This window comes from Urocampus carinirostris, chromosome 5 (genome assembly GCF_059441175.1).
Source record: "Urocampus carinirostris isolate Australia breed hairy pipefish chromosome 5, RoL_Ucar_1.0, whole genome shotgun sequence".
Lineage (NCBI taxonomy): Eukaryota > Metazoa > Chordata > Actinopteri > Syngnathiformes > Syngnathidae > Urocampus > Urocampus carinirostris.
The window spans coordinates 40,466,154-40,748,409 of NC_142353.1; the positions used below are offsets into that span (position 1 = coordinate 40,466,154).

Genomic DNA, 282,256 nt, shown 5'->3' on the forward strand with positions numbered 1-282,256 from the left:
ATGTTATTTTTACTTTGTTTCTGTGTTTTTTTTCCAATTATTTACAAAAAAACTAACAAGAATTTTGGAGAAAACTATTTTTTTCCCACAATAATTTGCGACTAAAATATTGATATAAACATTGAAAATAAACAAAATTTGAATGAATGAATATATATACTCAACTTAATAAGGGACTTGCTTGAAAAATGATTGTATATATATATATATATATATATATATATATATATATATATATATATATATATATATATATATAAATATATCATCTCATCAGCTGCACCGCTTATCCTCAGTAGGGTCGCGGGGATGCTGGAGCCCATCCCAGCAATCATCGGGCAGTGGGCAGGGGACACCCTGGACTAGTTGCCAGCTAATCGCAGGGCACACGGGGACAGACAACTCACTCGCTCCGTCACACCTAGGGACAATTTGGACCGGTCATTTCACCTGAAATGCATGTCTTTGGAATGTGGGAGGAAACCGGAGTGCCCGGAGGAAACCCACGCAAGCACGGGGAGAACATACAAACTCCGCACAGTAAGGCCGGGAGCTGGATTTGAACCCACTCAGGAGGTTCCCACGACCTCAGAACTGTGCCGGCGGCGCAGTGGTTAGCGCGTGTGCGGCACAGTTCTGAGGTGGTGAGATCAAACCTCCTGTGTCGAGTTTGCATGTTCTCCCCGTGCTTGCGTGGGTTTCCTCCCACATTCCAAAAACATGCATGTCAGGTTAATTGGACTGTTCAAATTGTTCCTAAATGTGAAGGAGTGAGCGAATTGTCTGTCCCTGTGTGCCCTGCGATTGGCTGGCAACCAGTTCAGGGTGTCCACTGCCTGAAGATAGCTGGGATGGGCTCCAGAGCCCCCGTGACCCTACTGAGGACAAGCGGTGCAGATAATGGATGGATGGATGAATATATATATATATATATATAGTTATTCATATGGTAATTTTGCCTTGATTTTTCTGTATTTCTTTCGTCAGTTTTCCACAAAATAATACAGCTAAAATCTTAAGGAAAATGAGAAAATATTAGTCCTGCCAAAAAATGTTAACAAATAGAAAATAAATATTATACCATGCTCATAAAAGTTTTATCGTGGAATAACTTGGAAAAAATGTTGTTTCGTTAGAAGAGGATTCTGCTATTTGTCTAGGCATTCATTTATTTATTCCCCTCAACTATTTATGTAAAAAAATCCAGAAAACTCAGAAAAATAAATAAAATTAGCAGAAACACAACAACCATTGATAAACAGACACAATAAATAGTGTATGTGTGTGTCCTGTTTTTCGTCGAAATGAATAATATGCTAATTTTCCTTCCCCGGCCGGCTACACCGAGGATTTTTGTCTCCAATCTATGCCGAAAAATGAACCTTATTAACAAATACGTAAGGAAACAAAAGACCTGATTTAGTGACTCGCCTTTTGTCAGCTGAAATAGAAAAACATATTCAAGGACAGTTAAAAGAATTTTTTTCTTGTGTCGCTAAAATATTTCTACACATTTTTGTAATGCTTCACTTGTCTGAACAGCTTCTGTGGCCAGTTGGTGGCTGGTGACCCTGTTACAGAAGAGTATTTATGTTTTTATTCATTTGTGTATCTATATCCAAATATGTGCTATATTAATAGTTGTACACACAAAGAAATCATGAAATACTTGAATATGCGACATCATTTTATTATTATCGGCATTGTTTAAAAAAAACAAAAAACATCTTTTTGCATATTTCTATGCATGTTGAATTTTGTAATTTATTTATTTTGTTTTTTTTTTGTCGTGTATTCTGCCATGTGTTTTATTGTGGCGTTTGTCATTTATTTGTCTCAGTATTTATTTTGTTGTGTTTTTCTTTTCCTTATTTTGTAGTTTGTCATGTATCTTGTTGTGCAATTTGTCATTTATTTTGTCATGTATTTTATCGGGTATTTTCTTGTTTATCTTGTGACTTATTTCGTCGTGTATTTTTTCAAGTACGTTGTCGTTTATTTTGTCAAATATTTAGTATTTAGGCATTTATTTTGTTGTGTATTTTGTGTGTAATTTGTCATGTATCGTGTCGTGTATTTTGTCATTTATTTTGTCGTGTATTATTTCATGTATTTCATTGTGGAGTTTGTCATTCATTTGTCTTGGTATTTATTTTGTTGTGTATATACCGTATTTTCCGCACTATAAGGCGCACCTAAAAGCCTTTATTTTTTTCAAAAGCTGACCAGGCGCCTTATAATACAGTGCACCTTATTTATGGATCAACATTAAGTTTTCCAACTAACTTGCAGCCGCCGACTCGATTTTCCCCCGAACGCCAAGTAGTAGGCGGTGGATGCTGGGATTTATTTACCGGCGTTTCATTGGCTAACCAATGTGTCAATCATCATTTGAATCGATCACTATTGGCTAAAGTTATTCGGAGGTCAAGAGGCGGATCCTTTTTATCATTTACAGACTGCCATTGGCTCAAACGGCAAACAAAGCCTGCAATTGGCCGAAAAAGATGTGTCAATCATCAGTTGAATCGATCACTATTGGCTAAAGTTATTCGGAGGTCAAGAGGCGGATCCTTTTTATCATTTACAGACTGCCATTGGCTCAAACGGCAAACAAAGCCTGCAATTGGCCGAAAAAGATGTGTCAATCATCAGTTGAATCGATCACTATTGGCTAAAGTTAGTCGGAGGTCAAGAGGCGGATCTTTTTTATCATTTACAGACTGCCATTGGCTCAAACGGCAAACAAAACCAGCAATTGGCCGAAAAAGATGTGTCAATCATCAGTTCAATCGATCACTATTGGCTAAAGTTATTCGGAGGTCAAGAGGCGGATCCTTTTTATCATTTACAGACTGCCATTGGCTCAAACGGCAAACAAAGCCTGCAATTGGCCGAAAAAGATGTGTCAATCATCAGTTGAATCGATCACTATTGGCTAAAGTTATTCGGAGGTCAAGAGGCGGATACTTTTTATCATTTACAGACTGCCATTGGCTCAAACGGCAAACAAAGCCTGCAATTGGCCGAAAAAGATGTGTCAATCATCAGTTCAATCGATCACTATTGGCTAAAGTTATTCGGAGGTCAAGAGGCGGATCCTTTTTATCATTTACAGACTGCCATTGGCTCAAACGGCAAACAAAGCCTGCAATTGGCCGAAAAAGATGTGTCAATCATCAGTTGAATCGATCACTATTGGCTAAAGTTAGTCGGAGGTCAAGAGGCGGATCTTTTTTATCATTTACAGACTGCCATTGGCTCAAACGGCAAACAAAACCAGCAATTGGCCGAAAAAGATGTGTCAATCATCAGTTCAATCGATCACTATTGGCTAAAGTTATTCGGAGGTCAAGAGGCGGATCCTTTTTATCATTTACAGACTGCCATTGGCTCAAACGGCAAACAAAGCCTGCAATTGGCCGAAAAAGATGTGTCAATCATCAGTTGAATCGATCACTATTGGCTAAAGTTATTCGGAGGTCAAGAGGCGGATACTTTTTATCATTTACAGACTGCCATTGGCTCAAACGGCAAACAAAGCCTGCAATTGGCCGAAAAAGATGTGTCAATCATCAGTTCAATCGATCACTATTGGCTAAAGTTATTCGGAGGTCAAGAGGCGGATGCTTTTTATCATTTACAGACTGCCATTGGCTCAAACGGCAAACAAAGCCTGCAATTGGCCGAAAAAGATGTGTCAATCATCAGTTGAATCGATCACTATTGGCTAAAGTTAGTCGGAGGTCAAGAGGCGGATCCTTTTTATCATTTACAGACTGCCATTGGCTCAAACGGCAAACAAAGCCTGCAATTGGCCGAAAAAGATGTGTCAATCATCAGTTCAATCGATCACTATTGGCTAAAGTTATTCGGAGGTCAAGAGGCGGATCCTTTTTATCATTTACAGACTGCCATTGGCTCAAACGGCAAACAAAGCCTGCAATTGGCCGAAAAAGATGTGTCAATCATCAGTTGAATCGATCACTATTGGCTAAAGTTAGTCGGAGGTCAAGAGGCGGATCTTTTTTATCATTTACAGACTGCCATTGGCTCAAACGGCAAACAAAACCAGCAATTGGCCGAAAAAGATGTGTCAATCATCAGTTCAATCGATCACTATTGGCTAAAGTTATTCGGAGGTCAAGAGGCGGATCCTTTTTATCATTTACAGACTGCCATTGGCTCAAACGGCAAACAAAGCCTGCAATTGGCCGAAAAATATGTGTCAATCATCAGTTGAATCGATCACTATTGGCTAAAGTTATTCGGAGGTCAAGAGGCGGATACTTTTTATCATTTACAGACTGCCATTGGCTCAAACGGCAAACAAAGCCTGCAATTGGCCGAAAAAGATGTGTCAATCATCAGTTCAATCGATCACTATTGGCTAAAGTTATTCGGAGGTCAAGAGGCGGATGCTTTTTATCATTTACAGACTGCCATTGGCTCAAAAGGCAAACAAAGCCTGCAATTGGCCGAAAAAGATGAATGCATATATAGCATGTGGCTGACGGCATAGAGAAAGCATTTTTTTCTATTCTGTATTTGTAAATATTGTATTCTCCTGGATTTAATACCCTCACGGATATAAGAGGACATTGCCTGCACATTATTATGAACACAACGACTTCGGTGAGCTATTCCCGGTTTTATATTGTCCCTGTATCTTGTTTCAGACTGAACTCGATGTTTCTGTGATAAGCGGTGCAGATAATGGATGGAATGGAGTGTCTATTTTTAAATTCAACTCAATTCCAAGTGTTTATTGTCATATGCACAGTAAAGTTGCGAGCGAAAAAGAAAATAGATACGAAGGAATGGTTATCATTTCTTGAATTCCAAGACTTTAACCTTCCGAATGATGAAACGATGCATTTGAGTGACATCGTACGGACACCGCATTCGCACGTGTTCTCGACACGTATTTGCGTCTTTGCAAGCTTTCGGAATGTTAAGGGGGTAATAAGTTGGACTGAACTATCTGACTGTTTTGTCCACGTTCCCATTGTAGCGCCTTATAATCCGGTGCGTCTTATGTATGTCAAAAATAGGACCAAAAACTATATTTTGGGGTGCGCCCTATAACCCGGTGCGCCTTATAGTGCAGAAAATACGGTATATATATATATATATATATATATATATATTATTTTTCCCTTTGGTAGTTTGTCATGTATCGTGTCGTGCATTTTGTCATTTATTTCATCATGTATTTTTTTCAAGTATTTTGTTGTTTATTTTGTCAAATATTTGTTTTAGTATTTATTTTGTTGTGTATTTTGTCGTGTATTTTGTCATGTATCTTGTTGTGTATTTCGTCATGTATTTTTTTTGTGTATTTTGGCATTTATTTTGTCGTGCAGCTTCTCATTTATTAATTTTGTTTTTGATTTTGTCGTGCATTTTGTCATGTATTTTTTCGTGCAGTTTCTGATTTATTTTTGCGTGTATTTTTTATGTATTTTATGTTGGAGTTTGTCATTTATTTCATCGTGTATTTTATCATATATTTATTTTGTTGTGTATTTTGTGGTGTAGTTTGTCATGTATCTTGTCATTTGTTTGGTGTTTATTTTGTCATACGTTTATTTCGGTATTTATTTTGTCGTGTATTTTGTGGAGAATTTTGTCACTGACTTTGTTGTTTATTTTCTTATTTCTTTGCTTCAGAATTTCTTTTCTTATGCATTTTGGCATGTATTTTGTCAATTATTTGGTCGAGTAGTTTGTCTTGTATTTTGTTCTTTAATAGATCAATTATTTATTTTGGTATTTATTTCGTCGTGTATCCATCCATCCATCCATTGTCTTCTGCTTATCCGGGGTCGGGTCGTGAGGGCAGCAGCGTTAACAGGGAAGCCCAGACCTCCCTATCCCCAGCCACTTCATCCAGCTTATTCAACAGAATCCCGAGGCATTCCCAGGCCAGCCCAGAGACATAGTCTCTCCAGAGTGTCCTGGGTCTCCTGCCGGTGGGACATGCCCGGAACACCTCCCGAGGGAGGCGTCCAGGGGGCATCCTTATCAGATGCCCGAGCCACCTAAACTGGCTCCTCTCAATGCTGTGGAGCAGTGGTGTATCTTGTATCGTATCGTGTATCTTGTCATGTATTTTGTTGCGTATTTTGTTGCGTATTTTGTCCACCCAAAATATTATTAAAATGAGGGGGCAGGTAAAACTGCTTGATCGAAGGTGCATCGATTTTTCCTTAGTGATCAACCAATAGGTTTAAAGTTCAGCTAGATAGACCTGCCCCCCTCATTTGAATAAGAAAATAAATGACAAAATAAATGAGAAATTTTACTACAAAATAAACGGAAAAGACATGACAAAATAAATACCGAAATAAATAAATGAAGGGGAATAACACTTCTCAGCCTCCCTGGTAAGGTCTATTTGGGGGTACTGGAGAGGCGCTTCCATCAGGAAGTCGAATCTCGGATTCAAGAGAAGCAGTGTGGTTTTCGTCTGTGCTGTGAAACATCTCTACACACTGTGCAGGGTCCTTCGGGGTGCATGGGATTTTGCCCTTCCAGTCTACATGTGTTTTGTGGATTTGGAGAAGACACTCGACCGTGTTATCCAGGAGCCCTGTAGGAGTGTTCCGGGAGTATGGAGTACCAGACAGTCTTATCCAGGCTGGTTGGTCCCCGTATGACAGGTGCAAGAGTTCGGTCCGCATTGCCGGCAGGAAGCTGGATTTGTTTCCAGTGGGAGTCGGACTCCTCAAAGGCTGCCCTTTGTCACCGATTCTGTTCATAAATATTATTGACAGAATTTCTTGGCCCACCCTTGGTGGGGAAGCAATCCAGTTTAGGAACCTCAACATTGCATTTTTCAGTTTTGCAGATGATGTGGTGCTGTTGGTTTCCTCAAGCTGTGATCTTCCGCTCTCACTGGAGCGGTATGCTGTCGAGTGTGAAGCGACCGGGATAAAGATGAGATATTGCCCCCAGAGGAGTTCAAGTATCCATGGGTCTTGTTAACGAGCGAGTGTAGGATAGAACAGGACATTTACAGATGGATCGGTGCAGCGTATGCCGTTAAGCAGACCCTGTACCGGTCGTTGTGGTAAAGAAGGAGCTGATCCAAAGGGCAAAGCTCTGAATTTACCTGTTGATCTATGTGCCTACTCTCACCTGGTCTCCTGATGTTTAGCATCAAAAGTTTGCAGCTGGTTCAGAATGCAGAAGCTAGACTTTTAATTAAGACCAAAAAGTTTGAGCATATTACTCCTGTATTGGCCAACTTGCACTGGCTCCCAGTCCACTTAAGATGTGACTTTAAGGTTCTGTTATTAACATACAAATGTTTGCATGGACTTGCACCCTCTTATCTCTCTGATTTGATTTCCCCCTATGTTCCTGCACGGAGTCTGAGCTCGGAAAATGCTGGTCTACTTGTGACTTCGAGAGCCAAGAAGTCTGCGGGCTTGAGAGCGTTCTCCATCCGGGCCCCGGTGCTATGGAATGCCCTGCCTCCGGAGATAAGATCTGCAACCTCAATGGAAGTCTTTAAATCAAGGCTTAAGACACACTTCTATTCCAAAGCTTATGATTGATGCCCACCTCATATTTTGTATTGTCCTGTTTTTTCCGACTGCCTGCCTGGTGGTGATACGAAGGAGAAGGACGATTTGAGATGAGTCAGCGGACCAGCAGTTGACCTGAAACATGTCAACGCCTGCATGGACCAGCTGGCAGAGATGGGAAGCTGCGTCGTGGCCGTCATAGACTTTCTGGACTAGTTTACAGGCTGGGGGCGTCGCTGCTGTCATGCACTTTCCGGACACATTTTCAACATGGTACCTAGTGTTTACTATGTTTGTGTACTGTAATGCTAAATGTAATTCACCCTGGTCATCCTGGAAGGGGGACACCACTTGTGAGGTCCCTTCTCAAGGTTTCTCTTTTTTCTCACGCTGAGGTTTTGAGTTGTTCCTTGCCCGCATGTTGGTTTAAGATCAGGTAATTGTGTCATTGTAATCCTGTGCATTCCTTTGAGACATTTTTGAGTTTAAGGGCCATATGAATAAATTTGACTTGACCTATGGTCACGAACTGTTGGTGACCGAAAGAACAAGATACCAAATACTCTGCAGGGTGCCTTCAGGGTGAGAAGCTCGGTCATCCGGGAGGGACTCAGCGTAGAGCCGCTACTCCTCCGCATTGAGAGGGACCAGCTGAGGTGGCTCGGCTATCTGATAAGGATGCCTCCTGGACGCCTCCCTCGGAAGGTGTTCCAGGCATGTCCAATCGGCAGGAAGCCCCGGGGAGGACAACACGGGTCATATTGGTAAATCTACGACTCTAGACTGGCCTGGGAACACCTCCGGATCCCGTCGGATGAGCTGGATGAAGTGGCTGGGGATAGGAAGGTCTTGGCTTCCTTGCTGAGGCTGCTGTCCACACGCTCTGATGGATAAATGACAAAATACATGAAAACATGCATAAATAAATGGATAAATTGCATTTATGTCATGCATTTAGGTATTACGTGCTAATGTATCTACTCATTTATTTAGGTGGCATACTCATCTTTATACAGTGGAACCTCGGTTTTCGAACGCCTCTCAGTTTGAACAAATCGGAGTCCGACCAAAAATTTCGAGAAATTCTTGCTTTGCTGTTCGGTCAAAAAATTGGAGTTCGAACGCCGGTAATGCGTGAGTGCGTACGCTAGGATGCGATGCTGGGTGTAGATCGCTTTTTTCGTGACCAACTGTTATCGCTGCGGACGTGCTTTGTTTTGCTTTCGCTTTTAAAATAGGTGTACGAAGTGTTTTAGCCCCTAATTATGCCTCCGAAGAAAGTCAGTGCAAGCAGCAAAGTTGCTACAGGAGAAAAAAAGAAAAGTAGTCCGTACAACTATTGCATTTAAGAAAGAAATAATAGCAAAATATGAAGGAGGTGTGCGAGCGCCTTCTGCTGACCACCACAAAGGTAAGAAATCCTATTCATAATTCTTTTCTTTATCCTTTTTTTTATTTTTACACGTTCATGTTAGCGTAATCTTTTGTACGGAACGTACGATTAGCCTGGGTTAGCTTTAAGTTTACGTTAAACATTCAAGGTAAACATTCAGGGTGTTGGAACGGAGCCCAACATTGAGGGTGTTGAAACAGAGCCCCCTTTCCAATGAACCGCTCACCACTTGTTGTGGAGACCCGGGTGCAAAATGACTTGTAAACGACCTGATTTTTTTTTATTTTTACACGTTCATGTTAGCATAATCTTTCGTACGGAAGATTACGATAACGCGAACGTACGATTAGCCTGGGTTAGCTTTAGTTTACGTTAAACATTCAAGGTAAACTTTCAGGGTGTTGGAACGGATTAAAACGATTGACATTATTTTTAATGGGAAAAAAGATTTCGGTGATCGAACAAATCGGTTTTCGAACAGGGTTCTGGAACGGATTATGGTCGAGAACCGAGGTTCCACTGTAGTTGGTTATTTATTCATACATTTATTTCTTACGTACGGAAGATTACAATGACGCGAACGTACGATTAACCTGGGTTAGCTTTAGTTTACGTTAAACTTTCAAGGTAAATATTCAGGGTGTTGGAACGGATTAAAACGATTTACATTATTTTTAATAGGAATAAGGATTTCGGTGATCGAACAAATCGGTTTTCGAACAGGGTTCTGGAACGGATTATGGTCGAGAACCGAGGTTCCACTGTAGTTGGTTATTTATTCATACATTTATTTCTTACGTACGGAAGATTACAATGACGCGAACGTACGATTAACCTGGGTTAGCTTTAGTTTACGTTAAACTTTCAAGGTAAACATTCAGGGTGTTGGAACGGATTAAAACGATTTACATTATTTTTAATAGGAATAATGATTTCGGTGATCGAACAAATCGTTTTTCGAACAGGGTTCTGGAACGGATTATGGTCGAGAACCGAGGTTCCACTGTAGTTGGTTATTTATTCATACATTTATTTCTTACGTACGGAAGATTAGAATAACGCGAACGTACGATTAACCTGGGTTAGCTTTAGTTTACGTTAAACACTCAAGGTAAACATTCAGGGTGTTGGAACGGATTAAAACGATTTACATTATTTTTAATGGGAAAAATGATTTCGGTGATCGAACAAATCAGTTTTCGAACAGGGTTCTGGAACTTATTGTGGTCGAGAACCGAGGTTCCACTGTAGTTGGTTATTTATTCATACATTTATTTCTACAAATAGCAGGACTTGTCCTCCATATTCATGCACCTGCCGAAGTTTTGCTTTCTGGCAAAAGCAATATTGTAGCTGTCTAACTGTATCAACAAACCGTGAAAAATATCATCCCATGTAACAGTCCTTGACCGACACATCCCTGCAAAAGACTTGGAGCAAGATCTTACAACTATTTCTATACATTTCATAACAATTTTCATTGGGAGGAACAAGTGTCTGGCCAGTTTTCAGGCTGGCTGGCTGTGCTTATCGCGTTTTTTGTGCCGAATAGAAGTGCGCTGCTGCAGCTAAGAATGTTTTCATTGTGCAGACACCAGATGTTGGAGTATAGATTTATGCCAAAATCCCATTCGCTCTCAAGGCTACAGGAGGCGAGTTGATAATTAGGTGTTATAAAAGAGGCCTTTACAAAAACGCCAAACATGGCACTACATGTAGAGAACGAAAAATCACAGGGGAAAAAAAGGCTGAAAGCGTTCACTTTCAAAACAAGGTGGAAAAATGGGAAGTCAATTAAAGTCATCCTTGTACCATTTCTAAGCCCCGTTTGGTCAAACAATGAATGAGATGTCAATGGGTTTGAAAATTACTATTAAAGAGCATTCAATGGTCCAAAATCTGGGTGTCAAAGTGAAATGGACGGAGGGCCTGATCAAAAATTGGGCCGCAAGCCGAGAGCCAGACTGAAACCTTGTCATATGATGCGTATAAATTAGTGAATGAATACAGTTTCTTCATTTTCCTCATGTTGAGGTTTTTTTTAGTTTTTCCTTGCCCTCATGTAGGTTTTAGATCAGGGATGGTGTAATAATGGTCTGTGGTTTGGAATAATCTGTGGTCTGTGCAGCCCTTTGAGACTCTTTGTGATTAAGAGCCAAACAAACAAACATTTACATCCCATTTGACGAACATAATGTCATGGCTCTCTTGAGTTCCCAGTTATTTCTACAACTCTGGATTTTCTCTGATAGAGTGATTGGAACAGTTCTTCGTCACAAAAAACATTCTTAGGTTTGGTTCTTTTATGACTTTAGAATGGGTTAACAGAAAAAAATGATCAAATCTGATTGGTCAAAAATATACTCACAGCAGCGCTAATATTTGGTAACATGTCCCTTGGCCATTTTCACTTCAATTACCGTAAATTCCGGACTATAAGCCGCTACTTTTTTCCCTTACTTTCAACCCTGCGGCTTATTCAGTGATGCGGCCAATTTATGTAATTTTTCTAACGGCCGCTAGCGGCGCTCGAGTGTTGCTACCATTAACTGCCCTGTCAAAGCTATGTTATTATTTGAAAAGTTTTGAAAACTCTCTCTGTGTACCGTCTTTCTTTGTAAATATGTGTAACCCATGTATAATATGTATTTGCAACTGTATATTTTTTTAATGTATTTGTTTGTATTTATTTTAGACACTTATTCTGATATGTTTTGCACGTGTGAACGAAACATGAGGGGCGGAACAAACGCGGGGTGCCGAGTTTAAGTGGGACCCGCTAAAGGAGAGGGACAGACAAGGAAACAAGAGGGGGTAAAAAGTTGGTTAAAGAAAAAGGAGTTGCGTCAATGTGTTCATCTGATATATTTTTCCCGCCCTTACCTTTGGAAATATACACTTTTTTCCTTGGTTTGCTTCCAACGGCACCCGGACTCTGCAGGTCTGCATCAAACCTTAAGTACCGGTATCATTTTCCGTTCATTTTGCCGGCTGGGATTTTTGAACTGTGGACTTTAATGAAGGACATTTAGTTTGAATATAATATTGTGAGTGTGCTTAATTGCTGTTGAGATTGTCATGATTGTTTTCTGTTTTTAGTGTCAATAAATTTGTTCAAACCAAAAAAATTTAAATATACCACTTGAAAAAAAAAAAAAAAAAAAAAAATTTAGTTTGAATTGTGGGACTTGAAGTTGGGTTTGGGTTAATTTTTGTTTGTGTTACTTTTTTAAATGTGGGCGCATGCGGCTTATATACAGGTGCGGCTTGTGTATGTACAAAATCGGGTTTCCTCTTAAAATGTGGTGGGTGCGGCTTATAATCAGGTGCGCTCCATAGTCCGGAATTTACGGTAGGCACATTTGGTAGCCATCCACAAACTTCTGCCAAGCTTCTGATTGAATCTTGGACCACTCCTCTTGAAAGAATCGGTGCAGCTCAGTTCAATTTGATGGCTTTCTGACATGGACTTGTTTCTTCAGCATTGTCCACAAGTTCTCAATAGGGGTTAAGTCAGGATATTCTAAAACCTTTATTCTAGCCTGATTTATCCATTCCATTACCACTTTTGATGTGTGTTTGGGGTCATTGTCCTGTTGGAACACCCAACTGCGCCCAAGAACCAATCTTCAGGCTGATGACTTTAGAATATCTTGAAGAATTTGAAGGTAATCCTTCTTCGTTATCCCATTTACTCTCTGTAAACCATCTGTTCCATTGGCGGCAAAACAGCCCAACATCATAATACTACCATCACCGAGCTTGACGGTAGGCATGGAGTTCTTGGGGTTAAAGGCCTCACCTTTTCTCTTCCAAACATATTGCTGGGCCTTGTAGCCAAATACCTCGATTTTTGTTTTGTCTGAGCACAGGACTTTCCTCCAGGAGGTCTTATTTTTGTCCATGTGCTCAGCAGCAAACTTCAGTCGAGCCTTAAGGTGCTGCTCTTGGGCAAGGTCTTGCACTGCAGCCTCTCAATCCATGGAGATGCAAAACATGCTTGACTGTGGACACTGACACCTGTGTTCCAGCAACTTCTAATTCTCCGCAGATCTGCTTTTTGGTGATTGTCAGGTGAATATTCACCCTCCTGAGCAATTTTCTCTCAGCAGCAGGTGATAGCTTGCATTTTCTTCCCGAACATGGCAGTGACAAAAGAGTGCCATGCACTTTACTCTTACAAACAATTGTTTGCACTGTTGCTCTTGGGACATACAGCTGCTTTGAAATTGCTCCAAGTGACTTTCCTGACTTGTTCAAGACAATGATTCGCTTTTTCAGATCTATGCGGAGCTCCTTTGACTCTCCCATTGTAGCGTTTGTAGGTGTTTGCTTCCAATGAACCCTTTTTAAATGGCCTCAGACTGGCACAACTTTCTAAGTCACAAAAATTGTTAATTCGTGTTGCTGTATTTATATTTTTGACTCAGCAGATTTGTTCCTGTTTGTTTCTGTTAACCCATAATAAAGTCATAAAAGAACCAAACTTCATGAATGGTTTTTGTGACAAAGAACTATCAGAGAAAAGTTGTAGAAATAACTGGAAACTCAAGAGAGCCATCAGATTATGTTCTTCACAAGTGTACGTAAACTTTTGACCACAACTGTATAGCAATACTGTTTTTTGATGGCTCTTTCAGACATCTTTGATTTTTGTCCCAGGGACCACGAGGCAAATTTTTTTGAACATTAAAGAGACACTATGTACTAATTGACCACTAGTATCTCTTTAGTGCAACCGAAAACAAGTGCTACAAAACACAAGGAAGAATACAAACCACCGAGATGCACAGTGACCAAAATGCATAATTTGTCTCAATCATTACGTTCGGGTTTGGGCTGGGCCAGGCGTCTCTCTCTGCTTCGGGCTCACTTCCTCAAATCAAATGGGCTTGTTCGCGAACCGGGTCGGTCTGGATTTTTAGGACAAATCTTACCTCTAATCAATATCATCTCAGGGGATGTATGCCTTCGGCAAATGTGCTCCAAATCATTGGTCCACTTTGTAAACCGATGGAAGTTACAACGTAGACTGCAACGCACAGAAGATACAGGCAAAAATGGGGCGGGGCGATAGTTTACCCAATCAGAATGCAGAACACAAATCATAATGAGAATCCACAAAGTGGCAAAACTGCAATATAGTCAGGGTTAGGCAGGGTTACTTTAACTTGATTACTTTCAATTACTTTTGGATTACTCCAATACCAAATATGCTAGTAAAAGACAAATGAAACTAAATATGAATAAAATGATGACTGGTAAGCTTTCTCTCCTGGCTTTGATCTCTTTGATCTCCGGCAAAACCAACATAAAATGCGACAGAAACAAAATGAAAATCAATCCAAACAGCTTGCCAACATCATTTTTGCCGTTCCATGTATTCCGTTACTCCCCAAGCCTGCACAAAATTTACTAATTTTATTCATATTTAGTTTCCTTTTTAGTAATTGAAAGTAATCGAGTTAAAGTAACCCTACCCAACCTGAATATAGTGCGGGATTACTCTAATTATCCAACATTTTCCTAGTTTCTATATGGTTTTGTTCTAGATGTAAGACTCCCGGTTGAATTAACCCTCAGGGTTGGGTAGGGTTACTTTAACTTGATTACTTTCAATTACTTTTGGATTACTCCGATACCAAATAAGCTAATAAAAGACAAAAGAAACTAAATATGAATACAATTATGACTCACAACACATGGTAAGCTTTCTCTCCTGGCTTTGATCTCCGGCAAAACTAACATAAAATGTGACAGAAACAAAATAAAAATAAATCCAAACAGCTTGCCAACATCATTTTTGCCGTTCCATGTATTCCGTTACTCCCCAAGCCTGCACAAAATTTACAAATTTTATTCATATTTAGTTTCTTTTGTCTTTTATTAGCATATTTGGTATGGGAGTACTCCAAAAGTAATTGAAAGTAATCAAGTTAAAGTAGACCTACCCAACCCCATCAACCTAAAAGCAATAGCATCGTGGATTTTGGTGGAATGTCACGGATCGGCAATCAAATATGAGTCGAAGCAGCCGTCGAGAGTCAAGGGCAGAGAGCGCTCCCGAAAAATGGCCCAAAAGGCATCAGCGGAATAAAAAGGAACAAGGTCTTCCCCGGCCTGGAAGTGTGTCATTTGGCAAAGGGTGAGGAATGGTAAGCTCTTATCGGCGTCGGGGTCGAAGCGTGTCAGGGTCAAGGGGAACGAGATGAGAGGGATGAGGAGGGCCGGCGGGGGGGACGCATGGGGGTTTCGGGCGGGAGGAGGACCACACCAGGTGAAGGCACGCTTGCAAAGCGTGCTGAGTGAACTCGCTGGCAAACGCCGGACGACCCCAGCCAAACAGGAAGCGTCCGGGCGCATGGTGGTCGGCCTTGATGTGAGCACGGGAGACCGAAATCCAAGACGGCACGTTGAACAGAGAGAGAGATTGCTTGTTTTAATGGGAGTGGAAGGAAAATGAAACAAAAGTTCGGCAATTATTAAATATCTATAGATTTTCTGTCCCTTGAATGCACAACCTATATTGTTATGCCAGTCGTACTGGAATAGTGGGGCGGAGCCAGGCTTTGTTAAGGGAGGCGTGGGCATATTTGACTTTTTTTTTCCCAGAATAAAGTGCAATTACACCTCCAGTACACTAGGGTGCAGTGGCATCCTCATTAGCGGAGTGTTTTGTTTACATTTGGCCTCCACGCAGTTCATATAGTACCAAGGTTGGGTAGGGTTACTTTAACTGGATTACTTTCAATTACTTTTGGATCACTCCGATACCAAATATGCTAATAAAAGACAAAAGAAACTAAATATGAATGAATTTATGACTCACAACACGTGGTAAGCTTTCTCTCCTGGCTTTGATCTCTTTGATCTCCGGCAAAACGAACATAAAATGCGACGGAAACAAAATGAAAATAAATCCAAACAGCTTGCCAACATTATTTTTGCCGTTCCATGTATTCTGTTACTCCCCAAGCCTGCACAAAATTTAGTAATTGTATTAATATTTAGTTACTTTTGTCTTTTTTCAGCATATTTGGTATTGGAGTAAACCAAAAGTAATTGAAAGTAATCAAGTTAAAGTAACCCTACCCGACCCTGGTTATGTAACATTATTTTGTTGTTGAGTCATTGTTTTAGTCCTGTTTTTATTTTAATGTTCGAAATAAAGTTTTCATTCATTCATTCATCAAGTGGAGAAGATTGAAAGAATTATTTAACACAGATGTGGAAACAGGCGAAAAGAAATAGGGTAAACAGACAAATTTTGACAAAGCGTACGTAGCACTTCACCCTGACCATGGAGGGAGACAAGCAAAGACCGATGTGCCTGCTATGTTTTGCAGTTGGCAGCAGACAGCATGAAGCCGAATTAATTAAACTGTCACTTAAATACTTTACAACCCAATCACGCTGATAAGTTTTATTCAGCGTGCCGTCAAAAGGGCGAACAAGGCGAACTTTTTGCACCAATATTAAGTGATCACTTAAAAAAAAAGATTGATTTCGGGGCTGGGGGTGAGGGATTTCCTCTTCCAAGGGGGGACGTGACAGAAAATAATTGAGAAGCACTGAGTCATGCGAAAAAACAGAAACTATTTGAAAACTAAACAATAACACGTCTATGCAGCTGGCGATGAAGACAGTTTTCGTTTAGAAGCAAAATAACGTACAGACGCTCCCCTACTTACGACCAATTAACTAACGAAAAACGGTAAATACAAACATTTTTTCGGGATGACGAAAAATACCCGGGCATTGCAGTAAGTTGGATTTTATATTGTGTGCACCTTTTTCCGAGGACAAGACAGTACTGTAGTGCTTCTTTCCACCACTACCGGCGTGTGGCGCTGTGAGAAGTCACCCAGCATCCACCCGAAGAAGAAATCCGCTTCCTCTTCCTAGTTGGTGTGTAAACATTCTGTATCTCCAGCGTGCTAAGAACTTTGACATTTTTTATCGTTAATTATCTCGTGCATCCATTCAATATGGTTGGTGTAAAGTATAAAAAAAGAGGTGAGCAGTTTCTTTTGAAGCGAAAGTGGAATAAGAAAGCTTGATGCGGTTGAGAAAATGGTCAGAACGCTTTTTTTCGACCACTTTCTACCAGAAAGTTAACTTTTGAAGCGCATCTTCCAAAAGTAAGTTAAACTTAACTTCATTCATCTTTTTAGAGCATATTATTTTATGAAATGTTCATTTTTTTAGGGTAGTCTGTAATTCTATAGTTTTGTTCTTTGATAAATTATGACTCAAGACCGTGTCGCAAGAATAATCAAGCAACTACTCGAAAAAATGTTCACCTACTCCCAGTTCAAGGTCTGAAATGAATTTGGCTGCTACAGAATTGTCTCTTCTGTAGTCATCTCATACCTGACAAACTGTTAGTGATTGCAATTCCGCTTATTAAGCAAAAAATTACATTAAAATGATAACACGGCACCTATTATAACACAGACTTCAGCTTTATTGTTAAGTAAAAATATATAGCCAATTGGATTTGCAAATGAAAATGGAGCTTTAACATCTATACCTGTTAATGCCACTAGGGGTGTCTGGAAATATCTTTCAAATATTAGCTAATGATGGTGCCTTGAGTTTGCTAAGATATCACAGCTAGTTTCTTTAGTTGTCTTTCTTGCATTTGCATTTCTGCAGTTGTAGTTTTATTAATACAGTAGGGATACGACATTATTCAAATAAAGTTGTGTGTGCCTTCTTCATATTTTTGATCATGCCCAGCTTTGTTTCCATGGTTATCATCCGTATGCACGACATACAGCACAAATGAAATTACCGCTTATCCGCGTGCAGGCATGCAATAAATAAGACACAATACAAATAACAAATAGCACCAAGGTGGAAAAAAAAACAAAATGGATGCATATAAAACATCAAATTATTTAAGATCTCAAATACAAAATCTGCAAAGTATAAGCCGGTGACTAAATACAGCAGTTTTGGATTGATTTCGCAGAAGGCAGAGGGGCGGGAGGGTGTAGGGCAGGGAGAGAGTTCAGAGGCCTGACAAACCTGATGGAAAAAGCTGTCCTTGAGCCTACTGGTTCTGACTCTGAGTCTCTGCAGTCTTTTCCTTGACTGCAGCAGGTTAAAGAGGCTTCAACTTCTGAAAATGGTGACGGGTGTTTGACTCAAGTTCCAGTTCCTGGTGCGAAATAACTCCGATTTTGTCTGTATAGTTATAGAAAGGTTCATGAATATAAATTTAAATTCCATTGACAATGAATATAAAAGCCGAGAGTAAACATAACTGGGCGAGTACAATAAAACTTTATATTGTAACCAAGTTTTTGCAGAGGTCCCAACCCTTCCATGCCATATAGCTCACTCTTTCTTAATGGTTAATACATTATTCATTTGTTCGGTTTATTTGGGTCCTGGTTTTCCCTTTTTGGACCCCGTTCTGTGAGAGTCCGGAGTATAGCACAACACTGCACTGTATAATTCACGCGTTTGTTACCTCCGTCTCGATGACTGTAATGCCCTACTCTCCGGTCTCCCGAAGTCCAAAATCAAAAGCTTTCAGCTGGTACAATATGCTGCAGCGAGGCTTTTAACTAAGAAATTTTGATCACATGACGCCAATTTTAGCTAACCTGCATTGGCTCCCTGTTAACTTAAGATGTGATTTATGTTGGTATCGTACAAAATCATGCATGGACTTGCTCCCTCATATCTTTCAGATTTAATCTCGCCTTATGCTCTGAAAATGCCGGTCTACTAGTGATCCCAAGAGCCAAGAAGAGATCTGCAGGTTCAAGAGCGTTTACCATTCGGGCCCCGGTGCTGTGGAATGCTCTTCCCACTGAGATTTGATCTGCAACCTCAGTGGAAAAGTTTAAATCTAAGCTTAAAACACACTTCTATTCTATAACATATGAATAACCTATATTTTATGTTGACAATATCTGTGTATTATTTGCCCTCATGTAGGTTTTAGATCAGGGTCATCATAGTCTGTGGTTTGCAATAAACTGTGGTCTGTGCAGCCCTTTGAGACTCTTTGTGATTAAGGGCTATACCAGGGGTGTCAAACATGGGGCCCAGGGGCCAGATCAGGCCCGCTAAGGGATTGAATCCGGCCCGCGAGACAACGCTCAGATAAGCGCAAGAGAAAAACAAGCTGCAGGTCTAAATATGTCCACTTGATGTTGCCAAACCCAGGTGCCTCTCACAAAGACGGTGTACCTGTATTTTTCTCTCTCTCTCTTTGTCTCTTTCTCTCTCTGTCTTTTTACCTTGTTTTGCTCTCTCTTCCATTTTTCCTTTTCTCTCTTTCGCGCTCTCCTGCTTTCCCTTTCTCTCTTTCTCCCATTCTCTCTTTCTCTCCTTCTTTTTTCTCTCCTTCCCTCTTTCTCTCTCTATTTCTCTTTGGATAGTTTTCTGTCCGTCTCTTTCTTTCCCCCTCTTTCACTATTTGTCTTTATATCCTTTTTGTTTCTCACATTCTCTCTCCCCCTCTCTTCTCTCTCTCTCTTTCTCTCTTTCATTGCCCCACCCTCTCTCTTTTTTTCTCCTTCGTTTTGTCTTATTTCTTTCTCTCTTTTTTTTTCCTCTCTAATATACTAGTCTGGCCCCCGAGGTAAAATGAGTTTGACACCCCTGGGCTATACAAATAAACATGACTTGGACTTGATGGCTCTTTGTTTTAGCATACCGTTTGAAAATTCTTGCTAGCCACATTCAGTTTTAGCTGCAGATACGAGCGATGCCGCTTTCTAGCTGGAGAACTAGGGCAGTCAAACCTTGTTCTGATGTTGACGTAGCAGTATGAGAAGTTGAAAGACACGAGTTACGCAAAGTTACGCTAGTATCTTTGTGCTTTGGTACAAAGAATTCTTCTAAACAAAGCGCTGGAGTCGAGGTCTCCATCCACTCACTGGGTCAATTTCATAACGGTGATGTCAGAACTGTTCCGTTACACACGGAAGATAAAATATATTTTCTCTGACCTGTTCGAGGTCCTTTGTCGACGTACAACATTGACACGGTCTTCCCACTCGCTAATGCGAAACAGATAAATGTAATGGAAACAAATTGCTTCAGTGACCTATATTACGAAACCAGTTGTGTTTAAAGGGCTCCAGAGATACAGCTAGAGTGCTATTTTACATCGTATCAAAAACAAAGTTTTAGGTAGAAGTATGACGAAGGACTTGCTGGGTTTATACTAGAACACAATAGACCACAGGCGTCAAAGAGGCGGCCCGCGGGCCGGATCAGGCCCGCTAGGGGATTGGATCCGGCCTGCGAGACAACGGTCAGAGAAGCGCAAGAGAAAGAGAGCTGTAGGTTGAAATAGGTCCACTTGAAGCCTGGTGCCTCTCACAAACCATGCACTTGTATTTCTCTCTCTCTAATCTCTTTTTCTCTCTCTCTCTTTCTCCATTTTCCCCTCACTCTCTCTAACTCTCTCTTTCACTCTCTGTCTTTTTTTTCTCCTTCTTTGTTCCTTTTTGTCTCTTTCTCTCTGTCTTTTTACCTTATTTTGCTCTCTCTTAATTTTTTCCTTTTCTTGCTCTCTCTCTCTCTTGGTTTCCCCCTCTGTCTTTCCCTTTTCTCTCTTTCTATTTCTCTTTGGTTTTCATTCTTTTTCTCTCACTATTTCTGTTTTTATCTCTTGTTTCTCATGCTCTCTCTCTCTCTCTCTCTCTCTCTCTCTCGTTTTTGTCCCACCCTCTCTACCATTCTCTCCCTATCTTTCTATTATTTCTTTCTATCTTTTTTTTCTTTCTCTCTAATCAACTAGTCCGGCCCCCGAGAGAATGTTTGTTTTATCGTGTGGCCCCCGAGCTTAAATGAGTTTGACACCCCTGCAATAGACACTCAGGGATACGGTGTCCCGACCTTACAATGTTTTCTGGCCCCTGGTTTCCTTTTACCTCTTGTACAAAAACAAAAATATTTTGCCTGCCCAAGAACTAAAACAAATCTAACCTTGGAGTGTTTGTGCTTCAAGTCAAGTGCTTCATATGACTCTAAGATGCCTGTCTACTATTGATGGACATTATATAAAGGCTGATTTGCTATTTGTTTGTGTCACAGCCTCATAAAGATGCTATTGGCTAAACGTCTTCCCACAATGCCTTTTTCTCTCTTCTTTCAGGTCAGGAAACTCATGTTGTTTGGATCCCAAGACTTGCACTGACGCTAAAGGGGGAAGCAAAAACATGGAAACCGATGTGAATCACCTGTGCCTGCTCATTTGGCGCCAACCGGTGCGGGTTCTGATTGGCTCTATCACTATTTGAACCCAGTCCTGTTAATCGCCTGTTGTAAATCCGTCAGCAAACCTCTGTTTTTACAAGGCAAGCCTTTTTTCGACCCTGACTCTCCTGTGTTTGCTCCCGTTTGTCTCCGGCTAAAACCCGTTTTGATCCCGACCACGTCTGCTCTTCTGTCCCGACTTACGACCCGTTTTTGATCCCGACCACGTCTGCGCTCCCGTCCCAGCTTATGACCCGTTTCTGACCCCGACCACGTTTTTGCTCTCCTGTCCCGGCTATCGACCTGTTATTCCGTTCCTGACACCGCCATCGGCTGCAACGGAGGTTCCACTTCCGTATTCGGATCACAATGAAAAATAAGTATGTGATTAAGACAATATTAAGCGAGGTTTGAGTTTTTCCTTGCCCTCATGCAGGTTTCAGATCAGGGGATGTTATAGCAGTGGTTTGTGGAACCCTTTGAGACTTTGTGATTTAGGACTATACAAGTGAACATGACTTAAATCATTGTTATTCTGTTTTTTGGACATCATCATTTTTTGTTTCTGAGATATAAAAAGAGATGAATCATCGGTAAATCATCTATTTTGTTATGACAATTTTGCCCACTTGTTTGTAATTTCGGGTCACTGTTTTTATTTTTTTTTAGTGTTGTTTTTATTTTTACTTTAAGCACTCTTTACATCATTGTCACTTCTGGCCCCCTGTGTAGCTGTTCTTTGATTCTTACGGCTGATCTGCTTTTATAACCTAGAATATTTAACAAAAACAAAAGGCTCAGGAAGGACCTTTTATAAAACCTTATCTGAGGGTTGGATAGAGTCTCCTCCTGTTCTCTTTGCATGTTCAAAACCGATTGATTTGTTTTTCCTTACTTAGAGTGTGTACTAAACTTTTAACTTATCAATCAACAAAAGGTATGACATTCCTCACAAGTTTTCTGTCATGAACCAGAACAGGATCAGGACCCAAACGTGTGACGTTCTCACACAAACCTTTTATTTTACCGGAAATGGGGAGTCATGCACGTGAAGCAGCAGTCTGGCGTGAAATGTTAGGAAGCCAGAGGCCGACGAGATCGATACCAATTGCCTGAGTTAATATCGGACAGATGGGGTCAATACCAGACAGGACGGGACAGACAGGATAGATAATGAAACAGGATCTCGAAAATAAACAGGACAAACTAGACGGGAACGAAAACTGGAGAGAATAATAAACAGGACAAAAATACTGGACAGGGAATACCAACAGGAAAACAGGACCGAGTCAAAACCCACGTCTAGCGGGGCAGAGGTTCGTTGACGGACTGACAAAGGAAAAATGAGAGCACTTAGAGCTTAAAAAGACGAAATCTGCCACACGGGCGGGGGCAATTGGACGCCAGGGCAACCGTGACAGTTTTCAAATAAATGCAAATGTAAAATAAATGTTAATCCACTTTCTCCTCCCCCATATCTGCATCCACCCACTAACTCCACTGTACCAAGTCATGTCACACCAAAGTTAGATAAAACATAAGGGAAAACATGTTTATTTATCTCTAATTCCATATACAAGTATGTTACATATCAGTAGTATTTACGATATACAGGCTGGGGGCGTCGTTGCTGTCATGCACTTTCCGGACAAATTTTCAACATGTTACCAAGTGTTTACTATGTTTGTGTACTGTAATGCTAAATATATTTCATCCTGGAAGGGGGATTACCACTTGTGAGGCCCTTTCTCAAGGTTTCTTTTTTCCTCACGCTTAGGTTTTGAGTTTTTCCTTGCCTGCATGTTGGTTGAAGATCATTGTGTCATTGTAATCCTGTGCAGTCCTTTGAGACATTTTTGTGATTAAGGGCTATATGAATAAATGTGACTTGACTTACTATTTTGTAATTTTATTGTTTTTATACGGCGAGTTGGGGGTTCAGAACTCATAAGCTAATTACCATAAGTCATGTAGCAATTTCAGTTTAGGACCCCACCTCAGAACGGATTAATGCCGTATCCCGGGAGGAGAAAACTACACAGACTCCACATCATTTACTTTCAGCCAAGTATGCATAACATTCCAAAACAAGTTTTCAGGTTTGATTGGACATTGGCGACTAAGCTAATCGCCGTGACTACCAGTTACCATCCATTAGACAATCACAAAACACCATTGGTCAGGATCAGTGTTCCCTCTAAGCTGCGCGCGTGCGCAATTGCGCACTGCTCGCACATTCTCAGCGCACAAGAAAATCTAGCCAGCGCACAAAAATCAGGGCTCAAAATTACTAATTAAGAAGCGACTTAAGTCAAAGTTACAGTGCATGAAGGTAAAAATACACGAGTTCCCCTGACGTTGTGTCCTAAATGCGGTATTTTGAAGTCGAACGAAGTTGAGTAAAGTTAGTAGAGTATGTCGAGAACCGGCTTCTTCGGCTCGGCTCACTAAAAGGAACCGGCTCTTTCGGGTCCTAAACGGCTCTTCAGGTTGTTTTTGCTTCTTTAATCCCAACATGACCAAATATTATGGAAAATTATGCACAAAATGACTTAAAGGAAGGGGGAATAGAACAAAAAAGAAAAAAATACCAAAATGAAAAAGTAGTGAAAAGCTGAGAAAAAAGGAACAAAAGGAAGAGAAAAAAAGAAGGAAACATTTAGAAAAAAGCCAGAAAAAAAGAAAATAAATAAATGTAGGAAAAAAGTAAATAGAGAACAAAAGGAAAAAAGTAACAGCTCGGAAAAAATAAACGCAATGAGACTTTTTTTTAAAGGAATTTAAAAAAAAGTAGAAAAAAAAACACAAAAAAAGAAGAAAATTTTTGTGTTGCATTCAAATAATTTCCAATTATATCAAGTGAATCTTGTTGCCAACATTGTACTTCCACTAAAAAATGTGATTAAGTACAGTTCTGTATCTTACAACCGACTAAATAAGCCCCCAAAAATGTTAATATTATGCGACAAAATATATCAGGAAATAAAAAGAAATGGATATCTTGTGAAAGAATTGTAAGAACAAACGACGTTTGTAGGCCGTACAACCTTTGCAATAGTCGTGAGTCGATTCATTCGAAAGAGAAAAATAATTTTGCATTGCCGGAAACTCAGCAAAATGTAACTTGATGTCAAGTTTTGGACATGTTTGATAATTGTCTTGCCACACTCGGGATTATGGTTGCTCACTGTTGTTTCAAGCGCTGCTCACAGACTTTGTGTGAACGCTCAGACCCGTGGAAAATTAGAGGGAACATTGGTCTAATCCCCCGAAAAAGTTGTTTGCCAACTTCAACAAATAGTTGGCATTGCAAGGTGCCAAGGAGAGGCCACAGACAGCAAAACGCGTCTGAGGGATAATAAACAAGCGGGATCTCCCGCTAGATGCTTATCGTGGGCTTGATAGCGGGGCTGGGGTCTTGCACTCTTCAATATATTCATGGAGGGGATCCATCATCAGACCGCCCACCGCCGCCTATCACGGGTGTTGTTGTACTCGGGGGGATCGGTAGCCTTGACTGGCCTAGATCTGATTAGAAGCTCGTTGGGTGGGGGTTGGAGGGCTTATAGGCAAGCCTGTCAAAAGCCAATCCGTCAACCTTGAGGAGATAAAACGTTGCACCCAGGATCACCAACCTGCGCCGGGCTCCTGATGTTGGTCTGCTGTCCACTGCGATGACGAGGATCCGTAGTGACCGGTTAGTCCAGGGTTGGGTAGGGTTACTTTAACTGGATTACTTTCGATTACTTTTGGATTACTCCAATACCAAATATGCTAATAAAAGAAAAGAAACTAAATATGAATACAATTACTACATTTTGTGCAGGCTTGGGGAGTAACGGAATACACGGAACGGCAAAAATCATGTTGGCAAAATGTTTGGAATTTATTTTCATTTTGTTTCTGTCGCATTTTATGTTAGTTTTGCCGGAGATCAAAGCCAGGAGAGAAAGCTTACCACGTGTTGTGAGTCATCATTTTATTCCTATTTAGTTTATTTTGTCTTTTATTAGCATATTTGGTATTGGAGTAATCCAAAAGTAATTGAAAGTAATCAAGTTAAAGTAACCCTACCGGTTACAGAGACCAACTTCCAGGAGTGCGATTACTTTTCTCTGTAACAAGTACTGAAGCTCAGGGGTAATTTTAGGTTCCGAATTTCTGGCAGGTTAAAATAAAAAAATCATTTCACTAAAGTCAAGTCATGTTTATTTGTATAGCCCTTAATCACAAAGAGTCTCAAAGGGCTGCACAGACCACAGATTATCGCAAATCACAGACTATTATGACACCATCCCCTGATCTAAAACCAACATGAAGGCAAGGAAAAACCCAAAAACCTCAACATGAGGAAAATGAAGGAACGTTGAGAAGGGACCGCACATGAGGTAATCCCCTTTCCAGGATGACCAGGCTGGAATGGATGTTGCAAAGACAAATAATACACAGATATTGTCAACATAAAATACAGTGGAACCTCGGTTCTCGACCATAATCCGTTCCAGAACCCTGTTCGAAAAACGATTTGTTCGATCACCGAAATCATTATTCCTATTAAAAATAATGTAAATCGTTTTAATCCGTTCCAACACCCTGAATGTTTACCTTGAATGCTTAACGTAAACATAAAGCTAACCCAGGCGAATTGTACGTTCGCGTTATCGTAATCTTCCGTACGAAAGATTACGCTAACATGAACGTGTAAAAATTAAAAAATCAGGTCGTTTACAAGTCATTTAGCACCCGGGTCTCCACAACAAGTGGTGAGCGGTTCATTGGAAAGGGGGCTCCGTTCCAACACCCTGAATGTTTACTTCGAATTATAAAGCTAACCCAGGCGAATCGTACGTTCGCGTTATCGTAATCTTCCGTACGAAAGATTACGCTAACATGAACGTGTAAAAATAAAAAAAAGGATAAAGAAAAGAATTATGAATAGGATTTCTTACCTTTGTGGTGGTCAGCAGAAGGCGCAGGTGGACGGTGGGGTATTCCCTAGCAAGATCAGACACTCGCACACCTTCTTCATATTTTGCTATTATTTATTTCTTAAATGCAATAGTTGTACGCACTACTTTTCTTTTTTCACCTGTAGCAACTTTGCTGCTTGCACTGACTTTCTTCGGAGGCATAATTAGGGGCTAAAACACTTCGTACACCTATATTATAAGCGAAAGCAAAAGGAAGCACGTCCGCACGCGATAACAGTCGGTCACGAAAAGAGCGATCTACACCCGTACGCCGCTCAGCATCGCACCCTAGCGTACGCACTCACGCATTACCTGCATTCGAACTCTTTTTGACCGAACAGCTAAGCAAGAATTACTCGAAATTTTTGGTCGGACTCCGATTTGTTCGAACTGAGAGGCGTTCGAAAACCGAGGTTCCACTGTATAGGTTATTCATATGCTATAGAATAGAGGTGTGTTTTAAGCTTAGATTTAAACATTTCCACGCTCTCGAACCTCCGAATTTCTTCTTGGCTCTTGGGATCACTAGTAGACCAGCATTTTCAGAGCGTAGGCTCCGGACCGGAACATAGGGGGAAATGAAATCTGAAAGATATGAGGGAGCAAGTCCATGCATGATTTTGTATAATACCAAGAGAACCTTAAAATCACATCTTAAGCTAACAGGGAGCCAATGCAGGTAAGCTAAAATCGGGGTCATGTGATCAAACTTTCTTGTCTTAGTTAAAAGCCTTGCTGCATCTTAAAGTGATTTGGGATCGATCAACACTGTTCAGGAGTGCCATTTCCCATTTGGGAACTCTCATGACACTGCCATGTCCAGTTTTTACTCATTTTTTTCTAATAGAGTACACACACACATACCTAGGCTAGCCATGAGGCTCTTTAACTCCACCCAGGGGAGTAAAAGCCCACATGAAACCCCACCCCAACATTTGCATATTACCCTATTTTTATTACAGTGTGTATTTTCCGTAGCACTATTTAAATACTCTATATCAATGCGTTATATTGGGTATTTTTGTATTCTGTATCTTTTATTTTATTATTTTATTTTTCAACACAAGGTTACTGCTGACTTTGTTACATTTATATCTTCATTACACTGATGCTTTTTTGGTTGGATTCTTTTGTCTTTTGTTTATTAAACCATTATAAAAGGAATATTTATATCGATTGTTTTATACAGCTTATTTAAAAAAGTTATTGACCATCTTTGTGCTGTGTTTATCGTATTCATACATGACACGAATTAATCGTGACGTTTCAGGGCTAAAAGTATCGGTCTTGGATCGATATCACGCAATACTACCCTGCATTTATTTTGATCAGACCGATACTAAAATTTCCAGTATCATCCACTCCTAAAAAGTAGATAGATACTTAATTCATCACCGTAGGGAAATTCACACTTCCAGCAGAATCCTTGTGTTGAAAAATAAAATAACAAAATAAAAGATATAGAATACAAAAATACCCAATATAACGTGTTGATATAAAGTATTTAAATAGTGCTATGGAAAATACACACTGTAATAAAAATAGGGTAGTATGCAAATGAAGGGGTGGGGGTGGGGTTTAATATGGGCTTTTACTCCCCCGGGTGGAGTTCAAGAGCCTCATTGCATGAGGAAGAAATAAGTAAGTAGTACTCCCTCGGGTGGAGTTAAAGAGCCTCATTGCATGAGGAAGAAATAAGTAAGTAGTACTTACTTGTGCTATTTTGTTGTTTTTCTCCGGGTTGTGGAGTTTGGAACACATTTCGTATTTATTAAAATGACAATGGGCCAAAAAGTGGACCAATTTAATCCCGATGATTAAAACTTACGCATGTTCCCATTCGCTTTCAGTTCCAAACTATTCAGAAACTTCAAAAAATTGGACCTGCGTTTCATCCGTCTCATTATTTTCTAAACCTAAAATAAAACCGATGAATAGAAAGATCAAGGCCGCCGGCGGTATGCTTGCATAACGTTCACATTTATTTGGTTTTTATTTTCCTAACACATTCTAAACATGCTTTTAACACATAATGGATCACATTCTTCACAGGTAGTTAAAGTAACAAGAGCAGACAAGATTTCCGAAGAGAAAAACACAAAAGCGGTTTCAATTGTCTGTTCACAGTAAACAACAGTGTATAAATCATTGTATTCCCTGAGATATTTCATAGTTCAATTCTTTTGATTTCAGGCTCGGGCTAAAAAAAATGACTTCTGCCGGAGTAGGACAAGATAGGAAGTCGGTGCATCACTGGGTTCGGAGATATTTTATAAGAAGATGTGGAAAACGCAATCAAAATTCTGCGTGCAATGAAAATAGGTTGAAATCTTGGGAGTATTTGTATAAGATTGTGAGAGGCAAGTAAAGATTCCAATCGTTTTTGATTCTATTATCTACTGCGATTTAGAATTCAATGACTAGAAATGATAGAAATATTGCATTATCACTGTTTTTGTAGGCACGTCTTTAAAATCTTTTCGGAGGCCAATGGAATGACTGGTGGTTTTGGTATCGATTCTACTTAAAGGATACAGGGGCCACTTTCATTTCTAATTCAGTTGTTTGTTTGTTTTCTTAATTGTTGTTTAAAAAGTTGGATTTTTTTTTTAACAGAAACCCAAATTACCATTGATTAGGTGGAGAAAAAAGATATTTTCTAACAAATTAAAAATAATGTAATTTGAGAATTGAAAATAGTTCACTTGCATTTCCTGTTTTTTTTAACAATGCTACAAATATTATAAACAAAGAAAATACATTTCTCCCTTTTTTTGTTAATTAAATGTATAAGACCGAATTTAGAGACTTATGACTACAATTACCTATTTTTTTATTGGGATATTGTATTAAAAAGTCCCAACATCGACTATATGTTTAAATCTAATTTTAGGACTTTTTAATAGAATTACCTAATTTATTGTTAGGCAATTCTATTAGAAAGTAAAATCTTTAGGACCCAATTTTGTGTAATTTCTTATTCAAAAATTGTATGAAAAAGTCACAAAATCGGGTCATTAACATTTCACTTTTTAATAGAATTACTGGTACCTTATTATTTTATTGCGTAATTCTATTAAAAGGTTTCAAAATTGGGTCCTCGACATTTCACAATAAATTACTTAATTTTTTGGGTTGTCTCAAATAAAATAACTTTTGAGGGTCGATCTGTTCAGCATGACCTGATTTACATTGTTAACATTCCATAAAAGTAAAATCAAGTGGAAAAAAATGACAAAAATGGAGATAAAGTGTTTTTCCGTATGAGAACGACATCATGATTGTGGCCTTTATGGATCAGTTGCAGGGCCATAAATGGCCCACAAGCCGCAGTTTGGGCAACAATAATTTAACCGCCTTTATAAAACATTTTCTTTATACAAATTAAGAGATTAAATCTTTTAAAAGAACCTCAATCAAATCTTAAACCTCTGAATCATTTAATTGTGAGCCTCCAAAAGGACCCCCAACCCTCCAGCTAAGACATACTTTTTATGCCATTTATTTACTATTTAGGCCCCTGTGAGAATTTTTTTCTACCATGTGGGCCCCGAGACAAAGTTAGTATGACACCCCTGATCTAAGTGGCTAAAACGTTTCTTTTATGTTGTTCTATATCTGTGTTTTTCGGGGTTAAAGTTGAATATGCAACAAAAGTATCGAAATTCCCTGCTATATAGTATCATTAAAAAGGTGAATACGGTATTTTCTGGACTGTAAGGCGCACTTAAAAACCCCAAATCGTCCAGAAAGGGCACCCTAGTATTTATATGTTTACCGTATACTATCATGTTTGTGCAATAATTGATCAATTCTAATACATCCCTGAGCACAATCGCAAAACACTGTACTACGGGAATAGAACCCGGGTCAAGATGGTGAGTGTGTTGACACTTAACCACTAGACCACCAGTGATAGAGATAACATATGAAAATAATTTAAGCTTTGTCATTATCCCACTATTTTTACTCACGGTGCCTAAAACAAATGTTAGAGAATGAGGGAAAGAGAAAGTCGGCAGGGAAGATCCATCCATTATCTGCACAGCTTATCCTCAGTAGGGTCACGGGGCTTCTGGAGCCCATTCCAGTTTCTTTGGGCAGTGGACACCTTAAACTAGTTGCCGGACAGGGACAATTTGGACCAGCCAATTAACGTAACACGCATGTTTTTGGAATGTGAGGAAACCGTAGTGCCCGGAGGAAACCCACACAAGCACGAGGAGAACATGCAAACTCCACACAGGAGGTTCGATCTCATGACCTCAGAACTGTACCGCCGTGCAGCCCCAGGAAGATATAAATAAAAGCAAAAAAAGCATGATGTGTGAAACAACAAGTCCTATTTGTGATCAGCTACACCAAAGAGTTGTTACCCTCATCGTGCTTTTTTTGTTTTTCTTTATATCTTTCAGGAAAAATTTCAGTTTTCTCCATTTTTTAACATTTATTTCTGGCACCATTTGTTAAAAGTGTGATAATGATAGAAAATGGAATAGCTTTTTTTCTTTCATGTGATCTGTAGCACTAGTGGTGTAGTGGTTACGTTTTGCCGCTCTCATCAACGCGACTCGGGTTCGATCCCCGTCGCATAAAATGCTTTGCGATTTTGGTCAGCGACATGTTTCGATTGATTACAGGAACAAATACGCTAACTTTAATTGTAGTTTAAATTCTATGCGCCTTGTAGTCCAGTGCGCCTTGTGTATGAAAAAGATTTGACAAAATACGATTTTTGGGCGGTACATTTCATAATCCCATGTGGAAAATACAATACTACCATTAAAAGTCAACAAAAATAATGGCTACTGTTATTAACTAGAGCCTCTTTCGGAGTCCAAACCCAGTGATACAAAAGCAGTAGTCTCGTGCCACAGCGCCGGGTTTACCCGACCTAGCATAAGCGTGTGAACGCACCGTGTCAGCGCGACCGCAATTACAATCCCCGATTGATAATCGATCACGGAGCAGCATCGGATATGATAAGCGGCCGCGTTGTCAACACTGCGTTATCTCAAATGGTGAACAGCAATCGTGTCGCTCGATAATAATAACGGAAAAAAACAACAACAACACTGGCATATCGTGTTGAGTATCGTGTACACGCAACCGCCATTCACAAGATAGGGAGCAGTATATTTAAAAAAAAAAGGTCAACACAAGAAAATAAAGCATTGCACGAGGGCGGCGAGAATGCTTCACGTGAATAACAATCAGTACGCTGACATTGTCATGGACATTCTTTCATCTTTGGTTTTGGATTCACGATAACAGGGCGGAAGTGAAACGAAAGATGACGCTAATTGAAAACGAAAAAAGGGGGCGGGCTTAAAAGATATCCCTGAAAATAGAGATTAGCATCATTGTGTTCCAACCAGAAGCCAGCTGCAAAGAAAAAGCAGCAGCGAATATGAGGTAGAGAGAAACCCGGTTGAAGCACTTAGAAAAATCGGAGAAGTTACTCGCGTGAGATAGGCGACAAACTGTAGGCAATGAATCCAATAAATAGGACATAAAAATTGCGGTTTAAGTAAAATGATGAGGTAGTTTCAGCACATATATTGCAAATGACATTTCCTTGTGTTACGAAAAAGAACCCCCCACCCAAAATCCATTAAAAACAACTCTAAAAGAAAGAAATTTACAGTAAGGTAGTGGCAATGAGTCAATGGAATGGAGTAGCACGACGCTACATGAAAGGAAAAATGTTCCTTCAGATCTTTTTTCAACAGTCAGATCTTTGGTGTGTGTGATGTTCAATGCATTCCTCGAGTTTATTTAGAGAAAGGAGACTCGCTTTCGCCTCTGTTGATGGCCACCCCGAACTTAAAAAAAAAAAAAAAAATCTCCTCGCACTCGACGTGCAGCAGGTTAGCCGGCCGCGGCGGAGGAATTTGCATTTAACATCGCGCATCGATCGATGAGGTTTTAAAATTCCCTGAGTTTAAGAAGTTAGAAAAGAGTTCTTCACCTCAGAGCAAAGAAAAATAGCCATGCGGAGGAGAATTTTTATAGGAAGAATTATTGTGCTAATAAATGTGTGTTCAGATTCACAGAGAGTTAAAAAGGCATTTACTGGCTCTATCTGCTTTCACCAAAACAAAGACCTTTCTGCTGAAGAAATCAGAAGACACAAACTTTTGCAATCTCAAGTGAAGGCCAAAACCCAGATCCGAAAACAATAAAGTAATATCAAAGCTCCTGAGATGTCAGTAGTGTTGCATAAAATCTGACATCACATCACCTGAGTAACGTTTTCATAAACTGATGTGCACGCACTGCAAAAAGTCAAGTTGAAAATTGAGGGGATAAATAGTAAAATAGAAAATTATGAGCAATCGATAATAATTAAAGAAGATTGTTCTCTTGGCAGATAATTTCCCTCCTTTAAAAGAATAATATAAGATTTTAAAACCCAAAATTATTTCTTCTATAATAACTATTAAAGAATAATTAATTAAAATATATTGAATTAAAAAAATATATTTTTATATTTAATTATTGTTCTCACTTGTATTTTAAAAAGGAAGAAAACGAAAATAATAATTGTAAAATGAAAAAGGGAGAGAGAGAGAAAGCAAGAGAAATAGTGTGCAAGAGAGAGACAGAAAAAGAAAGAAGAGAAAGAGAGAAAGGGAGAAAAAGTGCAAAAGAGCAAGACAGAGAGCGTAAGATTGAGAGAGAGCAAGAAAGCAAAAGAACAAGAGAGAGAGAGCGAAAGACAAGAGAGAGAGCAAGAAAGCAAAAGAACAAGACAAAGAGAGCGTAAGAGAAGAGAGAGCAAGAAAGCAAAAGAACAAGACAGAGAGAACGTAAGTGTGAGAGAGAGCTAGAAAGCAAAAGAGCAAGACTGAGAAAGTGTAAGAGTGAGAGAGAGCAAGAAATCAAAAGAACAAGACAAAGAGCGTAAGAGTGAGAGAGAGCAAGAAAGCAAAAGAACAAGACAGAGAGCGTAAGAGTGAGAGAGAACAAGAAAGCAAAAGAACAAGACAGAGAGAGCGTAAGGGTGAAAGAGAGCAAGAAAGCAAAAGAGCAACACAGAGAAAGCGTAAGAGTGAGAGCGCGCAAAAAAGCAAAAGAAGAAGAGTGAGAGCAAGAGAAAAGCCAGTGAGCGCGAGAGGGCGAAGGAGCGCAAGAGCAATAGAGAGAGAAAGCCAGTATGAGCGAGAGGGGGAGAGAGAGAGAGTGAGACAGAGCGTGAGAGCTACAAGAAAGTGAAAGAGATCAAGAGCAAGAGAGAGCGAGAGAAAGCCAATGAGAGCTAGAGAGAGAGATGGGGCGAGAGAGCTTTTTGTGAGAGCAATCCAGTGTAAAGACCGGTAAGAGCGAGAGGCAGAGGGTGAGAGAGAGTGCGAAAAAAACGAGACGGAACCAAAGCACAATAGAGCGAGAGATAAGGAGGAAGAGAGAGAAAGTAAAATAAGAAAAATAATTCCAACAGAAGAATAACAGAAATAATACTTTTTAAGAAAATCTAAAATGAGAAACAACTTAAAATAGAAATATGGGAAAATACCATCCTCACATTTAACTCCTTCCCCCAATTTCCAGCTGAGCTCTTTGCAGTGCAACGGAATGCGTCTTAAAATCCAGTCTACCGAAAAGATACAGAAAATAAGCTGTTCGCCTCACTCCCAAAAGACAATTCATACACGAGAAAAGCAACAACCCCAAACATTTGGAAAAACAACTACATCGGTACTGTACACAAAAAAATGTAAAAAGAAAGAAAACTGAAGAGAAACACCGCAAGGCTGCACACCGAGATGTGACACCACATCGCCGCGAGCAAAACGTGTTTCGCTTCCCAAAATGGAGCGCCATTTTGTTTGTTTTTCCTACGAAGGACCTTCTACGTCCGAAAACTACTTCTACTAACACGACAAGCACATCAGCACGGTCGCTGGAGGAACTCCTGAATGCAAGACACAACACTCACTTTACCCTGTTTCGATCCAGGCCAAAAGGGACCTGGGAGAGGAACACACTGGGTGGGCAACGTCACCGGTGTGTGCAAAAAAAATAAAAAAAAGTAAATAAAAAAAAAACCGAGAGTTTTTGCAATGACTCCATTTAAAACTACGAGAGGCCGTTCGGGAAGTATATCACGCTTGCTCTCGCATATAACATCATGCTCTCACATTTGCAACTAGTCTCATAGAGACAGTCATACCCATGCACCAACACGACTTTACTCATATATACTATCATACTCTCTCACAAATACAGTTTTCCTCTCACGTACACACTACTAAACTCTCACATGAAAACGGGTCGGTGTTTGAAAAGGTGAGAAGGTTATGGAGGAGATGTGTTCAGTTACACTGTACAAACCCAACAAAAAATTGATATGTTTATCATTTATGCTGAATTTAGCCTTGTTTCGCTTGCATGAAAGCAGGTTAAATTTAGCACGGCTCAGTTACTGTGGTGATATATTCTTCATAGTTAGCCTGATGAAGTGTTTGAGGAGTATGTTAGGAGTGACAAGATTTGATAGATTGAGAAATGAAATTGTGAGAGACAGAACTGGAGTAGTAGTGAAACTGAGTAAGCGGATAAGAGAGTACTCGGTTGGGTTGGACACATGGAGAGGATGGATGAGGAGAGAATGTTGAAGAGAATCTACAGAGTGGAGGTAAATGGAGGGAAAACAAGAGGAAGGCCGCGATTGACGTGGATAGATGGTGTTATGAGTGCACTGCAGGAAAGAGGTGTAAATCTAGTGGAAGCTAGAGGTCTTGTTGGTGATAGGAATGAGTGGAGAGGTGTTGTGAAAGGATAGTGGGATGTTTAGATGTGTTCTAAGGGATAGGCAGGGCACTCGTATGATGCGGCAGGGGTAAACCAGCGAAAGCTGTCGGGCCCTGCTGTTGAACAGAGGGCTGTGTTGTGTCACCCTGACCCGAGTGACATGGCCGCTTTCTGGTGTCCCATTTCATCTGGAGGGACGAAAGCATGACCAACTTAGGTGCCGAGGTGCCTTACTTGTTTGGGTGTTTTTCCCCCTAATATGCCAGTTCTTTACGTTAACTATCACTGTTTGTCGTTGTTTGGACTATTACATCACTGTCCCTATCGGCCAATCATGTTGCTATTCATTGATTCTGCTTTTTTGTAACTTTGAAAATTTAATGAAAAGAAGGTGCTCAGAGGAAGACTTTTGGACAGGATCAAATTGTCTTGTCTGAAGGCTCCTTTCTGGTTTTCCTTGCAAGTTCAAAATCCAGTGATGTCTTCTCTCCCTATTTGAAGTGTCTAGTGTTGGTGGATCCCTTAACCGTAAGTGTAAATGAAATGTAAATGTTCTGCATTTATATAGCGCTTTTCAAGTCAATGAGGACCTCTCAAAGCGCTTTACAATGTGCTTCACACTTTTCCCTTTTACAAACTACCCAATAGCAGCGTCAGCCATGCAAGGCAACTATCTGCTATCAGGGGCATTAGGGATTCAGTGTCTTGCCCAAGGACACTTAGACATATAACATGGAGGAGCCAGGAATTCTGGGGAAGTCTTTGGTGTTTTGGGCAAATACAGCCTGGTGGCGCCCATGCCAGTAAATGTTTCCACCCGGTTTTACTAAACTTTAAACTTAACAGTGAGAGAGTATAGAAGTTTGTGTATGAGGATACTAGAGAGTGCAGCAGTATGTGTGAGAGACTAATATAGTAGAATGTACGAGAGAATAAATTAGTGTTTTTGCATGGTTGTGACTGTGTCTGTGTGAGAGTATAGTTGTGCAAGTGTGAGTTTATGATGTTAAATGTGAGAGCAGGTATGATTTACTTCCCAGACGTAAAAAAAACAGTTTGCACATATACAAACTGCGTCCAAAAAAACAAAAAAATGAGTCGTCTCGGAAGACGCTCGAGCAGTTCCCTAGAAAAATGAAAGACCGTTTTGGACAAGAACGTGCATATCCGTCACGGAGGCCTCGTCGATGCTCCAAACCAAATCAAATCACACTCAAATCATATCAGCACATCATAAAATGATTATCTGCAATCTTTGTGACTCAGCACATAAAACATTCATCTCCTCGCCCGCTGAGTCAATCGTCACAATCAAAGTCACTGTGCGCCAGTCAGACGGCACCCGAGACCAGTTGGGCTTCAGGACTCGACCCATCTTCTACTGGTTTTAGGATATGTGCAAAAACACGATTGGACTCGATAGGACCTGATCAAAGCCTGATAGCAAACGTCTTTGCCGGGCCGATAGGCGAAGGGGTCTCGGCACAAAAACTGGCCGGGGAAATTATTCAACTCAGCAGTGATTTCCCCCCCACGAATGATAAAATCTGCAGAATCCATATGAGGGTGCAGGTTTAGCGGAATTTAGCAGGAAATCCGGCAATGTGCTCATCTGACCCATCAGATTGATTCATTTCTTATATGTATCCTTCATTGACAAGAAATGTTTTTTTACCCGTTCAGGCAACAAGAGGGGAAGGTGGGGGATTGCATAATACTTTGGTCAAAAAAACTAGCTTTCCTCCCTCAGCCTTGCAATAAAGCCTTTCCATCCCCAGTCTATGATTGTAAAAAATACCCGTATACTCCTTTTCCAAAGAAGATCCAAATAGCTGTCATCTTCACTCATGGAATGTTACGCCTCTCCTAAGCAGAATCCCTAAGAGTCCATGCAGCATTTTCACTATCTATTATCGCCCGTAGTTCCTTAAAGTTTGATTTGCACAGCTCCTTCGAACCGCCAGACTCTGATTGAGGTGCCGAAGCATCCACTGGAATTTTCTATAAGACTGGGCAGCTCTTTACCAACACCACGAAAATAGCAATAACATCTTTCTGAGGTAGTTTCAAAACACTCGTCACCCGTGTCTATCTTCCACCGTTTGAATAAAATAAACTCTTTTTTTTCCTTTTCTGTTTTTAAGTCTAGCTCTAACAATGGCAACACTGACACATTGAGCAAACTGGATACACAATTGTAAACTCCAAAGACCAATGCATCTATGAGCATTTGTTTTGTACAGAAGCATGTGCACAGTGTAAATCAGCATACATTCAGCTCTGTCGTGTAATAAATATAAAAAGAAAAAGTCATTCCAAAGAAAAAAAAAACCTACCCAAAAAAAAAAAAAAACCCGAAAAAAAAATCGCTAGCTGCTTGTCACATTCATTAGAGGTGAGACCAACCCTTGCCTCGGAGGGTGAGAGGTTAGTAAAGGGAGGGGAGAGCGGGATTGGTGAGGGTCAGGGAGGTCTTTAATTTCCAGAGGAGGCGGTCACGCAGGGTGACGGGCCGGTCCTGTAGCTGCTCAGGCTGGATTTGCAGGAGTGCAAGACTGCTTTGAACAAGAGGGGCAGCTGCTCCAGAGGAACATTCACCAGCTTCCCTGCAAACACACAACACTCATTGAGCTTTGCATGTCCACATTTAAGGAAGAAACTCAGCTTTGTTGATTTTAAGCCGCAGACTCAAACAGCCAAATAATGAACTCCCTTTTGTCCGTTTCTTACATTTTTAAAAAAATCAGCGGGGAAATGTCTAGTACAGAAAAGTAACACATTGTACCACCATTAAGGCATTTTCGGACATGTGTCTGCAGCTGTCAACCTTAATCAACTAGCGCAGTCAATATCAATGTCATATATACACAGGAGTAGGACAAAAAACACATGTTGAGCCTTGCGACTTATCTTAAGATCTCCCATCCTTTGCGCACATGACAAAGGGATAGCGGAGACCAGGTATTCCTACTCCCATTTATTATTCTAAAAGCCAACATAAGTTACCAAAGAGGGGTACACGATAATTATATGGCTAACAGTTATCGAACTGATCTCAGCCTAATGTGACGTCACACTTTTTGGCACAGTAAAAAAATATACACAAAAATTTGTCACTTGATGCCACACTAAAATATTTAATCAGCCGACACTACTTGCTGCAGAGATTCCAGGCATTTATAGATAATGATTTTTTTATGTCTCATCTCTCTTATGGCAGCACGGCGGCGCAGTGGTTAGTGCATGTGCGGCACAGTTCATGTCTTGGGAACCTCCTGTGTGGGTTCAAATCCAGCTCCAGACTTCCTGTGCGGAGTTTGTATGTTCTCCCCGTGCTTGCGTGGGTTTCCTCCGGGCACTCCGGTTTCCTCCCACATTCCAAAAACATGCATTTCAGGTGAATTGGCCGGTCCAAATTGAATGAGCGAGCGAGTTGTCTGTCCCTGTGTGCCCTGCGATTGGCTGGCAACCAGTTCAGGGTATCCCCTGCCCACTGCCCGTTGATTGCTGGGATGGGCTCCAGGACCCCCACGACCCTACTGAGAATAAGCGGTGCAACTAATGAGATGAGATGAGATGAGATTTTTTTATGTAGAAGTAGCAATACTTTGTCTCCTCTAACTTTTTGTCATGTGCGCAAGGGATGGGAGAGCTTAAGATAAGTCGTATGGCTCAACAAGTGTTAAGGCTGTTGCGATTGTACAGTCTTGTGAACTTTAGTCAGTTAAGTACATCAGTTTGTGTGTATGTCATTTTTGGACTACATTTGGATCAAATTAGATAAGGTTATAACCCAAGAATTGCTATTTCAAAATACATAAATTTGAATTGGATGATGCTAGATAGGCTAAACACACAGCAATTTTAAACAACTATTTTTGGACTTAAATAACTAGACGAAATGTAGCCCAAATTCCAATGTCAGACTGTAGACTGCTAGAGAAAACGTTAACTGTTGTCATTGTATTGAACCGTATCAGGTAGATTTGATGAATTTTGTCCATTTCGACAGAAATTTAATCAGGAACTTATTTAAGATTATCGTGCATTATGTATAAAATGTCAAATTATTTTGTGAACAAGACGCCGCTGTTCAACTAACATTTCAGATCATTTTATATCAGAGAAGATAAAAATAAAGCATTTGAATCGATGCTTGTTTGGTAAAGAGTGAAACAGTTTCCTTGTTCTTACCTGCTATACATCGGATCTCTGGCAGACACATCATGATCTCGGGGAATCGCTTGGGCTGGTGCGGGTACTTATACTCCGTATAGTCTTGACACACATACCAGTAGCGTTTGTTCAGCTGCTCAAGCTGAGAGATGTTGGACAGTCCTCTGATATCTGCATCATAATATAAAGCACAGACGTGAGCAATCGTGTATAGATTTAAAACACAGAGTGGGACAAATGTTTGCTACCTTGGTTGAGGAAGTTGATTGCTTTCATGCAGGCATACTCCTCGTTGCTGATCTTCAACTGGTGGAATTTGCGAAAAAGATAAATCAGCCGCTCCATCACCTCCATTCCGTCTTCACTGAACCTGAACAACATAAACAATTTGACCTGAGCCATTTTTCCTCTACAAGCAATAATAAAACAATGCTAATGGCATTTTCATGACTTGAAAGTGTGTAAGATCAACTATGTTTAATTTACCTACATTTATATGGTTCATTATCAATGGGGATGCACAGCAATGAAGAAACCGAAAACCGGAAAGAAACTTCAAAGATGAAGAAATTAAATACGGTTGAGTTTATTTTGCTTGTTTCTATTAATATAATAGACACCTGTAAATGACATTCTATTTGAAATAACAAATTGCTGGTGGATGTTACCTCTGAAGACACATAAATATTAAATATGTAAATGTTGATACAGTCTTGGCGAACATAGATTTCACTACAAAAGAAAGGTTTTAATTAGTTATCATAAGTCACCTCTCCTCCTCCCGAGTCTTCACAAATGAAATATGAAATTTCCATTTTTGCCTCAGGTTCAAATCCCGCAATTTAAGTTAATTTGCCGGGGTCTGGCAGAATTGGCCTTTAATGTCTGCGGGCCTGGGCCCCACCTGGAATTTTTTTAGGCCCAATATTACCGCTACTTCGTGTGAGCAAAATAAAAAAATAAGCAACTGGGACGTGAAGACATTTTTCCTGGGCGAAAGCAAGCATTGCCAGGATCGCCTAACATTTAACTAGACGTCATCACAACATACCGTAAATTCCGGACTATGAGCCGCTACTTTTTTCCCAAACGTTCAACCCTGCGGCTTATTCAGTGATGCGGCCAATTTATGTAATTTTTCTAACGGCCGCCAACGGCGCTCGAGTACAAAAGGTAAGATTTAGACCGCTGGAATATATGCGCCGAGGAAGACTGCAACTTCTTAGCTTGTGCAAAAATTAAATTAGCGTAAACTTACCCTCATCATGCAAATTGCAAAAAGAAAGGCACATGACGTAGTTATCAAGCTAAAAGCAATCGAGCAATCCGATAAAGAAGGAAACAGAGCTATTGCACGTAAACTCTACTTTGTGAGCGTATTGCCAGTGTGTTTTGGATTAAGGGAGCGTGGGACAACGTCAATGTGACAAAGTTTCTTTCCGATACAGAGGAAGATGACTTTGATGGAGTCAGTTACAAGGAGGAAGATGAGGACGGTTTACCGTGATTTTTACAAATACGATGTATTTTTTTAACAGACCCGTCTGCTGTTTTGCGAGTGTGTTGGTAGTAGCGTGTTGCTACCTGTCACAGTCATGGTTTGGGATGAAAGTTATATTACTATTATTAAAGCTTTGAAAACTCTCTCGGTGTACCGTCTTTCTTTGTAAATATGTGTAACCATGTATAATATGTATTTGCAACTGTATATTTTTGTAATGTATTTATTTTAGACACTTATTCTGATATTTTTTTGTACGGGGGAATCAAGAAGAAGGGACGAAAACCACGGGGGCTGACGGTAAGTGGAGTAGACGTGAGACGTGTTTTTGGACGCAGCGGACAATAGTGGATATATATTTTTCCCACCCTTACCTTTGAAAATATAGACTTTTTTTCCTTGGATAAATTTCAACGGGACCCGGACTCTGCAGGTCTGCATCAAACGTTAAGTACCGGTATCATTTTTCCGTTCATTTTGCCGGCTGTGGTTTTTGGACTGTGTACTTTAAATCCAGTTACAATTGCGGTACTTAAAGTCAGGTTTGGGTTACTTTTGTGATTGAGTTACATGTTTTAATGTGGGCACATGCGGTTTATACTGTACACAGATGCGGCTTGTGTAAGTAGTAAGGGGTTATCCTCTTAAAATGTGGTGCATGCGGCTTATAACCAGGTGCGCTTTATAGTCTGGAATTTACGGTAGTTCTTTTGTAAGCCCTTTTATTTTCGGTATAACACATTTGAGCCGTTTTTTTGCCAGAAAAACTTCAGTGCCGGAAATTCGGTGCATCCCTAATTGATACAATAAAAAAGAACTGTCGCTCTAAATCACAAATCCACTGCTAAACAAACTGACGAAAACCTGCGGTATCAACGTGGCGCTGTATATTAACAGGAAGTGTGTCATGGGGTTAGATAATTCCGTCCTGATTTACGCTCGGCCAACCCCCCACACATCCTTTACGGCCAATGGTGAGAGACATAACATTACACGCCAGACAGATGGTGCTAGCCACAGCTCTGTATGAGGGAGGCGACCTATTCATGGACTGCTTCGCTGGCCTCCCTCCAATTGTATTTTCCTCAAAGTGATAGAAGGAATTATGAACCATTTTGGAGATATAGAACTAACAGACTAGAACGTCTGGCTGTCTGTGAGAGTTGTTGCCGCGATATCGACCTTAATTCTTGGTGAAATATTGCTTGGCTATTACAGTATCTCAAAATCTGACATCTACGGTTATTAAAAACAATCCCCCTCAAAAAAATAAAAGACGGGGGTAATAACTGGAAGTAGGCAATATAAAATGTCAAACGAAAGAAGAGGAAGCTTTTAAAACATGTCTCTGTTGTTACATTGACTACTAGCATCTGCTTTAGAAAATAACATATCAGTCAGTCTGTTGTAACCCCCTTTAGAAAGTGAGTTAAAAATAAATAAAGGAATAAAAAAAAATTGACATATAAATAACATTTTATAGGAAAAATATTATAGTAGATATTTGATAATATAACTAAATTATCAAAATAAATAAATCATTTTAATTAGCAAACAGATTTGTTATTCCCTGTTTCAACAATGTTTTGCAAGAAAATATATTAGACATCACAGCAAGAACAATAGCATGTCTCGTCATTGCTCGCTGCGAGAAAAACGGGCACGTCGGCATAGATGAAAAACACAATCAGAGTTTATCAATAGCAAATGTTAACCAGTCATTCCTTGGAAAAAAACACATCTCTCCTTTTCTTTCTTTTGACTCCACCTGGTTACGGTGAGTCACAATGGACAAAAACCCAAAGTAAATGAGTCTTGGCCAGGTTCTTTTCCCTACCAGTAAAATTCCTTGATCCTTTGAATGATTGGTAATCTGGCTGACCAGAGTGGCGAGCTACCCCAGACCAAGAATCCAGCCAGGATCTGATTGATCATACAGCTCTGCATCAAGGTTGCTGTAGGAATTGGATTATTCATTTGATCTTGACTGTGAACTTGTGAATTTTGATAAACCAGCGATTTGGGTATGATTCGAAAACCCTATTAGTTTGCGTAAATGTAAATGCTGTGACTAATAATAGGTTATCAATCGAAACTAGAGTAGACAACTGGTCATCAATAAAAACGGGAATAAAACAGGGTTGGTAGACAGAGATTAAACACACTTAGGATTTCTCATCTAACACTTTAAACCAAATAAGAGTGGTATTTTACTATAGTTTATATTAAATGTTATCTCTTGTTTTGTCCATTGTTAAGTAAATTGCCGTTTTAGTTCGAAATTAATTTTGACGCTGGTGTTTCCTTTTTAATTTTACCATTCATCAAAACTAGAAGTTGAGTAGTTCTTCTCTCTGCCTAACAGAATAGGTGCTAAACTCTCATAGAAGGAAGTTAGACTTTGCAGTAAAGGAGACACTGAAGTTTAATCAGTGCCAGGAAAACTCAAGTATGCCTGCATCTTAAAAACGCACTTGAGTGTGTTCAACTGATAACATAAAATATATAAATGTTTGGAGTTCAATATGTTTGCTCAACTTTGAAAAGCAATTGTACCACTCGAACAGGTATTCATTCATGGAATGAGTTTTAAAATGTTCTTAATTTAAATCCACTTACAAACAGATGCTGAGGCGGAAGAATTTTTAATAAACATGGTAATGAAAAAAAAAGGTTTTCTTTAAGTTTCAAATGTTATAGCTGTGTTCCATTGCAGGCCTGAAATGTTTTTAATTTTGTATTCCCTAAGTTGATTTCGTTGATCTTTTGTTTTGAATTTGAACGAGTCGACCCGAAAGATGGAAACGGCGGTAGGCATTTATATGTATGTACATATGTTTTTTCAGTTATCATGCGGTGTTAAAAAAACATCATTAATCAAACTAAAGTCAATTCCAATGTTCATAATAGGATACATTGATTACGAAATGATTTTAACTAAACTAAGTAATACAAAAAGAGCCGAATCTATTATTAGTATTAGTATTTTCGCTGTCACTGTTGCTGGGTGAGCTGTGGTTGACTGTTACAAATAGAAATATATCTTTAATATCTTTACAAGGCCTGGCCCATTTTTAATTCTAATGAAACTTTCATTGTTTAGTGAGATAGCAAGAGTAAGTACTGTACTTATTTTTGCTGTACAGCAGTACTACAAGACCAAGGTTTAACATGGCACCAATAAAGGAGAAAAAACAATAGAAAAAAAGAATCAAGCACCTGAAAAACTCAATGAGTTTACATAAATAAGTACTTAACAGACAGACTGAGATAATATCTTCCTAATGCCATGAGGCTCTTTAACTCCACCCGGAGGGGTAAAAGCTCACATTAAACCCCACCCCCACATTTGCATATTACCTTATTTTTTTTACAGAGTGTATTTTCCGTAGCACTATTTAAAAACTTTATAGCAAAACGTTATAATGGGTATTTTTGTATTCTGTAACTTTATTTTATTTTTCAACACAAGGATACTGCTGGAAGTGTGAATTTCCCTACGGGATGAATAAAGTATCTATCTATCTATCTATTTATCTTAACTTATGAAACGAGTGAGTCAACCCTCTTAATCGGACCCCCATAAATGTGCGCATGACTGTGCATGCGCATTTCCTTTATCCGGGATATTGTTTACGCTGCAAAGCACTGTGGGACTTGTAGTACGGAGACAAATGGTAAACGCAATCGTCGTAGTAACGGTTAATTACTCTGGGGGATTTCTATTATATTTTCTGCCCCCGATCATATTTATCTAGTCTTTTATCAACGTCGATATCAATGACAATATAGAAAATTTGAATTCTAATGTACTACACAAATGCCACTCTGAAAACACATACTATTTATCATGAGAACATTGTGTCTTTAATGTTTTTTTAGTCCTTGTACACATTTTACTTTTTTATTTTGTTTTAATTGGACTAAAAAGAGAAGCCCTCCAATCTTGCTGTACTTGTATAACAATAATAAAGGGCATTTATTGATTCATTCATTCTTATTGTATGTTGTGACTGTTTGTTGGGATTGACAAATGTTGCAATGTTATATTTCTGGTCAAGTAAATTAGTGTAAGGGCATTGAATGACACGCTTGCATGTTGACCCACAATTAGTGTTTATTCTAAATACATAAAAATATGAATATAATAGACATTTACTCGTCGCTTTGGAATTAGATCCAATGTAAACTGGAAACTATGCAAGTTATTATTTCTCTAACACAGTAGCTTGGAGTAACTCGCAGGTTACCTGATCAGCTGTCCTCTTTTTCAATCAATGTCATTTTCATGCTGAGTCTGCCAGAAGATATAGGTATGTAGATTTGGCAAACAAACCTTAGCCAATAACGATGGGGGGAAAAAAATATTTCATAGCCTTATTTAAACACTACAGAATAAATCAAAAATTAAGTTTTTGCAATTTTAACCAGAACGTAAGTTTGCAATTTTTTAAAGTGTTAAATAGGAGATCACTGAAAACCAAATTTTCCAATATGATAGCAAACCGTTTTAAACATCTGCATCAGACTAAAGGCTTTCAAATGTATCAATAGCCAAAAGCACCACTGTCCGAAGTGGTCGCTAACAAGAATAGCGTTTTTCTTTAAAAGAAAAAAAAACTGGTCTTAACGTTTATCACCTACTTTCTCTAGAGATAAATGAGTACTGAATAAGTGTATAACAAATACGACAGACTTACTTCAATACTTGAGGGAGTACTGGAAGTTGTGTGTGACATTAGGCTTGTGCGCTGGAGAACATCCTGACAAGGCTAGGCTTACAAGCCTGGCCTGCTAAATTAAAGTAAAAGGCTACTGTTTGGTCACCGAACCCTTCGTAGTTGGTTCCTCTTCTTTTTGCTTTGTAGGACTCGTTTCTAGTCACGATACAATAAAGTGACACCTAGTGGTCAAATATTACATAATGTACCTTTAAATGTACTGAATATTTCTCAGAAGTCCGTGAATTGAATTGAACTTCACGAATGAGCAGATAATAGACTTCACCCAGGAAACACACACTCCTGTTCCACTTCTTAAAAGGAGGAACCACCACCCTCAACTGCTAATCCTTGATGTCCATAGGAAAGTGTGTCAACCACGATTGTCCCGTCAGCCTTTCAGAATGCCAAGGACAATAATGTATTATGTGCCAATAACACATCAGCTTTTTCTCGATTAATACATGAGAAATTCAAAGATTCAAAGACGATCATGAAAACAAAAAAGCTATGGACTGAAGTTTCAGAGTGGGCACGTTGTCCCCCCAACAGACACTTACCCCTGCAGCTCATCGTCAGAAGGCGTGTACTTGGCTGTGACGTTTGCCAGGTCTCCGAATATCTGTGCGCTGTAGATCGTGAGGCAGGAGAGCAGGATGAGCTCCTGCCAGGTGGAGCTGAGCAGGCAGGTGTAGTCCTCGATTGAGAGCTCGCAAAAGAAAGGCAACTTCTTGATCCAGGAGATCTGACGGAAGAGTAGCTCGTCCGCCAGGCGGCACAGCAAGGCAAACAGCTCCACCTGTGTAACTTTGTAGCTTATGTTGAAAAGAGAACACAAACACAATTTAAAAAATAAAAGGAGAATCAAACACATCTTCATAGTGTGCTGGGAAGACTTTCTTGAAGGCTGCAGTATTTGTCAAACCATACAACATTGTGTGATGGATTCAACATGGAACGATTTTAAGTTGGGCTGCAGAGGCGTACTCACCCATCTTCTATAAGCATTGGTGTAGTCAAGGGGGCCAAGTCCTCGGCTGCTACCAGTTGCAGCACTAAGGGATGGGACTGTGGGTACAGGCTTCTGGGCTGGGGGGCCAGCAGGCCAGACTGGGCGGCGTAACTGAAGAGGTGCGGCAGGAGCTGGTAATGTGTGGACATGGAGGTATTGATGTACTGATCTCTGAGGGCCGCTGTATAGCCGTTCATCTCGATGGAGCGACTGTAAAACCAAATCAAGGAAGAATATGTTTTGGGATGTTTGGTGTCATTTTTCTTTTGGGAAAAACTTGGATGTAACGTAGATATCAAGAAGTTGCTGTCATGTAAAACACTGTTAACTCCAAAATTATTGATAAGGGTATAGAAAAAAGACATACATTGCAAACGTGAATTTACTTTATATTCAATTCCCATATTTATACGTGTGTATTGCGCACTCGTGTATAACTGGCAACCCTGAGTTTTAGATTAAAAATAGTTTTTCACTTTTTCTTAGCTCATACTAAGCATTGAGGGTGACAAACGATGTCGAATATGCGTGGCCTTGTCCCAAATTATTTATTGAGAATGTAAACAATGAACACAATTCAAGTCATGTTTATTTGTATAGCCCTTAATCACAAAGAGTCTCAAAGGGTTGCACAGACCACAGATAATTACAAACTACAGACTATTATTACACCATTCCCTGATCTAAAACCTACATGAGGGCAAGGAAAAACGCAAAAACCTCAACATGAGGAAAATGAAGAACCCTTGAGAAGGGACCGCACATGAGGTAATCCCACTTTCAGGATGACTAAGCTACAATGGATGTTGCAATAACAAATAATACACAGATATTGTCAACATGAAATATAGGTCAATCATAAGCTATAGAAGAAAAGTGTGTTTTAAGCTTGGATTTAAATATCTCCACTAAGGTCTCAGATCGAAGAAGCATTCCACAGCACCGGGGCCCGGAGAACGCTCTCGAACCAGCCCAATACCAACATAAAAATTCTAATGTTCTTCTTAATATTCTCGATAGTCAGATTCATTATCAGATACACTACAGACTTTATAACCTCAATGTGCTTTTTTTCGTTTATTTACATCTTTCAGAACGTTTTTTGTTTTTTTTCCATCCTCTAAAATCAGTCTCTGGTACCATGAATGACAGTCGTGTGCTAATGGAATGAAATTAAATGCCTTTTTGTATGTGTTCCATATCGCAGGTGGTCCAGTGGTAGGTATTTGGTGCTCTCACAACAGTGACTCGGGTTCTGTTTCTGTTGCATCCAATGTTTTGCTATTGTGGTCAAGTGATATTTTTTATTTTTTTATTTATCATTGTTCAAATACGGATACAACTTGATGACCCAAACTTTGAGTTCTTGTTTAGGTAAAAAAAGCACAGTATACATGGATAAATACACTACTCATATGCATTTAAAAAATATATATTTATGATGTTTTTTGGTTGTTGAGTGGGAAAAAGAGGAGAGAGATGTTGTTTTCTTATTGTACATTGAATGTTTTTAAAGAGCACTTATGGTTGCAATTCTTTATGAATAGATTTGGATTTGACTTAATAAATCATTGAAGAATGATTTAGCTAACGAACAAAACAAATCACATAATTAGATGTTCTCACTACAACAAGCGACATTTCTCGAGCTTGGGTACTGTACCTGCCTGATGTGACGCATCGCATTGGCATTTTGTTATTCTTCTCCACATTATCTTAAATCGATAAGACAAAGGTGACTATTTTTCTGATTAGCTATCAACTGCCGAGTAGATAAAGCCTTTTGTATAAAAAAGGGTTAAAATAAACGCTGCAGCGCGACAGCCGAGACGGTATTCGTCCTTGCTGAATAAAGATAGACAATGCACGCGTCTCCGTGACAAGAGCTGATAGTGCAGCGAGTTCTTTATGTTTGATGTCATCGGCGTGCCTGGAGAGCCGCAAAGCAAGGCATTCTTTCGAGCAATAAATACTTTAATTCAAAGTCTGTGCGGATGAATGAGGTATTAGAGCGTCAGGGCCGGCTCATTATCTCCATGACGGACTGAGTGGCGGCAGTGCCATGTGAGACGAACGACTCACTTGGACGAGAGTGTAGAGGCGGGCGAGGGCTGGTTGCCCTCCGAAGCACCGTTGCTGGGCGAGCTGTGGTCGCTATCGCCGTTGTTGCCCCACGTGTGCTCCGGGGCGTCCTCCTTGAACTCCTGGCCCGACATGATGCGCTCAATCTCCTCCTCCGTGATCTGAAATGCACAAAGTGACACTTGTGGGCTTGGGGAGGGAGGGGATTTTATCTCTTTTTGACCAAAAGCACACGAAGCTCAATTCCGTTAATTAGCATGCGCCGCAAGGACAGTGCTTTTCACTCATATGTTCAGGAGCAAGGACGATGTCACACAATGAAAGGGGCCTTGAGAGAAAGAAGTAAACCTGTGTGTGCGTGTGTGTGTTTGCACTTCTGTGCAGAGAGAAGCGACAAAAAACTATTAGAGAAATGAGTATTTAATGAGTGTATTTTCAAAATTTCTGGCAATGGTTGATTCTTTCATGTACTGAAACCGCAATTTATCTCTTTGCATAAGAGATAAGCTCTTAGGCCAAAACCCAAACCCAGCTCGGGCCTGAAATGTCAATTATTATGTTCTGGTTGGAACGGGCTGCTCTCTCGCTGCCTTTTTTATTATAAACCCATTATTTTTTTCCTTCGTCTCTCTGCATCCCTCTCTCTTAATAATAATAATAATAATAATAATTTCCTTGTATTGTCATTCTGTGTAACAATGTACACAGAACGAAATGTCGATTGCACCTGACCCGTTGTAGCGGGCCGATGCAGCCGCAGCCAACAGAGGGCGCCGCCGACCACTTTTTAAGTCTTAGGAATGACTCGGCCGGGGCGCGAACCACCGACCTAAGCTATATAGATATATAATAATAATAATAATAATAATTTCCTTGTATTGTCATTCTGTGTAACAATGTACACAGAACGAAATGTCGATTGCACCTGACCCGTTGTAGCGAGCCGATGCAGCCGCAGCCAACAGAGGGCGCCGCCGACCACTTTTTAAGTCTTAGGAATGACTCGGCCGGGGCGCGAACCACCGACCTCCCAGTCTCAAAGCGGGCGCCTTACCATCTAGGCTACTGATGTCGTATATAGCACAATTTACAACCCATAAAAATGATGGACGGCCTTAATTTTCCGATAAATGTCAATGATTGAAAATGGTCAGTTAATGTAACCTGTGCGGACACATAAACATAAAATATGGAAATTTATATTTTTCCCCTTAATGATGTAATATTTTCCTTTTTTATTTTCTTTGTTTTTGTATGTATCTGTCTTGCTGTCGGTCACCCCTCTCGAGGGATATGACCAGGGTAGATAGATAGATAGATAGATAGATAGAAATGTATATACAATTTTGTGACAAAAGACAGTCTTTATATTTTTACCATAAATCCCCTCTCTTCCTCACAAATAAAGTACGAAATTTCAGCTTTGCCTTCGGCTCAGTCCTGAAAATCAAGTTAATTGATCAGGCTCAGGGTAGGTCGGACTATTATACCCGTGGGCCTGGGTCGGGACGGATATATCTTACTCCCGCTTTCCAATAGAATAAAACAAATCCACCTACTCAATGCATAACAACATTTAAATTTCTTTCCCCCTTTGAATGAGCTAGAATTGATTGAACCTCCAATCATCTTCTGCTACATTTCACGTCTCATATTTTCTTTCCTACTCATTTGCATAGATAGAATCAAAACAACACTAAATGGAGAATGCTGTGCTAATATGCTTAAATCACAAGGTCAATGTATGACAGTGTGCAAATGTTCCTACCAACTTTTCTTGCAACTACACTGCTCTAGGATTTTAATTTGTTTGTGGGTTTTTTTTGGGCACAGCACACACAAAAAAAAAACAACGTCAACCAGTCATTAACAAAAGGAAATAACTAAATATTTACACCAAAAAAAAACTGTTAAATATACAAAAACATGTGTCCAAAGTGATTAGGCTGAATCAGAAGCTTTTAACTGCCTACCCCCTTTTCACTTTTTTTCTTGCAGGATATTGTAAAAATCAAAGCATGAATACAGAATCCTACCCCACGAAAAGGAAATAAGAAAATAAAATGACATTTCAGACCTGCAATTATACCCCAAGTGACTCCTATAGTTTCCATACATAAGGCGCACCGGACTATAAGGGGGCTACAGTGGGAACGTCAACAAAACAGTCAGATAGTTCAGTCAAACTTATTACCCCTCAACATTCCGACAGCTCGCAAAGAAGCAAATACGTGTCTCAGACACGTACGGACACGGTGCCTGTACGACGTCACCAATCACTCAAATGCGTCATTAACTGGAAGGTTAAACTCTTGGAATTCAAGAAATGCCAACCATTTCTTAGTTTCTTTTTGACCAAGCTGGGCATTGTCGCCATTTACTGTTATTTTTTCTTCTTGTTTTAGCATTATTTTGCTTATCTAGGTACATTAGACAGAATTTGGTGCCATATAACAGTCGAACAATTATTGTAAAAACCCATCTCCCTATTGGTGTGTGTGTGTTTGTGAACGGGTGAGTGTGAAGCACATTGTAAAGCGCTTTAGGAGGTCTTCATTGACTTGAAAAGCGCTATATAAATGCAGAGCATTTACCATTTATTTTAGAGGTTAATAAAATGAAATGAAATGAAATGAAATGATCTGCATTTATATAGCACTTTTCAAGTCAATGATTTCCCAAAGCGCTTTACAGTGTGCTTCACATTTCCCAATAGCGGTCTTGTATTGCAGCCATGTAAGACGCTAACCTGCTTATTGGGGGTACTAGGGGTTCAGTGTCTTACCCAAGGACACTTCGACATGTAACACGGACAAGACGGGATTCGAACTGGGATCCCTTGATCCCAAGACAAGCGCTCTACCTCCTGAGCTACTGCCGCCCCGGTTGACTTTATTTGGTTATGAAGACATGTCAAAATAAATAATTGGAATGTTATTTTGTGATGTTTTATGTTGAAAAATTCTCCAGATCACTATTTTAATGAGCTTGAAGTGATATCTAGTGTATTTCATAGTTGGGTAGGTACTATCGATTGAGGAATTAAAAAGTAAAAAATGGTCAACAGAAAGCAACTCTAACAAAGCCTGCCAGTAGATGGTGCTGTTTTCTCTAGGTTTAGCATCTCAAAATATGGTTGATTAACAAAAATAAAACTAGCAAGAAAAAAACTCGAAAATCGCAATACTGGTCTTAAAAATCTCAATTTTTTTTGCCCTACTACCCAAAGAAACTCCTGATATCAATACTCTTTGGATTATTTATAAAACAGAACAATATATTTGATATTTTTTATTTGATTGTAACATTGTTTTATTTTCTTCAATTTTAAACTTTATTGTCAAATATGCTACATAAACGACATAGCACATATGAACTTACTTCCTCTTTACTCCAACTCAATACAACAATTTTATTTATATCTGTACATTCAAGGAAACTGTGCGGGTCGGATGTATCGACATTTCGTTCTGTATACACGTGTACTAGAATGACAATAAAGTAGATCTGAATCTGAATCTTTCCCGTGTGCACACCAACAAAAAAGAAACGATGCAAATAACAGAAAAGGTGAAAATAAGGGATGCATATAAAAAATATATTGGGTTTATGCCCTCTGACTGGCTGGCAACCAGTTCAGGATGTCCCCTGTCCATTGCATGAAAATAGCTGGGATGGGCTCCAGCACCCCCGCAACCCTAATAGGGATAAGCGGAGCATATGACGGATGGATATTGAGTTTAGAAAAAAAATGTGCAAAGTATAGCTAAATCAGGTATGGTGCAACAAATAACACATCAGAAAATTACAATTAAATAACACCAGAATCAGAAAACATGATGGGTTGGTAGCCAGTGTGTATAGGAATCATTTAAACTAAATTATTTCGGACACTTCTATGGGAACTCTCACAATGTACATGTTTGTTTACTTTATTTCTACCTTTTTAAATGCTTGACCTCCACAAAACTCAGTAAATATCACAAATCAATGATCTAGTTAATGGTAAGAATCAAATGTTTACCTGAACTGGTCCAATGCTTTTGTTCCTCCCTCCTGGCATGCCATCCTCCCTGATTGCTGTGTGAGAGGAAAAATATTAAGAAGAACAATCAAAAGCTGATATTTCTAAATTTTGTATTTAGCTCAGTCGTGACATTGTGATTATGGATCCTTTGGCTCTATCTGGTGGCTGACACAAAACTCTCAAAGATGTGCGATTGAACTCAATTCTATTTCCTGACTTATCTGTTTTGGTTTGTCCTTGAAAAAAAGAAAGAGAACCTCTTGAGAAAGCTCATCTTTAAAAATGAGTTATTTAAATCAAATTCTTGAGCCAAAACAGGCATCTGGTGAATGATTATTTGGGAATCTACATCAGGTAGTGTACTGACAGTGGTTCACAATTTATCCAAAAGGGGGCAGTAAAGGACAAAAAACGAGAAGTACTCATGCGTCTAGTAAACAACCAAACTGAGTGAATTATCCAACAACAATACATTCAAATTAAAACATTCACGAATATTGGCTGAAAATATATCATGATGACTTTGAAATAGTTGAGATATATTGTACATATGTGAAGAAAAATGCTAAATATTATTATTTAACGGAAGTCTCTGCATCTGTATTTCCTTCTCAATTAACCTGTTCTTTCCAAAATACAAAATCTTAAAGTGGAGGGACACTTCTCTGATTGAGATGTTTCCCTCTTCAGACACATCTCGTTCAAATTATCATCCTCAGCAAGCTCTGCAGGAGCTAAAAAAAAAAAGGTACTGGTCATATTATTTGTTATTTTAAAGTCTTTGCCGAAGCCATGAGTAAAATCGGTGATTGTCAACTGCTCCAGCTTCAGGACCCACTACACCATCCGAATTACTGTAAGCCAAATCAAGAAAACATTTCTACATCTCAAATTTAACAATTGAAGGGATTGTGCAGTTTAAAGCAGTGGTAGAATATATTCAACTATTTTTTTAAAAAGTAAACCTGCAAAACCAAAACGACCTTAAGTACCGTTTAAACTCGCATAAAATCTCATATCGCATATCAGCGACCCTCTAAAACAGCATTAAAATATCCAAATACCAAATGAAATCCACTGATTGGAATGTAAAGAAAATGCATACAAAAAAAAGGCAAATATAGACATGGCAGCGACGATAAAACAATAATTGGGTAGGCCTACATTATATTTTTCCCAACATGTATTACTGAGGTAAATTTAAAAAATGAATTGAAATGAAATATTTTTCTCCCACCCAACCATTTTGTCAAATTTTTGGACCCAATGCAGCCGGTGACTCAATAAGATTGCTCGCCCCTGAACTATCAAGTCCCGTGTATTTGTGACGCCCTTAATCACGAAGAGTCTCAAAGGGCTGCACAGACCACAGATTATTTCAAACCACAGACTATGATTACACCATCCCCTGATCTAAAACCTATATGAGGGCAAGGAAAAACTCGAAAATGTCAACATGAGGAAAATGAAGGGACCGCACATGAGGTCATCCCCCTTCCAGGATGAATAGGCTGCAACGGATGTTGCAATAACAAATAATACTGTACAAATATATTGTCAACATAAAATATAGGTTATGCATATGATGTAGAATATAAGTGTGTTTTAAGCCTGGATTTTAACAGTTCCACTGAGGTTGCAGATCGAATCTCAGGGGGAAGATTATTGCACAGCACTGGGGCCCGAATGGAAGACGCTCTCGAACCTGCAGATTTCTTCTTGGCTCTTGGGATCTCTAGTAGACCAGAGCAAAGGATCCAAACAGGAATATAGGGGGAAATTAAATCTGAAAGATATCAGGGAGCAAGTCCATGCATGATTTCTCAGGGAGGAAGAGCATTCCAAAACTGTCAATTGGAGTTTTTGCACAATTTTGATTACTAATCAATGTCTATTGTGTGTTGTTTGTTGGTGTCCTTTGAAACAGCCACTATATGTGCAACCCATTTTGAAGGTTTAATCATTTTCCTAATGCTGAGGTTCTTTGAGTTTTTCCTTGCTCTCATTTAAATTTCAGATCAGGGGGCTCTTTTAATGGTGGTCTGTGCAGCCCTTTGAGAATTTTGTGATCAGTTGATGTTGTAATGATGCCCTGTGCAGCACTTTGGAACAGTCTGTGATTAAGGACTATACAGATAAATGTGACTCGACTTGACTGTATTCCATCAATGACACTCAAAGAGTTAATAATACCATAACTTTGTTGAAATTTACCTTTGCGGTTCATCCCCATTTGCAGACACTTGAGTAGGCGGCAATACTGGCAGCGGTTGCGTTGCTTGCGCGACATCTCACAGTTTTTGTCTCGGCTGCATCGGTAAACGCGCTTGTTGCAAATGCTGCGCTTGAAGAAGCCTTTGCAGCCTTCACAGGAGATGATGCCATAGTGCAGTCCTGTGGCTCGATCTCCACAGATAAGGCAAGTACGTTGCTCAGTTGGATCATCTGCGCAAGTTCAAAGAAAAATACAGAGAATTGAGTCAAATAAGGCTACAACAACAAATCGTTGAAGTCAATCAGAATCCATTATCAATAGGTTTGGCAATTAATTTCATCATCGATTCGTCGTCTCGTGCAATAAAGAGCCACTAAGCACGCTAAATCAGTGAAAATAAGTGTATTGAATTTTGTTGTGAAGTTGGAGAGTTGTAGTACCACTTTCACCCAGCAGAGGACGCCTCACTACTGTTTTTTTATTCCCTAAAATAAAGTATCCTACGCTTTAAAACAATTGTTTAATGAAAATTAATTTAATACAAACAAAATTGTCTTGGAGACAGCGAAACACAACAAAGTTGACAATTTTCAAGGGAACAAAAAGGGCAGGAATACAGAGAAAAAAAAATCACAAAATAAATACATTTAAAAAAATAAGGTAAAAAGATATAATAATGATGGCATGTTTAACTCAACACAAGTGGCACATCCTTAAGCATATCATATATCATTTGCACATCGGTAATGTTTATCATATTCAAGGATTCAACCCATAAGACAAATTGACAAAACTTTGAAAAGTGGGTTTACATTTTTGATATTTTTTTGTGGAGAAAAAAAAGAATACGCATAAAATGGAATTAACTGCGCTTTCTTCATTACTGTTTTGTATGATAAGTCCAAATATAATAAGGTGGTAGGAATAGAGTATCTTACATATTTGCAGGTGTATAGCTTACGTTTGTATGTATTTTTGTTTATTTTTTTAAACTATACGAATTTTTTATTGTTTAAAATGATATAATATTGTGTTGTTTTGTGCACTATTCTTTATATGAGGATGAAATTAATAATGTGATTTTTAAATCTAAAAAAAATAATGGACCGATTCATCAATTATTAAAAAAATAGTTAGTTGCAGCACTATAGTCAAATACAGAAAATATGGTCACTTTGCCACAAGAGGATTTTTGTTGACCCAATTATTTTGCATTAATAAAGTGGGTACACTGCAAATCCTCTTCTACATTTCAAACTGTGACTTTGGGGTGGCTGTGGCTTAAATGCTTGTAGGGTGTTAACTAATCTCTAACGCTCATGTTGTGAAAATGGAGAGTAAATCATGCATATTATTCAGTTCAGATGAACTTGTTTACAGTCCCCATTACAAACAAGACCAGTGATAATGACAGGAACTAGCAACAATATTATATAAAGTAAAAATTAAGGAGTGCGGCTTGAAGAAAATATATCTATCCTCTTATTATTCCATGCTCTTGTGCAAGTACTCGTGTACAGTGGGGAAATATACAGTCATGGCGATGGTAAGCAGAGAAACCGTCTTTGAAGCTGATATTTGCTGTAGCAGAGAATTAAGAGTGGATTATAGGAACGCTCAGACTGCAGTTTAAAGACATTTTTTATGCTCGTCGTGGTAGGTGCTCTGAAAATGTTATGACAGCAGTTTGAGGAAGCCGTCAAAAAGCTTTCCTTAATCGCCGCAGCAAATCGACCTTCGTGCAACTCGACAAGGGAAAAAACATTCTATAGGGAACACAAATTAGTTGTTATCAATTACATTACGCATCAGCAGAGCAAAGCAGATGATTGATTAAAATGCAGTTCCACTTCGTTAATCCACGATGCATTCAAATGTTTTCAATTGTTTTGTGTACACATCGGCGTATACTTGTGTAGTCAAGTCAAACACAACCCTCAAAATGAGCAACTTGGCATCAAACTTTGCATTGTGTGACAATTTAAAACAGTGAAAAGAAAAAAATGAACACAAGGCAATATCCAACGTACAACTTTCGAAATCTCCGTCCACCTATACTTATGGCTATAGCTAGATCATCTTCAGTTTTTCTGGCAACTTGTTAAATCAATTTCTGGCACTGCAGCACGTAGCAGCCCGGCAACATGTATGACAATTTTGGCAGGCAGCCGGCACAGTAGTAGTACTTAAAATGTTGTATCCCTTAAATATGAGACAGCTATTGTTAAACACTTTCGTTTGAAGACCAACATAATATGTTTCTTAATGGGATACAGTGTAATACATATTTGACCACTAGATGTCACTGTATTGTGTAGTGCAACCAAAAATGTATGCTACAAAGCACAAGGAAAAATACAAACTAGGGACTAAACTGCATTGTTTTTGTGGTCAACCTTTTTACAGGTTATTGGGGGTACCCATAGCAGCAAGATGACAGAAAATTATGTCAGCTTCCTCTCAATGAGCCTCATCTTATGTAAAATACATTTCTTGGACGACGAGTATTTAAAAAAATGTAAGTTTGTATAATATTTCCTGTATTTTTGCCTATTGTTCTGAATAATATAGTTTTTATTAAATAATGTCTTTTTTATCACGAGTAGACGCCAAATAATAAACCGTGTCCCTTGTTATTGCATTTGATTACCATTCCTTTAATTTCATATCGGTGGCTGTTAAATGGCCACAATAGACTGCTAATATCGCCGAACATTGCAAATGCTAATCCCTTCTAACATCCTATTGCCAGTACCGATAACGTTACCTGGCATTGGTACCAACCCACCCAAACCATTTTTCATTTTGTTGCTATTTAGTTCATTAAATACTTTATTTTTCCATGTTAGCATGTTGCCATTGATGTGGCTTTTCAATGAATAAGTTGATAGCTTGATGTGACCACCTGGGCTAACTCGCTACAGTTTCTAACGTTGACCGAGAGTGAGGTTACACTGTGGATAGGTAATAATTCAGTTATAACGACCAACATATATTCATTTGTTAAGCAGTTTTAAAACTAATGTACGATGATTTTGGATAGTTACATAACTTTTTTATAATTTAAAAAAAAATGTATACATAGCCTTACTGTGTTTTCCTTACGGCAACTGTTTCTCTTTAATAAATATGTTACTGTGTTTAAAATGTAAAACAAAGGTATGAATGGATGCAAGTTCAATAAGAAGTGTTCTACATAAATATGTGTTTATTTGAGCTTTAATTTGAAAAGCTTAGCAAATGTCAACAAAAACAAGGACTGACAGAACTGTTGCATGTCCAATCCATCTCCATCCATGTTGAAAAATGTACAAGGCAACGTTTGTAAAAGTGTTTATATGGTGTATACAAAGACTATATCTTGTGAAAGTTTACACAGATGTAAGGTTTATGTACTTTATTTTTGTGAACTTATTGGCACTTTGTCTCAATGCATTGTATTCTACTGTTGCAGTTTTCACCATCCGGAGAAAATGAAATGAAAATGAAATGATCTGCATTTATATAGCGCTTTTCAAGTCAATGAAGACTTCCCAAAGCGCTTTTACCAATAGCGGCCGTGCAGCCATGTAAGGCGCAAACCTGCTTATTGGGGGCATTAGGGGTTCAGTGTCTTACCCAAGGACACTTCGACATGTAACACGGAGGAGCCGGGATTCGAACCTGCGATCTACCTCCTGAGCTAATGCCGAGAAGGAATTAAAGCTTCAATTACGGTACACATCCCCTGCGGTCACGGTTCATCTTTGGCGGTTCAGCTCGGTGTCATATCGATGACACTACACATACATTTGAAAAACTGAAAAGGAATATAGGCTGATTTGACCAACTGGACAATGTTGTATCGGGTATCCCGTAAATCAATATGGCTTTCAGTCTCAAATAATCTGCCTGATTGGAGACTTTCCATGCAGTTTCTTTAATTACACAATTTAAAGCATGTTTCATAATCTCAATTATTTTTGCAACACTTAGTCTTCAAGTCATATAAAATCAAGTTTAGATTACTATTACAGATTGCTAAATAACTTCTGGTTCAGGTTACAAAATCTGCTCACGTCTGTTGCAAAAAGACGCATTTTGATTCATTAATTGATCTTTTTCCACCCTAGCCTTAAAAAAGAGGATTACGTCCCTGGATGTTCACTTTTCTTTAATTCAAGTGTTGACCCAGAATAGAATAGAACAGTTGGGGGTGGTCTCTTAGATATAATGGACCAGATGATACTGTCCAGCAGGTTAATACAACCACCTGAGTGGACAGATTGACCTTAAAGTTTGTTTAATGGAGTACTTGAGTGTAATACTGAGAGACCTTTACTATTATAGAGGCAGACTGCTTGTTTTTTCAGTACATTACTCACATTAACCTTTCAATTCACAGTATTTCTGAACTATTATTATTGTTATATATTATTTTCTTATATTACTTTTAAAATGTGTTTTTGAAATTTGCTTGATATTGGAAAGGACTGAATAATAATTTCGCTGGTTTTCTACTTTTTAGGCATGACTGAGTTTTTCATCTGTACTGAACTTAAATTTTTGACAGAATTAATACTCCATACAATTCATATCACCATGTAATGTAATTTGGTCAGCCTTGAAAAAAATCAACAAATTATTGTGCATTTTTGGTTGCATTTGCTAAATACACCTAAAGGGGCAGTGTGTATAATTTGACTATTATAGGTCATTATATTGTGTAGTGCAACCGGAAACGAGTGCTACAACGCACAGAAAGAATGTAAACCACGAAGACTCAAATATACTGCACAATTTCTCTTCTACTTTATTATCACAAGTCTTTCACAAGGTTTTTGTTTTTTCGGGGTTAACCGTAGAAACAAGTTGTCGGAAAATTATGTCAGCTCCTTCTTGGTGAGGCTCATGCAATTTCTCAACTTATGAGAATCGAAAAAAATATGGAAATGATAGTTCAGGTATTTATTGCTTGGTATTCAAATCAATGTTATGGTCAAGATCAGAACAGAAGGAGGACCCAGATGCGTAACGTTACTCACAAGTTTATTGAAATATAGAGGAAAGTCAGCACCAGCGATCCGGTGCTCGCTGGTCGCGGGAAGCCAGCCGCTCACAGGATCGGAGCGAGTTCTGAATGCGGAAGTGGATCTTCCAGAGCGGGAGAGCGTAGCGTGGTCAAACTGGAAAAACGTGTCGTTAGCCGGGACGGGAGATCTGAACGTGGTCGAAGTCAAAAATGGTTCGTTAGCCGGGACGGGAGATCAAACGTGGTCGGGGTCAAAAAACGGGTCGTCGCAGGAGAAAAAGGGGAAATCAGGAACGGACGAGTAGAAAACGGTCGACAAAGCGGGACAGACGGGAGTCAGAGTCAAAAATGCTTGCCTTGTGTAAATAGAGGTTCGCTGACGGACTGACCCCAGGCGAGTGAAAGGACTGAGCTTGAATCGGGCGGGGAACCATTCAGGTAACCAGCAGCAGCTGGCACCAAGCGAGCGGGCACAGGTAAGTGTAATGAGTAATCATGACAGTTATTTCTTTTTATGAATTATTTTTTTGTCTACCACTAGGAGGCACCAAATAAAAATATTCTTACTTCGGTACATCCATTTTTCAGTACTTCTGAATGTATAACAAAAGCTTAAAATGATTATTCTACTAAGACCATGTGAAATTATTGTTCATTTTTAACATGCTTCGGAGAAAGAACATAAACCAGTAGATGAAACCTCGTCATGGAAATATGTCAATGGACCAGTTGAAAAAAACCTAAGAGCTCAATGTTGCACCAGTAATTATCATCTGGAATACTCAAATGAGCAGGACTGCATAGAGCTAATAAGTAGTACGTGAAAAAAGAGGAGGCTAAGCTTTTCAGAGACAAGACGAAGGCGAGTGGGGGTCTGAAAGGAAGCTTAGACTCTCGTGTTTTAAAGTTAATTGGAAAGAGGTTTATGGAGGTGTTTCTGTCAAAGAGGGGGCAAAAATCTCTAGAACTGAGAACTTGCAACGCCCGAAGACAGATTACCATTTAAAAGGTATGAGGTTTTAAATTTGCTGCCAGTAGAGAATTGCCAGAAAAGCCTCACTAGATAAGACAATGAGGCGTCACACAGTGTAGGCCAACTTGGTAGTAGATTTTTTTGTGAACTTTGGACATTACATTGACAACAGATACTACACGCTCAAAAACAAAAGCAGAATAGAGTACTACGGGATGTTTAATACCACATTTTTAGATCGATAATGACATCAATATCTCGTTTGAGTAGTCTTTAAAACTGATAGCATTAGTACATAAAACTGCCTTCACTCAGTGAAAAATGTCTTTTAAAAAAAACACATTGAAATCCAAAAAAGAAATTAGCATCCCTTTAATTACAGGTTTCTGAATTAAAGGGCACACCAAGGTAAGGAATAATAATTTTTGTCCCCCTCTGCATGTTTGTTTAACATTCGCGTAGAGCAACGCAAACAGGTAAAACAAATGCTAGAACTGATCACGTCTGTTAAGGTTTTTTATTCCTACAATAAAACAGATTAAAAAAGAATATGTTTGGGTTGTGAGTATAGAACAATGTTGTGAGGTTTTTAAAATTGCGCCTTTAAAATGGCTGACAATCATTAACATACCAAATGGGACTGAACACAGCGCGGTATGACAAAAATGAATCATAACATAGTGGAAAATTCCCCAAATTCCAGCTTCACACCAGTCACTTGTCCTGACTGAATCCAGCATGTGGCTTGATAGGACTCAAAACAATACCCATCTAACAGTAAATCCGAATACAACTTAGACCAACGTAGAGACTGTATAAAACTAGATGAATGGATACATTGGGACGAAGTAAATAAGTAAATAACCACATTCGAATATATGGATAATCCTCAGGTGCATTCATCACAACTTAATGATTACCTTGATTAAAATAGAATGTGATTGTTTAAAGGATGAAAATGATATAAGGTTAAAATTATTCAATTGTGAGTGAGTGAAATATTCAGATATGAAAGCAAATGCAATATTGTCAACATCACCAGACCTAACACCTTAAAATAAAATGTTATCAGCACCTACTAATTCATACCCACGTATCGCTAAATATGTAATGATGTTGTTTTTTGTGTACCTCAATACTGATATGTATAGAACATAGACTTTGACATGCCTGGCAGTCATGCATATCCAGATCTAAAACTGAGGTTGAATATTCTTTATTACGCTAAACATACCTATATTCCATGTATAACATAGCCTAATAATGTATTTGGATTAAATTTTTTACAGGGTCAAAATCTCAAAACAGGTCTGTTAAATATTCTGTTCAATATAAACCTATAAAGGGCTACGTCGATAAATTACGTCAATTTAAAATAGATGTATGTACAGTAATGGGAATCTCTGTAGTTTACTGGTTTATAGCAAAATACAAAATTTGTATAAACTATGTAAATGTATTTTAATTGACAGTGAAGATTGTTACTTGGTTATTTATGGTGCCATAGTGCCATCTGATGGACACTTGCAGTAAGAACAGGTTTGAGGTGCGGCGGTTTTATTTTTGTCTAAGAACCAATTTCAACATAAAACAACATTGTGTGTTATTTTGTGCCTACTAGTGGTAAAAAAAAAACTTAATTCAGTAAAAGATAGCCGGGACGGGAGATCAAAATAATACACAAGAAAAAAAATGTTATATATATATATATATATATATATATATATATATATATATATATATATATATATATGTAGAGATAGATAGATGGGTGCATAGATAGATAGATAGATAGATAGATAGGTGCATAGATAGATAGATAGATAGATAGATAGATAGATGGGTGCATAGATAGATAGATAGATAGATAGATAGATAGATAGATAGATAGATAGATAGATAGATAGATAGATAGATAGATAGATAGATAGATAGATGGGTGCATAGATAGATAGATAGATGGGTGCATAGATAGATAGATAGATGGGTGCATAGATAGATAGATGGGTGCATAGATAGATAGATAGATAGATAGATAGATAGATAGATAGATAGATAGATAGATAGATAGATAGATAGATAGATAGATAGATAGATAGATAGATAGATAGATAGATAGATAGATAGATAGATAGATAGATAGATAGATAGATAGATAGATAGATAGATAGATAGATAGATAGATAGATAGATAGATAGATAGATAGATAGATAGATAGATAGATAGATAGATAGATAGATAGATAGATAGATAGATAGATAGATAGATAGATAGATAGATAGATAGATAGATAGATAGATAGATAGATAGATAGATAGATAGATAGATAGATAGATAGATAGATAGATAGATAGATAGATAGATAGATAGATAGATAGATAGATAGATAGATAGATAGATAGATAGATAGATAGATAGATCTTGATTTGAATAATGCATTTGAATAATTCATGAACTATTATATAAGCATGCATCTTTCATATCTGTAGGTCAATAATATTTCATTTTTACTTTAGATAACAGAGAGCTGACATGACTGTCTGCCATCTTGGCAAAAAACAAACACAAAAGGAAACATATGGTGTGTTTTGGTCACTTTGACTCTCCGTTGTTGGTATTCTTCCATTTTCGGTTGCACTACACACAAAAAGTGGTCAAATTGGTTGGATCCTTAACCCACATGTGTCAAACTCCCGGCCCGCGGGCCAGGTCCGGCCCGCCGTGTAATCATATCCGGCCCGCAAGACCATTTGACATTATTGTTATTAATGGCCCGTCAATATGAACCACGCCGTCTCATCCCTGGACATCATATTCTGACGTTTTAGTCACTGTACCTATTCCTTCATATATGACGTATACTATACTATATACCAGGGGTCGGGGACCTATGGCTCACGAGCCATATACGGCTCTTTCTATGAGTACTTATGGCTCAGAGAATAATTTAATTGCATGCAAATTTTCTCCATCTCATTCAAAACTTGAACCATTAATTCTTCTCAGACACACGCAAAGCCAAACGAAAGCTGATACGTAAAGCAGTACTTTTCAGAATATATAGGGCACGTATTCACTACGATTTACAGTCAAGGTGTCACACAAAAAAACTCGTTTTGGCTTTACAACGCTAAAGAATCCTTTATATGAAAGCTCACTATAAAATCTATGTTCAGTGTTCAGATACTTTTTGATGAATCCACGGAACAAATTGTAAATACGCCAAAACACCGGAAGGGAATTTAAAGTTATTTGATTGGGTGAGTGGGAGTGATGGGTGGAGCTATGCAAATAGGGCAAGCACTCCCTCCCATCTCTCGCCCTACGCCGTCTGCGCCAAAGGTAAGCACATCAGGCTCCCTGTTCTCAGAATGTTGTGACGTTTTTACGAAATAATTTGTGTAGCATTTTCATATTTCTACTTTTGACAGGAGATATATTAAGGAGAGCAAAATCTTTTGGGATATTTACGTTTTTTTTTAATATATACGATGACATAGGAGCAAAGGAATTTGAATGTTATTTTAATATTAAGTTGTTTAAGTCAAGTTTTAAGTTGTATAATTTAACAAGATATTTTTATTCAGAGCAAAATAATGAATACTGTATAAGTGATTTAAGGTTTAAATTCAATATTCTTGTATGTTTTTATTCATATTTATGTTCCAAAAACATTCAGTTTAAGTGCGTTCAATAAATGTTTATCCTGGTTGGCCCGCGACCTTAAGTGTGTTTTAAATTTTGTCCCCTTGTGCAATTGAGTTTGACATCCCTGCCTTAACCACTAAGCTCGTATGAGCCCCATTTCCTGTGGTGTGTCTTGGGCTAGTACAGACTGGTGGCACCCATCCCTCTCCTATGTAAAGAAAAAAAATCCTGAGAGCAACAAAGACTCGTTGCAACAAGCTAGCTCATTAACACTCCCCCCCTCCACTATTAAACAAAACCCGAATTGTATCGCGTTTATGCAAATAGAGACTTCAAAGACACGTGTGAAAACATGGAGAGAGCAAACCATTCCATTTAGCCACTTCATTTGTGTAACAGTGGCCATTGTATTTTTGAGCTGTTGTTAGTTAAAAATATGAACATCTGGTGCCGTGGAGAAAACGCCCTTTGTATTCAAAATATACGACTGACGGTTGAGGGTTTCTCCCCAATGTTTGCCTACCTGCTGAAAGCGATTTTAAGTAAATGCTTTGACCCCCTGCCGGCTGAAGATATGAGGAGAACCACATACTGTAAATGGCGCTTCCTCGCCTATCCCATCCTGCCATTTGTCAGACCTGGTGCCCTTTCCAAAACACATTCAAGCCATATATTTCACTAACCTCTCTTTGTGAAATCCTCAACTTCCTTTACCGAGGGGGAAAGAAACACAACTGCTCTCGTAGCCTTCACTTAAGCTTATTTGCCAAATTTATCACCCTGTCTTTCAAGTGCATGGCCACCATATAATCAGGCCGATTCACACCTTCACAGACTTGATCTCAGCGTGTCGGGTCCTAAGACTCCTCCTTTTCCTTTTTCCTTCAGTAGATGGCAGTTAAATATTCATGGCATTTATTGAAGGGCTTTGCGCCTTGAAGTTTTGCTTTTTACCAATATTATAACGATGTCATGCCAAAAGGTATGGATTCGAAAATAACGAACCCAAACAATCATATGTCAGTAGTTTAGTTTTTTGTTTCATATCCTGGATTTCTAAAGAAAGCTACACAAACAAAAAAAAACATTTAAAGCCCAAGTGTGTAATATTTGACCACTAGATGGCACTGTTTTGTCTAATGTGAATGAAAACCAGTGCCAGGAGCACAGTGTAGCAGCAATATGCCAGACAAACAAGGTGGCAACTTCTAAGTAGAGATACAATTTTCTCGACCAATGTTTCTTTTATAAAAATTCACATAGGTATAGTAGTTCCTGTATTTTTGCCCAGTATTCAAATCCATTTTTTAATCAAATGAAAGTTTTTTTGCACTAAGGAGGCACAAAGTATTACACATTGTCCCTTAAAAGTTTGGAATGAAACCCAAGTTGACCCCTGCATAGAAAAAATATTTTTTCTTACTGAATGAAATTTTTTTGTACAACTAGGAGGCTCTTAATATTACACACTGTCCCTTTATGAGAAAGACTAAACAGGGTCTGCAGCAGGGGTCTCCAATCTTTTTGAACCTAAGTGCTAATTTTTGTAACTATTTATTGCAAATAGGTACCAGTTCGATATATATTTGTAAAATAACAACTTATCATGCTGATAATATATATTTTTCTACTATTACCAGATAAAATATTGGAAGTACAGTTAAATGCTCAGCCAAACACTAAAGACAATCATTTTACTAGAAAATAACATTGACGATTCAACTGTCCTTAGGGGGCACTGTGGTGCCCGTAGACACCATGTGGGATATCCATTTTTTTCTTTTGATGATGATAATTTTTACATTTGCCCATTAAACGACAACAATTAAACCATTTTCTGATCACATAGCACACAACCAATGAATAGTCATCTGCTAATGAAAAGGCCCAGACAAAAATAAATGTCATGATTACTGATGTGACTCAGCAGTGCTGTCTGTCCCCTTTTGTCTGTCCGACTGCAAACCTCAGTGAACACTAGGCAAGCCTTTTTCAACCCTGACTCCCACCTGTTCCGTTTTTTGCTCCCGTCTGTCTCCGGCTACGGCACGTTTAGATCCTGACCACGGCTGCTCTCACGTCCCGGCTTACGACCTCTTTTTGTCCCCGACTACGTCTAATATCCCGTTCTGGTTTACGACTCGTTTCCGACCCCGACCACGCCTTGCTCTCCCAGTCCCGGTTACCGACTCGGTTTTTCCGTCCCCGACACGGCCATCGCTCGCTACGGAACTTCCACTTCTGCGTTCGGAGCACCATCAGAGTACAAGAGCGACTTGCTACCCGCGTCCAGCAAACATCGGATCGTGGGCGCAGCCCTTTCTCTCTCCTCTAACAAAACTTGTGGTAAACGTTACGCAATTGGGTCCTGTTTCCGTTCTGGTCCTGACAGTTAAGCTCACATAAACCCGCCCTTTACTATTTATTTATCAATATTTGTCTTTTTACAGGACTATCTCAGAAAACAAGAATATTGTGATGAAGTTCTTCATTTTTCTGCAATGCAATTAAAACATTAAATGTTATATATTCTCAATTTATCACAAATCAACGGAAAAATTGCAAGAAATATTAAAATAACATGCTCAAGTTTACGAGTAGGCAGTGTAAGCCATAAGCAGCAATATTAGAATAATTAAAATACTGGTTAGTTGATTTGTAAGGATCCAGAATGTATGACGCTTTGTTTTTTGAATTGCAATACAGAAAATATATAAAACTCTTAATTTCCTAGACAGTCTGGTATTTCTATTTTCCTTTAGATTTTTTTCTAATCTACACATGGCATTTCCACTCAAACATCTTAAAATGCAGCGTACGAATAACAAACAAGCAAAATATAGATGTCATAACCACCATGTATAGGCAATCTATTGTTTTTTTAAATCATTATTAAACTTGTAAATAGTCTGGATTTTTGAGGCAAGAACAGTAAACAAAATAAAGAACTACTAATAAAACATGTTTTGGTTGCAAATTTTGTCCCCGTTATGCCTTTCTATAAAATACTACTACAATTGTTAAGAATAATGATTTACCGTTAGTGGAAAGTAGTATTTGCTTCATTCCAGTATCTAACCCCAACAACAGAACACATGCCCTTTAAATTCCTTTAATAGATTTGTGTACTTTAAACACACACCTCTTTGGACTATAATATCAAAATATTTGTGTACGTTGTAAGTAAATATATTACTCTACATATAGTTTTACAAAGTAAAATAGTCTCAGACATTTAGTAACTCTAAAAAGGTATACCAGAAAAGAGGAAAATAATCATCAGTATTTTGAATATGATGAATATGATAAATGTGATATATGTAATAAATATTATAGATTATTATTTAAAAACTATTGTTCTAATTTCAGTAACAAATATATATATATATATATATATATATATATATATATATATATATATAAAAACATACAGTATCAACACAGAGTAGAAAACTACGAGTTATTCAAATACAATTCGTTTTATCTCAAGAGCTTTGTATTTTGAATATTAAATCAACATTGAAATATTGCAATCTTGATTTCAACCATTTAGTTGCGTAAGTCAATTTAGAAAACTGAAACCAATGTGGAAATGCTCATAGCTGGTACAAAATTCTGCAGGTACAAAATTTTGATCACATGACGCTGATTTTAGCTAACCTGCATTGGCTCCCTGTTAGCTTAAGATGTGATTTTAAGGTTCTGTTGGTAGTATAAAAATCATGCGTGGACTTGCTCCCTCATATCTTTAAGATTTAATTTCCCCCTATGTTTCGGTCCGGAGCCTTCACTCTGAAAATGCTGGTCTACTAGTGATCCCAAGAGCCAAGAAGAAATCTGCAGGTTCGAGAGCGTTCTCCATTCGGTTCCCGGTGCTGTGGGATGCTCTTCTCCCTGATATTCGATCTGCAACCTCAGTGGAACTGTTTAAATCTAAGCTTAAAACACACTTCTATTCTATAGCATATGAATAACCTATATTTTATGTTGACAATATTTATGTACAGTATTATTTGTTATTGCACATCCGTTGCAGCCTGGTCATCGTAGAAGGGGGATGACCTCATGTGCGGTCCCTTCTCAAGGTTTCTTCATTTTCCTCATGCTGAGGTTTTTGAGTTATTCCTTGCCCTCGTGTAGGTTTTAGATCAGGGGATTGTGTCATAATAGTCTTTGAATTGCAATAATCTGTGGTCTGTGCAGCCCTTTGAGATTCTTTGTGATTAAGGACTATACAAATAAACATGACTTGACTTTAAACTAGGGGTGGGCAAACTACCGCCCTGGAGCCTGTCAGACTTTTGCATTTGGCCTCCCGAATAAAAATGATGCATGAAATGGTGAAAGAAAAATGAAAAATACTAATAGCGAAAATGTGTTGATTTTCTTGTCCCCGGTGTCCCTAACTTTCAATTAACTGGCTAAATTTGTATTCAAGATATTAATCAAATGTATTTTTTTTTTTTATCAAAATTTAGACAAGTCATAGGGCAGCACAGCGGGGCAGTGGTTAGCGCATGTGCGGCACAGTTCTGAGGTCATGAGATCGAACCTTCCTGCTTGGAGTTTGCATGTTCTCCCCGTGCTTGCGTGGGTTTCGTCAGGGCACTCAGATTTCCTCCCACATTCCAAAAACATGCATTTCAGGTGAATTGGCCGGTCCAAATTGTAAATGAGTGAGTGAGTTGTCTGTGTCTGTGTGCCCTGCGACTGTTCAGGGTGTCCCCTGCCCACTGGCCCAAGATATCTGGGATGGGCTAGAGCACCCCCGCGACCCTACTGAGGATAAGCGGTGCAGATAATGGATGGATGGATGGATGGACAAGGCATAGTCTATTAAACCCTATTTTTAAAAACGTACTCATCTCGTGAAAGGGACATAGTGATGTATACTCAACTACGTGTTAATCTAGATTATTTCAGATTTCAACCCTTAACACATTTGCATACATTTGCATGATTTATGTGAGAAGTTTGTCACATAGTTAGCACAGACGCACCGGTTGGCATCATTTAACCAGGCTACATAATCTTCTAGAGGTGTGAAGTACCGTGTTAACCGGTTAAATGTTGCTGGTGGTGTTGGGTAGAAATAGTTACACAGAATTGCATTGATGGTTCAATTTGTAATTATTTGTTTTATTATTTGATTGCCACGTTGTTTTTTATCCATGTGTCAGGGGTGTTGGTCTTTCAAGAGTATGGTACACTTTTGCTTGGAATCGATATATAATATAATTCAGAACCTTCTTTTTTTCCTAATATAAAGTCAAAATTCCGATCAAATGTATATTTAATCACAATGTTAATATTTTCATGAATATTAGTTAAGAAATGCAGAAACAATGCCTTAAGTGAGAGGAAGAGAGAGCAAAAGAGAGAGAGAATAGAGAGACCACCTTTAACCCCCTTAACTCCCTTTAAAGGCTGCATTGTTTTGCAGGGGTCAACTTGTGTTTCATTCTGAACTTTAAAGGGCCAGTGTGTAGTATTTTGGGACTCCTAGTGGTACAAAACTTTTCATTAAAAACAATATACATATTTGAATACAAGGCAAAATACACGAAATATCATACCAATGTTAATTTTTTCTAAAAAAAATAAATAAAAAAGTTGAGAAATTTGTACTTTTTCTTACATAATAAAATTCCTACTAAGAGCTCGCTGCCATCTTTGTCTGGCATCTTGCTGCCACGCTGTGCTCTGTTTGCATTAGACAACACAGTGCTATCTAGTGGTCAAATATTCCACACTGGGGCTCTAAAGCAAACCAGGAAATGGAAGTCTCTATATATATTTTGCTTGTGGTCACTTGTAGGGTACATTCCGTGAGATTTTTTTTCCAAATCTGGCCGATTTGACCTGTGTGACTTTGTCTTTACGGCAGCATGAGATTTTTTTTAATTTTTTTTTAATGGTATGTTAATTTTTGGTGCATTAAAAAGCAGCATGGTTGCAAATATAAGAACTAGAAAGTAGGAGGGGGAAGAGAGAGAAAAAAGATAGAGAGAGACAGAAAAGAGAGAGAGAGAGAGAGAGAGCGCAACAGCGAGATACAGAAAGAGACAGAAATGAGAAACACATAAGAGGGGGACAGAGAGAGAAAGAGAGAGAGAGAATCAATGGAGAGAAAAAGGAAGATTGTGGGAGTGAGAGAGGGGGCAAGAAAGCAAAAATACCAAAAAAGAAAACAAGAAAGAGAGCAAACAAGCAAAAAGATACAAATGGGATGAAATACTAAAGCGAAAGAACAAAGGCAGATACAAAAAGAGAGCGAAAGAGAGGAAAATAAGTTAAAAAAATAAATTAATAAAGAAATGGTGAAAGAGGGGAAATACTGTGACAGAAAGTGGAATAGAGAAAAGGTGAAAAAACGAAACAAAGAGATCGAGAAAAAAAATAGAAATTAAAATAAAGAGGAAGAAATAAATAAGTTGGAGAGAGAGCAAAAAAAACAGAGGTAGAAAAAAAGAACATAGAAAAGGGGTGAAAAAGGGTGAAAAAGGCAAAAGAGAAAAAAAGCAATAGTGAGAGAAAAATAACTATATAGAGAGTAGGGGGTTGAAGGAGAGATAGCTAAAAAAGCCATGATAAAGAAATAAAGAGATAGAGAAAGACAAACACAAGAGTAAAGGAAATGAATACTATAGTAGCAAGAGAAAGAGAAAAAAAATCAAGAAAAATAGAGATAAAAAGATAAAAGCAGGAAGGTAAGAAAGCAAGAAGGATTAAGAAATATGTAGAGATAAAGGGAGGATATAAAAAAATAGAACAAATAATAAGTGAAATAAATGGAGAGAAAGAAGGGGGAAAGATTCAGATTCAAAATAGTGAAAGCAAAAAATAGTGAAAGAAAAAGAACGAGCGAGATTTTCAAAAGCAAGAAATAGAGGAGAAAAAGCAAGAAAGGAATCGCCGATGCTGCATCTTTCCCCTCAGTTCCCCGAAGGAACCGGCAGGTTTTCCGGAGCCTCTCCGCTCTCCAAACTTGATCATGCTGGGCCGACTCAAGTATGGTGGCCAAATCTCTCCATTGTCCGCCGCACGAGCACACAAAGGCCGCCGCTGCATAGTGTAAAGCGGCCTTTTGAGGCCCTGCCAGTGCAACAAGGCGCGCTAAAAGGGTTTTCTCTCTTTCAGGTTTTGTTCCGTGCTTTCCATCACAATCATGCTCGGCTGAGACCGAGAGCGGGGGTAGCAGGGATCCGCTGTACTTTTCCGCTCCGACCGCACCCCCCCTCCTCCTTTCCCGGCCGACTCGTTTCCTTCGTTTCCAGATATCGAGTCTGTTCTTCTCCTTTAGCTATCTCCGCGTTGCGTGCACGGGCAAGGGGGTTTTTGAAAAACTTTTGGACTATGACTGGTATGTACATGACAGACATCAATCGCAAAGGTTTAAAGCATCTTTAAGGGCCTCTGGGACTGAGATCCCGAATTCCTGGCAAGCCACACTGTGATGTTAATCTTTTAAGTTATGTGCATGCAGTTGTAGATTGAGGACTTCCAAAGAAACAATTGTGACCTGTTGACATTGCCGTCTTGATAATATACATCCAGGCTTTAGGGACAAATGATTAGCATTAAGAAATACTACACCCGGCAGGGGTTCTGTATTAGTTTATATGCAAATGAAGCCACACGCTATGGCACCTAAATAATGTAAGGTTTGAGCTTGGCCTTTGTTTGCATTTTCACCCTTATCATTTGAATGGATATATTCCCATCTATACATGTTTTTTACAGTTTTCAATAAACTATTCTGACTTTTTGATCAGTTTTAAACAAAAAAATTGAACGTAACCAATGTTAACTGCTTAAAAAATGCATCCTTCACAAAAAAACATGTCAAATTTAATTGTATAGCCCTCTAAGCCCTAGTGTGTAATATTCAACCACTAGATGGCGTTGCATTGTCCAATGCGAATGAAAAAAAAAAAAAAAACAGTGCCCTGGAGCACAGTGTAGCTGCAAGTTTTTTAAAAAACATGGCGGCGACCTTAGTTAGGGATTCCACTATGTAAAATTTACACTAATATTTCAACCTGATTTTTTTTCAATTAACATTGGTAGAGATAGAGACAGACAAAAAACAAAAGAGGAAAATGAAAGAACTAATACAATGCGAGAGAGAGAAAGAACAAGAGAAAAAGAAAAGGAAGAAAGAAATAAGTTAGACAGAAAGCAACAAAAAGAGAGGGGAAAAACATAGAAAAGGGATGAAAAAAGTAAAAGAGAGAAAGAGTGAGAGAAAAAAAGGGAAAGCGAGTAAGGGGTTAAAGGAGAGATAGATATAAAAAGACAAGATAAAGAAATGAAGAGAAAGACAGACAAACTAAAGAGTAAAAGAAAAGAAATAATATAGTGGCAAGAGAAAGAAAAAAAAATCAAGAAAAATAGAGGTAAAAAAAATAAAGCAGGAAAGTAAGAAAGCAACTAAGAATAAGAAATATATATAGATAAAGGAAATAAAGATAGAACAAATAAAAAGTAAAACAAAGGGAGAGAGAAAAAAAGAAACGAGAAAAATGCATTAAGAGAAAGAATAAAGAGCTAGAGGAGAGAAACACAGATAAGAGAGAAAAGATTCAGAGAGCAAAGATATAGAAAAGAGGGAGGGAGAAATTAAATGAAAGAAAAAGTAGAAAAAAAGAGAAAGCAAAAAGTAGTGAAAGAAAGAGAACAAGCGAGAGGAAAGAAATTCAGAGAAAAGAGAAAGAAGTGAGAGAATGAAATGGAGGAAGAAAGAAATAGAGGAAAGAGAAAAGAGGGGGAGAAGGAAAGAAATAAGATAGTAATAAGATAGAAAGAGGGAGACAGAAAAAAAGGAAAAAAGTTCTGATATTTTTGCCTAGTATTTAAATCAATGTTGTTTTTTTACTGAATGAAAGTTTTTTGTACCACTAAGAGGCACTAAATATCTGTGGAATATGACCACTAGATGGCACTGAATTTTCTAATGTGAACGAAAACCAGTGCCACAGACCACAGCGTAGCAGCAGGTAGCAAGACAAACATGGCTACGACAAATTTCTCGACCTATGATTTTTTAATAAAAATTTACATTGTTATGATAGTTCAGGAATTTTGCCTATTATTGAAATTCACTACTTTTATTTGTATTTACTTTTACTGAAATAAAGTTTTTGGTATCACTAGGAGGAACTAAATATGTGTGTATTATTTGACTACTAAAAGTCACTGTATTCTTTCGTGCTCCCGAAAAAAAGGGAAGAATAGAAACTACGGAGACTCAAAGTGCCCAAAAAGGGCCACTTTCACAAGGATTTAGAATTTTGGAGCACAGTTAGCAGCAAGATGGTGGACAATCAGGTCAGCTACATCAGATGCGCCTCATGTAATGTATAACATAATTTTATGATGATTTGTGTATTTTGGCTCATTTTTAAAATCAATCTATTTAGTTTAATGGATAAAGCTTTTGTTTACCATTAGGAGGCGCATAATAATACACACTGTCCCTTTAATAACATAACGTTTCAAACGGCTGAGGACGATACATTTTCTCTATGTAAACATTTATAGCTTGTGCAAAATAAAAGCTGTTTATAGTTTGTGCCTAAATCTGACAAACAGTTATTAGGTATCTACTAAAAGGCTTAAAAATAACCCAATCTATTATTCTGCCACTGGTACAAAATCGTTTATTAATGAAGGATTTCAATCAAAACTATTCCTTGATTTAACGGTGCAGCTCTTTTTCAATTTATTGATTTTTAAAATGGCTAGGTAATCAAAATAATTCATTACCCAGGCCTACTGTGAATAGGTAATCAGGCAATGGATTCGAAACACTTATTAACCATACAAACAGATATGCACATTTATAATTAATGCAATTTTGTTACAAAATAAATAATTTGGTTGTCAAGTAAAAAACACTAATATTCCAAATAAACATGAATTTACCATTTATTTTTACATGAAAGCAAGGATAGATTTAATATTGACAGATTTAGTAAGTTATTGTTCTTTAGATAAGTCTTTAAGAGAACATTGAAGGACGATTTAGATAAGGAATGTCAAACTCAGTTTGGCTCTGGGGCCAGATCCAGACATTCTGACTCAGGGGGGCCGAATCAGTAAAAGAATGTCAATTTTTTAGCTTTTTTTTCAGTAGTATGCTTTATTGATCAATCTATATTCTTAACCTTCCCTACATATTATGGCCGCAGATGACGAGTCAAGTCAAGTCATGTTTATTTGTATAGCCCTTAATCACAAAGAGTCTCAAAGGGCCGCACAGAACACAGATTATTGCAACCCACAGACTATTATGACACCATCCCATGATCTAAAACCTACATGAGGGCAAGGAAAAACTCAAAACCCTCAAGTCAAGTCAAGTCATGTTTATTTGTATAGCCCTTAATCATAAAGAGTCTCAAAGGGCTGCACAGACCACAGTTTATTGCAACCCACAGACTATTATGACACCATCCCCTGATCTAAAACCTGCATGAGGGCAAGGAAAAACTCAAAACCCTTCTGTCAAGTCATCTTTATTTGTATAGCCCTTAATCAAAAAGAGTCTCAGAGGGCTGCACAGACCACCGATTTTTGCAAACTACAGACTATTATTACACCGTCCCATGATCTAAAACCTACATGAGGGCAAGGAAAAACTTAAAAACCTCAAGTCAAGTCATGAAGCGGGAGGTCGCTGGTTCGCGCCTCGACCGAGACATACCTAATTGGTATAATGGCGGCGCCCTCTGGCTGCGGCTGCATCGACTCGCTACAACGGGTCAGATGTATCGACATTTCGTTCTGTGTACATTGTTACAAAGAATGACAATACAAAGGAAATTATTATTATTATTATTATTATTATTATTTGTATAGACCTTAATCACAAAGAGTCTCAAAGGGCTGCACAGACCACCGATTATTGCAAACTACAGACTATTATTACACCATCCCCCGATCTAAAACCTACATGAGAGCAAATAATACACAGATATTGTCGACATAGTTATTCTCAAACATTGGGCCAAAAATGATTCTATGTTTGGCATTGAATGTTTTAACTAGTTTATTTCAACAGTTGAGTGATTGCAGTTTTATCCCTGAACCAACTCACCACGCCACACAAACTCAACAGTGCTATCTAGTGGCCAGAGAGAATAATTGGTTTGTATTTAGTAAAAATAAAGAACAAATCATAATTTTTGATAGGAATGACCTAGAGACACGCTTCTCTTTTTGGCATACTGTAAAATTGATGGCAGTTCTGATCAAATCATCCGACAAGCATGGTTGGCAACCCTAATTTAGATCATGAACAAACAAATGCAAAAAACAACAGCTATTGTATCCATCACATATTTCCCTCACTAATAATTTTAATGGTTCACCTCTCATCAACCTCTCCAGAATATCGTAAAAAAACTACGAAAACAATGTTCGGTCTAATGTCTTAAATTCTAAAGTCTGTTGCATATTTGTAGTGAAATAAGGTGATCAGGCATATTGGAAATTAATCAGTGTGTGCGTGCATGCCTGTTTGTGTGCACTGGGGGAAGGGTCGAGTCCAGTTGAAATAACACACCCTTGAGAGACAAAGGTCTGCAACATGATTTTCTTGATGGTTTGGTTTGACAAGGCACTGACCGACGTGATGGATCCTGTTTCAGCCGAATGAGAAAAAATGTGTAGCGTCAATGAGCAAGCTTCTGTCATCTGCTATTTATAGTTGAGTAGTACACAGACCCTGACCTCCCCCACCCTCACTATTGATCCTCTCACTACTCCTGTCCCCTGTATCTGCATCACATAAACAACCTTCCGCAAGCTTGGATTTGATTTCACAGAAAAGCAGGATATTCGCAACTCTCTGACCAACAGGTGCCGCCGAAAGATTAAAAAGGTGATGCAATTTGTTGAAGTGTGGCATTAACCCCATCTTAGCCGGAGCTACAACTGACATGGCTGCTGAGTGAAGGATTAACATGGGGGAGGGGACGAATACAGTAGAATGCTTCTTACACATGCTACGCCACAAATTGTGGGGGGTGGACTGGATTTGGGTTTATTTTAGTCATGCTTATCAATTTGAACTGAGTGTGAGGGAAATAAAAATAATGAGAAAACATGTATGCCCCTTTTTTCTGGATTTGGGTAATGTCATTTAACATGACATATTTCTCGTGATACGTCAAATTAAATCATCTATTTGTAAAGCACTTTCCATGCAATGAATTGCAACATTCAGATTAACAATAAGGAAATACAATCCTCTACTTTCCCCCCACTCAACAACATGGAAGGCAAAATACACACACAAGAGGTAAAACACAACACTCGTCCATCTATTTTCTTATCCTCAGTAAGGTCGCAGGGTAAAGATAAAATAAATAACAATAAAATCAAACAATTACATAAATCAAACAACAGCCAGGAATAGCCAGGTACAGGATGGTATAACGTCAAATAATGATGAATTAAACCTCATGATGTTCTTATTTTAAGAACTTTTTATATTGTTTCAATACAGCTTACTTGAAAATGTGAATAAAATTTTTTTTTGATTTTTCTCACAGTTACATTATTTTAAGTAAAATAAAATATCAATTATGGGTATTTTTTTCTTGTTTTTTACAACACAGTGGTGGGTCATTTTGACCCAGGGAAAACAAGAGGGTAAAACTTCACTGTTTATGTCATTAATATAATGTTTTTTTTTATGTTTTTATATTCTTTTCAAAATCTTACCTTTTTTATTTTGTTTTAATTGAAAGGAGAAATCCTCCAATTTTGTTCTACTTTTATAATGACAATAAAGGCTATTCATTCATTAATCAAAGCACATACAAAAGAAAAATCTCATAAGTGGTTTTAGGCAAAGGGGAGAGCAATGGAACAAAAAATAAAAAAACTTCAAAAGTCTTCAAAAGAAGAAGATGCATTAGCAAGATTGAGCCCAATGGCAGATGCCAAACAATTATTCCATTCCACAAACAAAAACGTCTAAAAAAATCTCACGTAATTCTTGGCAAGAAAGTGAAAAAAAACAAAAACAAAAAACAAACACGTTTTCAAGTCGTAAAAGAGAGCAAGAGTGAGCCGAATGGCTAATGTTTCCAAGTACAGTAGCATCCACCCAAATTATTGCTGACTGTGCAATCCCACGGTGCATCGAAACAAAAACACATTTTATATCATTAATGTATCATCTTTAAAGTTTTTTATCCATATGTTGGCCGGGAGAGAGATGGGCGCCAGCAGGCTGTATTTGCCCAAGACACACCACAGGAAATGGTGCTCTTACGACCCTATTGGTTAAGGAATCCAACCAACCATCCTTTTGCCCTCCAATTTGTTACAATGGTAATAAAAACCATTCATTCATCCATTCATACTACACATTAGACCTACAAGTATATCAATTTTTTGAAACCTTTCTTAAGAAGAGCACACAAAAGTAGGAATCGACCAAGCTAAAAACACCCCCACCCAAAAATTAGGAGCTAAATTGATTGCACTGTATCTTTAAATCATTTTACATGTAAATGAATGCATTGGGTTACCATCTAAGCAACAGATTGTCCCAAAAAGCCATTTTGCAACCCACTAATGCACTCCCAAGCTATCACAAATAATTCCCAGTCACACAGAAATACAACTAGTTAAATCATGGCCTTGTTCCAAGAAATAACCAGCTTTTAATGCAAGCCTAACTTACCTTCCCATGTATCCATTTCATGCTTCTCCCAGGTTGCCTGGAACCCATTCAAACATGAAGTCTGCTAAAGAATTGCTTCATAGCTTCTTCCCACCCCCATTTTCTCTGTTCTCTCCCCCAGCGAGCTCTTTCCTCGACAGCCTGCTCCTTTCTGACCACAGCCGGAGCCAAGTAATGTTACTGGTCACTTTACTGCCTCGGTCACATGACCGCAGAGTTCAAGCCCCGGGGTCGCGGCTTGGTTTGAGCTCCAATGACAGCTAGGGGTTATCTGAGTGGAACTGATAGTCCTATTTTCACTGCCGTCCTACAATACAACCCCTTGCACCCCCGCCCCTCTTTTTTTTTTTTTTTTTTTGCTCTCCACCAAATTAGCTTCCCCTCCCCTCATCCATGCCTTTAGGAGTTGGTGGAGAGGACCAAAGTGCATGTCCAAGCATAAACACAGGTTCAAGCTGACAAAACACACCAACATTAACTAATTGAAGCGTTTTGTGCGCCGGGGGAAAACGGTCCGTGATCTGGTTTCACAATCGGATTGGTTACCCACGGGTTGGCGAGAAAGCCAGCGGATTTCCACCAAACGGGGAAATTTTGGAACATATATATTATATATACATACACACAATTTGGGAATTGGCATTTATTGTTGGTGTTTTTCATTAGAATTTCACCAAATATTCACCATTGTGTTGCATTACGGCAGTATTCTTAGACCAGTGTGCTGGGGAACACAACTGTGTCGGGAGTTGTTACATAGTTTGCTAAGAAAAATGACCAATTTTATCTTTGCAGAGACATGTCAATGTTCAGTATATTTGCTTTCTTCCAGTAATCAGCCGAATAACTGTAAAATGTATCAATACCAGAGAGTTTTGGGCGGCGGTAGCTCAGGAGGTAGAGCGCTCGTCTTGGGCTCCTCCGTGTTACATGTCAAAATGTCTTTGGGTAAGACACTGAACCCCTTATACCCTCAATAAGAAAGTTGGCGCCTTGCATGACTGCACGGCCGCTATTGGTGTGTGAGTGTGTGAATGGGTAAATGTGAAGCACATTGTAAAGCGCTTTGGGAAGTCTTCATTGACTTGAAAAGCGCTATATAAATGCAGATCATTTCATTTCATTTCAGTTTTAGCAGATTACCCTATTTTCCGGATTTCAAGTTTCTCTGGAGTATAAGTCGCGCCAGCCAAAAATGCATAATTAAGAGGGAAAGAAACATGTATAAGTCACACTCTGAGTATAAGTTACATTATTTAATAAAATCCATCGCAAAAACATACAAGTGATCTTGAAAGGCCATTTAAAATTAGAATAAAATAAAGAAAACAGTATAAGAACGTTACACGTACGTGCATATCTTAGACACGCTCGTAAGTAACGAAGTAACATATTGAGGGTATTTCAGTTAACTGTAGCATAAAGAACATGCTCGCTAAACCATCTTCTTCACTCCAAATCACTAAAACCAATCAAATCTTCAAACTCAGTGTGACTTTTACCAGTAAACAACTCCCGGCCGGTCCCAAAAGGAAGGCAATGCGCCGGCTTCCTTTTTCTGTGTTATGTCGCGGTCAAATTTGAGACAATCAACAAAGACATAAAGCACTCTTATACATTTGAAGTGATATACAGTACCGTTTATAAAAATTTTAAACTCAATGATATACCGTATTTTCCGCACTATAAGGCGCACCCGGTTATAGGGCGCACCCCGAAAAAAATCGTTTTTGGTCCTATTTTTGACATACATAAGACGCACCGGATTATAAGGCGCTACAATGGGAACATCGACAAAACAGTCAGATAGTTCAGTCAAACTTATTACTCCCTTAACATTCCGAAAGCTTGCAAAGACGCAAATACGTGTCAAGAACATGTCACTCAAATGCATAGTTCCATCATTCGGAAGGCTAAAGTCTTGGGATTCACGAAATGCCAACCATTCCTTAGTTTCTATTTTCTTTTTCACTCGCAACTTTACTGTATATATGACAATAAACAATTGGAATTGAGTTTAATTTAAAAATAGACACTCCATTCCATCCATTATCTGCACCGCTTATCACAGAAACATCGAGTTCAGTCTGAAACAAGATACAGGGATAATATATATATATATATATATATATATATATATATATATATATATATATATATATATATATATAGCCAGAGTAGCTCACCGAAGTCGTTGTGTTCATAATAATGTGCAGCCGTGGTCCTCTTATATCCGTGAGTTTAGTAAATCCAGGAGAATAAAATATTTACAAATACAAAATAGTAAAAAAATGCTTTCTGTATGCCGTCAGCCACGTGCTATACGCATTCATCTTTTTCGGCCAATTGCAGGCTTTGTTTTGCCGTTTAAGCCAATGCCAGCCTGTAAATGATAAAAAGGATCCACCCCTTGACCTCCGAATAACTTTAGCCAATAGTGATCGATTCAACTGATGATTGACACGTCTTTTTTGGCCAATTGCAGGCTTTGTTTTGCCGTTCAAGCCAATGTCAGCCTGTAAATGATAAAAAGGATCCTCCCCTTGACCTCCGAATAACTTTAGCCAATAGTGATCCATTCAAGTGATGATTGACACATTGGTTAGCCAATGAAACGCCGGTAAATAAATCCCAGCATACACCGCGGACTACTTGGCGTTCGGGGGGAAATCTAGTCGGCGGCTGCAAGTTAGTTGCAAGACTTTGCGAATTAATTTTGTTCCATAAATAAGGCGCACTGTATTATAAGGCGCATGTTCAGCTTTTAAGAAAAATAAAGGCTTTTAGGTGCGCCTTATAGTGCGGAAAATACGGTACTAATGTGATTATAATTTCACAAATAAGAGACTCAAAGTTTGTGCCTGATGTACATGAGATTTTACTGTATTTGTGCAATGATTAATTAAATTATGATTAATGATTGATTAAAATAGCGCTGACCACAATCGCAACATTGAATGCAACAGCAATGCAAAAATCTGGGGGAAACGTCTAGTAAAGAAAAGTAACACTCGTTTGCAGACAGTGTCTGCAGCTGTCAATTGTACTTAACTATAGTATTGAGCCACATGACTTTAAGCTCCCCCGCGACCCTACTGATGATAAGCGGTCCAGATAATGGATGGATGGATGGATTTTAAGCTCTCCCATCCCTTGCGCACATGAACTTTTATTGCATTTTGCTGATAATTTTTTTGTCAGAACAGTACATCGGAGTTTTGTTTTGAGAATATTTTTGTCGCACTCCTGCTTAATGTTAATTCCAATTTAATAATATTGACTGCTGCGTTAGTTGATTAAATTTGACAGCTGTGGACACAGTCTGCAAACGAGTGACTTAATCGCGAAAATGTTTTTTTTTCTGCAACCAACATTTACCCGCTGATTCTACTAAGATTGTGATCTTACTCCATAGGCATAGTGGGAATCTAGTCATCTATTCGTTCATGTGAATAATTAGAGTCATAGTTACTACTACTGTTTACCTGTGCCTCCCTAAATTTCTTCCCTTTGACATTCAGAGCACTGAGCAGAAATCACATTGCGTCATAACCCGAAGCGGGCCCTCGCGACGCTTTGTTTTAATTATACTGTTGGATTTTCCTGGTCCGCACCAGCTTGTAGGTGCCGTGCTGGGAACACGCCGCGCCGAAACCCGCAAGAAGGGCCTGGCGCGTGTCCAAAGTCATCAAAAACTATCCCCCCCTTAAAAATGAATATCAATAACATTTAAGTCATATTGGAAACCGCAGTCTGAGTGGTTAGCGCGTAAGCCCCGCAGTTCTGTGGTCTCAGTTTCAAATTCAGCTACCGGTCTCCTTGTGTGGAGTTTGCACGTTCTCTCCGGTCCTGCATAGGTTCCCTCCGGGCACTCTGGTTCCCTCCCACATTCTAAAGACATGCATGGCAGTTCAATTGGTGGCTCCTAATTGTCCCTAAGTATAAATGAGTGTGTGAATGGGTGAATGTCTCTGTGTGCCCTTTGACTGGCTGGCAACCAGTTCAGGGTGTCCTCTGCCAACTGCCCGACGACCCCTGGGATGGGCTCCAGCACCCCCGCGACCTTACTGAGGATAAGCGGTACCAAATATTAATGGGTGGATGAAAACCGCAGTGTTTAAAATGTCTAAAAATAAGTGGTGGCCTGTCATCCTCAATCCCAGTAGATTAAAATGAAATGATGCTTAATTATATTCAGCTGAATTTCATTTGGGATCTCCCATGGAAGGAGACCAAGAGGAAGGCTGCGATTGACGTGGATGGATGATGTTATGAGTGCACTGCAGGAAAGAGGTCTAAATATAATGGAAGCTAGAGCTCTTGTTGGTGATGGAAAGGAGTGGAGAGGTGTTGTGAAAGGATAGTGGGATTGTGGACGCGTTCTTGGGCTGGGCATCCGTATGATGCGGCAGGGGTAAACCAGTGAAAGCTGTCGGGCCCTGCTGTTGAACAAAAGAGTGTGTTGTGTCACCCAGACCCGAGTGACATGGCCGCTTTCTGGTGTCACATTTCATCTGGAGGGACGAAAGCATGACCAACTTGGGTGCTGAGGTGCCTAACTTGTTTGGGTGTTTGGGCAATTGGGTTGGCCATGGTCCAAACATTTTTGTGTTTTTTTTTTGTTATTTATTTCCCTTTTATTTTCTTTGTTATTGTATGTGTGTGTCTTGCTGTCGGTCACCCCTCTTGAGGAATATGACCAAGGTAGATAGATAGAATAGATTTCATTTAATTATTGGTGGCAAAAAATATACATTTTTTGTCTCACTTGGGAAAAATGATCGGTTCTTTTCTCAATGAATACTTTCCTTCTTCATCGCATCCTGTGCCCTGAGCAGACACATATAGCGAGAAACATCCTTCCAGTGTTTTAAGCTCCTGCAAGTACCAGCCCACCTTGACATGCCCTGTAGCTGCAACTAACCGCCCAATGTATCGGACAAGCCTTTCCGGATCCTCCGGCCCGTCTACTACCGGACCCTTTCCACACGGCTCTGCCCCACCCAACTAAAACCACATGCTCACTTTCTCAGCAGCTCTGCAACACCCCCACCCCCAATGTGAATGCTAATGACAAGGCCACACTAAATCACATACTGTATAAGAAGCTTTTCGCATTGAAACTCAACTAAGTGAGGGAGCTCATGCGCCTGCTGGGAAAAAAAAAAATCAAATGTGAGGTATGGAAAGCGGGATATTTTACAAGTAAGACAGCGGAGCTGCTATTTAGCGAGCAGGTTGGTGCTCAAGTTGAAATATGAAGGCTCATGTAACCTGTTTGGGTGATCAAAGCGAGTCTTTTCTCCTCCCAGTTTGTGTTGCATCAATTCCCAGGACCTCGCTACCATATGTCACTGCATCAAAAACATAGCTTTGAAAAACACCTAACCAAGCCAAGCTGTCGTAATTGCACTGCCCCAAAAAATCCTTATTGGCAGTTGCTCCTTTTATTTGTATATTTGTTTTAAGATATTTTATCTTGCCTGTGAAGCCCTTTGAGACTCTTCGTGATTTAGGGCTATACAAATAAAAATGACTTGACTTGCCTTTAGAAATTAAGAAGACATGTTCAAAAAAAAAAAAACACTAAGTAAATGTCTTATCTATCAGGTTGGTTGGTCATTGTGGGAAGTATTTTCTCTTATTATGCAAAACAAAATGGTCACCCCATTGGAAGAAAATTTTGCTTACTTTAAGATTACAGTGGTCAGTGTCGGAAACTCATGACAAAAAGTTACCGGACACCAGGTTAGACAGCTCTGAAAAGTTGCCTGCCCAGCCATAAAGTTGCCTGCCCAATTTTTCACAACTTGAAACACAATAAGATGACTCATCGCAAAAAAAAAACAAAAAAAAACATTATTGCAAAGTATTAAGGATGGATAATCAGAATACATAATAGGACAACACCTTAAAATGAAGTTGATGATAAATCTACTTATAACATTCTTTGCATGTATATGACATCCCTGTTTTCAATCTGCCATCAGTATGTACCTGTATTTACTCATCTTCATTCATGCAATGTTTGCGTTGCGTCGTCTGCTACAGGCCACGTGAACTCCTCTTTCCACGATGCTTTTAATGTATGTTTACGCTTTGTAGCGTCATACATTTTGTTAGCTTCTTTTTAATCTTTCTTCCGGGGCTGAGGTTTTGGCTTTATTCCTAACCATTTCTCCATTTTTTCTTGTGTTCTCTGTGCGTCTACTTTGGAAAATGATATGCAAATGAGCGACCTCATAACGCTCGGGAAAGTCCGGAAGCACAAAGTTATTCGATGCAGGCTTCTGATTGGCTGCCGAGTATGCAAATTGCCAAACGAACCAAAACTCCGAAATTTCCAAAATGAAAAAACGATTTCGAAATCGGAATAAAGCAAACGTTTGATTTGAAAAAAAATCTTTCGTTTTTTTTTTTTTTTTGGAAAAAGTTGTCGGCCACCCGGGCAGAGACGTTCTTTAAGTTGTATGCCCGACGTAAAAGATGCACGCTTGGGCGTCCGGGCAGACCTTATTTCAGACACTGCAGTGGTACCTTGGTAGTTGAACGACAACCTTTTTCTGTGGCGTTCAAACGTGAATGTGGAAAAGCGGAACTTGTACACCTGAACACGATTGGGAAGAGTGGCCATCTTGGCTACTCTTGCTCAGTTGCTTGGCATCTTTTCGAGCGAGTCAGTCTGAAAACACGTGTTGGGAATCTATTCAGTGTGTTTTATTGCAAGTAAGATGGGGTCCCAAGAAAGTTGATTGATGATTGCGAAATACAAGAATGGTGTACGAGTGTCTGTCATCAAACCGCTCCTCAGAGGTCCAGTAAAGAATCCAGAGTTTGAATGAACCATCAGAACTCGAACAAAGCCGAAAATAGCCGAAAGTGCGGCCGAGTGACATGAGCAGCCATCATGGCAACTCTTGCCCAGTCAGGTAGCAACCTTTCGAGAGAGATCATCGATCCAGAAAAACGTGTTGTGATGTATTGCGTTTTTTTCAGATAATAATGGGTTCCAAGAAAGTAAGCCACAAGGGGAAGAAAAAGAGGAAAATGATGAGAACAACGAAAGATTTAAAGGAGGAATTTTTTTCGAAACACAAGAATGGTGTTGAGCATCTGCCATATAACCGCTGCTCAAAGGTACAGTTAACGAGAGTATTTTGCTGCGATGTAAAAACGAAACATCAAAACTTTAACAACCAAACACAACTAAGTGTGGCCAAGTGAGATGGGCAGCCATATTGGCTATATAATTATATATATATATATATTATATAATTAACTTTACTCTGAGAAAGAGAAAAATGTAGCGCAGTAAACAGCGGTAGCTCTGCTAACTCCAGAGTCCCGACATGCCTGTGAATCAAGACCGCTGATAGTATTGAGATTTTGAAAAGTTTGTGGTAGAAACGTGTGTGTGTTATTAAGAGATGGCGTAAAAAGTGTTGTCAACTTGTCTTAGGGTGGAGACTGATAAATTAGCTTTTATCATAACATGATTTCACCAATCAAGCATGTGTGTTTGAGATTGGAAGAAAGCACATAAAACACGCTAATGTTTAAGGCTGAGTAATTAGCTGTTACCATAACATTAGTTCGTCAATCTGGCTCTAAAACAGGAGTGCCCACACTTCAATATCGCGAGCGCCGTTGAAATTTCAATTGGAAAGCGTAGGAGCGTTAAAAAATAAATACCTTTAGTTCTTATGGGCAATACATTTATGGTTAAGTACAAAGTACTGTTTATTGATTTATTTAAAGATGTTTAAAATGGTTCTTAAGATAGAACAAAAACAGGTATTCTTACGATAAGCAAAATAGTCTTATAAAGCAGATGGTTGTTAAGCTTAACTTTTATATACTAAATTATTAGCATTTTTTGCCCAATTTAATATATTATTCATTCTATTTCAACATAGTCCATCTTGTTTTTCTAGTGCAATAGGGGAAAGTATACTTCTAATAGGGAAACATGTATTGTCTCCCTTACAGTTAATTGTTTTGGTTATTTCGAGTATTTTGTTCTATTTCAAGTAGAAAATAACAGGAAAATGATGCTAATAATGAGTAAACTCTTCTGCCAATGTCATAAGAATTAATGTTTTAGCAGCTTTGATGTGTAATACTTAAACCTTATGACTATTTGACACAAGAAGGCTCAAGGACGCATGAACCCTTAGAATTTGAATTATTTCTATTGCCGTTGATAATAGTGTGGTGAACGTGGTTTACAATCAAAGTAGACATGACACTTCTGGATACATGCGTAAGAAAGACTTAAAAGAGAAACAATAAGAGAAAATAACTTTAGAATTAAGTGATATATTTTTACAAGGTATTAATTTAACAATTTAACTCAAGTTTAAACTAGATTTTTTTTTAAACGGTCTCATCAATGGAAACAAAAAAAAAAAAACTGACCTAAGTGCTACAAATAAGTGCAAAAAAGCATCACTTAAAAATCAAAACAAACATTTATTTCTAATGAAAAGAAATATCTAGTTGAGCCCGAATGCCAAACTTTGTTGATACTAATAGGAAATCGAAGCTGAGCCGCCATATGTCACCCTTGACCTTTAAGCACCCTTCCTCCAATGTGGATAAACTGCATAATCAGCTATGTTGCCTTTAACCTTGAAGTAGGCAGGACGCTTCACAATAATCTATTATGTGTCAAGTTTTGTTTCAAAATTGAAACAGCTGATATGAAGATAAAATGTTTAAAAATGCATTATTTGAATAATTATGACTTATTCTATGAAATGGCATTGCAAAGTAAAAAAGACATCATACCCCCATGTTATAATGCAAAAAAATAGATGCAAATAAGGACACACTTGCTGCTAAATGTTCTTGCACTTTTCTCAGTGCACTATGGTTGCAATGCACTATTTTTAACCATTGCACATTTATTCATATTTGTGTCAGTACCTATGCACTATGTTGTAAATATATTTGCCTGTTTATCCTGAAAGTCCTTTATCTTGCTTCCCATTTTTAAAGTCTTTATTAAGTGCTTATCCTGGAGAGCCATGTCAAATCTCGTTCCATACAAGGTTAACTACAATTCAATTCCAAATTTCAAATCAGATTACATAATTTTTAGCTCTCCGTTTCTACAATAACATTCCTTTATGGGTGTCAAACTCATTTGAGCTTAGGGGCCATATAATAGAAAAATAATAATAATAATAATAATAATTTCCTTGTATTGTCATTCTGTGTAACAATGTACACAGAACGAAATGTCGATTGCACCTGACCCGTTGTAGCGAGCCGATGCAGCCGCAGCCAACAGAGGGCGCCGCCGACCACTTTTTAAGTCTTAGGAATGACTCGGCCGGGGCGCGAACCACCGACCTCCCAGTCTCAAAGCGGGCGCCTTACCATCTAGGCTACTGAGCTGGGTCAGAGTAGTTGAAAGAGCAAGAAAGAAAGTGAGAGAAAAAAAATGAGAGAGAGAAAGAGAGAGAGAGAGAGAGAGAGAGAGCAAGAGAAAAGAGAGAGAAAGAGAGTGAGAGAAAAAAAAGTGTTAAAGAGGAAAAGAAAGAAAAGGAAATAGAAAAGGGACAAGAAATAAAGAGATAAAAAGGGTAAAAAAAATAGATAAAAAGAAAGAAAAAAGGGTGAGAGAAAGAGAAACGGGAGAGAAGGAGGGACACAGAGAAAGAAAAAGAGAAAAAGATAGAGGAATAAATAAAGAAAGAAAGTGAGAGAATGAAAGAAAAAGAGAAAGAGTTTGTTTAAGAGGAAAAGAAAGAAAAGGAAATAGAAATGGAAAGAGAAATAGAGAGATAAAAAGGGTAAAAAAAGAATAAAAAGAAAGAAAAAAGGGTGAGAGAAAGAGAAACAGAAAGAGAATGAAGGACACAGAGAAAGAGAGAAAAAGAGAGAAATAAAGAAAGTGAGAGAATGAAAGAAAAAGCAAAAGGAGCGAGACAGAGGCATTTACGGAGAAAAAAAACAGAGACAAAGAAAGAGAATAGAAAGAGAAATCATAAAGAGACAGAGAGAGCGAGAGAAAAAAACAAAGGGAAAGAGAGTGGGAAAGGAAAAAAAGAGAAAATGAGAAAAAAACAAGAGGGAGAAAGAAGGAGACAGAAAGTGAGAAAGAGAGAGAGAAGAAAAATACAGTCCATGACTGGCACCTGGCTTTGGCGACACCACGTGGACATATTTAAAAGCGCATGTCATTTTCCTCTTGTCCTTCTCACGGAATTAATCCTGTGGTGGGCCTGCATTTTTGACACCCCTGAAATACCAGCCCAGTAGCCTAGATGGTAAGGCGCCCGCTTTGAGACTGGGAGGTCGGTGGTTCGCGCCCCGGCCGAGTCATTCCTAAGACTTAAAAAGTGGTAGGCGGCGCCCTCTGTTGGCTGCGGCTGCATCGGCTCGCTACAACGGGTCAGGTGCAATCGACATTTCGTTCTGTGTACATTGTTACACAGAATGACAATACAAGGAAATTATTATTATTATTATTATTATTATACTACATGCATTTGTCCATTTTTTTTCTGTCTTTGGTTCGAAAAAAAAAACTGATGCTGGAAATTGCATAAATTAACTAATTAATCTAAATTAATCTTAAAGGGAGCATGCAAATGCAGTGAAAAGATAAATCTGTTTCAAATAAATCAATTATTTTGCTTAAACCTGCCAGAACCTGCTAGTGATTCATAACAAGCAGCAACGAGTTGATTCTTGTCTTTTTTTTTTCTTTTTGCATTTTCCACAGCATCCGAGTAACAAAAGGAATTTTCTTTTGTTACTAAACTCCCTTCCCCCCAACACACCGTCACATAAGACCAACCTTTCTGCTCGTCAGACAAAGAGCTTCAAGATAAACAGGAACAGAGCACATTGCACCTGTTCTCATCCAAACATACAAAAAGACATTGTAGATTGTGTGAGTGTGTCAAGAAGTACTGTTAAAAAGAAGAGAAAAACATCCCAAGATTTACCCAATTATACTTTGAAAATAGAATACCCAGGTTAAGTCGCAGTTTTATTCATAGTTTGGCCGGGGTGCGACTTATACTCTGGTGCGACTCATCTGTAAAATCATTAACACATCATGATAGCAATCAAGTTTTATTTCTTATTATCTGCAATCATTTCATATGTCATTTTTGCTCTAGAACTGTGTAGATAAGTTTGGCCGTGCCGTGTCGTGTCGAAAAATGTCCCCCGCACCTTTAATCACTCGCTCAAATGTCACTAAAATGATTTTGTATCTAGGGATGCAACAACTAATTGATTAAATCGATTATTCAAAGCGTTGGCAACGGATTAAACCATCGATTCGTACTTTCAGGAGATATATGAGCCTTGAATACATGAAATGATTACAAATAACAGTGCACATGATTCTGCTGACATCGTAGTAACACTTTGGTCTGGCAGAGGGCGCCAAGACCGTTTTTATAAAAAAATATCCTACTTTTTTTTTTTAATGAACATTGCATCATTGCAAAAAAAAAATGCATTGAAGTGTTAACTTTGTAATGTTTTACTGTCAAAGTTAACAATTTTCAAGGGAAAGGATAGTGCTGCCCAAGTATTGACATTTAATTCTACACAAGGGACAAATTCTGAAGAATATAACCTGGATTTTTTTTTTTACTAAAAAAATGAACATTTCATAAAATAATATACTCTATAAAGATAAATAAAATTAAGTTCAACTTACTTTTGGAAGATGAGCTTCAAGAGTTAGGCGAGGTGGTAGAAAGTGGCCCAAAAAAAAGCAACCATTTTCTCAACCACATCAAGGTTTCTTATTCCACTTTCATTTCAAAAGAAACGGCTAACCTCTTCTTTACACCAACCATATGTTATCTATCTATCTGTCTTGGTCATATCCCTCAAGAGAGGTGACCGACAGCAAGACAAACACATACAATAACAAAGAAAATGAAAAAGGGAAAAATAATGGCAAAAAACACACACAAACCTAAGTTGGTCATGCTTTCTACTTCCTGGTTTGTGTTTAAACATAACAACATGTACTGTATCTTTAGAGCACTACCAACTTTGTCATTTTTACTGTTTAATACAGTGATTTTCAACCACTGTGCCGCGACACACAACAGTGCTGTGAGAGATCGACAGGTATGCCGTGAGAAATTATCCAATGTCACTTTTCAAAATTTAAAAAAAGAATTATGAATCATTTTCGGCAAATATTATGTCATTGCGGGCAGCACGGCGGCGCAGTGGTTAGCGCATGTGCGGCACAGTTCATGTCTTGGGAACCTCCTGCGCGGGTTCAAATCCAGATCCAGACTTCCTGTGCGGAGTTTGTATGTTCTCCCCGTGCTTGCGTGGGTTTCCTCCGGGCACTCCGGTTTACTCAAACATTCCAAAAACATGCATTTCAGGTGAATTGGCCGGTCCAAATTGTCCCTAGGTGTGAATGAGTAAGTGAGTTGTCTGTCCCTTTGTGCCCTGCGATTGGCTGGCAAGCAGTTCAGGGTGTCCCCTGCCCACTGCCCGATGATTGCTGGGATGGGCTCCAGCACCCCTGCGACCCTACTGAGGATAAGCGGTGTAGCTGATGAGATGAGATGAGATTATGTCATTGCCAAGTGTCTGTGCTGGAAAAATGGAGGTTATTGTGAGTTATATTGTAATTACACAAACTGTTCATTTTCCAATGTAAAAATTTCGCCCTGGCTCAAAAAAAGGTTGAAAAACACTGGTTTGATATCTCGTGCATCCATTCAATATTAAACATTATTAGTAGCACCGTTTTCTTTTAGGGATATTGTAAACATCACACAGTATTGTCAGTAATAAAAGCAAATATCAAACAACTGGTAAATGTTCATTTGAACAGTTACAGTATTCTCTTTATGAAATAATTAGGATTTTGAATTCTATTTTACTAATAGTCTTTTAGCCTTTGAAAATTAAAAAAGGTAATGTGTTTTATAGCATCTAATTATCTCTACATTGTATGTAAATCTCGAACCTCCTGTGTAGAGTTTGCATGTTCTGCCCGTGCTCGCATGGGTTTCCTCCGAGACCTCCGGGTTCCTCCCACAATGCAAAAACATGCATGTCAGGTTAATTGGCCAGTCCAAATTGTCCCTAGGTGTGAATGAGCGAGTGAGTTGTCTTTGTCTGTGTGCCCTGCGATTGGCTGGCAACCAGTTCAGGGTGTCCCCTGCCCACTGCCCGAAGATAGCTGGGATGGGCTCCAGCACCCCCCGCGACCCTATTGAGGATAAGCGGTGCAGATAACGGATGGACGGATGTATGTATGTATGTAAATGGAATCAAAACAAAATAAATAAAATATATTTGTAAAATAACAAATGCAGGTATTTTATTTTTAAGTTTCTGGTTTTTTTACTCTAATATCTCCTAAAAATGCATCTTATATTTTAAGATAAGAAATAAGAAAATAGAACTGTGTTGCATACCTGTACAATTTAGTCAAGTCAAGTCAAGTCATGTTTATTTTTATAGCCCTTAATCACAAAGGGCTGCACAGACCACAGATTATAGCAATTGTATTTAACTATTTTTTAACTAATATTTTGTACGGGATTTAAAATAAATATAAACTGCTGCGAAAAATAAGCAACACTAAATTTAGTATTGAAAGAAACATGCTGAAATAACTTGTTTAGTAGAGCAAGTCGTTTTACAGATTATTTTTGTTTTTATTCAACACAGTCCGTCTTGCTGTGAGTAAATAGGAGCCACGTTGTGTTTGTAAGACTTATCATCGCTGGATAAATGGAAAAGCATTCATTAATAAGGGGAAAATTGGCTAAGCTTGACAGGTCTGATGTTGTAGAGCCACAATCAGCTGAACAGCAGTAACATTTCTGCCGCAAGAGGGCAGTGCAGTACAAATATTGTACCTTGACAGAGAACAGTTTGAACTTTAGTGTTTGCTCTCAAATTCCAGAAACTGATCAAAGAAACGTGAGAGAGTGCCAAAAACGGCCACTATGATTTATAAATGACAGCCATATACCATAATACTCAAAAGGACTTCACTGCGCCTTTGGCTTTAAACCGGCTTTCATCCCCATTTAATCCCAACAGGCACCATCCAATAAATCAAAAATATAACGCATGGCACTTTAATATTCCCATGCAGTTTTTTTTCCAGTACTGTACAAGCAAACGTTTGGTGATATATGTCGCTAGCATATTATTATTATTGCAGAGAAGCTCTCTACTTTACCTCTTAACCAGTTGCATATGTTAGTGGCAGATTCTATTTTCTATAATGGACCTTTCTTATTCTCACTTGTAGGAGGCATATTTTTTTGGTACAATAGAGTTTTTCAGTCATGTTTCTTTACGATAAGTTACAATATTTTGCAAAATATTCATATATCGGAAAGTTTAAAATGACTGTGTTTATTATTTGACCAATAGATGATGCTGTATGGCAGTGCTTCGCAATTGTTTTCTGTCAAAACCCCCTCAGAAGAATCAATCCTTTCGTGCACCCACCAGGTTGATCTTTATTTTTTAAGTGATCACATAACATTGGTGGGGACGAAATCAGCGATTGCTCGATATTGATTAAGACGCGACAAATCCGTCTATGCGAAATCTACGCCTTATCAGTGTGATTGGGTTGTAATCAATGTTCCCTCTAAGCTGCGCACTGCCCGCACATTCTCAGCGCACAAGAAAATCTATCCAGCGCAATGTTCCCTCTAAACTGCGTGTGTGCGCAATTGCGCACTACCCAGAGCTTTTCCGTGCACAAGAAAATATAGCCAGCTCACAAAAATCAGGGCTAAATGTGAACAGAACACTCTGCCACTGCACCCTTGTGTAGTGTAGGTGCAATTTAACTTTATTCTGGGAAAGTTCAAAATCGTCAAAAATCCCCGCGCCTCCCTTGACGGAGCCTCGAGCCCCCCCTAAGGAGGGCCCACCCCACTATTTGAGAACAGCTGCTGTATGATGTAGTCCAATGACTTTTAAGACTTTTCAAGGATCCACGGGAACAGTGTAATGCTATGTGAAATAAATACAAACTTCTCCACCTACAAGTATTCTAAAATTATTTGTTATTATTGAAATCGATATTTATATTTATTTTTTAACCACAAGGAAGCACTAAATCAGGGGTCTCAAGCATGGTGCGCTCAGGCACCCGGGTGCCGCATAAGGAGAACTGAGGTGCCCATGAACATGTTCTGAAAATAGCTCATCAGTGCTTGGTCATTCTTATTTTTAGCAAAAATGCTTTAGTGGTTATTTGAAGGTACATTGTGTAATATTTGACCACTAGATTGCACGTATTGACTAATGCGAACAATAACCAGTTCCAAATGAGCACATTGCAGCAGCAAAATGCCAAACAAACTACGTACTTGCTAAAGGAGCTGCAAAGATAGCTTTAAGCCAGGAGATGGCGCCAGAGAGTAACAAAGTTTCAAATTGCGGACAACACCTTTAAGACAATAGGACGTTTTTCCATGGTACCGTGTATGTACCGCTTTCTTGCTCTTCCAACCGAATGTAGGATAAGATGTAGGTTCATTTTTTTGTAAATCAGACTGTGCTTCAACGACAAGAACCTCACTGCACATCTCAGTTCTGGACTAATTATTTGAAGGCACCAATAACTGCACCTTTAATGTTTAGAGGCCAATGCAATACATTTTGTAACTTCAAGTAATAAAATGTAGAAAACGGCAAAGCAGTAAAGATCTAGACAGCAGAGGGATGGAAAGAGAAGTGAAGGGGGATCCCACTCTAATTTGACAGGTTGGATTCCCGCTTGAGCTACAGCAGAAGAGTCTTTGAAACACTTTAAAAGGCACCTGCTGCCAGACCAAGCCATTATTACAGACATGGCACACCAATGGGGATGCTGCTTCATGCTTGTTGTCATTCAAGCCACAAACAGGCTCACGACTCGTTAAACAACAAGAAAAAAAAAACAGAATAAAAGAACACTTTGAGGTCTGGGCGTTTCATTGAATGCACTGCAAGTCTTGCACAAGCCCAGGGATCTCAAGTCAACTAAAATGAATACGTTTTAAAAGAAAATGCCTTGATGTTGCATCATAAAGTAAGATAAAATAAACCCCGGGATGTGACATGAATCGGTTCTTGGGTGGGATCGCAAAGTGAAATTGCGCAGGAGAGAAACCTATTGTAATTTGTAGCTATTGTGCTCTGAACCCACAGTATCCCTGGATCAAAAAAACCACAGCATAAAGTAAGTGTTGCTTATGTGTATTATACATGTATAGGATGAAATAGAATTCATATACAAGTGTAGTAAAAATTGCATTCAATTTTTCCATGTTGTGACATGACTTGAGATGGTCAAATAGAGTTTTGGGTGGATGCAGGGGGAGTACGACACAGCAAATAAAAAAAACAACTGATTTTCAAAACTTTAACTTGCAAGGATTGTCATGCCCTAAAGTTTTCCCTTCTTAAATCACCTGGTTATTTTTAATAATACTCCTGATCGTTGATTGATTGCAGCCATGCAATTTGCTCCCGATTTGTGAGCTTTCTTTGTATTTCTGTCACGAGCTTTGGTTCCATCGTTTTCATCATTTTGCTTCTCCATTCATCGTTATTACATTGCAAACTTTAGCAATATAAAAAAATAAATATGTCTATTACAACTTTTTCTGAACAAAAGACAAGAGTCAAGCCAAAACCAAACGTAACAATAATACTCATGTATAACAATGTCGACTAGAAAACTTAAATAGCTTCCATTGTCTGCGCTGCCTATCCTCAGTAGGGCCGCGGGGGTTGCTGGGGCCCATCCCAGCTCTCTTTGGGCAGTGGGCAGGGGACACTCTGAACTCGTTGCCAGCCGGTCGCAGGACACAAAGAGACAGACAACTCACTCACTCATTCACACCTAGGGACAATTGAGACCAGCCAATCAACCTGGCATGCGTGTTTTTCGAATGTGGGAGGAAACCAGGGGAAACCGATGCAGGCACGGGGAGAACAGGCAAACTCAACAGGGGGAGGCCATGGGAGCCAGACTTGAACCTGCGTGCCAACCACCCACATACTTTCCCATACTGGGGAAGACGACTTGACGTCAGTTATAAGGAGTAAGATGAGGACGGTTTACCGTGATTACTACAAGTACGGTATGTTTTTTTAACAGAGCCGTTTACTGTGTTGCGAGCGTGTTGCTAGTAGCGTTTTCCTACCCTTCACAGGCACAGTTTGGAATGAAAGTTATATTATTATTAGCTTTGAAACCTCTCTCGGTGTACCGTATTTCTTTGTAAATATGTGCAACCATGTATAATATGTATTTGCAACTGTATATTTTTGTAATGTATTTATTTTAGAGACTTATTCTGATATGTTTTGCACGGGCGAATCAAAAAGAAGGAGGGGAAAACAACGGGGGCTGACAGGAAGTGGAGTAAAGGTAAGTCGTGTTTGTGAACGCAGCGGACAATAGTGGATATATATTTTTCCCACCCTTACCTTTGGAAATATACATTTTTTTCCTTGGATTATTTTCAACGGGACCCGGACTCTGCAGGTCTGCATCAAACCTTAAGTACCGGTATCATTTTCCGCTCATTTTGCCGGCTGTGGTTTTTGGACTGTGTACTTTGTATTCAGTTACAATCGCGGGACTCAAAGTCGGGTTTGGGTTAAATTTGTGATTGTGTTACATGTTTTAATGTGGCCGCATGCGGCTTATATACAGGTGCACCTTGTGTAAGTACAAAAGCGATTATCCTCTTAAAATGTGGTGGGTGCGGCTTACAATCAGCACTCTATAGTCCGGAATTTACGGTAAATGTGGAGAATACAAAATACAGTTTTTTGCGCATATTTTTTGTTGCTGCCCGTTTTGGATTTCACTTAAGGATCTGAAGATTCTAACACAACTGTTGTGACTGTTGGCCTTTTCCTGCCATAGTGACAAAAGGAAACGATCATCACTGGCCACTTTTAACAACGGCTGACAATTGAGGTCCCAATGATACTACAGCTTTAGCCCTTCCCCTACCATACTCTTCATCCCTTCTTTGTCCATATCAAGCTCATCCCCTCTTCCCGCTCATCAAACATAACCCCTCATATTCTCTCCGCCGCATCCCCCCATCCCATCTCTTTTGCCCAGCATCCCCACCCCAGTCTTCTCTGTCTCTCTCCTCCTTTTTTGTACAGCCCTCCTCTTCGTGCTCCAGAACTGTCAGATGGCATTAGCTCTTTTCACACTCACGGCCTGTAGGAATAACAGCCATGAACCACGCCGAACAGCGACATTCTCCTGCTCCAGTTAGCGCTCTACTCAGTACAGGCTGTTGCGAAAATAGCAATGCTATCCCCTTTGTGCCCTTCAATAAGAAACATGCAACATTAAAGGAATAAAATGGGTGCAAATCTTAGAAGACAAGGTCATGGCACTGGACAAAGATGCACATGGATTGTATAACTCGGTCACGCTCGTGGTAAGGATGCAGTTATCAGCATGGGTCCGTGATTCAAGGATCGGCCCACAGCTTTGGAAAGATCTATTTCGCATGGATCAAAAACAGATCCACTTCTTATCTACTTAAGAAGCTGTGGGTGGAAAATTTAGTTAATACTGTATAACGTGCTCAGATTATTTCCATGAAGTTTCAGCTACAGGGCAGGTTATTAAAAGCCCACTCTGACAAATAACTGTAAAATTGGCAGAAGTTGTTATTGTGTTTAGAGAGAGGGTAAAAACATATATGTACATAGCTTCTCATTGCTAAGACACAGTAAGCAATAAGTAGTGAAACGTGTGCTTTTTTGGGTGTTTTAAAACCAGATATTGGTGGTAAAATTTAAACTATTTTTGACAAGCAAATGGGCCGGCGTTGAAGCCCTTGGTCTGGTAAAAGGTGTGCAAAGAAAATATTGGACCAACCAAGGTGTTCATTCCAAATAAAGATCGGATTTGGTTGCTTGGAGTGGTCAGTAGTCAGGAGCTGCGGAACCCAACTTGGCAGGCAGGAGTCAGAACCCCTTACAAGTCATTGTTTATTGATTTTGTTGGTATTTATTGGGGGTGCCTTGATGCGAAACCTAGCTAAATACACTCGCAGAAGTCTAAAGTACAACTGTGTACATTTTCACGGAAATCAGTTTAGCCGTTTCAGAGCCTAAAAGTCATATACACACACAAACACACACAAATATGTATTTATTTTATTTATTCTCTTTTATCTCTCTCTCTCTCTCCAAAATGTTTTTTTATTCACTTTTTTCTACATGAAAGCAATGATAAATGTATGATTGACAGATGAAATAATTCTGAATTTTCTAGAATATAAGGCGCGCCCTCAAAATATTTATCTGTGAGCTATTTCATACATATAAAGCACCTGACCAAAAATAGTGACAGTATGTAGAAGCATTTCATTTTCCCTTTATGGAAATCTTTTCAAAAACTGGAACAGGAGGAGAACCCAAATGCGTGACGTTTCTCACACAAGTTTTATTTTACGGGAAATGGTGCAGTCATGCATGTTAACACAAAATCCCAGTGATTCGGCAATCGCTAGACGAAAGAAGAAAGACAGAAGTCTGGCGTGGAACAACAGTAGCCAAGAGACCAACGAGATTGATACCAGTTACACGAGGCGATACTGGACAGATGATATTGATACCGGACAGAACGAGATTAAAAGGATAGATAACAGATATAGGAGACTGGAGACAAAAATCAGACAGGACGAGAATGACGGGCACGATACCAGACACTGGAGACCGAAATCAAAACAGACGAAACAGACAGGATCGATACCTGACAGGATACACAAACGAGATACAGAGTCAAAACCCACGTCTTGTGGGTGCAAAGGTTCGTTGACGGACTGACAAAGGGTGAGTGAGAGTACTGAGCGTAAATAGAAGGGAAGCCAATCTGTCAAAGAGCCGCAGCTGGCGCCAATTGGGCGCGATGGCAACCGTGACAGATCGGATTGAATTTGCTGCATTTTTGGGCTACTTTTGAATTTCTGGCAAATGTTTACATTTTTACGTACACCCTATGAAAATATGACTCAATGAATAACTTTCAATCAATGACTTACAAGTTAAATAGTGTACAAACAATAACACGTTTTTGTTTCCCCGCACAGCAGCGGAATAGAGAAAGCAAACTACACGATGGATTTAAAACACAGTCATTCTTTTTATTTTGATAACAAACCTGCACTATGTCAACCTGATTTAAAGGAGAAGAGCAGAGCGCTTTTTCAGAAACTGTCAAATTATTTTCAAAAATATAGCATACTTTCAAAACAGTAATTAAATGTTTTTTCTGGTATTAGTAAAATGGCTTGGTTACACAATAACTGGGACAGACCGAGTCGTAATTCCAGGAAGGACGTGCATGTTTTGTTAACTTGGAATTTTATTTTTGGATCAACTTCCAGAACAGACAAAATGTTGAAATGATTAAAAATAAAACAAAAATAAAATCATTTGTTGTTTCCATTCTTTCTTTGTGGCCATAGCACAAGTGTCCTTGCCTAGACCAAAATGTACAAAAGCAAATAAGAGCAGTCCCCCTAAGGCTGAGAAAACTAACACCTGAAACTAACAAACCACAGCAGGAGAGGCTATTTCTATTTGTAGTTTTCGTTACGTTTCGTAACTGATCATCTCCGCTTGATCTGATCACTTGTGGGCCTTAACAGAGTAATGTATTTGCATTTATTAAAAATGGTGTTTCATTTTCCACACTGTGAGATAAAAGAGGCAAACTAAAGGCCTCGTTACACCAATTACAGGTAAGACGAATGTGACTAAAGCGAGCCCTGTGGCGTCGGCTCGACTGTTCTCAGGTCGTGATGGAAATTGTTTTTATCTACACGTCATACAAGACAAACATCGAAGTGGACTAGTAGTTGTCTTCTGTGAATGAGTGTGACTGAATAATCATCCATAAGATCGGCAGCGGAAACCACTATCTTTCATGTGAAAAAATAAATGCAGTTTTCTATACTGGGAAAAGTTTGGCAGGCCACCAGAGTTCAATTGGTTCCGGCAGAATCTCACAAACTTGTATAATTAAAAAAATACAATAAAATGTTTTCATTATATAAAAATACTAAGTACCGTAAATTCCGGACTATAAGCCGCCACTTTTTTCCCTAACTTTCAATCTTGCAGCCTATTCAGTGATGCGGCCAATTTATGTAATTTTTCTAACGGCCGCTAGCGGCGCTCGAGTGTTGCTACCATTAACTGCCCTTTCAAAGCTATATTATTATTATTAAAGCTTTGAAAACTCTCTCGGTGTACCGTCTTTCTTTTTAGATATGTGTAACCCATGTATAATATGTATTTGCAACTGTATATTTTTGTAATGTATTTATTTTAGACACTTATTCAGATATTTTTTGTACGGGCGAACGAAAAATGAGGGGCGGAACAAACGCGGGGTGCCCAGTGTAAGTGGGGCCCGCTAAAGGTGAGAGACAGACAAGGAAAGAAGAGGGGGTAAAAAGTTGGTTTAAGAAATAGGAGTTGCGTGAGTAAATGTGTTCATTTGATATATTTTTACCACCCTTACCTTTGGAAATATACACTTTTATCCTTGGATTACTTTCAACGGGACCCGGACTCTGCAGGTCTGCATCAAACCTTAAGTACCGGTATCATTTTCCGTTCATTTTGCCGGCTGTGATTTTTGGACTGTGGACTTTAATAAAGGACATTTAGTTTCTATCGCGGGACTTGAAGTCGGGTTTGGGTTAATTTTGAGTTTGTGTTACATGTTTAAATGTGGGAGCATGCGGATTATATACAGGTGCGTCTTGTGTATGTACAAAATCGGTTTTCCTCTTAAAATGTGGTGGGTGCGGCTTATAATCTGGTGCGCTCTATAGTCCGGAATTTACGGTAAGTCAAAATAACTTTTGGATTTCTCAAGATATAAATGATCGCAGACGCTATGGTGTGTATTTGAGCTACGTATCTCTGTCAGACAGAAAGACACTTAGTTAGTCAGCCCCCACTAAAAAAGTGAAAAGATCAAAACAAACTTTTTGATATGAGCTGACAGTAGAAAAGGCATAACCTTACTTTTTTCTGACAAAACAATATCTGATCTTTTTAGGTCCCTTTTAAAAAGCTGTAGAACACACACAAAATAATTCTTCATATTTGCAAAAGAAAAAGTCAAAAAGTAGGAACAGACATTATTTTATTATGAAAAAAGAGTCTAAAGTATGACGACAGAGTCAAAAGGTACGGCCTGTGATTAATTTTTTTGCTGGCCTTCGGCCTCCGTAATAAAATGTATAGTATGTAGCCCGCCATTAATGTTCACGGCAGTATAAAATAAATTTGTACAAAAACAAATTCACCATTTCACTCAAAGGTGGCATTAGACCTTGGACCACCTTGCCCTTGGATTTCTGTGAGAATTTTAGCCCACCCTATTTCCGAAATGGCTTCCAAGTGGAAATAGGAGTATTTTTTAACTGAAACCTAAAACAACTGTGTCTGCCTAATTTGCCAAGGGACTGTGGCTGTTCTCAAACAATAATAACAATAAAACAATAATATCAAAATACATTTCCATACAAAACTGAATACAAAAAGCTAACTGGATAAGACCGCTGTGAAAAGGTGAAGCAACTGGAAGCTGTTTTAAAGGCACAGTAGCGCTTTTTCACGAGACCCCCTAGGTCAAGTGAAAATGCTACAAAAGCAAGCAATGAGGTCACAACGCTGATCGCCAAGTACTGCAAACCTTTATCGGAGGGTGAATTTATTAAAGTCTGTTTAAAGAATGCCCAGCTGAATAGTAGGCCCTCACCAAATCTGGCCCGCTTTCTAAAAAGTTTGGACACCTTTGGTATAAACCAACTTTTTTATTTATAATATCAGAGGAAAGTCCGACCTTTCTTTGCTAGGTCCCATTTGATATAAATCGTAGAACGCAACAAACTGTTTCTAATATAAAAAAAAAAAGAAGGGTCAAATGTTTTGTCTATTCTAAATCAAGTGTCGAAAGGTAGAAAAAGCCTTCCTGATTAAAGACGAATAAAGGGGTATGGACCAACTTTTTCATATCAGAAGATAGTTGATTCTTGTTTTGGGCCCATTTTTATATAATACACACAATTCTGTGAGCATTGGTAGTCAGAATCTTTTAAAACAGCCAACAATGTGTAATTTGCAGCTTTGAAAAAAAAATATTAACAATAACAATACAGACGCTCCCCTACTTACGACCATTCAACTTATGAACAACGGCAGACACGATCCTTTTTTTCGGGATGTCGAAAAATATCCGGACATTGCTGTAATTTAGATTTTGTATAGTGTGCCCCTTTTTCAAAATCTAGGACAGTACTGTAGTGCTTCTTTCCATCGCTACCGGCGTATGGCGCTGTGAGAGCTCACCCAGCATCCACCCAGAAGAAGAAATCCGGCTTCCTCTTCCTAGTTCGTGTGTAAACTACTATACTGTTTCTCCAGCTCGCTAAGAGCTTGGACATTTTTATTGTTTGATATCTCGTGCATCCATTCAATATGGTTGGTGTAAAGTGTAAAGAAGAGGCGAGCCGTTTCATTTGAAATGAAAGTGGAATAAGAAAGCGTGATGCGGTTGAGAAAATGGTTGGATCTCTTTTTTTTCGTCCACCCTCTGCCACGGAGGAGGACCTCTTGAAGCACATCTTCCAAAAGTAAGTTAAACTTAACTTTATTTATCTTTATAGAGCATATTTTATTTTTTTATTTTTTGTACAAAATAATATAGGTTACGTATACAAGCCTTAAACATACAAAATATAGCACAGAATCAACTTACGAACAAATTCAACTTACGAACGATCTTGTTTGTAAATAGGGCAGCGTCTGTAGTTAACCCAAAGAATCTTGGTGACAATTTCATACATTTCAAATTACACAAACCTATTTTATAGGTCAGTACGCATATAATAATTTGTTTTAATGTATAGTATGTAAAATTGATTTCTGTCTTAGACAATGCAATCTTACACTATTTTTGCAGGGTTCCGACAGCATAAGGCCAGTGAAATTCACACTTGACACAACTGAAAAACACGAGCTTTTAGACATGGCGAAAAATGTTTGTCAGACAACCACTTCTCATTAAATTTACACTTTCCCATGGTCCAAAGTAAATGTTTTTTGTCCTAAGTTGCTATGTGTATCGTAGGTTGACCTAAGATATGCGTCTTCTCTCAAAGGCTGACTAAAACCACATCACCGTTTTGGTAGTTCCGTTACTATGGTAACGCAATGTTGCCAAGAAAGTAAATAAGTGAAATATTAAAAAAAAAAACAATCGAATGTTACCAAATCTTTTGAGTCCAAACACTTATAAATGTTATTAATGTGTTCAGATTTTTAAGATTTTTGAAAAATGGATTTCAGTCATTTTAATGCCTTATTTTTAGAATGATGAATTCAATGCCTTTTAAGACTTTTCAAAGATCTGGGGGAACCCTGTTTTGAAAGTCTTGTGAAAAGTGATGGAGGTAAAGTGATTCCAACAAATGCCAGCAAAAAATAGGATAAACGTTGCACAAATGCACATCATTGTTATGGACTGCTAGGTAATCATTGATAACTAGCCCTCAGTTGTAGAACATTACAGAAAAATATACAGAGACCTTATCCTCATATTTCCATACACTCAAGTATTAGTTGGGCAAGCGTGGGGGGAATGTAAAAATAGGACAAGCGAGTAGTTTCTCATCACTCGGCCCTCAACAAGCCCACATGAAGAGCGGCTTAGAGGCTAATAATCAAAGCAGATTAGCCGTGAGCTCTGATAGATTCTACACAAGCTGACAGCATCAAAATGATGACCATGAATCATCCAATCATTGTCACAAATGAGCAGTGCTGTACCACGCTCATGATTACGATGGTATGATTATCGGTATCAGACCAAACATCAGTCGATCTCTTTGACTTCCATTTGCCTCTTCGAGTATTTCTGCATGTTAATGCGGTGCACTGCGAGTGCAAGGAAAGAGGGGTGGAAACCATGAAGCTTCAGAGCACCCATGTGACTGCAATGTCGGGCTTGGCTGCCCTATGATTTGGGCCTTGAAATGACAGACATGGCCTTCTTTGGGATACGGGTGGAGAGCTAATGACATACTGTGTGCGCTAACGTGACTATTAGCCCATATGAGTTAGAGGAACGGACTGGAACACAATTCTGTCATTACGCTCTGACAAGACCGAGTACAGGGGACCTCTAATCATGGAGGCAGGGTAACATAGGATGAGAGTCACACTAGTGTAAAGAAAAATTAGAAGATGCTGTCTTTCAGGTATGTTTGAGCAGTGGTCCTCAACATTTCTGTACTACGGACCAGTTGAATTTCTGATATTTTCCCGGCACAGCCTAAGGTTGGTATTAAACAAGTTTGTACTTTTATCTAAAGAAAAATAACAAGAGTAACAACAACAATAGCGATGATAATAACAATAATAATCAAAACCATAAATCCCCTTTGTACCGGGTACGAACACCTTTTTCATGGCCAAATTTGAGCACATTTCGCGGACTTTCAAAGCCAAATTTTCCAGTTTCTCGACTACTATTGAAAGAAAATATGCGGTTTGAGTCCTGTATTTGGCAGATCCACAAATAAATCTGTAATTTACATATGCAATATGTAATCTTGCGTGTGCATTTCTCAAGGCATGGATTTAAGACTTAGAATAAATTGTAAATATAGATATTTTTAAGACAAATCCTTTGCAATATAGGTGTTGGGTAAGAATGAAATTTTCAGTTGCAGGAAGTTCTTTCCAATTCACCTTAACTTTATTTATAAAGCCCTTTGAAACAACAGAAGCTTAAGATGAAGAGCTGTAAGTAAATAAAACAGAGTTAACAAAATAACTTCATATGAACCATAAAATAATAAAACATTATTGAAAAAGTATTAAAATAATCAAACAATAAAACAGGAACAAACTGTCATGCGGGGTCAGAACCCAAGGAATAAAAAAAGGGTGTTAAGATTAGTCTTAAAAACTGGCAGAGATGGGGTCTGTTTGATGTGCAAGGGCAAATTGTTCTACAGTATGGGAACAGCAAAAGAAAAGGCGCTATCCTCTCTGAGCTACCTCTTAGATCTCAGTACCTACAGCAGCAGTGTTCTCGTTTGCCCGCGTCCCTGCGTCCTAGACACATTATTTTTGCTGGGGACGCAACTTTTTTGACACGAAATTGTCATTATCATTTTTTAACAAAGATTTACCGCACTCCAAACTTTTCGTGAGGCAGATCCGCCATTGTTGTTTTGGTCTCGCGGCTCGAGTTTTCGTCTGCACGCCGATCACTGGTTCGAGTTGTGTAGTGAAAGTCCGTTTCTTTTTAGAGAACCAGCTTTTTAGGCTCAACTCATTAAAGAGAGCCGGCTCTCCAACGGCTCACTTGCTTTGATGCATTATATTACGAATGATTATGTTGTATAAAGAAGTTAAGAAAAAAAGGAAGTTTAAAAGGAGAAAATGAAAAAAAGACAGGTTTGTGGTTATCCCTTTTAATAAGTATATTACCAACAATAATTTAATGCAGAAAATTAATTAACAATTTGAATAAGAAAGCCATTTAAAGATTTATAAACAAATAAAATAATCTTAAAATGAACTCTGAAATGCACTGGCAGCCAGTGAAGGAAGGCTAGAACAGGTGTAATGCATCGCTTTTTAGGTGTGACAGTTAAAAGTCGTTGTCTCGCTGTAGACAGGAAATGGAAGCCTGGCTCATTCCATAATAAAATACATTGCAGTAGTCCAGCCGAGATGTAATGAAGGCATGAATCACGATCTCAAAATGCTCATGCTTGAGAAAGGGCTTCACTTGTGCTAACCGCCTTAGATGGAAGAAGCTTGACTTCACTACTGCACTTATTTGTTAATCTTGTTTAAAATCAGTGTCCATCTTAAAACCCAAGTTAAGAACAGTTGGATTCACATATAGTATCAAGGGGCCCGAGTCAATAGGTGGAGGTACACCGGAGCCACTTGGATCAAAGACAATTACCTCAGTTTTCTTTTCATTAAAATTTAAAAGGTTTAGGGCCATCAAGGCTTCAATGTCATCAAGACAGGGAAGTAGGTGTTTAATGGAAGGTGCATCTTTCTTATTTAATGGCACATTTATCTGACTTTCTTTAGCAGAGCAATGAAAAGGGATGTTATGCTTTCAAAGAATGGAGCTCAGAGCGAGTAAATACAAAGAGAAGAGGAGTGTTCCTGGAATTGAGCCATGTGGAACTTCAAATGATGGAGAAGCAGGGGAAACCAGCAACGCTTACACCCATAGTTTTGCCAGTTAGATCAGAAACCACTACCACAAATGCCAATTAGTTGCTGCAGCCTTGATGATAAAATATGAATGAATGAATGAATGAATGAATGAATGAATGAATGAATGAATGAATGCTTCTGTTAATCACGAGGAAAGAAGAAATGAAATGGCAAAGAGAAGCCACGGGAGAGTTGTCTGCGTCATTTTCAAGCAGACTTGTTGAGAAACATGGCAACAATTTTAGGCATTTAAAAGCACTATTCAATCCTTGAAAACACGACAATAAAATTAAAGTGTTTTCAAGGATTTTAAGCACATGTACAAACCTTGTATGTAATCATGAGCAAAATTGGGCTGCCCCCACTGCAAGGGCAAAGCTGCCATAGTATATGTCACAGTTGTCTCCATCCACATACAGTGTAAGTCTATGCTTTTAGCCACTGGAGCTCACTTTTTGATTACAGAAGAAAAACACACGTTTTTTTTGTTGAATTCGGTTGGTGACATGGATGAAATCACCAATTAATTATTTTCAAAACTTAATTGAGAAACAACATAAGTTTGCATAATGATGTCACTCATGCTTTGCCCTTGCAATCGGAATATTCTCTAATACCATGTACACGGGGCCATTTGTCTCTTGGCGTGCAAATATTCATTCGGGTGTCTCCAGATTATTGCCTGCATGTAAACAGTCAACGTTGTCATTCCTTGCTTGCAGAGGTTTGATGTCAAGGAAACATAGATTTCTACAATAAACAAAATGCAACTCTCTAGTGTAACGATCGCTTAACCACAAAAATGTTCCACACTTGAGTTGTGAAGGCAACATTCTATTTCAGTTCGTAGCATTTAGAGTTGCTACAGGCGCATTCCAAACTGAGCTTTCTCGAATCAAGTAAAAAAAAGAAAGCAGGACTGTATGCCATATGCCAAATTCCTATATAGTGAGAGGAGTGAAAATAGAATCTCTCTATACATTGTACACAATGTATCCCAGTTATTAGTATATATATTATAAGGATAATGGGTTTTATTTAGTGTCTCCAAGTGTTAAATTAAAAAAACCCTTCGTTAAATTTAAGTCAAGTCAAGTCATTTTTATTTGTATAGCCCTTAATCACAAAGAGTCTCAAAGGGCTGCACAGGTTATTACACGGACTATTTTTCAGACTATTATTACACCATCCCCTGATCTGGAACCAACATGAGGGCAAAGAAAAACTCAAAAACCTCAACATGAGGAAAATGAAGAAACCTTGAGAAGGGACCGCACATGTGGCATCCCCCTTTCAGGATTACCAGACAGCAAAGGATGTTGCAATCACAAATAATAGAGATATTGTCCACAAAAAGTATAGGTTATTCATATGCTATAGAGTAGAAGTGTGTTTTAAGCTTAGATTTAAACATTTCCACTGAGGTGGCAGATCGGATCTCAGGGGGTAGAGCATTCCACAGCACCGGTGCCCGGATGGAGAAAGCTCTCGAAACATATTGATTTAAACAATAAGAAAAAAATACATGAGCTATCACATAAACAGGCATTTTACTTAAAATACTTGTAAGTAAAGAAATTTGTATTTATTTTACATAACATGAGGCTCACCTACAGAGCTGACATCATTGTCCACTATCTTGCTGCAACGGGTAAAAAACAAAGGAAAAATGGTTGCGGTTTAGTCAATTTGACATTCCATAGTTTGCATTATCCGCTTTGTTTTGTAGTTTGTAGCACTCATTTTTGGTTGTACTACACAATTAACCAGCATAGTGGACAAATATTACACAGTGTACCTTTAAAAAACGTCAACTCAATTTTCTATTTACTGGTAAACAAATAGACGGACAGCACGGCGGGGCAGTGGTTAGCACGTGCGTGGCACAGTTCTGAGGTCATGAGATCCAACCTCCTGTGTGGAGTTTGCATGTTCTCCCCGTGCTTGGGTGTGTTTCCTCCGGCCACTCCGGTTTCCTCCCACATTCCAAAAACATGCATGTTAGGTTAATTGGCCAGTCCAAATTTTACCTAGGTGAGAATGAACGAGTTCTTTTTTTTTAGGTGAAACAGATAAATACGGTACTTACGAATAATTACTGTGCAGTGATTAAGAATAATAATAAATAATCATAATAATAATTATAATTATAAAATAGTCCAATTTTAAAAAATACATCAGTTTACTCCTCTCAATGATAATAATAATAATCATCCAAAATCATTGCTAAAATCGTTATTTGATGTTTGGGGCCTACCACCTAGCCATAACAGAACTTTTCCTGTCCAAGATGTACTGAGCAATGTTAAATGATTTAGCAGTGGAATCTAAAAGGTTAAAGCAAAACACTGTCCTTCTCATCAGAATCCTAACAAAATGCTCCTGACATCCTCACACTGAGCGCCAAGAGCAAGGCAGCCTCATGAAGCAGAGCCCCCGTATAACAGCTAAACAAAATAGGACACAGCTGTTTGCTTCTTAGGGCTACAAATTAAACTCAATATGTCAGCCAGCATCAAATCATAAAGGATGACTTCTCCAAAAAGAAACACAACCAAACTAAGCTGACGTTCCCCTTTCCACTTCCTTGCCTGATCTTATCTGTGAGCAATGCAAATAGCAACACAGAATGTTAATTTCGACCGGATGAAAAATAAGTAACAGAAGCCGCATTGTGCATGATCGATGAATTATGGAGCTATTTAAATAATGAATGGGGCCTTTTCAACAAGATAGGAGTGTCTTGAAAGCGGCAGACACTCAAAGCGTTAGTGGGGCACTTTGTAGAAGCCAAAGACTCCCTCACGCTATCTAGGGCTTATGAATTATACCTTACTGGCTCCATTATCACTTATCAAAGAATCAAATTAATTATTCTAAGGACGCCAATGAAGAAGGTCCATACAGTTTTGACCAAAAAGTAAGAGGAATTCTTGCAATTGAAAATGACAGTTGCTAAGAAATAAGTTATGCAACAAATAATGCCGAGACCAGATTCTATGATTTAAGACGGTGTTTCTTTTCCTTTTTTGATCCGAGGCACAACTTTTTCATTTTAAAAAATATCAAAGCCAACAATCCATTGAAAATCTTTAAGATCGAAACGATTGTTTTTGTTCAAAGCCTAAATTATCATGCTGTTTAAATTGACAGTTTTAGGTTGTTCTTATCATTTGTCGTTGCTCTGATTCAGGAGGTAATACAAGTCATACATTTTGACTTATCTTTTGCTGTTATTTAGGATTTTACTATATTTAAAAATAAATGAATAAACACAATATTTAGAATGAGCAAAAAAATATGCGAGCGGGAAAAAACTGCATTCCAACTTTTTTCAGAATTATTTTTCAGGAAAAATATCGTGGTTGCAAGTGTATTTGGACGTAAATTGGTTTTAAATTGAACATTACGTGTACATACAACTGACAAAATATTTTTCTGTAACATAGTGCCATTTTCATATTTCAATTAAGGAAACTAATTTGTTTTGTATTTGATTAATCTAGATAAGCATCAGTAAACAGTGAGAGCTATAATTTTTAAAATCAATATGTGACCATAAAAGATTATTTCTATGAGATGATAGGAAACTGTAAAGCTTTATTTCTGTAACATTTGTGACAAGTTTACTTTCAATTAAATAATTAAATCTAAATTACTTAACATAAAAATATTAACATGAAAAAGATTAATCTAGATTTTTTGCAAATGACTCGACTACACAAACACTGAGACTATATGAAATTGGTATTGGTGCATGGTCTTCTCTTTGACTCAAAAGATGAAAAGGACACAAGAGACAACTGCAAAAAACAAAAAAGAAAACGTGCCTCGGCGAGTCCAGCCACCTTCAAAAGCTAGACAATGTTTGTATTTGGTCTGATGCTGTAACCGGATCTTTGGTGCAGGCTGGAGATGTCAGTCCTCAGCTAGATCCGCCGGGATGTCCTTGAAGCCCAAGGCTCTCCTGTCCCCGAGGAACTCTGAAACGGAGTTCTGGGAGCAATGAGGTCACTGCAGGTACGTTGTTGATCTCCCTGACGGTATAAACGACCGTGTTGTGTGGTTACTCGAGAATTAAGCCAAGTGAAGGTCAAAGTTTTGAAGGAAATACATACTGCATAAGTTGAATGGTCAAAAGCTTAAGACCGGAACAAGAGGAACACACCCAATTTTCATTTTAGGTCATGGTAATAATAAATAGAGCATGGGTTTGCATAACATAATCTGTAGTCCGGTTTGAATGACAGTGCGGAAATAGGCTACATCTTGGCCTTTCAGTGAGAGTCTTGAAAGTGTTTCGTCAAATTTCGCAAATGACAGCTTTTAATGTGATGGCATTCATAGCGCCTGCTTCTTACCGCAGCTTCCCCCAACACTTGATGGAATTTGCCGTTGCACAATGGTTGGAAAATACACTTCAAAGGCAAACGCATCTAATCTCCTCTACTTTGCTCATTGCAAATGTGCACCGATAATAAGATCCTGCCATCTCAAGCGTTCTTAGGGATCTGAACCGAGGATGAGAATTTCATCTTGCTCCCTGCATAGCCTTTTCTACCAGCTACCAATCTGGAAACACAAAGATGCACAAAATCGCCGCTTGAATTGGTGTTAAAAGCTTCACTTCCTTATGTAAAAGCCAATCATTTAATTGTATGTGTACATGCAGTGCATACAAATTGAAAGGGAATAATGATGTCACAGTTCAGTGACCTTTTTTTTCAATAAAGTGGGCATAAAAGCCTGCCTCAGTGAACTCAATCAGGTCAGTGCACATCGGTAAGCAACCAATCTACTAAACACTCAGTGATACCATCTCATAAAGAATGCACTTGCATTTTTGTGCAAAACCATGTCACAGAGACTTTAAAGTACGATCACATTCCTGTTGTCTTCACAACTGTAGTATACAGTAACGGCAAACGGAACAGGATCAGGAAACCCTGCAGGTAAGGTCGTGTCAGGTTTTAAATCCGACTTGGGCAGTTGACGACAGCCTTGTCATCGTCAACGCAGCCTCAGAACACATTGCAGAAAAAACATCCTCCGACATTGATAGAATCCGGGTGCATATAAACACAGCATAGAGGTATTTAGGGTAAGGTAAAATAACTTGGGAAATGGTAAATTAATACCTATTATATTATTTACTTAATGTTCTGTATATTATTCTGTTAAAAAAATAATCTTCTCACGTCCATGGCACTAAGTGTGAATGACATGCAAATGTTTTTTTTTCCATGTCCGTGGCATTGAAAAATAATACTACGAATGTATTTGTCATTATCTTGAGGTTAGCACCCAATATAAAACATTACACTCCACATTGTGCAAAAGAGTATTTAGTCAACCGCTAATTGTGCAAGTTCTCCCACGTGAAAATGTGAGAGAGGCCTGTAATTGTCAACATGGGTAAACCTAAACCACGGGAGACAGAATGTGGGGGAAGAAAAACAGAAAATCACATTGTTTTTTAAAAAGTGGGAAATGAGTATTTTGACTATATATATATATATATATATATATATATATATATATATATATATATATATAGATGGTAGGGCGCCCGCTTTGAGACTGGGAGGTCGCTGGTTCAAGCCTCGGCCGAGTCATACCTAAGACTTACAACATTGGTACTCATTGCCTCCCTGCTTGGCGCTCTGCATTGAGGGTTGGAATTGGGGGGTTTGGTCACCTAATGACTCCCAACACAGCAGTTGGGTCTAAAATGGCAGCGCCCTGTTTGGCTGTGGCTGCATCGGCTCGCTACAGTTTAACTGTACGGGTCAGGTGTATCGATATTTCGTTCTGTGTGCATGGTTACAAAGAATGACAATAAAAGTAAATTCTATTCTATTCCATATATATATATATATATATATATATATATATAAATATAGTCAAAATATGCAATGTATATTTAGTATATATCTATTCTTAATCTGTTTTAAAGCTTGAGTGTATGTGCAGGTAGGCTATTTTTTTGTTGTTTTTGTTTTCCGGAAAGAAGTGTACTGTATATAGTCACTTGACTTTGCTGATCCAGTCCAAATAAAAAGATCAGGGGACAATGAGGAAATGATGGTTGCTTCAAATGAAGAAGCATCTCACGCTGCTGAAAAGTAGTGAAAGTTAACCCAGTTGCTGTTAACGCAATACCAGGTGCTATTAGAAATATGCTACTGCCTGTCAAAATAGCTCGAGCGGTCTAACAGAGCATTGGCAATCTCATCTCATCTCATTAGCTGCACCGCTTATCCTCAGTACGGTCGCGGGGGTGCTGGAGCCCATCCCAGCAATCATCGGGCAGTGGGCAGGGGACACCCTGAACTGGTTGCCAGCCAATCGCAGGGCACACAGGGACAGACAACTCGCTCGCTCAGTCACACCTAGGGACAATTTGGACCGGCCAATTCACCTGAAATGCATGTCTTTGGAATGTGGGAGGAAACCGGAGTGCCCGGAGGAAACCCACGCAAGCACGGCGAGAACATACAAACTCCGCACAGTAAGTCCGGTAGCTGGAGTTGAACCCACAAAGGAGGTTCCCAAGACCTGTGCCGCACACGCGCTAACCACTGCGCCGCCGTGCTGCCCGCATTGGCAATACATTTCCAAATTAATGCTTCGAAATTGTTTGTATTATCCCCCAAAGATGTGTTTAAATTTCCCAATATAAAGACTTGATGAAAGCTTCTACGATATCACTGAATACTTGTTGTGTTATTGGAGATAAATACGATGATGGGTAATTTTCCCGAGCTTACCTATTATATAATAAAACTTTATCAAACAAATCTCTGCAACTATCACTTTCTCTAACAATTTTTTCATAAAGTGATCCATATAAGTTACAAAGGCAAATGGGAGTGCATGCCATTAAACAGACAAAAATCACTCTTTTAAAAGCTTGTGGTCTGCCTTATGAGATATAATACTGGACTAAACCAGAATAGTGTAAACTGCATTATCTGCAAAGTTTATGACGTTACACAGAGTGATGTGTGCGAGCCCATCCCCATTTCTAAGGCAGAGACCCTGTTGGTCTCAGTGCCAAAGTTTTCCTGCGCATGGAGCGCTATATTATCCAGGTCAGTGTGATCTAATCAGCAGTGAATGAAACAACTTGGCATTGCTCCAACTTGGCATTGCCATCATTAAGTGAAAAACATACAGTATATAACTGACTTGTAGGGACAATTATATCAGACGTAATCGTAAGAGATTAATCCTATTTGTGTTTTTAGGGCTATTTAAAGAACAGCTGGATGAACTAAGTGTTGCAATGAATTAATTGTGTTGATATTATCCATAAAAAGGAGTCTATGTAAATGAGACAAAATAAATTCAAGTGCAAACACTAATAAGTAGTGCACTGCCACCATACATCCAATCTGATGTTGCCTGTTCGGAGCCTTATCCGCAGAAAATGTTGCAGAGCTATGCATTAAATATCCCTTGATTTGTGCAATCCTGTATTCAGTGAAGAACATTGATTTAGAGTCTATAACCAAAGTAGCAACTGAACATAAAGTAGATGTTCATTTTCTGCACCGTCAATATAAAATAATGCCATGCCGTTTAATTGAGAGGAGTAAACTGATGTATTTTTTAAAATTGGACTATTTTATAATTAAATTAAATTTATAATTTCTAAATGTTTCACTATTAATCATAATAAATGGATTGGATTTTACAGCAAATATACACAACGTGTATAAAAAAATTAATAACAGAATATTTTTTACTAAAATTATAAAAATGAAATATGAGGAAAAATTGATTATTAAAAATATGTATAAATGCATTTACAGTAAAAAATTAAAAAAAAATATGATAGAAAAATAAACGGGATGTATCATAAAATGGGTAAATTGGCAAAATAATCTGAAAAACATATTTTTTATTTTTTTATTTTTATTTATTTGCTGTATAGAATGTCAAAGATTGTTTATACAAATTTTACAGGGGCACTTAGCTATAAATTTGCAGGGTTACATCAAATGAGAAACACCGGTATAAGCAATGGACACAGGGGATATATGTGTTAGATGTCGGTAGTACAGTATTATTTAAAAGTATAATAAAAACTAACTTAAAAGGAATATTGTGTATTGGTCTGCTACCGAACTTTCATTTAAAGCTATTTGAAGATACAGTACATCATTTCCCAAGCGTGTGACTGTAAATAGTTGTTTTCAGTCCAAGTAAGCAGTGCACCTCAATTTTTTTCCTCATTCAGGAAGGGGAGGTTTCCGGGATTCCCAACACTGAGAGTAAATCATACTTTCTAACATCCCTGTGGATGTTTTTTCCCGCTTTTTCTCCCAGAACTACAACAAAGACTCCACCCATGCTATCTCTGATTCAATGGAGAAGCATTCTCCATTTAATGGTGTGAGCTCAAACCAATCACAGCAGCCGGTGTGTGTGTCCCATCCCTCACGGGCCTCCAGCCAATCCCAGACACTCTCGCCACACACATGACACTATGTGCTGCTGTCCATCAAAAGCCTCATATAGCGCACGCAGGAAAATGTGGGGCAGTTCCCCCAACTTGCGTGTCGCCTTTTGTGTGCGTGTATTTATGTTTGCGTCTGAGTGTGCGTCGCCAGCGAGTGTGTGAATTTGTGCAGAGTGGGGGGTTGCATGCATGTGGGAATGTGGTTTCTTGTTTATCTATGTAGCTGTGCAGAAGGCGCGAGAGGGAGAGAGGGACGGCGTAAGGGTGGGAGCGAGGGAGAGAGGGAGGAAAAGAGAAAGAGAGAGATTTGTGAGCCACTTGTATTTGCAAACTCCTGGCTGAGGTCCCACTGGCGGCAGAGACATCGGACCGAAAGAGTGCGTGTCGGGATCGTGTGCTTGTGCATGTGTCTGGCTGAGACGTACACAAAGAGACGGGACGCGTTTTAATCCATTTCATCCATACAGAGCAGTCTATATTTTGCCGCGAAAATTGGAAGTGTTGGCCCAGTTCTGCTCTCCAGACATCCGAGACGGCTGTCGGTCAACTATTGGTCTGGTAAGTATTTGAACTGTTTAACCTTTTCTTTGCACTCAAAGATCTTGACTAATAATGTGCTTCTTTTAGCACTTTTGCATGCAGTTATCATTTGTGTGTCTGAGTAAACTTTGACTGTCTATTAACCGAAGACTTTACTTGCTGTAACACATTTATTTGTATAGCCCTTAATCACTGACGATTCTCAGTTAACAAATGGTAACAACATCCCCTGATCACAAATCTACACGATAAGTCGGACCCAAATTTGACTGGATATTCATTTACCAAGGGTTTAGCTTCCAGAGAACACACACTATGTTAATGTATTAGATATGTATATTTCTTTTCTGCGCGAAAGTCGACAGACTATCTGTGAGCGGGAGAACTTTGTGAAGAGACTGAGATTGTGTGTGCTGGACAAAGTGTGCAGAGTGTGAAAAGTGTGTGGTTGTGTGCGTGTGCACATGTGTGATTTAGTGTTTGCTCTGTGGGAATGTAGACTGCAGAAGGCAGTAGCTATGTTTGACTGGGAGGAACTGAGCCAGACAGAAGACAAAAGCGAACGGGGCAGTCCAGACAGGGCAGGTCAACCATTAGAAGCTGAAACGGAGGGACAGGGCAGCCAGCTGCTGCCGCCATGGGAGGGGATCCCCGGCATAGGTGATCTGCAAGGGTAGCCGCCTTTAATTTTGTACTTCTAAAAAAGGAATCTCCAACTCGCCTTGCACGCCAGTTGGAGATAAGAATTGTTGGTGCAAAGCTTTCAACATTTTACAAGTCACAATTTGCATTCAAAAATGTCGAGATGTGCAGGCGTGAAGAGGAAATTCAAAATAGGAAGTCTAAATTTAGCATTAGTTAAATTTAGACCAGATATTTGATTCTTTTTCGCAAAGACTGTGTTTCCTTTTTCCTCTGTTTTCCCCATCAACTCATATGGGGAGGCATTGGAATGCGTTTCGTGACAGGAAGCGATGGCTTTTCCTATGTGTCCTTTTTTTTTTGTCCTGGTCCGCTCTTGTCCCAAAGCTCTTAATCCACTGCAAAACGTGAAGTGGGTAAGAGAATAACGACAACAACAAAAACATCCCCAGATGTACGGCGGCAAATACACAATGGCTTAAATCCATCAATTATTCATGGCAAAAAAACTGTCTTCATACACAGCAAAAATTAAAATCGTACCCAAATGGCAGACAATTATGGTCTTTTTTTATTGTTATATGACAGTTTTTAAACTATTTTGCTTGTTTTTCGCGTCAAATATGAGGTTGTTTCAAACTAAGCGAAATTATCTAGCACAAGGTCGATAGCTTTGAAGTATTTTTATGTAATTTGGGTAGAAAATATTCTTTAAACGAGCAAGAAAAAGAACATTTCACTAATTTTAACATAGTTGTTTTCTCTAAAAGTCACAATGAACTACCTTAAACAATTAATCTAGTTAAAATAAGCAAAATCTTCTGCAAATGCGGAAAGAATTTATTATTGGGAGTGCATAAGATAGTGCCATATATGTATTAACCTCTATGGTAGAAAGTAAAGGAAAATACCAGCACATGTAGAGTCTCGTTACCCTGATAAACATCTTAGCCCTCATCACCCGTAACGTCATAGAAGCGTTTTCGGCGGCAGACTCAAATTTCAGTTTCTTCTATTATAGGTTAAAACAAAAAATATTTTTCTGGGTATTCCTCATGACAGGACCTCCCAGCATCACTTGTAGAGCTAATATAGTGTGTTCAGTTCATAGAGGGCAGCAGTTGTGTAAGCAGCCCCTGTGACCCTTCAACTCGGCTCTGGCTGGACTCAGCTGAGTCCTCGAAGGACTTTGGTCCCCATGCTTGACGCTCCGTAAGCCCCCTTTGGCGCTTTGTTCCCTGCCCGACCAGTGTGTACCTGGATTTGAATAGAAACCAGACAGCGATGCAACCCCTCCACCCCCAAACACAACTCACACACACACACGGGTGACAATCTCCTCTTGCACTGGACAATGAGGATTTGTTAGTGCTCAACTGAACTGCAGCCCGGACACAAAGCATATAGCCTCCCACCGCAGTCCTCAGACCGGGAGTGCAGCAAAGTGAAGCACGGGCGGGCAGGACAGCAGCAGGGGGGCCCAGGGTGGGGATTGGGTAGAGGGTGGGGGTTGTGTGCAGGGGTGGGATTAGCAGACAAGAGCTCTGAGGAGGGGGATGGGAGCCAGAAATGAACAGGAAATTACTGCCTTTGATGAGGCTGTGGCAGATTCGCGGAGACTCAACTCCTTGAGGCGTCTTTCCCCAGCCATAAAAAAACCTGTTTGAGCAGAAAATGCCAGAGCACTTCAAGGCCCCCAATGAACCACTTTGCTCTCACTGCAATAGACTTGTACAGGTGCTAAGTAAACACTTGCAAAAGTTTGGCTCCCTCCTCCCAACTTAGTCTTTGGATTTGAAACTTTCCCATTATGGCTCTTTCTTCCCCTGTAGACACTAGCCTCTGACCATGTCATGGGAATCCTATTAAGCTCAAAGTCGATCCGACCCATTTTCTGAAAATCTGAACCCAGCCCACGTAGCAGAAAAAGAAGGGGGGAAAAAAGAAAAGAGATTTCTACTTCAATATAGACCTTTGTTATTATTCAAAGAAAATGAAAGAGTCAAGTCAAAGCAGGCCATTTAAGTGCAGAAAAAGAGGATGCCACTGAATTTGTACATTTACATGGTTGGAAATACCCAGATTAAGGTCAGAATATTACAAAGATTTGGTTTTCGTAAGCAGGTATAGAAATCGAAATATTCTCTGATCAAGACGGATGGGTTATTCCGCTCATAAACTGAATACTTGTAAAATGAATTATCAATTATTTAGCAGAGAAATTAATTATACCTAGTAACTAAGACTAGCTCGCTGAATATTTCCTTTAATGTTCGGTTACTACGGGTAAATGCCACAAGTATCTAAATATACATTGTACAAATCCATGCTTGTGAAAACCAATGGATAACCACAACTTGTTAAACACATGAGACACAGAAACAAAGCATACTTTTGGAGCAAGGAGGAAAACAACTACAGTAGTTTGTTGATTTAGGTGAGTGACATGAATAAAATTGTGTATTTGATTCAAAATGTCAAACACAGTATCAACGTCTATTTCCATAATGTCGTCGTTCACGCTTCGCCTCTTCCAATCAGATTATTCCACAACGCAAAAAGACGGATTATTTAGATAGTTTCAAAATCCTAAATTACAATGTAAACCTGACTATTCTATATATGTCAACAAACGCATGTGCATTCAGGCATGTTTGGAGCAAATCAGCACATAGCATAATGATACGGTTAATTGAACAATAACCAAAGCTTAAACTCAAAATGTGAATATTTCACATGACGAATTTGCAAACACATTTGCGCTGGAAGCAAGTTTCTGAGCATGAGGGAAGACGGTAATATGTGTTCAGTGAATATCAGGGTCGATTAGAGAATTTTGTCTGGTCGAGCTACAGCAGATTAGACATTGCCTGCCTAATAAAGCAGATACAGGCCGCGGGCCGGTCGTCTGGCGCTCTGACCCACATTGCAGTGATGTGCACGTCACTTCCCATTACTTTGAGGATCGGACGCCGCATCAGCTGAGCGCGCCGTGATCTGCATACCCTACCCACAGGCGTAGCTTTACTCGACCTAACCTCTTGTTGTCACTAACCTTGGCTTCAAGAAGTGTGGCGTGAGTCACAATGAGGCATAGCCGGACACAGATTGGTCACGCAAGCAAAATGTTCAACGTGATGTTAACAAATCTGAAGTAAGAGTCATTCTCTGTCATGTTGATTAGAAGCCAAGAGATAAATGCCCGAGTTTGGTTTGAGCATTAAACTTTGTTTTCTGATTAAAAAGGGCGAATTAGCATTACGCTTGATGTCACTACAATCTTATAATGATGCCGTATAGGGTTTCAAGAATTGAAATGAACTAGAATGAACATTTTAAACCGAAACTTAAACTGAAAACCAAAACCCCAAAAATGTACAAAAGATATAGTTACAAGATATAATTATCATTCATACATGATATATATATATATACATATATTAATTTTTTTAACCTTCTCAATGTCACCTATACTTTATAATTATTTTGCAAATAATAATTTGATTAATAAGAAAAAACTTTCGAACGGTAGTGTATAGATACATATACATAGGGTGTCCCAAAATCATTATACACACTTTTGAACTACTAAATAGCCAACAAACGTTTTTTTCCATTTCAGATTTTATTTTGAAGTATTAAAGGTGGATGCCGGGCTTAAGTTCGAACAGGTAAAAAAGTGTTCTGAAAACATTCTGGAAAAGGCAACTTTGTGAAACTCTTTGTAATTTAGCTTTATTTTCACATTTCCAGTACGTTTTCAGATTTTTCTTTTTTCTTTTTTTGCACAAGCATAAACTCATTATCCGCTATTCTTACTCCAAAACCAAAAATGAAATAGAAAAAACACTATATTGTCTTATTGAACTCAAAGTGAGTTTGCATTTTCTGAAAGTCAGCCAGGTTGAATTAAACCGCATAGAACTTTGATGACTGTTGATGAGACCCTGTATAATATATATATATATATATATATATATATTTTTTTTTTTTTTTTTTTTTTGGGGGGGGGGGGGGGATTACTCATGTTATTAGTGTTATTATTATTATTTAAACCTTTATTTTACATCGACTTGCTAAAAAGGAACAATATAAAAATATCTGATTGGCTTATTACTGGCTGTTGGTGTTAAGCCTATTTTTTATTAAATTAGTATAAACCAAACAAAAAACGTTGTTTAAGTGCTTTTAAAAAAATAACCAGTTGGACAACGGAGTACAACAGAGAGATACCAAGTGCAAATATCACACACGAATTCATGACACTAAAAGAAAGTGGCAGGGTAGGATAAAAACATAAACAGCTCTTGTAAACGGCCCAAAAGACATTATCGGTTTGTGCGCGAAAAAATCCTCCGTTAAAATTCCTTAAATCCCTACTCGAGATGATAGCACAGATTATCGAAACAAAGGACGCAGAACTGGAACAATCCATCAATGATCTCGACAAGCACTCGCCTCAAAAACGCCTTAACTTAAACCATCCAGCGAGCTAGTTGTGGGAGAGCCTCGCATGCATTCGTTCTATAAAATGTAAGCGGTTTGGTGGCAGTTCTGCAGCTGGCTGACAGAGACAAGTCTGTTTGCAGGAAGCCTGAAAGATAATTGGCAGCTATGGAGTGAAAAGCGGCCTCAGCAACAGATAAGGACTGTGCGGAAAGCTCCATAATCAGCACGGATTAGCAAATGATAAATCATGGGTTCACATAAGTATGCTGTCACTGCGAGAAGAGCGAGAGGTAGGGGAAAAGCGTAAGAGGGGAGATAGCGAAAGTGGGGGATAGAGAGAGAGAGGGAGCGTGAGGAGCGTGAATACTGAAGATGCGGATGGGGTTTTTTCCCTGTAATTCAAAAGAAAGACAAAATAATACCATCTAGCAGGTCAGCAGGAGAGACGAGCTGCACAGGGGGAAATAAAAAAGAAGGAGAAATTAAAAGCTCTGCCAACACTCTAGCTAATACAATCTTCTGCCTGTCAGATTACCTCCTTTAATCCAGAAAGGTTTAACGCCTCTTAGAAATCTGAAAGAAGACATGAATTCAGCAGAGATTTTCTTCTGCGAGTGAGGAGGAAGGTACCAGGGAGGAGGGTTAAGTCTCAGAGAAACTCGGAAAAGCACTGGCCTCAACAGTCATCAAAGTTCTATGCGGAGGATCAGCGGTTTAATTCAACCTGGCTGACTTTCAGCACTGCGGTACTCATTTCATCCAGTGGAACTATGTTAGCCGCTTCATTGAAAAGCTACGCAACAAAAAGGAAATATTAACTGACTTAAAGAAAACTGATCAGGTCAGCATAACAGAAAGTCCAAAGGATTAAGGACACAGAAGCAGTACTGGTGTGATGCGGAAACATTTAACGGCCGTGTGCACTTCGCTTTTTAAAATATGTATGGGAATAACACAGCACCGAGACGAAATGGGAGATGGTTTAGTCTCAGTAGGGTGTGATTATTTATTCTACCAAAAATGCTAACTGTGTGGTTCATTGCACCAGAACAACGGCGTACTTGAAACTGTTTTATTTTTAGTCAGTGAATTGGGGAAAACTACACTTGAAGTTTAAAAAGTGAGGTAAAGAAACCAAAAAGACTAAACTAATCTTTGTACACAACAAAACAAAATTATACCCGAATGACAGAAAAAGTTGGTTATTTTAGGTGTATTTTTTATATATATTTAACTATATTTTTCTAACAAGACTGAGAATGTCTTCATTTTAATATAAATAGTAATTACAACCTCAACTCAATACATGCAGTTGTCATACAACTTTGCTCATTTAGTCAGGGTTGGGTAGGGTTACTTTAACTGGATTACTTTCAATTACTTTTGGATTACTCCAATACCAAATATGCTAATAAAAAACAAAATAAACTAAATATGAATACAATTATGACTCACAACACGTGGTAAGCTTTCTCTCCTGGCTTTGATCTCTTTGATCTCCGGCAAAACTAACAAAATGCGACAGAAACAAAATGAAAATAAATCCAAACAGCTTGCCATCATCATTTTTGCTGTTCCATGTATTCCGTTACTCCCCAAGCCTGCACAAAATATTGTAATTTTATTCATATTTAGTTTCTTTTGTCTTTTATTGGCATATTTGGTATTAGAGTAATCCAAAAGTAATTGAAAGTAATCCAGTTAAAGTAACCCTACCCAACCCTGCATTTAATATACCCTCATCTAATTTTTATTATTTTACAATTAATTTCAGTGTTTTGTATAAATGATGACATAACTTAAGTTATTCACGCATGAGACATATTTTGTGTTAATATTTGGACGAATAAAATAAGCCAGAGGCTCTATCGAGACTGTAAAGTAGAACAGACTTGTTGTGGGCAGAAAAAAAGTCCTAATCAAACAGTCTGGTTTGTCCTTCTGTCTCCAACCAACTTCAAAATAAATAAATATTCTGAAGGGTACATAACGTAGGCTAGGGTAGACAGAGTGCTCTTTTAGATATATTGCCACATAATACTGCAGGGTGCGGCCAATCTGCAGGTCTGAGTCTGCAGAACATGAAAAAAAACTGGACTCCGGAGAGATGCCACAGTTGAAATCCGTCGACACCCATGAAAGGGGCTTTCATCTGACTTCGTTAGGAACTCACCAAACTACAGCGAAAAAAAAAAAAAGAATGCGATACATATTCATCAGCCTCAGCATTCATGAAATGAGCCGACAAAGCTTTGGAGAGGAGTGAGTAGTGTGACACGCAATGCGGTTCTCTCAAGCGTGCTGCACAAGTGGATAAGTCAACGAGAGCCGGGATGACACGATCAAGTGCTGGGTTCAAAAGGGTGCACGGCAAAGAGACGTGAAAGATATTGACCAAAAAAGGAAAAAAAACTGTAAACAGAAAGCAAAGGACAAGGCAAGAATATTGACGGTTAGAAGGACGAGGTGAGAAAAAGACCAGCAGGGAAAGGTAAGTCTGAAAGACGGCAGTTGACGTCTTGGAGGAAAGTGTCACGGGTTAGCGCTGAGAAGCGAGCTGGCAGCGTAGAAAGAAGCTGGCTTGGCTATCGTCAAGGTTGCTCATGAATGCCTCCAGCCTTGGCAGGATGATCCCTGGCACGTGGATGCTGAGTGATTCTCGAAAGCCTTGGCAAGCGTCCCCGAGGAGTTCCTCCGCTGGAGCCTCGCCGGGTTAGCCTCTGATACTAGACCATAAGTGAGCCATTATCTTCCGTTATTTAATCTCAACAGTTAATTACTTTACAATGAAGCATAGCAAAATGATCCAGTAAGTTTTAAAACGACAACAACATGGTCTTTCCCTCAGGATTTCTAGTTTTTTTTTTCTCTCATTGTTGGGAGTTTCTGTATTTTTAATGGCCTCGAAGTTCAAACGATAGCACTTGTACCCCTAATGCAGGGGTCTGGAAAGTAGAGCTCGCAAGACAGATATGACTCTTTTCATGGGTACATCTGACTCAGATATAGAATAAGGAACATAGTAATCTTCTATGAGACTTTCCAATTTTGGTTTATGCAAAGCCGAAGCTGCGCAGTAAGCCATATATTCCGTTCAAAATATATAGGGCAAAGTTTCAACTACAATTTACACACACGGTGTTACAAAAACAGACTGTTTGACTGTACGTCTCCAAGGAATCTTTTACATTGAAGCTCATAAACAATCTATGTTAACTGTTGAGAGATTTAATGATTAAAAACCCACAGAACAAACAGTAAACACCTGAAAATGCCAGCCAAACACGCAGAGCAATTTGATTGACCTGTAAGGGGGACTCCCCTAAATACAGCTGTATCCTTCTCGTTTGCAGTATTTTGTGACCTTTTTTTAACATAAGAACTCTGCTCGCACCTTGTTTAGAAACCATTATAGACGACAAAAATGACGCTCAAAATGAGCCTCAACGATCAAACGTCACACAATTATATAAAAAGATCTGAAGAAATAGCTTTTGTCTGGAGAGCGGGTTTGGTGATTTGGGGCGGCAGTAGCTCAGGTGGTAGAGCGTTCGTCTTTGGATCAAGGGATCCCAGTTCGAATCCCGTCTCGCCCGTGTTACATGTCGAAGTGTCCTTGGGTAAGACACTGAACCCCTAAAACCCCCAATAAGCAGGTTAGCGCCTTACATGGCTGCAGGGCCGCTATTGGGAAATGTGGAGCACATTGTAAAGCGCTTTGGGAAGTCATTGACTTGAAAAGCGCTATATAAATGCAGATCATTTCATTTCATTTCATTCTGTTTAATGTTGTCTTAAAATATATGGTATGGCTTTAAAAAAAAACAAAAAAAGCGTTTTCCTTTCATTGCTCAGTGAGTCAAAAAAGTGTGTGACCCCTGCCCTAGTGGTACGTAAAGGTACTCCACAGGGTGCGTGACATTTTCAAAAGAAAATCAATACAAACATCCAAAGTATAATATTTGGAGTAATTGCTAAATCATATTAATGTTGTACATTAAATTGCTGTTTTACTGGTATACTCATAATGAGTGCTAAGAAGCACAAGGGGGAATACTACGGACACTCAGTGATTAAACTGCACTAGTTGTTTTCACTTTTCTGCCTTTTGCAAGTAGAAATAGCTGCAAGTCGGCTGACAGCCATGTCAGCTTCCTCTAGGTGAACCTCAAGATTTTATTTGATTTTTCGCCATCTCGCTGCTAAGGGTACACAATTCGGCGACATCTGGTGGTCAAACCTCACACAGTATCCTATAAATATTTTTTCAACGTCAATTTCGCAAAATAGGGAATAAATACCATTAAATACAATTAAATACCATATACTCCCAAATAACACCATATAAAACCCCAAAATAATCTAGAGAGTACTGTAGAGTTGAAAATTAAGCCCAGCCCGACTTTTAAAATTTCATATCTGCACTGTTAAAGTCCTTACTGCACCAATCCACTTTGCAATTTAGCGGTGTGACCGCGATACGGGATAAAGCTGTACGCTGCTCCAGTGACCTCATACGTATTTCTTCAAGATAGACATGAAACGTTTTATCTGACTTCAAGCCTCTTAGGAATGGTGCAGTAATTAAAGCATATTTGTTGAACTTGATTGAGTTGGCCGCGAAAAGTGCTGGGGATTGAGATTGTATCTGGATGTGCATTTCCATTTCCAAATGTCTCTTTGCGATGTGCGTTTGCTGTAAGCACCGAGCCACTTCAGACATCTTAGCTGCAGTATGCCGGTTGTGTTTCGCGTACTGCTCGGCTACGACAAAATGTTGTAACTTATTCATAAAAATGAAAAACAAAAATGAGAAACGCTCGGCCGTAAACCAAAAACCGAAATAGCTAAATAGATTACGACAACAACAACGACTATATGTAGTGGGTAGTCAACTCCAGGCTCCACATTTATAATAATCAGGGTTGGGTAGGGTTACTTTAACTGGATTACTTTCAATTACTTTTGGATTACTCCAATACCAAATATGCTAATAAAAGACAAAAGAAACTAAATATGAATAAAGTGATGACTCACAACACGTGGTAAGCTTTCTTTCCTGGCTTTGATCTCTTTGATCTCCAACAAAACTAACATAAAATGCGACAGAAACAAAATGAAAATAAATCCAAACAGCTTGCCAACATCATTTTTGCCGTTCCATGTATTCCGTTACTCCCTAGGTCTGCACAAAATTTAGTCATTTTATTCATATTTAGTTTCTTTTGTCTTTTATTAGCATATTTGGTATTGGAGTAATCCAAAAGTAATTGAAGGTAATCCAGTTAAAGTAACCCTACCCAAACCTGATAATAATAAAAGTAGTAGTAATAAGGAATATTGGACTTTCTTCGCATATCGTAGAGGAACAGCCAATCACACACAATGTGTTTTATTCTCGGTTGTGAAATAGTAGAATTAAAAAACAAAAAGCTAGGTCTTACACAAACTCCAACCTGGGCCAGTTACGCTAATCTCTCCTCGCGTTTGACGTGGAAGACGCAGTGGTTTCTGGTCATATAATGTAGTTATTTTTTCAGTTTTATTTCTCTTTCAGGCAACGTTGAAAAATCAGTTTCTGGTTAATTTCATCCCCACATGAAGTTCAGCGTTGAAAATTCTTTGCCTTAAATAATATTACAATTTTACTCATGCTGCTTAGCTTTTTATATGCTGGAGATTCGTTTGTCGGATTACAACTCAAAAACTGGAAGCTTTCAAAAAAACAGTGCTACAAAGCACAAGTAAGAGTACAAACTACTGAGACGCAAAGTAACCAGTGTAACCAAACCCGTACTATTTTTCTTATTTTCACATTTTTCTCGGGACTACAATTAGCAACAACATGGCGGCTAAACATGTCAGTTCATGTTATTTAAAAAAAATAAAAATAAAAATAAATTCTCGACTTACCTGTATTTTAAGAATTGCGCCTTTATAAAATAGTTCGTTTATTTTTGCTCATTATTCCAATCAATAATTTTTTGATCAAGGTGTTTCTTACCGCTAGGAGGCGCTAAATAATACACAATGTCCCTATGAGTGACTTTTCAATACTGAGCAAAGTTACCTCAATATCAATTTAGTGTAATTTTGTTTTTGTGAATGTACATTTAACCTTGTTAGCCTGGGAATCAAATTGACGTCCAATGAGTTCCCTAAATGGAATTACAATGTATCAGTACACAGCTTTTGATTCTATATCATTCATGGGTATTGAGTAACATCCATATCGGAGCTGTTATTTGAAAAACATATCTCCATTTTTTTTCCCCAGAAAAAAAAATAACATGATTTCCATCCCAATGAAAGCAACGGCACGTATAAAAAAAAATTTTCTTATGCTAAATGGTAATGGTCTGCATTTATATAGCGCTTTTCAAGTCAATGAAGACCTCCCAAAGCGCTTTACAATGTTCTTCACACTTACCCATTCACACACACACTCACACACCATGAAATCAATCTTAACAGTGAGTTTCAGAAAGACAGCGACAATCTGTTTGGATATACTTCTTCATACAACTGACAAAATCAAGCCTTCATTTCCTTCTGTAGACAGTCCTGCAACAAGAATAAAAGCACCGTGTGCTTCACATTGTACGAACCTCGGAATGTGCTGACGAATCAGAGATCGCACTAGTTCAGTCACATTGTTGCACTCTTCACTCAAACCCTGTCAAGCTCTCATGCTTGCCGGGCTATTTTTAAACGCTTCAGTTTTTGCAACTTTGACGGACAGTTCTATAATGTTCCAAGGGATGGCACCAGTGTCAGTATTAAAACTGACAAGGGAGTGTTGCTGTGCCTAGCAATTACCGCGGAGAAAATGAACCTACAATTTCAGTCACATAAAAGGAAAGCAGGTATTAGTGAGACAAAAAGGATCTGATACTGGGGTATTCAAGTGTATCCGTGGCACAAAACCAACAAGAGCAAATGCCAAGCATTGAAGCCAAAATTATGTGTCTCTGAATGGTGAACATATGGTGCAAGGAATTGCCTGGATACCATTTAACTTTAAGATAAAACAATAAAAATAGCAACTGACCATTAATCATTCTGTGTAAAACCCAGAAAGTTAGTTTAATGTTTTATCCTAATAGGGGTCATTACTTATGTTTGTAATACTTGGAGTTTCAGCTAGTACTCAACCAGGGCTAGTGATTTATTTCAGGAAAAGGTTTATTTAATATTTTGTTTTTTGACTGTGTGATTGTGGTGACAGTACAATGATGTAATGATGCTTATTTGATTGCTGAATTGTGATTTAAGGGGAAGAGCAATTAAACAAAATAAAGTATGGATAATTGGAATCGATTTTAAACCGTAAATCATATCTAACTCACATGTTTCTTAACATTTAATTTGATTAAATAATATGTCCTGTGCAAAAAGCTTGGACAAGAAAAACGAATCTAAAACCAGTTTAAAAAAAGTTAATCGTAGACCATGAAAAAAATGTAGTCAAAGGCTTGGACTAACATTCAATTATTACTATTGTTTGTTATCTCACTTTTAAATTCTGACTCTTGATTTCACAATTTAGCTAATTTTCAAATGATTGCTTTTTAAAACGATAATATAATCACAATAATTTGATGAAAGGCCCAGCCCTATCATGTACAGTGAATGTGAGTGTAACTGTACAGTACATTATGTAAATATGAGTTATGAATACTCCCAACAAATTTGTAACAGAGTGAATATACAATAAGTGAACCATGAAGTAGCAATGGACCATTTTATGTTTTATAGACCGGTACATACTGTTGCCAACATTTCTGAAGTCTAAATAATAGCGCACTTATCTTAACAAAAAAATCCTGCTTCTTACTGGAAACAAGCTATCCCTCCCAAATGTTCAAATCAGTCTATGTTTATGCGGCGAGCAAGGATACACACACACAGTGTGAAGTGTCAATCCTGATGGAATCTACTCACTTTTCATGGAACTGATCACACAGCATAAAATACCCCCAAACATCCAAGTAGACAAAATTGACCACAAAAAGAGGACGGGGAACAAACAAAGTTCTTCGTTCTAGATTTCTTCATCTGTGTTAAAGGAACCGAGCAAACCAAGAAGGAGGAAATGCATTGTAGCCGAGGCACAGATAGACAGACATCGAGAGCATTAATAATACATGGCTGCACGATTTTTCTTACAACCTCAAAGAAGCGAACACAGGAAGGCGCACGCCTTCCAGACCAGAAACTGAGGTTCAGCGCAGGGTAAAGGGAACAGTAATCTCTAACTAGCACAACACTGCAGCGCACTAAGCTGTGGGGTACAGCCATATTCTCTGATCACACTTAGAGGCATTAATTCCACTGTTTCCTCAAGCCAGACTGACATCATGTTATGCCCTTTTATTCGTGCTATTTCAGACATTTCCCTCTTCTTTTGTCCCCCCCTTTGGCTTTAGGCGGAAGGAGAGCGAATCCCGAAGAAGGTGAAGATAACACGATGAGGATCGAGCTTCACCGCCCTTTTCTATAGAGCTATTTCAGGGAAAACAGAGCCTCTGCATCATCTTCTTCCTCATTCCTTTTGGTTTGCTGTCAACGTCATTTCGACCTCAACACGAGCATGGGTGGTAACACATTTTGGCATGAGATGTACCCACTCAGGCCAAAAGAAACAAGCAAGCAAAAACTAAACAGCACTTAACTTTAAGGGCTTCCATTTTTAAACGGTTGATAAAAGCTGAGTCGGAATAACAGAGATCACTCATCTTGTGGTGAATTTACAATCATATTTAAATCTGGAAGCTCAAAAGGTTTTTGAGCTACAAATTGATACTACGATAACTACAAGTTCGGAACCTATGGAAATGAACACAGTAGCGTTTCTTTGATTTCCCATTTGTGTTCCATCCATGAGGACAGTTTCACATCTGACATCAATAAAACGGCAACGAGGAGGCCCAAAATGTGTCCGCGGTGAACATTCAACGCTGTCGGTGAGTTTGAACTTAGCCAAAACCATCGACCGTTGACTGTACCCTGAGGGACGCCGTAGCTTAAGTTCCAGGTTTCGCCTATGATGGATACGTAGCGGCGTGCTGCTGAAGAAGAATTTATTTGGGAAAGACAAAACAATTCTGCTGCGGTTGTAAATGCTGCAATAAACATTCATTGCTGTCGGTGGGTTTGTATTGGAATAACTCACTGATCAATGAATGCAAACTGCGGTAAAAAATTCACAGAGGAAACGGGAATATACTCTTAAGTGCACAAATTTGAATACTGAAGTGAGATGATGACTGCTTGCTTTTAAAGGTAATTAGGAACGTTAAGTGTTGTCTGCTGTGAGAATTCTTTAATTTGAATGGGGGATGTTTAACAGAACAAGATTATGCAATAAATTATAAAATGTATAATGAATACATGATTCATTTTGCATTCTTTGCTCGTGGGAAGATCATTTGCTCAACAGCATTAATAACTGAGCGCATGGTAGCTGCAGTGTACACAGATGTATAATTTTTTTTTTTTTACTTACTTTAAACATTGGATACTTTAGATTGCGGCAAAAGTTATTATTGTTTTATATCATTTTGTCTAACTTTGTATTTGAATCAATTGAGTTATATTTGTTTCGATGAGAAATTTTCACACAAAGATAAATTGTTTTTAGGAAGTATTTAAATCTATCAAAGATTTTAAGTCGGGAGTCTCCAATGTTGTGTCACGGGCAGGAAGGTGTCTCCTAATAACAGCTGAGGTCCCCGAGGACCTGTTCTGACAGTAGCTGAGTCATTGTGATTTTCGAGTAAAATTATTTCTTTAATGATGGACTCTATTTAACCCTAGTTCCAATAATAAGCCTGGTAATAAAAGAGTAACAACATAGTAATAACATGATAAGTTGTTATTTTAGAAATACATAACAAACTGGGTGCTCTTTGCGCTAATTAGCAACATAAAGTAGCTCTCAGCTTAAAAAAGGTTTTAAGTTTTATCTACACTCTCAAATTCATCAAAATTGGCAAAAATTGAACGGTTAGTTAGTCTGCACCATTCGGAAGTTGTTCACCAAACTACGAACGCAATTTTTTAAGAGTTTTGAAGAAATTAGCTCAACAATAAAATCAGGTACACTGTAGATCAGAAGACACCAATGTGGGGCTCGTGGGCCTAGGTAGCCCCCTCAGTACACTTGAAAAGCCCATGGAATAGTTCTGATAATAGATCACCAGTCATGAGTCATTGTGATTTTCTAGGAAATTATATTTGGAACTGGCATGATCTTTTAGTGGTTAACTGAGCTCAACTTATCCATATGTATGAAAAAAAAAATATTTCATGCTGTGGTCAACATTACTGGCAGGCCACATATTATTAATTTTATGACTGCGAGCCAGCGAATATTAGATCACGGGCCGTAACTGGCCCCTAGACCGGACCTTGAGCATATGCCTGATCATGTACAAACTAATAATTTGTGTGAACAATAAGCGCAAAAAATAAATCCTTGATTGGTGATAACATTTGCAAGTGTACCACAACAACAATTAGCAACCTTCTATGACGTAGGATGAGAGCCAAAATGTAACAAAAAGTAATTAAATCAGATCATTTTTGATCCAAAAAAAGTTACACAACCTGCACAATTTGGAATCATCAAAAACGCTGTAAAATATGGGGAAAACGTACAAGTTGACAGTTATACAGCCTTTCCCATACCATAGGAAGATCCTGGCAGGCCACTAGGGTTTAATTGGTCCCACCAGAGTCTCATAAACCGATATTATTGAATATATAATGATATTTTGGAATCGTTATACATATTTAAAGTTAATCTAAATAACTTTTCGATTTCTTACTATATGAATAATTGCAACATATCCGTCCGTCAGTCAGTTGAATTTAAAATGTACAAAATGTTCTCCCAAGAACATGCCAAGACCCCTTTAAACTATCCACACACCATGGGTATCACAAAATTCTATGGGAAACACTGGGTATGCATTCAAATTTGATAAGTTTGAAAAGTCTGTCAAAAAACACAAAAAGCAAACGTGCACTATAATGAGAAAAAGGGAAAAAAGGAATGTTGGTGATAAGAAACTGCTGAACCTATAAAAAAACTCCAGACTCCATAAGTGCCAGGAGGACATATAGACATATGGGAGTAATAATCGACTAATTGCTTCATAAAGGAATAGATCATTATTGCAGGAGGTGTGTGTTCTAGAAGGGGGGGTATTATAGTAACCAACAAACATACATAACACTAGCAAATTCTGAGTGCTTTTTAACATTGTTGTCGGTTTACATAATTTTTCGTTATTTCACTTTCAACACAGAAATATTGCATTAAATAGACGGATAATAAAAGACAAATATTAATATTAAAAAATGATAATAATAAATTTATATATATATATATATATATATATATATATGTGTGTGGCAGCACGGCGGCGCAGTGGTTAGCGCTTGTGCGGCACAGTTCATGTCATGGGAACCTGTTGTGGGTTCAAATCCAGCTCCAGACTTCCTGTGCGGAGTTTGTATGTTCTCCCCGTGCTTGCGTGGGTTTCCTCCGGGTACTCCAGTTTCCTCCCACATTCCAAAAACATGCATTTCAGGTGAATTGGCCGGTCCAAATTGTCCCTAGGTGTGAATGAGCGAATGAGTTGTCTGTCCCTGTGTGCCCTGCGATTGGCTGGCAACCAGTTCAGGGTGTCCCCTGCCCACTGCCCGATGATTGCTGGGATGGGCTCCAGCACCCCCGCGACCCTACTGAGGATAAGCGGTGCAGCAAATGAGATGAGATTATAGACTATAATATACAGTCATTGTGTAGACCGTTTTAATCATTTATTCATTGTTGCTTCAGTCATTTTTACCAGTAAACAAAAATACTTTATTGGGGGTTTAGAGGATGCTCAGTGTTATTTATTGGAATACAAATTCAAAGAAACACAGGAAATTCATACAACAGTAACGCTGTGTGTTAGGACATGGCGCCCGCTGGATCTAACAGGACCACACAAAAGTCCTCTTGTTTGAGCTTCCAGCGTTATCCTCATAAATTTAAATATAAGTCACGACCGAGTTCCAACTTATCTCTGACCTGGAAACACTTTGTACTTTGCATGCTGCACTGAGAGGAAAAAAGGGGGCCCCATGGAAGCAAACGAATAAGATTAAGAGTAACTGAATCATAATAAAGTATACGGGGTAATAGCAAAAATTGTGTTTGAGCAACTTTTTCACTTTACACAGACAGGAAAATACGAACAGGGGTGTGACCAATAACAGTTTGAAAACGAAATGGATTAAAAAAAAAATCTTTAAATACTAAAACCCAAGCTGACATGCAATTTTTAGTTCAGGAAAAAAAAAAGATCATACAGGTCGGCAAAATCAGAGATCTGTGTAAAACAAATATGCTCTTAAGAAAAATGTAAACCTGGTGCACTTGAATGACTTAGGAATCAAACATATAAAGTCGCTCCAAATATGCGAAGACAAAGAAAAAACATGAGCTGGTTTGCGGCCAAGTGCTTCCATATGGATGAAGAGTTCATCGGGTCCAGGTGACACGTGGGTGTGTAACTAACATGAAAAGACAAAGGGTATCTAGCGCCCTCTGCTGGACGAGAATATTTCGTGCAGCGGGAGTCCTTATTTCTTGCGAGCAGCTGGAGCTGCACTCATTTTCCAGTAAACAATCATTTAATGGAGCGTGATTAGAAAGCAAGATCTTATTTGGATTTGAGGAATCATTAAATGTTAAAAATTTTGCAGTAGAATCCATACAAAGCATCCCTCATTACACATTTAATTGTATGTATTTATTTTATCGACAGGAATAAAAAAGTACTCCTCATTTAAATTGTTTTCTTCATTTAATTTCAGTTTGTTTTTGTAAAATAAATACAAACATTGAAATAGATACAATATCTGATAGTTTAGGAAGTGTTTTTACAAGTATACAAAAAATAGAACCTAATTTTATGCAGGAATTATATATTACAAAAATAAGAAAGACAATACTAAAAAATAAGCCAAAAAGCCTGATATAGCAGATATCTAATTCAATGTATTTTTTTTATTAAAATGATTTAAAAATAACCACAAAATGTGCTTAATTAAGGTATCTTAATCATTTTATTTTACTTTTCTTTAGTTAAAAAAAACCTTGAGATGTACTGAGTATCAAATATATATAATTTTTTTTTTTTTTTTTTTTTTTTACGAACTAAAAAAGAAAAATCATTTTTTGTTGCAATCATATTTTGCAAAAATTAGTTGATGCTTAACATGGCAAAATGTCTGACGGATTTTTATGTATTTTTTCAGAATTAAAATGTTACCAAAAAAATCGGGCAAATTTGCTCATTCGAATTATTTTCTTCATTATTTTATTTATTTTTGGAATAAGAATAATTCCAGGGCAGCACGGCGGCGCAGTGGTTAGCGTGTGTGCGGCACAATTCTGAGGTCATCGAATCTCCTGTGTGGAGTTTGCATGTTCTCCCCGTGCTTGCGTGGGTTTTCTCCGGGCACTACGGTTTCATCCCATATTCCAAAAACATGCATGTCAGTTCTAAATTGTCCCTAGGTGTGAATGAGCGAGTGAATTGTCTGTCCCTGTGTGCCCTGCGCCTGGCTGGCAACCAGTTCAGTGTCCCCTGGCCACTGCCAAAAGATAGCAGGGATGGGCTCCAGCACCCCCGCAGCCCTAAAGAGGATAAGCAGTGCAGATAATGGATGGACGGATGGATGTATTTGAACCATTGTGTGCCTCTATGTTACATCTTTCGGGTTGTTAGGCGGTGATAAAGGAGGGGAGGTTATTGTCTTATTATACACTGAATGTTTTTATACAGCATTTTGAATGGCAATTTATTGCCTGAAAAGTGCTTTCCAATTACATTTTATTTGATTTGATTTGAAAAAAAAGAACACCGGCATTTTAATTTGTGCTGGAATTACATTTTACAAATATGAGAAAGAGATTATTGAAAATAAGCCAAAGGGTCTCATATAGCATATCATTATATTTTTTTAATTAAAAATACTCAAACAATTTTGTTTATTTAAATTATTTTCTTTGTTTTATTTTAGTTTCTTTTTATTTAAAATACATTCTAAAAAAGGATAGAATCTATTTTGAAAATTATTTCGACCAATGTACAAAATATACTTTATTTCATGGTGGATTTATAAAAATAAGAAAAAAGTACTAAGATAAGCAAAACTTTCTGTAATGGTGGGTGGCTAATTCCGTTTATTATTATTATTATTATTATTATTAAAATCTTTCTAAAATACTCAGACAATTTTGCTTACTTTAGTTATTTTCTTATTCTATTTTAGTTTTTTTTGTGAGAGAAAAAAAACACGTGATGTTTTTGAAATAATTTTTACTAATTTCCGAAAATAATACTTCATTATATGTTGGAATTATATTTCACAAAAGTAAGAAAAAACGTACTAAAAATAAACAAAATAATATGATATGGCTGATGGCTTATTTTCAGTATTATTTCCCTATTTTGTGCGATGATTTGTTACAAGCATAAACTAAAAATGTAATGATTATATTCATTTTTCATTTAACGGGAAAAAAAGTTTGTCTTATCCATCAATTTCCAAAGAATTGAAACCGCCTTACAAATGAAGCTCCAAAGTTTAGTATAAGATACCTGTCAACCTCAGCCAATTCCTCTCTTTATTAATTATTGCAATTCTGCTTATTAAATAATAATAAACCTTACAAACACAACGTGCAACAATTGACTCAGAGCAAGACAAACTATGCAGAATAAAAGTAAAGATATTTTACGTAAACAAGTTAATTTTATCCACCAAATAACACAAACAATTCTTTTGGTATTTTCTTTGGGGGGTTTTTTCCCCTCTTGCGATAAATCGCGGTTGTTTAGCATAGGTAAAAGTGCAGGATTTTGCAGACTTCATCTGTTCCACAGATTGTTTTACTTTGTGACAGAAACTGTCACAATTTAGTTTAATTTACAACGAAGATACAGTATCAGAGAATCAGTTCCAATTGTCTTCCTACACTCTATTAAGTATGTACTTTCATCAAATGACTAAAAACTCTCATCTTCAGCATTAGTTTAAGGAAGGCAGAAGTCAAGTCAAGTCACATTTATTTGTATATCCCTTAATCACAAGATGTTTCAAAGGACTGCACAGAACATCGAAAAATGCATTAGATTTTATGTCATCATCAGACTAAATGTATTCACAACACCACATTGCTTAATGTTGTTTTGGCTAAACTTTTTCCCATAATGCTCTATTACAACGTTGGACAATGTGGGACCGTGAGATAAAATTTAATGCATCTATAACTATCTAGAATTTGGAGCTCTCGCCGCCAAGATCAGGGTTGGATTCTTGTTGGATCAAATGCTGAGCGAATGTGGTCAGTTGTATTCGTTCAATCATATCCTATCGTCGAACTTTGAGGTTTTTAGGGACGGGGGGGGGAATTGTGTGTATACAAAATAAATACAGATTAAGCAGAACAGGGGCAGCACGGCGGCGCAGTGGTTAGCGCTTGTGCGGCACAGTTCATGTAATGGGAACCTGTCGTGGGTTCAAATCCAGCTCCAGACTTCCTGTGCGGAGTTTGTATGTTCTCCCCGTGCTTGCGTGGGTTTCCTTCGGGCACTCCGGTTTCCTCCCACTTTCAAAAAACATGCATTTCAGGTGAATTGGCCAGTCCAAATTGTCCCTAGGTGTGAATGAGCGAATGAGTTGTCAGGGTGTCCCCTGCCCACTGCCCGGAGATGGCTGGGATGGGCTCCAGCCCCCCCCGCGACCCTAATGAGGATAAGCGGTACGGCTAATGAGATGTGATGAGATAAGCAGAACAGAATTTACTAAATCTCTTTCATCAATGGAAAGCCATCTTGCACAAATGCACTTTTTAATTTGAAGACTCTGGATTAATACCACAACAATATTAGCAATCTACGTTGACATTGTATTCTGCTACGAGTGACAGAGATGATCTGAATTTCATGACGAAATCGGCAGGACTAAATCAGTTTTACTATTCATTTTATTTTTTTCCTCCGTACAAAAAACAATCTTTAAATGGTGTACACAACTTGAAATGATCAAAAAACATACACAATATGGGGAAAATGTACAAATGGACAGGTATGATATACCCAACCAAAAGTTCTTTGTAGTGGTAAAAATATTTCACGAGGGAAAACGTCAAGAAAAAAGAGCGAGAACCGCTGGATTAAACGATTGGAACTGAATCCACTACATCGTGCTGAAAACAGCTGTTGCTAACGCAACTATTTGGCCCCTGACCTAGGTTTCTGGTCACTGAATGGGGGTCTCTGAATTCCCACCCCAGTTGGAACATTTACAAGGCTTTCCTCAGCCCCCCTTGACCTGAGCATCACCCTTACCCGATGCATGCACTGAGGCGTCCTAAGGCTCCAATAGGGCCAATAGCGGCCAAGAAAGTCACCACGGCCACAAGCCCGACTCGTCAAGTTTACAACCCTATCAGGTTTGGCCTCATAAATCCACCACTCCTCCTGCTGTACACAACAATGCTGCTTATTCACTCGCCGTGCAGGTTTAATAGTTCTCCTCTGACTTCCTTCCACTTTTTCACCCCGGGCCCTTGGATTCTCCTCTCACATGTTTATAGAGGGAGTGATGAGAAAGGCTGGAGGAGAACGGCAGACAATCGGGCCAGCGAGTCATATCGAGGTCAGTGTTTTTTGAACTGTGTTCAACCTCTGACCCTCCCAACACGCCACCTGGCGCTGCAATGGCAGCAATGGGAGTCCTGGGTGAACTTCGCCTGAACCTGGACCTTAACATTGGACCATCACCTCACCCCGAGCTGCTTTGTTCCGAGTCCCTTCCTGAATCGGGTACATTAGAGGCATCTTTTCATCCAGAACTGATAATTACAGTATTTTCCACACTATATGACGCACCGGATTTAAAAGCGTACCCACAGAAAAATGTGTTTTGTCATATAGCTCTTCTTTTTCCTCGATCAGGAGTGTCCGCTGAGCTCCTATAAAACTTCAATTTACGATCACTGACTCATTAATCTGGCCCACAAACAGGCAACATGACATGACTAGCAGCAACCACGGCTTTGAAATGAAATGAAATGAAATAAAATGATCTGCATTTATATAGCGCTTTTCAAGTCAAGACTTCCCAAAGCGCTTTACATTGTGCTTCACATTTCCCAATAGCGGCTGTGCAGCCATGTGAGGCGCTAACCTGCTCATTGGGGGGATTAGGGGTTCAGTGTCTTACCCAAGGACACTTTGACATGTTCTTATCCAGTCTTCTGACCAGTATTGTTTTGTCTAAAACTTCAGCTGTGACTTCACACGTGACCTAGGTTATTAAACTAATGTCAAAGCCATTTGATGATACAAAGCTCAACTTCTATTGTGTACACTTGCTGACATATCGTCTTGCCCTAGCTTTTGCCTCCAGTCACAATGTTTACAAATTAAAGGGTCTATAGTTTTCATATATAAGATGCACTGGACTTTAATGCGCATGGAGTTAGAAATAAGTAAGGGCTACAGTGTTTATTCATGTAAAACCATTGCACATTTTAATCACAATATATATATATATATATATATATATACATATATACACACAGGGCAGCACGGCGGCGCAGTGGTTAGCGCTTGTGCGGCACAGTTCATGTCATGGAAAACCTGTCATGGGTTCAAATCCAGCTCCAGACTTCCTGTGCGGAGTTTGTATGTTCTCCCGTGCTTGCGTGGGTTTCCTCCGGGCACTCCGGTTTCCTCCCACGTTCCAAAAACATGCATTTCAGGTGAATTGGCCGGTCCAAATTGTCCCTAGGTGTGAATGAGCGAATGAGTTGTCTGTCCCTGTGTGCCCTGCGATTGGCTGGCAACCAGTTCAGGATGTCCCCTGCCCACTGCCCGGAGATGGCTGGGATGGGCTCCAGCCCCCCCGCGACCCTAATGAGGATAAGCGGTACGGCTAATGAGATGAGATGAGATGAGATATATACACATAGTAGATCAATATATAATCTATGATCGATTAGTCAAAAAATGTTGCTTACCACAATTGCATAACATTCCATGTTACAGATATCAAACCCGGGTTACGGCGGTGAGACGGCTGTAACCTAACCACTAGACTGCAAGTGGTTCCGAATGCATACAATAAGGCATTAGATTTGATCTTATTATCCATTGTATTTACTCACAGTGTCAGAAATGAATCTTAGATAATGGGGGGAAAACAGAAAAACTTCCTGAAAGATATTTAAAAAAAAAAACAAAACACTAAAAAGCATGACAAGGGAAACAATTCTTTGGTGTATCTTATGAAGAAAACCGACTTTGCGTTTATTTATATCTTTGACTGTCTGTTTACTCCATTCTCTAACCTTAGTTTACAGCACTGTAAAAATAGCATTTAAAAAGATCGAAACCCTTTTCATATGTCATCTCAATCACTGTAGGTCTAGTGGTTAAACAATCAGATATTGTATCCATCTTAATGTATGTATAACACAGTCACGATCCGGGTTCGATTGCATTTAATGTTTTGCGACTTTGATCATCATTGTTTATTCAATGATAACAAGAAATGTTGTGTAGCAAGGCACACGTGTAAATACTGTATGAGTATTCAATCGTATCCACTGCATTTTGCAGTATATAAGGTGAACTTGCATTTACTGGCTGATTTGGTGATTTTAGGTGGGCCTTATAGTCTGGAAAATATGGTTGATGTTTATATTACCCAACAAGGAATATATATTTTCCACTCAGCAGATTATTTTCCGATTTTTGACGTATCGTTTATCTTATTTTACTTTATTGTATTACACTTACAATTAACCCTCTACCATTTCAGGAAATGTTCTTTTTTATTCATTTTAAGTATTATTTATTATTTTGATTTAAAACATACAGTAAAAAATATAGTATTATTTTTCATAAATTGCTAATAACATTATAAAGACTTTGATTTATTTTATTATTTGTTTTCTGTACTTGAGCCGCCCCCCCAAAAAATATAGTAAAACAAGAAATAGAAATAATGCTTAAAATGAGAAACATTTCTAAAAACAATTTTCGAAAAACAAAAAACTAAACTAAATAACCTCATAATTTACAGAACAAAAAAAAAACAATGTGACCAAAAGAAAATTAGCACTACAATAAAATGAGAAATAGAATTCAAATAAACAGTTTTTTCCTTTAAAATTGCCTTTAAAAAAGGTTTCTAATCTTTAAATGTAAAAATGAATGTCCAGATGAATTTTACAATGTCATGTTATGTATACCAATACATTCAAATATGAGAACTGTCTTTTAATGTTTGGTTACAGTGATAGTTGGATGAATTGAAAACTTTTAGTTTATACTTCCCTCCGGTGGTCTTCTAGGGTATCACAAGGAAGTGCGACTATGTTAGTGCATTTATTATGATGCCTGCGAGGAGCCTTGCCTAAATTGCGCATTTTTTTAAATTACAAGGTTTTTAGTGGTGTCCTTTGAGACATTAGGATTAGCAATTTTCCATAAAAATTGCATCAGAAAAATTACATGTTGATAGATGGCAACTTGATGGTACAGTATGTATCTATGCATGTACACTACGTATGAATGTATTTATGTTGGTAACACTCTCTTTTTGTGAAAACTGGTGTTAAATATAATGTGGTCAAAACTTTTTGCACCTAATTTAAGTGCTGCATCAGATAATTGTTAGCCATGGTACAGTAGATAAATGACTTACCGACGTTGTCGTTGTTTTCCGGCTCAAGTGAGTGGTCCCCATAAAAACCTAGGAGAAAAAAAGGATAGTTTAGTTCAAGGAATACAGTGTTTAATCTCGCAATGCTTTCGAATAGTTGCAATGAAAAGAGAATGGGGATAATGGTTTGTGTCCCCTTGATGAGACAAAGAACTATGATTTATTCTCAAATCCGGTACACAAAGCAATGCCAGTCCATAAACCCACTAAAAGTCAGGACAAGATATCCTGTGTTGAGTCACACAAAAAACCTAGACACCAAAACCTACTTTGGACTGGCCCAACTGCAATTATTAGTCGTTTGATGTGCATTATCAAATTTAGAACACATTTTACTGTTAGTTTCATCTGAGGGTTTCAAACCCAATACGATGAAATTGTTTAGTCCATCCGTCAATCTGTCATCTGCAACGCTTATCCTCAGTAGGGTCGCGGGGGTGCTGGAGCCCATCCCAGCTATCTTTGGGCTGTGGGCAGGGGACACCCTGTACTGGTTGCCAGCTAGTCGCAGGACACACAGAGACTCGCGCATTCACACCTAGGGACCAGCCAATTAACCTGACATAGATGGGGTTTTTTTGGAGGAAAACCGGGGAGAACATGCAAACTCCACACAGGACGGTTCGATCTCATGACCTCATAACCGTGCCGCACACGCACTAACCACTGCGCTCCCGAAATGGTTTAGTAATAAAGAAATATGAACCAACAAAAAAATAAATAAATTTGATATTTATTTATAGATGAAAATGAGAAAAACTGGATGAAATCTCTTTATCGGCAGGTACTTCAACGGACATTGTGTATTATTTAAGGCCTTTTAGTAATAAGAAAAATATTCATTCATTCGAGAAAAAAAACAAGCATTTTTTTAAAATACTATGTTGAGAAATTTGTATTTATTTTACATAACATGGGGCTCACCTATGATTGTCTGCCATTTTGCTGCTACGGGTATCCAAAGACCCAAAAACCTTATGCTTTCATGCTGGGGAAGGTTTGGCAAGTAAATAAGAGAAATGATGAAGTTTGGTCAATTTGAGTCTCCTTAGTTTTTCTTTTTCTCTGTGCTCTGAAGCATTTTTTGGTAGCATTACACAACACAGCGACATCTGGTTGTCAAGTATTACAAATTGTTTCTTTAAAATCAAATCCATAAATCAACCTTTTTCTATTGGCCCGACCCTGGCCCAAATAATGGAACCAATTGTGGGATTTGACTCTAAAAGTACACGCACGCATTAGTCCTTTTAGTCTTTTGAACAATTAACATATATTCCGTACTACATGTCACTCCGGAGTATAAGTCGCACCGGCCTATAAATGCATAATTAAGAAGGAAAAAACATTTAAAAGTCACACCTGGAATATACGTCACAGTTTGGGGGAAATTTGTATGAAAAACCCAACACACAATAATAATAATAATAATAATTTCCTTGTATTGTCATTCTGTGTAACAATGTACACAGAACGAAATGTCGATTGCACCTGACCCGTTGTAGCGAGCCGATGCAGCCGCAGCCAACAGAGGGCGCCGCCGACCACTTTTTAAGTCTTAGGAATGACTCGGCCGGGGCGCGAACCACCGACCTCCCAGTCTCAAAGCGGGTGCCTTACCAAAAGGCAATCTAAAATAATTCAAAATAGAGAACAACAGGCTAAATAAGTGTACAGTACCCCAAACATTACATGATTGGCATGCCTTGTAATGTCAGTAAAAACGTAACATATTAAGAGTTATTCAGATAACATGCTAACTAAATGATCAGTTTCACCCCAAATCACAAAGTCCAGTGAAGTTTTCATCCTCGGTGTCACTTTTACGAGTAAATGACTCCCACAACTCGGGATGCAGACGATGAGCCGCTTCCTCCTTCCACTTCTAGGTTGCTAACGTCACACTCATAGTCACCTCCGTATTTCGCTAACTCCAAACTTTTTCCTGCTCGATTAGCAGCATATTTCACTATTAGCAGCTTATAATCAGGAGAATATTTTTTGGGGCTGCCATTTTTGTTCGGCTCATTTCAGTTGTTTTGTATTAATTACCGGAGTTGTCCTGAAAAAAAACGTTGAAGTTTTTATTGTTTAAAATCACGTGCATCCATTCAATATGGTTGGTGTGAAGTGTAGAAGAGGGGAAGCGTTTCTTTTGAAATGAAAGTGGAATAAGAAAGCTTGATGCGGTTGAGAAAACGTTTTTTCTCAGGTTCTTTTTACCAAGGAGGGAGGACCTGTTGAAGCACATCTTACAAAAGTAAGTTAAACTCGACTTTATTTATCTTTAAAGAGCATATCATTTCATGAAGTGTTCATTTTTTAGTACAAAACAATACAAGTTACTTATACAAGCCTTAAACATACCTATAATAAACCTTAACCATATAAAATATAGCACTGAAGCAACTTACGAACAAATTCAACACACCAACGATCGACCGAAACCTTACTCGTTCTTAAGTTGGGCAGCGTCTGTATACCTTTAGTTTTTTGTTACAATTGACAGGCTTTAATTTATCATAAATCACCTCTCCTCCAGGCGAGTCTTCACAAATGAAATATTACATTTTGGATTTCGGTCGGGCTCTGTCTTGCAAATCAAGTGATTTGGTCAGGCTTGGGCTAGGTCGGGCTTTAACACCTGCGGGCTTTGGTCAGGTTTAGGCTGGAAGTTTAGGCCCGATCTTACCTCTAGCCTCCAGGCATATATGAGCGCCACATCATTAATGGGCAGAGTAGCTTATAAGAAACACAAAATGAATGGGGAAAAAACACTGACAGAAACCTAACTTCCTGCGTGCAGGGTTTGTAAAAACGTAAGTGGTAATAATTTCACATACAAGTCGCACATGGAGATAAGACGCAAACCTGGCCAAACTATGAAAAAAATTCAATTTATGGTCCGGAAAAAAAGAGTAAGCAAAAAAGAGACATTGAATGGACCAAGTGAGAAGTACAATTTATGTTGATCATTGAACATCAAAAGTAGAGTGTTTCAGAAAACAAATCTATATTACTTTTCAGAGTTGCAAATGTAATAATCATGCTAATCGCATCTGGGTGGGTGTCATTTAAGCCTCGGACGTACTCTTTTTATTACATTTTAACTAGTGATGCAATCACTCATATCAAGACAGCTCCTTTGATGTATTCTCTCAAAAGATCCGAACCCCCTACGTATATCAGAGTATCACGAGCATCATATCAACAGCTGCAGACCCCTGACCCAACACACGCCACCTGCCCCCCACCACATCAACCCGGGTTAGTCAACACAAGCATATGTTTTCCCCAGAGCATTCACCCGCACAACCTCTGTTCCAACACACACGTGCCTTGGTGGCCCGCCTTGAAGGGACACACTTATATTGATGTATGATACACAAACAGGCTGCTGCTTAGTATTACCACCTCCCACTATGACCATTCACTATCTAGGTTCATATGACGCGGATCGGATTTTTCTGGAATATGCTACCTGTGGCTGGTCAGGACAGCCCAATTTGGTTTTTTTTTCAAATGGTAACTGGGCAGATATCATAGGTCTTGTATTATCTGATTTTTCCAAATCTACAGCGGTCTAAACGGCCAAATAAATAAATAAAACCGTATTCTTTTGATTAATTCATCCGTTTAAAACACAACCATTTGAAAACTTTCAAAATTGTGAAATTGAAGTAACAAATGGTATTACTCAAATGCGGATCTAATTATACAATAAATGTGATTTGTGGTAATTATGTCAGTTAGTACTAAACCATGATAAATATTAATAATATATATATAATATATATTAACAATTGTTAACGAACCATGAGTGTTAGATTTGTGTTAAATCTGACTTAATGTATTACTCTATGGACATTTTACTCAACTCATATTCTTGTTTATTAAAATGTCCTTAAATAAATGACTTTGGTTGTGGTAATTTTTTGAATCCTTTGAATTTGAATCCCCTAAATATTGTTAAAAGGAAAGTTATAGCCCATCCATATTGGGCATAGTGATATTATTGAGGAAAACCCTGTTATATATGTACACCAATGGGGAGATATGCAATTCAAGGACATTATATGTTAAAAAATTACCGTATGTCATTAATAGTGAGCATATAAGCAGTACCTAATTTCTGAATTAAATTGTAAGGACCATTTTTTTCTTAAACAAATTAAAAGGTAATATAGTCCCTATTGCCTTAAAACATGGTGGCCAAAGTGGGTGGCAAAGTGACCTTAAATTTCAAACAACACAGAATTGTTTTTAAATGTATTACTTTTATTTTTTTTAATAAGTCCACCATTTTGTTTTTGTTGTCTCTCTGTTTTTACACAAAATGACTCAAAAAAGTGTTCAAATGTAGCCAAGTATGCGGTTGGTCCCCCTTTCATTTAAGTGTTTTAGAGTTTTGCATATCATTTTGAATTTAATTAAGTGTAAATGTGAGTGTGAATTGTTTTTTATGTAACTGCTGTTTGTGTGTACAGTGTCTTCTCATCAAGCCCAGTCAGCAGGAATAGGTTCCAACCCACTGGCCACTCAAGTGAAGATAAGTGCTTTTAGAAATGAAGATGGATTTGTTAAGTGCTCTCATTTATGTAATTTGCTTCTTTTTCTTTTACAATTTAAATGCTTTTACAATCAGGACACAGTAGCTTCGTATATTGTTTTATTTCATAGTAAGATGTTCAAATTTCCCAATGGTTTGATGCTTATCAAAGTAGGTAAGATAAGTATTAGTTTTAAAGATAAATTTAAAGACTGAACATTTTGATAGGTTTGTCTAACATGATTTACTGCCGATACATCTAATTCCTGAAACAATCTAGGACACATCTGGGGCAAGGACAAGCTTAATTTTTGCCAACAGTTCTTTGAGGTAGCAGAATGCACTGAAGATGACCAGTGTGTGGTCTTTGCTGCTAATCCTCGTGACATCTTATTGATCACTATAGCCCAAGGCTAAGAAAGCTTTAAGAAGCAGCCAATACAGCCGGAGCCTGGTCTGCTATGGCCCATTGTGTGCTGACAAAGAAAGGCTGCATCTTTAACCTTTCACCTCCTAAACCTCCGCAACCTCCAGCTCTATCAGTTCCTCATCAAAACAACATACAAGCTTGTGTCGCTTACATCTCTGTTCTTAGATATTGAACAGAATGCTCGGTCGGGCTTTAATTGCTATAGTGGAGTTCAGGGCCTTGTTCTTGGGTAGCTCTTAAATGCTTATAAGACTCCTGAATGAATGGCTTACCTTCTTAAAAGATGATGGAAATGTTGTAATGTGAGATAATATTTAAAAAAATAGAAAAAAGATTAAACCCACCTATTTCTTTCCAACGCAACCTGATCCACTTTATTAATGGAAGCAAACATATGTTACTGTTAGTGCATGAGCCCAAAAGAAAAAGCTCCTACCATGAAGTATATGCGCAGATATTGAATGTAAACTAAGTACCCCGCGCTTTGAAATCCACAACCGCCAACGATGCATTAGCAAAGTCTGGAATTTCTCCCTGACATTCATAGTCAGTCCAGCACAGTCCCCGATTTTTACTCACAGATGGCCGAGGTTACGGATGGCCGCCTGAGGCCAGCGCCAGCTTGTTATCTGAGGAGCTTGGCCTCTACATGCCAACATGGCAGAATCTGGGCCGGTTCTGGTGTAATCAGGCCCACCCAGGAAGGAATTCTGGTCAGTTTATGATCAACATTGAAAATTTCCCTGATTGTTCTTTAGATTAAACTCGGTTAGTCACAAGCGAGAGTGAAATTTACTCAAATACATGAACTCATCTTACACAAAATTACAATTAGTGAACTTATTTGTTTTTAACAATAGTTGCTACCAAAACAACCATGCACTTATTTTTTTCATGATTACTGATGTAAAGCAGTAACTGAATATAGAAAAACAGTGATAAGATAAGATAATACTACCTAAATAAAATGTGAGTTAAATATAAGCACATAAAGGAAGTCGGCGGTGTCGTGATTAATGATGTGACTCAGCTGCGCCCACTCTTTTGGCGCCAACGGCCGCGGGTTCTGATTGGCTTCCGATCAGTATTTGTACCCAGTCCTGTCTGTCCCGTTTTGTCAGTCCGTATGCGAACCTCGGTTAACACTAGGCAAGCCTTTTTCGACCCTGACTCCCACCTGTCCTGTTTTTTGCTCTCGTCTGTCCCCCGGCTTCGACCCGTTTTTGATCCTGACCACGTCTACTCTCCTGTCCCGGCTTTCGACCTCTTTTTGTCCCCGACCACGTCTTCTCTCCTATTCTGGCTTACGACTCGCTTACGACCCCAAACATGTTTTTGCTCTCCTGTCCCAGCGACTGACCCGTTTTCCATCCCCAACACCGCCATCGCTCGCCACGGAAGATCCACTTCCGCGTTTGGAGCACAGAGTATCAGAGCGACCTGCTTCCCGCGTCCAGCAATCACCGGATCGTGGGCGCAACGCTTTCTCTTTCTTCCGATAAAACTTGTGGGAAACGTAACGCAAGTGGGTCCTGTCTCTGTTCTGGTCTTGACAATTTTCCAAAGAACAGAAGTCATTCTTGATTACTATCCCACCCACCACAAGCTGGTTGAAAGATATGTCTCAAAAACAAATAGACAGCATGGTTGACTCCCAAAATATGTTTCTTTTGATTAATTTGCTTGGGATTTTTTGTACATTTTATAGATTTCCTATGTGTTAGGAAGTAAAGGAATGCACATCAAGTGGCATGCTCAGCACAAGTGATGATCGAGCATCAAACAAATGAACTTTTCATTTAATTTTTGGAGATATCAGAAAGGGACTTTGACTTCTTATGTATGATTGAAGTTTGTTATGTCAGTAACAGTTTATTATGCTAATGCAGCTTATTATTGAATTCAATGACAGTTGAATGTTCACTTTTAGTGCTGTTTTTGTGTTAAACCTTAAATCCTGTTTTAAATCTTGACTTGGGCCCCAAAATAAATAAAAAAAAAACACTGGCATTAAGTTCTGCCAAAAACCCCTGTGTGATATGATCATTTTCCTATAAATGCATACATTGACACATACAATTAATGTCTTTAGAAGTGATCCATAGACATTTAAAAAATAAAACGTTTTTTTTAATTTAAATAACGTTATAAAGACTAGCTGACACAGGAAATGTTTTGTGCAATTGGACAATGTAGCTGCAGTTTTGGTGACAGCAGCGCTCAGCAAAATCAATCAATCCATCTATCTGACCTCCCAACAGTAAGATGGATGGGAGGAAACCTAGCCACAAATAGCTCATTGTTTTCACACTGCATCCATACAAAACGGGTGCTGATCTTGTCGTGTGTCGAGATGAGCTTTTCACCCCTCGGGCACCATTCGATCCACCAACCATGAAGCGGAGACATCCTAGCGAGGTATTCAGGAGTTTCAGTTTGCCACACGGCATCTTGATGGAGCAGATGGTGTCATTACAGTTATTGGGGAAGATGTTTCTACCGTGCAACAGCCACCTGTCTGTTTTCTTTTTATCGTTGCAGATGTTGGGGAATCACCCAGCTTATTTTCTACACTTTACAATTAAAAATATTATGTCTTCTGCAGTGAATACAAAAAGTTGAGTTTCAGATTCACTTTACACTTTTTTCTTTTGAATCTTTGTCGAAATGTACAATGGTCATGTATCTGCTGTTCTAAATAAAAAAGGGGTAGCAGATTTCTCCCCCCAAAAATCCAACATATGCAAGAAGCCTTCGGGTTAATATATATGTGGGGTCTTTTTGGGCCATTTTGTCTTTTTGAGTTATTAGTAATATATTTAGGCGGAGGGGAGAGGAGCAAACGGACATGGCAAATGTAAACAAAGTTATTGAAAACAAGGAAAAGAATAACAAAAGTTAAAACTAACGCACACTGGACTTCAATATTTTCCCCTGTGGGGTGCAACAAAAAAATGTTTTTTCAATGTAGTCTTTATAGTTTCAAAAAAAATATTTGTTATTTAATTACCTTTTTTTTATCGATAAATGTAACATTTTTTGTATCCTGATTACGTAACATCGTATTCTCAGGGTTGGGTAGGGTTACTTTAACTTGATTAATTTCAATTACTTTTGGACTACTCCAATACCAAATACGCTACTAAAAGACAAAAGAAAGTAAATATGAATACAATTACTAAATTTTGTGCATGCTTGGGGAGTAACGGAATACATGGAACGGCAAAAATGATGTTGGCAAGCTGTTTGGATTTATTTTCATTTTGTTTCTGTCGCATTTTATGTTAGTTTTGCCGGAGATCAAAGAGATCAAAGCCAGGAGAGAAAGCTTACCACGTGTTGGGAGTCATCATTTTATTCATATTTAGTTTCTTTTGTCTTTTATTAGCATATTTGGTATTGGAGTCATCCAAAAAAGAAATTGAAAGTAATCAAGTTAAAGTAACCCTACCCAACCCTGTGTATTCTGTTACTCCCATAGTCTGGATTCAGGTACAAGTGTTCTGACAATTTTTATAAAAAAATAGTATAAACTTGAATGTTTAGAAAAACTATGCTTATGAAAATCTCAAAAGTGGGTCTTCTGAGCCTTACGCATGACATACTTCAGACATTTAAATAATAGGCAGCTTCTAATTATTACCCACAATGCTGTTGGGTTGACTTACTAATGATTCATATTACCACTACTGTCTGTCATTGCCCTTCCTTTCCGTCTAACTCGGAATAATGATAAGAAGCAAATCATTTTATTTCAGTTACATAAATCTAATCTTATATAATTGTCGAAGTCATCGATAAATGAACTGAGAAGAAAATGGTACTAAAGTTGTAACACTTGGTTGCAAATTTGTTTCATTGGTAGCGTAGGAACTGAACTCATACGGAACTTGGGGACCTTCTGTATTTAACATTATGTAAAGCAAAGACATTAAATAATTATAGATTTTGAAATGATATGCAAACTTCCGCAATTCGAGTGTTTCGTTTTACTGTAGTTAGCTAGCTAAGATGAACAACCTACTACGCATAGGCCAATAGTTACCGTGCCTGGGTGTTGGGACCAATGTTCCCTCTAAGCTGCGCGCGTGCGCAATAGCGCACTGCCCGCACATTCTAAGCGCACAAGAAAATCTAGCCAGCGCAATGTTCCCTCTAAGCTCTGTGTGTGTGTGATTGCGCACTACCCAGAGCTTTTCCGCGCACAAGAAAATCTAGCCAGCTCACAAAAATCAGGGCTCGAAATTGCTAATTAAGAAGCGAATTAAGTCAAAGTTACAGTGCATGAAGGTAAAAATACACGGGTTCCCCTGACGCTGTTTTCTAGATGGGGTATTTTTAAGTCAATGTCGAAGTAGAACTAAGTTGAGTAAAGTCAGTAGAGTTTTTCGAGAACAGGCTTCTTCGGCTCGGCTTACTAAAAAGAAGCGGCTCTTTCGGTTCCCAAACGGCTCTTCAGGTTGTTTTTGCTTCTTTAATCCCTACACAACAAAATATGATGTAAACTTGTGCACAAAATCACTTAAAGGAAGGGGGGAATAGAACAAAAAAGAAAAAAAATGCCAAAATGAAAAAGTAGTGAAAAGCTGAGAAAAAAAGAAAGAAAAGGAAGAGAAAAAAGGAAAAATTTCAGAAAAAAGGACAGAAAAAAGGAAAAGAGAGAAACAAAGGAAAAAAAGTAAATACAGAACAAAAAGAAAACGGTAACAGCTAGGAAAAAATAAACACAACGAGATTTTTTTAAAGGAATTAAAAATAAAATTAAAAAAAACAGGGAAAAAGAAGAAAATTTTGTGTTGCATTCAAATAATTTCCAATGATACGAAGTCAATCTTGTTGCCAACATTGTACTTCCACTAAAAAATGTGATTAAATACAGATCTGTATCGTGCAACCGACTAAATAAGTATTATGCGACAAAAGATGCCAGGAAAAAAGAAATGGAAATCTTGTGAAAGAATTGTTGTAAAAACAAACGACGTTTGTAGGCCGTACAACCTTTGCAATAACATGAGTCAATTCATTCAAAAATGAAAAACATTTTTGCATTGCCGTAAACTCAGCAAAATGTAACGTGATGTCAAGTTTTGGACGTGTTTTATAATGATTTAGTTGCCAAACTTGGGATTGCTGTTGCTCACTGTTGTTTCAAGCGTTGCTCACCGACTTTGTGTGAACGCTCAGACCTGTGGAAAATTACAGGGAACATTGGTTGGGACCACCTTAAATCACTGTCATGATAAGAAAGGACTATAGCTGCACCTTGTGGCAACCTACAGTAAATACGCACAGGCTCCAAAAAATGGTTGGAGTCAGTTTCCACAGGAAAAAAATTTGAATCGTACCGTTTGTGCGAGTTCTTAAACAGTCTTAATTAAACGATCAACTTTCAGGTCATCCGATGCTCCTCGCTGCATTTCATCTGAGAAATTGTGAAAGAACTTGAAGGTTCGTTTCACAGACTTCTTTGTGCCGATCCTTTTGACCTCTACACCTGACCCTTGACCTGAGTGTGTAACACAGTTCAGCACAATGACTACTTTGTCCTTCCCGCTGCTCCACGCTGACAAAATGCACAGTCCCCGTAATGTTGCATCCCATGCCACTCAAGTTCATAGCATCTCTGTCTTGCTTCAACACCTGATGATGACGCCAACTCTATTACATTTGATTTTGCGAATGCAGTATGTCATAGCGTAAGACTTTTGGCACTCTGCAATATCACGTGAAATTGTATAAGACTAAAGCGAGGCTAATAATTCACTCACCATCCGGTTTTAATCAGTCTCTGAAATAAAGTCTTGCATCTTTTACATCGATTTTATTCCGATTTCGCAATCTTCGTTCGGTTTGGAAAATTCTGAATTTCGGTTCGTTTGGCAATTCGCATACTTGGCAGCTAATCAGAAGCCTGCATCGAATAACTTCCTGCTTCCGGCTTTTCCCAAGCGTTATAAGGTCGTGCATTTGCATATCATTTTCCAACGTAGAAGCACAGAGAACACAAGAAAAATGGATACGTGTTTAGGAATCAAGCCAAAACCTCAACCCCAGAAGAAAGATTCAAAAGAAGCTAACAAAATGTATGACGCTACAAAACGTAAACATTGCATGAATGAAGATGAGTAAATCCAGGTACAGACTGATGATGGCAGATGGAAAACAGAGATGTCATATCCATGCAATGAATATTATAAGTAGATTTATAATAAACTTAATTTTAAAGTGTTGTTCTGTTATATATTCTGATGATCAATCCTTAATACTTTGCAACACTGGGTTTTTTTGCGATTAGTTGTCTTATTGTGTTTCAAGTTGTGAAAAATGGGGCAGGCAACTTTATGTCTGGGCAGGCAACTTTTCAGAGTTGTCTGCCCTGGTGTCCGCCAAATTTTTGTCATGAGTTTCAGACACTGTTTTAATGCTAGACAAACTCTTTACTTCAGCTCAATTAATTAAATGGATGTGTTAATCAATGTGTTCATTCTGATCAAACTGCTGCGTACATACAACCGTGGCGACTTTTCACTGTAAGTTTGTTTTCTCAGCAATGTATATTGATAAATTGAGTTTTTATCAGGTGAAGCTAAATATAGAGACAACATTTTCAAGAATATATAGCATACATCTGGGATATCGCAGAAAGAAAAAAACAATAACACACCTGACATTTCTCTTTCAATATTTGAAAGTTCCGACTAAGTGTTTGGTGTTTGAATGTACCACGATTCCAGCATACTCCCGGGGCGATGTATTGTTTTTGTGAACAAGATGTCTCACTCCCAGGTGAATATCATCTCCTTAAAGAGAAATCTTATGAGAAAAGGCATCACCATTCCCTAAGATATATCAATTTAATAGCTTTAGTTATTGTAAAATTGATTCAAATTGCAGGATATACCATTTACAAGATAATCCTTTCATCATTATCCAAATAGTCTCTTTGAAAGAAAATGAGATTTTAACTCTGGGGTCAACTATTTTAGGTTTAAAGGTAATACATACAGAAAAGCGTTTGAAATGATTTAAAGTGTTAACATCTAATCTATTGTTTTGACACAGTATCCTATAAGAATACTAATTATCTTACAGTAAATGTATAATGCACGGTGCAGACCAGCACCTGCTGCACTGGCCGTGATTCTGAGACAAGAAGCTTTTAGTTGCATTTAATTGGACTTTTTGCACAATTTCATTAATTACTCGTGTTTATTGCTGATGTTGACTGTGTATTGTCTGTCTATGCCTTTTCAACATCAGTCGCAGCCTGGTCATTGTAGAAGGGGGATTACCTCATGTGCGAACCCTTCTCCGGGTTTCCTTAATGTTCTTCATACTGAGTTTTTTTTTATTTTTTCCTTGCCCTCATGTAGATTTCAGATTAGGGGGTTTTGTAACAGTGGTCTGTGTAGCCCTTGAGATTTGTGTGATAAGTGCTATGCAAATCAATATGACTTGACCTGACTAGCCAATGCCTCACAAAGTACAAGCTAAACTAGCTAACATTTCAGAAAAATCTGTTTGATATGGAGCATTCTGGTCTATCATTTGCGTTGCAAGGTCAAAAAGTTTTCTTTCTTTTGTGCTAGCCGCAGAGCAAATACAGTTCTTTGAGATCAAACAATAGGATGAAGGCCAATTTTATAGCCCCTCAGAGTTAAGCATACTGCAGTCATCAGTGTATGTTATGTTAAGCTAATGAATGTATGTCTTTATCTGCGCTAATCCCGGCAGGCGTCCCGACTGAGGGTCACGTTATGGTCAGCGGGGCGGGGGCTTCTTCACCGTGGCTTGACACGCTCAAAGGAGCAACTTCCCTTTCATCATGCCAGGGGTCAGAGTTTTACTACCTCACGGAGTCAGCCAGCATACTGCACTGTGCAAACTCAATCTTACGGCACCCATGTGATGATCATCTTCTCATGGTCGAAAAATCCTAAAATGATCCGTTCAGGTTTTCTTAATGTGCTAATTTAGAACAAAGTATGCAGTTCTAAGATTTCCGGATGCAAAGGGTAGCAACTCTTGACCTTTCAACTCTCTGAGGCCATTGTGTTATGGGGGAGGGCAGGCGTGGGTTAATAAGGTTTGCAGCCGCAAACCAATATTACTAAATTTATTAGGTATAGACATTTGGATCAATACTAAATTGACTATTAATTATTATTTGTCAACAATGCATTCTGATTCCATGCATTTTAAAATACTAAATACATAGAATTCACGGTTTATTTTAGCAATGATTTTATAAGCCTGCTGTGTTTACATGAAACACTTTTAAATAAGCACACTATTAACATTATTATGTAGGCAGTGGTATTTATTTATTTAAGTAACTTAATGGAAATTATATAAGTGGAAATGTGTGAATACAGTTTATTTATATGCACTCAAGGCAATTGTTTGGATGGAAACTGATATTGCGGAGCAAATTCATGATTATAAAAAAGGGACAGGATTAAAAAAATAAAATACATTTCTTGGCCTTTTTTATAAAGCTCTTCTTACAACGGTTTCAGCTATTGTATAAAGGAAAATAAAATCTCAGTATTTATTTTTATTGTACTTTTTGTTGCTTATTTTGGTGCGATTTATAATTTTACTGTGAGATTTATTTTGTTGTAATGTTTGCAGATGAATAAAACAAACACATATTGCAATTTTTTTAAATTGCAAATACAGTGGTACATCTACTTACAGTCGTGCCATCTTATAAATGTTTCAGTATCCAAAGTTTGAGTCCGACCAGTATCTAAAGTCAGTAACGCAACCGCTAAAGTTCAAGCAGGTACGCACCAACAGTATCCTGCGTGGTTTATCAACAAGGTAAGACCCTCAACCCCCCTGCATTAAATTGCCAAATGGTTTAGTCTGTTGATCCGTTGGTTGCAGCCATCAGAGCTCATTTCCGCCACTGTACATTGTTTAAGTCAAGTCAAGTCATTTTTATTTGTATAGCCCTTAATCAAAGAGTCTCAAAGGGCTGCACAGGTTATTAAACAGACTGTTATTTCAAACTATTATTACACCATCCCCTGATCTGAAACCAACATGAGGGCAAGGAAAAACTCAAAAACCTCAACATGAGGAAAATGAAGAAACCTTGAGAAGGGACCGCACATGTGGTAATCCCCCTTTCAGGAGGACTAGGCTGCAATGGATGTTGCAAGTACAAATAGTAGAGATATTGTCAACAAAAAAATATACGTTATTCATATGCTATAGAGTAGAAGTGTGTTTTAAGCTTAGATTTAAACATTTCCACTGAGGTTGCAGATCGGATCTCAGGTGTTTACAGTACACTTTACAGTTTTCTTGGTTAATAAAGCTTTGTACAGTACAGTGTCTTCAGTTTTGCATTTCTTTTGCCTTATTTCTTGTTTAATTTATACTGTGTGGTATATTAATGAACATTGACTGAACATTAGTGTACCTCCAGGGCAGTAACAGTTGATTTAATGGGGGTTTGGTTGTATTTGACGACCGTTGGAATAATCCCATTTTTAGTGATTTAATGTTTTGATTTACAATTGCTTCATTATACAATGTCATTGCTGAACCAATTAAATTCCTAAGTAGAGGTTCCACTGTAGTTGCATAAATACTAAGTAGTTATATAGTACAGAATATACTAAATTATATATTTGTGTGTGAATATGTAAGTAAAGCCCACTTAACTGGCAATGGCATTCATTTGTGTTGAGTCAATAATGAGAACTAATGGGGTTTAACATGTTCTTGCAAAAGTCAGTGTATGCAGCTTTGTGTGTCTTTTCTGTTGGCTGTGAAATGATTGTAGTGCCTTGACTGTGTCTGTGAACCCGTTACCATGGGAAGACATTGTGCGGGAAAACATAGTAGACTTTATTCAATAAGGATCTTTATGATATGAAGCACAGGTTGAGATGCCCAATGGATGTACTATATGTCCTACTGTACAATATATCAAGAAACATGCACGGTGCAACAACCTCAACTGCATCATCCAGCGCAGTATGTTTTACAGTCAAGCCATTTCTAATTGACATACCAAGTTCAGTCTTTTGCAGCTGCCTGTGAACTCAACTTCCTCCCAAATTCAAACTCAAATTGAGGATGTTTATGGCGTGTTGAATATCACACAAGCCTGATAAAAGCGGAGTTGACGCCGAACCAGCATGATTGTATCATTTTACCCCGAGAGTATCTTCACATTTAAACTCCCGTAGATTCCCACCTTGGCATTTGTTTTTCCCTGGTAGCGGTTTTGGTTCTATGGCTTATGCTAGGATACAGCTATCAGAGCAGCTTCACTGTCATGCAGCCTGTAGCTCATGGATCAAGTGGAGGCTGTAAATACTTTCCTGGGTTACAGGGAGGTCAGCAGAGCAGGCCATTAATGCTTCAAGAGCAACATCCCACTGACCCTGGTCACCGTTCCCATAGTGCTTTCTGCCACCTCCCCCGCGTGACCATCACAGATCGGACAACGACAAAAAACCACAAACACAAAGATGGATGGATGATGACGGCCACCATTTACAGATAGTTAACTATCAATAAGTAATTGTAAAACATCTTTCTCATTCAATTATTTCAAAATTCCTAGATACTGTACTTAAAATAAATCATGGTTTAAAAAAACATCAACAAAATAAAAGGATACCATTTGTAGCCATCAGTTTTAAACATTACTGCATTTATTTTTGTATAACGTGCATTTTATATAACCAAAAAGAACTCAATGTTAAGGTGCGCTTTTTACACAAGGTTTTATATTACATTATATACAGTAGTAAATTACCGTATTTGTGCAATGATTAAGCAGTCGAAAAATTGTACTGACCACACTTGCTCAACATTGTATGAAAGGGGAATCAAACCAGGGTCGCGACAGTGAGTGCGCGCATCCTTACCACTAGCCCACAAGTGATATGAACGACACACGAAAAGGGTTTCGTTTTGATCTCATTATCACACTATTTGGTTCACAGTACCAGAGATGAATGTTAGAGAATGAAGAAAGGAAACAACAGTTTAGTGTATACGATGATGAATCGCCTTTGAAGGACATTAAATAAATACATTGTAAATGTTATGTTGGTATCGCGGTCATTGCTTACGCTGGCAATAAAATGTTTTAATCACGACCGCAGGTATTCAACAAAGTTTGTCTCTTACAATCCTTAGTTTGAGCTAAAAAAATTATACAAAATTTCAAAACGATTTTTTATTTAAAAAAGTAGGGGTTCACATTACACATGAATAAATACAGTAAATATAAACATAGAACTAAGATAAAGTAATCATTATTTCAGTGATAATCAATGCAAACACTACAATGATGGTTAACACCTCAAATAAAACTATCATTTATAGGACTGTATGAGTTGCATACATTAGCAACACAATAGAATTTTTTTCTTCACTTTTTTGGCATTATTGAATTAGGCAGGTAATACTAAGGTAATTTGTTGTAAGTTGCAGAAAAACACGCTCAAAGGCATCCATAGTATCATCAACTCAATAACATGTCTTCAAAAAGGAGCAGAAATCAGCCAATTAGCTAAGGAATGAATACCAATTAGTAAATGTTTTGTTAAATGTATTTACGTCACCTTCCGACTATTCTTTGGTGATGGCCGTTGCCTGGTAACAGAAAGGCACATTTCACCTTAGCACCTCTCCGACAGAGAAAGACTTTCACCACCATTCTGTGCCACCTTTGCATGTACCGGATTTTCATTAGCTATTTTTAATGTCACAATCAATCAACATTTCTATGCATGTCGGACCATCAAAATAAGTTGGTGAATTATTATCTTTAACTTGTTGAATTCAAAATGAATGTTATCTTCTATGGGTTTCTGTTTGAAATTATTAAAATTTGTTAATATTATACAAAACCCTCAGTTCATATTAAACAGGTGAAGCAAAACATCTTCTTGCCAGTATTTTTGCCCACGCTAATCCAAAGACAGTATTTGATTACTATTAAGTTTTCAGAAAATGAGTTTGGAAGCATATCTTCCCTTTTTAATCATCTAAATAGGTTGTCATTTTGCCACTGTCATATAGAAAATACCGAACCATTTGTATTTATTTTTTTAAGTCAATTTTGAGAAAGAAAAATATGTGGATGTTGATGCTTAATTTCAATCCTACAATAACAACAAAAATCAAAATTCCATGTTTAGATCTATAAGGCCCAATTAACAGAATATGGCAAAAAAAAAAACATTTTGGGTTTGAAGGTCTAGCTGCAAAGTGCGCGGTGATCTACCCGTCCTACAGGAAGACTGTGTTTTGATATTTGTAAAACTGCCATGTAAATATGTGGATATTTTCTTATATATAATTAATGTATTGTTTTTCAACGTTTATATACTTTTGCACATGTTTACCTTTTTAATTGTTACATGCACTGAAAGGAGGGCCCCTCTGAAGCCATTATACTATTATATAATGACAATAAAGGCCATTCTTTAATTCATTCATTTAATAAATACGTATTATAGTTCTTAATACATTTTATGGTCTTCAATTATCTTTTAAATCTCAATTTTATCAAAATACAATAATAATTGATGTTTTCAAAGTTATTTGAAGATCTATTTGCAAAAATCCTATGTAAAAGTCAGAAGCTATAACTTGTTTTTAACGTGGTTTAAATCACTTTAAACCTACTGTTAAAATTATATCATCTTAGCAAAAAACAGTAATTTATAGCTTGTTCTTAAACACAATTAGTATCTGTTAGAAGTTTTTTATAATCCATCAAATTCAGCATTCTGCCAATTATGAAAAAAAAAATTAAAAATCAGCATCAACTTTAAGTAAATAAAATATAATTCCTAATTGCTTCTGTTTCAAGATGTGGTTCATTTTCAAATTGTGGATTTTTAAAATGATGAATTAATTAAATGTATTGCTTGGTCCGACAACAATTACGTCAAAAATAAGGATTTTACAATTTGCATAACCACATGTGTCAGGCACTAATCACAACAAGCAGTATATGATTTATTTAATTGCTCATTAACAGCAATTTACCTACATTCATCAAAACTGTGTTGTTAAATTGCTTTCACCATCTGTCTTGGTTTGTGCTGTAAGATGAATCACTTGCCACTGTTTGAAATGCTAATGACCCCTGCTAAAGCCTTATAGAGAAGGTGGGAGAGTAAGGGCTTGTGATCCTAATATGTCCCCTACTTTATTTCGTTTCACTCGTAATAATGAAAAATACCACATTCGTTAAAATAGTTAAATATTTAAGAAAAATTGAGGTTGGTGAAAAAATATCTTTAGCAATAAGGTATTCAAATCATCACCATCTCTAATCAGTCAAAAGAGACTATGGGTAAGTTAATTTAACATTACCATTATACAATACAATAAAAGTTAATGCTATGAGTAGGAGTAAAACTTTAATTGTATTGATTAAAGAACTCCAAAAATATTATTTTAATAAGTTTACTCAAAACTCATTTAGGTTTAAATATAATTTTGGTTTCAGGGGCGATGAAACCAATACTTTTCGATGTCGTTATTGTCGATAGCAGAATCCCCAACACTATTGTTTTATGCGTTAGACCAGGGGTCGGGAACCTATGGCTCGCGAGCCATATATGGCTCTTTCTACGAGTATCTGTGGCTCAGAGACAGATTTGATTGCATGCAAAATTTCTCCATCTTGTCCAAAAGTTGTTTCATCTATCCTATTAAGTTACACGTAAAGCTAAACCGAAACTTACTGGTAAACGATTACTTCGCAGTATATATATGGCACGTTTTTCACTACAATTTACAGTCAAGGTGTCACACAAAAAATGGGGAAAAAAAAACTCGTTTTAGCTGTACAACGCTAAAGAATCCTTTATATAAAAGTTCACTATATAATCTGTGTTCAGTGTTCAGATACCTTATGATGAATCCACAGAACTGTAAATACGCCAAAACACCGGAAGAGAACTTAGTCATTTGATTGGGTGAGTGGGAGGGATGGGTGGAGCTATACAAAAAGTACAAGCACTCCTTCCCATCTCTCGCCAAAGGTAAGCACATAAGGCTCCCTATTCTCAGAATGTTGTGACGTTTTTACAAAATAAATGCTTGCATCTGGTTGTGAAACCAATATGTATGATAAAAAAGGGTCAAAAGGAGTTTAACCGATCTTGAGTCATTGCAAGAAAGAGAAGTTTAAAGTGGTATGTTTGTTGATTTTGGGACAGGGGCTCTGGCATTATTCTCTTTTCATAATTTTTATCAAATCATCAAAAATAAATGTGCTGAAGACTAAGCTTTTGTCTGGGGCGCGGGTTTAGCAATTTAGTAAATTTGTCTCATAATATATGGTGTGGCTCTTTCCCAAAATAAAATTAATATTTTTTGCTTTTATGGCTCTTTGAGTCAAAAAGGTTCCCGACCCCTGCGTTAGACTAACACTTGTTTTCTACTTAAAACGCCTATTTTTTTTTAAAATAACATTTTTCTCATTAAAATAACAACAAATTTTGACTCGACTCTAGTATTTCAACCTCGGGCTGCTTTATCTTAAAGCGATACTTAAGTCTTTGTCTGTGAATAAACCGCTCTAGCAATCTCATTAAAATGTTTTGAAGGAGGGTAAAAGTTTGCCACTTCTGGTTTTAAAGCACATGTTTTTTTTTTTATTATTTTGGAGTGTTTCGCGCATAAAAATAGAGCGCACGCTAACATCTACCGCTTTTTAATAACAAAAGGTTGGCATACATGCAAAAGTATAAATACAAATACAATTTGACCAAAGTGAAATGCTCCTATAATTATATACAAGTAATTAGAAATAGATCACATATTATCAACACATCCTAACAATAAACCTTTCTCACATGTGCCATAAATCTTTAAATTCATCCATGAGGTCACTCGGTCAAGGGGAAAAAAGGCCACTTAACACCAACCTCATTTGAGAAACACACTAAATATGTTTATGGAAATTTATATTGACTTAAAAAGCTGTCGGAGCATTTGGTCCTAACTCAATTCAATAGTACTAAAAATGAGTTGTGTGCAAAGTGCTGTATGAGGAGTAATGCAATATGCAAAATTGCTGAAACAAAAATTAATCAGTGTCAGTTATCAATCAAAAGGATTTACATTTCAAATACAGTCTATAAAGCAATTATATTATATACAGTATATTCCCCACTATAGGGCACACTGGATTATAAGGCACACCCCTAAAAAAATTCATCTTGTGATATTCTTTCATATATAAAGGTAATTCTGGACTATATGGCACATGAGAACATTATTATTATTATTATTATTGGGCCGGGTCGCGAGAATATTGTCAAACATTATACTGGACCATGGTACAGAAAAGGTTGGGGACCACCGAAGTACATCATTGTATCGCCGACCAGCAAATTTTTTACAAGGCGAACAAAATTCTGAACTGACAAGGATTATTAGAAGTAATTAAGTTGAAAACCTGAAAGATATAAATAAACACATGGCCGCATATATTCAAAATGTTTGTCGTTAGTTTGAGTTGAGAAAAAGTGAAACAAAATTTTATACCGATATTTAATCGCTTTTTTTTAAATTCCCACAACACATCTGGTACCCTGAATAAAAATAAGGTGATAATGATGAGACCCTTTTCATGCGCATCTGAATTCATACAGGTCTTAAGGTCGTAGCCGGCGCTCTAACCGTTGCGATCTGGGTTTGATTCCCGTTGCATTCAATGTTATGCAATTGTGGACAACCATCTATATCGCTAGCAGCCTGGTGTTTAGGATTTGGTGCTCCTACCATTGCTATCCGGTTCTATCTTTATTGCCACCATTGTTAAGCAATTGTAGTCACGATAAGATCGATAATTGCAAGAAAATGGAAAAGCATTTTCAATTTTGTCCACATATAAGCTGCAATGGGATATAGGGTGTATGTTCAAATTGCTGGCCAGTTTGGAGTTTTTAGGTACGCCTTATAGACGGAAAATAAGGTAGTGATTAGGGAGATGCATCTTTAGAATTATATACAATACAACATAAGCAAAGGTTAATATAATATACGGTATATCTAAAATAAAAAATGAAAGCGTGTCAAACTAAAAAGCAGTGGAAAAGCCACTAAGATGTCTGCCATCTTCTCAGATGGCCTCTACCCCCGACCCCTTCAAGCAGCCCTACTGTAATCCTCCCGACTCATCATTCAAGCGTCTCGGCAGGAGAGGAGGGGGTCTCATTGCATCCTGTCAATGCTCCACCCACTGCCAGCGGTCCCCTTCACCCCTTCACCCTACCCCAAGGGACAGGACAGATCCTGCAGCCAACTTCTTTAGACCCGAGCCAAAGCAGGAGCTGACAAAGCATTTTCTTTCAGCCTACTGTGCCAGCCTGCAACCCCCCCAGGGCCAAACATATGTATGCCTCGGAACCAACCTGCCCTTCTGCTTTGTCCTCTACTTCCAGTGAACTTAATCAAATTAAAACCTGATAATTCAACGAGAAGCAAGGTGGAGGGAAATTCCGCCTCAATTCAAACATCAATAAAAATCGAGTTTGTTGTTTGAATGCAGCTGTGTGGAAGATCTGCAACAGAAGGCTGATGAGAATAAGAGTGGGGGGATTAAGCTGCTTTGTTTGGAAAACAATGTGAGGTAATAGAAAGTAAGAAAGCTCCAAATATTCAACAGTTCCCGTGTTTCCGTCCACTTTAATAAGCCAATCAGTTGATCAAAAATGAACTTGATAAAGATCGGGACGTTGTTTAGTTAAATGGGAAAGAAAACGAACTTTGCAAAAAGTGTTTTCTCAACTACAACGTTGCATTATCAAGAACCGTCAGTGTCCTACTGCTATTATTATTATAGTAAATCACATTTGACGATTATCTTTTTATTGGATTAATAGATCTGATTATGTCAAACCATCATTTCAGTCTTAATGCATATGTACAAAAAGTATAAACATAATTAAAATTGACTATCTAAAATGCATTGGAGTCAGCAACAGAAAAAAATATTTTTATTTCAATTCGTCAGAAAGATGATTTATTCTTTTTGTCTGGATAAACTTGAACAGTCTGTTTTCTTTGAAATGTATAAGAATGTTGAATATCAACAGCTAAGCAGCTGAATTTAGGGTATTTTAACACATTTCAAATCATAAAACTAGGCCTAGGCAATAAATAGAAATAATTAGATTAGTTCACCATTTCAATTTAAGAGTTGAGTTTGACGGTGCTGAATATTAAAAGCAATGTTCTCTAAATCTTGTATCTGCAGTTTTAAAAAGTTTATTAATGAATTGAGCTGTTTACGAGAAGACTTTTCTCGTGTTTTGGGGGGTTTGTTTTGTAAAGTTTACATTCAAACTAATTTTAAATCAGTTATTGTTGCAACTTTAAACTTAGATTCTTCTTTTTTTTGTCAATCAAGCTTTATTTACTTGAGTATTTGTTGCGTGTGGTTAATTAGTTTGTTAAGATAATCAAGAATGACTTTGGTGGAAAAAACTAACTTTACTTTTGTTGCATTTAAGCTGAGCCTTCCTACTAAAGATACTGTGTGCAAAAGATTGATTAAGAAAAAAATCACCTAACCAATAATCAATTTGTTTTCAATCCAACTGTTGTAATCCTAAAATGAATTAATAAAAAGTTGCTATTTCGATTCTAAAAAAATGTTTGTGTCATGTTTTATGTTTTGCATGAAAGGAAACTTGCAAGAATGCAAAAATTAAAATTAAAATTAAAAAATGGAGAGACATTATTAAAACAGCAACAGCATAATGCTAATACGCAGTACAAACAGATGAGTCAGATGACTTTTAACAGTATCAAAAATGTTGCTTTCTTGCAGTGATCAGCTGAGTAAATGTCACGGTTATCTTTATCAGTGGCAGTAGATTACTATTTTCTTCTTACTGTGTGGTATATTAATGAACATTGACTGAACCTTATTTTGATTGATGAAGCTGTTAAAAATTGCATTGCAAAAAAAGGAAAATAAAATAAAATCTTGAACATATTTTGGTGATTCCATTTTTGTCTCGTAAAATTTTAAAAAATGATGAAATGTTAGAAAATAGAAAAAAAAACATTTTTTTTCCCACTGGCAGATTGTTGTTAGCCTATTGAAGTATGATTGTAAGTACTGTTCCGGATAAATAAAATAGAAATATAGTAAAACAGATTACAAATATAATAAAATCCCAAATTACAGCAAAATGGTGATCACAATTAAGAAAAATGTTATGTCAATTTCCATAACATTATAATTTAGGCTTTAAAGGGACACATATGACCAGTATACAGTATCTCGCTTTATTCTGTAGTGCAACCAAAAACGAACAAACAAAGCACAAAAAAGATTACAATTTACTGACACTCAAAGTGACCAAACTTCACAATTTGTATTTATATTTTTTCCCGGCCTTTCACAAACTTTTGGCAACAAGATGGCAACAATTATGTGCCTAACAATGCAGTGTCCCTTTAAGATCATCAGCTAAAACAGGGGTGGGCAATATTTTTGAGTTGCGGGTCGCATTAGGTTAAAAAAAAAACTATTAATTAGATTTTTCATGTATTATATTTTTTTTCTGCCAATAGTCTTGACACAGATACCTCGGCAATACATGAGGAATCAAAATAAATGAATGTGTCATGTCCCTTTTTAAGCACTGAATATAATAGTAAATTATGCATTGAAAAACTTTAAATGCAGAAAGGTTAAATTCAAATGTAACATGGCTAAAATAAAAACATGATGAAAAAAGCTAGTAGGGAAACATTAATGCTTCATGAAAAAACATTTCAGTAGGTGGAGGACACAGACACTGGGGACAAGACTAATATATGTTTATAGTATTTTTTATCATTTTATCAGTAAAATGGTGATCTCTGATGACTTTTTTTTGCACCAAATGCATAATAATAATGAATAATTGCACAAACCCTTACGATACCAACTGTATTACGATACCAACTGTATGTAACATCCTACATGCCGACATTTCTTGTGTAAATATCGTGTAAATTATAACTATAACCTTATCTTCTTGGCTTTTTTACCTCACTTTAAATGTGTGATACTGGAGTGCCATGCCCAATTTCGTTGTCAGAATATGTTAACCCATTTTATTACAATAAAGGTATATTCTATTCTATTCTATTCTAAAAATAATTGTGATAGTTTTAGCAATAACGTTGTATGTGGGTTGTATGTGACCCGCAGGCTGCAGATATAAATCATCCCTCTTTTATATCAAAAATATACTGTTTTGAATATTTTTTATTATAGTGTATATCAACATGATAAGTTCAATCAATTGTTCTTTCCAAATATTATCAATATGGGCACAAATTAATGTAGCATTCATACCATTAATGGAGATTAAGACTTTTGAATCCTGGAAATGTTTAGAAATTATATGTTGCCCGAGGCTCATCTCTCTTCTCGTGTAGGCCATTTTTTACGAGGCCCGGAAGCACAGCTGACTTCAAAAGGAGATGCTAATAGAAATTTGCCATGTTCGACTTCTCACTCACCGGCTTCATTCGAGTCCTTTTCCATTTTATGGAGCGCGTGCAAGACCGGATTTGGGGACTAATGGCGTCAGTGTTCCTTCCAAGTTCAAAAGTTCACCTTTTACGATCACCCCGCGCCTGACTGACCACCACCAAATAAAAACATTCCGACCTCTCTTCCTCCCCCGTCACGGAGGTACACCTAGGCTTGTTTTTAAATACGACATTAAATTAAAACACTCTTTAAAGACAACTTAGAGTGGAATTAACATGAGATATAAAATGCTACCCAAAATAAAAATGGTAACACAGCTTCTTCTTCCGCGTGAAAGATGCGTTCAGTGACAGTCCAAAACTTCAACTTGTCTCTCAATGTGGGCTTACCGTTAACCGGTTTGGCGTTGTTTCTCTCCGGGTAGTCGAACCCATTGGCCCGCTTCTCTACCTCCATCCTCCCACGGGGACTGCTACCGCGCCGTCTTGTTCGGCCGCCACCCCCGAAACGAATGTGGGCGAGTGATGAAGACGAGTCGCTGAAGCAGGTTGAGGGCTGTCCTCCTGTCCTCCTCCCTCCTCCTCCTCGGCCGGATTCTGGGTGCCGTGTCCCATGCTCGACTGCTTGGCCAGCCGGGCTGGAGGGACGCCATCGCACACACCCCCAATTGTGATGCGTTTGTAGCCTGTGGGAATTTTGGCACCGTACCAATTTTGTTCGTTCTACTTTTTTAAAGTTTTGTTTTGGTTTGTTTGGTCCTATCCAAAGTTATTTAATTTATATATATATACATATATATATGTATATATATATATATATATATATATATATATATATATATAGGGTTGGGTAGGGTTACTTTAACTGTATTACTTTCAATTACTTTTGGAGAACTCCAATACCAAATATGCTAATAAAACACAAAAGAAACTAAATATGAATAAAATGATGACTCACAACACGTGGTAAGCTTTCTCTCCTGGTTTTGATCTCTTTGATCTCCGGCATAACTAATAAAATGCAACAGAAACAAAATGAAAATAAATCCAAACAGCTTGCCAACATCATTTTTGCCGTTCCATGTATTCCGTTACTCCCCAAGCCTGCACAAAATTTAGTAATTTTATTCATCTTTAGTTTCTTTTGTCTTTTATTAGCATATTTGGTATTGGGGTAATCAAAAAGTAATCCAGTTAAAGTAACCCTACCCAACCCTGGATTTGGTATTGTGTCCACCATTTCCTGAGTACAGGACAGTACTGTATTGCTTCTTTCCCCCGCTTGCCGCTGTGAGAGGTCACTCAGCATCCACACCGAAGAAGAAATCCGGCCTCTACTTCCTAATTCCTGTGTATACACACTGCACTGTATCTCTAGCACGCAAATAACTGATTTAATATCTTGCGTATCCGTTCAATACTGTTGGTGTAAAGAGGTGAGGCATTTCTCTTGAAATGAAAGTGGAATAAGAAAGCTTGATCCGGTTGAGAAAATGGTCAGAATGCTTTTTTAGGCACTTTTTACCAAAGAGGAGGACCTCTTGCAAAAGTAAGTTAAACTGAACTTTATTTATCTTTATAGAGCATATTATTTTATGAAATGTTTATTTTTTTAGGACAAACAATACAAGTGACTTATACAAGCCTTAAACATACTTATATAAACCTTAAACATACAAAATATAGCACTGAAGTAACTCACGAACAAATTCAACTTATTAACTATCGTCCAGATCATCTCGTTAGTAAATACGGCAGCGTCTGTATCGCGTTTGTTGTTGTCTACTGTTCATTGGCCTCACCCATGGGTAGTGCTGTTTACAACAGTTTACTACCATCCGTCATGGGGTCGTCATGTGGTTAGGTCACTGGTGTGCAAAGGGTCAATACCCAAACACGACTATAAGACCATCTCATCTCATCAGCTGCACCACTTATCCTCAGTAGGGTCGCGGGGGTGCCGGAGCCCATCCCAGCAATCATCGGGCAGTGGGCAGGGGACACCCTGAACTGGTTGCCAGCCAATCGCAGGGCACACAGGGACAGACAACTCGCTCGCTCATTCACACCTAGGGACAATTTGGACCGGCCAATCCACCTGAAATGCATGTCTTTGGAATGTGGGATGAAACCGGAGTGCCCCGCAAGCACGGGGAGAAGATACAAACTCCGCACAGTAAGTCCGGTAGCTGGATTTGAACCCACACAGGAGGTTCCCGAGACCATAGAACTGTGCCGCACAAGCGCTAACGACTGCGCCGCCGTGCTGCCTACTATAAGACCATGAAATGCCAAATTTGCCTGTGAAAGGTATGACGGCAATGATCAATCAGAAGAGACATAGTGACCAGGAAAAAACAAGGTACGGAGATAAACAATTATCAATTAAGCTCTGATGCCCTCATGTACTCGCAAGAACTCTTTATGACATCATACCTTTAGAGGAGCTCTATGGAATTTGGAACTTTGTTACTCTCTGCCGCCATCTCCTGGCCTAAAGTCATGGTTGCATTTCTAAGACACGCTCAATTAATCCCTTCTTTTTCATCTTCTTGGAGGTTTGGTTTGGTATTTGGACAACTAGAAACAGGCCTTTTGAGGTAGAGCGCTCGTCTTGGGATCAAGAGGTCGCAGGTTCGATTCCCGGCTCCTCCGTGTTGTATGTCGAAGTGTCCTTGGGCAGGATACTGAATCCATAATGGCCCTAATAAGCAGGTAGGCGCCTTGCAGGGCTAACCCCCTATTGGTGTGTGAGTGTGTGTGTGAATGGGTAAGTGTGAAGTACATTGTAAAGCGCTGTGGGAGGTCTTCATTGACTTGAAAAGTGCTATATAAATGCGAACCAATTAGCATTTAATGCTCCACTCACAAATTAAAATTTAAGAAAAATATGTTCAGACGAGGGCAGCACGGCGGCGCAGTGGTAAGCGCCTGTGCGGCACAGTCTGAGGTCGTGGGAACCTCCTGCGTGGGTTCAAATCCAGCTACCGGCCTTACTGTGCGGAGTTTGTATGTTCTCCCATGGCGCCTCCGGGCACCCCAGTTTCCTCCCACATTCCAAAGACATGAATTTCAGGTTATTTGGCCAGTCCAAATTGTCCCTAGGTGTGACTGAGCGAGTGAGTTGTCTGTCCCCGTGTGCCCTGCGATTGGCTGGAAACCAGTTTAGGGTGTCCCCTGCCCATTGCCCGGAGATGGCTGGGATGGGCTCCAGCCCCCCGCGACCCTAATAAGGATAAACGGTACAGCTAATGAGATGAGATGAGATGAGATGTTCAGACAAGCATGACGTCACTCTCCAGCCCCTCAAACCTAATGTGTTCCGCCCTGAACAGCTCTGATGAAAGTAAGATAAAAGCTGATAGGTGCAGTGGAAAATAAAGCATAAGGGCTCCTTGAACTCAGTTGGGCATTGTTAGCACATACTTAATAGAGAAATGGTTCTACTTTACACTTTTTAAAGCCCCAGCGTGTAATATTTGACCACTAGATTGTGCTTTGTTGACTGGTGCGAGCCATGCCCAACGTCACAGAGAAAAGTGTTACAGCAAGATGCCAGGTAAACATAGTGGCGACATAAGTGGGGATTCCACTGTGTAAAGGAGATACAAATTTCTGGACCTATGATTTTTTATAAAAATTAACACTCGTATGGTAGTGTCACGACCCAGGACGGAATATTGGACCCAATTGCGTTTGTTTTAAAGGAATCTTTATTGGAATGAGTTGTCAGAGCTTGCTTTGGACGCGTTTGTCGGACATCAGCCGCTTCGGACGGAATGGCAGTTCCGTGACAGGTAGGCAGAATCGGTACAGCTTAGCGGGCAGGTGGATGGCCAGGGCAGGAGAGCAGGTCGTAAACGTGGGACAAAAACAGATCAAAACAGAAGGCAGGCAGGAATCAAGCAGGAGAAGTCTTTGGTACTGGTAATCTGGCAAAACACACAGAGAGACACAAGTACGGTCTGACACTCTCCTCTGGGTGCTGACAGCTTAAGAGGAGAGTGCCAGCCAATCAGAGAGCGCGCTCCTGCGCGCCAGACGATTGCCTTAGGTGTCTTCATTTTGCCAATCATGACAGGTAGTTCATGTATTTTTGATTAGTATTCAAATCAATGTTGTTGTTGTTTTTCTGAATGAGTTTTTTGTACCACTAGGAGGCACCAAATATTGCACCTCAATCAACGCACTATACCTCTAAGACATTAGCCTACGAAATTCCATAGAGCGCACCAAATTACAGAACATGAAAGTTTAGAACATGACAAAAATAAACCACCCATCAATGAATGCTCTTAACATCCAGAGTCTACTCCAATGCTGGAAAAACATGAACAAATAAGTAAATAGATAAATATAATATAAAAATACAATAGCATATCAAACAACCTGTGCGATATTATTATAACTGATATGATTTTTTTCCTAAAAATTTTCTTTTGATTGAATTCCGAAATTGATACGATTTTTATTTACAATTTTTACGAGTTATATTTTGATAGATTCTAATAGGTGACAGTTATTTATCCAAAGAGGAAGATTAAGGCAGCGAGATTACATCGCCGACATCGTTGCTTGGAGCAGAGCGTCGCCCCACCCTTGGAGTTCTGGGACTGCCCACTGAGAGGGCGGGAGCCATCTTCTACAATACCCTGGGAGCTTTTTTCTTTTACTGAGAGACAAAAAGTCACTTGACTAGCTGCACGATGAATTGAAATAAAATCTCCTTCCAACCCACTTGAACCGAGTCAACAAAGTCTTCTTTCATTTCCAGCCAGCGTATGCGCTTTACATCTGGTGGGCATCGGACCAACTTTTGCCAAGCCTCACTTTACATCTACCTTCTAATGCAAGTTTTTTTTATTTCATTAAACGTCATCTTTTTCCAACAACGTTCACCACATTTTATGAATCACGTGAGATTTTTCAATGCCCATGTCTATTGGTTTGCCTCACATGTTAATAATGTGACTAGAACAACTTTTTTCCATCTTTGCAGCTTTGAAAAAATTCGCCTTATATTGCCCCAGTCTAGGTGGAGATTATAATTCATGTGTTTGTTACCTCCTGCCTCGATTACTGTAATAAACTACTCTCCGGTCTCCCGAAGTCCAGAATCAAGAGCCTGCAGCTGGTACAAAATGCTGCAGCGAGGCTTTTAACTAAGACAAGAAAGTTTGATCATATTACCCCAATTTTAGCTAACCTGCTTTGGTTCCCTGTTAGCTTAAGATATGATTTTAAGGTTCTGTTGGTAGTATACAAAATCATGCATGGACTTGCTTCCTCATATTTTTCAGATTTAATTTCCTCCCATGTTCCGGTCCGGAGCCTTCGCTCTCAAAACGCTGGTCTACTTGTGATTCCAAGAGCCAAGAAGAGATCCGCAGGTTCGAGGGCGTTCTCCATTTGGGCCCCGGTGCTGTGAAATGCTCTGCCTTCTGAGATTCGATCTGTAACCTCAGTGGAAATGTTTCAATCTAAGCTTAAAACACTCTTATATTTTATATTTTGTGAATGACCTTTATGTCATGTTAATTATAATATCTGTGTATTGTTTGTTAGTGCAACATTCATTGCAATCTTGTCTTCCTTTTTATTTTATTTTTTTGCTTTATTTTATACTTTATTTTTTTATTTATTGTATTTTTGTGTTTGCAACATCTATTGCAACCTGGTTATCCTGGTTAACCTTATGTGCGGTCCCTTCTCAAGGTTTCTTCATTTTCCTCATGTTGAGGTTTTTGAGTTTTTCCTTGCCCTCATATATGTTTTAGATCAGGGGATGGTGTAATAATAGTCTGTGGTTTGCAATAATCTGTGGTCTGTGCAGCCCTTTGAGACTTCTTGAAATTAAGGGCTCCAAAAATAAACCTGACTTGTGATGCTGAATTTGGATTTTGTGGTATGAAATTAGGAGTGGAAGACAAAGACAACTAGTAAATCTACATCTTGTAAAACCTTAGTGTCACGTGGGAAATGGAGAGATGAGAACATAGAAATCAATAAAAAAACAAGTCTGGCAATGGCCTTGCAGTCTTAGGAAGACTATTTAAACATAATAATGGAACCGAAAACAAGGGTCCTCAACATTCCCGTGCGCAACGATGTGACAAATCAAGTACCCTTTCTAAAAGTGGCCTCTCTTGAGAAATGAATGCATGTGAACGTGGCAAATATTGAATTTGTCAACTGTTTGTAAGAATCAAGGGTTTCTTCTGTCACTGGCGACATTTGGCAACTTCGAGAGACGCTTCGAGACAATGTGCCAATGTTTCGGAAAGTGTTTGCAGAAGACAGATGGCAACTATTTGCGACAGTATTGTGAGGATTAGCGACTATTTGTTACTCCTTTGGCACTCTTTGGGAAAAAAATTCTTGGGCAACTCATAGAAAAAGTGCACAGACCTTACCAAACAGGAGGATTTCCTTTCATTCGAATTGAAATAATATACCGTAAATTCCGGACTATAAGCCTCTACTTTTCCCCCAAACTTTCAACCCTGCGGCTTATTCAGTGATGCGGCGCTCGAGTAATAAAGGTAAGATTTAGACCGGTGGAATATATGCGCCGAGGAAGACTGCAACTTCTTGGCTTGATTAGCGGCGAGAAATCTTTCACTAAAACTGGCCGCATGCGAAAGGCAAATTTTTCGCAAGTCTGCCAGTGGATCCTGACAGCGTGGGGCAACATAAAAAAATCCACCATCACCAACGGGTTCCGAAAAGCCGTGACAGAGAGGAGGGTACACCAGCGACAGTGACAGCGCGAGTGAGGCTGCGGGAGCGTGGGACGACGTCTATATGACACTCTTTTTTTCCGACACTGAGGAAGACGACTTTGTATGGCTTCAGTTGTACGGAGGAAGATGAGGACGGTTTACCGTGATTTTTACAAGTATGGTATGTTTTTTAAACAGATCCGTTTACTGTGTTGCGAGCGTGTTGCTAGCGTGTTGCTACCATTAACTGCCCGGATGAAAGTTACATTATTATTATTAAAGCTTTGAAAACCCTCTCGGTGTACCGTCTTTCTTTGTAAATATGTGTAACCATGTATAATATGTATTTGCAACTGTATATTTTTGTAATGTATTTATTTGTATTTATTTTGGACACTTATTTTAATATGTTTTGGACCGGCGAATTAAAAAGAAGGGGCGTAACAAAGGCGGGCTGGCGGGAAGTGGGGACCGGTAAAGGTGAGTGTGGACATGGCGGACAATAGTGGATATATATTTTTCCCACCCTTACCTTTGGAAATATACACTTTTTTCTTGCATCAAAGTACCGGTATCATTTTACGTTCATTTAGCCGGTTGTGATTTTTGGACCGCTTACTTTAATGAAGGATATTCAGTTACAATCGCGAGACTTAAAGTCAGGTCTGAGTTAATTATGTGTTACATTTTTTTAATGTGGGCGCATGTGGCTTATACACAGGTGCGGCTTGTGTACGTACAAAATCAGTTATCATCTTGAAATGTAGTGGGTGCGGCTTATAATCAGGTGCGGTCTATAGTCCGGAATTTACGGTACTTGTATACTTGTCTTTCTTCCTTGTTTTTTCAAATTTCTCTTTTTTATCTAACTATTTATCCATCCATCTTTCTGTCTATCTGTCTGTCTGTCTATCCATCCAGTACCTACCTGTCTACCTATCTATCCATCCAATACCTATCTATCTATCTATCTATCTATCTATCTATCTATCTATCTATCTATCTATCTATCTATCTATCTATCTATCTATCTATCTATCTATCTATCTATCTATCTATCTATCTATCTATCTATCTATCCATCCATCAATCCATCCATCAATCCAATACAAACCTGCTTACCTACCTACCTACCTACCTACCTACCTACCTACCTATATATTTATCCATCCGTCCATCTATCCAATACCCATCCATGTATTTATCTATCTATTCATCCATCCATCCATCCAATACCTATCCATGTATCTATCTATCTATCTATCTATCTATCTATCTATCTATCTATCCATCCATCCAATATCTATCTATCTATCTATCTATCTATCTATCTATCTATCTATCTATCTATCTATCTATCTATCTATCTATCTATCTATCTATCTATCTATATATCTATCTATCTATCCAATACCTACCTACCTATCTATCCATCCATCTATCCATCTATTACTCTATCCAACCAAATTAAGGGAACAGATAAATGTGATTCGTTTGATAAAGTAGACTTTCTTTGCAATTTTTGTTCGAGAGAAAATCTGTTTTTTTATTTCAAATTTTACCTTTTCATGTTTAAACGCCAGATGGGGCGCGAATCGCTCACGACTTCGCCTGGATTCTTGATTTGGATGTGAAGTTGCAACGTAAGGCATTACCACACGATGACGCTATCGTCCTATGCAAGTATACTTTCACACGACCACTCAGTGAATTAACTTTTATTTATTAATGTTTCAGTTTACTTTGGCGGGTGGTTTCTATTGAAATTGGTGGTTTTAAAACCTTTAGACTCATGTTGGGGATCCTTAATTATTATATTTGCACCCTTTACATCCTGGTGATGATCATGAATGTTAGGCTATATAAGTAAAGTTATTTGTCATTAGTGTTTGCTTTTAGATTAAATGTACTCAATAATATGTTGAGATAACAGGAGTATGCAATATGTTGTTATTCGTTTGCAGGGTTGGGCAGGGTTACTTTAACTGGATTACTTTCAATTACTTTTGGATTACTCCAATACCAAATATGCTAATAAAAGACAAAATAAACTAAATATGAATAAAATTACTAAATTTTGTGCAGGCTTGGGGGTAACGGAATACATGGAACGGCAAAAATGATGTTGGCAAGCTGTTTGGATTTATTTTCGTTTTGTTTCTGTCGCATTTGATGTTAGTTTTGCTAGAGATCAAAGCCAGGAGAGAAAGCTTACCACGTTTTGTGAGTCATCATTTTATTCATATTTAGTTTCTTTTGTCTTTTATTAGCATATTTGGCATTGGAGTAATCCAAAAGTAATTGAAAGTAATCCAGTTAAAGTAACCCTACCCAACCCTGTACGTTTGGTTGTAGGATGGATGCAGTGTTCCTCGTAAGCTCCTCCCAAAAGGAGGACAGCGGGTGCCTGGCGATCTCTCCACGGTCACCCACTCAATGCACGATCCTCCTTTTGTGTAATGGAGCTGAATTAGGGCCCCTTCGCTTTATGCAGGCTGAATGCATTGACCATCGATTTGTGTTTGAGTGTTCACGGCAGAAATGATGTGGAGATACACTAACTTGTTTGCATGTCTGCTGGTCCTGTGTAGGGATGCGGCTTCACAGAGCAAGGTGAGTGAATTTGTCTTGCAAATTGGAGGCGATAAAGCAATTGTGCACATTGCAGCGTATTGTTGTCCATTTTTATTTTTATTTTATTTTTGTTTCCATTCAGAAGTATTGATGCAATGACGAAACATGTGCATGCACGTGCTTCTGCAAACTTTTTCTAAATTCTGAAGTATAATGTGTGGGGGAAATATTCTCATAGGGTTTGGGGAATTGGAACTGATCCATATTTCTGTGAGAATATCTAGAGTGCACCAACTTCTGAAGAGTAGGGGTGGACGTTACTGGGATTTTTAGGATCTATCTGATCCAAGTAAAAACTGCTACTGACACTTTTGCTTGGAAATGTCATGATCATTGAATAATTAAACACCAAAGCCCATAAAGGGAATTGGATTAATAATTATGATAAAAACAGCAGAGATTTTAGACACAAAAATGTTTCATTTTTCATAAAAGAACTAGATTGTAAACTTTCCCACCATAAAAAGATAAGCAGAGATATTCTATGACTACTGTTTCAGAACAAAAGCCAAGAAAGTCCAAACAAAAAACACAAACAACAATGTCAACTAGAGAACTAAAATATTTGCCATTTCACAATATTTTCAAAATAAAGACAGTAACGCAAATTAAGTTTCAATGTCATTGACTATGTTGCCATAGTGACAATAGATTAACAGGTTTTTGTTCATGAACTGTAACATGCTTTTATTTTTTGTTGCAGTTCGTGAGGTTTTTCATTTGTCTATGTATATTTGTGGTGCTGCCACAGTAGCGCACCACTTTACCACACAAATTACACTTGGCATCGTCCTTTTCTGTTGTCGTAACTAGTGTTGGGAATAACGTCATGAATAACGGCGTTACGTAACGGCGTTATTTTTTCAGTAACGACATATCCTAACTAATTTTTCCGCTGTTACAACGCCGTTACTGTTTGGGTTACTTTGTTTAATGCAAATCAGCCGCGATAAGCAGGACATCCTCGGTCAGCCTTTTGCACATTTATTCACCATCAACACGCGAGCATGAACACGGCTCTCATTCAACCTAACACGGTTGCATTCTACAATAACACAAAATAATGTGTGCTTGATTATGTCATGCAATGGAAAATGTCCTACCATAATATCACAAGAAAGAGCACAATAAATCCACAATACTTAGCATCATGTGGGATTCTTTCTCAGTGGCTCCTTTGTTATTTTAAACATGGATTGTTCTTAAACTGCAGAACAGAGGGATAGAGGGATGTGTGGAAGTGAGAGAGGTAAAAAGAGGTAATAGATGGTCACTTAATATTGTTTTACCATTAACTTTTGTTGGGAACAAAATATTTCAATTGCAGTTGCAGATTTCTACTTGACCAGTTGTCTCAGGTTGTAATAGTTTGATTCAAGTATTTTACACTGCTTTGTTGAACACACTTAGTTGAATTGTTTACTTTTGTTATGTGAAAATACTTGAAGTACAGTCGTATATGTCTACTTGAGCAGTTGTCTGACTAGTGATTGTGATTTATTCCATGGAGTAAAACTTGTTTTATGTTGTTTTACATTTTAATTTTGTTGTGAACAAGTAATTTGAAATACAGTAGTCTATGTCTACTTGACCAGTTGCATCAGGTTGTGAGAGTTAGATATTATGTATTACACTCACTTTAAATGGTTTACTGCTGATCGTTGTTTTGTTATATTGTTTACTGTTTATTTTTGTTGCACTTCAATTTAATTTTTTTTCTGGTTATGTGCAATACATATTACAAGAACCTATAACAAAACTACTTGTCTGTTTTTTATCTATTTAACTGACTCAAATACTGCTCAGAAAATTTCAAATTCTTTGACATATATTACCTTTTTTTTCCAAGCAACACAAATAGTTACTTCCTCTGGTAACTTTTACGATAGAGTTACTCAGTTCCTAACTCAGTTACTTTTTTGGAAGAAATAGTGAGTAACTATAACTAATTACTTTTTTAAAGTAACCTGCCCAATACTGGTTGTAACTGTTCCTTTCTTCTGCCTGGCAGGCTGGATGCAGCAGCAGGCCAGGTAGAGTGGTGCTAAAAGTGTTCCTGTCAATTACACAATTGGGCATAAATTTACAGAAAAGACGAGGGCGCTGGGTGTGAAAGAAGGGCTGCGTTATCTACATAAGAAACCGGTGCTTTGAGGAAATTTGAAGGATTGAAGTATCGATCCTTTGACAATATTATTGATCCGATCCAAATACTTGCCAAGTATTGACGATATCAATATTTGGATGTATTCGCCCACTGCACTAAGAAAACCTGCTGGATATGATGGCATTAAGTGTAGGCACCGGAAGAAGGCCCTTTTTGGAAAACATTACAATTTTTCAGACTTTGTTTAGACAGCTGCTGAGCTCCAGTAACCATTTAACATCCTGCTCCATCCAAATAGGGGAAACACAATAGGCGACAACATACTTTAACTGTACTCGTTTTTGAAGACGATGACAAGGAAACAGTTTGAATCACATAGTAACTTGTACACCTTCAATGTGTAATAGCCTAACGTCTTTTGAACCAACAACCCGATATGGTCCAGTTAAGTGTAATTGGTAATTATTATTGAAAAACAGGCCATCTTGCTGTTAAGGGTACTCGAAAAAAACATAAAGGTTGCGAAAAGGTTGGCAAAAAATGACAAAAAAACCCTTTTGCCGATTGGTCACTATGAGTCTCCGTAGTTTGTATTCTTCCATTTGCTTAGTACTTGTTTTCAGTTGAACTACACAATACATCGACATCTAGTGGTCAAATCATACACAAAGTCCCTTGAATACTTAATTATTTGCTATTTTGAAATCCAAAACTGTCAAGAACCAGAACAGGATCAGGACCCAAACGCGTGACGTTCTTACACAAGCCTTTCATTTTACGGGAAATGGGGAGTCAAGCACGTTAGGCAGGGATCTGGCGTAGAAAGACAGAAAGCCAGAGACAGACGAGATTGATTCCAATTGCCCAAGTTGATACCGGACAGGACAGGACAGACAGGATTGAAATGAAACGGGATATGAAAAATAAACAGGACAAACAAGACGGGAACAAAAACTGGAGGAAATAATGAACAGGACAAAAATAAACAGGAACCATACCAGACAGGAAATACCAACAGGAAAACAGGATCATGTCAGAACCCACGTCGTGCGGGGCAGAGGTTTCTTGACGGACTGACCAAGTAAGAGAGAGCGCACTGAGCTTAAAAAGACGGAAAGACAATCTGTTAATGAGCCGCAGCTGGCGCCACACGGGTGGGGCCAATTGGGCGCCATGGCAACCGTGACAAAAACACTTCAATTCAGTAGCTTTGTCTTCGATATAATAAAATCCGGATCTGATATATTCTCCATTGCATCTGCGATTGGCCAGTCTGTTTCTGTGTTGTGAAATTTCGGGTTTGAACTTGCATTTGCAGGGCATTATTGCCATCTACTGTTAGGAAGTATAATCAACCCTCAGTTAATTTTTGTTGTTTCAGCATTGTTTTGCCAAGGCAAAAGCTCCAAAACCGGTCTGAGGCCCACTTTTGGGTATGACCCTCCTGTTGAGAAACACTGGCTCATAATTTGGCATTTCAAGCAACACGGTCCATTCCAAATCCTTTTTCGGCACTAGACTTCAACAATTTCTGGATATTGCAAGCGGAGACAAAGTAATCACAACAAACATTTGACTAAAGCAATCCTTTAATGCATTGGCCATCTAAAATTGAAATTTGAGAAATATTGTGCATAGCAAATTGTGGTAGCTACAGTATTTAAGAAAATTAATTGTCCAATTTCAAACTCTATGACCTCCTACCACAATAAAAAATTATAATAGAGTACACCAAAAAAAGTTGGTAGATTTTCCCTGCTATCGGATTGGTATTCTATTAAAAATTGAAACGATTTGGGATATCTCTAAACGAAAGAGGTTTCTGCAGGAGGTTGCAGAGTTCCTTCAGATAAAACATACGTGGACAGTTCATTGTTCAACTGGAATGGCCCACATCTGCCGTCCAGTTGTGCATTCTGTAACTCCATACAATAAGGGTCTAGTGTTTACTGAATACAACATCAGAGAATCACTCAACTATTTCCAAGTATGGTGGACGACATTCTAAAGAAGAAAAACTGCCATACGGCAAGTCAGAGGTCACGGCTTCTGGAAGGATCAGCTCTAATTAGGAGAGTCATTGGAGGTACAATGGAAGCAATATTAACTGTCGTACCATAGTCAATGACTTCAGTGTGCTTGTTGGGCAGTGTTCCTTCCCTTCTACATTTTAAAGAACTTGACTTGATTACTATTAATACAAAATATTTAATCCATTAACAGCTTGGACTGTAATATTGGTCTTTGAACAAACAACAGGAAATACCATGAGTAAACCTGGGCTTTTTTCTCAACATAAAAATGCTATCTGTGTCATGATTCCTTAAGCGAGGCACTTGAGCCTGCTCCTTTGGCGCCAACTGCCTCGGACGCTGACTTTTTTTCACTTTTTAAACCCCCGTCTTTCTGCCACCGGTTGTCAGTCCGTCTGCAAACCTCAGCTTACGCTAGGCAAGCTTTTCAACCCTGACTCTCTCCTGTTCTGGTTCCCATCTTTTTCCCGGCTTTGACCCTTTTTCTGATCTCAACCACGATTTTTGCTACCCCGTCCTGGCTACTAACCTGTTTTTTTCCGCTCTTGACACCGCCATTGCTCGCCACGGAAATACCACTTCTGCGTCTGAGCAACCTGCTCCCCACGACCAGCGACCTATGGATCGTGTGTACTATTCTTTCCCTTTTTCCCAATAAAACTAAGAGAAACGCAAACAAGTCTCCGTTCTGGTCCTGACAATCTGTCAACAAATCGAAGCCTTTTTCAATAAGGAACAAAAGGGGGCAGGAGGGAAAATCAAATTTTATGTCTTAGACATCGTATAACTTACACATTAGCACAGGGGTCGGGCTTATATGTCTCAGTCCAGTATATAAACAGCATACTTCCCTGTACAGTTCAAAGTCAAGGTGTCACACACACACAGACCCCATTTACGTCGCTTAGGAATCCTTATGGAAGCTCAATGAACAATTTAGTTTCACCATTGAGACACTTTAAGATAAAATGCAGCGAACAAACTGTAAACAGCCAGAAACGGCAGCCAAGCAGTAGGTGTGGGCAGAGCTGGGCCTCAGCGCACTTCTCTCTTCCCAGCACCCTCAGTATCTTCTTTTGCAGAGTATTGTGACATTTTTACAAAATGTTTTTAGAGCCAACGCAAACTTCTTTCATTGAAAAATCCAGAGGCTCACTGCCTGGAGAAATTTATTTTAAATTGAGTAAAATGCATTGAAATTATCATGTTTAAATCAATATATTTTAAAGACAGGCTGTTTGCCTTATTTTAGAATTTAAAATAAAGATATCTTGTCACGACCAGAACAGAAGTAGGACCCAAATGCGTAACGCTAGTCACAAATTTATTGAAATATAAAGGAAAGGCAGCGCGAGCGATTCGGTGCTCGCTGGACGCGAGAAGCAAGAGGCTCACGGGATCCGAATGCGGGAGTGGATATTCCGTTGCAGGAGATCATAGCGTAGTTAGACGGAAAAACAGGTCATCAGCCGGGACGGGAGATCAAAACGTAGTCGAGGTCAAAAAACGTGTCGTAGCAGGAGACAAACGGGGAAATCCGGAATGGATGAGTGGAAAATGGGTGACAAAACGGGACCGACGTGAGTCAAAGTAAAAAATCCTTGCCTTGTGAAAACAGAGGTTCGCTGACGGACTGACAATAGGCGAGTGAAAGGACTGAGCTTAAATAGGATAGGGAACCAATCAGGTAACCAGCAGCAGCTGGCGGCAAACGAGCGGGCACAGGTGCTTGTAATGATTAATCATTACATATCAAAATACATTGATGGATAAATATACAAATAATTTCTATATTCGATACGTATTTTCTTAAAAAATACTAAAAATACTTGCTAGAGCAGGGGTCGGGAACCTTTTTGACTCAAAGAGCCATAAAGGCAAAATATATCAATTTTATTTTGGGAAAGAGCCACACCATATATTATGAGACAAATTTACTAAATTGCTAAACCCGCGCCCCAGACAAAAGCTTAAAAATTATGAAAAGAGAATAATGCCAGAGCCCGTGTCCCAAAATCAACAATCATACCACTTTAAACTTGTCTCTTTCTTGCAATTACTCAAGATCGGTTAAACTCATTTTGACCCTTTTTTTCATACATATTGGTTTCAAAACCATTTACAGTTTGTTCTGTGGATTCATCATAAGGTATCTGAACACTGAAGACAGATAATATAGTGATGTTTTATATAACGGATTATTTAGCGTTGTACAGCCAGAACGAGTTTTTTTTCTTTTTTTTTTTTTTTTCCGTGTAACACCTTGACTGTAAATTGTAGTGAAAAACATGCCCTGTATATACTGCGAAGTACTACTCAGTTGTTAGTTCTGGTTTGGCTCTGCGTGTATCTGAACTAGATTAGTAGCTTATGTTTTGGACGAGATGGAGAAAATTTGCATGCAATCAAATTTGTCTCTGAGCCACAGGTTCTCATAGAAAGAGCCATATATGGCTCGCGAGCCATAGGTTCCCGACCCCTGTGCTAGAGGAATGAAGTTTTATACAGCCAGCAATTAGCACGTGGGTTGCTTGCAGCCCATTTTGTTCCCATGAATGGCTCAGTTTATGGTTCGGCCTTAGTTAAATTGAATCAGAGGAAACCCAGGAAAGCACGCGGTGAACATGCAAACTCCGCATGAGGAGGCTGGAATTCATCCCTGGACCTCTACCTAAATTGAAATACATTCTGAAAAATGCCTTGATTTCAATAGTTCAAATTCCATTAAAAGTTTAACCCTTTGAATACAACACTTTTTAGTAGACTAGCAATGAATTGACTGCCACCAGTTGCTGGTTTTCAGATTTTAAGGCATCCAGATTATGCAATAAATGAATAATCCCATTGGTAGCCTTTAGCAAAGCTAAAAATGTACCTTGTATGCGTAGGTAGAAACTCAACTGGTATTTGGCATTAATAACAACACTGTATATGCTGTCTGGTAGTATTTGGATCTAATATATGGTTGTCCCCATCTGTTACGTACCACAAAGTATAATTATGACTATGAGCATAAATGTATGGAGAGAAAATACCTTAATGCCCTCAAATCCAAACTACTGTGGAGCCAGAGCTTGAAGATGTGAATGTATGTGAATTTTGCTGACGAATCAATTTCTACATCATTAAATCTTGTTAAGCTTATGTATACTAGCTGAGGTGGAGGTGATTGCTTGAATGCTGTCGGCAGCTGGAGGACATAAAAAATATAGAATACCTGGTTTTAAACCCACAGTCTACATTCTTCTTCTATACAAACTCAATTTTTAGATATGTTCGCCTACTGTGGTAAGGAAGCTTTCAAGGAGTAAAATTTCAGAGAAGTTTGGATTGACAGACATAGTATGACTTGTGGTAAATATGCCAAGTACAGTTTTCTCCTCACTATAAGTGGCACCACCAAATAATTGACTTTTTGGATTTTTTTTTTCATATATAAGGTTGCACAAACGACGAACAGATGCTGTATTTGTGCATTGATCAGTCAGAAAATACCGCTGATCACAATTGTATACAATTGTATTTGTCAGAAAACCAGAACAGGATCAGAACCCAATCGCGTGACGCTCTCACACTTTTATTTTAGGGGAAATGGGGAATCATGCATCTGGCGTGGAAAGACAGGAAGCCAGAGACCGACAAGATTGATTCCAATTGCCCGAGTTGAAACCGGACAGATGGGGTCGATACCGAACAGGACGGGGCAGACAAGGTAGATAACGAATCAGGATATCGAAATAAACAGGAGAAACCTGACGGGAACAAAAACTGGAGAAAATAACAAACAGGACAAAAAAAGACAGAAACAAAACTGGAACCCGGAATTAAACAGGACAAAAATAAACGGGAACAATACTGGACTGGAAATACCAACAGGAAAACAGGACCAGGAGTCAGAACCCACGTCTTGTGTTCGTTTGACGGGCTGACAAAGGAAGCAAGAGAGCGCTGAGCCTAATATAGACAGAAAGCCAATCAACGAGCCGCAGCTGGCGCCACAAGGGGGGGGGGCAATTGGGCACCATGGCAACCGTGACACACACAGGCGTGGCCAATTAGGCGCCATGGCAACCATGACAGTATTACTTTAAATATACATGGGAATCGAACCAACCAGGTCCCATCCACTAGACCCATAGGGATGCAGACGAGTCATGAATGGGCATTAGATCTTATTTCATCAACATAACATTTTTACTCTCGTACCAAGTTGTTGATTATATTATTTGGCCAGGCCGCGACACTATTGTCAGGCATTAAACCAGTCCATGGTGCAACCAACTTTACAAAGCCCACCACTGAGGGGCATTAAGGGAAGTAATTTGGTTGTTCTTATCTGGATAAAGAGAACGGCATTGTGGAAAGTAATTCAGTTGTACTGAAAATTATAAATAATAATAATAATTAATAATAAACACATGGCCAGAAATTTTCAAAACGTTTGTTACTTACAATGCTTAGTTTGAGCTGAGAAAAAATAAAAAAATATCTCTACTCTAAAATATCTGATACTGTGACTAAAATTAGTGTGATAATGAGATAGAACTGCCTCTAAGTCTGTTCCACGTCGCTATCTGGGTTTGATTCCCGTTAGATTCAAAATTATGCAATTGTGCACAACCATTAATTTCCACAGCGGTTTAGTGGGTAGGAATCAGTTCTGTTACCATTGCTATGCAATTGTGGTTAGCGATGAAATTTAATGACTTATCATTTGAGGTGGCTCGGGCATCTGATAAGGATGCTTCCTGGACGCCTCCCTCGAGAGGTGTTCCGGGCATGTTCCACCGGCAGGAGGCCCCAGGGGTGACCCAGGGCACGCTGGAGAGACTGTGACTCTCGGCTGGCCTGCAAACGCCTCGGGATCCCGTCCGATGAGGTGGAGGAGGTGGCTGGGGATAGGGACGTCTGGGTTTCCCTTTTAAGGCTGCTGGCCCCGCGACCCGAATCCGAATAAGTGGAAGACAATGAATGAATGGATGGATTGATGGACTCATCATTAATTGCACTAACATGACAACGAATTTCCAATTTTGTCTGCATATAAGGCGCACCAATCCATAAGGTGCAGGTACCGTATTTTCCGCACTATAAGGCGCACCGGGTTATAGGGCGCACTCCCCAAAAATAGTTTTTGGTCCTATATTTTCCATACATAAGGCGCACCGGATTATAAGGCGCTACAATGGGAACGTCGACAAAACAGTCAGATAGTTCAGTCAAACTTATTACCCCCTTAACATTCCGAAAGCTTGCAAAGAAGCAAATACGTGTCTCAGACATGTATGGAAACAATGTCTGTACGATGTCACCAATCACTCAAATGCATCGTTCCAAAATATCATTCGGAAGGTTAAAGTCTTGGGATTCAAGAAATGCCAACCATTTCTTAGTTTCCATTTTATTTTTTGCTGGCAACTGTGTGGACAGCAAAGTAAGAATTTTATTCTGCAGGGAAACGGGGTTCTTTACTGTGACAATAAACACTTTGAATCGAATTTAGTTTAAAAATAGACTCATCACAGAAACATCAAAATCGTATATACCGGGAAAATATAAAGCCGCATAGCTCACCTAAGTTCTCTTGCAGCCATTACGTTCAATAATGATACGTAACCATGGTCCTCTTACAAACGTGAGTGTAGTAAATCCAGGAGAGTAAAATATTTACAAATACAGAATAGTAAAAAATGTTTTCTCTATGCCGTAGTGCAACCCAACGTGTGATTCACATTCATCTTTTTCGGCCAATTGCAGGCTTTGTTTCGCCCCTTTAGCCTATGCGAGCCTGTAAATGATAAAAAGGATCCGCCCCCTTTACCTCCGAATAACTTTAGCCAATAGTGACTGATTCAAATGATGATTAACACTTTGGTTAGGAAATGAAACGCCGGTATATAAATCCGACTACTTCGCCTTCGGGGGAAAATCTAGTCAACCCAACTAAGGCCTTAGTTGCAAGACTGTGCGACCTAATATTGATCCATATTGTTAGAATATGATATAATGAAATTGTGAATGTGTTTAATTGCTGTTAAAAGTGCCAATAAAATTGTTCAAACCATATATAAGGCGCACTGTATTTGAAAAATAAAGGCTTTTAGGTGCGCCTTATAGTGCGGAAAATACGGTACAAATTTCTTGCAGTCAGTAAAATACGGTAATAAAAAAAGGATCATTTGTTCCGAAGCCATATTGGTGCCAATGGCAAAGACAAGAAACAAAGCCCTTTCCCAAGAGACTGATGGCATAGCGGGGCACCGTCAAGTGGCGTGGGAAACAGCGCGGGCACCTGCTTCATGTTTTGGTCATAAACAAACCAAAAGACAATCAGTGCTAGGTCAGGGGTGAGCGGCCACAAAAAGGAGACACTTGCTCAGTCTACTGTGTCCGGCACTTGGCACGCTGGCAGACATTGGCGTCATTAAATGGATTTCTGAAGTCTTTTCTTTGTTCTTTTAGATCAATGCCAAAATCTGAATGAATGAGCCTTTTCGGAAGTTCTTTCGAGTAAAGAGAAGATTGTTTAAAAGTGGTAATAAAAAAAGTTTACTGTCATTTCCGAACAATGGAGCGCACCTGACTATAAAAACTCAGATGTCCAAGTTACTCTGTACATGAAATTCCTATAAAAAGAAAGACGGGTACACAGAAAGAGCCACCAGGTTATAATACCATACCTAAAGTTTCCTTGCCAACAAGTAATAGTGGGCCGGCAGTGGCTCAGGAGGTAGAGCGCTTGTCTTGGGATCAAGAGATCACAGTTCGAATCCCGGCTCCTCCGTGTTACATGTCGAAGTGTCCTTGGGTAAGACACTGAACCCCTAATGCCCCCTATAAGCAGGTTAACGCCTTTCATGGCTGCACGGCCGCTATTGGGAAATGTGAAGCACACTGTAAAGCGCTTTGGGAAGTCATTGACTTGAAAAGCGCTGTATAAATGCAGATCATTTCATTTAATTTAATATAGATATAGAGATGGATAGAGATAGATGGATAGAGATAGAGATAGATAGGATAGATAGATAGGGATAGATAGAGTTAGAGGGATATAGATAGAAAGAGATAATTAAATATAGAGATTGATGGATAAAGATATAGGTAGATAGATATAGAATGATAAAGTTAGATAGATAGAGAATGATAGATATATAAATATATGGATATATAGATAAATATCGATAGATAGATTGATAGAGATCGATGGAGATCGATAAAGATCAATAGATAGATTAGATACTTTATTCACGCTCCAGCAGTATCCTTGTGTTGAAAAATAAAATAATAAAATAAAGATATAGAATACAAAAATACCCAAATTAAAGTTTTGCTATGGAGTATTTAATAATAATAATAATAATAATTTCCTTTGTATTGTCATTCTTTGTAACAATGTACACAGAACGAAATGTCGATACACCTGACCCGTTGTAGCGAGTCGATGCAGCCGCAGCCAACAGAGGGCGCCGCCATTATAAATATTCCTTCGGAAAATACACACTGTAATAAAAATTTAACACAGCAGTGGTAACAGGGCAGTACTGCAGAACTAAAATCTGCCTTTTATAAAGGGCAGGGTTATTTGTGTAGCTAAAACCAACTTTTTTTGTGGTGTTACATTTGCAGCAGGCATATTTTCAGCCACCTTTAAATTAGGGCCGCAACGATTAGTCATCAATTTTTCTATTAGCTACGAAAGCAACCACGATCAGAACACATGTGATATTAAAGGTGTTGTCAGTAACTTCAAAATATTGTTTTTGCTGACACCTCCTGTCTGGTTCAAATCATCATTGCAGCCTCTTGTCGAGCTGCTTGTAGGGCGCGTGCAAGTATGTGTCTCTCATGGATGCGACTGAATAAACTCTTCTTTCGTCAGGTTTTTTTCGAGTTTGGGTTGTCATTTAGATTGTATTTGAAAAAAAGGCCTTTTCTTACTTTCAACAATTTCATTGTAGAATAAAATCACTCACTTCCCCCCATCCCTCTGCCCCCTTCCTCCAGCCTAAGGCGCTCTGCGGCCGGAACACCGATGATAAAAGTAAGATAAAAGCAGATAGGCTTTGTAAGAAAAAAAAAAAACATATATATATATATATATATATATGTATATATATGTACATATAAATACACATATATATACATATATACTTATATATACATATACATATATACATATATATACACGTATATATATATATATATATATACATATATATATATACACATATATATATACACATATACATATATACATATATATATATATACATATATATACACATATATATATATACATATATATACATATATATACACACATATATATATATATATATATATATATATATATATATATATATATATATATATATACATATATATACACATATATATATATATATATATATACATACATATATATATATATATATATATACATATATATATAAAGGCTATTTAAACTCAGTTGAGCATCATGAACACATACTTATCAGAGAAAATGTTTCTTTTTAAATGTTCGACGAACAATACCATTAAAATCATCATACCATCACATCATTAATTTAACTTAAATGGATTTTTTTTTAAAGTTCAACTTCAGCGTCATTCAGTTCCCATTAAGATTTACAAGGAGATTCGATATGTATTCATTCCAATGGGTGGGACTCATTTGGCATTTTTTTCTCATAGTGTCATGGACTTGACCAATATATGCAAGAATGGAAATCATGGACTGCATATTTGTTTACAATAAGAAAATTATAATCGACGGTTACTTGATCTACGGACATACTAGTATATAGTGAGCCACTTGTTCTTAAGTACCTGTAGGAGTTCAAGAAGGCACTTCAAAGAGTACTTGAGATTTTAGAATGCATCCTGATAAGTGGGAAGGGTTGGGGAATAGTTAATCGGGTGGCAGAAGCTCAGGAGGTAGAGCGCTCATCTTGGGATCAAGGGATCCCAGTTTGAATCCCGGCTTGTCCGTGTTACATGTCGAAGTGTCCTTGGGTAAGACACTGAACCCCTAATACCCCCAATAAGCAGGTTAGCGTCTTACATGGCTGCAATACAATACATACAAATGCGGATCATTTCATTTCATTAATTGCAGAAAATAAAGTGTCACCAAAGAAAATTAAATGGAAAAAAGTTGAAAAACATTGATGATGAATATTTAATATTTTTGTTTACGTTTGATAGTTTCAACAGTTTTTGACATGTGGCTAAATAAAAAGTTTGAACTGAAAGACATTTAGTGTTTGCAAGTATGTTCATAAAAATCTGCAAATGCATTTAAATGTGTAGCTTCCATAAATCTTTAAAATATTTGAATACATATTTGACAACAATTTGAATTGGGCCCAACGCACTACAAAAAATATTGGTTGACTATTTTGCTCAATTGAAGTCAATCTTTTGTGTTTTAAGATATTTCTACTTGTTTTTTGAAAACGAGAACAAATAACCTTAAAATAATCAAAATTTTCTTGTCATGGTATATATATTTTTTCCCATTTCAAGAAATATTTTTAAATAAATACGCTTAAAATCAGCAAAACAGTGAAACATGTGCTGGATAAGAGAATTTAGCTTATTTTGAAAATTATTTGTCTTGTTTTCCAAGAAAAAAATAAGATAAAATAAATTAAAACTGAGGGCCGGTTCAGTGATCAAATTTTTCTGACCCACAGCCTCTGTCATAAAATTAATCATATGTGGCCCGCCAGTAATGTTGAACGCAGTATAAAATACGTTTTCCAAAACCACAAAAAAACATTTCACCATTTCACCAGATCATGGCAGTGGTCCCTTGGCCACCTTGCCCGTGACTTTCTGATAGGGTGATTGCAAATAAAAAAAAAGAAAAGTTGACTGTGAGGGCCGTCCTCCAGGACAAATGAAAATTGGAGCATTTATTTACCGAAATCTGAAACAACTGGTACTGCCTAATTAGCAAAGAGGCTAATAATATCAAAAGGCACTGCCAGAAAAAACATGCTGACTACTATAAGCTAACTGAAAACGAACGCTGTGAAAAGATGAAGCACCTGGAAGCTGTTTTAAGTTCACAGCGCCACTTTTTCTTGAGACCCTGCGAGTCAAATGAAAATGTTACTAAGGCGAGCTACGAGGTTGTGGCGCTCATCGCCAAGCACCGCAAGCCCTTCACGGAGGGTAAATTTATTGAAGACTGTCCAAAGATTGCCAGGGTAAATAGTCAGCTCTCACACATTTTCAGCTCACCAAATCAGGGCTGCTTTTTCAAGAGTTTGGACACCCCTGCTCTAGATGAACTGGATCGTTAGAATTCTGTCTTCTTTGGCGAGTCAAAGAAAATAGTTGCTACCACTCCATTCCTAGCTAAGTTCAAGAGATTACACCATGTAAACAAAGTTGTCCGAATGGCTTCGCTTGTGTCTGTTGTGTTTGACATGACAATGTACCGTGATGAGTAAAGACTTGAGACTAGAGACTCTGCAGGAATGTAGATATGTACTCCCAAAATCAGATTGTATTTTGTTAGTTAACATCCTGGTGCTGATGACTCGAGGTTTAGCTCCATGTCTTACAGTTTACCCATGGTAAAGGCTTTGTTTCTATACAGCATTGATGTTTCGGGTCATTCTTTGTTGTGACACAGTGAGTAATGTTCATTTGAATTTAGATTTTTGTACATGGAAAACTTGTGTGAGAAGTGTGGTGTGTTATTTTAAGTGTTATTAGACATCATAGGCGCCGCCGCGAGCTCTTTATTATTCTCCTTTTTTTGTGATTTATTGTTTAAGTGTATGTTTCTATCTTCGGTGTTTTTCGTCCCGTTTGAAACCTACACTTTGGATTACTGTCTATCCCATCGTTATGGGTTTTAACGCACAAAAATGCCTTTATTCGACTTGCTATCTAAGTGAACACGAGGTGGTGTAACCCTGGGCACAAAGATTTCCATCTGCTGCAGGGACGTCGAACTTTTGGCCTTGCGTGTGACGTCATCCACTCCGCTGTTGCTAAACTACAACACAGCACCCCGAGGCCATCCTGTTAATCTGTTAATAAAGAACTGATACTGCTGGAAGTGTGAATTTCCCTACAGGGATGAATAAAGTATCTATCTATGTATCTATCTATATATGTATATCTCTCTATCTCTATCCATCTATCTATCTATCTTTCTATTTTCTTCAAAGTTAGAAAACATTGCTGTTTCAACAAAACTGTCACCTATGGCCTTGCATGTAATGTTTGTCACAGGACAACATCATCACCCACTTTGCCTTTTAACATACAATCTTTCCGATAATTATTTGCTGGCAAAACACTGAAAGCAGGTCATGTTTGTTTATGTGCGCATGCTTATACGCACAAAGAGCCGAACAACAAATGCAGCGTCCATTGTATAGCACATCTTGTGTTTAATTGGAGGTTCACTTTATCTCTGTCAGAAGTTGTTATGAAAAAATGTCTTCTCAATGCTTTTTATCTCCTATTGCGCAGACATGATCTATTCTTTTGGCTTCATACTTGATCACACCAGAGGTCTATTCTAAATACTATTAATAGTTTTCACGACAATTCTCATATGTGCATTCTCAGAAGTCATGTTGTAGCTCAACTTGGCATGAGAGTCTAAACAGTCGGAAGTTTTACGACCATGCAGTCCACACAAGGAAGCAGCATGTGTAAGCAGCGTGTCAGATAAGAGTGTCTGTCATTTTGCTTGTGCAGATTATTTTAATGATGAAGTAGTAATGCTGATCATTCATTCATCCATTATCTGCACCGCTTATCCTCAGTAGGGTCGCGGGGATGCTGGAGCCTTGGGCATTGGGCCTCAGATAACCTAAACTGGTTGCCGGTCAGTCACAGGGCACACAGAGAAAGACAACTTAGTCGCTCATTCATACCTAGGGACAATTTGAACCGGCCAATTAACCTGAAATGCATGTTTTTGGAATGTGGGAGGAAATCGGAGTGTCTGGAGGAAACTCACACAAGCACTGGGAGAACATGCAAACTCTGCACAGGAAGGCTGGTAGCTGGAGTTGATCCGATGACCTGAGAACTGTGCCGCACCAATCACTCAGCCGCCGACCCGCCCTTAGTACTGATCAATCGGACTAAAATAAAATAACTTTTTTTTTTTTTTTACTTTTTTACTTTTTATTTTGCACCAGGAATCTTTGCTGGTAAATTACGAATTAAGATGGCCAATATTTGTAACGCTAAAAATGTAAATCTTATAAAGTTGTCATGATTATTGATGATTGTGAATCACCTGTGCCTGCTCATTTGGCGCCAATTGCTGCGGGTTCTGATTGACTCCCTGTCCCTACTTAAACCCAGTCCTGTCAAATCTCCTGTTGTCAGTCTGTCTGGGGACTTCTGTTTATACAACGCAAGCCTTTTTCGACCCTGACTCCCACCTGTCCCGTTTTTGCTCCCTTTTGTCTCCGGCTACGACCCATTTTTGATTCCAACTACGCTTACTCTCCCCTCCTGGCTTATGAATAATTTACGACCCCGAACACGCCTTGCTTTCCCAGTCCCGGCTACTGACCAGTTTTTCCGTCCCTGAACCGCCATCTCTTGCCAAGATCCACTTCCGTGTTCGGATCCCAGTCCGAGTGTGAGAGGGACTTGCTTCCTGCGTCCAGCGAACACCGGATCGTGGGCGCTGCCCTTCCTCTTTTTTTCAGTAAAACTTATGGTAAACGTAACGCAATTGGGTACTGTTTCCGTTCTGGTCCTGACAAAAGTAGCTAAAAGAGTATGGGTCAAATGTGTTCTAATTCCCTAAATAGTTCTCAAGTTCACAGAGAAAGATTCCATTTGTAATAAGGATCTTGTTCAGGCCAATATGATACTGTACTCAACAATTTATTAGTCCTGGATAGAAATATCAGATAATACACTTCGCTTCAAAAATGTCGTTTAAGTTCTAGGATAAAATTTCCTTAACATCGCTTTTACTTAAATGTACTATCCCTCTAAACCAGAGGGGGTAAGCCTAGTTATCGAATCCCACATGTCCTGCAAATTTTTTGAGTTTCTTTGCTCCAATAAAGATCATTCTAATTATGTCATGATTATTGATGTGACTCACCTGTGCCTGCTCATTTGGCGCCAACCGCCGCAGGTTCTGATTGGCTCCCTGTCACTATTTCAACCCAGTCCTGTCTGTCCCGTTGTCAGCCCATCTGCGAACCTCAGTGTATACTAGGCAATCCTTTTTCGATCCTGACTTCCATGTGTCCCGTTTTTGCTCCTGTCTCTGGCTACGACCTGTTTTGCTCCTGACCACGTCTGTTCTCCTGTCCCGGCTTATGACCTCTTTTTGTCCCAGACTATGTCTACTCTCCCGTCCTGGCTTACGACTCGTTTCCGACCCCGACCACGCCTTACTTCCCCAAACCCGGCTACCGACCAGTTTTTCCGTCCCTAAAACCGCCATCGCTTGCTAAGATCCACTTCCGAGTTCGGATCCCAGTCCGAATCCGAGAGCGACTTGCTTCCCGCGTCCAGCGAACACCAGATCGTGGGCACCGCCCTTCCTCTTCCTATCAATAAAACTTGTGGTAAACGTCACGTATTTGGGTCCCGTTTCCGTTCTGGTCCTGACAAATGACCAAGATTGTTATCAAACTCTTGCACAGCTTGCTAACAAGCTGATAATATGTTTTATCTGAGTTGGAGAAGAGAATCTTCCAACAACTTGCAAGACATGCAGACCGTGAGGGCCAGTTTTGCCTACCTGTGCTTTAATCAGGGTTAGGTAGGGTTACTTTAACTTGATTACTTTCAATTACTTTTGGATTACTCCAATACCAAATATGCTAATAAAAGACAAAGGAAACTAAATATGAATAAAATTATGACTCACAACACGTGGTAAGCTTTCTCTCCTGGCTTTGATCTCCTTGATCCCCGGCAAAACTAACATAAAATGCGACAGAAACAAAATGAAAATAAATCCAAACAGCTTGCCAACATCATTTTTGCCGTTCCATTTATTCCGTTACTCCCCAAGCCTGCACAAAATTTAGTCATTTAATTCATATTTAGTTTCTTTTGTCTTTTATTAGCGTATTTGGTTTTGGAGTAATCCAAAAGTAATTAAAAGTAATCAAGTTAAAGTAACCCTACCCAACCCTGGCTTTAATATGTTGGTAAGGATTATCAAACAACCGTTTGGTGACATGTAATACTGTCTCAGCCACCACAAGTACCAATACCTCGATAGTGGTTGGTATCAAAACCAATACCTGGTTTCAGTATTAGCCCTTCTCTACTGTCATTATATCTCGTAAAACAAGACCGCAAAATGAAACAAAAATCTGATGCCAAATTTCAAAGATTTTAGTAACGATGAAGGCAGTCAAAAGTAGTGGAGAACAGATGCGAGAGTAATATCTACCCAGGAGGGAGACACTTTGGCTGCAATTTTTTTAACCCATCAGAAAGGTTTGGTATGTATAATGTTCCCAACAATCTGGAAAATTTAACTATGAAGTTCTTGCTCGTCTCTGCTAACGGTTCGTAATCTGCTAATCCGGTCTGTTTTCATGTGGTTGTAGCATTTGTCAACCTGCTGTGTTTTCACTTGACATGGGTCAAGTTGGGTCTGGTTTTGCACACGAGGGTCTGCTCTGCTTCAGACATCCCCCCTCCTCCTCAGTGTTTGTGCAGGAAAACTTTGCCATCCACTCTGCTGGCATTCCTTCACTAATGAGGTTCAAACACCACCAATCACTGGGCCCCCTACTCTACTTTCTGTGCTCAGACTGCCCTTCCTTTTCAAATGTTTGGATAAAACAAGAGCAGAAAACATCCATTTGCTCAATATTCCTGTATTTTGGGTGTATTCTGATATTTAAAAACCCATATTTGTTGTATTATCGGACGCTGTCACTTTAAGTGTACAATATAAGTAAGTCAGGGTGTGCAAACTACGGCCCGCGGGCCATCTGTGACTCGTCAGGCGTCTTTATCCGTCCGGCCAAACGAAATGTTCAAGGAGCTAAAAGGAAATTGGAACTTTGTTACTCTCTGCCGCCGTCTCCTAGCTTAAAGTCATTATCCCAGCTTCAGTCAGCTCATTCATGATGCATGTGCAAGCATGTGCCTTTCTTAGATGCGCACTTGAGGAAACTCTTTTTTACCTCTCGGTGGTCTAGGTTGGCCTTTTCTTACTTTCACCATTTTCATGCTACACTGAAAAATAGAAATTCAAAAAAAACCTGGGAGTAAAGCATGACGTCACTCTCCTCATCCCTTATTACTCAGACCAAAAATGTTCCGCCCCAAATAGCTCTGATAAAAGTAAAATAAAAGCAGATAGGCGCAGTGGAAAATAAAGTTTAAGGGCTCTTTGAACACAGTTAGGCATTGTTGACACATACTTAATGGAGAAAATTTGCAACTTTGAAGTTTTTAAGGACACCTCGAATAGCGCACCCTCATAATATGTACTTTATACATATGTACTAAATAGTAAAAAAAAGGAAAGTACCGGTACTACTAATGAAAATGTGGTGATTTGGTGACTTCCTTGTTCCCAGAGTCTCCAACATTCAAACAGCTGGCTATTCATTTTATTCATCAAGATATTTATCAAATTTAATCTAAAAAGAATAACTTTTTTACTAGCCATATTGCATTTTGAGTTCTTCAATGTATATTATTAAATTTAGGATTTTAAAAAGTAACATAATCAATTACTTTGCTTTAATTCTCATTCTCATTAGCTACACCGCTTATCCTCAGTAGGGTCGCGGGGGTGCTGGAGCCCATCCCAGCAATCATCGGGCAGTGGGCAGAGGACACCCTGAACTGGTTGCCAGCCAATCGCAGGGCACACGGGGACAGACAACTCACTCGCTCATTCACACCTAGGGACAATTTGGACCGGCCAATTCACCTGAAATGCATGTTTTTGGAATGTGGGAGTAAACCGGAGTGCCCGGAGGAAACCCACCAAGCACGGGGAGAACATACAAACTCCGCAAAGGAAGTTTGGAGCTGGACATGAACCCACCTAGGAGGTTCCCAAGACATGAACTGTGCCGCACATGCGCTAACCACTGCCCCGCCGTGCTGCTGTTAATTCTGAGCTGTAGAAAACTAATTTAATTACATGACTTATTGATAGACAAAATTATTTTTAAAAAATGACTTTTAAATGTCGGCATGTTTATTTATTCTTATTCTTTATACTTATCTCAATCTTTGGGTTTTTGTTTTTGTTTTTGTTTTTGGCTGATTGTAATGTGCCAAAAATAGAGATTCGTCTTTTTGAAATGCGCCGATGTAAGCAAAATTGGATAGGCATACATTTTCTGGTTTCCTCATGTATGTAAATACGATGTCACCCTCCACACCCTTCTCAACTTTTAAGCCCTGACCCATTCTCATGCCTGCAAGTTCCTTATACCGTAAATTACGGACTATAGAGCGCACCTTATTATAAGCCGCACCCACCAATTTTTAGGTTATTTACCACTTTTATACTTATACAAGCCGCGCCCATGAATAAGGCACGTGCGCCCGCATTAATACTTGTGACACAATCACAAGTTTTACTCAGACCAGGCTGTTTGTTCCACAGTTATAACTCCATTTATAGTACACAATTCTAAAGCCGCAATTGGCATCATAGAAAATGATACCCGTAATTAACGTATGATGCAGATTTGTCCGGGTCCAGTTGAAAGTAATCCAAGGAAACAAAATGTATATTTCCAAAGTTAAGGGTGGGAAAAATATATATCCATTATTGTCCGCTGCGACAACAGACAGATCTACCCGTAACTCAGCTTTACCCCAATTCCCATCAGCCCGCGTGTGTTCCGCCCCTTCTTTTAGATTCGTCCGTAGAACACATAACAGAATAAATCTCTAAAATAAATACATTACAAAAATATACAGTTGCAAATACATATTATACATGGTTACACATATTTACGAAGAAAGACGGTACACCGAGAGAGTTTTCAAAGCTTTAGTAATAATAATATAACTTTCATCCCAAACCCTGTGCCTTTGAAAGGTACCAACACGCTAGTAGGATCACTCTTGCAATGTATCAAACGTGCCTGTTAAAAAAAAGCATCCCGTAGTTGTGAAATTCATGGAAGATCGTCCTCAACTTCCTCCTCATAACCTTCGCCATCAAGGGCGTCTTCCTTATTATCGGAACATATCTTAACTTAACAGACAATGGATGCTTAAACTTAAAGGTTGCAGTCTTTCTTGGCACACATATTCCACTGGTATTAATAATAATAATAATATGTGTGTATTATAGTATTATAGTCCGGAATTTACGATATGTTATTCACCAATCTAATAATTTCCTTCTCAGATATTTGGCGAGACAGAACCCGTCCGTATGGTATCGGAGGGCTCCGACTGCCGCTGTAAATGCATCATGCGACCTCTGAGCAGGGATGCCTGCCTTCGTCTGCGGACCGGCAGTGTTCGCGTGGAGGATTTCTACACCGTGGAAACCGTTAGCTCGGGATCAGACTGCAAATGTTCCTGCACCGCTCCACCGTCCTCCCTCAACCCCTGCGAGAACGAGTGGAAGATGGAGAAGCTAAAGAAACAAGCGCCTGAGTTATTGAAGGTGAGTCTATTAAGATGAGGAGGTGTCCTTATAAATATTCAAAATTAAAAATATCAAATGAATAAATAAATACCTGAATACATAAAACCATTTTTTCTGTTAAGTTTGTGCTAACATTGCCATACTGAGTTCAAAGAGCCTTTATAAAAAATACCCACCATGCCTATCTGCTTTTATCTTACTTTTCATATAAGTATTCCGGCCACAGAGAAGGGGGGGTAGGGTGATTTAACGCATGTGGTCGCTGTTTTCTTGTATCGCAGGACGAAAATGGTGAAAGTAAGAAAAGTAATGTTTCGAATGCAGTTCAAACATGAAACCAAACCCCCAAAAATGAAAATGTATGAGTTTCACATACTTGCACGCACAACAGAAGATAGCGTCAGCAAGTAAAATACTTTGAAGTTTTAGACATTAACTTTAAAATTAAATAGGAAAGCAGAAATATAAATATTAAACATATTAAGCTAGGCGTTGTAGTTGTTATTATCCAGAAAAATATATATTTGTAGTTTTTAGAGTTGTACCAACCTGGGTGATAACAGGATAATCAACTAGGAAAGTAACTAATCAACTATTGATTAACAAATGAATCACAAACTATACTAAAGGTGGAGTGCATTGTTCTAGGTGGCCTTAAAAAGTCGAAAGTAGAATATATTTTTTTATTAAGTATGTGTTTACAATTCCAAACTGATTTCAAAGAGACCTTATCTGTCATGAACCAGAACTTGAATCAGGACCCAAACGCGTGAAGTTTCTCACACAAGCCTTTTATTTTGCGGGAAATGGGGAGTCATGCACGTTAGGCAGCAGTCTGGCGTGAAATGATAGGAAGGCAGAGGCCGACGAGATTGATACTACAGTAATTGCCCAGGTAGATATCGGACAGATGGGATCGATACCGGACGGGACGGACAGGAAAGATAATGAAACAGGATATCGAAATAAAACAGGACAAACTAGACGGGAACGAAACTGAAAAACAATATTAAACAGGACAAAAATAAACGGGAACAATACCAGACAGAAAATGCCAACAGGAAACAGGACCGAGTCAAAACCCACGTCGTGCGGGGCAGAGGTTCGTTGACGGACCGACAAGCGAAGAGTGAGAGCACTGAGCTTAAATAGACGGAGAGCCAATCTGTCAGTGAGCCGCAGCTGGCGCCACACGGGCGGGGCCAATTGGGCGCCATGGCAACCATGACATTATAATTTTTTTTTACCACCGCCCCGATTTGCTTTTATCTTACTTTTACTAAAGCTGTTCGGGGTAGAACACATTATGTCGGAGGAATGGGGTATTTTAAAGACAAGTGCATTCCTTGAAAAACGATCTGAAACTATCTTCTTGACCCAAATCAACAAAATGTTAGCTCAATGAAACTCAATGGGCTCTTAAATAAACCCCTCTCCTTATTTTACTGCAATGTCAATATTCGTCAGCAAAGCTAAGTCGTTAGTGCTCTTAAGAGATGAAGAAGAGAGTCCATAAAATGAGTGATTTTTCTGCTTTTTATGGGACTTCCAATTAGCTCCAATCCATGGTGGACCTCCTCGAGGGAACCCTTTACAGCATGGATCTCATGAAAGTTCACTCATATATCAACAAGGTGGTGTCACAGATGAACACCTTGGAGGAGGTAAACAACCCTTTTGTTTTTAAAGTGAAATCACAGTATCAATATTTTTTCTCCAGGTTTATCAATGAGTTTTACAACCCTATTTTGCAGACCATCAAGACAAATCTGACAAGGGAAAACGAGTTTGTCCGCGACAGCATGACAAGCCTGACCAACCAATTCAAGAGATATGAAAATTATTCTAACGTTATGATGAGTATCAAGAAAGAGATCTCAGGTCTCAGTATGCAGCTGCTTCAGAAAGACTCTTCGGACACCAAGGTAAAGGTTGCAGAAAGAACACCAAGATTGGTTACTAAAAGTCCCAGAATGTGTTTTTCCAATGACTGTTTCAAATGTTTAAACACGGTGGTCTTTTTGGACTATAAATTCATCTAGAAAATCTACTTACCTCAATACTTACATTGTAGTTCTAGCTTGACACTGCAAAAAAAGAATTATTTTTCCAACGGCAGATAATAATAAGTTTTAGTTTTACCATAATACTATATTCTTTTTACACCGGTTTATCAGTAAACAGTGGAAATAATACTTATTATGAGTGTCAAGAACTGGAACAGGAGGAGAACCCAAATGCGTGACGTTTCTCACACAAGCTTTTATCTTACGGGAAATGGGGCAGTCATACATGTTAACCCAAACGCCAGTGATTCGGCGATCGTAGGGCGGAAGACGTAAGGCAGCAGTCTGACGTGGAATGACAGGAAGCCAGAGGCCGACGAGATCGATACCAATTGCACGAGCCAATATCGGACAGAGGGGGTCGATACTAGAAAGAACGGGACAGACAGGATTGATATCAAAACTGGATATTAAACGGGACAAACTAGACAGGAAAGAAACTGGAGATCGATATTAAACAGGACAAAATAGACGGGAACAATACCGGACAGGAAACACAGGCAGGGAACCGGACAGCGTAGAAACCCACGTCTTGCGGGGCAGAGGTTTGTTGACGGACTGACAAAGAGTGAGTGAGAGCACTGAGCTTAAATAGAAGGGAAGCCAATCTGTCAATGAGCCACAGCTGGCGCCACACGGGCGGGGCCATTTGGGCCGCATGGCAACCGTGACAATTAATCGTGGGACTCCAGGATAAGCGTAAAATACAAAACATTAAAGAGAAAAGTTAGATAAAAATGAATGTTAAGATAAATAGGCAAAAATATTTACAAGTTGTAAATGCATCAGGACAAGAGTTCAAGTACATGCAGTGGCGGGCCGTGCATTTTACACCTAGGCCTTTAGTGGTCCTACACCTGAGTCAATTCAACACTAGAGATATTCATTTGCAACATATATCAAAAAGCATCAATAAGTACTTCATAATAATTATATTAGAAATATGGCGCCATTTTACTCACAAAAAATCCGTCCACTCTCCTTTTTTTCCTCAATAAGATTTCAACTACTCAGTCGAACAATTCATCCGTGCGTTTCAGTTCCATCAAGAAGTTCTTTTATATCGCCATCGAAGCTAACGCTGAAAGTCGAGCCTGTCCTGTCGTATTTCTGGCATAAGTTTTGATTCGATTTAGGCCTGAAAATGTCAGAAGCAGTGGACACGATGTAGATTTCTGGCGACAGGTAATGGCTGAAATATCATTGGAAGCAGCGAAACCAGGAGAAAAGCAATTGAAGGAAACTGACAATTTGAAATTATTTAGTAAATAGTGATGGACATGCTATATATATATCTCATCTCATCTCATCAGCTGCACCGCTTATCCTCAGTAGGGTCGCGGGGATGCTGGAGCCCATCCCAGCAATCATCGGGCAGTGGGCAGGGGACACCCTGGACTGGTTGCCAGCCAATCGCAGGGCACACGGGGACAGACAACTCACTCGCTCAGTCACACCTAGGGACAATTTGGACCGGCCAATTCACCTGAAATGTATGTTTTTGGAATGTGGGAGGAAACCGGAGTGCCCGGAGGAAACCCACGCAAGCACGGGGAGAACATACAAACTCCGCACAGTAAGGCCGGGAGCTGGATTTGAACCCACTCAGGAGGTTCCACGATCTCAGAACTGTGCCGCACACGCGCTAACCACTGCGCCGCCGTGCTGCCCGCTTTTTTAGGCCAGCAGAAAAGGCCTTGCAGGACCTGACAGTAAATGTGAAGCATGGTGCAGTGACTCCTTGATGTCAGGACCAGAACGGAAACAGGACCCACTTGCGTTGCGTTTCTCACATGTTTTATTGGAAGAAAGAGAAAGGTTTGTGCCCACGATCCGGTGATAGCTGGACGCGGGAAGAAGGTCGCTCTGAACGCGGAAGTGGATCTTCCGTGGCGAGCCATGGCGGTGTCGGAAACAGAAAAAAGGTTCAGTTGCTGGGGGAAAAAAAACGTAGTCGGGGATCGTAAGGGAGTCGTGAGTCAGGAAAGGAGAGTAGACGTGGTCGGGGCCAAAAAGAGGTCGAAAGCCGGGGAACAGACGGGAGCAAAAACAGGTGGTCAGGGTCAAAAAGAGGCTTGCCTAGTGTTAACTGAGGTTTGCAGACAGACTGACAAAAGGGGACAGACAGGAGTGGGTTTGAATAGGGACAGGGAGCCAATCAGAGTGATGCATGTCGGTAATCATGACACTTGAAGCATGCCTTATATTATTATTATATTTGCAGCATAATAACGATGAAACCAAGACCAAGAACATCATGAAGTCACCCAACAAAAAGCCCCTGTTGTCTAAGCCACCTCCCAAACCCAAAGAAAAAGTCATCAAGCCCAAGAAGGAGGTCTCGAAACCCGTGAAGCCCCTCAAGCCGGATCCTACAGCCAAAGCCAAGGTGCTTGGCCACCAGCCCGGTGTGATAAGAGGCATCACTTACTACAAGGCCTCCAGGAGCGACGAGGATGAGATCAGAGGAGGTGAGAATTTTCATTTTTTTTTAACGTTCACCTCACTTGTCCCCACCCAGCCTCGTACAGCTCATTGAAAACAAACTCCGCAGACCTAAAGCAAACATCCCGCCGGTTGACTTAGACTTTTTCTCGCCTACCCGTGTGCGATCATCTGAACATGATCCACCGCGTGAGTTGAAAACGATCCAAATGAGTTTTTTCAGCAATTTCTTTTGACCCCACTTGATTCTTTCTTGGATCGGGATCTGAGACCCTGATGCAATTAAAATCTTCGTTTGCGTAATTCCGTGGCATGTCAGTCAAAGTACTTTTTTGGAGTTGTTAACGTCAATGATCCGTGTTTAGGGCTAGAGCTGACCGATATATCAAATTAATTTGATTAATAAGTAAAGGACCAAAAACGTACTTAATCGGGAAGTTGACGGTACAAATATGAACTCAGAACAGTTGTTACTATTTAATTCCGGCACTGAGGCATGTTAGTCACAAGCTATGAGAATCCTTTTTGGCATGTGCTATTAGTGTTCAAAACTATGTTTTCTTTTCCGAACATTTAACACTAGATGGGTTTTTTTGCAATAACAAATATGTCACGGTCGCCCATTGCCCTCACTTGGGCCCGCCCGTTTGGCGCCAGCTGCTGCTCGTTGCCTGATTGGCTTCCCTCCTATTTAAACTCAGTGCTCAAATTCACTCCTTGTCAGTCCGTCAATGAACCTCTGCTCTTGCAAGACTTGTATTTTGACTCTATCCGGTATCCTGCTCGTGTATCCAGTATCCGGTATCGATCCTGCCAGTCTTGTCCTGTCCGGTATCTAGCTCCAGTCTCCAGTATCAATCCCGTCTGTCTTGTCCTGTCCGGTATCTTGCTCCACTCTCCAGTTTTCGGTATCGATCCCGCCAGTCTCGTTTTGTCCGGTATCTTGCTCAAATCTCCAGTATCCGGTATTGATCCCGTCTGTCTCGTCCTCTCTGGTATCTTGCTCCAGTCTCCAGTATCTGGTATCGATCCCGTCTGTCTCGTCCTGTCCGGTATCTTGCTCCAGTCTCCTGTATCCGGTATCGATCCCGTCTGTCTTTTCCTGTCTGGTATCTTGCTTCAGTATCCAGTATCGATCCCGTCTGTCCCGTCCTGTCCGCTATCCAGTATCTGGCATCGATTCTCTGTCCTGCATTGTCCGGTATCTTGCTCGTGTATATGGTATCGATCCCGTCTTCCCTGTCGCGTTTCGATCTCACTAAATATGTAAACACATTCTTCATAAAACTCTACTTTTGATCTTTCAATCGCTGGCGTTTGTGTGCCCGCGCATTACTGCCCTGTTCCCGTAAAATAGAGCCTGTGTGAAAACGTAAACGCGTCTGGGTCCACCATCTGTTCGGGTTCTGACAAAAATGTATCTGTAATTTGATTACCTATCTTTTATATAACTGTAACAGAATCAGTTGCAGCCTGGTCATCCTGGAAGGGGTATTCCCTTCTCAAGGTTTCTTCATTTTTCCCGTTAAGATTTTTGAGTTTTTCCTTGCCCTCATGTAGGCTTTAGATCAGGGGATGGTGTAATAATAGTCTGTAGTTTGCAATAGTCTTTGGCTTTTGCAGCCCTATGAGACTCCTTTTGATTAGGGCGTCACAAATAAACTTGATTTGACTTGGGGTTTTTGAGTTTTTCCTTGCCCTCATGTAGGTTTTAGATCAGGGGATGGTGTTATAATAGTCTGTAGTTTGTAATACTCTGTGGTCTGTGCAGCCCTTAGACACTCCTTGTGATTAAGGGTGTCACAAATCAACATGACTTGACTTGAGGTTTTGGAGTTTTTCCTTGCCCTTATGTAGGTTTTAGATCAGGGGATGGTGTAATAATAGAATGTAGTTTGCAATAATCTATGCAGTTCTTTGAGACTCCTTGTGATTAAGGGCTATTCAAATAAACATGACATGACATGACTGGCAGCACGGCGGCGCAGTGGTTAGCGCATGTGCGGCACAGTTCATGTTTTGGGAACCTCCTGCGTGGGTTCAAATCCAGCTCCAGACTTCCTGTGCGGAGTTTGTATGTTTTCCCCGTTCTTGTGTGGGTTTCCTCCGGGCACTCCGGTTTCCTCCCACATTCCAAAAACATGCATTTCATTCATTTCAGGTAAATTGGCCGGTCCAAATTGTCCCTAGGTGTGAATGGGCGAGTGAGTTGTCTGTCCCCGTGTGCCCTGCGATTGGCTGGCAACCAGTTCAGGGTGTCCCCTGCCCACTGCCCGATGATTGCTAGGTTGGGCTCCAGCACCCCCGCAACCCTACTGAGGATAAGCGGTGTAGCTAATGAGATGAGATGACATGACTGAGGTTTTGAGTTTTTCCTTGCCTTCATGTAGGTTTTAGATCGGGGGATGGTGCCATAACAGTCTGAAGTTTGCAATAGTCTGTGTAGCCATTTGACACTCTTTGTGATTAAGGGCTACACTGTACAAACAACTATGACTTGACTCGAATACAATTACATTATTTTTGTATCTTAATCAGGGGTTACATGCATTCCGTTACTCCCCAACCTTGATCATTGCAGAGCAAACATTTGCCGACTCCTTCCAATCCTCTTTAAGTCTAGTCGAGTGAATAGGTATGCTGCGTTTGCACAGGGCACACGCACACGAGGGCATGTATGTGAAGCTCAAAGTGTTCAGCCATCCCTGTCCAATAAGTGAAAACGCTGGCGGCATATACTTAATCCCCGACAAAAGCCTAACGCTCTTTTAGAAGAATCCCTCATAGTCTATTTCTGACTCCCGTTTCTGAGGAGGAGAGTTTTCTGAGCTGTCTGTTGGCGACCACAATTGTCACCGCAGAATCTGGGCTTCAAGATTTCATGGGCGTTGTTGAAGGTTGTTTACAGATCCCATATAAATCAATATTGTTGTAAAACTGACATTCTAAATCACTTATTCTCAACTCCTCTGACTTGAGGACCAAGTCACCCACCCTAATTGTCAGCCGCGGCCAAAATCAGAAAAAAAACCGACTTCTCAAATTTACTGAATGACAAGGTTACAGAGTTTAACCAGAAATAGTAGAATCTCATCTCATCTCATTAGCTGCACCGCTTATCCTCAGTAGGGTCGCGGGGGTGCTGGAGCCGATCCCAGCAATCATCGGGCAGTGGGCAGGGGACACCCTGAACTGGTTGCCAGCCAATCGCAGAAATAGTAGAATATATACACATTAATTAAAAGAAATGACGGGCAAAACCAAAACGACTTCAATTCATGACATTCCCTTTTTTTTTTTAAGTTTGCTTTTAGAAAGGGACAGTGTATAATATTTGACCACTAGATGATGCTTTTTTTTTTGTGTAGTACAATTGAAAACAAGGACTACAAGGAACATGGAAGTGTCATGATGACTGATTTGGATCACCTGTGCCTGCTCATTCAGAGCCAAAAGCTGCGACCTATCTGATTGGTTCCCTGTCCTTTTTAAGCCCAGTCCTTTCACTGTCCTGTTGTCAGTCTGTCAGCAAACCTCTGTTTCTATAAGACAAGCATTTCGATTCTGACTCCTGTCGGTCCCGCTTTTTGCACCTGTTTTTCCACCCGTCCATTCCTGATCTCCCCGTTTGTCTTCAGCTTCAACCTGTTTTTGACCCCGACCACGTTTGCTCTCCCGTCCCGGCTTACAACCCGATTATGGTCCCGACCACGTTTTTGCTCTCCTGTCCCGGCTATCGACCTGTTTTTCCGTCCTTAACACCGCCATCTCCCACAACGGAAGATCCACTTTGGTATTCGGATCACTATCCCGCTTGATTCCCGCGTCCAGCGAGCACCGGATCGCGGGCGCTTCCCTTCCTCTTTCTATCAATAAACTTGTGGTTAACAATGTGCATTTGGGTCCTGATTCCTTTCTGGTTGTGACAGGAAGAATACAAACTACAGAGACTCAAAGTAACCAAACTGCAATATTTAGCTTCTTAATTCTTTGCCTTTCACAATATTTTGGTGTTACCCTTAGCAGCAAGCTGGCTGACAATCAAAATGAAAGAAAATAACATAAAAGAAAAGAAAAAAGCAATAATAAAAGAAGGCGAAAAGAAAAGAAGGGAAGAATAAGAAAAATGAAAAAAGAAAAGAAAGAAAGGCAGATTAAAAAAAATAAAGGCCATAATGTTTTTTGGGTATCTGTAGCTGCAAGATGGCCTGCAATTATGCCAACTCCTTCTTTATTTGTTACATCAAATAAAAACATTCTTCCAAAAATGCACGTTTTTATGATAGTTCATTTACTTTTGCTTATATCCAAATAAGTTTTGTTTTGTTTTTTTAATGAATTATGTTTTTTTGCTACCACTCATAGGTGGAAAATTTTACACAATGTCCTTTTATTGAAATCCATAATGCTTCACTCCAGTGACTTTGTCTTTGATATAATGGAATTCATACTTCATATATTTTACGCTTTATCTGTGTTTGGCAATGGTCAACATGTGAAAACTTCATCTCACTTCTTCTGTGGTGTGATTACTAATGTGACTCAGCTGTGCCCGCTCCTTTGGCGCCAACTGCCGCGGGTTCTTATTGGATCAGTATTTGAATCCAGTCCTGTCCGTCCCCTTTTGCCAGTCCGTCTGGGAACCTCAGTGAACACTAGGCAAGCCTCTTTCGACCCTGACTCCCACCTGTCCCGTTTTTTGCTCCCGTCTGTTTCCGGCTTCGACCCGTTTTTGATCCTGACCACGTCTGCTCTCCCGTCCCGGCTTTCAACCTCTTTTGTCCCCGACTACGTCTTCTCTCCTATTCCGGCTTACGACTCACTTCCGACCCCGACCACGTTTTTGCTCCTTTACTTGCCACTGGCCCGTTTTCTGTCCCTGACACCGCCATCGCACGCCACGGAAGATCCACTTCCACAATCGGAGCACAATCCGAGTATCAGAGCGACCTGCTTCTTGCGTCATGGGCGCAACTCTTTCTCTTTCTTCCAACAAAACATTTGGAGAAACGCAACGCAAGTGGGTCCTGTCTCTGTTCTGGTATTGACAATAATGTTTTTGGTGGTATCTGTAGATGACCTGCAATTATGCCAACTCCTTCTTTATTTGTTACATCAAATAAAAACATATTTATTTTTCTCCAAAAATGCACGTTTTTAATGATAGTTCATTTACTTTTGCTTATATCCAAATAAGTATTGTTTTGTTTTTTAATGAATGATGTTTTTTTTGCCTACCACTCCATAGGCGCAAAATTTAACACACTGTCCTTTTAACCCCCCACCAAAACACTTCACTCCAGTGACTTTGTCTTTAATATAATAAAATTCATACTTCATATTTTTATGCTGTATCTGTGTATGTGCATGGTCAACATGTGTAAACTTCATCTGACTTCTTCTGTGGTGTGAAATGGTGGGCGTCAATTTGAGTTTGCAGGGCATTATCGCCATCTACTGTTACGGAGTGTAATTGACCCACAATTAAAGACATTTTCTTTTAGATTTATTTTAAAGCAATGACCACTGAAAATAGGTCCCAAATTTGGGTCTCGACCCACTTACGGAGAAACACTGCTCTAAATCGTTAAATGTCCGCATGCTGTTTTTAAATCTAACCTGAAACAGGTGATATCCTAACAAACAAACAATTGATTACGTACATTTTATCACGAAATAGATTAAAACATTATTATGTAACAGTACACGACATTCTGGCAATAACTACCGCCTTCACGTTCTGATGTTCACTTTGTACTGAATGGGATGAGAGAGGTGTTTATTTATTTTGGTGGCAAAGAAAGCTGTAATTTGTGGTGCTCTATATATATACCGGCACCACAAATTATAGCCGCCCACGACTGGGCGGTCGAAATCCAGCTGTGTACAGTTCTTCCCAGGCCGGTTCTCTATCGCTCTCAATCACTAGCTCTCTGAAAAGCAGATGGATGGGAAATTTATTCATTGACATGAAATAATTCCTTTAGGAATGCAAATTGTTGTTTCATTACTTTAGCTGTACTAAAGACCAACAAATACTGAATAATTTTGATTTAATTTTTATTCTATAGTATTAGCTTCCTCCCATTAATGTCGTGATTACCCATTACCCTCACCCGTGCCCGCTCGTTTGGCGCCAGCTGCCGCTCGGTACCTGATTGGTTCCCCTCCAATTAAACGCTTCCATTCACTCCTTGTCAGTCCGTCAGCAAACCTCCGCACATGCAAGGCAAGCACTATTTGACTCTGGCTCCCAATCTGTTCCCGACCCGTCCTGTATTCTGTTTGTCTGCCCCTGGCTTCCCGATCGTCTCCGGCTCCCTGATTTTTTCCAGGATGACCAGGCTGCAATGGATGTTGCATTAACAAACAGTAAAATAAAAAATAAAATATAAGATTATCAAAGTATAATACAAAATAAAAATACATATAAAACAGATGACCAGGTTGCAATGGTTGAAGCAATAACAAACAATAACCAGCTTTACTTTGTAATACGTTATAACTGCCAACCGTTTTCTTTTCAGATAACCCCTTAAAACAATACACTCGGCATCACGTCCTTGAAACCCAGTCCGAGGATGGTGGAACTGATATGGTTCTTGAAAGCCTGGATCCGACCGACGCACAGGTTATCACACCCACTGCGTTGCCCACCACTACCACGCCTGCTATTGCAACAACCTATACCGCCGCACCGGCCACTACCATCGCCACAAGCCAAAGTACAACAGCTGCAGAGAGACCGGCTCCTACCATCGTACTCTTGCTTGACAACAGCAACAACAACAGTCGACCTAATCTCCACAGAGCAGGTGACTTTCTCAGTTTTTAAAAATTAAATGATTGTGTCACGATTACCGATTACACTCATCTGTGCCCGCTCATTTGGCACCAGCTGTTGTTGGTTACCTGATATGTTCCCCGTCCTACTTAAGCTCAGTCCTTTCACTCACCTGTTGTCAGTCCGTCAGCAAACCTGTTTTCACAAGGCAAGCATTTTTGACTCTGACTCCCGTCTGTCCCGTTTTTTCACCCGTTTTCCACTCGTCCGTGCCTGATTTACCCGTTTGTCTCCTGCTACGACCTGTTTTTTTTACCCTGACCACGTTTTGATCTCCCGTCCCTGCGAACGACCTTTTTTTTAACCCCCACCATGTTCTGATGTCCCCATCCTGCTAACGACCTGTTTTTCTGTCTAAATGCGCTGCGATCTCCCGCTCGGGAAGATCCATTTCCACATTCGAAACACGATCCCGTGAGCGTCTTGCTTCCCGCGTCCAGCGAGCACCGGATCGCTGGCGCTGCCTTTCCTCTATATTTCAATAAACTTGCGAGTAACTTTATGCATCTGGGTCCTACTTCTGTTCTGCTCGTGACAGATTGACCCCAAAAAATAAATGATTAACTCATTGAATGCCAAACGTTTCTCTCTGACACGGTTGCCATGGCGCCCAATTGGTCCCAGCCGTGTGGCGCCAGGTTCTGTCATGGTTGCCACGGCGCCCATTTGGCCCCGCCCATGGACACCGGCTGAAACGCGTTGACAAATTGCTCATTGGGAGTACTTAAACGCGGTTCTTTGAGCCGTCAGTTGTCAGAGCGTCTGCAAGCGTCTGTGTGAAATGCCTAGTCCTGTGAATTTGCCTGTGTTTGATCCTGTTTTATTTTGGGCCTGATCTGTTTGATTTTGACAACTCCTTTGTTCGGATTTCAATCCACTTCTGCGACCATCGATCCCCAGATCGAGTGTGCGCGCATTCCTCCTCTCCCTAATAAACTGTGAGTACGTTACGCGATTGGGTTCTCTATTCCTGTTTCCTGTCCTGATTCGTGACACTCTCAAAAGAATGTTTCTAGCTTTTACCATTGTTAAGAAATTAAAAGTTGAAGATTGCTAACTTAATACTGGTTTTCAAAAAAACACGTATGTATGATGCACAAACTCTGCTGGAACTTTTCAACTCCTAATTTTTCTGGTAAATTGATCACATGATTTTGGTCACCATGGCAAGCGTGTTCCCTCCGGCGTGCACGTCACTTCATCCCCCTCTGACTTGAAAGTGATGATGGGACTTCATCTTCTTTTGAAAGGAAGAAGCTCTCTTGAAGCTCTGTTGTTTGTTTGTCTATCCCTCGCAAGTCTTGCCACACTACTTCAGTAAGCCTACTCGCTACATAAGGCTGCCCGAAAAAAGAAGTGGGGGCTGCCTCAATTTGTGGACAAAGATCTGATCGAAGCCACCCCTGCCATTTAATGTTGATTTAACAAATTGAAATCATTCCCAGAGGGTTGATACTTACTGATAAGCAGCCCCAAAGCCTTTACAATTGTATTTTAAAATGAAACAAGATAAACACATTTTTTTCATCTTGGCAAATGCTTCCAAAACATTTATACATTATGGCACTAAACGTTTTGGTTCCTTATATATTTGATGCAAATGAGAATTGCAGGTGTAGGCCCAGCAGCGACTGCACTTCCTGAGATTGCTCAGGAAAAATAACCTAAAACAGCAGCTGCAGGTGTCTTTCTACAAAGCCACAGTGGAGAGCATCCTAACATACTGCATCACGGTGTGGTATGCGGGGTGCACAGCAGCAGACAGGAAAAAGCTCCAGAGGATCATAAAAACAGCCCAGAGAATCGTCGCCTGCTCTCTGCCCAGTCTGGAGGACATTGCCTGCTCTCGCTACCTCAGCAGAGCAGAAAACATCGTCAAGGACTTTTCTCACCCCGGCCACCATCTCTTCGACCTGCTGCCTTCCGGCAAGCGCTACAGGTCACACAAAGCAAAAACGAACAGACTCAGAGACAGTTTCTTCCCCACAGCCATTACCACCCTAAACAGACACCGCACAAACAACTGAAAACTGTTGCAAAAAAAAAAAAAAAAAAAAATACCTCACACGTATGTAAAATGGTACTCACGTACATGCTGTCTGCACTATGTTTGTTCACTGCTCAACAGACACCGCACAAAAACTGAAAACTCGTGCCAACACTACCTCATACGAAAATAATGTTACTCAAGTCTTGTTCTTGCACATGTCGACTGCACTACGTTTAATGCTCAAATTGCAATGTCTGACCATTTCCTTTTTTTGCACTATGATGTCTATGCTTGCACCAATGTATATGCGGACTATTTTTGCACCATGATGACTTTGCACCAAATGCAATATTGCACAACCGTTACGATACAACGTTATCACGACAACCCTGTATGTAACATCCCACATGCTGACATTGTTGTGTAAATACCATGTAAATTATAACTATAGCCTTATTCCCCTTGTTTTATAACATTATCTTCTCTGTTCCTTTATCTTCTTGCTCATACCCTCACTATGTGTAAAACTGGAGTGTCATGCCCAATTTCGTTGTCACAATATGTTAGCCCATTTGTAACAATGACAATAAAGGTATATTCTATTCTATTCTATTCTATTCTATTATGATTGTTCGATGTATCCATTTCCAGGTCAAATTCTTCACTGTGAAGGGACTCTATTATCAATCGAGCAACCAGAAAAGCAACACAGTTACGGCCGCAATGAGGGAGCATGGATGAAGGACCCGCTAGCCAAAGACTCAAAGATCTATGTCACCAACTATTACTACGGAAACAATCTGGTGGAGTTTCGCAACTTGGAGAACTTCAAACAAGGTGGGCTCTCATTATCACCATTTTTTACGTCTGCGCTGCAAAATAATCTATCCCCATTGGCAGAAAATGTTGATTATTTTCAGTGACGTGTGGTGAGGTTCATGTCTGGTGAGGCACAGTCAGATTTAGAAATAAAGGAATCTACATCTTATTTATCATTTGATTGGGAGATCAAGAAAATATTATAAATCATAGCATAAAAAAAAGTGTTTTCTTCTCTTACCTTAACCTAGAAAAATACTGGATGGCTTGACCTTCAGTTGGCTTGATAATAATACCAATAACTTTGTTTTGGGCATAGGTGTAAAGTAGGCTTGAACGTATTTGCTCAAAAGTGTGTGTTTCTAATCAGATTGTATGGCCCTTTTTAACTTCTCCGAATTTTCCTGTCTTTGTTTAAAAGTGTTGGTACTGTCCCAGGGGGAGGGTCAGAGGGTGTTTCTTTTCCTTTTTTGTCTCAGTACTATTCCACCCTTGTGACTTCAATAAAACACAGCGCAGAGGGGAAAGGTTTTTAGAAGGAGTTTTTGAACAGAGTCGAAAGATCCCTTCTCCAACTGCAGTTGTCTAGAAAACTCAAAAAGTCTTTGCCTGAATTTCCTTCTATGATTAGTCAATATTTTTTTAGCTCTCCCACATGTAAGTGGTCGTTTTCTACCCGACAATAGGTGTGTTATAAATCAGAATCCTTGGTCTCACAATAGCCCTCTGCTATGAGGCAAGAGAATTCCGTGCCTCACTCTGCATCTGCAGACGCTCAGCACAGTAATGTGATACATACTTATTGTATTAACAATACAGTTATCCCTTGTTTATCATGGGGGTTAGGTTCCAAAATCAACCTGTGATAGGCGAAGTCCCTGACGTAGAAACAATTATTTATTTACAATTATAATACAAGTAAATATCTTTTAAACAATCAAACCAAAGAACAAACCTTTTTTAAAGATTTAACCATCTGTTTAACAAATAAAAGTACTGTACTTTTTATTTTTCACAAATAATTCCCATACAGTCAAATAATAAGCGGGGACACTGTTTAGCCAATCAGAATGCAGAACCCAATGCAAATCCGTTAAGTGTCATGATTACCGATGTGATGCACCTGTGCCCGCTCCTTTGGCGCCAACTGCCTCGGACTCTGATTGGCTCCCGGTCACTATTCAAACCCACGTCTATCCGTCACCTGTTGTCAGTCCGTCTGCGAACCTCAGTGTACTCTAGGCAAGCTTTTTCGACCCTGACTCCCACCTGTTTTTGCTCCCGTCTGTTTCCCGGCTTTGACCCGTTTTTTGATGCTGATCACGTCTACTCTACTCTCCTGGCTTTCGACTTGTTTCCGATCCCGACCACGTTTTTGCTCTCCTGCCCCGGCTAATGACCATTTTTTTTCTGTTCCCAACACCGCTATCGCTCAGTCCCACTTCCGCGTTCAAAGCGACCTGCTTCCCGCATCCAGCGATTACCGGATCGTGGGTGCAACCCTTTCCTTTCTTCTGCAACGCAACGCAAGTGGGTCCCCTCTCCGTTCTGGTCCTGACATAAGTAGCAAAACCATAACAAATACTGCATTTATAATGTAATGTGAACATTCAGTGATTTTGGCTATGAAAATCCAAAAATTGAATGGTAGATGAGAAAGAACTTTAAGTCTGAATTATATTATATCATATATTTTTAACTTTACATATAACCTCCAATGCCTCCCCTGACTGCTTATTTTAGGAGTAACCGTTCATCTTTCTGCAGGATCCTAGTTTTGAAGTACTGCAGGCACCTTGAGTGCCCCGTTAGGAGCTAGATTGGATGTGAGGGTTAATGAAGTTAAGCTCACTGTGTGAAGCGTTTTGAAAAACTGAGGAATTTGGGCGGTGATGGGTTCCTTCGTTCCGAGGGTGGGAAAATCAACTCCATCACCTAATGCACATCCTGTGAGGAATTGGATTACACACTTTTAAAAAGTTAAGATGATCCGCCTTCATAGGATTTGGCTTGTTGATGGAGATGTGTTTAGACAACGGGCTTTCTAAACTCACTTGCATTTAAAGCATCCTGCCGAGAGGTGAGCTCAGAGCCCTGTGCGGATGACTAGCTATCTTGGTGAGTGGCGCTGATGCCCGCTGTTCTCTGACATGTGCTATGGCCTTCCTTTTGAACAAGGTCCGCTAGGAAGGGATTAGCGATGTGGGTTGGCCCTTGTGATGTGGGTGGTTGGGGTGCGCAACCACACTGTGTTTTTGTCCCTCTCTGGCTTTCCATATGAGCACATCTATATCAAACTTCCTGGATGCGATTTCAAAATGACCTCAGAGGTGCAGGATGTTTGGATTCAGTGGTGAATTACTAAAGCAATGGCGGTATCGCAGAAAGCCAGTTTCGAGATACGGTTGGCGGGCCATGCAATTCACACCTCAGTAGTGCTACGTCTGAATCAATTCAACCCTCGATGACTATTTTATGGCTATAAAACATTTACTGCAGCTAAAGCTGCGACACTTACTGGATAAAAAGCATTAATAATAACCTCATCAAATTATGTATATATAGCAGTGTTTGAAATAACGTCTGCCCCATCCTTTACGTCGGGCGTACAAAAAAAATCTTTTCTTTTTTCTTTTTTATTTTGTTTCAGATCAAACGTTTACTTTATTCCTTCGTTCGGTTTGGAAATTTCGGAATTTCGGTTTGTTTGGCAATTTGCATAGTCGGCAGCCAATCAGAAGCCTGCATTGAATAACTTTGTGCATCCGGACTTTTCCGAGCCTTATAATGTCGTGCATTTGCATATCATTTTCCAAAGTAGACGCACAAAGAACACAAGAAAAATAGAGAAGTGGTTAGGAATCAAGCCAAAACCTCAGCCGCTGAAGAAAGGTTCAAAAGAAGCTAACAAAATTGATGACGCAACAAAACGTAAATGTACATTAAAGGAATTGTGGAAAGAGGAGTTCACGTGGCTTGTAGCAGACCACGCAACACAAACATTGCATGAATGAAGATGAGTCAATACAGGTACATACTGATGGCCGATAGAAAACAGCACTGTCATATACATGCAATAATGTTATAAGTAGATTTATAAGAAACTTAATTTTAAAGTATTGTTCTGTTATATGTTCTGATTATCAATCTTTAATAATTTGCAACAATGTTTTTTTTTGCGATAAGTCGTCTTATCGTGTGGTAAGTTTTTGTCATGAGTTTCAGACAGTGAATATAGCCACGTTTTACTCGCCAAAAATCTGTTTGTCCATTCTCCTTTATTTCCTCAATAAGATTTCAATTACTCTGCCGTACAGATTATGTGCGCACTTAAATTCCATCAAGAAGTTCTTTTCTATCGCCATCAAAGCTAATGCTGAAAGTCGAGTTGGTCCTGTCATTTCTGGCATAAGATCTTATTTGATTTAGGGATGAAAGATTCCATTTGACAATTTCTTCACAATTCTATTGTATTGATTATAGGACAAGAGTATCGATCTGATCCAAGTACTTGTTGTCACGAGGGTGGAAGGGTAGACCGGACCAGAACGGAGGCAGGAGGCAGGAAGGGAGAACTCAATTGCGTGACGATCAAAACTTTTATTCACCAAAATAAAAGTTGTCCAAAAACTCCGAGGCAAAACAGAACAAAAACATTCTTACACTCAGAATGGTCAGGTACAGGTTTCCTCCGACTCAAACTAAACAGGACAGGGCATAACAGAACGGAAAAGGTGTAATGAACCAACACCCGCAATACCCACAACCCAACCTTAAGTAGCAGCCACGCAATTAGCTGATCAGCTTCAGCTGGTGCCCAGGGGGCGGGGCAGACCGGTCGCCACGGCGACCATGACACTTGTGTAGTGTAGATAATATCAATATTTCGATCAATCCAGCTCCCAGTTTCATACCAGTTTTTTTGAAGGTATAATATAAAACTAACTTCATCTTTCAACCGTAGGCCGCTGGAGCAACCTTTTCAAGCTTCCTTACAACTGGATCGGCACAGGACACGTGGTCTATAACGGGGCCTTCTACTACAATCGAGCCTTCACCAAGAACATCATCAAGTACGACTTGAAGATGAGATACGTGGCCGCCTGGACGCTGCTTCACGACGTCGTTTACGAGGACACCACCCCGTGGAAATGGAGAGGCCACTCGGATATCGACTTCGCCGTTGACGAAAGCGGACTTTGGGTGATCTATCCGTCCTTGGACTACGACTACCACCAGCAAGAAGTCATTGTCATCAGTAAACTGGATCCTGGAGACCTGTCCTTGAAAAAGGAAACCACCTGGAGGACCGGTCTCAAGCGTAACTCTTTCGGCAACTGTTTCATCATCTGCGGGGTCTTGTACGCGGTTAATGTCTACAACCAGAAGGAAGGGGAGATTCGCTACGCTTACGACACCCACACCAACACGGAGGCCGTACCCCGTCTGGCCTTCGTCAACGAGTATTCGTTTACCACGCAAATCGATTATAACCCCAAGGAGAAGGTTTTGTATGCCTGGGACAACGGCCACCAGCTCACATATCGGGTCAATTTTGTAGACCAGTGAGAACAGCCACAAAACCACCAGCTCGAAGCTTTTCTGCCAATTATAGTTTTGAGTTCAGTCATCTGGAGAAGAACCAGATCGTACCATAACTTCTGGCACCTATGCATCACTCTAAAAACACTGGGGTCAGAAATAACCTATTTATCTATCTATCTACCTTGGTCATATCCCTCAAGAGGGGTGACCGACAGCAAGACAAACACATACAATAACAAGGAAAATAAAAGGGAAAAAAACTGCAAAAAAAAACACACACAAAAAAATTTTGGACCATGGCCAACCCAATTGCCCAAACACCCAAACAAGTTAGGCACCTCCGCACCTAAGTTGGTCATCCTTCGTCCCTCCAGATAAAATGTGACACCAGAAAGCGGCCATGTCACTTGGGTCAGGGTGACACAACACACCCTTTTGTTCAACAGCAGGGCCCGACAGCTTTCACTGGTTTACCCCTGCCGCATCATACGGGTGCCCATCCCATAAGAACGCTTCCACAATCCCATTATCCTTTCACAACACCTCTCCACTCCTTTCTATCACCAACAAGAGCTCTAGCTTCCATTATAAATAACCAAGAAATAAGAAATAACCAAAATGGGGTCAAAAATGGACCGATCCAGTACTTGGATCAATTTACCGTATCTTTTCACGAACCTCTAATTTTTTATTAAAAATCAGTATACATTTTTGTTTCACTTTTTCTCAACTCAAACTAAGCTTTGCAAGTAACAAACGTTTTTAAATATGTGCAGCCATGATTAAAATCATTCATTGACCACGTAAATTATGAACACAATACCGACATAAAATAAAATAATAATAAAATAATAAAATAAAATATCTTTCAGGACGACTTTCTGTTTCATTCCTTGATTCTCTAACATTCGTCTCTGGTACCGTGAATAAAAATAGCATGATGAGATCAAATCTCGTGCCTTTTCGTACGTCATTTATCACTGCTGGTCTAATGGTTGGGATTCAGCACCGTCACTGCTGCTGCCCATTGCATTTCATGTTTTGCAATTGTGGTCATCAATATTTTTCGACTGATCAATTAATCCTTTCCCAAATATTGTTTATAACGCGCACTCGGAAAAAAAACAATAAATACGCTCTTTATGGGTGGTTCTTCTAGATTAAATGAATCACCTTAGGGAGTTTTGTTGGGGACACAGAAAAGAATACTTATTTCACTTAGTTCTTCAAAATGACTATTCTCACGACCTTTAGAGGAACTGCCTATTTCTTAATAATTAATAATAAAGTGACTAAATTTAGGGAGTTGATTAATCATATTACCCCAGTTTTTTTTTTTTTTTTTTTTACAAGACAACCCAACTATGGGGACTTATTATGAAAAATAAAAAAATACACCATTTCTTTAGTCCAGCAGTGGGCGAACCGCAACCCGCGGGGCACATATAAAAAGTATAAAATTGTTAAAAAAAAACGAATATTGATAAATATGAGTGGCCCTCTTCTCCTCATTGTCCCCAGCATTCAAATGGCTGGCTTTCTATTAAGATATTTATAAAAACTTAATAGGGGAAAAAAAATTCTGACCTAGCCCTTTGCATTGAGTTTTTCAATGCATATTATCAAAATTGGTGTACATAATTCATTGCTTTGCTTTAAATATGAGTGTTAAAAGTTTATTTTTAAAAAAGAAATATAAAATGTATCGTAGATGTATATGTCTGCACGTTTATTTATCTTTGCTATTCTAAAAAGACTTATCAAATTTTTTATTATTATTTTTTGCATGAATAGAATGTTTCCCAAAAAAGGAAAAAAATGAGATTAGTCATTTTGAAATAGCAGCGACAATTGGTCATCTATTGCTGAGGTACTCAGAGACCAGAACAGAAACAGGACCCACTCGCGTAACGTTTCTCACAAGTTTTATTAGAAGAAAGGAAGGGGGTGCGCCCATGATCCGGGGATTGCGGGAAGGTCGCTCTGAACGCGGAAGTGGTACTTCCGTGGCGAGCGATGGCGGTGTTGGGAACGGAAAAAACGGGTCAGTAGCTGGGATAGAAGAGCAAAAACATGGTCAGGATCGAAAACAAGTCGAAAGCCAGGAGAGGAGAGTAGACGTGGTCGAGATCAAAAATGGATCGTTATTCGGGACGGGAGAACAGACGTGGTCGAGATCAAAACAGGTCGTAATTCGAGACGGGAGAGCAGACGTGGTCGAGATCAAAACAGATCGTAGCGGAAGACAAACAGGAGCAAAAAAAAAGGACAGGCGAAAAAGGGCTTGCCGTGTAAAAACAGATTCGCAGACGGACCGACAAAAGGGGACTGACAGGACAGAGTTTAAATACTGACAGCCAATCTGTCAACAAGTTGCAACTGGCATCACACGGGTGGGGCCAATTGGGCGCCATGGCAACCGTGACATAGGTATCGGATTGCAGACAGTATTGGTAGATACAAAAAAAATAATCAATCTTATCTTTTCCCTTCTTCTGGCAAATGTTTAACCCAATGTGACCCGCCAATAGCAAAGTTTGACCAACAGTGTTTTAGTCAATCAACTTTTGGGTGTGAATTTTTCTTTTCAAATTACGAGTCAAATTAATGCAAATAATGGATCTGTCCATGCTTGACCCAAATTGCGTTATTTTTGACCCTACGGTTTTTGAAGTGATGTTTTTCAAACTGCAGTACTCAATGCTGAATGGACTTCGACAATGTACATAATCTTACAGGTTGAGTTAGCAAGTCAGCAGGCAAAGTTTATATTGTGTTCATTCAGGAAATGTCAGCAGGCTGGCTAGCTCTTTGTAGCATCGTTTTGGGGAATCTCGGTGAAAGACACAAAACTAGACACAAGTAGAGGAAAGAACATGAAATGGAAATGTTTGATTTATTAAACTTGAATACCGCAATCTTTTTGTTTTAAGATAGGTTCAATGTCAAAAAATCCAAGATAAGCTGACCTCCGTTTTAGTTTTGTCTTTCTCCCAGAAACATTTCAGTCTTTCATCATCAATTTCATTTCTTGTACAGTACTTGTTTATCAGGCGGCAGGCATTTTTCCTATTGAATTTCTGACATGAGACACTTAGAGGGAATTCCAGGCTTGCATTTTATTGCACAAATTCCATTTTTATAGTTACAACTGCCTTTCACTTATGAGGGTGGTAAGAGAGACGCAACAGAGCAGGGCAATCATCAAAATAGCCGATTTTAGTTCAGCCCTATTATATCTCATCTCATCAGCTACACCGCTTATCCTCAGTAGGGTCGCGGGGGGGCTGGAGCCCATCCCAGCCATCTCCGGGCAGTGGGCAGGGGACACCCTGAACTGGTTGCCAGCCAATCGCAGGGCACACAGAAACAGACAACTCATTCGCTCATTCACACCTAGGGACAATTTGGACCGGCCAATTCACCTGAAATGCATGTTTTTGGAACATGGGAGGAAACCAGAGTGCCCGGAGGAAACCCATGCAAGCACGGGGAGAACATACAAACTCCGCACAGGAAGTCTGGAGCTGGATTTGAACCCACGACAGGTTCCCATGACATGAACTGTGCCGCACAAGCGCTAACCACTGCGCCGCCGTGCTGCCCCATTCTTTATATCGTGTTTTGTTGAATAGGCCTAAAATAAATAACGTTTACCCATTTTCAACTGGGCTTATCTCAGGCAGACGACACCCTGAACTGGATTCCAGTCGGTCACAGGACAGACGACTATTCTCACAGTTTCAAACTCTGCTGTATAATCGTGTAAAATACTTCTCGGGATTTTACAACCAATCTGAAAAAAAAAAATCAAAGCAGGAGCTGGTTCCGCCCAGCTCTGTACAATCTGTTTAGGCCAACTTCGGGATGAGGTTAGCCAGTATCTATTTGTAGAATTTCAATTTATGCTGCTTTTCTGGCCAGTGGTAGCAAAGTTTGAACTTGCAGCTGCGCTTTTAGACTCCTTTTGAATAGAGTGCCAATATTTCACACAGTGAAAGCTTCTTACTTCTATCCCCTGCCATTCAACTCAACCCTTAAGATTATTTCTGCTTTCAGATTAGCTCTACAAATGTGAAATGTTTGCCTATTTTAACAAGTGACTTATCGTTTTAGACCATCCATTCAGCAGCACTTTGTTTATAAATCTGTTGCTTTTGTTACAATTCCTGCCAACTTGGATATGCCTTGAGGTAGAGCTGGGTGATAAAGTAGAAAGAAAATCTTTATTTTATCAGTCTGGATAGTTCAGATTGATTTTTTACAATGGTAATACTGTGTCAGGGTTGCCATGGCGCCCAATTGGCCCCATCCATGTGGCGCCAGTTGCGGCTCATTGATAGATTGGCTTTCCGTCTATTTAAGCTCAGTGCTCTCACTCTTCCTTTGTCAGACCGTCAACGAACCTCTGCCCGCAAGACGTGGGTTTTGACTCGGTCATGTTTCCTGTTGGTATTTCCTGTCTGGTATGTTCCCGTTTATTTTTGTCCCGTTTAATATCGGTTTCCAGTTTTGTTCCCGTCTATTTTTGTCCCGTTTATTATTCTCTCCAGTTTTCATTCCCGTCCAGTTTGTCCTGTTTAATTTCGATATCCTGTTTCATTATCAATCCTGTCTGTCCCGTCCTGTCCGGTATCGACCCCCATCTCTCTTCTTTATCTCTTAAGAGCAATAACAAATTAGCTTTGCTGACAAATATTGACATGGCAGTAAAATGAGGAGAGGGGTTTATTTTAGAGCCCATTGAGTTTCATTGAGCTAACATTTTGTTGATTTGGGTCAAGAAGATAGTTTCAGACCGTTTTTCAAGGAGTGCACTTGTCTTTAAAATACCCCTGTACTGGGGGTTCCTCCATAATGAGTTCCGCCCCGAACAGCTTTGGTGAAAGTAAGATAAAAGCAAATCGGGGCGGTGGTAAAAAATGATTATGTCACGGTAGCCATGGCGCCCAATTGGCCCCGCCCGTGTGGCGCCAGTTTTGGCTTATTGACAGATTGGCTTTCTGTCTATTTAAGCTCAGTGCTCTCACTCTTCGTATGTCGGTCCGTCAACGAACCTCTGCCCCGCAAGATGTGGGTTTTGACTCGATCCTGTTTCCTGTTGGTATTTCCTGTCCAGTATTGTTCCCGTTTATTATTGTCCTGTTCAATATCGGTTTCCAGTTTCGTTCCCATCTAATTTGTCCTGTTTTATTTCGATATCCTGTTTCATTATCTTTCCTGTCTGTCCCGCCCTGTCCGGTATCGACCCCATCTGTCCAATATCTACTCGGCCAATTGGTATCGATCTCGTCGGCCTCTGGCTTCCTATCATTCCACGCCAGACTGCTGCCTAAAGTGCATGACTCCCCATTTCCCGTAAAATAAAAGGCTTGTGTGAGAAACATCATGCATTTTGGTCCTGGTTCTTAACAACCTGACAAAGACTTTAGATTCGAATAACTGATTTTAAATCCTTTGATCCATTGCTCAGCTTTACTTCGAGGCATATTATATTAATAAATACAAAAAGCATGTATGCAAATGTAAGATCGTCACAATTGTGCTTTTCTAATACCTGAATTCATATGAATATCATTATTTGTACTATCAAACTGTTTTTCTTATTTCTGTGTGATCGTAAATAATTTTAAGCTTTGTCGGTAGCATAACAGCAAATAACTGCTTTACTAAATGTCTTTTGTAAATATGAAATGCCATCAACCCGATAGATTGAATTGTTGGCATCTTAAGAATCCAACGGCCTGAAACGACACATTTGCAGTGATGGACGTTTTTCATTTCTGACAGGAAAATTGGTGCCCTGCCCCTCTCAATTTTCTACCTTTGAAACATCACGACCTGCAGGATCAGGGGGAAAAAATCTCGTCTTTATCTGCTGTCTATATTTATATAGTATTTGAACATCATGCAGCCTTGTTTCAGGTACAGTGGCCCCTCTACATATGAGCTACTATAGTTAAGAGAAATTCAGGATACGAGATGGGCAAAAATCTGCCTGACATATGAGAGATAATACAAGTCCCAAGAATTTTCAGACATACAGACCTGTTACCGTTTTTTATTTAATTGCATCATAAGTGCTTATGTGTTATCAAAAGTTTCTCGTGCTCCCTCACTCCTCCACGCATATACCTCTGTTAGCAACCGCCTGTCGAGACCAGAACCACTTGCGTTGCGTTTCTCACAAGTTTTATTGGAGGAAAGAGAAAGGGCTGCACCCACAATCCGGTGTTCGCTGGACGCAGGAAGCAAGTCGCTCTGGTATTCGGATTGTTCTCCGAACGTGGAAGTGGATCTTCCATGGCAAGCGATGGTGTGTCAGGGACGGAAAAAGCGGGCCAGGAGAGCAAAAACGTGGTCGGGGTCAGAAGCGAGTCGTAAGCCAGAATAGGAGAGAAGACGTAGTCGAAAGCCGGGACGGGAGAGCAGATGTAGTCAGGATCAAAAACGGGTTGAAGCCGGGGACAGACAGGAACAAAAAACGGGACAGGTGGGAGTCAGGGTCGAAAAAGGCTTGCCTAGTGTTCACTGAGGTTCGCAGACGGTCTGACACAAGGGGACAGACAGGACTGGGTTCAAATACCGACCGGGAGCCAATCAGAACCCGCGGCAATTGGCGCCAAAGGAGCGGACACAGCTGAGTCACATCATTAATCACGACACCGCCGACTTCCTTTATGTGCTTATATTTAACTCACATTTTACATAGGTAGTACTATCTTATCTTATCACCGTTTTTCTATTTTCATTTACTGCTTTAATGTGTTTTAGTGATTAGAAACATGTTTTATGCTATCAAGGGTTTTTTAAGGCCGGGATTGGACTCATGGGTTTTTAGTTATTTCTTACAGGGAATATTATTTTGAGATAAGAGAAATCCTAGATACAAACTCAATCCGGGAACAAATTAATCACGTATGTAAAGGGGCCACTGTATAGAGTTGAGATTACTATTGTAAATGCATCAGATTGGACCTATGAAGCTATCAGGCTCAACAAAACAGCATTGTGTGGTTTTCTTTGGGTAATATTTCATCATCAGCAAACAGGTTTGCTTATAAATCATTGCAATATCACTTTGCAACATCATGTCTTTGTTAATATGTCTCGTTGGAATGAATAAAAATGGACAAAAAAATGTTGTGACGCTTACAAATCAATCTGAAAGGCACCAGTGAATAAAAAGCACATGAGCAACATTGTAGGCCAGTATTTCAAGTACCACAGCTGTGTGGCTTATTGGCAGACTATTTGGAAATCTCAAAATGAATTCTGGTTCTAAATAACACAGGAGGAAAGCATTGGAAGAACCTAAAAGCTGAATGGAGCAGGGTGTGCTGGTGGTTTCTCGGGTGTGATTTTCATCTATTTTAACAGCTCTGTCTTTTTAAACAACTAAAAGACTCATCTGTGGCTACACCCTGGTCAATCATCAGGGTTGGGTAGGGTTACTTTAACTGGATTACTTTCAATGACTTTTGGATTACTCCAATACCAAATATGCTAATAAAATACAAAAGAAACTAAATATGAATGAAATTACTAAATTTTTTTGCAGGCTTGGGGAGTAACGGAACACATGGAACGGCAAAAATGATGTCGGCAAGCTGTTTGGATTTATTTTCATTTTGTTTCTGTCGTATTTTATGTTAGTTTTGCCGGAGATCAAAGAGATCAAAGCCAGGAGAGAAAGCTTACCACGTGTTGTGAGTCATCATTTTATTCATATTTAGTTTCTTTTGTCTTTTATTAGCATATTTGGTATTGGAGTAATCCAAAAGTAATTGAAAGTAATCCAGTTAAAGTGACCCTACCCAACCCTGTCAATCATCCACGATTAGTACTGATGTAGGGGCGTTTTATTTTTCTGTAAAAGTCAAAAAAATGAAATGAAATAAAATCTGTTATTTTAAACATATTGTTTTTTTTCTTTTTTTAAATATACAAATCAAATATTTTGATGAATTTAACACTGCAATGCTAACAAATACCATGAGAGAAACAATGTCAATATTAACCAAAACAAATTGTAATAAAGACATTCTTTGAAGTTCTACTCCAGCATTTAAAGCGAAACAGTATTTGTTAAATCCCTAAAAACAGAGCTGGAGCTGCCAAACACTGAAAAGCATATTTCAGTATAAATTAGAAACTTCAGATTTGGAAAATATTTTACTAGTAGCATTTAAGAGTGGCATTTTTAGGTTGAAATTGATTCTTAGAAAATCGTATTACAGTGGAACCTCGGTTCTCGACCATAATCCGTTCCAGAACCCTGTTCGAAAACCGATTTGTTCGATCACCGAAATCATTTTTCCCATTAAAAATAATGTAAATCGTTTTAATCCGTTCCAACACCCTGAATGTTTACCTTGAATGTTAACGTAAACTAAAGCTAACCCAGGCTAATCGTACGTTCGCGTTATCGTAATCTTCCGTACGAAAGATTACGCTAACATGAACTTGTAAAAATAAAAAAATCAGGTCATTTACAAGTCATTTAGCACCCGGGTCTCTACAACAAGTGGTGAGCGGTTCATTGGAAAGGGGGCTCCGTTCCAACACCCTGAATGTTTACCTTGAATGTTTAACGTAAACATAAAGCTAACCCAGGCTAATCGTACGTTCGCATTATCGTAATCTTCCGTACGAAAGATTACGCTAACATGAACGTGTAAAAATTAAAAAAAGGATAAAGAAAAGAATTATGAATAGGATTTCTTACCTTTGTGGTGGTTAGCAGAAGGCGCAGGTGAACGGTGGGGTATTCCCTAGCAAGATCAGACACCAGCACACCTCCTTCATATTTTGCTATTATTTCTTTCTTAAATGCAATAGTTGTACGCACTACTTTTCTTTTTTCACCTGTAGCAACTTTGCTGCTTGCACTGACTTTCTTCGGAGGCATAATTAGGAGCTGATTTAGTTCTAATTTAAAAAATGTCTATTTCGTAATATGCTCCATATGGATGTCAACTAAAGAAGATTCCTGGTATTTGGTAGCTCTGGTCAGGGTGAGCTAATTAGCTTAACACTCCTTGAAAAAAATGTCACTTTCCCTTGTTAGATTGCCGTTTTTACGACAACGGTTCAATGTGATGCTCTTTATATTTAAGACTGTATTTACTATGTTTGCTCTGGACCAGTTGCCATTTTTCAAGTAATCTTTCAGATCCTACCTCTCAGATAGGACGCACTGTGGTAAATATGGTGAAATTACACCTGAGCCCTTTAGTGTTACCTGTGGTGTTCCGCAGGGTTCAGTGCTTGGCCCCCTTCTTTACAGCATTTACATGCTTCCATTAGGTGATAATATTCACAAGTATAATATCAGTTTTCATTGCTTCATATGACACTCAACTATATCTTCCGATGGAGGAATCTGCCACAATAAACTGTGGAAAATGGAGGCCTGCCTCCCTGAGATAAAAGAATGGATTTCACTCAACTTCTGAAAAGACCGAAATGCTAGTTATTGGTCCATCTAAATGCCGTAACTTGTTCTCAAAAACAGCTCTTAATATTGACAAATGTAATATCACCCAGAGTGACTCATTCAAAAATGTAGGTGTCATATTTGACCCCGAACAGTCCTTCCAAACACACGTTAAGAACATTACTAGAACAGCTTTTTTTCCATCTTCGCACCATTGCTAAAATTCGCCCAATGCTGTCTTCAGTCGGATGCGGAGATTATAATTCACGTTTGTTTATTACTCTAATGAACTACTCTCCGGTCTCCCGAAGTCCAAAATCAAGGGCCTTAAGCTAGTACAAAATGCTGCAGCGAGGCTTTTAACTAAGACAAGAAAGTTTTACCATATGACCCTGATTTTAGCTAACCTGCATTGGCTCCCTGTTAGGTTAAGATATGATTTTAAGGTTCTGTTGGTAGTATACAAAATCATGCATGGACTTGCTCCCTCATATCTTTCAGATTGGATTTCCCCCTATGTTCCGGTCCGTAGCCTCCGCTCTGAAAATGCTAGTCTACTAGTGATCCCAAGAGCCAAGAAGAGATCCGCAGGTTGGAGAGCGTTCTCCATTCGGGCCCCGGTGCTGTGGAATCCTCTTCACCCTGAGATTCGATCTGTCTTTGATCTGTACAGCCCTTTGAGACTCTTTGAGTGATTAAGGGCTATACAAATAAACATGACTCGACTTGACTTGATAGCATCATTCTCTCTTCTCTACTCACTACCTCTGTCTGGAAACGTGCACAGGTGCTGCTTCACCTGAGACGTACAACATCCAGTTTTTTGGACAAAAAACTTGCCTATAATTCTGTGGAAACATTTACATGATCCATTCATTGCTGGATTGGATAGATATGGACAGACAGACAGACGGACAGACTGTTGACCGACTGACCCTTTTATACAAAAAACAAGTAAAATATGCTGCCAATTGGGTAGGAATGTATTTATCACAATTTGCTGAGCGCAACACCTCATTACAACTCTGTCACGAAATGTTGACGCGTTCTTGTCACGGAACATTTGTGTCGAAGACAGCTGCGGTGATGAAAACTGACAATTCACATGACCCGTGATACCTCAGGCCCGGCATCTCTCGGAAAGACAAAAGCTCTCCTGTTGCTTAACACTATTCCGCCTAATCTAGCTCATTTTAGTGGGGCCTCTTGTCCATCCACATGCGCCGCCATGTCCACACACCTTATAGGCTAAAGACATTATCCTGAAGAAAAATAACTCGCAACTAGTAGATCTTCAATTTTGGGTAAGAACTGATTTCCTATCACTAATTTTGCCATTAAATACTAAGCGTTGCCCCTTGCTGTTGACAAGTTAGCTGCAGAAACTAATTCCTTTATGCTTTTTCTAAATCGGTCCAAATATTGCAAACTTTTCAAAGAGCCGGACGGATTTTGTAAGCTGAAAATATGTGAGGGCCAACCATTCAGCCTGGCATTCTGTGAACAGTTTTTAATAAATACACCCCCTGTGAATGGTTTGCAGTGCTTGGCGATCAGCATAGCGACCTCCTAGTATGCCTTTGTAGCATTTTCTCCTGAAAAAGTGCAACTGTGCCATCAAAACAGCTTCCAGGTGCTTCGCCTTTTCACAGCGTTCGTTTCGAGTTAGCTTTTTTTGTCTGGCATTGCCTCATGATATAATATTATTTGAAAATAGCCACCGTATCTTGGCAAATTAGTAACAGTTGTTTTGTATTTTTGTGAAAAAATACTTTATTTTCACTTGACCTGGAAGCGCTAGCCATCACAGTCAACTTTCCTTTTTTAATTTAGAGTCACCATGTCGGAAAGTAGGTGGACTAAAATTCTCACAGAAAGCCAAGGGCAAGTTGGTCAAAAAGCTACTGCCATTATCTGGTAAACTAATGAACTTTTTTTTTTTTACAAATGGATTTTATACTGTGGTCAACATTACTAGCGGGCCACTTTTGATTAATTTTATGACAGAGGCTGCAGGCTAGTGAGAATTTGATCATGGGCCGGAACTGACCCCCGGGCCGGACTTTGGAAATGCCTCCCTTAAGGTAAATGTGAAAAATGTAATAATTTTTACAAATTAATTACTTTTTAGGGAGCTTGTTCGCAGCACAGCGGCTCAGTGGTTAGCACGTCCACACCACAGTTCTGAGGTCATGGGTTCAAATTCAGCTACCAGCCTTCTTGTGTGGAGTTTGCATGTTCTCCCCATGCTTATGTTGGTTTTTCATGAAAGAATCTCCAGGCACAACATCTGTCAAAAATATTAAAAAGAAAATTACTGGCACAAGATTCATGTTTTTATTTAAACTTGAAATCTCATGTTTCCTAAATTGACCGTATGTAAGTTTTTGTGGACACCGTGGTTCAGGAAGTAATACATAATTATTCATTTGGGTTCATAATTTTGCAGTAATTTAGGTTTTTACTCTATTTCTGACCTGTCTTTCAGGTTTCATTAAGTTTTCATCTTGTTTTTTTCTAGAAACAAGCCTAAAAAATACTTAAAATGAGCAAAAACTGCTGGAATAAAAACTCTGACGATTCAAAATTCCATATTCATTCTAAAAGTCCTCCCCTGAGCCCTTTCTTTTTATAAAATGTCTTAGCTTACAAAAAGGATATGTGCCCTTAAATGTGCGGGATTCAAAGAAAAGTACTATTATTGGCCAATTGTAGTAACAATGCAGGATTACAGTGCAAGATAGTCAAAATAACAAACAACAATGAGGGATAATGGTTAAAATAACAAACTGGCATCCTATGCAATACCAGGTGTCCAAGATATAATAAATAAATTAAACTTATAATGTATTATTAAAAATAATGTATTACTATGTTCTAACCTTTTTATCTGTTTTTTAATAGTTAAAAATAGCAAAACTATAAGCAAGATTTGTACTTTATTTTTTGTTGTTGTGTAATCTTAATGTCAGGACCAGAACGGGAACAGGACCTACTTGCGTAACATTTACCATATGTTTTATTGAAGAAACGGGGAAGGGCTGCGCCCACGATCCGAAGATCGCTGGACGCGGGAAGCGGGTCGCTCTCGTACTCGGATTGTGATCCGAACACGGAAGTGGATCTTCTGTAGCGAACGATGTTGGTGTCAGGGACGGGAAAACTGGTCGGTAGCCGGGACTGGAGAGCAAAAACGTGGTCGGGGTCGGAAACGACTCGTAAGCCAGAACAGGAGAGTAGACGTGGTCGGGATCAAAAACGGGTCGTAAGTCGGGACGGGACAGCAGACATGGTCGAGATCAAAACGGGTCATATCCGGAGACAAACGGGAGCAAAAGCGAACAGGCGGGAGTCAGGGGTCGAAAAAACAGGCTTCCCTTGAAAAACAGTGGTTCGCAGAGGGACTGACAAAAGGGGATTGACAGGACAGGGTTTAGATAGTGAGGAAGCCAGTCAACAAGCTGCAGCTGGTGCCACAGGGGTGGGGGCAATTGGGCGCCATGGCAACCGTGACACTTAAACAGCTTCATCAAACAAAATAAGTTGTTTAATAGATTTTCATGTACTTACTCATGAGCATAACATTACAGTAGCAAGAGTAAAAAAAAAAAGTAATCTGCTGCCACCTACTGATTTGGATGAGTGCTACAGTTAGTCGGCCGATCATTGAAAGAATGCAAAAATATTGACCGATGCATGTTTTTTTTTTTGTAAAGATAGAATTGGGCAACAGGGCAGCACGGCGGCGCAGTGGTTAGCGCGTGTGCGGCAAAGTTCTAAGGTCTAGGGAACCTCCTGTGTGGGTTCAAATCCAGCTACCAGACTTCCAGTGCGGAGTTTGTATGTTCTCCCCGTGCTTGCGTGGGTTTCCTCCGGGCACTCCGGTTTCCTCCCACATTCCAAAGACATGCATTTCAGGTGGATTGGCCGGTCCAAATTGTGCCTAGGTGTGAATCAGCGAGCGAGTTGTCTGTCCCTGTGTGCCCTGCGATTGGCTGGCAACCAGTTGAGGGTGTCCCCTGCCCACTGCCCGATGATTGCCGGGATGGGCTCCAGCACCCCCGTGACCCTACTGAGGATAAGCGGTGCAGCTAATGAGATGAGATGAGAATTGGGCAACATCCTGCAGCACACCAGATGAAGTCTCACAGTACCATGGTTGAAAAACACTGCTCTAAACTGCGAAGTGGTCATGCTTACCATTTAACCACTGTGTCACCCGTCTCAAAAACAGATGGATGACATTAAAGGACATCCACGCTTTGAATTTCCCTCATGCATGCGCATTGCATGCAAAAATGTCATGCGTGGTGGCTTTGAACCTCCTGCAGCCGTACGTATGTCGCACACATGCTCCTATAGACTGTGATGCATTTCCCGATTCTGCAGCCATCAATTAATTTTCCTGCTTGGGGCTTCTCAGCGTTACTGAGGGTAAAAGAAAAAAAATCTAAGTCTATAATACACTGTAAATATGGAAAGCAAGAGGCGCGGGTGATGAGACTAAATCTTTGATTGACCTTCGAAAGATCCCTTGACTTGGCTGTTGCTCAAACAAATGGCAGACATATGACTCCCCGCCACGGTGATAATAACTAGGCTGCTCTTAAGTGCACATGTGGATTTGGTTCCCTCGTGCCGTAAGATGCAAACTCCGCAAAAATGGGATCCCACCGTACCATGAGGGGCCACCAGGCAGTTGCTTATGTCTTTTTGTCATGTCCAGCATGGTCGCCGTGGCGACCGTCTGGCCCCGCCCCCTTGGCACCGGCTGTAGCAGAATTTATAATTTGCGTGTGCGCTTCTTAAGGGCGGGTTTTGGGGATTGCCGGTTGCGGGTTCATTGCATTACTTTGCATTATTCTGTTCTGTTTGACTTGAGGAAACCTGTACTTGCCCGTTCTGAGTAAAAGCCTGTTTTGTGAGTATTCCTAGTCTGAGTTCCAGTTTGCCTGCAAGCCTGTTTTTGTCCCCGAGTGTTGGACTGATCGTTAACGCGAATTAGTTCACCCTTCCTGCCTCCTGCCTCCGATCTGGTCCGGTCTCGTGACACTTTTTTGTTATCATATGCAGTATGAGGTTTATTACCAAATGTAATTAATTACAGTTATTAGTTACTTCCTTTTAAAACTAAAAAAGTAGCACATTGCTCTAAAAGTAACGATCGAGTCAAAAATTACAATATATACTCGCATAAATGCCAACTTTCTAAAAATAGCCACATAAAAAATGAATAAAGGGAAACATCTACACCAGGGGTGTCAAACTCATTTTAGCTCGGGGGACCCACGGTAGAACACACATTCTGTTGGGGGCCGGACTAGTAGATTAAAGAGAAAGTAAAAGAGAGATAAATAAATAAGAGAAAGAGGGAGGGAAAAGAAGAGAGAGGGCGGGACAAAGAAAGAGTGAGATGGAGAGAACGTGAGAAACAAAAGATATAAAAAGAGAAGTCGTGAGAGAGGGGGAAAGAAAGGGAGAGGAAGAAAGAAATCCAAAGAGAAATAGAAAGACAGAAGGAGAGAAAAGAGAAAATAAAGCGCGAAGGGTAGGAAGAGAGAAAGAGAAAAGAAAGGAAAGGAAAAAAGTAAGTTAGAGCAAAATAAGTTAAAAAGACACAGAGAGAAAGAGACAAAGAGCAACAAAGGAAGAGAAAAACAGAGACACAGAGAGTGATAGAGACAGAGACAGAGAGTGGGAGAAAAGGTGTGGAAGAGAGAGAGAGATAAAAATGAAAAATAAATACTGTACAAGTACAATGTCTTTGTGAGAGGCACCTGGCTTTGGCAACATCAAGTTGACATATTTCAACCTGCAGCTCGTTTTTCTCTTGCGCTTTTCTGAAACTAAATATCAATAAAATCCCAGTTCGAATCCCGGCTCCTCCGTGTTACATGTCGAAGTGTCCTTGGGTAAGACACTGAACCCCTAACACCCCCAATAAGCAGGTTAGCGCCTTACATGGCTGCAATACGAGGCCGCTATTGGGAAATGTGGAGCACATTGTAAAGCGCTAAAGTACCGTATTTACTATAATACTATAAGGCACACCTAAAAGTCTTAATTTTTTTCAAAAGCTGACCATGCGCCTTATAATACAGTGCGCCTTATATATATATATGTCTCAATGGTGTGTCGCAAAGTCTTGCAACTAATGCAACAGCCGCCGACTAGATTTTCCCCCGAACGTGAAGTAGTCCGCGTTGTATGATGGAATTTATATACCGGCGTTTCATTGGCTAACCAATGTGTCAATCGTCATTTGAATCAATCACTATTGGGTAAAGTTAGTCGGAGGTAAAGGGGGCGGATCCTTTTTATCAATTACGGGCTTGCATAGGCTAAAGCACAGGTGTCAAACAGGCGGCCCGCGGGCCAGATCAAGCCCGCTAAGGGATTGAATCCGGCCCGCGAGACAACACTCAGAGAAGCGCAAGAGAAAAACAAGCTGCAGGTTGAAACTTGATGTTGCCAAAGCCAGGTGCCTCGAACAAAGACACTGTACTTGTATTAATTTACTCTCTCTCTCTCTCTCTCTCTCTCTCTCTCTCTCCTTCATCTTTTTGTCTCTTTCTCCCTGTCTTTTTACCTTCTTTTGCCCTCTTCCTATTTTCCTTTTCTCTCTTTTCTCTCTTTTTCTATCTCTCTTGCTTTGCCCTTCTCCCCCTCTACCATTCTCTCTTTCTTTCCTCTTTTTTCTCCTGCTCTCTTTCTATTTCTCTTTGGATTTCTTTCGCCCTCTCTCACAATTTCTCTTTTTATCTCTTTGTTTCTCACATTCTCTCTCTCTGTTTCTCTCTGTCTCTCTCTATTTTTCTTTCGCTTGTTCCTTATGCCACACACTTTCTTTTTCTCTCCCTCTCTTTCTCCTATTTCTTTCTATTTTTTTTTCTCAATCTACCAGTCCGGCCCCCGAGAGAATGTTTGTTCTATCGTGTGCCCCCCCGAGTTAAAATGAGTTTGACACCCCTGGGCTAAAGGGACAAAACAAAGCCTGCAATTGGCCGAAAAAGATGAATGTGAATAGCAAGTTTGGTTGGTTGTCTACGGCATAGAGAAAGCATGTTTTACTATTCTGTATTTGTAAATATTTTATTCTCCTGGATTTACTACACTCACGGATATAAGAGGACCATGGTTGCAGATTATTATTGAACACAACGACTTCGGTGAGCTACTCCGGCTATATATTTTCCCTAGTACCTTGTTTCAGAGTGATATTGATGTTTCTGTGATGGAATTGAGTTTAATTTAAAAAAAGACCCAAGTGTTTATTGTCATATGCACAGTAAAGTTGCGAGCGAAAAAGAAAATAGAAACTAAGGAATGGTCAGCATTTCTTGAATCCCAAGACTTTAACCTTCCGAATGATATTTGGAACGATGCATTTGAGTGACATTGTACGGACACCGCATCCGCACGTTTCTACGACACATATTTGCTTCTTTGCAAGCTTTCGGAATGTTAAGGGGGTAATAAATTGGACTGAACTATCTGACTGTTTTGTCCACGTTCCCATTGTAGCGCCTTATAATCCTGTGCGCCTTGTGTATGGAAGATATAGGACCAAAAACTATTTTTTGGGGGTGCGCCCTATAACCCGGTGCGCCTTATAGTGCGGAAAATATGGTAATCAAGTTAAAGTAACCCTACCCAACCCTGCTGGTTAGTCCCTACGCACAGTGATGTCGTCTTCTCAAGTAGAGTGGAAACACTCATCCGACTCTCTGTTCTTGAGGACCTCTCAGCATTCACATTGATGATTTGATTCACTTTCTTGAGCTGCCTTGAATGAATGAAGCCTCTTTGATAATAAAAGTCTGCAGGAGAAATATGTGGTAACCTTTCGCCTCCAGACAACAGCTGTCTGTGCTCGCTGGAGCGTTGGCGCTCCACTGAAAGAGAAGAATAAAGTGTGGCCACAATGGCCGCATTCTTTATGCGCCGAGATTCCGGCTGCTGTCACCGTTCCAGCGTTTTCCCCCTGCAGCTGTGCCAGAAACTGTGCTGAATGTCAGATATGCCCACAATAGCTTGAGATCATCAAAAATGACTTTGATGGAAAATTGAAACAATTTCCCTTTGGTGACTTTGCAGAGTGATGAGTTTACACATCGGTTATCGCATGTGTTAAGGCAGTAAATCATTTCCGAAGCAATAACAGAATGTAGAGCAAGGGTGTCCAGACTATGATCCACGGACCATTTTTCTGTCATGAACCGGAACAGGACCCAAACGCGTGACGTTTCTCACACAAGCCTTTTATTTTACGGGAAATGGGGAGTCATGCATGTTGGGCAGCAGTCTGGTGTGAAATGATAAGAAGCCAGAGGCAGTCCAGATCGATACCAATTGCCCGAGTAGATATTGGACAGATGGGGTCGATACCGGACAGGACGGGACAGACAAGATTGATAATGAAACAGGACATCAAAAATAAACAGAATAAAAAAGATGGGAACAAAAACTGTAGGAAATAATAAACAGGACAAAAATAAACGGGAACTATACCAGACAGGAAATGCCAAGAGGAAAACAGGATCGAGTCAGAACCCACGTCTTGCGGGGCAGAGGTTCGTTGACGGACTGACCAAGTAAGAGAGAGCGCACTGAGCTTAAAAAGACGGAAAGCCAATCTATCAATGAGCCGCAGCTGGCGCCAATCGGGCGCCATGGCAACCGTGACAAAAACACTTCAATTCAGTAGCTTTGTCTTCTATATGATAAAATCCAGATCTGATATATTCTCCGTTGCATCTGCGATTGGCCATGCTCAAGATGTGCAAAAAAACGGTACCAGTCTTTTTCTGTAGAGTGAAATTACGGGTTTTAAACTTGCATTAGCAGGGCATTATAATGAAACAGGATATCGAAAATAAACAGGACAAACTAGACGGGAACGAAAACTGGAGAGAATAATAAACAGGACAAAAATTGACAGGAACGAAAATGGAAATACCGGACAGGGAATACCAACAGGACCGAGTCAAACCGCACGTCTTGCGGGGCAGAGGTTCGTTGACAGACTGACAAACGAAGAATGAGAACACTGAGCTTAAATAGACAGAAAGCCGATCTGTCAATGAGCCGCAGCTGGCGCAACACGGGCGGGGCCAGTTGGGCGCCACATTTTCTGCATGCAGTAAGAATAACAGTCCAAAGTGATGTCTACAACTGCTAATAGCTGGGAATGAGTTGAATTCCCAAATAAGTTAACTATTTCCTACCTAAACACGAATGTCTAGCAAAAAACGGTTTCTAATTTTATTCGCTCGTACAATATTAAGAACTTAGCTGAGACACCCCATACCCATTTTATTTCTGGGCTTCAAACCACAATTTTGTTTGTTGTAAGGTACATGTTTTTTTTTCAAGAAACACGATATAACATATTAAATTAGGAAAGAAATATAATTAAAATGAGCAAAATATTCTGCCAATGGAGAAAAAAAATGTATTTCTTTTGTTTCAGGTATGGTAAGTCGTTTTTTCACGTTTTAGAAGTATTTCGAAGACAAATTTACAGAAATCGGAAAATAATACTTAGAATTAAAAATATGATGTGCCTTCTCTCCTATCATTGCGCTTTCTATTTGTCCCCTTTTACAGCTTATCAAACAAGTTGGAAATTAAGCGCCAATGGGGTGGGAATTGTCAGGACCAGAACGAAAACAGGACCCAATTGCTTTCTCACAAGTTTTATTGAAGGAAAGATGAAGGGCTGCACCCACAGTCTGGTGTTCGCTGGACGCGGGAAGCAAGTCGCTCTCGTACTCAGATTGTGATCCGAACACGGAAGATGATCTTCCCTAGCGAGCGATGGCGGTGTAAGGGACGGAAAAAACGGGTCGGTAGCCGGGACTGGGAGAGCAAGGCGTGGTCGGGGTTGGAAACGAGTCGTAAGCCAGAACGGTAGAGTAGACGTAGTCGGGGACAAAAAGAAGTCGTAACCCAGGACAGGAGAGCAGACGTGGTCAGGATCAAAACCAGGATCAGACAGGAGGAAAAACGGGACAGGTCGGATTAAGGGTCGAAAAAGGCTTGCCTAGTATACACTGAGGCTCGCAGACGGACTGACAACAGGGGACTGACAGGACTGGGTTCAAATAGTGACAGGGAGCCAATCAGAACCCACGGCAGAAACCCGTAATCATGACAGGGAATTTGTCTTTCTATGCATTGCACATTTATCTTTTCAAACAAGAAAGCGATTTTGGTCTTTTGTATACCAAAAAAAATAAGAATCATTTGGAGTGACTGGTGAATAACAAACAAAATAGACTAAAGTGGACAATGTTTCCTTTAATTTTTCCGATTGTGGCCTGCATAGAAAATAGTTTCAACAGCTCTGATGTAGAGTACATTTGAGTAAAGTTCATGCAACTTTAAGTGTTATGTTCTTGACTGCCAAGATGAATTGCTTGACATTTTGACCGGATTTCTGCAGCTTCCAATGAGGTGACACCTCAAGAATCACTCAAGCCCCAACAGCTGGCAGGAGGTGTCACAATCTGCTCCTTAGACTTGCTGTTTGGCATTAGGGGGAGGCATTTTGACGGATGGCAGACCCCAAAAGTTGCCCCATTTGCAGCTGTTGCTCTCATGTTATGCTCCTTTGTCAGTCCTTTGGAGGCTGCTTTGTTTTTCAAGTGCATTTTTGTTGGGACGGAACCAAAACCCGAGACACCCCCCAAGTCCGAGTACAGCATCAAAAGGTATGAAGTTTTTTGTAGAATGTTTTGCTCTCATGTTGACTTCATTCGCAACTTTTGGGGGGGTTCACTTTTGGTTTTATGCACAAGTAGCGGATGAGGTAATGGAACTTCACCAAGGCAAGTTGTGTGTTTTTAAATAATAATTTGGCTTAATGCTGTTACTTAAACCGGGACAGCCCGTCTGAAAGGTGCTTGTGTTCCAGCAGAGGTTGTTACATTGTGACCAGCTCTAAATGAGTCCTTGGTAGGGATACGGGGTTGCCCACTGGTCTAAAATAATTGGGAATTTCAAAGAAAGATTATTTGCTGAGGAAAAACTTTGTTAATCACCGGTACGATCGAAGTTATCTCCAAATAAAAGAGGAGTATGCGCACATCTAGGTCAAAATGTCAGGACCAGAACGGAGACAGAACCCACTGGCTGTGCCCAAGATTCGGTGTTTGCTGGACGCAGAAAGCAAGTCGCTCTGGTACTCTGATTGTGCTCCGACGCGGAAGTGGATCTTCCGTGGCGAGCGATGGCGGTGTCAGGGACGGAAAAAGTGGATCGGTAGCCAGGACAGGAGAGCAAAAACGTGGTCGAGGTCGGAAGTGAGTCGTAAGCCAGAGAAGGAGAGAAGACGTAGTCGGGGACAAAAAGAGGTCGGAAGCCGGGACGGGAGAGCAGACGTGGTCAGGATCAAAAACGGGTCGAAGTTGGGGACAGACGGGAGCAGAAAACGGGACAGGGGGGAGTCAGGGTTGAAAAGAGGCTTGCCTAGTGTTCACTTAGGTTCACAGACGGACTGACCCCAGGACTGGACTGAGTTCAAATAGCGACAGTGAGCCAATCAGAACCCGCAGCGGGTGGCACCAAATAAAATGTCCCGTTTTGCTCCGGCTACAACCCGTTTTGATCCCGATCACGTCTGCTCTCCCGTCTTGGCTTACGACTCGTTTCCGACCCCAATCACGTCTGCTCTCCAGTTCAGGGTTACGACTTACTCCCGACCTCGACCACGTTTTTGCTCTCCCGTCCCGGCTACCGACTCGTTTTTTCTGTCCCCGACACCACCATCGCTAGCCACAGAGGATCCACTTCCATGTTCGGATCACAAGCCGAGTACGAGAGCGACCCGCTTTCCGCGTCCAGCGATCTTCGGAGCATGGGCGCACCCCTTCCTCGTTCCTTCAAAAAAACTTGTGGTAAACATTACACAATTGGGTCCCGTTTCCGTTCTTGTCTTGACAGTAGTAGACGTGGTCGAAGACAAAAGAGATCGAAAGCCAGGACGGGAGAGTAGATGTGGTCAGGATCAAAAACGGGTTGTAGCAATGGGAGCAAAACGGGACAGGCGGGGGTCAGGGTCGAAAAAGGCTTGCCTTGAACACACGGATATTCGCAGACGGACTGACAAAAAGGGATTGACAGGACTGTGTTTAAATAGTGGGGAAGCCAATCCGTCAACAAGTTTCAGCCGGCACCATGGCAACCGTGACATAAAATTGCATCAACGATGAGACATTACAATTTAATTTCTTGTTTTCCAAAAATGTCCCTTAGTTTGTCTGTTTTGGCAGCTCCTCGGCTGCAGAATAGTAATGCAAATCCAAATAAACCTCCCCCACCCTAATACATAATGACCTCTGTTTTTAGTTTGAACAAAAACTTTCCTTACTAAGCTCTTTGCTCACTTGCCTAAACCGCAGGAGACCACAGCTCATTGACCAAGAAGGCAAACGTAAACCGGATTGTTATTGACTTACGTAACCTTGCCTTTATTTCTCAGGAGATTGCTTTTTGATAAAAAAATGCACAGAAGGTTAGCCAAGCGGAGTTTCCTTTTTCAGACGCCAGGGCACTTGGGACAGGTTGGCACTAGAGATATATTGTCTTTGTGTAGTCCGACATCCTGTTCTTCAGAGAGTCTGTTTAAGGACGTTGTTTTGTTTGAAAGAGAGGACCTGACTGGATTCTGGTCCAAAATATTTGACTGGTATGCTAAGGCTTATGATAAACCCCTACAACCAGAGGCAAATCTAGCCATTTTCGGCTGTTCACTGTCAAGAGAAGGCCTTTCTGTTGCAACACAGCACTCACTGATGCTGGAAATGTCAAGAACCGGAACAGGAGGAGGACCCAGATGCATGACGTTTCTCAAACAAGCTTTATTTTACGGGAAATGGGACAGTCATGCACGTTAACCAAAACACCAGTGATTCAGCGATCGTTGGGCGGAAGACGTAAGGCAGCAGTCTGGCGTGGAATAACAGGAAGCCAGAGGCCGACGAGATCGATACCAATTGCACGATTAGATATCGAACAGATGGGGTCGACACTGGACAGGACGGGACAGACAGGAATGATATGAGGCACCGGGGACTGGAGTCCGATGACAAGCAAGACGAGAGAGACGGAAACGATACCAGACACTGGAGATCGATAACAAACAGAACAAAAAAAACAGGAACGAAACTGGAGATCGATATTGAACAGGACAAAATTAAAAGGGTACGATACCGGACAGGAAACACAGGCAGGAAACCGGACAGAGTCAAAACCCACGTCTTGCCAGTGCAGAGGTTCGTTGACAGACTGACAAAGATTGAGTGAGAGCACTGAGCTTAAATAGAAGGGTAGCCAATCTGTCAACAAGCCGCAGCTGGTGCCACACAGGCGGGGCCAATTGGGCGCCATGGCAACCGTGACAGGGAGTGACTGTTTCCAAAAGATTGATCGTGGCAGAGTGGAAGTCACCCATCCTTCATTTCAGAGGTGGGTAGCTGACATGCTTTCCGTCAATCAGATGGAAAAACTAAGATTGCTGAGGACCGGCTCCGCCAGGAAATTTCAGACAATCTGGGAGCCATTTCTCACCTACCTGGACAAAACTAAGGTGGACTGAACAAATGAATGTATAATCCACATTTCGCTCATAGAGGATCGATTGTAGCCTATATGAAAGCACTGTAGTATGGAGTAGTTCTTTTTTTCTTTTGTTTTTTTCTGTACATGTCTGAGCCTGTCCGTTAGTTCTAAAATATAATTTGTGAATGAAATATATATTAAAAAAAAGGAAAAAGAAAAAGAATGACGGGACCACTTTGAACTTGCTGTTTGCAAAGCAATGTCATTACATAGTATTTATCAGTGCAGGGGACGTCATCATGGAGATATAAAAATAAAAGATACTAATAAATTGTTATATTTATTTTGTGTTAAAGCCCTTTCTCAAGTTTGGGATTTTCTCTTTCAAAAATGCAAAATTTTAACATTTTATTAAAAAAATACCAGACCCCGAACAGGAAGAGGACCCAGATGCGTAACGTTTTCACACAAGCTTTGTTTTACTGGAAAGAGGCAGTCGTGCACATGAACACAAACGCCAGTGATTTGGCAATGGCTGGGCAGAAGAAGTAAGACAGAAGTCCGGCGTAAAAAAACAGGAAGCCAGAGGCCGACAAGATCAATACCAGATACATGAGCAGATACCGGACGGATGGGGTCAATACCGGACAGGACGGAACAGACAGGATCGATACCAGATACACGAGCAGATCCTGGACGGACGGGGCCGATACCGGACAGGATAGGACGGACACGATTGATACCAGATACACGAGCGGATACCAGACGGACGGGATGGAAACAGGACAGGACGAGACAGACAGGATTGATACCGGATACTAGAGACTGGGGTCAGATATCAGACAGGACGAGACAGACGGGATCGATACCGGATACTAGAGACTGGAGTCAGATATCAGACAGGACGCGACAGACAGGATCGATAACTGATACACGAGCGGATACTGGACGGACGGGATCGAAACAGGACAGTACGCGACAGACAGGATCGAAACCAGATACTTGAGACTGGAATCAGATATCAGACAGGATTGATGCCAGATACTAGAGACTGGAGTCAGATATCAGACAGGACGAGACAGACGGGATCGATACCAGACACTGGTGACTCGATTCAGATATCAAACAGGACGACATAGACGGGATCGATACCTGATACTGGAAACTGGAGTCAGATATCAAACAGGACGAGATAGACGGGATCGATACCAGATACTGGAGACTGGGGTCAGATAACAGACAGGACGAGACAGATGAGATCCATACCAGATACACGGGCCGATGCCGGACAGAGGGGATCGATACTGGACAGGATACACAAGCAAGATACCGGACAGGATGAGACAGACGGGATCGATACCGGACAGGACGAGACAGGCGGGATCGGTACCGGATACACGAGCAGGATACCAGACAGAGTCCAAATACAAGTCTTGCTAGTGCAGAGGTTCGTTGACGGACCGAGCAGGGGTGAGTGCGAGCACTGAGCTTAAATAGGGTGGAAGCCAATCAGGCAACGAGCTGCAGCCGGCGCCAAATGGGCAGGGGCAAGTGAGGGCAATGGGCAACCGTGACGAAATATATTATTACTACAATAGTAGGTAACATACTACTTTTTTGAGCATCTGCAGATAACCAAGAAAGTAACTCATAGCTTTCAAAAAGTCGGTGACCCCGATCTAGTGGGTAGGCATAGCCCCCAAAACCCCCGCTCTCCAATCGGATGGATGTGCCCCTTGATAGTGATTAGTCTGTTCTATGTTCCTCTTGTTCGTTCACACAGATATCAATCCAGTTGCACAGAAATTTTCACTTCGGTGTCTGTTGCACAATAAACATTTGATGCGTTCAAATAAAAACAAGCTTGTGATCCGACGCCGTCTTGAAATACGAGGCGATGCGTGGTTTAAAGTCCAAATGAGTCATGCCTGCTCAACATATATGTGACACTGGATTTATCACATAGCCATTTTTCATGCTTCATCCTAGAAAATAAATACTACTTCCATTTAAACGTCTGCTCTCAAGATGTTGATAATGGGATTTGCATGCTATGCAACACAGACCCAATGATCACATCTGTGGGATTAGGGAACCCTCTTTGTACTTGACAAGCAGTATGAAGAAAGATCTAAAGGCCCCTAAGCCTTCTATATGGACATTATCTCTGTAATAGATATTCAAGATATCCATTGGGAGAGCGTGATTATTCCTGTACGGTTATCATGCATGTTGTGATGGACCATAGCCATATAGAGTACATAACCCAAAAAGTGGATCAAGTCCAGCTTTATGACCTCATTTGTTAAAATAGTTACAGATGCAAATCTATACGTGTCAGGACCAGGGTTGGGTAGGGCTGCTTTAACTTGATTACTTTCAATTACTTTTGGATTACTCCAATACCAAATATGCTAATAAAAGACAAAAGAAACTAAATATGAATAAAATTACCAACTCACTGTCAGGACCCGAACGGAGACAGGACCCACTCGCGTGCGTTTCTCTAAGTTTTATTGGGGAAAAGGGGAAGGATAGTACACACGATCCGGAGATCGCTGGTCCCCGGGGAGTAGCTAGCGATGGAGGTGTCGGGAACGGAAAAAACGGGTCAGTAGCAAAACATGATCGGGATCAGAAACAAGTCGAAAGCCAGGAGAGGAGCGTAGACGTGATCAGGATCAAAAAAACGGGTCGAAGCCGGGAGCAAAAACAGGTCCTAATTCGGGACAAGACGTGGTCTAGCTCAAAACAAATCGTAACGGGAGACTAACAGGAGTAAAAAAAAACAGGACAGGCGGAAAAGGGCTTACCGTGTAAAAACAGATTCGCAGACGGACCGACAAAAGGGGACTGACAGGACAGAGTTTAAATACTGACAGGGAGCCAATCCGTCAACAAGCTGCACCTGGCGCCACACAAACAGGGCCGATTGGGTGCCATGGCAACCGTGACACACGGGCGGGGCCAGTTGGGCGCCATGTCAACCGTGACCGAAACTCATTTTTGAAAGTGTGCACGACATACATACGTTTTGCTCCCATTGCTACAACCCGTTTTTGATCCTTGTTAAATATCAGGTTTGTGTGGAACTGTTATCAGTTTTAAGACAAAGTGAAATTACTAAATTTTGTGCAGGCTTGGGGAGTAACGGAATACATGGAACGGCAAAAATGATGTTGGCAAGCTGTTTGGATTTATTTTCATTTTGTTTCTGTCGCATTTTATGTTAGTTTTGCCGGAGATCAAAGAGATCAAAGCCAGGAGAGAAAGCTTACCACGTGTTGTGAGTCATCATTTTATTCATATTTAGTTTCTTTTGTCTTTTATTAGCATATTTGGTATTGGAGTAATCCAAAAGTAATTGAAAGTAATCAAGTTAAAGTAACCCTACCCAACCCTGGTCAGGACCAGAACGAAGACAGGACCCACTTGCGTGTGTTTCTCTTAGTTTTATTAGGCAGAAGGGAAAAGGTATACACGATCCGTATATCATGGGGAGTGTTGGGAATTAATATCAAAATGTACCGTTTACCAAATTGTTTTAATTAATTATCCGACTCCATTAATCAAACACAACCTACATTCGCTCAACAATTTATGCGCGCTTGTTTCTTGAGGGAAAAGATGAACAGGAAGCAGACATTTCCACACGGGGGCGGATTTAATTTCCCTAACAATTTAACTAAGTGTACTCCATCGAAAACGGCCGAATTAGTGATGTTTGAGTCTGTGGGAAGCCTTTTCCTCAAGTCCTTTAGCTTTCTCCTGTTGACCATCTTCTCCCCGAATAATGGCGTGCCGACTCCTCCCATGGGCGCGCCAAGGAAGCCCCCTGGTCTTCACCATCTCCCGATGTCTGGGGTACTCAAAACAACACCGAGTGTTTCTACGTTATCAGGGCCTTTCTGCGTCAACAGCGTCTGGATGTGCTGATTATTTTATCAGCCGTACGTCCCGTAAACAACATTTTCCACCAGGGTGCCCTTACCTCACACCACAGCCCTGACAGTCAATATATTTTGCATTAGATGTAACTTGAATTCAATCGTATAAAATCCTTTATAGTCAAATGTATAAAATCCTTCAGGAGCAGGTTACTCAGACGCGGAAGTGGTATTTCCGTGGCGAGCGATGGCAGTGTCGAGAGCGGGGAAAAACAGATCGATGGCCGGGACGGGGGAGCAAAAACTTAGTCAAGTTCATAAAAGGATTCGGAGCTGGGAATCAAACAGGAATCAGGACAGGAGAAAGGGTTGAAAGGCTTGCCTAGCGTGAGCTGAAGTTTGCCGACGGACTGACAACGGGTGACAGGAAGACGGGGGTTTAAAAAGTGACAAGCAGCCAATCAGCGTCCAAGGCAGTTGGCGCCAAAGGAGCAGGCTCAGGTGCCTCGCATCAGTAATCATGACAATATGAAAAATAATAATTTGAGATTGCTCTTTGGGTCAATTACAGTGCCCTCCCTAAAGACGAGCTACTCTTATTAGCAGAAATTCGAGATATTGCAAGACTTATGAGAGAAAATTCCAGTTACCCTATTTTCCAGATGCTACCACTAGAGTCCGCTCACCGCCAGCATCAGCCCGAATCAGCTAGCATGTGTATTTCCTAGCATACAGTTTGATCCCGTGTTCTTGTTTTGTGTTTTTTTGTTGCTCTCTATTGTGGCCCCTACTCTTTCAGCACCACACATACACTTCCGTTATCAACCACGACTTTCTTCATGGTAAGTGCTCATAATAAACTCGTATTTTATCATGTTAATATCTGAAAGGCTGGGCAAAAAAATGAGAAGAAAAATTGTGGTTTTTGGTCTTTTGGGTGCATTTTAGTACTTGTTTTTGGTTGCACGACAGTACAGCAACATTTGAGGGTAAAATAATACACACAGTCCCTTTAAGGGAAATGTAGCGCCTCCCAAAGGACACTAGGTTTAAATAGATGCTGGCTGGGGTGAGAGGAGTCCTTTACAATGTTTTTAGGCCCTGCTGCAGTAGTACAAGCCAGGTATTTCCTCTAAACTGGGCAGAAATCCAGCCAATGATTTTTTAGGCTGTATTGATTACCTCCTGAACTAAGTGATATTGCAACAATGTCACATAATCCCGGCATAAACTATACCAATCCGATACCAAATTGTTTATGTCTCTAGTTTTAAAAAGTGAGCCTGGAATTAGTTGGTTGGTTGGTTGGTTGGATGGATCCTTTAACCACTAGGGTAGTAGCGGTACCAATTCCTGTGGTGTATCTTGGGCAAGCACAACCTGGTGGTGCTCATCCCTCTCCAGGCCAGCACATCTTTCCATCTAGTCTCGAAAACAGCTTACTCTAAATGGACAAACATCCAATAATTTCTCCCTGAATTATTGCAACTGTAATCATTTTTTACAGCGTATTTTGAAATTTTACACTGACTGAAGAGATCCTTGTTTATTTTGAATTCCAAAATCAAACATCAACATTTCTTTCTGGTGGGTAATCATCATCTCTCACTTGACTCTTCAGCAAAAATAGTGAGCGGCGCTCCCTGCAGGACTGACCCGAGGGTGAGAAATAAATCGAGCTGATGAAACTCGATTTGGAATGTGAACTGTACCATGCAAAAGGTTAAGTTCCCAGAGCAGTCAATGCACCAAGGAGGTATTACGCTCTCCGAGCATCATTAGAAACTCAAGATGAAAAATATGAAACTGTCAGGACCCCAACGGAGACAGGACCCACTCGTGTGCGCTTCTCTTAGTTTTATTGGGAAAAAGGGAAAGGATAGTACACACGATCCGGAGATCGCTGGTCCCCGGGAGTAGCTAGCAATGGAGGTGTCGGGAACGGAAAAAAACAGGTCAGTAGCAAAACATGATCGAGATCAGAAACAAGACGAAAGCCAGGAGAGGAGCGTAGATGTCAGGATCAAAAAACGGGTCGAAGCCGGGAAACAGACAGGAGCAAAAACAGGTCCTAATTTGGGATAAGAGAGCAGACGTGGTCTAGCTCAAAACAAATCGTAACGGGAGACCATCAGGAGTAAAAAAAAAAACTGGACAGGCGAAAATGGCTTACCGTGTTAAAACAGATTTGCAGACGGACCGACAAAAGGGGACTGACAGGACAGAGTTTAAATACTGACAGGGAGCCAATCTGTCAACAAGCTGCACCTGGTGCCATAAAAACAGGGCCAATCTGGCGCAATGGCAACCGTAACACACGGGCAGGGCCAATTGGGCGCCATGGCAACAGTGACCGAAACTCATTTTTGAAAGTGTGCACGTTATACTTAAATTGATCCTTGTTAAATATCAGGTTTGTGTGGAACTGTTATCAGTTTTAAGACATAAAGTATATTGATTATTTGATGCTTGTAATCAGTAATTCGCCTCATGTATGTAGAGTTGCTCATTTTTAACGTTTTTAAACTTTTTAAATTCACTTTTATTATTTGACTAATTTACTAGTTGTAAAAATTGTATTTTTTGATGGCACACTTTTAAGCTCACTCTAATTACTGTTGTTATTGTTTTACCATAATTCTAATGTTGTTTTTTTATTAAAATTGTTATGAGCAAAACTTTCCGGATATGGCCAAAATCCTGGGAATTATAAAAGCAATTTGTACAGTTTTACTTGAAATAATTCTTGAAAAAAATATTCCTTCCTTCCTTCCCCCTACTTCTTTCCATTCTTTCCTTTTTTTTCTCCTTTCATTCATTCATCCATACTTTCTTGCTTACCCGATTACTTCTCCTTTATTTATTCTCCTTCTTTCAATTTTTACTTCCATTCATCTTTAATTTCTCATTCCTTCTTTTTCTTCTATTCATCCCCACTCCCTTCCTTTCTCCCTTCATCTTTTTTTCATTCTAATGAAAAATAAGGCCTGCTCTGTGCATTCACCCCCGTGCTGTTTTGTTTTCGTAGTAAATGAGGAGGAGGTATGTTCACATATTTACCAAAATATACGAGTAAACTTTGTGATGTAGCATGGAACAACTTGGCTGGTTTCTTTATTGGAATAATTACAGGCTTTAAGTTTAAGAGTCGGTGACGTACTGGACTGAAATTAAAAATGTTCAGACCGTAAAGTACAGCATTATTTTTGTTCTTTGCTGGGAAACGATTTATTTAATTTCTTTAAAAAAATAAATAAACAGCTCATGTTTAGCAATTATTGTCACTCCAATTTTTTGCCAATGATTTACTGTTTGATGAATAAATGAATGAAAACTTGATTCGAACGTTAAAAAAAACAGAACAAAAACAATAACTCAACAACAAAATAATGTTAGATAATATGTTCAAAAAGGGGTAGCAAGAAGTAAAACGCGTACATTACCTACCCCTTCATCTTCCCTTTTAAATACACCAATGATATTAAGACAATTGTAATAATATTAATAATAACAGTTATGATATAACAATAGCAACAAAGTTAGCCATAGTTTTAGACGCACTATTCCCAATCTCTCGTATCACTCATACCCCATTTTCTTCATCTCTGTATTCCGCTAGTAATGTTTTTTAGTATTTAAATTTTAACAAGTGAATAGATGGACATTGTTTGATTTCGTCTCGTGAATTGTTCCAAAGTTTGACTCCACACACAGACACGCACATACTTTTCCTGGTGGTTCTCACCTTTGGGATTCTGAATTTACTACAGCCCCTTAAGTTATCATTTCCCTCTTTCCGAATGAATAATTTTTTGATGTTTTCTGGCACCGTTTTTGTTGACCTTAAATAGCAGTTGTGCAGTGAAAATTTTTACTAAATCATCTCATTTTAATAATTTGGACTGCAGGAATAAAATATGAGTATGATCTCGATATCCTACCCTGTGTATGGTTGCAATTGCACGTTTTTGGAGGATAAAAAGGGTCCGTAGTGAACTTTTGTAATTATTGCCCCAGACTTCTGCACAATATTTTAAGTATGGCAGAACTAGAGAACAATATAATAAATACAATGCATTATAGTTTAAAATGAATTTGGCTTTATTAGTTATTGAAACGCTTTTAGATACTTCAGTTTGTATGTGTCTGATGTGTTTTGACGACACAAAGCCGCTTTTTAACTGGAACATAGTACATGTGTGAAGTATTTATTTGCAGAAAAAAAAATCCCACATCTGTCTATCGAGGTTCTATAGGATGTCTTTCAATGTAAACACTTACCCGCTGGTACAATAACAATAGAAAAAGACAGGTGCCTCCCACCAACAGAGAGCAATTTGGGCACCCGAAGCTGGGCCTGCAGAGCGGTGATGATGTCATTGAAGCAGGAAAAACCCCAAAAACCGCAATGACATCAAGACCATTTCCACAAGGACTCCAGTGTGGTCCAACAGTTCCTTTTTCACACGTGTCGGTACTCCCTCGGATTCTTAGCGAGTGTAGGGGAAATCCAAACGAGGTGAGGCTTTTGCAGTTCATTATATTTGATTGACTTCAGGCCCACGGATACTGCCATACCCATACAACACTTCAGCCGAGAATTTAGAAAGTATCAATTTGAGATGATAATAATAACATCATTTACAATTGTTTGGGAAAATTGCTGGATGAATTGTCATTGGCTCAGCTGTGCCCGCTCATTTGGCGCCACCCGCCGCGGGTTCTGATTGGCTCCCTTTCACTATTTGAACCCTGTCCTGTCAATCCCCTGTTGTCAGTCCGTCTGCGAACCTCTGTTTTTACACGGCAAGCCTTTTTTCGATCGTGAATCCCGCCTGGCCCGTTTTTGCTCCCGTCTGTCTCCGGCTACGACCAGTTTTGATTCGGACCACGTCTGCTCTCCCGTCCCGGCTTACGACCCCTTTTTGATCTCGACCACGTCTGCTCTCTCGTTCTGGCTTACGACTGGTTTCCGATCCCGACCACGTCTTTCTCTCCTAGTCCCGGCTACCGAGCAGTTTTACGGCCCTGACACCGCCATCGCTCTCTACGGAATATTCGGATCACAATCCGAGTGTGAGAGCGACTTGCTTCCCGCGTCCAGCAAACACCGGATCGAGGTTTTTGAGTTTTTCCTTGCCCTAATGTAGGTTTTAGATCAGGGGATGGTGTCATAATAGTCTGTGGTTTGCAATAATCTGTGGTCTGTGCAGCACTTTGAGACTCTTTGTGATTAAGGGCGTCACAAATAAACATGACTTGACTTGACATATGCAATGCCATTGACTGCTACAGACGTCAGACTTTCATTTATGCCCACTTTTGCTGCGGAAATCTGAGATTGTTTGCAGTTGACCCATCCATACACCAAAGATCTTTTTCAACTCAATGCCATGGATGGCTATAAACGTCAATCCTCCTTTTAATCCCATTTTTTATCGTGAATAAATGTCATGATTACCGATGTGATGCACCTGTGCCCGCTTCTTTGGCAACAACTGCCTCGGACTCTGATTGGCTCCCTGTCACTAAACCCAGGTCTTTCTGTCACCTGTTGTCAGTCCGCCTGCGAACCTCAGTTTACTCTAGGCAAGCTGTTTTCGACCCTGACTCACTCCTGTTTTGGCTCCCGTCTTTTCCCTGTTTTTTGATCTTGACCACGTCTACTCTCCTCTACTGGCTTTCGACTCGTTGCTGATCCCGACCACGTTTTTTTTCTCTCCTGTCCCGTTTTTTCCGTTCCCGCCATCGCTCGCCACAGAAGTGCCACTTCCGCGTTCAGAGCGACCTGCTTCCCACGACCAGTGATCACCGAATCGTGGGTGCAATCCTTTCCTTTCTTCACAAAGAGAGAAACGTAACGTAAGTGGGTCCTGTCTCCGTTCTGGTCCTGACAATAAATTGTTGACCCATTCCAATAGATAAAATTCGGACAGATTTTTTGGGAATGGAACTTAACATCTGTTTTAAATGCAATGCCAATGACACCTATAGACGAATTTGCACCATTTGTCCTCATTTTGGGAGGAAATAACAGATTTGTCAGTTGTGACATGCCACTAATGGCTAAAGACGTCAAGGATCCATTTTATATACACTGTGTATTCACTGCAATTGACAGTTATAGGCGCCAATCTTCCATTTTCCATTTAGGAGTTAACCAGACTGGCAGTGAATGAGTTAAGTACCATTAATCACTAAATTTAAATCCATATAAAGCCCAATTCAATGCCAAGCAGTTGGTCAACCCGCCCGGCCTTTTTGTCCTTTTTGTCTGTTATGTATAACAAGATTTTTAGGACTTGAAAAACACCAGATCCAATTGGGGTGTGCAACTATGGCAAAATGTAGAAATGGGAAAATAGATGCAATGGATGATTTATTGCTGATGAAATATCCCCATGGAGATTTCAGGGGGGGGCGGTTACCCAGGATTCGTGATGCTAAGAAACAAGTTGTCATCCCAACTCTTCACTCCATGTGAATGTCCTTCTTTCCTGACGAATGTTCTCCATTGGCCGTGCCGATGCTGACTTTGCTGACAGCAGGTAAGAAACATTGCGGAGGCGTTTGACTTTGGCAGCGGCAAGGAAAGGTCATGTGAAACATGCTCCCCTGTGGTCGCAAGAAAAAACACACAACATATGCTTCCAATTAGAAGCACGGGGATGAGGCTGGGATTCTCTAAAGTGCTAAATCCAAACATTGCTTAGCAGCTGCCTCCAGAAAGGTGTGTGCCCAAGAAACAAGGCGTGGAGAACTAATTCTGTTTCAGTTGGACAGAATGTGTTTTTTCTCACTTCTCATGCAGCTGCAATTGTTTGTATTAACTTGTAATGATCAAACATATCCTAGTCATGCAGTGAATGACGGTACATACGGTATGTGAGAGAGCAAAGTCAACATAAACAGAAATATTAAACAGTCAAAAAGTCTTTTAGAGTATTTTCTTTCGGGTAAGCCCAGCGACAGAGGCTAGGGCCTTATACCCAGTGTTCCCTCTAAGCTGCGCGCGTGCGCAATTGCGCACTGCTCGCACATTCTCAGCGCACAAGAAAATCTAGCCAGCGCACAAAAATGAGGGCTCAAAATTACTAATTAAGAAGCGACTTAAGTCAAAGTTACAGTGCATGAAGGCAAAAATACACGGGTTCCCCTCACGTTGTGTCCTAAATGCGATATTTTGAAGTCGAGTCGAAGTAGAACGAAGTTGAGTAAAGTTAGTAGAGAACCGGCTTCTTCGGTTCGGCTCACCAAAATGAACCGGCTCTTTCGGGTCCTAAACGTCTCTTCAGGTTGTTTTTGCTTCTTTAATCCCAACATGACCAAATATTGTGTAAAATTATGCACAACATGTTTTAAAGGAGGGGGGGATAGAACAAAAAAGAAAAAGGTACCAAAATAAAAAAGTAGTGAAAAGCTGAGAAAAAAAGAAAAAAGGAGAAAAAAAGAAGGGAAAATTTGGAAAGAAAGCCAGAAAAAAAAAGAAAAAGAAATGTAGGAAAAAAGTCAATAGAGAACAAAAAGAAAAAAGTACCAAAAAAGTAGAAAATGTTTGTGTTGCATTCAAATAATTTCCAATTATATCAAGTGAATCTTGTTGCCAATATTGTACTTCCACTAAAAATGTGATTAAGTACAGTTCTGTATCTTACAACCGACTAAATAAGCCCCCAAAAATGTTAATATTATGCGACAAAATATATCAGGAAATAAAAAGAAATGGATATCTTGTAAAAGAAATGTAAGAACAAACGACCTTTGCAATAGTACATGAGTCAATTCATTCAAAAGAGAAAAATTATTTTGCATTGCCGGAAACTCAGCAAAATGTAACTCAATGTCAAGTTTTGGACATGTTTGATAATCAATTATCTTGCCACACTTGGGATTATGGTTGCTCACTGTTGTTTCAAGCGTTGCTCACCGACTTTGTGTGAATGCTCAGACCTGTGAAAATTTACAGGGAACATTGCTTATACCATGTAATATTTCAAACTGATCTGCCAATAGCTAATGCTCCAGCTCACTACTCCATGGAAGAAGTTCTAGGAAGCTACAGTGGACTCAACAGAAACAGGAGATTGCAAGACCAGAGAGAGTGATCACAGCCAGTAAACGTGACTTCTGGGGCGCAGAAGTTGACATTTTTTTGAGTGAATGTTCCTTAAACATACTAATTTTTTGGAATATATAGATTAAAATCATATAAATACTACATTAACAACTGTTTTTTTAGGTAAATAAAGAGTGCAAGATAGAAATAAATAAGATATCCATCAGAAGGGATGTGTCACGACCAGAACGGAATTGCGTAACGTTTACAACAAGTTTTAAAGAATGAAAGAGGATGGGCTGCACCCACGAGCCAGTGTTCGCTGGACGTGGGAAGGAAGCCGCTCTCGCAATCGTGTTGTGATCCGAATACGGAAGTGGATCTTCTGTAACGGGCGATGGCGGTGTCAGGGACGGAAAAACAGGTCAGTGGCCCGGGACAAGAGAGCAAAAACGTGGTCAGGTTCAGGAACGGGTCGTAAGCCGGGACGGGAGAGCAGACGTGGTCGGGATCAAAACGGGTCGTAGCCGGAGACAAACAGGAGCAAAAACGGGACAGGCAGGAGTCAGGGTCGAAAAAGGCTTGCTTTGTATCAACAGAGGTTCGCTGATTGACTGACAACAGGGGAATGACAGAACTGGGTTTGAATAGGGACAGGGAGCCAATCAGAACCTGCAGCGGTTGGCGCCAAATGAGCCGGCACAAGTGATTCACATGGGTAACCATGACAATGTGACTTCCGGTGCGCAGAAATAGATTTTTTTTTTTGAGTTAGTGTTCCTTAGCCATACTATTGTTTTCATTAAAATCACGGAAAAATCACGCATTTGGGTCCTGATCCTGTTCCGGTTCATGACAGAATATTGTGATAAAGTGCTTTATTTTCTGGAAACAATTAAAAATAACAAAATGTTCATGTACATTCTGGATTCATTACAAATCCACTGAAATATTGCAAATCCTTTATAATCAAATATTTCAGAGTTTTAGTTTTCATAATATTCTAATATTGTGAAAACAGATATTTGAGTGAATGCCATAATCATAAGATTTTTTAGCAAAATATTCTTTGATAGAGTCTGTATACGATAATTAGATACTTTATTGAGGTCAATAATGAGTTTCAAGGCCTTCAAAATGTGCACTCTTGTGCAAAAAGTCTACGTTATTAAGTTATTTTTTAACATCAACAAAAAAAAAATGAAGAAAACCCCACAAGGGACTTGAAATCCCAGAGGGTTCTGTAAAAACTACTGATGTTAAAAATAGCTTCAAGCTGTCCTTGGTAAACTAAAGCATCTGGGAACAACGTTTTCAAAGACACAACATGGGATACATAAAACTTCTGTAACACAGACTAAATTCTTATCCATAAATTAGGATCTTTTGTAAACCTAAGTAGTCAAGTCTCATTTATTTCTATAGCCCTTAATCACGATATGTCTGAAAGGACTGCACAGGCCACAATTACAACATCCCCTAATCTGAAACCGACATGCGGGCAAAGAGAAACCTAAAACCTCAACATGGGTAATATAGGAAACCTAGAGGGCCACACAAGTGATAATCCCCCTTCCTGGATGACCAGACTGAAATAGATTTTTGCACAGACCATGCTACCTACCTACTGCTCTATCTGTCAGAAACCAGAACAGGATCAAGACCCAGTCGCGTGACGTTCTCACACAAGCCTTTTATTTTACGGGAAATGGGGGGGGTCATGCACGTCAGGAAGCCGGTCTGGCGTGGAAGGACAGGAAGCCAGAGACCAATGAGACCGATACCAATTGCCCGAGTTGATATCGGACAGATTGGGTCGATAGCGGACAGGAAGGGATAAAGACAGGATAAAAAAACAAATCAAGATATCGAAAATAAACAGGAGAAACGAGATGGGAACAAAAACTGGAGAAAATAACAACAGAACAAAAACAGACGGAAACAAAACTGGAACCCGAAATTAAAAAGGACAAAAATGAACGGGAACAATACCGGACTGAAGATATCAACGGGAAAACAGGCCCAAGTCAGAACCCACATCTTGTGGGGCAGAAGTTTGTTTGACGGGCTGACAACCGAAGCAAGAGAGCGCTGAGCTTTATATAGACAGAAATCCAATCTCTCAATGAGCCGCAGCTGGCGCCCCACGGGCGGGGCCAATTGGGCACCATGGCAACCGTGACACACATGGACACGGCCAATTGGGCGCCATGGCAACCGTGACACTATCTTTCTACCTACCTACCTATCATCAAAGACTTCTTTATGGGAATATGTTTGGACAAACGTTAGATTGTTTCCTTGTAATTTGTGCCTGTTGGGAAATCCCTGAAGGTTTTATTTAAAAAAAAACAGATTTTCCCTATATTATATATATATATATATATATATATATATATATATTATATAGAACAATGAATGATATAAAAATGTAATCAACCAGGCATTCATCATTGAGACATTTGCGGGTCAGAAGCCAAAACTAGCACGGAACACAGACAATTGATTCCTTTCGGCACTTGTCATCTTTGAGTTTTAACGTCACAACAGCTGATCTCAGCGAGCAGGTTAAAATCCGCCAAGGATTATTCTCAAGTGATGTAATCCTTTTTCCCTCCGTTTATTAGCTTGTGAATTATTGCACACCACAGCCGGAATGTGAGTTCATGACCCGGACATCTCTTGTCCTCGGTCAACGCGATGTAGAACATACGGACATGAGGATAAATACGAATATGTGATAGGTAAATATAAAATACATGTTTTTGAAAAAGTATAGAGTTTTAAAAAATTATATTTTACATCACTTTAGACTATAGGCATTAATCATTAGATATTTATCCATTTTAGATGTATTAATATATGAAAAATGTTGCGATTGGCTGGCAACCAGTTCAGGGTGTCCCCTGTCCACTGCCCGATGATTGCTGGGATGGGCTCCAGCACCCCCGCGACCCTACTGAGGATAAACGGTGCAGCTCATAAGATGAGATGAGATAAGATATTAAAAATGAACCTGCAGCGAAAATGAAAATTTTACGCTATTTAAACTGGCCCATTAAATTGATACTAAAAAAAAAAGAATAGTGGTTAAAATAACTCAATAATTTACCTTTTTCCCTGCAATGCCTACTTTTCGCCACTAGGAATGCAATCAAACTACATTGTTTGAGGACATCATCTGTTCTACAATACGTGGTATTACTTGTTTACAGCCATACATGCCCCCTCCTTTGGCGCCAACTGCCACGGGTTCTGATTGGCTACTGATCAGTATTCGTACCCAGTCCTGTCTGTCCCTTTTTGTCAGTCCGTCTGCGAACCTCAGTTATAATAATAATAATAATAATAATGCATTTTATTTAAAAGCGCCTTTCAGGCCACCCAACGACACTGTACAGACAATGGAAAAAATACAATTTAAAAAGTTGTAAGCGAAATAATAAATAAAAACAAGACATAAAATCATAAAAACATGGGAAATGGAGAAGCTATGTGTTGTAGGCAGTCCTGAACAGGTGTGTTCTTAGACGGGACTTAAAAGTGGAGAGGTGTGCAGTTTTGGAGGTCCGGAGGTAGATTGTTCCAAAGCTTTGGAGCAGCGCAACTGAAGGCTCTGGCTCCCATGGTGCTCAGATGGGCAGGGGGCACTGACAGTCGGAGGGAGGACGAGGATCTGAGGGAGCGAGTGGGGACATGCACCTGGAGAAGGTCGGACAGGTAAGGAGGAGCCAGGTTGTGAATGGCCATATATGTATATAGGATCGGTTTGTAGCTGATGCGATGCTGAACAGGAAGCCAGTGTAGCTGTTGGAGAACGGGGAAGATGTTTTTGTGATGATGCGAGCAAAGGCGTTTTGAACCAGCTGAATTTTATGGAGGGACTTTTGAGGAAGGCCGAAGAGGAGAGCATTGCAGTAGTCAAGGCGGGATGTGACAAGACTGGACGAGAATAGCAGTGGTGCGGGGGTGAGGGAAGGGCGGAGTCTGGTAATATTGCGGAGGTGGAAATAAGCAGTGGGTGATGGTGTTGATATGTGAGTGGAAGGTAAGCATGCTATCTGGGATGACACCCAGACTCTTGACGTGGGGGGAGGGGGACACTAAGGAGCTGTCGATGTTGAGAGAGAAATTGTTTACTTTGGATAAAGTGGATTTACCCTTTTCACTAGGCAAGCCTTTTCGATCCGGACTCCCACCTGTCCCGTTTTCTTGCTCCAGTCTACTCTCCCGTCTCGGCTTTCGACCTCTCTTTGTCCCCGACCATGTCATCTCTCCTTTTCTGGCTTACGACTCGGTTCCGACCACGTTTTTGCTCTCCTGTCCAGGCTACTGACCCGTTTTTCTGTCCCCAACAACGCCATCACTCGCCACTGAAGATCCACTTCCGCATTTGGAGCACAATCCGAGTATCCAAGCGACCTGCTTCCCACGTCCAGCAATCACCGGATAGTGGGTGAAACCCTTTCTCTTTCTTCCAATAAAACTGAGAAAGGCAACGCAAGTGGGTCCTGTCTCCATTCTGGTCTGGACAATACCACGCTGAGAACGCCTGATCTCAGGAAACTAAGCGAGGTAGGGCCTGGTCAGTACTTGGATCAGGGACCACTTGGGAATATCTGGTGGTGTCATTTGGCGCACTCTCTGGTTTACAGGTTTATACTACATTTTCACAACCATAGGATGCATATATAAGTCTAAGATTTTCTTCATATTTTGTGGCGCGCCCTTTCATGCAATGCTCACTATGTGTATTGTGAGACGGACATAATTGAGGATCCCATGAGACTGCTAAAGGGTCAACGGGAAGGCTCCAAGCAGCATGGGAACGATGGATGACCAATTGAGACCACCATTTTACTAAAATTGGAAGGCAGGTTAACCGGGCAAGTTGCACCACAATTTGCAAATAGATTACAGACCCTTGGGCTTGGTTTAAATGGATTACTGGTAAAAAAGTGAGTACCAAACTCTGTTTTGCACAAACTCTTTTTAAAAATGTTGTTCTATCTGTGTTTACAATGCCTGTGTCGACTGATGTTTCAAAAATGTTAGCAGGGTTGGGTAGGGTTACTTTAACTTGATTACTTTCAATTACTTTTGGATTACTCCAATACCAAATATGCTAATAAAAGACAAAAATAAATAAATATGAATAAAATTATGACTGGGCAGCACGGAGGCGCAGTGGATAGCGCGTGTGCGGCACAGTTCATGTCTTGGGAACCTCCTGTGTGGGTTCAAATCCAGCTACTGGATTTACTGTGCGGAGTTTGTATGTTCTCCCCGTGCCTGCGTGGGTTTCCTTCGGGCACTCTGATTTCTTACCACATTCCAAAGACATGCATTTCAGGTGGATTGGCTGGTCCAAATTGTCCCTAGATGTCAATGAGCGAGCGAATTGTCTGTCCCTGTGTGCCCTGTGACTGGCTGGCAACCAGTTCAGGGTGTCCCCTGCCCACTGCCCGATGATTGCTGGGATGGGCTCCAGCACCCCAGCGACCCTAATGAGGATAAGCGGTGCAGCTAATGAGATGAGATGAGAAAATTATGACTCACGACACGTGGTAAGCTTTCGCTCCTGGCTTTAATCTCTTTGATCTCCGGCAAAACTAACATAAACATAAACAAAATGAAAATAAATCCAAACAGCTTGCTAACATCCTTTTTGCCGTTCCATGTATTCTGTTACTCCCAAAGCCTGCACAAAATTTAGCAATTTTATTCATATTCAGTTTCTTTTGTCTTTTATTAGCATATTTGGTATTGGAGTAATCCAAAAGTAATTGAAAGTAATCAAGTTAAAGTAACCCTACCCAACCCTGAATGTTAGTACTTTAATACCCCTACGTGTAATCAAAGATGCAAACATTTGGTAATAGGTCTGAGCGCCGATTTAATAAAAAAATAAAAAGCAGTAAAAACCATTCCACAGAGCAGGTCACGCTTATTCATGCTACAAACAGAATGATTCACAGAGCCGAACTTCTCTACCAGTCATCTCCATCCTACCTAAGGTCACGTCTCCCTTAAAGGGTCCATACGCAAACAAAATTAACAGACTTTACAGTACTTTGTAATCAATATTTAAATAAACCACAACCATACTCAGTTTTGCTCCTGCTGTATTTTTGAACACGCTTGTCTGTGTTGTTGTAAGGGGGCCCTGGCCAAGGACACCCACACCTAATAATCAGGTGCGATGTGTGTATGTGTTGAATCCAGAAATACAACCAGCAACGGAGCCTTTTAACACGGTATGGTACACCCTGGGTCGTGAATATACGGTAGTTTGGTAGACACTCAAAGTGAAGACATTAATGGATTTTAAACTTGATGTCATGATTACTGGTGCGAAGCACCTTTGCCCGCTCATTTGGCGCCAAGTGCCTTAGACTCTGATTGGCTCCCTGTCACTATTTAAACCCTCGTCTATCTGTCCCCTGTGGTCAGTCCGTCTACAAACCTCAGTTTACTCTAGGCAAGACCTTTCGACCCTGACTCACTCCCGTTTTGGCTTCCGTCTGTTTCCCGGCTTCGACACGTTTTTTGATCTTGACCACGTCACTCTCCTCTCCTGGCTTTTGACTCGTTGCTGATCTCAACCACATTTTTGCTCTCTTGTCCCGGCTACTGACCTGTTTTTTCCGCTCCGACACCGCCATCGCTCCCTACGGAAGGGCCACTTCCACATTCAGAGCGACCTGCGATCACCGGATCGTGTGTGCAATCCTTTCCCTTCTTACCAATACAACTGAGAGAAACGTACGCAAGTGGGTCCTGTCTGTGTTCTGGTCTTGACACTTGCAAGGGGAACAGGAGAGGACCCGAACCTAGATAAAAAATTCCAACCTGTTCTAAAAGCCCTCCTCTGAGCGCTTTCTTTTAATTAAATCTCCTTGGAAAAGGAGAATCGCCTTCAGGGTGTGGATTCAAAGAACGGCAACATTACTGGCCGATAGAGATGTAAATGTCACGGTTGCCATGGAGCCCAATTGGCCCCGCCGGTATGGCGCCGGCTGCAGCTTGTTGACGGATCGGCTTACCCACTATTTAAACCCTGACCTGTCAATCCCCTTTTGTCAGTCCATCTGCGAATCTCCGTGTGTTCAAGGCAAGCCTTTTTCGACCCTGACCCCCGCCTGTCCCGTTTTGCTCCCGTTTGTCTCCGGCTACGACCCGTTTTGATCCCGATCACATCTGCTCTCCCGTCTTGGCTTACGACTCGTTCCGACCCCGATCACATCTGCTTTCCCGTTCTGGCTTACAACTAGTTTCCGATCCAAAACTCGTTTTTGCTCTCCTGTGCCGGCTAACGACCCATTTTTTTCCGTCCCAAACACCGCCATCGCTTGCCACGGATGATCCACTACCGTGTTCGGAAAGACGCAAATTTGTCAATTATGAGTACCATCCGGTATACACTGACTATGACAAAACGGCAAATTAATCAAGTCAAACGAGTTTGCCGCGGTAGCCTCTATCTCTGTATTGTTTGTTTTTTTTCATTGCAAACGAAGCGAGCGGTTTGATGCTACTGTGCGCATGCGTCTGCCGCCTCGGATTTCATGAGGTAGTTATGTAGTGAAAGGAAGTCAGTCTCTTTTTAGAGAACCGGCTTTTTCAGCTCAACTCATTAAAGAGAGCCGGCTCTCCAACGGCTCACTTGCTTTGATGCATTATATTAAGAAACATTATTGTTGTATAAAGAAGTTAAGAAAAAAGGAAGTATAAAAGGAGAAAATGAAAAAAAGACAGGTTTGTTGTTATCCCTTTAATCAGTATATTACCAACAATGATTTAATGCAGAAAATGAATAAGAAAATGTATTATTCTACTTAATTATATTTGCACGTATTTTTTCCTTCTACAGTGAACGTCCAAGCTACTTAAATTTTTTAAACTTTTTTTATAATAAACCTCATTCATGTCGAGCAACTCAGTATCTCACAACAAAATGTAACAATATATATGATATAACGAAACACATGTACAATATAACGTGTTAAACAACATAAATAAACACGTTTGAAAAAAAAATATATGGTGTAAGATTATTTTGTATTTTGTAAGGGAAAATAAGACAGTTTGCAAGGGCATGGAGCCGTGGAGGTATGAGGTAAGTGCTTAATAAATTGTTATTTCCCCCAATGAAAAATAATGAGAGGAACATCACCAATAGAGGTAGGAACTGTTCTGAGTGACTACGTTGCTTCCTGAGGCTTGTCCCTGTGTTGCTTTGTTTTAATTCCAAAGGAAATAAAAGTCAGGATGTTGGAATAAAGGCACTTTTTGTGATTTTTTTTTTTAGGCAGGATTGTCCAGGCATGCACGTGCAAGGTTAGGTGTGTTAATAGAAATTATTTATTGTCTAAAAACTACAACGTCTAGTGCAGGGGTGTCAAACTCATTTTACCTCGGGGGCCACACGATAGAACAAACATTCTCTCGGGGGCCGAACTAGTAGATTAGAGAGAAAGAAAAAGAGAGAAAGAAATAAGACAAAGCGAAGGAGAGAAAAGAGAGAGGGAGAGAGAATGTGAGAAACAAAAAAGATATAAAGACAAATACTGAGAGAGGGGGAAAGAAATAGAGAGAAAGAATGATATCCAAAGAGAAATAGAAAGAGAGAAAGGGGGAAGGAGAGAAAATAGAAGGAGAGAAGGGGAAAACAGGAGAGAGTGAAAGAGAGAAAAGGAAAAATGGAAGAGAGAGCAAAAGAAGGTAAAAAGACACAGAGAGAGAAAGAGACACAGAGAGTGAGAGAAAAAGGGAGGACAAGAGAGAGAGAGTGAGAGAAAAAGGGAGGACAAGAGAGAGAGAGTGAGAGAGAGAGAAAAGGGGAGGACAAGAGAGAGAGAGAGAGAGAGAGAGAGGGGGAAACAAATAGAGAGAAAGAATGATATCCAAAGAGAAATAGAAAGAGAGAAAGGGGGAAGGAGAGAAAAGAGAAAGAGACAAAGAGAAACAAAGAAAGAGAAAGAGACACAGAGAGTGAGTGAAAGAGAGAGAGAGAGAAAAAGGGAGGACAAGAGAGCGAGAGCGAGAGAGAAAAAGGGAGGACAAGAGAGCGAGAGCGAGAGAGAAAAAGGGAGGACAAGAGAGCGAGAGCGAGAGAGAGCGAGAGAGCGAGCGAGCGAGCGAGCGAAAGAAAGAAATACAAGTACACCGTCTTTGTGAGAGGCACCTGCCTTTGGCAACATCAAGTGGACATATTTAGACCTGCAGCTCGTTTTTTTCTCTTGCGCTTCTCTGAGCGTTGTCTCGCGGGCCGGATTCAATCCCTTAGCGGGCCTGATCTGGCCCCCGGGCCGCATGTTTGACACCCCTGGTCTAGTGTATTCAATGTGTCATTTCCTTCAAGTGATACAATTTAAGTAATTTTAGAAAGTTTTGGATTCCCCTTTAACAAAAAGACAAACACAAATAAAAACAATCGTAATAAGGAAAATGAGCTACGTAAATAAATTAAAAACACTCTCATTGACTTCCATTGTAGATTAGATGAGAGACAAACTGAGAAGAACTTCATGAGAAGTGATGCAAGTGGAAATCCAGGTGAAGGACGAGGGAAGAACACACATAAAGTGGTGGAAAGAATAAGTACGTACTTTATTCCTGTATACTTAAATATTTTCTTGACGTATCCTCATGTCCTTGAGTGAATTTATATTTACTCACTACTTTTACTCTTTTCTTTCTACTTTTACTACTTTATATTTACTACATTTACTCTGAGTAAAACTGTGGTCTCAATCGGTCATTTTTCATTCGTATGTTTAATTTGACAATTAAAGGATTGTCATGATGCCATTTTCGAGGGGTAAAGTATACAGTACCTCTAAAACGTGGAAACTGAAGTAATGGTAAACAAATTTAAAAGCTTCCTGGCAACGAGCAGAAAAATCACAATTTTTTGCGATCTTCATTCAATAATCAACATTGTCCATGACTTACCTTTCAGTGACTGAAATTCAGTCGGTCAATCAACTTTGGTTTGGGGGTTTATAGTTTAGAAGACACTCAAAATAATAACAATTTATTTTGAGCTAGCAAGGAGAACCAAAGAGGACTGTTGAAAAAAAAAAAAAAAACTAAAGATGCAAAACAATCCCACCTGTTTTGAAGGTCCTAAATTGAGATCTTCTAGATTACAGAAAAAGATCAACCCCAAAGGGTGTGGTATCAGAGAACAGCAACATGATTGGACAAAGGTGCCAATGGTGTAAACACTGCATAAGATCTTGATCATAGACAGGATAACAAACTATCAGGGACCTTCTCAGGCTGGCGTGGAAGCACAATGCAGAAACAGAGCATAGTACAGTGTTTTTTTATTCAAGTAGGGTTTGTCTCAGATGAAATCTATCATGATTAGCGATGTGAATCACCTGTGCCCGCTCATTTTGCGCCAGCCACTGCGGGCTCTGATTGGCTTCCTGTCCCTTTTTAAACCCAGTCCTGTCACTCTCCGGTTGTCAGTCCATCTGCCAACCTCTGTTGATACAAGGCAAGCCTTTTTGACCCTGACTCCCGCCTGTCCCGTTTTTGCTCCCGTTTTAACCACCTGTCTGTTCCCGATCTCCCTGTCTGTCTCCGGCTGTGGCCTGTTTTTGATCCCGACCACGTCTGTTCTCCTGTCCCGACTTACGACCCATTTTTGATCCCGACCACGTCTGCTCTCACTTTCTGGCTTACGACCTGTTTCTGACCCCGACCATGTTTTTGCTCAGGCTGGCGTGGAAGCAAAATTCAGAAAAAGAGGACAGTACAGTGTTTTTTTATTCAAGCAGGGTTTGGCTCAGATGTAATCTGTTAGGATTACTGATGTGAATCACCTGTGCCTGCTCATTTGGCGCCAGCCAATGCGGGCTCTGATCAGCTACCGGTCCTTTTTAAACCCAGTCATGTCACTCTCCGGTTGTCAGTCCGTCTACCAACCTCCGTTGATACAAGGCAAGCCTTTTTGACCCTGACTCCCGCCTGTCCCAGTTTTGCTCCTGTTTCTCCACCTGTCCGTTCCTGATCTCCCCGTCTGTCTCCGGGTACGAACTGTTTTTGATCCCGACCACGTCTCCTCTCCTGCCCCGGCTACCGACCTGTTTTCGGTCCCATCGCCCACTACGGAAGATGCACTTCCGTATTCTGATCACAATCCGATTGCGAGAGCGACTTGCTTCCCGCGTCCAGCGAACACCGGATCGTGGGCGCAGCCCCTCCTCTTTCTTTCGATAAAACTTGTGGTAAACGTTACGCAATTGGGTCCTGATTCCGTTCTGGTCGTGACAGAATCAAGCATCTGGGCAGCAGTTTCTTGATCGCCAAAGGCAGCAGTCATGCTTGGTAAATGAGGCAAGGGTTTGGTATACCGGAAATAAACAAAACTATAACAAAGAAGCTTGGAACGTTACAGAAGAGGCACTGGACTAGCACTGGGCTGAGGAAACAGAGGATTTCAATCGTGAAGAGAGGGAGGTGAGATTGGCGAATAATAAGGAGAAGTGACACCAGGTATGAGAAATTAGAACCAGGAAGTGAGTGACCAAATAAGGAGACGACGAGTGAGAGGGAGAATAGAGGAAACTAAACCTGACAGCAGGACTGTGACACAAGAACTCTGCCATGCAGTCTACAAACCGACATCCCTCATTGTCAAAGACAAGTGTATTAGGTTTTTAATATAAAACTCCAAACAAACATTAAATGATATACGTATCAGATTTCCAATCATTTGATGATGTCACCAAATTTTTTTTCTAGCTTTGTCATGTACTCGTTTTTAATAGATACTAAGCAGGCCAAGTCAAGTCAAGTCATGTTTATTAGTACAACCCTTAATCACAAGAAGTCTCAAAGGGCAGTACAGACCACAGACTATTGCAAACTACAGACTATTATGACACTCCCCTGATCTAAAACCTACATGAGGGCAAGGAAAACGTCAACGTGGATTTTAGGTCATTCAAAAGCTATAGAACTGTGTTTTATGCCGTTTTAAACAGTTGCATTGATCAGTGTTCCCCCTAAGCTGCGCGCGTGCGCAATTGCGCACTGCTCGCACATTCTCAGCGCACAAGAAAATCTAGCCAGCGCACAAAAATGAGGGCTCAAAATTACTAATTAAGAAACAACTTAAGTCAAAGTTACACTGCATGAAGGTAAAAATACACGGGTTCCCCTGACGTTGTGTCCTAAATGCGGTATTTTGAAGTTGAGTAGAAGTAGAAAAAAGTTGAATAAAGTTAGTAGAGTTTGTCGAGAACCGGCTTCTTCGGCTCGGCTCACTAAAAAGAACCGGCTCTTTCGGATCCTAAACGGCTCTTCAGGTTGTTTTCGTTTCTTTAATCCCAACATGACCAAATATTGTGTAAAATTATGAGCAAAATGACTTAAAGGAAGGGGGAATAGAACAAAAAAGAAAAAAATACCAAAACGAAAAAGTAGTGAAAAGCTGAGAAAAAAAGAAAATAAATTAGAGAACAAAAAGAGAAAAGTAACAGCTCAGAAAAAATACACTGCCGGCCACAATGAGATTTTTTTTAATGAATTAAAAAAAAAAGTCGAAAAAAAAACACGGAAAAAAAGAAGAAAAAGTTTGTGTTGCATTCAAATAACTTCCAATTATATCAAGTGAATCTTGTTGCCAATATTGTACTTCCACTAAAAATTGTGATTCAGTAGAGTTCTGTATCTTACAACCGACTAAATAAGCCCCCAAAAATGTTAAAATTATGCGACAAAATATATCAGGAAATAAAAAATGGATATCTTGTGAAAGAATTGTAAGAACAAACGACGGTTGTAGGCCGTACAACCTTTGTAATAGTACATGAGTCAATTCATTCAAAAGAGAAAAATGATTTTGCATTGCCGAAAACTCGGCAAAATGTTACTTGATGTCAAGTTTTGGACATGTTTGATAATTAATCATCTTGCCACACTTGGGATTATGGTTGCTCACTGTTGTTTCAAGCGTTGCTCACCGACTTTGTGTGAACGCTCAGACCCGTGGAAAATTACAGGGAACATTGGTCCTGATCCAGTTCTGGTTCTTGACAAAAAAAGGAAGTACTTCACCCACCACTACATATCAGGATGTTTTGTTTTGTTTCAATCATGAAAATATTAACTTGTTGCCGTTCTCAGAAACTAACCAGACCCTCACCAATGCACGCTAATCACCCACCACCAAGTCCTACTGGCTTTCTCCAACTACATCTGCATTTGCCTTCTTCATCTGGCAAGGAAGAGCAGAAAAACATGAAGTACGAGGCTCAGATTTGCTTTGAAAAACGTAATTGTTGCCGAGGAAAACAAGAGCAACCATCTGTGTGTCACTGTCCCGAAGCGTCCCTTTGATTGGGTCCTCCATCCTGTTCTTGTTGAACTGTAAAGGAAGGAACACTCACGCTCTGTCAAAAATCACCACGACGCTGCTTATTCTTTTCTTTTATGCTCATGACTTTGAAGCTCCGAGGACAAACATTTGAATTTAATATTATTCCTACTGTCGCCAAAATATTTTGTTCTTCGTGAATTCAATGGCTTTGAGCTATAAAGTCAATCAAATGCGATACAAAATGGACAATACAGTGGCAATGAACAACAGCAAAAAATGTCAATGGCTTTACATTAAAAAGAATGAATAAAGCTATATACAGACGCTCCATTCAACTTACGAAAAACGGTAGTGTCAGGAACCAGAACAGGATCAGGACCCAATCGCGTGACGTTCTCACACAAGCCTTTATTTTGCGGGAAATGGGGAGTCATGCACGTTAGGCAGCGGTCTGGCGTGGAAAGACAGGAAGGCAGAGATTGACGAGAGCGATTCCAATTGCCCGAGTTGATATCGGACAGATGGGGTCGATACCGGACAGGACGGGAAAGACAGGATAGATAATGAATCAGGATATCGAAAATCAACAGGACACACTAGACGGGAACGAAAACTGGAGAAAACGGCCTGGCGTGGAAAGACGGCAAGCCAGAGACTGACGAGATCGATAACGAATCAGGATAACGAAAATAAACAGGAGAAACTAGACGGGAACAAAAACCGGAGAAACTAACAAACTGGACAAAAACAGACGGAAACAAAACTGGAACCCGAAATTAAACAGGACAAAAATAAACGGGAACAATACCGGACTTGAAATACCAACAGCAAAAGAGGACCGAGTCTGAATCCACGTCTTGTGGGGCAGAAGTTCGTTTGACGGGCTGACAACCGAAGCAAGAGAGCGCTGAGCTTCATATAGACAGAGAGCCAATCTCTCAACGAGCAGCAGGTGGAGCCACACGGGCGTGGCCAATTGGGCGCCTTGGCAACCATGACAGGTAGATACGATCATTTTTTTGTGGAAGTCGAAAAATATCTGGACATTGCTGTAAATTACATTTTGTATTGTGTGCATCCCTTTCCGAGTAGAGGACAGTACTGTAGTGCTCCTCTCCGCCACTACCGGCGTGTGGCGCTGTGAGAGCTCACCGAGTATCCACCCCGAAGAAGAAATCCGCTTCCTCTTCCTAGTTCGTGTGTAAACATTCCATACTGTATCTCCAGTGCGCTAAGAACTTTGATATTTGTATTGTTTAATATCTCGTGCATCCATTCAATATGGTTGGTGTAAAGTGTAAAGAAGAGGCGAGCTGTTTCTTTTGAAATTAAAGTGGAATAAGGAAGCTTGATGCGGTTGAGAAAATGGTTGGATCGCTTTTTTTTCATCCACTCTCTACCATGGAGGAGGACCTCTTGAAGCCCATCTTCCAAAAGTAAGTCGAACTTCACTTTATTTATCTTTACAGATCATATTATTTTATTAAATGTTTATTTATTAGTACAAAACAATTCAGGTTACTTATACAAGCCTTATACATAATTATATAAACCTTAAACATACAAAATATAGCATTGAAGTAACTTACGAACAAATTCAACTTACGAACGATCTAATTTGTAAGTAGGGCAGCATCTGTATCAGTGATTTTAAACCTGTGCCGTGAGACCTTGTCTCATATACAGCAGGAAAAAGTGGAATTTTACCTTTGTAAAAGAAACATGCCCTTTTTTAAAATATTTTTGTTTTCCTCCAGTGATCAAACTGGTTACTGTGAGATTCATCCATATCAGTAGGTGGCAGCATATCGCAGTTTTTTGTTTCTTTCTTTCCGTACTTATGATCTGCTCATAAAGAATAGCAGGGAAATAAATTAAAAAATATATTTTGTTGATAAAGCTGTTTCAAATTTCACTGCAATCAAAAATAATAATAATAATGATAAAATAATGTCCTTTCACTCACCTGTGGTCAGTCCGTAAGTGAACCTCTGTTTCTACAAGGCAAGCACTTTGCACCCGTTTACTCCCGTCCGTTCCTGAATTTCCCGTTTGTCTCCGGCTACGACCTGTTTTTTGACCCCGACCACGTTTTGCTCTCCTGTCCCGGCCATCGACCTGTTTTTTCCGTCCTCGACACCACGATCTCCCGCTCCGGAAGATCCACTTCCGCATTCGGAACCCGTTCCGATCCTGTGAGCGGCTTGCTTCCCGCGTCCAGCAAGCACCGAATCGCGGGCGCTGCCTTTCATCTTTAGCTCAATGAATTTGTGAGAAACGTTACGCATTTGGGTCCTGATTTCGTTCTGGTCTTGACAGTGACAATAAACCACAGCAAAAAAATGGCTACAGCTTGACAAAATACAGTATAGAGATATAAAAACTAATGCGGCAGGGTTTAAAAAAAACAGGAAATAAGAAAAGAAACGCCCTAAAAACTGCAGTTTGTCATGGGAAGGGTTTGTGCTTTTTCTGGGGGTGCAGTTTTTTTAGCCTGCTCATCTTCAGTGACTGTAACAAATGTTGTCAGGCGCTAAAATGAACTCGTATGTTTCAAAAAATGTGCCTGGAAAATAAAAGATGCCATCACGTCGATTGGACTTCATCACGCAACAAGCTTAAGAAATAGAATGTTTTCAAGGTGGCCTGGTCCAGTACTTTTCAATGATTTTCTGTCACGCCCTCCCTCAGAAGAAGAAATCCTCTCACGCTCCAGCAGGATCAATGATCACATAATATTAGTGGGCACAAAACAAATACTGGTGGTAACACGACAATTCCGTCAGTGTGATTGGGTTGTAATGTTTTCAAGTGAAAGCTTAATTTATTTGGCTTCATGCTGTCCGCTGCCAACATTTTAAACATAGCATAAACAAAGTGCAACTGAAATAATGGAAATGTTGTATGAGCACAATTGATTAAATAAAGTTGTAAATGTATGACTAAAAAATTAAGACGTTATAAATGTTTGAAATCATTAAAAAGTTATAAATGAAGCAATTATCCAATCATGACAAAATATGGTCAGTGACATCTTTCCAAAAACTTTTTATTGTGCTAACCTCTGGAACTGTTTTGCTTCATATGCTAAAGTTGACACTCATATTTGTCCTTGGAGTTACACTGACGTTACCATGTGATACCGAGATTCAACATTACTGAAACCTTGTTTTGCAAAATTGTCCATCTTCTTTTTCTTCTTCCGCAAATTTGTTTGATCCCAGGTAGTCAGATGGTAGGTGTCACGGTTGCCATGGTGCCCAATTGGCCCCTCCAGTGTGTCACGGTTGCCATGGCACCTAATTGGTCTCGCCCGTGTGGCGCCAGCTCCAGGTTGTTGACGGATTGGCTCCCTGTCAGTATTTAAACTCTGTCCTGTCAGTCCCCTTTTGTCGGTCCGTCTGCGAATCTGTTTTAACGCGGTAAGCCATTTTCGCCTCTCCTGGTTTTTTTTGCTCCTGATGGTCTCCCGTTACGATTTGTTTTGAGCTAGACCACGTCTGCTCTCTTGTCCCGAATAAGGACCTGTTTTTGCTCCCGTCTGTTTCCCGGCTTCGACCCGTTTTTTGATCCTGATCACATCTACGCTCCTGTCCTGGCTTTTCGACTTGTTTCCGATCTCGATCATGTTTTGCCTGCCCTGTTTTTGCTCGAGTTTGTCTCCCGTTTCGATCTGTTTTGATCTCGACCACGTCTACTCTCCCGTTCCGAATTACGACCGTTTTTGATCTCGACCACGTCTACTCTCCTCACCTGGCTTTTGACTTGTTTCCGATCCCGATCACGTTTTTGCTCTTCTATCCCGGCTACTGACCTGTTTTTTCTGCTCCCGACACCGCCATCGCTCGCCACGAAAGTACCACTTCCGCGTTCAGAGCGACCTGCTCCCTGCGACCACCGAATCGTGTGTGCTCCTTCCCTTCTTCCCAAACAAATTGTGAGAAACGTTACGCGAGTGGGTCCTGTCTCTGTTCTCGTCCTGACAGTAGGTAAACAAAATAAAGGCTGGGGCAGTGAGCAGATCTTGCAGAGGTTTGATTCACAGAATATTCTGGACACGAATGAGTCACAGACAATAGCTGTAGAAAAAAAGACGTACTATCTTGTTTGGACAGAAGGGCAGCTCCAGATTCAAAACGAAATTGAAAAGATGGAAATTCTTACTAAAAGAATCCGAAAGTACTTGTACAGTTAGTCTTTGTCAAAACGGTTCTAGCAAGTACCATCTGGCACTGATATGATGGCGCTCAAGGCTACTTCTGGCTGAACTGAACTGAAACAATAGAAAAGTTGTCTAATCACCAATGAATAAATGAAGTACAGTGGAACCTCGGTTTTCGAACGCCTCTCAGTTCGAACGAATCGGAGTCCGACCAAAAATTTTGAGAAATTCTTGCTTCGCTGTTCGGTCAAAAAAATCGGAGTTCGAACGCCGGTAATGCGTGAGTGCGTACGTTCATGTTAGCGTAATCTTTCGTACGGAAGATTACAATAACGCGAACGTACGATTAGCCTGGGTTAGCTTTATGTTTACGGTAAACATTCAGGGTGTTGGAACGGAGCTCAACATTCAGGGTGTTGGAACGGAGCCGCTCACCACTTGTTGTGGAGACCCGGGTGCTAAATGACTTGTAAACGACCTGATTTTTTTATTTTTACACGTTTATGTTAGCGGAAGATTACGATAACGCGAATGTACGATTAGCCTGGGTTAGCTTTAAGTATACGTTAAACATTCATGGTAAACATTCAGGGTGTTGGAACGGATTAAAACGATTTACATTATTTTTAATGGGAAAAATGATTTCGGTGATCAAACAAATCGGTTTTCGAACAGGGTTCTGGAACGGATTATGGTCGAGAACCGAGGTTCCACTGTATGTATTATTACGACTACATAAAGAAGTTATAAATGAAGAAATTATATATCGGCAGTGACATATTGAAAGTTTTTGTTTATCCTCATTCCGCTAATTTTGTTGTTGCATGCATCTTGTTTTATTTCTGTTTTTTGTTTGTTTTTCTTCTCATTTAGGTACTTCTTACCGTAAGAGGCACTTGTTTCGTGCTTATCCAGTTTGAAGTACCAATATGTCGTCTGGCTTACTAAGCACAAAACCAAAACCAAACTTCTGCAGAATTAGAAAGCTTCGAGGACTTTGCCACCACATGATTGCAAGCTCTGCTACGTGCAGACGTCCAGCAGTTACAGGAATTCCGACTAAATAAATCACACACCAGTAGGGGAGCAGATATGCATGAGAGCACAGGAAACTCGAGAGAGCACGAATGAGCAGGGTTGGGTAGGGTTACTTTAACTGGATTACTTTCAATTACTTTTGGATAACTCCAATACCAAATATACCAATAAAAGACCAAAGAAACTAAATATGAATAAAATGATGACTTACAACACGTGGTAAGCTTTCTCTCCTGGCTTTGATCTCTTTAATCTCCGGCAAAACTAACAGAAAATGCGACAAAAACAACATGAAAATAAATCCAAATAGCTTGCCAACATCATTTTTGCCGTTCCATGTATTCCGTTACTCCCCAAGCCTGCACAAAATTTTGTCATTTTATTCATATTTAGTTTCTTTTGTCTTTTATTAGCATATTTCGTATTGGAGTAATCCAAAAGTAATTGAAAGTAATCAAGTTAAAGTAACCCTACCCAACCCTGTTTATTTGTGACGCAATTAATCCCAAGAAGTGTTAAAGGGCTTCCAGTGAATCAACCGTGTAAAACATTTACTCCAGAACACATAACGCCGACAAGTATATAAAAAAAAATTGGCCTAAAAGCATTTCTGCATTGTTGGAGGTTCGTTTTTGTAATCCGACTGTTTCGCCACATAATTCCCATTTGCAAATAATCATACTTGTAAGATTATTTCCAATATGGCTGTTATGTGTAATACTAATATGACACCATCCCCTGATCTAAATCCTACATGAGGGCAAGAAAAAACACCTCAGCATGAGGAAAATAAAGAAACATTGAAGGGGCCACAAGTTAAAGTAACCCTACCCAACCCTGCAAATAAGCAGTAAGATACGCAGGGAAGTTAACCTGGAGAGTCGTGGTTCTCAACCGCCGGCAATATGTTTTTCTTTACCCGTCGGAATACTTCTTGGGGTAGGGGTCATGAAAACTCGAATGATAATAATGGCAACAACATGCGTGTCATCATCAGCCCTCAGGTAAATGATTGCTATTCCGCTTATTAAGCAATAATAAACCTTGCAAACACAACACAAAACCTATTTATTCACAGCAAGACAGGCTATGTGGAGCAGGGGTGTCAAACTCAATTACACAAGGGGGCCAAAACTCAAACCCCACCTTTGATCACAGGCCGAACAGGATAAATATTTATTGAGTAAACTAAAACTTGACGTTTAACATGAACTTAAATTTTAAAAAAGGAATATTAATCCAGAATAAACAAACTTTAACAGAAAAACTCTTAAAATACTTTGCTCTCCATAAAAATATCTCCTGTCAAAACAATCCAAAATCTCTCATCTCATTAGCTACACCGCTTATCCTCAGTAGGGTCGCGGGGGTGCTGGAGCCCATCCCACCAATCATCGCGCAGTGGGCAGGGGACACCCTGAACTGGTTGCCAGCCAATTGCAGGGCACACGGGGACAGACAACTCACTCGCTCATTCACACCTAGGGACAATTTGGACCGGCCAATTCACCTGAAACGCATGCCTTTGGAATGTGGGAGGAAACCCACGAAAGCACGGGGAGAACATACAAACTCTGCACAGGAAGTCTGGAGCTGGATTTGAACCCACGCAGGAGGTTCCCAAGACATGAACTGTGCCGCACATGCGCTAACCACTGCGCCGCCGTGCTGCCACAATCCAAAATCAAAATGTGAAAAAAAAGGAAGTATAAATAAAATTTGTGCTTTTCTGTCAGAACCAGAACGGAGACAGGACCCACTTGCGTGCGTTACTCTTAGTTTTATTGGTCCGGAGATCGCAGGGAACAGGTTGCTCAGACGCGAAAGTGGTATTTCCGTGTGGCGAGCGATGGCGGTGTCGCGAGCGGAAAAAAACAGGTCAGTAGCCGGGACAGGGGAGCAAAAATCGTGTTCGAGATCAGAAAAGGGGTCGAAGCCGGGAAACAGACGGGAGCCAGAACAGGAGAGAGTCAGGGTCGAAAAGCTTGCCTAGCGTAATCTGAGGTTCGCAGATGGACTGACAACAGGTGACCGAAAGACGTGGGTTTACATAGTGACAGGGAGCCAATCAGCGTCCGAGGGCCAAAGGGGCGGGCACAGGTGCCTCGCATCAGTAAATCATGCCACTTTTCACTTTGGGAAATTTCATGAAAAACGTATGCTTTGTGAGAGGCACCTGGCTTTGGCAACATCAAGTGGAAATATTTCAACCTGCAGCTCGTTTTTCTCATGCCCTTCCCTCAGCGTCGTCTCGTGGGCCTAATTCAATCCCTTAGCGGGCATGATCCGGCCCGCCTGTTTGAAACCCCTGATGTCGAGCATCGCAACAATATTAGCAGTCTTTGATGACGTTGTCGTCTGTTATCAGATTCAAAACAAAATGGCCGAAACCTGATCAATGTAACAAAAACAAGGTTGTTGTTTGTTGGCATACAATAAATATTAAACGGCATACACAATGATGAAGACGCATGCGCGCACAGAGAGAGAGAGAGAGAGAGAGAGAGAGAGAGAGAAAGAGAAAGAGAAAAAAAAAAGAGAGAGAGAGAGAGATATTAAGGCGGCAGTGGCTCAGGGGGTTGAGCGCTCGTCTTGGGATCAAGAGATCAGAGGATCGATTCCCAGCTACTCCGTGTTATGTCGAAGTGTCCTTGGGTAAGACACTGAACCCCCAATACCCCCAATAAGCAGGTTAGCGCCTTACGTGGCTGCATGGCCGCTATTGGGAAATGTGAAGCACAATGTAAAGCGCTTTGGGAAGTCTTGACTTGAAAAGCGCTATATGAATGCAGATCATTTCATTTCATATAGATATAGAGATGGATAGAGATAGAGATAGACAGATAGGGATGGATAAGCTAGATAGTGATAGAGTTAGATATATAGATAGAAAGAGATAATTAAACATAGAGATTGATAAATAAAGACATAGGTAGATAGATATAGAATGATGAAGATAGATATAGAATGATAGATATATAAATATATAGATAAATATCGATAGAGATCGATAGATAGATTAGATACTTTATTCATCCCCGTAGGGGAATTCACGCTTCCAGCAGTATCCTTGTGTTGAAAAATAAAATAATAAAATAAAGATATAGAATACAAAAATACCCAATTTAAAGTTTTGCTATATATATATAAGTATTTAAATATTCCTTCGGAAAATACACACTGTAATAAAAATAGGGTAATATGCAAATGTGGGGGTGGACTTTTACTCCCCCGGGTGGAGTTAAAGAGCCTCATGGCAGTAAGTGAACACCCACTTTTGTCTCATGCTTTCAAGACACTCCACAAATAGCGCATTGCGCTTTTAACATGTTTAGAGATTTAACAAAAGAGCAATACCGTCGATAAATTCAAGGCTTGGACGGCTTTTGCTCTTTTGTCGTAGCATGAGAACGTGCAATGTCGGTATCGTGTCTTCTCGCGGGTCTTTTCTCAGTCAAGAGGTAGCAGATCATGCACCACACGCTGTGTTCCGGAGAGATTTGAACCCCGTTGCTGCTCCGGAAAGCTCTGAGTGCACACGAACCTGTCGAAATAATACATCCCAGTCATTAACAGGACATGTTATTGAAAAACAATTTTCTGGTTGGGGAGAGAAAAATGGTTGGGAAACACTCTCAGAATAAAATCTGCATCAAACACGTTTCATCACAACTTAATGGATGTATGAAAAATGGTTGTGACCAGTGTTCCCTCTAAGCTGCGCGCGTGCGCAATTGCGCGCTGCTCGCACATTCTCGGCGCACAAGAAAATCTAGCCAGCGCACAAAAATCAGGGCTCAAAATTACGAATTAAGAAGCGACTCAAGTCAAAGTTACAGTCCATGAAGGTAAAGATACACGGGTTCCCCTGACGTTGTGTCCTAAATGCGGTATTTTGAAGTCGAGTCGAAGGAGAACGAAGTTGAGTAAAGTTAGTAGAGTTTGTCGGGGAACCGGCTTCTTCGGCTCGGCTCACTAAAAGGAAACCGGCTCTTTCAGGTCCTAAACGGCTCTTTGGGTTGTTTTTGCTTCTTTAATCCCAACATGACCAAATATGTAAAATTATGCACAAAATGACTTAAAGGAAGGGGGGAATAGAACAAAAAAGAAAAAAAAATACCAAAATGAAAAAGTAGTGAAAAGCTGGGAAAAAAAGAGACAAAAGGAAGAGAAAAAGGAAAAATTTAGAAAAAAGACAGAAAAAAGAAAAGAAAGAAATGTAGGAAAAAAGGAATTTAAAAGAAAGTAGAAAAAAAACACGGAAAATAAGAAAAAGTTTGTGTTACATTCAAATAATTTCCAATTATATCAAGTCAATCTTGTTGCCAACATTGTACTTCCACTAAAAAAATGTGATTAAGTACAGTTCTGTATCTTACAACCAACTAAATTAGCCCCCAAAAATGTTAATATTATGCGACAAAATATATCAGGAACTAAAAATAAATGGATATCTTGTGAAAAAATTGTAAGAGGTAGGCTGTACAACCTTTGCAATAGTACATGAGTCGATTCATTCAATAGAGAAAAATAATTTTGCATTGCCGGAAACTCAGCAAAATGTAACTTGATGTCAAGTTTTGGACATGTTTGATAATTAATTATCTTGCCACACTTGGGATTATGGTTGCTCACTGTTGTTTCAAGCGCTCAGACCCGTGGAAAATTACAGGGAACATTGGTTGTGACGTTGAGTTTTGCTTTGATAGTGGAGAAAGCGTTGGTGTTTTGTTGGGTGGATCCCTTAACCACCAGGGTTGTAGGGGCACCAATTCCTGTGGTGTGTCTTGGGCAAGTACAGGACTTGGTTGAAAACCATTTATCTTTTTGCACACCAATAATTAGCATTATCTTCTGCTCAGGAAGTTACCGCAGTTTTTTTCAGTAATTTGTCTGCATTACGACATCAAATGCAAAAATGATAAGTTATACTCCCGGGTCAAGTCATGTTTATTTGTGACACCCTTAATCACAAGGAGTCTCAAAGGGCTGCACAGACCACAGACTATAAAAAACTACAGACTATTATTACACCATCCCCTGATCTAAAACCTACATGAGGGCAAAGGAAAACTCAAAAAACTTCAATTCATGTTTATTTGTGACGTCTTTAATCACAAGGATTACCGAAGGGCTGCACGCTCTGCGGACTATAACAAACTACAGACTATTATTACATCATCCCCTGATCTTAAACCTGCACACAGGCAAGGGAAAACTTAAAAACCTCAAGTCGAGTCATGTTTATTTGTGACGCCCTTAATCACGGGGACTCTCAAAGGGCTGCACAGACCACAGACTATTGCAAACTACAGACTATTATGACACCATCCCCTGATCTAAAACCTACATCAGGGCAGGGGAAAACTCCAAAACCTCAAGTCATGTTTATTCGTGGCGCCCTTAATCACAAGGAGTGTCGAAGGGCTGCACAGACCATTGCAAACTACAGACTATTATTACACCATCACCTGATCTAAAACTGACATGAGGGCAAGGGAAAACTCAAAAACCTCAAGTCAAGTCATGTTTATTTGTGACGCGCTTAATCACAAGGAATCTCAAAGGGCTGCTGCACAAGCCATTGAACTGAACACTGAACACTGAATCGGTGCAAGCTATAAAAAAAAGCTACGATACTGACCTCGTGTGGTAACAATGATTACTACACCCAAATTAGAATTGTCTATTGTCCTTGATAACAGCTTAGTCAAGTCATGTTTATTTTTGTATAGCCCCTCATCACAAGAAGTGTCAAAGATCTGTACAGACTACTGACTATTGGACTATTATCCCCTGATCTGAAACCTACATGAGGGCAAAAATAATAAGCAAACATGAACTGACAAACAAAATACCTAAAGGCCGACAAATTTGCATTTATTCTACAATTCATGAGCCTCACCTAAAGGGAGCTGACAGAATTGTCTGCTATTTTTCTGCTATGGGTACCTGAAAACCTCAGGCTCCAGAGTATGGATTGTTGAGCTTTTTAGCACTCGTTTTTGGTTGCACTACACCGGGGCTTTGCAACCCACGGTATAAATGGTGGACACATAAAAGACATGGCTTCGGCCACTCCCCTTGTGCCCATGTTTATGTATCATATTATTTACATTGCTCCTCTGGATTTTGAGTATATCTTTTGTTTTTCCTGTTAGTTAACCTGAGCTTGTTTTGTTTTGTGCCTTGCCCAAATAAACTTCACCCGTTCATATATTCTGTGTATGCCTGTCATTACTGGAAAATGTTAGGAATCTTTGTTTTCATGATTTCCTCCCACAGAAACCATATTACTTCCCATTATGGAACATTTTTGAAAAAGCACAAGGGAGCCACTAGGGTGCACCACAGAGCTGCATGCGGCTTCGGAGCCACCTGTTGCTGATTACACACTGTCCCTTTAAATGGCTCTCCCTCATCAAGACAAATTCCTTTCAAATTCCTGTCTGTGTTAAATGGGAATACTTCATTAATCACCCAATATGAAGTAAGCAGCAGCGCTGAGCGACAGGATGATAAGAAAAATGGAACCGAGTCCTAGATCTCCGATGGCGCAGGCGTTGGGACAGGCGCAAGGACTCTCCACCCAGATTTGCAGAGGCTCTTCCTCTTTCAGTTTCTCGTCCAGAATAAAGGATGAAGACTCGTTCGGATTACAGTGATAATGGACGATTGTCAGTGGAATCTCATCGTGTCCTGAAACGAGAAAACGATGTCTGTAAGTGGGCGGGTAAACATGAAAATAAAACCAGGCAAATGGAATATATGCTCACCAAAGTAGGAGACGGAAAGTGTCCTTAAAGTGTCATTGTAATGGAACTCGTTGCCATTGTGACCACCAAAGCTGATATAGCGGTGAATATATCGGTTCAAACTTTGGTACCTGTTTGGATAGACAAAATGGGGCATGCGAGATTTTTAAGAAAGTTATTCATTTGCAAGTAAACCTGTAGTTTGTATATACAGTTTAGCCTTTTTTCATGTATGGTTAAAGGGACATTGTATATTATTTGACCACTAGATGTCGTTATATTGTGTAGCACAACCGAAAATGAGTGAAAAAGTACAAGGAAGACACAAACTACGGAACCTCAAAGTAACCAAGCTACTGAACACCATTTTTCTTCACCAAAACTTCCCATAAGGTTTTCTTCCAGAATGGTCCCTAATTCGGTTCCATCCATCTTCCCATCAATTTTAACCATCTTCCCTGTCCCTGCTGAAGTAAAGCAGGCCCAAACCATGATGCTGCCACCACCATGTTTGACTGTGGGGATGGCGTGTTGAGGGTGATGAGCTGTGTTGCTTTTACGCCAAACATAACGTCTCGTATTGTTGCCAAAAAGTTTGATTTTGGTCTCATCTGACCAGAGCACCTTCTTCCACATGTTTGTTGTCTCTCCCAGGTAAACTTTAAATGGCACTTTTTATGGATATCTTTAAGAAATGGCTTTCTTCTTGCCACTCTTCCCTAAAGGCCAGATTTGTGCAGTATACTGATACTGATTGTGGTCCTATGGACAGATTCTCCCACATCAGCTATAGACCTCTGCAGTCCATCCAGAGTGATCATGGGCCTCTTAGCTGCATCTCTGATCAGTTTTCTTCTTGTATGAGCTGAAAGTTTAGGGGGACGGCCCGATCTTGGTAGACATGCAGTGGTCTGATACTCCTTTCCATTTCGATATTGCTTGCACAGTGCTCCTTGGGACGTTTAAAGCTTGGGAAATCTTTTTGTATGCAAATCCAGCTTTAAAATTCTCCACAACAGTATCTCGGACCTGCCTGGTGTGTTCCTCGTTCTTCATGATGCTCTATGCGCTTTAAACAGACCTCTGAGACTATCACAGTACAGTTGCATTTATACAGAGACTTGATTAAGCACAGGTGGATTCCATTTACCATCGTTCCTCATTTAGATCAACATTGAATTATTCAGAGACTCTCAACTGAACTTCTGGAAAGAGTTTGCTGCACTGAAACTAAAGGGGATGAATATATTTGCGCACACAATTTTAAATTACAGTTTTATATCTTTGTTTGAAGTCTGAAATGTGGCAAAAGGTCACAAAGTTCAAGGGGGCCAAATAGTTCTGCAAACCACTGTAATTTGACTGAGTTCAAATAGCCTTTTTTTAAAATTCACCGTCCGTATCTGCTTTTATTTTACTTTTATCATCGGGGTTCAGCCATCGAGTGCATTAAGCTGGAGGAAAGGAGGGAAGGGAGATAAAGGGGGCGAGTGATTTCACACACGTGCTCATGGTTTTCTTGAATTCGAGCATGAAAATGGTGAAAGTAAGAAAAGGACAGTTTCAAATGCAGTCTAAATGCCAACCCAAACTCCAAGAAAGATAAAGAAAAATGTATTCGAGTGCATCTGAGAGATAAGTACATGCACGCGCCATACAAGCAGCTTGACAGATGCTGCAATGATAATTTCAGCCAGAAGATGGTATTAGCGAGTAGAATATTTTAAAGTCACACCATCTTTAACTTAAAATGTGTGATTTCTTTGGATTTTTGGGGAACAACTGTTTTTTTCTCCTTTTTTGGAAAAAAGGGAAGAAAATTGGAGTGAATTTGTCCAAGTAGTGGATTGGTCAATTTTTGATCCAATTTGGTTTATCTTTTTTGACACAACTGATTTTTTTCTAAAGTTTAAAAAAATGATCAAAAGATAATTTTGAAAGATATCCATTAAGAGGACACGGTGTAATATTTGACCATTAAATGTCACTGTATTGCAACCTAGAAATGTGTGCTAAAAAGTACAAGGAAAATACAAACTTAAGTCTCTTAAAGGAACCAAAATCAGATTTTTTCTTTTTCTTTGCCCAGATATTTGGTTTCGGGGTTGTTTTAAGACCACAAAGGCAAATGGTTTCTCAAGGTTTCTTCATTTTTCCTCGTGTTGAGGTTTTGAGTTTTTCCTTGCCCTCATGTACGTTTTAGATCAGGGGATGGTGTCATAATACTTTGTAGTCTTTAAAGCACTTTGAGACTCCTTGTGATTAAGGGCATCACATATACTCGTGACTTTACTTGACTTAAGGTTTTTGGGTTTCCCCTTGCCCTCATGTAGGTTTTAGATCGGGGTATGGTGTCATAATAGTCCGTAGTCTTTACAGCACTTTGAGAGTCCTTGTGATTAAGGGCATCACAAATACTCGTGACTTGACTTGAGGTTTTTGGGTTCCCTCTTGCCCTCTTGTAGGTTTTAGATCAGGGGATGGTGTCGTAATAGTCTGTAGTTTGCAATAATCTGTAGTATGAGCAGCCCTTTGAGACTTCTTGAGATTCAGGGCGTCACAAACATGACTTGACTTTTAAGATATCAATAACAGTAGGGAAGAAAAAGGGCCATGATTGGACAATTGTCCTCAAATTGGGGTCGTCTTACATTAAACACTCCTCATCCTCACAAAAGGATCCTTGTATTTAAAATAGCAACATAACATTTTCTATCAAATACCAAAACACTAAAATTGGGGTTAGAATGTTTAAACCAATCCATTTCAAAACAGATTATCATATTTTAACATCCCAAAATTAAGACGTCTGTGTAATTATTTTGGGACACAGTTGTTTATATGTACAAAACAACTTATATATTGATCTGTGTAGTAAATAGATTGATTCCTTGATAGATTAAACAAAATGAGAGTACGTAACTTAAAAAATATTTTGAAGAAGGTACATCAGAAAAAAGGGTTGAAAAAACTTTAATTCAGCACTCACCGTAAATGGTCTTACTATGTGTTTAGGGTGACCTCTTGTGGTCACATACGACACAACAACTGTGTTATCATCGTAAAAATTACAATAACGTTCGTCACTCTATGAATTTGGAAGCGAAAACAGTACTATAATAGACAATATATTGCCAAATGGGTCGTAAGAAACTCTAAAATTGACATGCCTTTGTATTATGTTGGCAAATACTGTGCTACCCGAACTCGGCCTTGAGGACATAATAACTATAAATACGTGTTATTCTTTGTCATTTAGTTGATTTTCTCTGCTCTAAATGAGCAACTATGCATAATAACTTACTAAAAGTATTAATATCGTCACAACAGATCTCTTAAAACAAGAACTAAAAGGTGCAAAACTAGTGCTTTGGAAATACATCAATTATTACGTGTACTGAAATACTGAAAAAATGCCAATACATAATACTACAATACAAAAAAACTACTGGAGAAATATCACTCCAAAACTACTACTCCAGGAGGATTACAACAAAAATACAGTACTATAGCAATACTACAAAAAATCTCCAATGGAAATATCACAAAAAATATTACAAAAATAAAACTTCAGTAACACTGTACTACAGATATATAACAAACATTCAAATACAGAAATACTACAAAATACAGGATAGTACAAAAAAAATAACAATTCCACAGTAATACTACCAAAAAAATATAATAAAACTGCTGCAATACAAAAACACTACAGATATACAACAAAAATCTACTTTTGAATACAACAAAAGTACTACAGAATTACTAAAAATATACTACTATGGAAATACTACAAACAATTACTTCGGAACTACAAAAGTATGACAAAGATAAAACTACAGAACTTCAATAAAAATCTGACTTCACAAACCCAAAAAGAAAAAAAAACTACAGTAATATTTCAAATCTAAATAACAATTGAAGTGCTTAAAACAGGGCCCTAGTATATGATTTTTCTCGAATTGAGGTCGTTTCTAAACCAATTTGATGAAATTCATCGATTATACTATGTCACACGCGGCCCCCGACTCCAAATAATTGCCCACCCCGGGAGTAGAACACGTTATTTGTTCTAGAACACAGGTGACAAACAGGCGGCCCGCGGGCCAGATCAGGCCCGCAAAGGGATTGAATCCGGCCCGCGAGACAAACTCAGAGAAGCGCAAGAGAAAAACGAGCTGCAGGTTGAAATATGTCCACTTGATGTTGCCAAAGCCAGGTGCCTCGAACAAAGACACTGTACTTGTATTTATTTCTCTCTCTCTCTTTCTTTCTTTTTCTCTTTTTTCTTTCTGTCTTTCTTTGTTTCTGTCGTTCTTTCTTTCCTTCTTGCTTTCTTTCTTTCTTTTTTTGTTTCTGTCTTTCTATCTTTCTTTGTTTCTGTCTTTCCTTCTTTCTCTATGTCTTTCTTTCTTTCTTTCTTTCTTCTCTTTTCCACCCCTTTTCTCCCACTCTGTCTCTGTCTCTTTCACTTTCTGTGTCTCTCTTTTTCTCTTCCTTTGTTGCTCTTTGTCTCTTTCTCTCTCTGTGTCTTTTAACCTCTTTTGCTCTTACTTCCTTTTTTCCTTTATTCTCTTCTCTCTTTCTCTTTCTTTATACCCTTTGCGTTTTCTTTTCTCTTTTCTCTCCTTCTGTTTTTCTATTTCTCTTTGGGATTCTTTCTTCCGCTCCCTTTCTTTTCCCCCTCTCTCATGATTTTTTTATCTTTTGTTTCTCACGGTCTCTCCCTCTCTCTCTCTTTTTCTTTCTTTGTCCCACCCTCTCTCATTTTCCCTCCCTCTTTCTCTTATTTCTTTATCTCTCTTTTTCTTTCTCTTTAATCTACTTGTCCGGCCCCCGAGAGAATGTTTGGTGTATCGTGTGGCCCCCGAGTTAAAATGAGTTTGACACCCCTGTTCTAGAAGGTACAGAAAATATCGAGCATGGAATGGGTTCTAGTAGGTATAGAAATGATCAAGTAATAGGGGCCCCAAATCTAATTCTGTTTAGGGCCTCATGAAGGCTTGAGAGCAGAAAGCAGCAATATGACAAAAATCTAGGGCAATTATTCTCCATTCCTCAGCAACGAGTGTACCTGACAATGAGGCACGCAGCCACACTGGTGCAGTCGCTCCCCGTCAAGTCCTCGGGTTGCGAAAAAGGCTGGCAAGGGCTGAAGGTCAGCAAGAACTCTGCGTTCTCCGGCCCATCCTCCGCCAAAACGGGCCGCATGCGGCCCAGGAACCCGTCCGCGTCTCCCATGGCTTGTAGGTTTATGACTCCTGTACCATCCTTCATGATGCATTTGCAGTTGTTGACTCGGAAGCAGCCGCTCTTCTTGGTGGAGGCCAGGCGTGGACAAACACACCAGGAAGACATGCTGAGGAAGACAAATAATTGTGAGAAGAAGCTCATGGCGGTTGGTTGAGCCCGGCAGAATTGCGGGTAACTGCAGAATGTTGTCGGTTTAGCGATGAGCAGTTGACGGTGCCCTGTTATGGGGAAAGCAATTAGAGGAATGGTGGCGGCCATTCCTCACATTTGACCACAGCCTTACGTGATAGAACATATAAAAGCAGGGTTACTTTAACTGGATTACTTTCAATTACTTTTGGATTACTCCAATACCAAATATGCTAATAAAGACAAAATAAACTAAAAATGACTATAATTACTAAACTTTGTTTAAGATAAATGAACAATGTAACCTTTAAAAAGAAATAGAGCAAAGCAAGATTTGGTATTTGCTTGTAGTGTTCACATCTTAGCCACATAGTCAGGGTTGGGTAGGGTTACTTTAACTGATGAATAATGAATGAATACAATGACTAAATTTTGTGCAGGCTTGGGGAGTAACGGAATACATGGAACGGCAAAAATGATGTTGGCAAGCTGTTTGGATTGATTTTCATTTTGTTTCCGTCGCATTTTATGTTAGTTTTGCCGGAGATCAAAGCCAGGAGAGAAAGCTTACCACGTGTTGTGAGTCATAATTTTATTCCTATTTAGTTTCTTTTGTCCTTTATTAGCATATTTGGTATTTGGAGTAATCCAAAAGTAATTGAAAGTAATCCACTTAAAGTAACCCTACCCAACCCTGTATAAAAGCCTACTAAACTATCTTAGTGTTTTCCTCATTCACAATTTGTTTGGTATTTCACCCAAAAACATTTGGAAATATGGAGTACAGCAAGTCGAAACACCGACACCTGTTTTCTACCGCTTTTGACAAATTAAAACAAAACAATCTCAACTTGAGACTAGTATTTAAGTCTACATCTGCTTTATTTTGAAGTGAGACTTAGTCTTCTGTCCATGAATAGACAGCGCCAACTATCACATTAGATTTAAAGGGACAGTGTGTAATATTTTGTGCCTCCGAGTGGTACAAAAATAATGATTTGAATACTAGGCGAAAGTACCTGAACTATCATACTAATGTTAAGTTTTTATATTGATGCTGCCCTACTTAACATCATTCGTAAATAGAATTTGTTCGTAAGTTGCTTTAGTGAATGGTAGATAGTCTGCATTTATATAGCACTTTTCAAGTCAATGAAGACCTACCAAAGCACTTCACAATGTGCTTCACACTTATCCATTCACACAGACACCAATAGGAAGTCAGCCATGCAAGGCACCTACCTGCTTATCAGGGGCATTAGGGATTGGGGGCGCAGTAGCTCAGGAGGTAGAGCGATCGTTATAGGATTAAGGGATCCCAGTTCGAATCCCGGCTTGTCCGTGTTACATGCCGAAGTGTCCTTGGGTAAGACACTGAACCCCCAATACCCCCAATAAGCAGGTTAGCGCCTTACATGGCTGCACAGATCACGGCCGCTATTGGGAAATGTGAAGCACAATGTAAAGCGCTTTGGGAAGTCATTGACTTGAAAAGCGCTATATAAATGCAGATCATTTCATTTCATTCAGTGTCTTGCCCAAGGACACTTCAACATATAATGCGGAGGAACCGGGAATCAAACCTGCGACCTCTTGATCGCAAGACAAGCACTCCTGAGCTAATGCCGCCCATATGCCATGTGCTATATTTTGCATGTTTACGGTGTATATAAGTGTGTTAAAGGCTTGTATAAGTGACCTGTATTGTTTTGTACTAAAAAAATAAACATTTCTTAAAATAATATGCTCTCTTACGATAAAGTCAAGTTCAACTTACTTGTGTGGAAGATGGGCTTCAAGAGTGAGGGGACTTCCTCCTCCGTGGTAGAAAGTGGCTAAAAAAGAGCGATCCAACCTTTTTCTCAACCGCATCAAGCCTTCTTATTCTACTTTCATTTCAAAAGAAACGGCTCACCTTTCCTTTACACCAACCACATTGAGTTTGATGCACAAGATATTAAACAATAAAAATGTCTAAGTTCTTAGTGTGTTCGAGATTCATAATAGAATGTTTACACAATAACTAGGAAGAGGAAGCAGATTTCTTCTTTCAGGTGGATGCTGGGTACTTCTCACAGCGCCACACGCTGGTAACGGCAGAAAGCACTACAGTACTGTCCTGGACTCGGAAAAAGGTGCACACGATACAAAATCTAACTGCAATGTCCGGATATTTTTTGACATCCCCCCAAAAAAATGTTCATCTCTACCGTTTTTCCTATGTCAAATGGTCGTAAGTAGCAGAGCGTCTGTAATACAGGTAGAGAAATTTGTATTTATTGTACATAGTGGAATGCCTTCCTAATGGTGATGTTTCTCTTGCAACGTTTTGCTACGCTGTGCTCTGTGGCAGTGTTTTTCAACCTTTTTTGAGCCAGGGCATGTTTTTTTACATTAGAATTAGAAATTTTGCTGCACACCACTAACCAAAAATGTTATAAAATGACACTTAACAGTATGTTTAATTACAATAAAACAGACACTTGACTATGACATAATATTTGCAGAAAATGATTCATAAATGTTTTTTAAAATTTAAAAAGTGACATTGGATAATTTCTCACGGCACACTGGTATCGCGGCAGTGGTTGAAAATCACTGCTCTGTGGCACTGGGTTTCGGTCGCATTAAACAGTGCAATCTAGGTCAAATATGGCAGAGGCTTTGGATTTTGGCAAGATTGCCACTTTCACTTAAACAAGTTTGTGTTGACTGGATTGTGTCGCAGGTCAAAATAGTGCGCGATAAAATCTGCTTTTGATGTCATTTGGTTGGCATATGTGGGAATACAGTGTGAGGAACAGTGATCTCATACCTTGAAGATGTACAAAAACAAACTAAGTTTTGATTTTGTGCTTTTTGGGGTTGACTTTTCAAGTTAATGCCATGAAATGGTGAACGTCACACTGAGGAAACCAGCTGATTAATTTTCATTTCAATGAAGATCCAGTAACCTAACACAAGATTGCATTACGAGTTAGTACAGGTCAGGAACAAGTTTACCTAATTTGAAGTGCAAATGGAACATATTTGCAGTTAGTATTGATTAACGCTTCCCCAATGAGAGCTTGTTCACAATCCTAAAAAAGGCATCAATTAAGAAAAATACTCGTGATATATGACACCCAAGAACTGATTTAAGTGATTTAAGGTAGACGGGGCATATTTTAAAGCTGATGGTGTACAATAAAGTACATTT

At 39.6% G+C, this 282,256-nt stretch overlaps 3 protein-coding genes and 1 long non-coding RNA gene across 5 annotated transcripts; 2 read left to right on the forward strand and 2 right to left on the reverse strand.

Moving 5' to 3' along the window:
* Positions 1–37,355: 37,355 nt before the first annotated feature.
* nr6a1a (nuclear receptor subfamily 6, group A, member 1a) lies at positions 37,356–164,111 on the reverse strand. 2 transcript variants are annotated; one of them, XM_088335221.1, is made up of 10 exons: positions 164,011–164,111; positions 139,124–139,171; positions 54,614–54,844; positions 52,397–52,452; positions 48,373–48,533; positions 46,270–46,500; positions 45,839–46,093; positions 39,305–39,426; positions 39,075–39,227; positions 37,356–37,486 (listed from the first exon to the last, which is right to left on the reverse strand). In XM_088335221.1, the coding sequence occupies exons 1-10, from the start codon at positions 164,075–164,077 to the stop codon at positions 37,356–37,358; spliced, it is 1,455 nt and encodes a 484-aa protein (XP_088191347.1). In that variant the 5' UTR covers positions 164,078–164,111. The 2 variants fall into 2 exon arrangements, with proteins under 2 accessions (XP_088191347.1, XP_088191348.1); XM_088335222.1 differs by lacking the exon at positions 139,124–139,171 and having other exon boundaries at positions 164,011–164,107.
* LOC148366397 (uncharacterized) lies at positions 114,013–128,732 on the forward strand. The gene is made up of 2 exons (XR_015850436.1): positions 114,013–114,262; positions 127,765–128,732. It is a non-coding gene; the product is annotated as an uncharacterized LOC148366397 (long non-coding RNA).
* An 8,700-nt stretch (positions 164,112–172,811) lies between the features above and the next one.
* On the forward strand, positions 172,812–214,255 carry olfml2a (olfactomedin-like 2A). The gene is made up of 8 exons (XM_088335223.1): positions 172,812–172,955; positions 194,482–194,745; positions 196,284–196,391; positions 196,482–196,652; positions 199,018–199,264; positions 205,766–206,053; positions 208,724–208,909; positions 212,856–214,255. Exons 1-8 carry the CDS (start codon positions 172,884–172,886, stop codon positions 213,458–213,460), a joined length of 1,941 nt encoding a protein of 646 aa, XP_088191349.1. The 5' UTR covers positions 172,812–172,883; the 3' UTR covers positions 213,461–214,255.
* A 56,033-nt stretch (positions 214,256–270,288) lies between these two features.
* Positions 270,289–279,069, reverse strand: LOC148366399 (uncharacterized). Its single transcript, XM_088335274.1, has 4 exons — positions 278,750–279,069; positions 273,697–273,806; positions 273,401–273,619; positions 270,289–270,464 (listed from the first exon to the last, which is right to left on the reverse strand). Exons 1-4 carry the CDS (start codon positions 279,067–279,069, stop codon positions 270,289–270,291), a joined length of 825 nt encoding a protein of 274 aa, XP_088191400.1.
* Between the last annotated feature and the right edge of the window lie 3,187 nt (positions 279,070–282,256).

Coding starts and splice junctions, on each gene's coding strand:
- LOC148366399 (XM_088335274.1), bottom strand. CDS start 279,069: ATGAGCTTCTTCTCACAATTATTTGTCTTCCTCAGCATGTCTTCCTGG. Junction 273,807..278,749: donor GCTGCGTGCCTCATTGTCAG/GTACACTCGTTG, acceptor CTATCCAAACAG/GTACCAAAGTTTGAACCGAT. Junction 273,620..273,696: donor ACTTTCCGTCTCCTACTTTG/GTGAGCATATAT, acceptor TTCTCGTTTCAG/GACACGATGAGATTCCACTG.
- nr6a1a (XM_088335221.1), bottom strand. CDS start 164,077: ATGGAGGTAGAGAAGCGGGCCAATGGGTTCGACTACCCGGAGAGAAAC. Junction 54,845..139,123: donor GGAAAACAACGACAACGTCG/GTAAGTCATTTA, acceptor GAACTTGCGCAG/ATGATCCAACTGAGCAACGT. Junction 39,228..39,304: donor AATCAACTTCCTCAACCAAG/GTAGCAAACATT, acceptor ATTATGATGCAG/ATATCAGAGGACTGTCCAAC.
- olfml2a (XM_088335223.1), top strand. CDS start 172,884: ATGATGTGGAGATACACTAACTTGTTTGCATGTCTGCTGGTCCTGTGT. Junction 194,746..196,283: donor AAGCGCCTGAGTTATTGAAG/GTGAGTCTATTA, acceptor ACTTCCAATTAG/CTCCAATCCATGGTGGACCT. Junction 196,653..199,017: donor AAGACTCTTCGGACACCAAG/GTAAAGGTTGCA, acceptor TTATATTTGCAG/CATAATAACGATGAAACCAA.